This window comes from Mesoplodon densirostris, chromosome 2 (assembly GCF_025265405.1).
Source record: "Mesoplodon densirostris isolate mMesDen1 chromosome 2, mMesDen1 primary haplotype, whole genome shotgun sequence".
Classification (NCBI taxonomy): Eukaryota; Metazoa; Chordata; class Mammalia; order Artiodactyla; family Ziphiidae; genus Mesoplodon; species Mesoplodon densirostris.
Window position 1 is genome coordinate 89,478,155 of NC_082662.1, and position 288,358 is coordinate 89,766,512.

At 38.1% G+C, this 288,358-nt stretch overlaps 2 protein-coding genes and 1 pseudogene across 2 annotated transcripts; all 3 read right to left on the reverse strand.

The window, feature by feature from the left end:
- Positions 1-3,363, reverse strand: part of LOC132503315 (CBY1-interacting BAR domain-containing protein 1-like) — a 23,428-nt pseudogene extending 20,065 nt beyond the window's left edge.
- Positions 3,364-43,587: 40,224 nt separating this feature from the next.
- On the reverse strand, positions 43,588-212,403 carry PLPPR5 (phospholipid phosphatase related 5). Its single transcript, XM_060119804.1, has 8 exons — positions 212,006-212,403; positions 170,934-171,066; positions 164,834-165,084; positions 110,708-110,884; positions 101,290-101,424; positions 54,884-55,161; positions 50,464-50,566; positions 43,588-43,785 (listed from the first exon to the last, which is right to left on the reverse strand). The coding sequence occupies exons 1-8, from the start codon at positions 212,240-212,242 to the stop codon at positions 43,588-43,590; spliced, it is 1,512 nt and encodes a 503-aa protein (XP_059975787.1). The 5' UTR covers positions 212,243-212,403.
- On the reverse strand, positions 143,051-144,137 carry LOC132480982 (E3 ubiquitin-protein ligase RNF114-like). The gene is given in 1 exon segment (XM_060085632.1): positions 143,051-144,137. A coding segment is annotated over 1 exon segment (687 nt). The 5' UTR covers positions 144,132-144,137; the 3' UTR covers positions 143,051-143,444.
- Positions 212,404-288,358: the final 75,955 nt, after the last annotated feature.

A 288,358-nucleotide genomic window follows, 5' to 3' on the forward strand; every position in this document is an offset into this window, starting at 1 on the left:
AAAAAGAGCAGGATTGAAAGAAAGAAGAACATTTTTACGTTGACATTTGAATTCAAATTTCATGGTTACCATAACTGATTTATGCTCAATGTATTCTAGAAATGACAGAAAACGTAGGCATGAACTGATGACATTGATTACAATAAAATAAGTGTTTTAAACATGGATGAGAGACAGCAAGAACCTTAAAAGAACCTTATAAGAACCTTAAAAATCTTAATTAAGAAGTAATTATGGCCTCATCTTCTCTGGAGACACTTAGAAATTATGGGATTCTTATATTCTTAAAACTGTAAAGCTTTCTTTGCTGGCTAAGTGAAGCTTTGTTTAAAAAAAGAGAGAAACATATGAATAACCTATTAAATGTGGTTTCGGTATTGTGGTTGTATGATATTGTCTCATTTAAGTCCTTTCTTGGGTACTCCAGCCACGAATTGGATTAAACTAAAGAGTGTGTTTGTGTGTATATGTGTGTTTGTATTTATATATTGTCACACACATTTTTTTAAAGAGAGAGTGTCATTTAAAACATATGCACCCTCCTCTTTTTGATAGGACCAGCTAATTATATAGGAACAATAACAGTAGAAATCCACCATTTTACTTTTTAAAAAAGAGGTGACAGTGAGCATGAAACTATACTATAATAATAGTAGTAATAAAAATGTTTAATAACATTTTCAGCAGTGCTTTAGCTTTTACCAAGCATTATTTCCTTTGAGTCTCATAACTGTGTGTTTAGCAGATACTTTTTATCCTGCTCTAATTAGGGACTGTTTGGTAGCAAGAGACCTGATGTACTCAAGGTAGATTAAGTAAAGGGAGATTTGTAACAAGGAGAAAGGAGTTATCTCAATGTATTGAAACATAGCAGGAAAGCCCCTGGTAACCCATGCACCTCTCCACTGCTCTCTTGGTCTGCATGTGTTTCATAGCTTTTAGTGTCTGTCTGTCTGTCTCCCAACTCCCTCTTCTTTACTTGCTGAGAGGTGGGGGACAGTTTAGAGGAGATGGAGTAGGCTAGACACCCAACCTCAAGTGTGTCAAAATACATTCCCTTTACAGATGAGGAAACTAGGCTCTGTTTCCTTCACTACCCATGGCCCTACTGAGATCTCAAAGCCCTTAGCATGGTAATTCAAAGTAAAAACAATAATCATTAAAATACATGTGGCCAGGCTTCCCTGGTGGTCCAGTGGTAAAGAATCCGCCTTCCAATGTGGGGGATGGGGGTTCAATCCCTGGTCGGGGAAATAAGATCCCACATGCTGTGGGGCAACAAAGCCCGGGTGCCACAACTACTGAGCTCACACACCTCAACTAGAGCGCCCGAGTGCCACAAACCACAGAACCCATATGCTCCGGAACCCGTGCGCCACAGCTAGAGAAGAGAAAACCCACACGCCACAACTAGAGAGAAACCCACGGGCCACACAGGCCTGCAGCAAAGATCCTGCACGCCGTAACAAAGACCCCACATGGCCAAATAAATAAATATTTAAATAAATAAATAAATAAATAAAATACATGTGGCAAAGTCCATCAATGTGCTGATGAGAACTTTGACACTTTCAGAAACATTAAGTTCTTTCAAAAGGTTATTATTTTTAATTTCTTGTGTGTATCTGCTTTCTTGTTCCCTAAACACATAAACTAGGAAACAAGCAAGGCCTTTACCACTCAGAAGAAAATTCCATGTCAGACTGGAAGTTGAAAAATGAAGGGACTGACTTTTAAGTCCTCAGTTTCATGAGCATAGACTTGGTCTTAGAAGAGCTTTTGTGAGTTAGGAGACATTCTTTCTTAGTGGCATATGATAATCTGGGGTTTTTTGCTCTCTTATGTAAGGCCCAGAACTGTATTTGATGAGAAAATGCACTGTAATTTGTAATCCATTCTAAGACATTCAAACACAGGTTTGGTTTTTGTTTTATTTGAAAGTTGTAGAGTTTTTGTTGCTTAAATAACAGAAAATGAGTTATTTCGAATAAACTACAATTTGACATCTTGAATGACAAATACGTGAGTCTTACCTTTGTTTGATGACCCCAAGCCTTCTGGCAGGCTCCTGTCTAACAAACCGTAAGTCTTCAACAGTGTTGCTCTTGGGGCTAAGTGGTCAGAGAGTATGAGATGCGGGCCCTTTGCACTTTCCTAATATGTTCATTAAGCAAACAATTCTAGGCCACACCTAAGAGTGAGAGGGGACTGGAGCTCATTTTCTTTATCATATCCCAGTTTCTACTACAGTGCCTCCTACATAGCAGGTGTTTATTCTTTATTAAATAAATAATTTTTTTTCACCTTAAGGTTTTACCTGAAATGAGACATTCAGTTGGAAATTCCCACCATTGGAAGGTGTTCAGATTAGGCATCATCAGTAGTTCAGACTGAAAACAACTGCAAACTAATCCAGAGTGAGCACAATTCCAAGTGACCCAGAAATCATCCAGTACTTACCGTGGCTGTTTCTCTGGGATATTCTGAAAACTGACATAGTATTCCATATTCATGCAAAGCTGAAGTAATTTTAAGCCATCACTGCTTATTTTTGGCTAGAATATGGTGTATAGCATATAGAAAAAGTAATTAGTTCCACTCTGTCTTTATGTTCTTATTTTCCCTTCTCTCATTTCCATATTCAACAATATCAAATATCTTGCAGGCCATGGGAAACAGAGATGAATAAGACAGGGTCCCTACCTTCAAGAACTTTTCAGTTTGCAAAAGACAAAGGGAATTAATAAACAGTATTGAAGTAGATGCCTGCGCCAACACCAGGCCCTGCAGGGTCTCCGGAGCGCGGCATGGGGGGGTTGGTGTAGCTGGGGTCCGTGGCCCTATGTCTTCTGGCTGCGACGCCGGTCCTGCGCACGCTGTGGGGCCGCAGCCGCCGGGCGGTGGGCGCCCGAGGGGCCGGGAGGCGAGCCGGGGCCCCCAGGCGGGTGTGGGCATCGTGTCCGCAGCCAGCGTCCCCGAGGCCGCGCTCGGGCCATGATCACTTGGTGAAGCTGCGCCGGGACAGCGTGACCGATATCTTTCCACGCTCTGAGGACCTGTGCGCGCTGCAGGACTCGGTGCCTCTGCCCTCCGTGCCCGCTTCCCTACAGGAGGGCCTGCTGGACTTAAGGCCGACCGCCTCTGCGGGGTGCACTGGGCGCCGCTCCTGAGCACCCGCTGCCCCTGATCTGTATCCAGAGCTTCTTCCAGCCACGGCTTGTCGAGACAGACACTCAGGTCCATCAGAATTTCCTGTGACTGTGACAGTAGAGAGTCCTTCCTCCTCAGAAATCGAAGAGGTCGATGATTCCTCAGAACGTGTTCAGGAGGAGCCAGAGAAAATCCGTTTGAAACAAGAAGCATTGCAGGTACAAAGTTATCACTTTAAAGCTATAGAGAAGATTATTTTTCAAATGGAAGCCTGACTGCAACACTGCACAGCTTGTGTGAGGGTTCTGTTTTCTCCTCTCATCTGCATTGTATTCCCTTGAATGGTTCCTTAAACTTAGACCAAGGTGAATGGTGGACATTTGAACTCTAAGAAATAAAAATCAAAACTTGTCGTTAGTAATATATTTTCCTTTCCTTAGAACCTTAGTATATTAGATTTAGGGAGAACCTTAGTGATCATAAGATAAGGAAATTGAGTTCTGAATGAATACAGTCAGCTGATTCAGTGATCTTGTTTAAAGATGAGAAAATTGACAGTTCTAGTTGAACTCTCTTTTTATAAGAGGAAAATATGGCCTCATTTTACATAAAAGTAAAGTTGAAAAACGTTAAAAAAAACAGTATTGAAATATTATGGATGTTCTGATAAGAGATTAAGGGCATTATGGTTATACATAAAAAAGGAATTATTTTTATCTTGAGATTTGGGGAGCGGCGTTGTGATGTTTTCATAAAGTTTAAATGTGAATGGCAATTCTTCAGATATTTCTTAAAGTATATTGTTTCACTTTGGCAGATAAGGAAAAGAAAGTCAGGTATTAACCTGTAAATGGAACTTTCCACAAAATATTTTTAAGGTGATCTGTTTTGGAGGAATAAGTATTAGGCAGACTATGAGGTACCAGGGTTTTCCCAGGCACAGAGAGGGAAGAGAGCTTGGCGGGCCTGGTGAACATAGTTGACCACTATGGAGCATGGGGTGGGAGCACAGGTGATGCCAGAGATGTATCCTCCCTTACCTGATATGCAAATTTGTGGCTTTCTTCTGTCAAGTATTCTTACTGCATATCTGGGGTTTGAATTGGAAAGTTTTTGAAGACATTTAATGACCATTTACTAAGGTATGGCTATGTATAATTCTAAGGAGGACAGATAAGGCAAAGAGGAAAGAGTTGGATTACAAAATGATAAAAGAAAAATTACAGGGATATATGTATTAGATTTAGGTACTATTTTCTGAATCCTAAAATTTTTCATGAGGTTTCAGACCATATGTGTTTAATTAACTTTTTTTCCTAGCAGATGTTCAAAGACAATTTTCACATGCCAAAGACTATGAGAAATGTCCAACCAAAAGGATACTGGAATGATAAATCTGACAGGTTTTTGGTGATGAATATAACAAATACAATTTACATACTTAGATGCTTATTTTTGCTGCAAAAGCCTTTGGAGGAAATATTTAAACCACTATTGAAGGTCTCTAATACTATAAATGCCTATTAGGCTTGTATTTACCACTGCCTGTCATCTCAACTCAGCCTGTTCTATTCTAAAACCATTTGATGAAGTCTAAACACTGAATAATGTTTAAATGAAAAGATGGAAAGGGAAGAAAGAAAGCTTTCATATTGGGTTTCCCAAGGCCTTTTGTCTGCACATTCTAATACTTTCCTTACCTTTGGAGGTCTAGGAACTCAATGACATAATTATAGTTTCATTGGTCATAAAGACTAACTCACACTAACCAATAATTTAAGTAAACTGAATGGCAAATTCATTACTTGAGACTGAGGGAATTTTCATTTCCAGCAACCAAAATAACCTTCTTCTACCCAAGTCAATGTCTCTGCAATAACAGAGTCCAGAGTTATTAAACTGGCAATTGGAATGTTCCTTGGCAGGCACAGAATCTGAGAAAAGAGAAGTAGAACATTTTGAAGATGGTTTTACTGATTCATGATGAGGTCCCACGAACCTTCCCTGCTTCACAACAGATTCCCCCTCTCCAATGAGTAAGAAATGTGTTTGTAAGATTTCATGTCACTTTTCTTTAGAAAGTGGTGAAGTAATACTACCAAACTCATTTCTGATTTGCCTTTTTTTTTTTTACCCTTGAGGATATCTCCACTTCTTCTGACACATCTTTTCTTTAGAATGATTTTTGTCACCTAGACTTGGAAGTTACACAGTGTTACTTCCACAGTATTCCATGGGTTGAGACAATCACAAAGGTCTGCCCATGTTCACTGAGAGGAGACATAGATCTCACAAATCAACGAGAGGAGCATCAAGATGACATTGTACGAAGACCATGTGGGACAAGAGATACTGACGATGGCCATCTTTGCAAAATACAATCTGCCACAGTCTATTCTCTGGCCACAAGAATTCACATTGCTTCTGCATGCAAAATATGTCTACCCCTGCCTCAAGATTTCCAAAGTTTCATCTCATTACAGCATTTGCACAAAGTTCAGTATGTTGTCATTTAAATTAGGTTTGGTCTCCTCATGAGTATTTTCTCAAATACATCAACTTTAGTACAGTTCCTCTCGATCTAAAGACATGTAAACTAAAAGAGATAAATTATCTGTCCTTTAGCTCTCTGACCCCCAAACATAAAAGTCTGGCATACTAATAAGATAACTGCTTGAAAATGGTGGGATATGAAAAACACACATTCAGGGGTTCATAGCAGTTCTGAAATCCAGTAGGACATGTTTCAACAGTTCTTTGATCAGGGCTCAATCTTACTCTGTGGGAGTTCTCAGTATCGCTTGGTTCTGTCCTGTGAGTTCTTCCTTTTCCCCAAGAAAAAGCCTGTGGTTTCAGTTGAGAAGGCTTCCCAGTCTGCTTCCTGCCTGTAAAATGCTGTACGTGCAAAGTTTTCCTTTCATTTTGTACTGTCTCTGCCCCTTTCAGTCTATGATGGCAATGCTTGTGCCAAAACAGTTTTCTTAAAAATGTTGTGACTTTTCTATGAATTTTATTGGGGTTCACTCCCAAGGACAAAAGCCACAAGTACAAGTATCTTTAAGACTGGTATTTTTCTATCATGGGCTTCCTGAAGGAAGCTAAATGACAAAATGCTTAATATTCATATAAACCCCAGTTTTTGGTGGAATCTGCAAGGCATTCTCTAAAATCTTTAAAGTGTTTTATTTGTCTGGAAGTTTTTATAAGCCACTGTATTAGAACTTTATAAAGTCAAAAAAGAACTTATAATCCCATCCAGGATTTGATCTTTGGTATGACACTTAATTTGAGAATCATTTGCCATCTGGAGAGACTAGAAATGAGAAATAGTTTTATTTTTGAGCCCAGCAAGTTCCGACTCTTTGATATTTAACAGTTTTCCCTTTAGCTCAACTTGTTCCTTTCATATTTTATCAAAGCCTAGTAAAAGAAGCCAGGTGGCAATTTTAATATTTTGCCTAGAAATCTCCTTAGTTATATCATTATTTTCATGAGATACATTTTCTGTTTTTTCACATTACAGCAGGCAATAGATTTACCAAGCTTTCTGCCTTTACATAACGAGAAACCCATTTCTGTAGCTTCCAATAACATTTTTCTTATTTTTCTTTAAGCTGTCACTGATAGCCTTTGAGCTCTGTGATCTTTTACATATCTGTAACACTACCCTCAAGCCCCTTCCAGATTTCACTAACAGTCTTCTCAAGCTCCTTTCAGCTTATACTCAGTACCGTATCCCTAAACCAATACCTCATATTTAGGTTTTTGTTATGACATCACTCATTTTCGGGTATCAAATTATGTATCAGGTGTCTATCATTATATAACAAATCACTCCAAATCATAGTGGCTTAAAACAATAACAATCATTTATTTTGTTCACAACCCTGTTATTTGGGCAGGATTCTGTGGGGATAGCTCATTTTTGCTTCATCCAGTGTCAGACAAGACAGTATGCTTGTGGCCTGGATGACCCATTTTCAGGATGGTTCACTCATTGGAATCTGTTGACTGGAGCTCAACCAAGACTTTTGGCCAGGCACCTTGATTCCTCTTCATGTGGTCTCTCCATGGGTTTCTTGGACTTCCTCACATCATGATGGCTGAGTTCCAGGGTTGAGCATTCCAAGGAAACAAGGTGGAAATGCATGACATTCTTATGACTTAGCCTCAGAAGTCACATAGTGTCACTTCAGCTGAAGTCTACTGGTTGAGGAGTCTCAAGGTCATATTGCTTGAAGAGCATATGAGAAGGGAAATATTGTTACAGTTAATCTCGGAAAAAACAGCCTGCTACAACTAGTACTGTTGAAAAAAGTGTTCCTATTTATGGGCCATTTGTGAGTTATTTTTTGCCTAGTTTTCAATCTTTATATTTGACTTATTGATTTATATATGTTCATTGTACATTGAGAATATTAGTGTCTATAATATCCATTGCCAGTATTTTTTCTCCAGAACATTCCTTTTTATGTTCCAATGGCTTTTTTAAATGGACCTCACATGTGTTGCCATCCCCAGCACCCATGCCAAGAAGTGAGCTGTGGTCGAGGTACATAGACATACTCAAGTCCTCCGGGCTCTCCTTTGGTACACGTATGAAAATAAACAATAAAAGAAAGCAAAGAGGGCTTCCCTGGTGGCGTAGTGGTTTAGAGTCCGCCTGCTGATGTAGGGGACACGGGCTCGTGCCCCGGTCTGGGAAGACCCCACATGCCCCAGAGTGGCTGGGCCCGTGAGCCATGGCCACTGAACCTGTGTGTCCAGAGCCTGCGCTCCGCAACAGGAGAGGCCACAACAGTGAGAGGCCCGCGTACCGAAAAAAAAAAAAAAAAAAAAAAGAAAGCAAAGAATTTATAAAGTAAAAATAAGAACATTAAATTTGCCCTAAGGGTGTGCGGAACAGTCTTATGCTAGTGAGGTATTTTAAGGGAAGAACTTCCAAGAGTAAGAAATGAAAATATATTTCTTATATGCAAACATTGGACAGTGCCTGGCACATAGTAAGTGCTTGTTTAATGCTTGCTTAATGACTAGTTTGCTTTCATCAATGACAGACTTAGTTTGCATTCTCCCAAAAGCAATCCCTGAGAGAAGGATGTGGACATGTGTATTTTATTTGGGAAAAGATTTCAGCAACCAAAGAAAGGACGGTGCTATGATTAGTTTACCAGTGTGGACAAATTGAACTCAATCCATCTGGGACTCTTTAACAGGCTATAAGAAGCACACCTCAGAATAACCCCACCAAGAGGCAAGGATGCTGCAGCATCAGGCTATCAACTGTAGCTCCTGCGGGTTGAGTGTTAATCCTCGGAGCATTTACCTGTGACAGTTCCAGCCTTCCCTGAATGCAGGTGCTTGAGATAAGAAGACATTGACACATATGGGAACTTCATGCCAAGGCACAGGTACCCTCTGTGGTAGGTGCAGGTATCCAGATGGGGCTCTGGCAACATTTACTACAGTGATATATTGGATAAAGGGAAAAAGAAGATAAAAACTATAAAGATGGACTAACAGAAATGGAGCAAGGAAGAAAGGAAATCCATTTGTGGAGGAAAAAGTGATCCTCCTACACCTCCTAAGAATGCTGTAAAACCAGTTACCAAAACCAGTTACTTTGGGGGTCAAATAATATAATTGAGAACTTTAAATCTGTTTCATAATTTGTTATCTGAGATGAATGTGTTGAAGTGGTATATTTCTGAGTCAAAAATAACAGACTTTGGCTGAGAGTTATTTGCTTAAAAGCTGCCTCTTTAAATGTATTAGAAAAGAGAATGCTGGTTTAATACAGAAAGAGAGATATGAGAGTTCTAAAAAAAATGAAAGCCCAAAATCTAGCAGAAATTTTCTCTCTCTCCCTCTTCTTCTCACTCCCCTTCCTTCCTTCTTTAGAATGTACAGCTCAAAGAGAATAATGCTGAAAAATACGTATGACCAAACATAGACTTACCTTCTATACCTTTGCCTTTACATTTTACATCATCCTGGAAACTCCAAAGGTAATGACATACTTATGATTAATTGTTGCTTATCATTTAGTACCTATTTGGCCCTTAGAAAGTATTCTCTCTTTACATTAACTGCAAGCTGCCACAGTCTGATTACCATTCAGTACTGATCTCCCAGTGTATGATAATAGAATTAACTTAACAAACATAAAGAGTAAAAATGAAATGTCAACTTTTATTACATACTTTTCTCCCATCTGCCAGAGTGATTTAAATGCCAGTTTTAAAAAGTAAAGAGACAACCAGCCAGCCTTTCAGTGGGCCTTGCATATGGCTGCCCATGGCGTATAGCGCTTGGTGTTCTGCAAGCCAGCCCAGGGCACTGCTGAGTCCGGCCTGGTGGTGGCATTGGATGGCACATGGCAATAATCCTTTGTCCATCTGTGTCCTTTCTCTGCCTGGGATAAGACATTGTGGTTGAAAAGCTCTGTTTTGTCCTTCCTTTTATGAAAGTTTCTCGAATTTTGAATCTTGATTGTTGCATTGCAAAAGTTCGGCTTTCCTCTTTCAAAAGAGATGCTGCATCTCTTCTTGCATTCCAGACTGCTGTCCTTTTTGATTGTGAGCCAACAATATGCATGACAATGTTTGGTGTTTTGGTGGTAACTGATGAAATATGGCAGCTTGTGAGATAGATTCTGGATGATGTGAAGAGTTTAATCTTTAATCTTTCTGGATAAATCAAACAGCCTAATCCAGGATATTAGTAACTCACTCAGAATAAATTAGGTGCTTTATCTGTTCCACATTGCTTATCTATACTTACTTATTATATTTTCCCTACTTACTTATTTTCTATAGTCCCATTAAAATGCAAGTTCTAAGAAAGAGAGAACTCTGTATTCTGTGCAGGCATATTTTCAGCCTACCTGGTACATAATAGTTGCTCAATAAATACATTTTGAATAGTTGAGTGAATGTCATCTTGCTGCCTATTGAGTCCATCCATTTTAAAGTGTATTGAGTTACAGATGTAGAAAATAAACATATGGTTACCAAGGGGTAAGTGGGGGAGGCATAATTTGGAAGACTGGGATTGACATATACACACTACTACATATAAAATAAATAACTAATAAGGACCTACTGTATAGCACAGGGAACTCTACTCAATACTCTGTAATGGCCTATATGGGAAAAGAGTCTAAAAAAGAGTGGACATATGTATATGTATAACAGATTTACTTTGCTGGACACCTGAAACTAACACAACTACACCCCCAATACAAATTTTTTAAAAAATCAAGTGTATTGAGCTAAGAATCAGTAAAATTGGCAAGAACTGAGCCTGCCTTCTCAAAAGGATGTTACCTGGAATGGTAGCTACAAATTTACCTCAGAACAGTCCCTCCCTTGTCACTGTAGAACACAGTGAATTAAAATAAATGTCAGAAGCACTAAATTATCTCATTTGCTGCTTCTGCCAGGTAGTGTCCAAGTTAACCTGAGTTTGAGGCTGTGAAATACAAGGTCACATTGCTTAAGGTCCAAAATAAAAAAGGGAAAGTGGTCCAGCAATGGCAGAAATGTAGAAAGAGAAAAGATGCTGATTAGAAAAGCCAAAGTCAGGAGCCACAGACACTGGTGAAGGGATGATTGGAGGGGTGTTTGGGACACTGAAGAAATTTACCAGTTCATCAAAGGAAGCGATGAGATGTGAGTTTAACTGCTTGGTTGCAGCAGCTTCCAAGAGAGGTGGAAAGCAGTAACACAGGCCTTCCCAGGCAGCCTTGATAGGGATCATTCCTCTTCTTAAAAATTCCTGCTTCTTCCAGAGCGATGCAACTCTGTTGGAGTCCTGGTCCAGTCATCTGTGAAATGTTCCAATCCCTTCTACAATGTTCCCAGTGTCCAAACACTAGCAGTGCTTATTTTTTAAGAAAGCCAAATTCATCTTTGTATAGTTCTGATTGTTAAAAAGTGTTCCTTTGTTTTAATATTTGTTTCTGTACGTTTTATCTTTGGTTTTAATTCTATTCCTTAGGAACTTGTTACTGCTTTACATGACTGGGTTCTCAAAATACTTAAAAGCAGTCATTATTCCCCGGACTAGTCAGGGTAATTAACTCTAGCGGTCATTTCAGATAAACCCTGAAATCTCAGTGGCTTAACACTGAGGATTATTTCTTTCTCATGTGGGTCAAAATGCCTTTCTGAACCTAGTAATTATGCTTTCGGGAACATGGGGCATTCTGCATCACTTTGCCAGAGGAAAAGAGATTTGGAAGCAGTAAAGAAACCAAAGTGACACACATCATTCAATCCACTGACCTGAATTAGTTGTGACCATAACCTAACTGCAAGGGATGCTGAGAAATTTAGGAGAGCACAAGGATATTTGGTCAACTCTGTGTTATCTGCTACATGCTACTCCCAGTTTTTTAAACTTTTCAACTAGCTAAATTTCCCAGAGCCTTTAATTCTTTTCTTTTCTTTTTTTTCTTTCCTTTCAATTATTTCTTATAGGACAGAATTCTAAGTAACCTAATCGCCCACAACCTCTAAGGTCAACCGTATCATTCACCAGCTGTGCTACACTCTCTGTGTGGTAATTTTTTTCTGTCCACCATTGTATCCAGACACCTTTCCCACAGATATCTTCCACCTGCCCCATCTAGAACTCATCTCTACTAGGGTTTCTAACTCAGACAAAGGAATCACAACCAACTAGGTGATTTCAACCTACCAATGTTGCAAATAACTAAGCTTCCAATTTGGGTTTAAACAGGACACCTGGATAGATGTGTATTCATCTTCCTCTCAGCTAAAATATGACCTTATTTTATACTTCATTTTATTTCTATCTGGAGTTCTAGGTATACAATAAACATTAATTTAAAAAAAAGCAGGTACAGGGCCTCCCTGGTGGCGCAGTGGTTGGGAGTCCGCCTGCCGATGCAGGGGATACGGGTTCGTGCCCCGGTCTGGGAGGATCCCATATGCCGCGGAGCGGCTGGGCCCGTGAGCCATGGCCGCTGGCCTGCGCGTCCGGAGCCTGTGCTCCGCAACGGGAGAGGCCACAGCAGTGAGAGGCCCGCATACCGCAAAAAGAAGAAAAAAAAAAAAAAAAAAAAAAAAGCAGGTACAGTGTAACATATAAATAAAACAAAATTTGAAATCATTATTATTACCAAGCACATCTACTGTCTCTCAGATGATCTATCCAATAACTCCCCAATCTTACAACACTGCTTTGGAATATATTTACAGTTGAATGTCTTTACTTACCAGCAAAAAGAAAAATAACAATAATATGGATTAAGTGAATGAAGGGGTTCCCAACAGTGATTTTGCTTGGAGGAAGATTTTCATGTGATTGTCTCTTTAAGCTCTACTCTGGCAAGAAAAAATATTCAAAATAATGAATTATTTTCATCCTTGGAAGATAAAGTAAAAGTGCACAGATTTGAAAGTAAGTGAAGCACATTTATTATAAGAAACACCGCAAATAGCACAGGTGTCTTTTTGACATGAATAGGGAAAGAAAACAAAGGTTTATTCTGATCCCCAGAGCTCAAGGTGGAAAGTGCCAACATCTAACGAGAAGATTGTTGACTCCACCTTTACTACAAATATGGAGCTTTCTTGCTCATAGTTGGAGTGTCAATGTTGATATATTTGTAGGAGAATACCTGCTAAAAATGCAAAGCATAAATATGGCATGCAAACGAAGCAGGCTTTTTACACACATACCTGCAGATGAGGTACATTCACCATCTGCCCGAAGTGAAGCCACGTCGTGCTTGCATAGTTAGAGCTGATCACTCTGGCACAGAAATGAATATCTCAGTGGGAGCCAAGTACCACCACAGAGTGGAAATTCTTGTTAAATTAAGATTATCCAACCCCACTGAGGGGGATAATCCATTTACATATTTACACTCCAAGCTCTTAATTTTCCAGACAGGCCTTAGTAAGAAGGACAGAGTTTTGTATAAGAAAACAAGGAAATTAAACATTTATTGTATTCCTTTCTTTTTTCCACCTAAATTGTGTAATAAATAACAACGAAATGGTTACTAATATTCCTAACAGCCTTCAATTTCCAAAGAATTTCAATTTGAAAATTTAAGCTTCACGAGGGCAAGCATCTGGACAGCTTTGGTCTTTGTTAGAGTCTTACCACATGCAAAGAAAGTGTTCAGTAAATATTCACAGAGTGAATATATGAATGAATGGTTTATGTTGATTCCACTTTACTTTTTGTCTCCTACAGACCTCTAGCACTCAATCGCTAATTTTATGATACTTATATTCTAGTTAAGACTAGGTTTATAAGGCCAACATTATGTTTCATAATCAGTAGAATACTAGAAATTATTTTAATTTTGAAATATATATAAGGTCAGTTACAAAAGCCTACACATTTTTGTTTAGATAAATTTTTGATAATACTAACTTTTCAAAGTGCCTCTGCATTTGATGTCTTAAGAAAACATGTTCAAGGAAAATGTCACTATTCTTCTGTTACTGATTCATATTTTGGCCGTTGACAAAATGATAATCCAACATCATAATTCAAAACATTACCATAGATTTTTTTAATTTTTTTGCGGTACGCGGGCCTCTCACTGTTGCGGCCTCTCCCTGTTGTGGAGCACAGGCTCCGGATGCGCAGGCTCAGCAGCCGTGGCTCACGGGCCCAGCCTCTCTGCGACATGTGGGACCTTCCCGGACCGGGGCATGAACCCCTGTCCCCTGCATCGGCAGGCGGACTCTTAACCACTGCGCCACCAAGGAAGCTCCATTTCCATAGATTTTTAAAGATTATAAAGATCATTTAGCTAATAGGATCTCCTTTGATGTTCACAGGGCTCTGGCTTTCATTGCAATATTTACTTTTAGGGACTTGAGAAGACAGGAATGTGGCATCTGTAGTTATAGGTACTGACTAAAGAAAAGTTCCAGTGCTGCACATACAACTCAGCATTTTGAATTCTGTCTGCCTAAATGTTCATCATGCTGGCAGGTCTGAATCAGTGATTTGATAGCTAACTGACACGAACTTTGTACCTTTCTTTGATTTAAGTATTAGAAAAGGAAGTACAAATCTCTTAGCTATCAAAATAAAGAGTAGTCTCCTTTGAAAAGTTATACTTACCTGAAAATGGTAATCTAGGAGATTATTCAAGAACATGTAGAAGTGTATAGGATATAATGTTAAGGGGAACATATGTTATATAAAAATATAGATGCAAATAGATAAGGATTGGAAGCTAATGTGCAAGAATTAAAATAGCTAGTTAGGGCTCAGGGTTATGGGTAACTGTTTTTTCTTTTACACAGTTATATTCAAAAGTGTTGCTGCATTATCATTTTTCTTTTTAAAAAGGTAAGACAATACATTCTGGTATCATTATAGGACAAAAAGATTACCCTGGAAATGTGAACACACAGCCTGGGATTACTTTATAAGGATAGGTATGATGTCTTTGGAATTGCTACAGTATTCTGTGTTCTTAGTATAGGCCTTCAGTTCATACTACATTTATCTTCTTATTAAAAAACAAATATTCGGGCTTCCTTGGTGGCGCAGTGGTTGGGAGTCCACCTGCCGATGCAGGGGACATGGGTTCATGCCCCAGTCCAGGAAGATCCCACATGCTGCGGAGCGGCTGGGCCTGTGAGCCATGGCCACTGAGCCTGCGCGTCTGGAGCCTGTGCTCTGCAATGGGAGAGGTCACAGCAGTGAGAGGCCTGCATACTGCAGAAAACAAAACAAACAAACAAAAAAACAAATATTCTTCATTCATGTTATGATAAACTATTAAATCCAGGAGTGTCTAATTTTTAATACTTATAAACAAAAATAAGCTATGGATTATAGATATTCAGACACACTACAAGCCTAGAAAGCAATAGAGAGAAATAAGTATTAATGAAAAGGAAAAAGAAATACTCACACTCATATTTATTAGTCCAAGTAAATACTAAATGATGGTTTGAAATTATTTTAAGAATTCTACCCTAAGTAATATTTTTCATTTTAAAACCTTACATTTTAAAATGTTTATACTCATGATATACTTATTAATTGGTTTCACAGACACAAATTATAATGTTTTGTGGTTATAAACCTTAAATTCATGTGATATAGTGTTCAATGCGTACCTACTGCTTATTTGCAAACAAGAAAAAAATTAATAATGGACACATAATTTATTCCATAAGTGGAATAAAACTGTTTTTCCTGAAATTGCATTCTTCTAAACCAGCATGAAATAGCTATAATGGGAAGTAAGTAAAAACTTTACATGTAAAGTGACATTATTATTTTTTCTGCTTTCTTATCCAGATGCAGATTTTTACCTTTAGGCAATAGTGTAGTCCTGCCATCATCCAGACCATGAAATTGCCCTGAATCTTCATTCTCAAGAAAATTTGCAAATTACCTTTATACCAAAAATGATAAATTGTTCCCTCTATCCCAAATCACCAAAGAACATCATACATTAAAATTTCTATGTCAGTTATCAAATGAGGTGTATTATAACCTAATGGCTACACAAGGAATAGTAAGAAAGGACAATTGACTTTGATGTGTGACTGCTTAACCTGGAGAAACTAGGTCCTACAAAGGAGAACTCTTTTGTGAGAAACACACACATACATACACAGCCAGTAAGAAGGAAATGTTATTATTAAATACACAAGGGTGCCAAATCTGCTCATGTATACTAAGCATCAAAATAACATTCTGAGCATAAAAGATTTAGAAAGAAAAAATATTGTGGCTCTAGAATGAGCAGTCAATAATATGACAACTGTAAAAGGCTTACTTTGGAATTCAGAGATCAAAAAGGAGCTGTAGTCTTTGCAGCTCCATTAGGAATTAGACCCAAACTACTTCCTTTTTTATGACAGTATTCAACTGTGCACTTTAGATCTTCCCAACAGAAAGCCTAATGAGCCCTGTGGAGGCCACACTACCTGCCAAGAAAATAATCCATCCTCCAAAAGCCCCAGCAACAATATTCTTCAATGCTCAGAAAAAGTGCTGAAATGTTGTCATTCAAAAGACTTTCTACAATCCTCCCTGGCAATCCTGGAGAATGTAATGAGTGAAAAGCCAAAGTACACCAAAGAATCATCTTCTCCAAATTTAGAAGAAAAAAAGCCAAGTTACGTAAGTCAGAAAATTAACAACTGACTGTCAAAAATGACCTTCTTAGAGTATCCAACGATGACTGTCACGGCTTCTCCAATTACCCAGCAGAAAGGCCCAGGAACTGAGGAGAAAACACAGAGCAGAGATTCACTGCCCTGCTAATGTGCAACCTGTCCCTAACATTTTTATTTCCATTTCATTTTGGAGATATATTTTAAGACTAAATAATTCTTAGGCCAGTGAGCAAGCAAATCTGGTAACGAATGTTACAAAGGAAAGAATTGTCTTTCTTCTTTATTTTTCCTACCTTTCTCTTCCTTCTTTTTATATCTCTCATTGGTTGTTGTTTATTTTTCCCTCTCTCATAAAACATCAATATAACTTTTATTTTTATATTAAAAATAAATAGAATGCTCTCTGGGGCATTTATAGATCAATATTTCTGGAGCCTCCTCCTCTGTGTGGGACCTGCAAAGCATGGGATGGACCTAGAGTCACTTCCATTTCTCCTCCAGTCTCTGCTCAATTTCCCCCCTTTAAATTAAAGTCTGCTCTTTGCTTAAAAAAAAAAAAAAGGATATCAATTATTTTTGACCCTGAGGTAGGTATTTTCCAGTAGATTGCTAGAAAAAAAATGGGCACACCACCATGAGTAAGGCACCATACCTGCCCTCAAAGAGCTTGCATTATAGTACAGTATTGTACTATACAGACGAGTACAACTACAAATACATGCTAAGGATGCTAAGTACAAATACAACAACAGAGACCTAAATAATACCTAAAGTGTGTACCAAATTTAGTCTTGGAGAACTGAGGAATCTTTCTGGAGAAAATTAAACTGAGATCTGAAAAAGGAGTAGGAGTTGACCACTGAATGTGCACTCTTCGATTCTACAGTAAAGAATTTAGAAGATCAAAGTTGTGATTTCAAATGACAATTCACTTAAGTTCCTTGTGTCTTGATTTTTCTCTTCTCTGAAACTAGTTTTGCCATCCTGATAGAATTATTGTGAGGATAAGGATGTCTGAGACCAACAAACTAAAAATGGGTACTCAGTGACAAAATGTTACTATATATTTTACTAATTATAAAAGCTTAAATGGTGTAGTAAGCAACCATTAAGATGGCCCCAAAAGATCCCCACTTCCTGGTATTTACTCCCTCTTATCCTGAAGTATGGCCTGGATTAATTGACTAATTTGTAAAGATAGAATATGACAGAAATGATGGGATGTCATTTCCAAAATCAAGTAATAAAAAGACTGGGACTTCTGTATTGGGGCTTGGCTCTCTCTCACATCCCCACTTGAGTCCCTGACCTTGGGGGAAGCCAGCTGCCATGTGGTGAGCAGCTCTCTGCAGAGGCCCATGTGACAGGGAATGAAGCTCTGAAAATACCATGTAAGTGAGTTTGGAAATGGGTGTCCCCACCCATTTGAACTCACCCAGCTGAACCTTCAGGAAACACCTCAGCTCTGGACAACAGCTATCTCCTCAGAGACCTTGAGCCAGATTCAACCTGCTAAACTGTGCCTGGTTTCCTGACATTCTTGTAAAACACCTTGGGATTTCCAGCGAAGTGCTGGAGAGGCCATGGGCTAGAAGAAAAGAACATGACCAGAACTAAGGGATTCATCATAGGATTAAAGGCAAAACTAAAATAGTTCCTCCCTAATAAAGTATAAAATGAGCCTCCATTTGATCAAGGTAATCTGGCAATAATTTAGCTGCATTCTCAGACAAACCTCAAAACTATTTGTTTAACAAATAGTTGTATAACAGAACTCACACTCTTCACAAGTATCATCATCTACAGTGTCCAATCTAAAATTTTTTAAAAATGTAAACATGAAAAAAAAACAGAAAAACATAACACATAATTAAGACAAAGTCAGTCAATAGAAACCTACAGATGTTGAAATTAGCAGACAGGGACTTTAAAATAACTATGATAAATGTCTTAAAGAATTTACCAAAAAAAGCACAATTAGTGAGGAAATGGAAAATATCAGAAGAGACAGAGCTATGAAAAAAGAAGTAAAAGAAAATCTCAGGATTTAAAAAATTTAATGTCTAAAATTTTTAAAAAATCCATTGGCTGGAATTAACAACACAATAAAAGAAAACATAGACCAAATTATCAGTAGACCTGTAGACAGATCAATATAAATCATTAAAGTGAAGACAGACAGAAAAAATACAGAAAAATGAAAGGAGCCTCAATGACCTGTGGACAGCATCAAGCTTCGTCATGTACTTGTAGTCCAGAAAGAATGGACGGAAAGAAAGGAACAAGAAAAATAGTTGAAGCAGAAAATACTAGGTAACAAATGTCCAAATTTGATTATTTAAAAAAAAAAATCTTAAAAAATCAGGAAGCTGAGATAAATACAAAAATAAAGCTACATTTAAACACTTCAAAGTCAAATTGCTAAAAAACAAAGAAAGAGAAAAAATTAAAAGGAATCTGAAGGGGAAAAGGCTGAATTTTCATCAGAAACAGTAGAGACTAGAAGACAAGGAGACAATATCATTAAAAAGATGAGAATGAAAAAAACCCAAATCTGTCAACTTAGAATTCTATATCCAGTGAAAATGTATTTCAAAAACGAAGGCAAAATAACAAAAGCTATAAGAATTTGTCACTAGCAGACCCACAATACAACAAATGCCAAAGGAAATTCTTTAGACTGAAGCAAATGACACCAGGTGGAAATCTGGAGCCACAGGAATGATTGGAGAGTACCAGAAGGGGTAAATTTCAAAGACTAATTTTCTTTATTTTTGTACATCTTTTAAAAGCAGTTAAATGCAAAAATAATAATACATTATGGGTTTATAGCATACACAGAAGTAAAATATGTGGTGAGAGTAGCACTAAAATGAGAGAGGTTAAAAGAAATTATACTCTTAAAGTTCTTACATTATAAATGAACTGCTACAATATTAGGTTATAATATGTTAAGGATATCTACTGAAATCCTTAGAACAAACACTGAAAAAAATGAGTATGGTTAAAAAGCCAATAGAGTGAAGAGAATAAAATGAAATTTTAAAAGTCTATTTACAATAACAAAAAAGTCAGGAAAATAGGAAGAAAAAGATAGAGAAGTGAGGGGACAAATAGAAAACAAATATCAACAGTTTCTAAATATAAAGTCACATTGTATGGAAATGGAGTAAACACTTTACTTAATAAGCACAGATAATTAGACTGGATATAAAAGCAAGATCCAATTGTATAAAGTATTTACAGAAAAATAAGTGAATTTAACAAGGTCAGTATAAAATCAGTTAGATTCTTGTACTTAGTACAAGTGAATTATAAAATAAAATCAAGCAATGCATTTTCAACGCTACCAAAAAGTATAACTTATTAGGAATAAATTTAATTAAAAAATCTTCAAGATCTCTACAATGAAAATCACAAAACATTGCCAAGAGACATTAAAGAAAATTTAAATGAATGGAATAATACATTTATCATAACCATGGATTAGAAGACTTAATATGGTTAAGTTGTCAGTTATTCTTAAATTGATCTACAGATTCAGTGCCAAACACTTAAAATCAAAGCAGGATTTTTTAAAGAACGGACTATGGGCCCCTAAAATTTGTATGAAAATGCAGAGACCCTAAATCAAAACAATCCTAAAAATCAAAAATGAAGTTGGAGGACATATGCTCTTTGATTTAAAGACTTCCCATAAAAATATAGTAATAAAATCATTGTAGTATTAGTTTAAGGATAAAATAAAACAAATAAGTATATAAGTAAATAAACAAGTAAATTAATGAATGTGACAGCAAAGAGATTTCAGAAACAGACCCGCTCATATATGGTTATTTACAAAGGCGACAATGTAATTCATTGGGGAAGGATAGTCTTTACAACAATTATTGTTGGAACAACTAGATATAAATAAGGAAAAAATTGACCTTGACCCATATTTCACACCATCCACAAAAATTAATTCAGAATGTATCATATACCTAAACATAAAATCAAAATCTATACAACTTCAAGAAGAGTATATTAGATAATTTGTTCATGACTTTGATGCAAAGATTTTTTATGCTCCAAAAATCATTAATTTGCTTTTATAAAATTAAAGACTTCTGCTCTATACAGTCATTATTTAGAAAATGAAAGGTAGCCTTGAGATTGAGAGGAAATATTCTATCTGACATAGTGTCAGTGTCCAGCATATATAAAGAACTTTTACAATTCAATAATAAAAAGACTAAGAAGTCAACAAAGAGTGAATGAAAAACTTGAACAGAACCTTTACAAAAATAATTTATGTGAATGACAAATATGCACATGAAAACATGCTCAATATCATTACCCCTAAGGTAATGTAAATTAAAATGAAAATCAGATACCATACACACACATTAGAATGTCTAAAATAGAAATGATTGACAATAAGAGATGTTGGCAAATATGTGGAACAACTGAAACTCTCACACATCACTGGTGGTAGATAAAATAGCACAACCACTTGAGAAAAAGTTTGGCCATTTCTTATAAAATTAAACAAACACCTACCTTATGATCTAGAAATTTCATTTCTAGATATTTTTCCAAGAGAAATCAAAATATGTCTACAAAAAGACAAGTATACAAATACTCATGGCAGTGCTATTCATAATATTATAGAAACTAGAAACAATCCAAATAACAATTTATAGAAAAATGGATAAACTGTAGTATATTCAAAACGTGTAATACAGCACACCAATAGAAAGGAATGAACTACTGGTATTTTCCACATTTTGGGTGAATGAATCTCAAAATATTGTGTTGATTGAATGAAGTCAGACACAAAAGGATTCTACAGGTGTGTGTCAGAAAATTCTATATGAGGTCTTACCAATCAAATGGAGGCAAGTAAGAATATAATGCTGAAATATTCAAGTGGTGTATTATAGATACATGGTCTTTAAACTGGGAGAGACCTTATCTTCAAGTCCTTTTTTCTTCTTCTCCTCCCCCTTCCCCTCCCCTTCCTCCTTCTTCTTCTTTTTATAATGAATAAAGACACTTAGAAAAGTAAAGGTTTTGATGACTTGGCCAAAGTCACTTAGCCCATACTAAATAACTAAAAAAAGTTAGACACGTACTAAGTACTAAGCTCTGGTGATAAAAATTATGGGACTTCCCTGGTGGTCCAGTGGTTAAGACTCTGTGCTCCCACTGTAGGGGGCACAGGTTCAATCCCTGGTCAAGGAACTCAGATCCCACATGCCATGCAGAGTGGCCAGAAAAAATAAAAATAAAAATAGGGCTTCCCTGGTGGCGCAGTGGTTGAGAATCTGCCTGCCAATGCAAGGGACACGGGTTCGAGCCCTGGTCTGGGAAGATCCCACATGCCGCGGAGCAACTAGCCCCGTGAGCCACAATTGCTGAGCCTGCGCGTCTGGAGCCTGTGCTCTGCAACAAGAGAGGCCCGCGCACCGCGATGAGGAGTGGCCCCCACTTGCCGCAACTAGAGAAAGCCCTCGCACAGAAACGAAGACCCAACGCAGCCATAAATAAATAAATAAATAAATAAATAAATAAATAAAGCAGTGGTTACCTTTGAGGATGGGAGTGGCTTTACTGGAAAGGGATAGGAAAGTATTATCTAGGGTGATGGAAATATTCTGCATCATGCTTGGGGATAGTGATTATAAGCATATAATACATTTATTAAAACTCAACAGACTGCAGACTTAAAATTGTGTATTTCATTCTATGTAAATTGTACCTCAATTTAAGAAAAAAGGAGGGATCAAAACTGTGAACTTGTTAAAAATAAGCATTTGTTTTTGTGTTAAAGAAAAGTTTGACCTATGAGGAGCTATTTACAATGAAATATTTCACTTGAAAAAGAAAGGTTGAAATTTGCAACATAATACTGTTAATCTCTGTGAAATTGTTTTATATTATTTTTGTTCACTTTTTTCTGTATATCTTCTGTGTTCTCAAATTTTTAAAAAATATGTGTATTTATTTTTATTATGGGCCAAAAATCGTTAAATATTTTGAAAAACTTAGGAGTATTTATTAAAATTGTTTCTCTTGTGCAAAAGCTTGATTGGAATATCATAAATGCTAATGTTTATGAGTGTGAAAGAGTTAAGACTAGAAAAGACAAGAATTAAATCAAAGGATTAAGAAACACAAGTGTGCATTAATATATTTAGAAGGTACATATATGATCAGCTGGGACCTTGAATTTGCCAGCGTGGAGACTAAAACCCATAGCTATAAAAAGCTATCATTAAATTATCTTCCAAGATCAAATGAGAGAATGAGTTTCAAAGTAAAAATCTGTATAAAAATTCAGTGTTATTTTTTAACTGAGAATCATGAATCATGGCAGTATATAAAAGATGTGTCCTGATTCTAGGTGAGAAGTGTATTAGCCAGACACTATCTGACATTTTCCCTCAGAGAATGAGGACATGGCAAGGGATATGTTCTGTTGGCAACAACCAGTATTCAAAAATTCTGACCTTTGCTAATCAAAATTGAATTCCGCCTGAATTTGTGGACATGGAAATCAATGACAGCAAATGTTTCTCAGCTTCTAATTTGATCTCCTTCTTCATGCTGCTTGTAAGGAAATACCATCGGGCAAAACAAATAATTGGTGTAATTTATGTACAGGAGCAATATATTTTTACATGACTTGAGAAAAGCACATTATACTGAAAAGCCCTTAGACATTTTAAAATACATAGGATTTTAGTAATTTTAAAATTACATAGAATTTTAGTAACACCATGCATACCAACTTGAAAATTTGTAACTGGGCTTTGTTCCCCTTTATAGCCACCTTTATTCTTGTTGCTGTTGTTTGGTTTTGCCCAATGTGGTATGTTCTCTGAGCCAGTATGGATTTCATAGACATGTGTCAGAAAATTCTAAATGAAATCTTGTCAACCAAACTGAGAAAAGTAAGAATAGAATGCTGAAATATTCAACTGATATATTATAGAATCATAAAGTATCCAAATCAGAAGGACTTTATAGGTCTGTCTTCAAATCCAATCTTCTTACTTTTTCCAGTGAAGAGAAGTGAATGATTTGTCCAAAATCATATAGCCACAGAACCAAGAGTAGAATCTTGGTCTCTTTGACACCCAGTTCAAATTCATTCAAGAAATAAAATAACAGTTAATCAAAAAAACTTGCCTTTGGGGGATGCCTTACAGTTTAAAAAGCATTTTTAAAATTTATGTAACCCTTTCAGGTAGATGGAATATAATGATGTTATTTTACAGAGAAATTGAGGCTCAGATTCTTTCTAAATAAGTTCACTGGGGGATCCAGTGCATAGACTCAGGTTAATATTTAATTTGTCCACTTAATTAACATGGATGAGACATTGTGTTAGGTAAGTAGTTTCACCTCTTGCTACATATCAGAATCACCTGAGAAGGTTTTTTTTTTTTTTTTTTTTTTTTTTTTTTTTTTTTGCGGTATGCGGGCCTCTCACTGTTGTGGCCTCCCCCGTTGCGGAGCACAGGCTCCGGACGCGCAGGCTCCGGACGCGCAGGCTCAGCGGCCATGGCTCACGGGCCCAGCCGCTCCGCGGCATATGGGATCCTCCCAGACCGGGGCACGAACCCGTATCCCCTGCATCGGCAGGCGGACTCTCAACCACTTGCGCCACCAGGGAGGCCCTCCTGAGAAGGTTTTAAATCTTACCCATACCCTGGCCACACCCCTCAAGAGTCAGATTTAGGATGGTAAACAATATTATTAAAAAGGTCCCCAAATGATTCTATGTGGAACCAGATTGAGAGCCACTGTGCTATAAGAAAAAAGTATGTTTGTTTATTTGATAGATATTTATTGAATGCTTGTTATGTGTGAAGCATTGTTTTAATTGCTAAACATGCAATAGTGAATACCAGAAAAATATCTGTCCTCATTGTATTTACATTCTGGTGACAGAGACAAATAAAAAACAAATAGAATATTGAAGATGGTGATAAATGAAATGGAAAACAAGCAAAAAAAAATCAAAAGCAAAGGAGAGGAATAGAAAAAGAGATAGATATTTCTATTTTAAATAGAATAGAATTTAATCAAAGACCTGAAGGAGATGGGTTTGAGGAGAGAAGAGAGGAGGGAGATGCTATTTTTGAATATAGCTTTCTGGCGAGAAAGAAAAGCAAATGCAAAAGCTTTGAGGCAGGAGTGTGCCTGATGTACTCTAGGAACAGTAAGATGGCTGTGAAAGCTGATTTAGTGAAGGCAAAGGTGATAAGAGATGAGGTAGGAAGAGGGAACAGATCATGTAGGACTTGTGGGTCATTGTATAGAATTTGGATTTTATATAAGAAAGATGAAAATCCAATGGAGTATTTTGAGCAGGAGTGCGACAACGTCTGAATTTGATTTTAAAAGGATTACTGTGTATAGAAAAGATGGTAAGGTGACCAAGACAGAAATTGAAGGTCCAATAGAAAGCTTTACAGTGATCCAAGTGAGAGATATTGTGATTTAGACCACAATGATAACAGTGAAGGCATTGAGAAATAATTGGATTCTGGATATATTTTGAAGTTAGAACAAACAGAATTGACACTTTGGATGTGTGGAATTAGATAACGTTATTAGCCCAGGATGACTGCAAGTTTTTGGTCTGAAGGACTGGGATTTCAGAGCATGTAATAAAACTTCAAAACACGTGAAACAAAATCTGATGAAACTGAAATGAGAAATAGACAAATCCACAATTACAGATGGAGACTTCTTAACAATAACTGATGAGCAAGTAGACTAAAAAAATCAGTGAGAATACAGAAGACTTGAGCAACAGGGCCAAATTAATATTTATAGAACATTATAGCAACAACTGCAGGAGACCAACTCTTTTCTAATGCACATAGACTATTCACCAAAATAGACCATAAAATACGTCTAAATAAGTTTCAATAGAACTACCATATGACCCAGCAATCCCACTACTGGGCATATACCCTGAGAAAACCATAAATCAAAAAGAGTTATAGGACTTCCCTGGTGGCGCAATGGTTGAGAGTCTGCCTGCCGATGCAGAGGACACGGGTTCGTGCCCCGGTCCGGGAGGATCCCACATGCCGCGGAGCGGCTGGGCCCGTGAGCTATGGCCACTGAGCCTGCGCGTCCGGAGCCTGTGCTCTGCAATGGGAGAGGACACAGCGGTGAGAGGCCCGCATACCGCAAAAAAAAAAAAAAAAAAAAAAAAAAAGAAAAAGAGTTATGTACCACAAAGTTCATTGCAGCTCTATTTACAATAGCCAGGACATGAGAGCAACCTAGGTGTCCGACAGATGAATGGATAAAGAAGATGTGGCACATATATACAGTGGAATATTAGCCATAAAAAGAAATGAAATTGAGTTATTTGTAGTGAGGTGGATGGACCGAGAGTCTGTCATACAGAGTGAAGTAAGTCAGAAAGAGAAAAACAAATACCGTAAGCTAATACATATATATGGAACCAAAAAAAAAAAATGGTTCTGATGTACCTGAGGCCAGGATAGGAATAAAGACACAGACGTAGAGAAGGGACTTGAGGACACGGGGAAGGGGAAGGGGAAGCTGGGACAAAGTGAGAGTAGCATTGACATATATACACTACAAAATGTAAAATAGATAGCTAGTGGGAAGCAGCCTCATAGCACAGGGAGATCAGCTCGGTGCTTTGTGACCACCTAGAGGGATGGGATAGGGAGGGTGGGAGGGAGATGCAAGAGGGAGGAGATATGGGGATATATGTATATGTATAGCTGATTCACTTTGTTATAAAGCAGAAACTAACACACCATTGTAAAGCAATTATACTCCAATAAAGATGTTAAAAAAAATTCAAGTGATTTAAATCTTAAACACGCTGTGCTTTTTTTGACTTCCATGGAATTAAATTAAAATCAGTAATGGCAAGGCATCTAGAAAAGCCCTTAAATATTTGGAAATTAAAGAATTAACATAAATAATTTATGGTTAACTACTATAATTTTCTCCATTAGAAATATGTACAAAATTTCTTATCAATATTAGAAATTAAATCCAACAATATTTATAAGAGGTAATACATTACAAAAATGTGAGTTTTATTCCAGGAATGCAAGGTTAGATTACATTAAAAAACTAAGTAGTGTATTTCACCATATTAACAGAACAAATGGGAAATAACTTATAATCATTTCAATAGATACAGAATAATAATTTTGAAAAATTCAACACCTATTCATGATTTTTAAAACATTCCCTGCAAGCTAGGGATAGAAAGGAATTTTCTTAATCTGGTGAAGGACATCTATGGAAACTCTACAACTAATATTACACTTAATGGAGAACTATAAAATTATTTCCCCTCAAAATCAGGAAAATGCACTTCCATATACTGGGGGGCCTTAGCCAACAAAAAGCCTCAAAAAAGAAATACAACCATAAAGATTAAAAAGGAATCAGTAGTGCTATCTTTATTCACAGGCAGTATGATTGATTATATAGACAATCCTAAACTGTATTTTAGACACACACACATGCACACGTGCATACACATACCCAGATACACACACTGACTAGAACAAAAAGTGGGGTCAATTTACAAAAATACATTTTATTTCTATATACTAGCAGTAATTAATTAGAAAATGAAATGTAAAAACACCATCTGCAATAGTATCTAACAACAAAGAATACATAGGAATAATTTTAATGAAAGTAATGCAAATTTTATACACTGGAAACTACAAAACATTGCTGTGAGAAATTAAAGACTTAGATGGAAAGATATTGTGTTCATGGAATAAAAGACTTGATACTGTTTAGAAGGTCTCCCAACTGATCCACTGATTCACTATAATTCCAAACAAAATCCCCAAATTATTCTTTATAGAATTTGAGATATTCTAAATTTTATATGAAAATAAATAGGACTTAGAGTAGCCAAAAGAATCTTGAAAAAGAACAAATTTGGAAGACTCAGGCTGTATGACTTTAAAAAGTTTACTGTAGATCATAAGTAATTTTAAGTGATAAAACCTTGTCAGGTAAAACTTTTCTGGAGTGCCACACACTACTGTAATAACCCAGGTATCACCTCTACTGAGAACACATACTATCTAGCTACAGTAAAACAGATGGTATGATTCCACTTACAGAAGTTCTTGAACAGGTAAAATTAATCTATATGATAAAAGAAATCAAAATAGTGTTTACCTATGGTGGGTAGGTTGTGACCAGAAGTGGGCAAAGGTAACTTCCTGGAGAGATAGAAATATTTCATATCATCATTGGCCTCTTATTATATGGATGTCTCATTTGTCATATCCTCATCAAATTTTATATATAAATCACTGTATATAAATTTTACCCCAGTTAAAATAAAAGATTAATATAAAGATCATAATTTAAAAGAATATATCTTTACATTTGTTGTCCAAAAAATATGCAGACTAATTAGGCAATAAATACATTTTGGTAAGTTATATATCATATGTATAATATATATTATATATTACTTTATTGATATTCAGTGACAAGCAAAATCTTTTCATTCAAATTTCCAAAAGTTATATGAAGATTATATCCAAGAAAGAAAAGCAGGGCATGATGAAAAAAATGTTAATATATCCCACCTATTGTCTTTATATCTTTGTAAATTACCTTAAATCTTTTCAGGAAAAGATGTCTCTGGTTACAAATGCTACATAACAAATTATCCTAAAATTTTCTGTATTAAAACAACCATTTTCTTTTTGGTTATAATTTTGTGGGTCAGGAATTTGAGGAGGACTCATCTGGGCAATTCTTGCTTGGGGTGTCTGATGTGGTTGCAGTCAGATGTGGCCTGGCATTGCAATCACCTGACGGATTGCCTGGGCTTGATGTCCAATACGGCTCACTCATATGTAAGTGAATTGCTGGCTATTTGCTGGGACCCCACCGGGCTGTCAGCCAGCGAGTCTACAGTGGTCTCTCCAGCATAGTGGTCTAAAGATAATAGGACTTTTTATATGGCTGCTCAAATCTCCAAGCACGAGTGTACCAGTGAACATGACAGAAGCTGTGTTACCTTTTCTGATTCAGCCTTGGATGTCATGCAGAGTCACTTTTGCATTCTACTAGTTATAAATGAGGCACAATCTTACCCAGATTCAAGGAGAGATGACACAGAGCACAATCCTCTGCAGGAGCTGTGTCAAAGAATTTGCATTCATTTTTTAAAAACAGCCACAGATGAAAAGAAAATAAATTAATAAAACAAATTTATTGTTTTGTTTTGACATGAAGAGTTGAGATCTATTGAGATTCAGCACATTCTAACCTGAGTGGACAGTACTTTTGAGAGATTTAAATTTTATGTAGAACTTGAGATCAATGTTGTTGTATTCATATAATCTCTCTTAATAGTTTTACCTAGTCAATATCCCTATTAATTCAGTAGTAGGAGATGTGTGGTCCGGATTTGGAAGGAATTAATACAAATATGACCATTTTGATTCAACAACTTCTTAGGTGTGGAGGTATAAATTACTTGTTAGTTCATTTATATAGGAGCAAGATTAAGTAAAAAACATAGAACTATTAAGCATTCTTAAGTTCAGAGGACTTGAGGGAGATTCTTTTTTATTAATTCATATATACACTCATGATGAATTCATTCATCAGTCACCTTTAATTCCTTTTTCTAGGGAGCAAGCAGTTGCCTAAACTGGAATGGCAAGACTCTAGTTCCATGAACTAGAAAGGGATATCAAGGCTCTTTTGCAGTAAAGAATCTAGCTCTGAGGCAGGGCTGGTGATCACTAAGGATGCCTATGATTGGACAAAGGGCCCAATCATTTAGTGCCTACCAGTCAAGCTTAAGAGAAAAAGCTGAGCAAATTTTTTTTTTTTTTGGCTCTGCAAAAATACATTTCATCTCATAACTGGGCATGGGCTGAGTGCCAGCAGAGACAATGAATGCTACAGTTGTGTAGTTTCCATTCAATGTATTTGCTTCAGCCTCTTAAAACATGTTGAATTGGGAAAGGGGGGTGGGATCTAGAAGCTTAGTCTTTATCTTCAACTTCACCATTGATTTTGGAATAAGGCCTGGGAAAATTCTTATTTAAGAGCATTTGGATTCCTTCATTCATGCTGAATTTTGTAATAGAATAACAATTTATTTGTTCAGTTCTCTTGGTTCTGACATAATACATTGGGTAAATATGAAGGCACATTACTCTATCATGCAAAAAAAAATTGATATCACCTCAAACAGTTATTCTCAGAATAATTTTTAAAACACATCTCCTGATAGAGTTGTAAACTAATGTTTATACACTGGAAATATGTAGGAAATTTGTTACTTTATGCTTGTGTGCAAAAGTAAATGAGACGTCATATAAGCCCATCAATCAGCTCTATAAAGCATCATCTGTTCTCAGTAATAAATGGTTTACTCTCAACAACATTAGATTAATTTTACTTGCTCTGATCTAAAAAGTCTCTCTTGAAGCCAAACCACAGAAAGATATATGGGACTAGAGTCTATGTACAATAATATCATCTTGCTGCTCTGCCCACTTTTTAAGTTGTATTTCAGGTACCATATGCTTTTACTTATTTTTTTCTTTTTCTTTTTTTTATTTTTTAAAGGAAAATAATAATTTTTTACTAACTGACCCTGAAGAAATGGATATTTATGAATTGCCTGACAAAGAATTCAAATTGTTTTTTTAACATCTTTATTGGAGTATAATTGTTTTACAATGGTGTGTTAGTTTCTGTTTTATACCAAAGTGAATCAGTTATATATATACATATGTTCCCATATCCCTTCCCTCTTGCATCTCCTTCCCTCCCACCCTCCCTATCCCACCCCTCTAGGTGGTCACAAAGCACCGAGCTAATCTCCCTGTGCTATGCGGCTGCTTCCCACTAGCTATCTATATTACATTTGGTAGTGTATATATGTCCATGCCACTCTCTCACTTTGTGACAGCTTAACCTTCCCCCTCCCCTTATCCTCAAGTCCATTCTCTAGTAGGTCTGTGCATTTATTCCCATCTTGCCCCTAGGTTCTTCATGACCTTTTTTTCCTTAGATTCCATATATATGTCTTAGTATATGGCATTTGTTTTTCTCTTTCTGATTTACTTCACTCTGTATGACAGACTCTAGGTCCATCCACCTCATTACAAATAACTCAATTTCGTTTCTTTTCATGGCTGAGTAATATTCCACTGTATATATGTGCTACATCTTCTTTATCCATTCATCTGTCAATGGACACTTAGGTTGTTTCCATGTCCTGGCTATAGTAAATAGAGCTACAATGAACATTTTGGTACATGACTCTTTTTGAGTTATGGTTTTCTCAGGGTATATGCCCATTAGTGGGATTGCTGGGTTGTATGGTAGTTCTATTTTTAGATTTTTAAGGAAACTCCATACTGTTCTCCATAGTGGCTGTATCAATTTACATTCCCACCAAAAGTGCAAGAGTGTTCCCTTTTCTCCACACACTCTCCATCATTTATTGTTTGTAGGTTTTTTGATGATGGCCATTCTGACTGGTGTAAGATGATATCTCACTGAAGTTTTGATTTGCATTTCTCTAATCATTAATGATGTTGAGCATTCTTTCATGTGTTTGTTGGCAATCTGTATATCTTCTTTGGAGAAATGTCTATTTAGGTCTCCTGCCCATTTTTGGATTGGGTTGTTTGGTTTTTTTTGATATTGAGCTGCATGAGCTGCTTGTAAATTTTGGAGATTAATCCTTTGTCAGTTGCATCACTTGCAAATATTTTCTCCCATTCTGAGGGTTGTATTTTCGTCTTGTTTATGGTTTCCTTTGCTGTGCAAAAGGTTTTAAGTTTCATTAGGTCCCATTTGTTTATTTTTGTCTTTATTTCCATTTCTCTAGGAGGTGGGTCAAAGACAATCTTGCTGTGATTTATGTCACAGAGTGTTCTGCTTATGTTTTCCTCTAATAGTTTGATAGCGTCTGGTCTTACATTCATGTATTTAATCCATTTTGAGTTTATTTTTGTGTATGGTGTTAGGGCATGTTCTAGTTTCATTCTTTTACATGTAGCAGTCCAGTTTTCCCAGCACCACTTATTGAAGAGGCTGTCATTTCTCCACTGTATATTCTTGCCTCCTTTATCAAAGATAAGGTGACCATATGTGCATGGGTTTATCTCTGGGCTTTCTATCCTGTTCCATTGATCTATATTTCTGTTTTTGTGCCAATACCATACAGTCTTGATGACTGTAGCTTTGTAGTATACTCTGAAGTCAGGGAGCCTGATTCCTCCAGCTCCATTTTTCGTTCTCAAGAATGCTTTGGCTATTCGGGGGTCTTTTGTGTTTCCATACATATTGTGAAATTTTTTGTTCTACTTCTGTGAAAAATGCCAGTGGTACTTTGATAGGGATTGCATTGAATCTGTAGATTGCTTTAGGTAGTAGAGTCATTTTCACAATGTTGATTCTTCCTATCCAAGAACATGGTATATCTGTCCATCTATTTGTATCATCTTTAATTTCTTTCATTAGTGTCTTATAATTTTCTGCATACAGGTCTTTTGTCTCCTTAGGTAGGTTTATTCCTAAATATTTTATTCTTTTTGCTACAGTGGTGAATGGGAGTGTTTTCTTAATTTCACTTTCAGATTTTTCATCATTAGTGTATAGGAATGCCAGAGATTTCTGTGCATTAATTTTGTATCCTGCTACTTTACCAAATTCATTGATTAGTTCTAGTAGTTTTCTGGTAGCATCTTTAGGATTCTCTATGTATAGTATCATGTCATCTGCAAACAGTGACAGCTTTACTTCTTCTTTTCCAATTTGGATTCCCTTTATTTCCTTTTCTTCTCTGATTGCTGTGGCTATAACTTCCAAAACTATGTTGAGTAAGAGTGTTGAGAGTGGGCAACCTTGTCTTGTTCCTGATCTTAGTGGAAATGATTTCAGTTTTTCACCATTGAGGACGATGTTGGCTGTGCGTTTCTCATATATGCCTTTATTATGTTGAGGAAAGTTCCCTTTATGCCTACTTTCTGTGGGGTTTTTATCATAAATGGGTGTTGAATTTTGTTGAAAGCTTTCTGTGCATCGATTGAGATGATCATATGGCTTTTCTCCCTCACTTTGTTAATATAGTGTATCACATTGATTGATTTGCATATATTGAAGAATCCTTGAATTCCTGGAAAAACCCCACTTGATCATGGTGTATGATCCTTTTAATGTGCTCTTGGATTCTGTTTGGTAGCATTTTGTTGAGGATTGTTGCATCTATGTAGTTTTCTTTCTTTGTGACATCTTTCTCTGGGTTTGGTGTAAGAGTGATGGTGGCCTCATAGAATGAGTTTGGGAGTGTTCCTTCCTCTGCTATATTTTGGAAGAGTTTGAGAAGGATAGGTGTTAGCTCTTCTCTAAATATTTGATAGAATTCACCTATGAAGCCATCTGGTCCTGGGCTTTTGTTTGTTGGAAGATTTTAATCACAGTTTCAATTTCAGTGCTTGTGATTGGTCTGTTCATATTTTCTATTTCTTCCTGGTTCAGTCTCGGCAGGTTGTGCATTTCTAAGAATTTGTCCATTTCTTCCAGGTTGCCCAATTTATTGGCATAGAGTTGATTGTAGTAATCTCTCATGATCCTTTGTATTTCTGAACTGTCAGTTGTTACTTCTCCTTTTTCATTTATAATTCCGTTGATTTGAGTCTTCTTCCATTTTTTATTGATGAGTCTGGCTAATGCTTTATCAATTTTTTTACCTTCTCAAAGAACCAGCTTTTAGTTTTATTGATCTTTGCTATTGTTTCCTTCATTTCTTTTTCATTTATTTCAGATCTGATCTTTATGATTTCTTTCCTTCTGCTAACTTTGGGGTTTTTTGTTCTCCTTTCTCTAATTGTTTTAGTTGCAAGGTTAGGTTGTTTATTTGAGATGTTGCCTGTTTCTTAAGGTAGGATGGTATTGCTATAAACTTCCCCCTTAGAACTGCTTTTGCTGCGTCCCATAGGTTTTGGGTCATCATGTCTCCATTGTCATTTGTTTCTAGGTATTTTTTTGATTTCCTCTTTGATTTCTTCAGTGTTCTCTTGGTTATTAAGCAGTGTATTGTTTAGACTCCATGTGTTTGTATTTTTTACAGATCTTTTCCTGTAATTGATACCTAGTCTCATAGCGTTGTGGTTGGAAAAGATACTTGATACAATTTCAATTTTCTTAAATTTACCAAGGCTTGATTTGTGACCCAAGATATGATCTATCCTGGAGAATGTTCCATTAGCACTTGCAAAGAATGTGTATTCTGTCATTTTGGATGGAATGTCCTATAAATATCAACTAAGTGTACTGTGTTTAAGGTATCATTTAAATCTTGTGTTTCCTTATTTATTTTCGTTTTGGATGATCTGTCCATTGGTGAAAGTGGGGTGTTAAAGTCCCCAACTATGATTGTGTTACTGTCAATTTCCCCTTTTATGGCTGTTAGTATTTGCCTTATGTATTGAGGTGTTCTTATGTTGGGTGGATAAATATTTACAATTGTTATATCTTCTTCTTGGATCGATCCCTTGATCATTATGTAGTGTCTTACTTTGTCTCTTGTAATAGTCTTTATTTTAAAGTCTATTTAGTCTGATATGAGTATTGCTACTCCAGCTTTCTTTTGATTTCCATTTGCATGGAATATCTTTTTCCATCCCCTAACTTTCAGTCTGTATGTGTCCCTAGGTCTGAAGTGGGTCTCTGTAGACAGCATATATATGTCTTGTTTTTGTATCCATTCAACGAGTCTGTGTCTTTTGGTGGGAGCATTTAATCTATTTACATTTAAGTTAATTATCGATAGGTATGTTCCTATTACAATGTTCTTGTTTTGTGTTTGTTATTGTAGTCTTTTCCTTCTCTTGTTTTTCCTGCCTAGAGAAGTTCCTTTAGCATTTGTTGTAAAGCTGGTTTGGTGGTGTTGAGCTCTCTCAGCTTTTGCTTGTCTGTAAAGGTTTTAATTTCTCCAACGTCAAATCTGAATGAGATCCTTGCTGGGTAGAGTAATCTTGGTTGTAGGTTTTTCCCCTTCATCACTTTAAGTATGTCCTGCCACTCCCTTCTGGTTTGCAGAGTTTCTGCTGAAAGATCAGCTGTTAACCTTATGGGGATTCCCTTGTGTGTTATTTGCTGTTTTTCCCTTGCTGCTTTTAATATATTTTCTTTGTATTTAATTTCTGATAGTTTGATTAATATGTGTCTTGGCGTGTTTCTCCTTGGATTTATCCTGTATGGGACTCTCTATGCTTCCTGGACTTGATTAATTATTTCCTTTCCCATATTAGGGAAGTTTTCAACTATAATCTCTTAAAATATTTTCTCAGTCCCCTTCTTTCTCTCTTCTTCTTCTGGGACCCCTATAATTCGAATGTTGGTGCATTTAATGTTTTCCCAGAGGTCTCTGAGACTCTCCTCAGTTCTTTACATTCTTTTTTCTTTATTCTGCTCTGCAGTAGTTATTCCCACTCTTTTATCTTCCAGGTCACTTATCCCTTCTTCTGTCTCAGTTATTCTGTTATTCCTTCTAGAGAATTTTTAATTTCATTTATTGTGTTTTTCATCATTTTTTGTTTGCTCTTTAGTTCTTCTAGGTCCTTGTTAAATGTTTCTTGTATTTTCTCTATTCTATTTCCAAGATTTTGGATATCTTTACTATCATTATTCTGAATTCTTTTTCAGGTAGACTCTCTATTTCCTCTTCATTTATTAGATCTGGTGGGTTTTTGCCTTGTTCCTTCATCTGCTGTGTGTTTTTCTGTCTTCTCATTTTACTTAACGTACTGTGTTTGGGGTCACCTTTTCGCAGGCTGCAGGTTCGTAGTTTCTGTTGTTTTTGGTGTCTGTCCCCAGTGGCTAAGGTTGGTTCATTGGGTTCTGTAGGGTTCCTGGTGGAGGGGACTAATGCCTGTGTTCTGGTGGATGTGGCTGGATCTGGTCTTTCTCGTGGGCAGGTCCATGTCTGCTGGTGTGTTTTGGTGTGTCTGTGGCCTTATTATGATTTTAGGCAGCCTCTCTGCTAATGGATGGGGCTGTGTTCTTGTCTTGCTAGTTTGTCATATGGTGTTCAGCACTGTAGCTTGCTGGTTGTTGAGTGAAACTGGGTCTTGGCGTTGAGATGGAGATCTCTGGCAGATTTTCGCCATTTGATATTACATGGAGCTGGCAGGTCTCCTGTGGACCAGTGTCCTGAACTTGACTCTCCCACCTCAGAGGCACAGCCCTGCCACCTGGCTGGAGCACCAAGAGCCTTTGGTCCACACAGCTTAGAATAATAGGGAGAAAAAAATAGAAAGAAAGAAAGAAAGAAGATAAAATAAAATAAAGTAAAATAACGTTATTAAAATAAAAAAATAATTATTAAGAAAACGATTTTAAAAAGTAAAAAAAGAAAAACAAAAGTGGACGTACAGAACCCTAGGACAAATGGTGAAAGCAAAGCTATACAGACAAAATCACACACAGAAGCATACACATACACACTCAGAAAAAGAGAAAAAGGGGAAAAAATAATATGTCTTGCTCCCAAAGTCCACCTCCTCAATTTGGCTTGATTCGTTTTGTATTTGAGTATTCCACAGATGCAGGGTACATCAGGTTGAATGTGGAGATTTAATCCACTGCTCCTGAGGCTGCTGGGAAAGATTTCCTTTTCTCTTCTTTGTTCTCACAGCTCCCGGGGTTCAGCTTTGGATTCGGACCCGCCTCTGCCTGTAGGTCGCCTCAGGACATCTGTTCTTCGCTCAGACAGGACGGGGTTAAAGGAGCAGCTGATTCGGGGGCTCTGGCTCACTCAGGCCGGAGGGAGAGAGGGGTACGGATGCGGGGCGAGCCTGAGGTGGCAGAGGCCAGTGTGACATTACAACAGCCTGATGCGCCGTGTGTTCTCCCGGGGAAGTTGTCCCTGGATCACGGGACCCTGGCAGTGGCGGGCTGCACAGGCTCCCTGGAGGGGCAGCGTGGATAGTGACCTGTGCTCGCACACAGGCTTTTTGGTGGCGGCAGCAGTGGCTTTAGCGTCCCACGCCCGTCTCTGGGGTCCGCGCTGATAGCCGCGGCTCGCGCCCGTCTCTGGAGCTCCTTTAAGAGGTGCTCTGAATCCCCTCTCCTCACGCACCAGGAAACAAAGAGGCAAGAAAAAGTCTCTTGTCTCTTCTCCCAGACTCCCTCCCGGCTAGCTGTGGCACACTAACCCCCTTCAGGATGTGTTCACGCCGCCAGTCCTCTCTGCGATCTGACAGAAGCCCGAGTTTCAGCTCCCAGCCCCGCCCGCCCTGGCGGGTGAGCAGACAAGCCTCTTGTGCTTGTGAGTGCTGGTCGGCACCAATCCTCTGTGCGGGAATCTCCCTGCTTTGCCCACTGCACCCCTGTGGCTGTGCTCTCCTCCGCTACTCCGAGTCTTTCCCCCTCTGCCACCTGCAGTCTCCGCCCGCGAAGGGGCTTCTAGTGTGTGGAAACCTTTCCTCCTTCACGGCTCCCTCCCACTGGTGCAGGTCCCGTCCCTATCCTTCTGTCTCTCATTATTCTTTTTTCTTTTGCCCAACCCAGGTATGTGGGGGGTTTCTTGCCTTTTGGGAGGTCTGAGGTCTTCTGCCAGCGTTCAGTAGGTGTTCTGTAGGAGTTGTTCCACATGTAGATGTATTTCTGATGTATCTGTGGGGAGGAAGGTGATCTCCGCTTCTTACTCTTCTGCCATCTTGAAGCTCCTCACCATATGCTTTTAAAAGGCCCTGCTTTAGTGATTACTTTGCTACCAGTTGATTTTTCTTCTTTTCATTTCTGGACCATAAGTGTGGTGTCTCTGGAAAACCTCAGATGGCTTGACCAACCCTAGCATGAATGAGGTGCCACTTTCCTCTTTATGTCATTGAACTGGAAGGCTCAGCATTAGAATAATGAAATAAAGAGGCTCAGAATCCTGGAGCGAAAGAAAGATAAGAGTAATTCAACTTAAAGCCTTTGTTTTACCTCTCAGGTCACGGAGGCCAAGAGTGCATACATGTTTTTTCTGAAGTCACACATCGTATGTCTCCAGATCATCATTCAATCCCTTTTCCATTGAACTCTTCTGTTATAAAACATTAAAACAATTTGGAAAGTCAGTACTATAAAGTGTGATGACCATGAACTATTAGACTCATTTTTTGTATTACTTTTGGTTCCTAATGCCCAGGAACAAAATATTTTGAATATTTGGAACTCTTGGGATAAACTACTGGTTAAAGCTCTCATGATGGTGATAATAGCTTTTGTGTATTTTGTATCCCCTTTTATTACTGGACAGAGGAATCATTCTCAGACCTTAAGTTTTCCTCCTTGTCATTTAACTATCATGTAGACTTTCCCTGTTGATAAAAGGTCTTCTTTTCCCTGCCATGGATATGGTAGCCTTTCACTAAATGTCTGGGCCCATTTAGTTAAGCTCCTGCTTTATTGCCTGAACCTGTATCTTCCTAAATACATAAGCCTTTAGTTGCATCAGAGACAAAGAGCATTAAACAAATTGGAATTATCTCTTTTGACCTAACAAATAAAAGAGCTTGGGCTTCCCTGGTGGTGCAGTGGTTGAGAGTCTGCCTGCCGATGCAGGGGACATGGGTTCGTGCCCCTGTCCGGGAAGATCCCGCATGCCGCGGAACGGCTGGGCCTGTGAGCCATGGCCGCTGAGCCTGCGCATCTGGAGCCTGTGCTCCGCAACGGGAGAGGCCACAGCAGTGAGAGGCCCGCGTACCGCAAAAAAAAAAAAAAAGAGCTAGCCATTTGATGCAACTTGTAAAACATTATCTCTAATAAGCAACTTTCTCATTATAATTATTTTGATGTGCTAATTCTCATGTAGTACTAGCTACCTTTTTGTACTAAGTTATAGTGCTCATATTTTTCTTTGATGAAATTTGATGGAATTTAGATAGCTTTAGAACGTACATATATTAAGGAGGCCTACCATTACCACACAGAAATTTCATGTGTTCTTTGAGTATAATTTGACCCCTAGCCTTAATATTGCTCATAAAATTAGACATCCTTTTTAAAATCATTACTCAAAAAAATAACATTTTAAAGAATACAAATGAGAAAACACTTCAGCCTTAACAAGTGTATGCCACACTGTGATTTCATCACTTGTTAATGATATTTAAAAAGAAACAACTTTATATTGTTAAATTATGTAATTTAAAAAATTTACTCATGAAATAAAATATAGCTAAGCTATATCTTCCATTTTCATAGCATGAGTTGTTGCTGAGAGTTTTACTGAGCCAGAGATTACCTTTCCTAGACTTTTTGCAACCAGGTTAAATGATTTTCATCAATGGAATGGGAACTGAAGTGGGAGGACACTTTTGGACCCGGGTTTTTTTAAAAGCAGTTATGCCTTCTCCAATGTCTCTCACACTCTCTCCCTTTCCCCTTCTGCTGGCTGCAAGACGAAAACACAGAAGTCCTAAGGGAATCCAGGACCACAGGCAGAAGGAACCTGGTTCTCTGAATCACTGCATAAAGGAATGTCACATTCACCAAACAAGAACAGCCACCTTGGACTTTTGCATGAGAAGGAAATGAACCTCTATTGAGGTTACTCATGGAAATTTGGTGATTTATTTTTTACAGCAGTGAACATTTCCTAACTATAATAGTTTTATATGCTTCTATGAATTTACAAAGAAGTAAAACTGGCTTGTTTATTTTTGAAACTTCTATTTCCAACTCCCACTCAGTGTCTAGCACAGTGTTTTCATACTCAATGAGTAACAATGAAACTATCTCTTACTGAGTTCTTGCTATGTGGGCATCACTATGCCTAGAGATTTTCATTCATTATCATAATCATCTTTACATCATATTACAAAATCATTACAAGGGAATATGAAAAAATGTAACCTCTCCATGGACACAGAGAAATCATAAAGCTTGCTCAAGGTCACACAGTAAAATTTTAAACCCATAATATCTAATTTCAAAACATATTTTTTATACCAAACTGTTAAATCTTTGCAAATTTCACTTATTGAGGGCTTTCTCTGGGCCATTTTTGTATTTTGCATGAATCATTTCATTTAATTCTCCAACAAGCATATGTGAAAGGTAACAGAAGAGGTAAGACTATTTTATAGCTTTTGTGCACTTAAGCATCTTTCAAGCACGTGCCCTGTGCACAGTTTTATGGTATGTGAAATCCAAAGAAAGTAAGTTTATTTACTATTTTACAGAGTGGTTAGATAGCCAAATGCTGATATAACCACAACTGAAGAACTTAAGCAAGTCATAGTGGAACTTTAAAATCAAGAAAGCCTGTAACTTGGATATGGAAGACTTAACTAGAAAGATATTTTATTAGTTTGCTAGGGCTTAAACAACTGGGTGGCTTAAATCTCAGAAACGTGTTGTCTCACAGTTCTGGAGGCTATAAATCTGAGATTAAGGTGTCAGCATGGTTGGTTCCTTCTGAGGGTTGTGAGAGAGAATCGGTTCCATGCCTCTCACCCAGCTTCTAGTCGTTGGTTGGCAATTTTGACATGCCTTGGCTTGTAGAAGACTCACCTTAATCTTTGCCTTTATCTTCACATGGTGTTCTCCCTGTGTGCATATCTATCTCCTAATTTCCTCTTTTTTTTTTTTTTTTTTTTTCAGTACGCGGGCCTCTCACTGTTGTGGCCTCTCCCGTTGCGGAGCACAGGCTCCGGACGCGCAGGCTCAGTGGCCATGGCTCACGGGCCCAGCCACTCCGCGTCATGTGGGATCCTCCAGGACCGGGGCATGAACCCGCGTCCCCTGCATCGGCAGGCGGACTCTCAACCACCACGCCACCAGGGAAGCCCCTAATTTCCTCTTTTTATAAGGACTTTAATCATATTGAATTAGAGCCCACCCTAATGACCTCATTTTAATTTGATTACCTTTCTAAAGACCCTATGTCCAAATAGGTCACATTCTGAAGTACTTGGAGTTAGGACTTCAACATACAGATCTGGGGGGACACAATTCAAACCATAACAGATATTCATGCATTTACTTAATGATCCCATGACCACTAAACATCTACAGGGTGCCAGGCACTGCTTTGTGGGGTTGGGGGGAGAGTAAGCAATAAACAAAACAGATAAGGTCCAAGGTCCGTGCTCTAATGGCATGTGGTCTCACTTGCACCTGCCTAGTCCAGAGTTCCTTCTGGACTCCTTATGAATTTTCTTGATAAATTATTTTAACATTTTAATCCCATATTTTAAGTAGCTAAAAGAGTACATATATCTGCCATTTTTCATACCCTGTGCAATAAGTAAGCACTTCAGCTGTATTAAATAAATGAATTTATTCCACCTGGGGATAAAATTTGGATGTTAGAAAAACTATTGGTTTTTTTTTTTTTTTAATGTCCCCAGCACGACCTTCAGTGAATTATTTCTGGCTGTGTATTAAATGACATAACATACAACACTGTAAGCAAATTAATTGTTATTCAACATAACATTGCTTTGCATTAATTTTGCATTTCTAAGCTATTAAAATGCTTTATACACTCTAGGCCTATACTTCTGAAGTTAAGGACTTTGCAAAATGATATACCAATGGCCTTTTAAAATGTTCTTACCACATCTGCTCTTTCCAGTGCAGGGAAACTGGCAGGATTCAGGGAAGGGGATCCTCATGGACAAGAGCTAACAGGAATCAATGCACAGTCTGAAAAGATAAGTGTGGCTTAGGAGTTCTCCTAGAAGAAATTAGGCAACAACCCTTTAAGATATGAAGTACACAAAATAACATTTCCATATCAAGAACATCTGCCAATTTCTTGAGAAAAGAATAATTAGAAAAAAAAGTCATCTTTCTACTCAGATGGTCTCCTGGACCAGTGAGACTCAGAACTATGCTGTTGGCATCTGGATAGCATCTACTGAGCTACAGCTGTGTTACCCAATGTGGGGGGCAGAGCAGTTCTGCAGAACTGGAACATTCTTGGAAACTGGTTCCCAGCTTGCATTTGTTCTTCTTTTTGGAACATCTTCCCCTACCCCCATCTTCCTTTTGTCAGGCTAATTTTCTCAGCTATGGCTGAAAATTTGAGTTACCACCTTTGAGAAATTCTCCTTGATGTCCCCAATTCCACATTAGTGTCCCATGCTCTCTGCCCCTCTGACACAGTACTTACCCCTATAACAGCCGCCACCAGTTTAAGGGTAAATGCCAACCCACTAATGTGTCTCTTCCACTACACAGTGAACTTCCTGAGGCTAAGGATTACATCCTTTTCTCTGCTGTAGATCTGATGCCTGGAATTTAGAGATGCTCAACATGTATTTGTCAAAAGAAAAAGTTAGAATGATAAATATTATATCCAGGTCTTTTTCTAAGAACATATTGTTTAATTTAAACTAGAAAAGCACAGCATAAAATGAAGAAGTATGTGGATAAACAGTATTCATAATTAAATAAGGGATTTTCTGTTGTTGCTCTGTCATTTATAGTTGGATGACATTTGAGAAGTCAATCTTGCTGAAACTTAGCCCCTTCATGAATAAAAAAGAAATAGTCTCATCCACCTCCCAGTGGTGTTGTGAGGATCACCTGAGACATATACGCGAAGCATTTTGTAAAATTATCAGGTTTGTTATTATTACTAAAAAAATCAGTGTCATAAGTCAGATTGCATAAAATTCACTTATGGAAAGAACAAGTACCCAAAGATCCTCAAATTTGCTTTATTGCCAATAATGCTTTTGGTAAATTTTTCTCTGTATCATTGTCAACAAACATTTATGGAACTTGTGCTGGAAACTTCATTTGCATTTCTGTGAAAGTATGGGAGGACTGGCATCATCAAAAGTGTTTCTTAGTTAAATGATAAGTCATTTGAATTCTTTCATTTTGTGGATTGCAACCTTAGGAGTGCGTTTGTTCAGAGTAGAAGCTTGGTGTGCTTACCCTAGGCTCAGTGAGGCTTTTGTAAGATAAAATAGTGAAACCAACCACTGTTTTGACTTCTTTTTGTTTTTCGTTCCTATGGCACAATATTAGTTTACTGTTTTAGTTTCCTCTTGTTGTTGTAACAAATTATTTCCAGTTTAGTGGCTTAAAACAACACAAATTTATACTCTTACAAATCTGGAGGGTCAGGAGAATAATATTAAAGTGTCACCAGGGCTGTGTTCCTTCTGGAGGTGTCACTGGGGAATCATTTTCCTTTTTCAGTTTCTAGAATCTGCTTGCATTCTTTGGATCATGGTCTCTTGTAACACTCCAACCTCTTGTTTCCACTGTCATATCTCCTACATCTTATTTGACTCTCTCTCCTCCTCCTCATAAGGTCCCTTGTGATTATATTGGGCCCACTTGGATAATCCAGGATAACCCTCCTCATTTTAAGATTCTTAATTTAATCACACCTGTACTCTTTTTTGGTCATGTAAGGAAACAAATTCACAGGGTCTGGAGATTTGAACCTCTTTAGCCCAAAGGACATCTTTGAGAGGCCATTCTGTTTACCATGATATCCAAAACCTTTTCTCTTTTTGAACTGTTGCTTTTAGTAGCATTGAAGTCACTGTTTTCTGGGATTATAAGTGATGAATTTATAGCTTGTATTAGGTATCTTGATCAGGTTGTATTAGATAGCTCTATTTGCTGTATAACAAATAACTTCAAAATTTGCTGCTTAGATTAACATAAGCACACTACTATATATAAAACATAACCAACAAAGACATATTGTATAGTGTAGGGAACTATACACAATATTTTGAAATAACCTATAAGGGAAATGAATCTGAAAAATATATATATACATATGTGTAACTGAATCACTTTGCTGTACACCTGAAACTAGCACAACATTGTAAATCAACTATACTTCAACTAAAAAAATTCCCCCGGACTTCCCTTGTGGTCCAGTGGTTAAGACTTCACCTTCCAATGCAGGCGGTGCAGGTTTGATCCTTGGTCGGGAAGCTAAGATCCCACATGCCTCATGGGCAAAAAAACCAAAACATAAAACAGAAGCAATATTGTAACAAATTCAATAAAGACTTTAAAAATGGTCCACATAAGAAAAAAAAAATTATCGTTATTCCCCTCCCTTCGGGGAGAAGGTGTTTTTAGAGTACAAGCCCTTCCTTCCCCATTCCTTGATCAATGAATAAAGCTTCTGCTTGCATACAGAAAAAAAAATTGCTACTTAAAACAACAAGATGTATTATCTCACACAGTTTCTATGGGTCAGGAATACAGTAGTGGCTTAGCTGGGTGGTCTGGCTCAGGTACTTTCTTAAGGTTTCAGATGTCCTCTGGTGCTGCAGTCATCTTCAGATTTCACTGGGCTGCAGCAGCTGTTTCCAAGGTCCCAAGGACACTCACAGACACAGATGGCAAGCTGGTGCTGGCTATTGGAGAGAGGCTTCAGTTCTTCACCAAATGGATTTCTAAATAGACTTGTTGAGTGTTCTGACATGGCAGTTGACTTCTCCTAGGGAGAGTAATCCAAGAAAGATCAAGGTGAAAACCCACAGTGTTTTATGAACTCCCTTTGGAAGTCACACACTGTAAGTTCCACACTGTCTAATTGGTCACCCAAGTCAGCCATGAATCATTGTGGGAGGGGACTACACAAGGGCAGAAATACCAGGAGGGAAGGATCTTTGAGACATTCTCAGAGCTTAGCTACCATGTAGGTGGTACCTATGTACTAAATAGGTGTACACAAGTGAGTGTTCTCTTGGTGTGATTAAATGTTGACCACCTGTGAGACTGAAGTAGGTCTCTTTATTAAATCAGCTATATATATAGTCTCCTAAGATGAATCAAGAAAAGGCAATGATGAGCTTTTTCTCAGACATGAGTAAGAGGTCGGGCATATAGCAGCATCAATATTGGAATGCCAATATTGTGACTTGAATTTCAAGGATCTTATCTCTAATCCAAGCCATGTTAGAAAAGAAAATTTACTGTACGATCCACTACAAGTTATTTCACTTCATTTCATCAGATAAATGTTAGGAATCGATTCCTGACTGTCGTCTAATAGTCTAGCACGTTAACTCCTAAGAACAGTTTTCCTCTGCTGAAAAACCAATCTGTAAAGAAGAAATGTATGTAGAATTCCGAGAGAGATGAGCATCTGGCCATCGACAGTTTTTCTTCTTTAATATAGACTTCTGACATTTTCCCAGCTTGAAAGTTTCACCTTTCAGAACACTCTGGTTGGTTTCAGGATCTGCCACATCCCACTTAGTGTGTTACAGAGTATTAACAAATTACATGCTTTGCTTTTATATTTAGTGTTTTCTGACAGTATAGTTTTACTACCTTCTGCTTCTGACAGTAGCCAAATGAGCCTTAAACTATCTCATCATCTCTTCATTTATCCTCCTCCTCCAAAAGGCAGAGAGAGGGAGAAGTGAGGGGAATATGGGGAGGAAGGAGGAGAAAGAGAGAGAGAAAAGAAAAAGAGAGAGAGAGAGAGAAAAACCTCTGTCTCATCACATGGAAACTAATTTTATCATCAATAGCTGTGAGATCTTCAACGTTGTCAGCGGTTTGGGGGTTGGTTGAGACTGCCAGAGATGCAGCAGTAACACTTTCTTGTAGCACCAAAGGAAGTGTCAAGATAGAGCAGACACTTCAGCAGCCAGAAAAGCAGATTTAGCGACAGCCACTCTCTCCTAGTCTATTTCTGGAGACCAGGATAGTTCTGCCATTAAGAACAAATTTGAAACCAGAGTCTCTTCTGAATACAATCTCTTTCCTGTGAGTCTCTTTTGGGGGTTGTCTTCTCTCCTGCGCCCATAATACATCAGGTACTAGAGGTGAGACAGGAATCCTGCTTGCTCCTACTGTTCCTTATGGACCCTTCTCTTTCCTCTCTAAACCGACAGAAAACACCCAATGCAGCCCATCTACTAACCCATCTGCCAAACCAACACCTCCTTATTCCTTGAAGCTGTTAGATCCGGGCTGACTGTCACTCTCTCCAACACTACTCCTGTCATAACAATGGATGATTTCAATATTCACTTAAGCCAGTTTTCCAAACCCCTAAAATCTCAGTTTAGCTGCCCTCCTCCAGTGATGACTTTTTTCTCCTAAACTACCTCATACACCATTTCCACTGCTAGTACCAATACTGAAATCCCTTTGTAACTTAAACCCAAGTATCGTGTCTCTTTTAACTCTTTTGCTCACTCATACTATTGCTCTGATTACTGTTTCAATCCCCCTTTCAGAGTTAAAATCCAATGATTCTACCACCTTTTTACTTATTCTTATGTCCTTCCTTCCTTCCTGAAATTCCATTGTCTATCAGTATAATCATTTCTTTGAAGATGCCTTTACCTTTCTTATATTTATTTGGCAAAACCCCAATCCTGGTTAAATCTAAATCTCTGCCTACCTTATCCCTGTACCTGCTCAGGTGAAAATGTCTGGAGAAAAGCAAGTAACCACGATGACTGGTCTCACTTAAGCCCACAATCAATAACTTTAATTGGGCTTTTAACATTTCTCAACAGTAATACTATAGTTTTTGCTCGATTCATTTTCCATTTCTCGTAAATGACTACTTTATACTTCTTCCTTCACACTTCTAATCTCTAACACCTTCCTCACCTCCCTGAGAAAGCAATCAGAAAAGGATCTGTCAAGTTCTTGCCATTTATATATGCTCTGTATTTCCTCATGTTACAATAGAAGAATTGCTTGTGCTCTGAGGTAAGTCCAGCCTCTCTCATTTGTGCTAGATCCCATCACCTTTTGCTCATTCAACCAATTCTCTCCTTTTATGTCCAAGTTGATAGTGATTTTCTCTTTATCATATTTTCTTCATTTGTATACAAAAACTCTATCCTTTCTTCCTTCTTAAAAATACATCTCTTAACCCAACTTCCCTTTCAGTCACTGTTCTATTTTTTTTTTTTTCTTGTCTGAGAAAAGCCCTTCCGAAAATAGTTGTCTCTGTGCACTGGTTTACTCTCTGTACTGAATTCACTCTAGTCAGGCTTTCATTCCCACCATTCCACTACAGCTAGTCTTCTCCAGGTCATCAGCTGACTTGCTTGTTCTGAACAAAGGGTCCATCTACAGCTCTCATCATACTTAACCTACACATAGAGGTTGATAGATTTGATCATTCTTTTCTCCTTGAAACACTTTCACTTGGTTTCCAGAGCATCATAATCTTGCTCTTCCTGCTACCCCTCAGTTTCCTTTGATGACTCTTTTTTTCTCATCTCCCTGGCCACTTAATGTCGGAGAGCCTCAGGGATAAGTCTTACTCACTCTGTAAGTATAGAGTGTTGAATTTATTTCAGGTATAAATTATACATATAAATATATATAATCAGGTATACATAAAATGTATATCCTAGCTCCAATCTCTCCCGTGAATAACAGACTCATATATCCAACAGTCTACTGGACATCTCTTGAATAGATAATAAATCTCTGTGGTCACAACTCAGTTCATACTATTTCTCCTCAAAACCTGTTTCTCTTTTAATCTTCTTCATTTCAGTTAATGGCAGCTCGATCTTTTTGCTAAAATTTTCAGATCAATCCTCCTTGACTTCTCTCTTTTTTTTCAAACTTCATATTTACCTATCCGCAAATCCTATTTTGTGTATCTTCAATCATATTCAGAATCTGACCCATTCTCACACTCTATTACCACACTCATCTATGCCTTCATCTCTCACCTGGATAACTGTAATAACCACAAAACTGGTCTCCTTTTTTCTGCCCTTACCCTCTCCCCCTTGTCTATTCTTCACAGCAGAGGGACGCAAAATATTTTCTAATTTCCATTACAATTTATTCTTTGATCCATAGGTTATTTAGAAGTGTGTTATTCAATTTTTATTTATTAGAAGATTTTCCACTTTTATAAATTGATTTCTACTTTTAATTCCATTGTGTTAAAGAAACACGCTCTGTGTGAGCTCTATCTTTTAAATTTATTAAGACTCATTTTTACTGCCAAGCATATGGTCTGTTTTGGTCCATGTTCCATGTACACTTGAAAGCAATGTATTTTCTGCAGTTGTTCGGCATAGTACACTACAAATGTCACTTAGGTAGAGCTGGTTAATAGTGTTCTACCAATCTTCTATATGTTTACTGAATTTTGTGCCAGTTCCCACTGTAAATTACTGAGAAAAAAAAGTGTGAAAATTATCCAAGTGTTATTTGTGGACATACGTATTGTTTTTCTTTTCATTTTTTCTCCATTTTTCCAAGCACTTTGAAAATGTGTTATTTGGTTAATATATTTAAGGTCATTATAACTTCCTAATGAACTGACACTTTTTATCATTAAGAATTCTCCCTCTTTATCTCTGTTAGAAATCCTATCTTTGAACCATAAAGCACATCTGCTTTGTCTAATATCTATATAGCCACACTGCCTTTTTTAAAAATTAGTGTTTGCATGCTATATAATTTCCTGTCCTTTTTCTTTCAATGTATATGTGTCCTTATATTTAAAATAGATCCCTTGTAAATAGCATTTAGTTGGTTCTTCTTTGTTTCCAGTCTGACAATCACTTGCTTTTAAATAGAGTGGTTTAGTCTGCTTAGGTTTATTGTAATTACTGATATGATTGAGTTTAAACTTACTGTCTTGCTCTTTGTTTTGCATATGTCCCATATGTTCTTTGATTTTTTGAAGGGAAATTTAAAAAATAATTTTTTATATTTGCCCTCATATTTGTCACCTTCAGTGTTCTTCATTACTACAGGTCCAGACTTCTATCTGGAAACATTTCTCTTCAACCTGAGAACTTCTTTTGTACTTCTGTAGTGTGGGTTTCCCACTGTTGAACTTACTAAACACTTAGTAAGTAAGAAATGTCTTCATTTTGCTTTCATTTTTGGATAGACATTTTTTTATTGGATATATGATTCTGAATTAAAAGAATTTTCTTTTCTAAATGTTAAAAAAGTCATTACATGCTCTCTTGGATTCCACTTCTTTCTGATGAGAAGACAGCCATCATTTGTATTATTCTACTCCTAATGTGTGTTTTGCCCCTTACTGGTTTTAAGATTTTTCTCTTTGTCTTTGGTATGCTTCAATTTTCACTTTTATGTGCCTCAGTGTGGTCTTTATATTTATTCCTTCTCCTGGAATTTGCTGAATTTTTTTCTTCTGTGGATTAATATTTTAAATCAAATTTGAAAAATGTTTGCTCACTATCTTTTCAAATATTTTGTATTTTGTTCCATTTTCTCTCTTCACTCCTGTATGCTAGTTGCATGTATCTTCAACTGTTTGACATTAGCTCAGGTGATAATGGAAACTTTGGCCCGCATTTTTTATTCTTTCATTTTTCTTCTCTGTATGTCAGATTAGATAACGCCTATGATCTGACTTTGAGATTACTAAAATTTTTTCTGCTTTTCTCAAGGCTGTTTAAACATCTCAATAAATTCTTTCCTTCAGAAAGATTTTCTTTTCAGTCCTAAAATTTTCATTTGGTCTTTTTCTAGAGTTTCAACTTTTTGCTAAAATTTTCCATCTGTTCATACCTTTTGTCCATATTTTCCACTAAATTATTTAACATGCCAATAATAGCTCTTTTAAGTCCCTCACTGCTAATTCCAACATTTGAATTATTTATGGGTCTTCTATCAGCCAACTTTCTGTTGAGATAGGTCTCTTGTCTCATCTTCTTGCATATTTAGTAATTTTATTATATGCTGAACATTGTGAATGATAAATGGGGAGCTTCTGGATTACACCATTTTCCTCTAAAGAGGGGTTTTTGTCCCAATGAATAGTTAAATTTTTGGCAGGTTACTTTGATTTCATTTGCTCTTGGTTTTAGCATGTTACAAGAGTAAGGATCTTAGGCTGCAGTTTTAACTCCCAAGGCATTGGCTTTCTAAGTTCTCATCTGGATGCTCTAGTCATTCGTCGAGGTCTCTCCATGTGGCTGGATGGGGATGCCAATGTTTCCCCAGAACTGTGAGGACTTGGAAACCTCTGTCTACCTCTTAGTCCCCCAGCAGCTCTTTTTGGCTTATCCTCACATATTCATGTCCCACACATGCACAACTTAGAATTTAGCCAACAACTTGAGGTGAATATTTATGCTAATTTCTCAGACTTCTTTTCAGTCCTTTCCTCTCTCCAGGGTCCTGCCCTAACAATTCCAGATGTCTTAAAATCCCCAAAGTCTAACATTCATTTCTTTTACCCACTTACCTTTTCCTATATCCAGCCATATAGCTCCTTTTGCTTGTTCAATCTTCTGAGAAATAATTTGGAAATCTCTCCCAGGCAGAAAATCAGCATGAATGGAAAATTAACCTCATGAGCTTCCCTTCTGTCAAGGATCATAGACTTGTACTGTCCATTTTTCAACATTTGAAAACAGTTACAATTTTTTTTCTCCAGTATTAACAGTTTTTTTATTACATAAGGGTAAGTCTAATACTAACTTCTCAGTCAGGAACTGAACCATAATTTTGTTATTTTAAAACATTTTCAGCAGAGTATTTTCCCTATGGAAAAAAATTGAAATAGCACACACTTTTCAGTCTTAGGAAAATGTGCTGCAGATATTATGAATAATTAATATAGTGAAATCACGTTTTAAGTGTGATAGTGGTAGTAATGGTGGTGGTTGTGGTGGTGATGGCGTTGTGTGTTTTTAGAGGGTAAGTTCTAAAGCTGACATATAAGATAACTACTGCATATACCCAACTTATCACTGAAAACCACTTGGAACAGAGATTTGCATACCACCTTTCAGAAAGTTCAACAGATAGTTGGTCAGCTTCTTTGAGCACCAGGTGAAGAAGTTGGCTATATTAAAGCAAAACTTGTATCTTTAGGTCACATTTAGTGCTTATACTAGGAGAAGAGTCTGATGCTGACTAAAGAAACATCAGTTCCACATATACTCTCTGTGGAATGTATTCTTTGAATGAAGTGGTAGACTTGGTTTTCTCCATCTTTTTTCCTATAGGATAGTAAATTTTATTATCTCTCTCCTGTTTTCTGTCACTGTCTCTGTCCCCTTCTCTCTGTCTCTCACTCAAACACATGTCTAGTGGTATTTTTCACAAGTTTAATATGTGGATTGGTCTTCCCCAGAGTTTATGGCCAGAGGGCTGGATAGCTAAGTTGTTTATAACACAGAGCTACCTGTATTTCCTCTGTAGGGCTGATTAGTTTATTTTCTTTGGTTGCCTGACCACAGACATCATTTTGACCCTCATAGTTATAGTCAGTTGGTTTTGCATGAGATCTGTAGAAAATCCATCGTGACCAAAAGAATAATCCAATGCATGTATTATGTTAAAGATCTTCGCTTGTGGAAGATGTTGTGCCAGTCTATTAGCTATTTTGCATATTATGTCATTAATTCTTTCTGGTTGGCACAGATAGCCGTCTCTGTCTCAATTTGTCTTGAGTAATTGGAGAGGAAAATAACTAAAAAAAAAGAAGTAATTTGAGAATAATTTCTTCTGTCAATTCTTTTAAGTTTATCAGCATTAATTTTTTAAATTTAGTAGCTAATGATGGTTATTCTTTTTTTTACAACTTTATTAACATAAAATTGAAGTATAAAACAAGTACACAGGTAGAATGTGTACAACTTGATATGTTTTAACATATGCATACCCTTGTGAAACCACCATCGCAATAAAGTGAATGTATCCATCATACCCAAAAGTTTCCTCGTGTCCCTTTGAAATCCATCCCTCATCAACTCCTATCCCCAAGAAACCACTGATTTACTTTCTGTCACTATAGATTAGTTTGCATTTTCTAGACGTTTATATATATGAAATAATAAAGTGTACTATTTCTACTTGGCTCCTTTCACTGAAGACAATGATTTTCTGATTTATTTATGTTGCTGCATCTGTCAATAATTCTTTCCTTTTTTAAATTCCTGAATGATTTTCCATTGTATGGCTTTACCACAATTTGTTTAATTATTTAATTGCTGATAAATGTTTAGATTGTATCCAATTTTTGGCTATTACAAACAAAACTTGTATGAATATTCATGTACAAATACTGGAATGGACATACATTTTTATTTTTCTTGGGTAAATAGCTAGGAATGGAATTGCGGGGTGTATAGTGAATGCATTTTAACTTTTTTACAAAACTGCCAAGACCTGTGCTGAAGTCGTGGTGCCATTTTATATTCTCAGCACTGATGAATGAGAGTTTTACTTACTCCACATATCCAGCAGCATATGATATGATCAGACTTTTAATTATTTTATCATTTTAGCCATTTTAATAGGTGTGTAGTGGTATCTCATTGTGGTTTTAATTTGCATTTTAATAACAACTAAAGATGTTAAATCTTTCTATCCACACTTATTTGCAATTCATATATATTCTTGTGTGAACTGCCTGTTCAAATCTTTTGCCCATATTTAATTGGTTTGATTGTCTTTGTATTATACTGAGCTCTAAGGGGTCCTTTTGCATTTTGCATGTAAGTCCTTTGTCTCAAATGTATGTTTCACGTATTTTTTCTCAGTCCCTGGATTGTCCTTTCATTTTCTTAATGGCATCTTTCAAGCAGGGCAAAACAGTTGATTTGATTTACTTAAAATTACCTGGCTTATAAATGTTACATCTGGAATTTGAACTCAAGTCTTTTCATTTCCCAAATCCTAGCTTTTAGCCATTGTGCTATGTTGCTGAAGAGTATTGCAATAATTCATTTATTTAGATTGAAATATTTTAATGAATGGCGACAATTTTGTAGGGTCAGTTCTTGAGTAGTGGACTATATAAATGAACAACACATGGTTCCTGTCCACCTTATGATCCCAGAAAAATGTAAGAAAAAGCCCTCAAATTTAGAAATGTATGTTGTATGCTGTATTAAAGGTATATAGTACAGACAAGGCAGGGATTTACTACCTGGGGTTGTAGAGAAAATTATCAAATAGAGCTGATGTTTGATCAGAGTCTGAAAGGTACAATTGGTCTGGAGAGCAGAATAGGATCATCAAGGATGTGCCATTTCCATACCATGTACACAGTATGAACATGGCAAAGTCAGAGGGGGTTGAAAGCAAGTGGTCACTGCAGAATTGGGACTAAATGTTAGATTGTTTGTGAGAAAACCAAAAGATGCCATTTTAGATATATATTAGGATCTGATAATATTGAATGCTCTGATGCATAGGCTTATAGATAACTAGCTATGAATATTTATCTAATTATGGTAAAACCATGGTCTTGGTATATTTATTCAGGTAGCAGTGTACATGACTGGAAACATGGGGATGAGACTTGAGATCAGGAAACAGTTGGAAACCTATTGTAATGGAAAAAGCAAAACTAAACTGATAGGAATTGATTTGGTGAAGAGGAAGGGCTGGATTTATGAGTTAATTTTAATGTCTAATCAATAGTTCAGGTATGGAATATATAGCATGCTGTTTGAGTACAGAGAATGGACCAAATTAAACACAGTATATTAGATTACTAGCTAAGGAAAAGCCCTGAAGGAAAAAAAAAACACTCCACACATTAGACCATTGAGAATCATTATTATTTGATGATATGACTGAGCTATATCAAATGCCAGCAACCTAGAAAGAAAGCAAGGAGATCTATAATAAAGAATAAACATAGAAAACCCCAATTTAAAAAATTAATATATGACCCAGAAGAAAGACAAGGTTATTTTAATATTCAGTGTTGTCAATACTGCCTTAGGTGCTTACATGAGCTAGAAGAAAAGACTGTAATCTCTATTAATCAAGGGTGCCCAGTGACACATTGCTTGCCCCACACAGTCTGGTAGAATAACGTATCCGAACACAGATGGTCAAAGGTCTTGGAGAGCCAAAGGCTGTATGTGTCTAAGTGGAGTACCCAGAGAGAATCAATAGCTTAGAGTTTTGAACCAACCGCCAGCATGTTTCATTGGGTGCACAGATATACTTATGTAGCCTAAAGTGGTTTATAAACTAAAATGAGTAATTTTCTCATAAAAATCCAGATTGCTGGCTTCTCTTGAAATATTAGAAGATCCAGAGGCTCAGGGTCAACAGCAAGCATGTTGCAGCCACCAACCCTGTATCTGGGCATGCACCCGCATTTATACAGTGTAAGCATATTCACAGAAAGACCAGCGATCATTCATTTTTATTGTCTCTCTGGCCTTGTGGGCATTTGAGTTTTCAGTCCCTGATTTAAGTTGCAAGTGAAGACTCAAGGGCTAAAGTATTTCATAACTGGATCCAATAAGACCCCTAAGGAAGGCTGAAGGAGTTGGGATTGTTCATTTTGAAAAAATAGAATAAAATGTTTGCAGAAACGTCTTCAGCATGAAGGCTGACACTTAGAAGGAGGCTCTCAATTGTATTAGATTAAATAGATTTTCTAATGAAGACCTATCTAAGGAAAAATTATCAAGTGGCCAAATTTTATTTTGAGTCAAAAAAGCCACCTTTCCCATTGCCCTTTTCTTTCTCTTCAGCATTGGAGTATATCACCAGATTCTTTGGTCTTCAATAACATCTTCTGTAAAATATGTGTGTATGTTTATATATTTATATTTATGAAACATCTTCTAAAATATTCTCAGTAGCTAAAGAGAATAGGATTTTACAACTACCTCTGGCTTTAACTACTAGGGTACTATCAAAGGTTTGGGTTTTAGATTCATTTATTCTTTCAGCAAATATTTATTTAGCTCCTGGGGGTAAAGCAAGGTTCTTTCTTTCTTAGAACTTAAATTCCAGTGGGAAAACAGATAATAGATAAATAATAATAGTAAACAAATACATGATTTTGAATTTTGATAAGAGCTATGATGAATAAAAGCATTATTGGAATGGAAAGTGACTAATCGCTGTGAAAGTTGCTATAGAAAGGCAGGTCAGGGAAGGACTCTCTGAAGAGTGACATTTGAATTAAAACCGAATTATGAGGAGTCAGCCTGGAGTTGTCATTTTCTGGACAGTAGACACAGCAAATGTAAAGGCAAGAAAGCTCTTAACATGCTCTCAAGGCAGAGTCAAGGCCAACAAGGAAGAGAATGGCAGATGATTATGACTGAGGCGCATTTCTCATGTCTGTAAGTTCCTTGTGGTTCTAAATCACTTACTGTAAAATAGGGAAAACAACATCTCTTTCACTGGGTTGTATAAGGATTAAATATAATCACGGATAAAATGTTAATCTGTTGGGGTCATTTCTGAAGGACTGTGGAACTTCCTGGGAGAAAGGAATAAGTAAACAAGCTTCATCCAGCAACAAACGTCTCCTTCATAGAAGAGACAGGTTTCTGAGCACAGAGCAGGTGCATGTCAAATTCAGTCCCCTATCCAATTCATGTCTGACTACTGTGGGCTATGTGGAATTAAGGTGCTCTTTGGTGACAGGACAGGGTGAGCTGGAAGTAAAAAGTTATAAGTGCTATTTACTTTCATTTAAAACCCTTTAAGATATTGGAACACAAGCAAAAGTTTTTGGGGGTCCACATGAGAAAGTACAAATCTAACACGTCTTGAGAGTTCTGTCTATTTCTACAGAGAACACAGCTGGATTTAGTGCTTTAGCTTCAGTGGCAACACACCTCTCATGAGACGGCAATCCCCAGGGAAAGAGTCGAAAAGTCGAGTGGATGAGATAGTTCCTGGAAGATGTGGCACTCCTTAGCAGAGGCTGTTGTAGTGCCTGGAAAATAAGTGGTGCCCGGAGGGAATGGTGGTAATCGGCTGAAGAAGCACAGGTGTCCATAGGGAGATAGAGATGTCTGGTGATGCCAGAGCCACCTAAAGAGCAGTATGATACCCAGAAGATGCTGTGGTGGCAATATCCAGCATTACTGCTTGATGTTGTAGCCAGACTATCCTGGCAAAAGAGGAAAGCAGAGAGACAGAGAAAAAAAAGACAGAAGTGATACTGTGTAATAGAGTAACTGACTGGTAGCATGTGTGAAATACACTCTGAAGATTTACTGAGAAACTTGGGAGTTGGATAGCCAGGGACTGGGGATCTGAATGTAAGAATAAGAGACAGGAAAAAGTGTGTGTAACACTTAATACTGTGCCAGACATATAGTAAATATCCATATAGAGTTGCCAGATGAAATACAGGATGCCTAGTTAACTTAGAATCTCAGATGAACAGTGAATAATTTTTTAGTATAAGTGTGTCCCAAATATTGCGTAGGGAATACTTATACTAAAAATTATTCATTGTTTGTCTCAGACTCAAAGGTAGCTGGGCATCTGTATTTTAGTTTGCCAAATCTGGCAACCTTATGCCTATAAAACTTTATTTGTTTTTATGGTGCCCTATAGTTTAATTAATTGCCCCTTACCATTTGGAAACCATTTTCTGTGTAGCAAATTTCCCAGCAGGTTTATTGTAGTTGGGTTTAAAATTATTTACTTAAAACACAGTGCCACCTAGCTGGGACTTGCTATTTAACTATTTCATACCCATTACATGTAAGTTTCATCCAAGCAGCCACAGTATGCACTATGTCGCAAGATTCAGTATATTTTATTACCTATTGGGAAGAACCCCTTTTATCTAATGGGCATTTTTTCTTGACATTTTTTCCCCTCTAATCAGACTGCCAGTATCTCTTAAATACTTAAGATGTACTCAAGCTGAGAGCTTAGTTTTGAAGGAATGAGGCAGTGAATTACTGTTTGAGGTGGAAGAAGTCATTAGAGGGGAAAAAGAATTTTGGCAGGGATGGGGAACCGTGGTAAGGGACTCCAGGCAGGCTGGATTTTGAAGAAATTAAAAGAGGGACATGTGGAAGGAAGCTTAAAACTCAACTTAGTCTATCACTTATATATGGAATCTAAAAAAAAATGATACAAATAATTTGTTTACAAAACAGAAATAGACTCACAGATGTAGAAAAGAAACTTATGGTTACCAAAGGGAAAAGGGTCAGAAGGGGTAAATTAGGAGTTCGGGATTAACAGATACACACTACTATATATAAAATATATAAAGAGCAAGGACCTACTGTGTAACACATGGAACTATATATTCAATATTTTGTAGTAATGTATAATGGAAAAGAATCTGAAAAAATATATGTATGTATATATATATATATATATATATATATATATATATATATATATATATATATATATATATATATATATATATATATATATATATATCTGCATCACTTTTTTGTATACCTGAAACACTGTAAATCAACTATACCTCACGAAAAAAAAAAACCCTTAATTTAGTCTCCTTCAGAATTTTGTCTATATTCAGCCCTGGCTATATTCAGGATATACTGAATATATATACAAATATACATATATATATTTGTCTATATTCAGGATATACTGGCTTTGATACTCTGGCTCTAGAACCAAATTTTCCCCTTCCAGAGCAGACACAACATCATTAGAGTAAATCATAGTTCTCACAGATTCTTGTTCCTTTGGTTGGGGGGAGATAGATCCCCCTGATTCCTAGCCCTGAGTGGATAGCTCCTTCATGTCCACTCTAGGTTGCAGAGTTAAGCTGCTTCTGAAGCTGCATACAGTCTCAGGGAGAGCAAATTCAGCGATGGATTAGCAATACCTGCCATGAAAAATGGGAGTTTGGGAGATACGGTTTGGCAAAATGGACCAAGAGTGATTTAGCATAATGCTACCTTTAGGAATGTTTTGGTTTGTATGTTTAGGGCAAGAACAGCAAGAGCCAGGCAAGTTCCCAGGCCAATGTCCCGGGACACTCTTGGTAGATCTTGGAGTGGGCTTATCACATGGAGAGAAGCAAATGGGAGTAAGAGTTGGCAGCCCAGGGCTGCGAGGAGCTGTATTGAAATTTGGCTCCTTCTACAGCCTCGAGAAGATCCCCCATTCTATGCCTAAGTCTCTAGGCTTGCAGAGGGTTGGTTAACCCATCCACTGTTATCCGTGTAGGTGGATGGAAATCACACGAATAGAGTCCTATTAAGGCGTGCTAGAAATAGAAGCCTCAAGGGGCCACAGGTGCCAAATACGGCACATTTCTCCGCAATTCGCCCCTCAGCAATCGTGCCAGACATTGCTAATCGATCACTGGATGCTTTTCCACTGGAAGCCTGGAAGCAGCTTCACTATCAGTCTTAACTGAGCAACCCAGGCAGCAATTTTTAATATCGATTGGAAACTAATTTGACATTTCCGGTCAGAGACCAGATTCTGAGACAGCACAATTCCACTCTGCTATGGGACTAAAACAAAGATTGGGAAAGGTTGAAGTTCAAAGATAAGGATACAAGAAGTCAGGACACAGGTCATCTCCTGAGCTTCATGACTCTGCTCTCAGTGTGTCTCTGAGACCCTTGAAAACGGAGCACTTTGAACAAAGTGCCTAAAAGTGAAGACACTTTTGGTTCTTGGTTTTTGGTTTCGGTTCTTGTTATATTATGTGGTATTTTGATTTTGTCAATTTGGTATTAGTTAATATTTAACTATTAAAAAGGTCTTCCCCCTTCCAGGTGATGGCATTAGTTGAAAACCAAAAAAAAAAAAAAAAAAGAGAAAATTTGAATAATTTCTGTACAACTATGCGTTGTGTTTGAATGGTTTTCAAAATTCCTGCCATATAAACTGACTTTTTGTTTAGACTATTTTACTTCCAGGCTGTGGCATATATCTGACTTACATCACAGTTTATTTAATATCCTCTGTCTTTCGCAGTCATCAGCAAGATTTTAAAGCAGATATTGATTTATACGATGTAAATGCCAAAGCTTTTTATCTTACCCTCTCCACCCTCCAAAACTCCCCTCCCCTTGACCCTGTACACCAGTTTCTGACTTGTTTTCACAAATGCTGACTATATTGACTCCGTAGAATGTTCTTCTTACACTTACTTATAGGCAGACCTGATTGCTTAAAATGAGCACCACATTGATCTCTTAAAAAGGGGGTCCACTTTTTGATCTGCTTTTGTCAGGCTCTGTCTGCTTTTAGCCTAGTGGCTAAGAGCAGAGAATCTAACTTGGGTTTGAGTTTCAGCTTTATACCTCGTTATCTGTGTCACCTCGAGTAAGTTATTTTTTTTTAATTTTTTAATTTTTTTATTAGTTTCTGCTTTATAACAAAGTGAATCAGTCATACATATACATCTGTTCCCACATCCCTTCCCTCATGCATCTCCCTCCCTCCCACCCTCCCCATCCCACCCCTCCAGGCGGTCACAAAGCACCGAGCTGATCTCCCTGTGCTCTGCGGCTGCTTCCCACTATCTATCTACCTTACGTTTGGTAGTGTATATATGTTCATGCCTCTCTTTCGCTTTGTCACAGCTTACCCTTCCCCCTCCACATATCCTCAAGTCCATTCTCAAGTAGGTCTGTGTCTTTATTCCTGTTTTACCCCTAGGTTTTTCATGACATTTTTTTTTTTCTTAAATTCCATATATATGTGTTAGCATACGGTATTTGTCTTTCTCTTTCTGACTTACTTCACTCTGTATGACAGACTCTAGGTCTATCCACCTCATTACAAATAGCTCAGTTTCGTTTCTTTTTATGGCTGAGTAATATTCCATTGTATATATGTGCCACATCTTCTTTATCCATTCATCTGATGATGGACACTTAGGTTGCTTCCAGCTCCGGGCTATTGTGAATAGAGCTGCAATGAACATTTTGGTACATGACTCTTTTTGAATTATGGTTTTCTCAGAGTATATGCCCAGTAGTGGGATTGAGGGGTCACATGGTAGTTCTATTTTTAGTTTTTTAAGGAACCTCCATACTGTTCTCCATAGTAGCTGTACCAATTCACATTCCCACCAGCAGTTCAAGAGTGTTCCCTTATCTCCACACCCTCTCCAGCATTTATTGTTTCTAGATTTCTTGATGATGGCCATTCTGACTGGTGTGAGATGATATCTCATTGTAGTTTTGATTTGTATTTCTCTAATGATTAATGATGTTGAGCATTCTTTCATGTGTTTGTTGGCAGTCTGTATATCTTCTTTTGAGAAATGCCTATTTAAGTCTTCTGCCCATTTTTGGATTGGGTTGTTTGTTTTTTTGCTGTTGAGCTGCATGAGCTGTTTATAAATTTTGGAGATTAATCCTTTGTCAGTTGCTTCATTTGCAAATATTTTCTCCCATTCTGAGGGGTGTCTTTTGGTCTTGTTTATGGTTTCCTTTGCTGTGCAAGAGCTTTGAAGTTTCATTAGGTCCCATTTGTTTATCTTTGTTTTTATTTCTATTTCTCTAGGAGGTGGGTCCAAAAGGATCTTGCTGTGATTTATGTCATAGAGTGTTCTGCCTATGTTTTCCTCTAAGAGTTTGATAGTTTCTGGCCTTACATTTAGGTCTTTAATCCATTTTGAGCTTATTTTTGTGTATGGTGTTAGGGAATGATCTAATTTCATACTTTTACATGTCCCTGTCCAGTTTTCCCAGCACCACTTATTGAAGAGGCTGTCTTTTCTCCACTGTACATTCCTGCCTCCTTTATCAAAGATAAGGTGACCATATGTGCGTGGGTTTATCTCTGGGCTTTCTATCCTGTTCCATTGATCTATCTTTCTGTTTTTGTGCCAGTACCACACTGTCTTGATTACTGTAGCTTTGTAGTATAGTCTGAAGTCAGGGAGCCTGATTCCTCCAGCTCCATTTTTCGTTCTCAAGATTGCTTTGGCTGTTCGGGGTCTTTTGTTTTTCCAAACAAATTTTGAAATTTTTTGTTCTAGTTCTGTGAAAAATGCCAGTGGTAGTTTGATAGGGATTGCATTGAATCTGTAGATTGCTTTGGGTAGTAGAGTCATTTTCCCAATATTGATTCTTCCAATCCAGGAGCATGGTATATCTCTCCATCTATTTGTATCATCTTTAATTTCTTTCATCAGTGTCTTATAATTTTCTGCATACAGGTCTTTTGTCTCCTTAGGTAGGTTTATTCCTAGATATTTTATTCTTTTTGTTGCAATGGTAAATGGGAGTGTTTCCTTAATTTCTGTTTCAGAATTTTCATCATTAGTGTACAGGAATGCCAGAGATTTCTGTGCATTAATTTTGTATCCTGCTACTTTACCAAATTCATTGGTTAGCTCTAGTAGTTTTCTGGTAGCATCTTTAGGATTCTCTATGTATAGTATCATGTCATCTGCAAACAGTGACAGCTTTACTTCTTCTTTTCCAATTTGGATTCCTTTTGTTTCCTTTTCTTCTCTGATTGCTGTGGCTAAAACTTCCAAAACTATGTTGAATAAGAGTGGTGAGAGTGGGCAGCCTTGTCTTGTTCCTGATCTTAGTGGAAATGGTTTCAGTTTTTCACCATTGAGGACAATGTTGGCTGTGGGTTTGTCATCTATGGTCATTATTATGTTGAGGAAAGTTCCCTCTATGCCTACTTTCTGCAGGGTTTTTATCATAAAACGGTGTTGAATTTTGTCGAAAGCTTTCTCTGCATCTATTGAGATGATCAGATGGTTTTTCTTCTTCAACTTGTTAATATGGTGTATCACATTGATTGATTTGCGTATATTGAAGAATCCTTGCATTCCTGGAATAAACCCCACTTGATCATGGTGTATGATCCTTTTAATGTGCTGTTGGATTCTGTTTGCTAGTATTTTGTTGAGGATTTTTGCATCTATGTTCATCAGTGATATTGGCCTGTAGTTTTCTTTCTTTGTGACATCCTTGTCTGGTTTTGGTATCAAGGTGATGGTGGCCTCGTAGAATGAGTTTGGGAGTGTTCCTTTCTCTGAAATTGTTTGGAAGAGTTTGAGAAGGATGGGTGTTAGCTCTTCTCTAAATGTTTGATAGAATTCGCCTGTGAAGCCATCTGGTCCTGGGCTTTTGTTTGTTGGAAGATTTTTTATCACAGTTTCAATTTCAGTGCTTGTGATTGGTCTATTCATATTTTCTATTTGTTCCTGATTCAGTCTTGGCAGGTTGTGCATTTCTAAGAATTTGTCCATTTCTTCCAGGTTGTCCATTTTATTGGCATAGAGTTGCTTGTAGTAATCTCTCATGATCTTTTGTATCTCTGCAGTGTCAGTTGTTACTTCTCCTTTTTCATTTCTAATTCTATTGATTTGAGTCTTCTCCCTTTTTTTCTTGATGAGTCTGGCTAATGGTTTGTCTATTTTGTTTATCTTCTCAAAGAACCAGCTTTTAGTTTATTGATCTTTGCTATTGTTTCCTTCATTTCTTTTTCATTTATTTCTGATCTGATCTTTATGATTTCTTTCCTTCTGCTAGCTTTGGGGGATTTTTGTTCTTCTTTCTCTAATTGCTTTATGTACAGGGTCAGGTTGTTTACTCGAGGTGTTTCCTGTTTCTTAAGGTGGGATTGTATTGCTATAAACTTCCCCCTTAGAACTGCTTTTGTTGCGTCCCATAGGTTTTGGGTCATCATGTCTCCATTGTCATTTGTTTCTAGGTATTTTTTAATTTCCTCTTTGATTTCTTCAGGGATCACTTCGTTATTGAGTAGTGTATTGTTTAGCCTCCATGTGTTTGTATTTTTTACAGATCTTTTCCTGTAATTGATGTCTAGTCTCATAGCATTGTGGTCGGAAAAGATACTTGATACAATTTCAATTTTCTTAAATTTACCAAGGCTTGATTTGTGACCCAAGATATGATCTATCCTGGAGAATGTTCCATGAGCACTTGAGAAAAATGTGTATTCCGTTGTTTTTGGATGGAATGTCCTATAAATATCAATTAAGTCCATCTTGTTTAATGTATCATTTAAAGCTTCTGTTTCCTTATTTATTTTCATTTTGGATGATCTGTCCATTGGTGAAAGTGGGGTGTTAAAGTCCCCTACTATGAGTGTGTTACTGTCGATTTCCCCTTTTATGGCTGTTAGTATTTGCCTTATGTATTGAGGTGCTCCTATGTTGGGTGCATAAATATTTACAATTGTTATATCTTCTTCTTGGATCGATCCCTTGATCATTATGTAGTGTCCTTCTTTGTCTCTTATAATAGTCTTTGTTTTAAAGTCTATTTTGTCTGATATAAGAATTGCTACTCCAGCTTTCTTTTGATTTCCATTTGCATGGAATATCTTTTTCCATCCCCTTACTTTCAGTCTGTATGTGTCTCTAGGTCTGAAGTGGGTCTCTTGTAGACAGCATATATATGGGTCTTGTTTTTGTATCCATTCAGCCAATCTGTGTCTTTTGGTGGGAGCATTTAAGCCATTTACATTTAAGGTAATTATTGATATGTATGTTCCTATTCCCATTTCCTTAATTGCTTTGGGTTCGTTGTTGTAGGTATATTCTTTCTGTTGTGTTTCTTGCCTAGAGAAGTTCCTTTAGCATTTGTTGTAAAGCTGGTTTGGTGGTGCTGAACTCTCTCAGCTTTTGCTTCTCTGTAAAGGTTTTAATTTCTCCATCAAATCTGAATGAGATCCTTGCTGGGTAGAGTAATCTTGGTTGCAGCTTTCTCTCCTTCATCACTTTAATTATGTCCTGCCACTCCCTTCTGGCTTGTAGAGTTTCTGCTGAGAGATCAGCTGTTAACCTGATGGGGATTCCCTTGTGTGTTATTTGTTGTTTTTCCCTTGCTGCTTTTAATATGATTTTTTTGTGTTTAATTTTTGACAGTTTGATTAATATGTGTCTTGGTGTACTTCTCCTTGGATTTATTCTGTATGGGACTCTCTGTGCCTCCTGGACTTGATTAACTATTTCCTTTCCCATATTAGGGAAGTTTTCAACTATAATCTCTTCAAATATTTTCTCAGCCCCTTTCTTTTTCTCTTCTTCTTCTGGAACCCCTATAATTCGAATGTTGGTGCGTTTAATGTTGTCCCAGAGGTCACTGAGACTGTCCTCTGTTCTGTTCATTTTTTTTTCTTTATTTTTCTCTGCATCAGTTATTTCCACTATTTTATCTTCCACCTCACTTATCCATTCTTCTGCCTCAGTTATTCTGCTATTGATCCCATCTAGAGTATTTTTCATTTCATTTATTGTGTTTTTAATCGATGCTTGATTCATCTTTAGTTCTTCTAGGTCCTTGTTAACTGTTTCTTGCATTTTGTCTATTGTATTTCCAAGATTTTGGATCTTGGAAATAGAATCTTGGATCATCTTTACTATCATTTTTCTGAATTCTTTTTCAGGTAGACTGCCTATTACCTCTTCATTTGTTAGTTCTTGTAGGTTTTTATCTTGTTCCTTCACCTGCTGTGTGTTTTTCTGTCTTCTCATTTTGCTTATGTTACTGTGTTTGGGGTCTCCTTTTTGCAGTCTGCAGATTCGTAGTTCCCGTTCTTTTTGGTGTCTGTCCCCAGTGGCTAAGGTTGTTTCAGTAGGTTGTGTAGGCTTCCTGGTGGGGGTGACTAGTGCCTGTGTTCTGGTGGTTGAGGCTCGATCTTGTCTTTCTGGTGGACAGGTCCATGTCTGGTGGTGTGTTTTGGGGTGCCTGTGGCCTTATTATGTTTTTAGGCAGCCTCTCTGTTAATGGGTGGGGTTGTGTTCCTGCCTTGCTAGTTGCTTGGCATAGGGTGACCAGCACTGTAGTTTGCTGGTCGTTGACTGAAGCTGGGTGCTAGTGTTGAGATGGAGATCTCTGGGAGATTTTCGCTGCTTGATATTATGTGGAGCTGGGAGGTCTCTTGTGGACCCGTGTCCTGAAGTTGGCTCTCCCACTTCAGAGGCACAGCACTGACTCCTGGCTGCAGCACCAAGAGCCTTTCATCTACCTGGCTCAGAATAAAAGGGAGAAAAAGTAGAAAGAAAGAATTAGTAGAAAAAAGAGAGAGAGAGAGAAGGAAAGGAAGGAAGGAAGGAAGGAAGAAAGAAAGGAGGGAGGGAGGGAGGAAGGATGGAAAGAGAACGAAAGTAAGGCAGGAGGGAGGGAGGAATGAAAGAAAAAGGAAGAGTGAATGGAAGAAGGGAGGGAGGGAGGGAGGAAGGAAAGAAAGAAAGAAAGAAAGAAAGAAAGACAGGAGGGAGGGAGGGAGGGAGGAAAGAAAAAGAAAGTGAAAGGAAGAAGGGTGGGAGGGAGGGAGGAAGGAAAGAAAGAGAGAAAGAAGGAAACGAGGCGCGGAAGGAGGGAGGGAGGAAGGGAAGGTAGGAAAAAAAGAAAGAGCAGGTAAAGTAAAATAGAATAAAGCATGAAATATAGTAGCGTTATTAAAATTAAAAAGTAATTATTGAAAAAAAAAACGGACAGATAGAACCCTGGGACATATGGTGGAAGCAAAGCTATACAGAGAGAATCTTACACAGAAGAATACACATACACATTCACAAAAAGAGAGCAGGGGGAAAAATCAAAAATCTTGCTCTCCAAGTCCACCTCCTCAATTTGGGATAATTCGTTGTAAAAAGAGGAAAAGGGCGAGAAGTCTGAAATCTTGCTCTCTAGGTCCACCTCCTTAATTTGGGATAATTCGTTGTAAAAAGAGGAAAAGGGCGAGAAGTCTTAAATCTTGTCCTCAAAGTCCACTTCCTCAATTTGGGATGATTCGCTGTCCATTCATGCACTCCACAGACGCAGGGCACATCAAGTGGACTGTGGAGCTTTAATCCGCTGCCTCCGAGGCTGCACAGAGAGATTTCCCTGTCTCTGCTCTCACAGCTCCCGGGTCTCAGCCTTGGACCTGGCCCCGCCTCTGCGCGTAGGTCGCCGGAGGGCGTCTGTTCTTCGCTCAGACAGGACGGGTTTAAAGGAGCCGCTGATTCGGGGGCTCTGGCTCACTCAGGCAGAAGGGAGGGAGGGGCGCGCAGTGTGGGGCGGGCCTGCGGCGGCAGAGGCCGGCGTGACGTTGCACCATACCGTGGCAGTCCGTGCGCTTTCCCGGGAAAGCCTTCCCCGGGTCCCGGGACCCCGGCAGTGGCAGGGTGCCCAGGCCCCCCGGAAGGCGGGGCGGACAGTGACCCGCACTCACACACAGGCCCCGCGGCGGCGGCGGCAGCAGCAGCCCCAGCGTCCCACGCCCGTCTCCGGGGTCCGCGCCTTTAGCCGCAGCTCGCGCCTGTCTCCGGCGCTTCCCCAAGCAGCCCTCTTAATGCCCTCTCCTCGCGCACCAGGAAACAAAAGGGAAGAAAAAGTCTCTTGCCTCTTCGGCAGCTACAGACTTTTTCCCCGGACTCCCTCCGGGATAGCCGTGGTGCACTAACCCCTTCAGGCTCTCTTCCTGCCGCCAGCCCCAGTCCTCTCCCTGCGCTCCGACTGACTCGAGTAAGTTATTAACTATAAGTGTTATACTTTCCTTATATGTAAAATGGGGGATAATAATATTAGTGATAAAGGTGATTTGCAGGGATCACATGGGCTTGTACATGCACAGTGCTGGCACATAGTGAAACATCAATAAATGTTAGCCATTTTGTGGTTATTATCTTCTCCATCCCCTCCTCAAAGAGAGTTTAACCTTCTTATTCTCCCCCCAACCCCGTCACCTATATTCTCTGCTCCTTTCCATTCCCTAAAACCAGTCTAGATCTAGACAAGAGATATTTACGTGGATTCAACATAGACTTTTAGGAGTAGCGATCCACTCCTCCCTCCTTCCCCTCTTTCCCCCCTTTTCTCCCTTTCTCTCCCTTGCTTCTTTCTTTTCTTGCTTTCAAAAAACATTTCATAAGGGTCTTTTAGGAACTATGTACTGTCATAGGTATAGAGGATAAATGATAATAAAAAGTTGTCTTCTCTTATGAGGAACCAATGAATTAACACTTCTGAAGCGCTTTAGGATAGCCTGACATATAGATGCTCTCTAAGTGTTTGTTAAATAAACCTAGGTTTCTGCTTCATCCCAATGTCTGATCTTAATCTTCTATTTCCACTGGTAATCAGATCCTTATTTGATCCTCATGTTTTCATGCCTGTTGTGATGACAAGTCTATTTTATACTCTGATCACATCAGGACTGAGGTTTGCCTTCATATTTTTCTTTGGAGGCAGGGCAGGGGGGAGGAGAAGAATGTCAGAGGCTCAGCCCCACTACCACACCCAGATCAGTGGTTTCTGAACCAATGCCCTCCTGGTAGATATATTCAACGGCAACTGCCTGTTGGATCTGCACTAGCAACTTGGACACTGTTCTGTGCTCTTTAATATGTGTTGCTCCACTCTGGGCTCTTCTGAGACAGACTAACATACTGCATTACCTCTTGTTTTCTATTCCCCTGCTATTTTCAGGTATTGTATTGTTACCTACCAGATTGGCCTTCCATTTAGGGCCAGCAGTGGCCACCATGCCTGCTACCTCCCAGCTCCATCCTTCAGTCAGATCTATCCCATTACAACCCACCCAGTAGTTCTGCTCTTTTAAAGAAGCATGAGGCTTATTTCTCTTCAGTATTCCTCTTTGTCATCAAATATCTCTAGCTCTTAATTGATATATAAACAATATTTATAAAGAGGCTGCCAAGTAGATGTTAGGCATATTTATGAATAACTAGTAACAGCCAATAGATGAAGTTGAAGTCTTGATAGTAAAGAATGTGGAGTTTCTCTGTGTCTGTCTCTGACTGTGACTTTCAGGTAGTTCAGCAAAAAGAAGATGCACTGATTAATCTTGACAACAGTTGTTTTTATCAATAAACATTATTTTAAAGTAAACTTTATTTCAAAATATTTAGGTTTACAGAAAATTTGTGAAGTTGGTACAAGAGAATTCCTATATACCCACAGCCAGTTTCCCCTATTATTAGCATCTTATGTTTCTATGGCACATTTTTCACAGTTAATGAACCAATAGTCTTTCATTATTAACTAAAGTCCATACTTTATCCTAATTTTCTTAGTTTTTACCTAATGTCCTTGTTCTGTTCTGGATCCCATCCAGGATATCATATTGTATTTACTTGTCGTATCTCCTTAGACTCCACTTGTCTGTGATTATTTTTCAGACTTACCTTGTTCTTGATGATCTTGATAGCTTTGAGGAGTACTGATCAGGTATTTTGTAGAATGTCTCTCAGTGGAGATTTGTTTGATATTTTTCTCACAGTTGGACTGTGTTTATGGGTTTTGGGAAGACCACAGAGGTAAAGTGCCATTCTCATCACATTATATCAAGGATACATACTATAAACATGATTTATGATTATTGATATTAATTTTGATCACCTGGCTGAGGTAGTAATTGACAGGTTTCTTCACTGTAAAATCATTCCTTTTCCTCTCTTTCCATACTGACTCTTTGGATGGAAGTCACCAAGCTCAGTCCCCACTTAAAGAGTAGGGAGTTATGCTCCATCTCCCTGAGGGCTAAGTATCTACCTAAATTATTAACACTTAGGCTGCACAGATTTGTCTATTCTCTCCTATGTACTTATTCAATCATTTATTTATATAAACAAGGGATCATTGGTATTTATTTTGTACTTTGGGTTATAATCCAATGTTACTTTATTTATTTGGTTGCACAAATTGTTCCAGCTTTGGTCACTGGGAGCTCTTTTAGTAGACACCTGTTTTTTTTCAACATACCCCCATCACTCTGTGTGTGTGTGATCATTTCCTTTCTTTCTGGAACTACAAGATGATGTCCCAGGCTCATCTTTCCTGCCCCAGTCCTAGAATCAGCCATTTTCCTGAGATGCTCTGCTTCCTCTCACTGAAGAATGATATTAAAACCAAGATGTAGGCACTGAGTGTGCTTGCTGCTATTGGGGTGTCGGTGCTTCTAGGCCAGTCTCTTTAGCTGCTGTGAGGCCAGAAGGAGGTTTAGGTTAATTTGAGCAGTTACAATGAAGAAATGCATGGGTTATATGCCAGTTGACAGTGGAATGAATGGGAGATGAGAAATTTTCAGTAACAAGTAAAAAAATGGTAGAGGGGAAGTGGTAGCTTGAGGTGGAGCCTGGATGGTGACCATCCAAAGGATCCTGGGAATGTTTGTATCTAAAGGCAAGGATCCAATGACAATGAATGAAGAAATTCAACACACAGGACAGGACAGACAATTGATTAAGGAAGCTAGATTATTCTATCTGGAAAATATCAGTAAGGTAACAATATTTTGTCATGGTTTTCATCAATATTTCCCAGGGAAACACAACAGATTAAAAATGTCAAAAGTGGGACTTCCCTGGTGGCACAGTTGTTAAGAATCCACCTGCCAATGCAGGGGGCATGGGTTCGAGCCCTGGTCCGGGAAGATCCCACATGCCACAGAGCAACTGAGTCCATGTGCCACAACTACCGAAGCCCACGCACCTAAAACTTGTGCCCCGCAACAAGAGAAGCCACCACAGTGAGAAGCCTGCGCACTGCAACAAAGAGTAGCCCCCGCTCACCACAGCTACAGAAAGCCCACATGCAACAACAAAGACCCAACACAGCCAAAAGTAAATAAATAAATAAATTTATATAAAAAGTGTCAAAAGCAATTACTCATAAACTATTGAATAATTGTTTCTACTTTCATTTTTTCTTTTTTTTGGTAATCAACTTTAAGAGATATTTCAAATACATGAGATGGTAACATTTATATGGTACATTTTAGCTCCTCAGAGCACAGTCACATTACGTCTCCCATTTTACTCTCAGAACCATCCCATGAGATAGGATAAATATTATTCATCTCCTTTTTACATATAAGTAAATTGAGGGATTGAGTTTAAGTAGCTAGCTCAAGGTCATTCTTTTAGCAATGGAAATAAAACTAAAAGTTGGGTTTCTGTACTGTTCAGCTTGTATTCTTCCCACTGCTTACCCCAGGGTTCCTCAACCTGGGCACTAATGACGTTTTGGGCCAGATAATTCTTTGTTGTGGGAGCTGTCCTGTACATAGTAGAATGTTTATCCACATCCCTGGTCTCTAGTCCCTGGATGCCAGTAGCACACTCCCTTCCCCCAAGTTGTGACCATTTCTCTAGACATTGTCAAACTTTCTCTGGGGACCAAATTGACCTCCTGTCAGAGAATTACTGGCCTTAGTTAATAATTTGCTTTTAAGCAATAGACACTTCTTTCCCCCCCAAACTTCAGCAATTAAGATCTCAAATATCTTAAAATTTAAAATCCACATTTTATTGTAATGTATTAGAAGTAAGTTCTGGCTGATTACATCATTCACCAAATTTAAGAATTGTATTTGTTTAATATATAGGACATCATTTACAATAGTAATTTAATATAGAAATAATAAAAATGCTAATTTGAGGATTATAAATTAGGAAAGGATAACATTTGGTCAGATTAGAGCACATACGTGTTAGGATTTCAATCAAGATTAGATCCATGGAGTGCGGAGGCATTGTTCTCCATGGCCCTTTTAATTATAATTTTGAATTCATTATATAAGAGGGAAGAACAAATTACTTTACACTTTGTATTCTATTGCTTTTGCTACAAGTTAATTGCTAAAGGGATGTGGCCTATAAGCTTAAATTATATATAATGGTCCATCTCTGGGAACACTGACTCCAATGCAATGAGTGTTAAGCTAAAATACCTTTGTTTAGCTCACAGGAAGCCTCCTGACCAGGCTCACCTGTGAATGACTGCAGTAAGGAAGAAATTAACACATCCCTTCCAGAGTCTGACTGGAAGCAGGACTTTACCCCCTCCCCTTTTAGTATAATAGAAGCCTGAATTCTAACTCAGGGAAGATGGTTCTTTGGGACACTAGTCCACCATCTTCTCAGTCTTCTGGCTTTCCAAATGAAGTCTCTACTCCTTGTCTCAGCAACTCGTCTCTCGATTTATTGGCCTGTCACGCAGCAAGCAGTACAAGCTTGGACTCAGTAACAATTACATAAACAATACTACTGTGAAAGTGCTTGCTAAACATTTGATAAAGGTAACAAAGTGACTGAAATATATTTTTTAACTGCTAAATATTTTCTCATTCTAGATTTCACTTTTCTCTGTTCTCTTTAATCATACGCATTTACATATATGATTTTTACATCACAGTAATTTCAGGGTATAATTTGCATCCTTTTTAACTTAAAATTATATCATAAACATTTTTCCTGTTGCTTACCTAATGTGCATAATTATCATTTTAATGACTACATAATATTCTGTATAGTTGCTAAGCCATAATCCATCTAAGCATTCCCTATTGCTATATATTCAGGTTGTTTTTGATATCACAAATAATACTGCAACAATCATCTTTGCGATTATTAAATTATATTACTTTTAGAGACAGATTGACAGGAATGAAATTACTGAGTCAGGGTTATGAGCATTTTAGTGGATCATGAAACATATTGCCAAATTGCTCTCCAAAGGGATTTACACTGCCAGCAGAAATATATGCTTGTATCAGTTATATTACATCCTTGCCAGAATTAGGCATTTTAATCCCTTTTTCTATGTTGTATAATTTAATAGGCACAAAATTCACTTTGTCCTCTGTTGTTGATGCTAATGATCTAGGGTGTTGGGGAAAGGAAAGAAACATTTTGTGGGTGCCTACACTTGCTGTGCACCGTGCTAGGTAATTTATACTCATCGCCTGAAATATTGACCCTAGCACTGTCTCCCCACTCCAGTGTTTCTCAATAGCCCTCATCTGCTTCACTTTCCTTTGTAACACTTATAAATATTTGAAATTATATTACACATTTACATTCTTCTTTATTTTACCAATTCCTCCAATAAAATGAAAACTCGCTGGACAGAGGGGTTTTGTCTTGTGTGTTATTATCTGGGATAGTACTTGACACACAGTAGAGCCTGTATAAACATTGTTGAATGAAAATATGAAGGATTTAATTAATTAGTCTCAGTTCATAATCATGTCACCTCTATTGGCTGGCCATTAAGACTGTTTAGAGATATATGGTGCTGTCTTGTCCTTTCTGGATACTTCCCCACTCTGTTGCATTAAAATATGGTCAGGCATGGTCTATCTGCTTTGGTCAATGAAAGGTGAGCAGAAGTGATGTATGTCTTAGTGGGGAAGACTGTTTAAGAGCCAGGTACACTCATCACTGTTTTTTCTTCCCCTCTGCCAGAGTTAATGACTAAGTTCCAAATAGTGTCTTCTCTGCCAGCCTAGGTCTCAAATTTACGAGGGCTATGAAACAGATTAGAGTCTCCAAGTAATCCTTGGTAGATATACTGTGTGAACTGGAAATAAACAATAATTACTTTGGGCTGATACTTGAGGGCTGACTGTTACTGTAGTAAAATCTAGTGTAACCTAACGAATGCAGAGTTTAGTATGTATAAATAGTGTGGTCTAAATCACAGAGCTGGCAGTGGAGAGGCCAAGATTCAAACCTGGTTCTGCCTGTGACTTTTCCACTATCCCAGAGTACTATAGACAGTAAATAGGTATATTATTTTGTTACGGCTGTGTACTACAAACTGGGTGGCATAAACAATAAAAATTTATTGTTTTACAGTTCTGGGGGCTAGAAACCTGAAATCAAGTAGTCTGCAAAGTTGGTTCCTTCTGAAGGCTGTGAGGAAGAATTTGTTCCATGCCTCTCGCCAGCTTTTGTCTGTTTGCTGGCAATTTTTGGAGTTCCCTGGCAAGTAGAAGCATCACCTCAGTCTCTGATTTTATCTTGTTTTTCTTTTTATTGAAGTATAGTTGGTTTAACTCTCTGCTTTCATCTTAATATAGCATTCTCCCTATGTGTGTTTGGCTGTGTCCAAGTTTCCCCTTCTTATAAGGACACCAGTCTTATTAGATTGGGGGCCCATTCTACTTCAGTTTGACCTCATCTTAACTAATAATATCTACAACTACTCTATTTCCAAATAAATCACATTCTGAGATGCTTGGGGCTAGGACTTCAACATATTAATTTTAGGGGGACACAATTCAAAAATAAATACCGTGAGCTTATGTAAGGGTATAAATAGTGTATAACAATTCTATGACTACATCTAGATTAACCTGGATTGAAGAAAATTTTCCTTACTATTGCTTCTGTTATCCTTACAATGTTTCTGGAAATCTGTTGAATTAGAAAGAGCCAGCAATAATGAAAAAAAATGGGAGATGAGAAATTGCAATATTAGCTTTGTAAAATATATATTGTCAAAGTGAACAGTGTTAGCATCCCAGTTGACAGTGGACCAGCTGTTATGTCCACATATCTTTAGCATTTCAAAATTAGGACCAAGTATTCAGAATAAATATAAAGGCATCTAAAATGATAGGAACATGATCCCAGATATTGTCACCATATGTATAATGAATTTCCCACTTAAAAAATACCAAGTCTATATCATTTGGCTTATCTGGTATAACATACAAGTTGATTTCCTAGCACAAAGCACCAAATCACAGATAAAGCAAGCAGCCAAGAGAGCTTGAAATTTTTGTAGCATTGAAGTTTTACTTTCAATCATTGCAATTTATGTTCTCAAAAGTTGAAATTTCATTTATAATAAAAATGTATTAATATTAAACCATATGCTAAAAGAATTTTCTAAGAGAGCAAACATAATGATCTGACATCTGAGTTCTTACAGATTATGACTTAGGATAACATCCAGAAATCTCATGTTATACTTCTTCACTTTTAGCAGTGAGAAAAAAAATACCCTAATTTAAGATGTACTTATCTACATCACATATATAATCATGGCCCCACTTTTGATGATTGGTGGCACAGCAAATAAGTCAGAGTAACAATAGTGAAAAAAGTCTTCACATTTAATTTCATAAGAGAGTTGAGTCCACTTTAGCCTAATGGACTTAAATTTACATATAACAGCACTAGATTATCTGTGTTCTGTTGGCATTCTTCAGTTCTTCTGTAGGACACAGCTGCAGGAGATGAAATTTTAAGGTAGTGGATAGCTGTTAGGACCTAAATTGTGTTCTGCCCAAAATTCATATGTTGAAGCCCTAATCTCCAATGTGACTGTATTTGGAGATAGGATCTTTGGGGAGATAATTAAGGTTAAATGAGGTCATAAGAGTGGGCCCTAACTTGATAGAACTGGTGTCTTTCTTTGTGAGAAGAGGAAGAGATATCAGATCTCCCTCTTTCCCTATGTGTGCACAAAGGGAAGGCCATATGAAGACACAGTGAGAAGGCAGCTGTCTACAACCCAGGACGAGAGGCCTCACCAGACACCAGTCTTGCTGGCACCTTGATCTTGAACTTCCAGGCTCCAGAACTGTGAGAATATAAATTTCTGTGGTTTAAGCCACCCAGACTGTGGTATTCTGTTATGGCAGCCTGAGTTGACAATACAATAGCAGAATGGAAATGGGGGAGAAGGTTGCTAAGAGAGATAAATTCAAGACAGGAAATAATAAGAATTAACAGCAGGGTGCAGAGAAAGCCATAAGAAGGTGAATAGGAAAAAAATATCAGCAATCATAGCTTCTGAACTTCTTTAGATTAAGGGAACAAAGTCCTCTATATAGCTCTTTATAACTCCCAAGAGCTTTACTTTATTAGAGCAACAAAAATGATTCATGTTCAAAAGGCTGGGTGGGAAAATGCTGAGTGAGTTAAATTATGTATGTGAGATAGAATGTTCACAATATAATTTAGAAAAATTACCTAAATTATCAAGCTTGAGTTATTTGGAAAAAAATCACTTTTCTTGGCCTCTCTTCTACTCCTTCTACTGAATAGTCTGAATAGCTTAGATAGCACTCTAATACAAATATATTTCTATCCACTGATGTGACCAGTATTTCTTAATTTGATCATAAAAAAATAAGTGACTCCCTTTCCCGTTAGATCTCTATAATCACAATAAAAAGAAATCTAAGGGGAAAGGGGGTGGGGGAGGGATAAATTAGGAGACTGATATTAATTTATACACACTACCATATATAAAACATATAACCACCAAAGACCTACTTATAGCACAGGGAACTATACTCAATATTGTGTAATAACCTATAAGGGAAAAGATTCTGAAAAAGAATATATATATATTTATATATACATATACATATATGTATATGCATAACTGAATCGCTATGCTGTATTCCTGAAACTAACACTATGTTGTAAATCAACTATACTTCAATAAGAAAAGTAAAAAAGTCAAAAAAGAGACCTAATAATGAACAATTATGAGATTACAAAGTTCTTATGTATTAATAAAGTATAGATAACATTTCTTTTAAAAAGAAAACTTTGTATTATATATATATTAGGGATTTTAGATATGTCTCTTTCTCTGTGTTTATATACAGGTCTCTATTTAGGTCTCTCTATATAGACAGTTGTATATATATATGTGTGTGTGTGTGTATATATATATATATATATATATTATATATATATCCATGTAGACAGGCAGTCTTTACTTTGTACAATAGTGTGGGACCATAAAACAAAATGACCATGCAAACCGAATCAATGCAAAAAGATCTTAATAAGCGATGGGGAATATTACAGTTAATCTGCTACCTTTATTTTTTGTCAAAACATTAAAGCTCCCTTACTGTCAATTTTAAATATGTAAGGAAGTGAAAAAATTAGCAGAACTAATATTTATTTAGTACACTGTAATTTAAAATGATGGAAACATTTTGAATTAAAGGTTTTATTTCTTTGTAAAAAATTTATCCATAGCAGCCTGAACAGTACTTGCTGCTTTCTTCCTGTCATATAACTTACTGCATAGAGTGATTATTTTCTCTCTGCCTTGGCTAACTGTCATACTCCTTTCTAAGTTTACCAATAATTTATCCTTTGCACTTTCAGTGTTGTGAAAATATCTCCAAGAGTTCCTTTAATGTGATGCTTTTGGTCAGAATCACTTCTCTGGGGTACCTTTATTTTCATCACAATCTCAATTCTTTATTTTTGTCAATAAACTCACTTTTACTCAATTTCTCTGGCTGCACTCAACATTCCCATGGTCAGCTATATCTTCTTTTATGCCATTTATGTTTGATTTGAATTTCCTTTTCAGCGTTATCACCTTTTCTTCTTTGCTGCCCTTCCGTCTTTATTGGCCAGTTTCCTCTTTTAATTATGTATTTTTTAAAATGTCCCATGGATTTGTCACTGGAAGATAAGGGGTCAACACAACTGTATGCTTTGCTGTCTGTGTGTGAACAGAATAACACACGTGCAGTGAACACTGACAGACTTCAAAAAAGTGATATGATTGGTGCATGTGTTATTTACCCAGTAATTTATGAACTGAAGAGTTAGCAGAAACATGGTACTTTGTGCAAATACTCAGTTACACCATGGTAAATAAAATTTGAACACTGTTGTTGGCGAAGTGGTGTTATTTACTTGAACCATGTGTCTTATATAGTTTGGGCTGCTATAACAGAATACCGTAGATTGGGTAACAGCAAATATTTATTTCTCACTAACCTAGAGGCTGTGAAGTCCAAGATCAAGGTGCCTGAAGACCTGGTATCTGAGGAGAGCCATCTTCCTGGTTTGTGGACAGCCGTCTTCTCGTATCCTCACATGGTGGAGCAAGCAAGAGATGGAGCAAGTTCTCTTATAAGGCCACTAACATCAAGAGGGCCCCACCCTTGTGATCTAATTACTTCCCGAAGTCTCCCTCTCCAAATACCATCAAGTTTGGGATTCAGGTTTTAATGTATGAATTTGGGGGGGACATGAATATTAAGTCCGTAACACCATAGTAACTGAAATTTTAAACATCAGAGTTGCACAAAGTGTGTGCACGCACACACACATGCACACACGCAAGCACACAATTAACGTATCAGAACATGTTCTTAAATTTCAATTAGTCTCTTTCTTTTTTTCAGGTTTTATTCTTTTGCTTCAATCTCTTCCCTACTCTTTTTGCTCAGATGTTTTTTCTCCTTCTCTCTCTTTCTTATGTGCCTACAGGAGAAGAGCTAGGAAGGCTTTCTGGGAGAGCCTAGGAGAGCTTCAGCAAGCTCCCCATGGCTCTCAGTTAAGTACTGGGTGGACAGTTCTCTAATCAGTTTATTTCAAAGGCATTTTGGGGGTTTGGCTGGAGATTGGGGAGGTGCATTCTGGCTCAGATACAATGAGCTTGCTCTCTATTGTCATTTGTGAGTTTCTCATGCTTATCAGAATAAATCTGTGCTCAGCCCATTGAGGAACTCAGTTCAGTTAGGCTCTGCTTGAACATTTTTAAGGTCTAGCTGCAGGAGTCTAGCTGCAGGAAGTCTATGGTAGATTGAATGCACAAATGGCCCTTGTTCTCCACCCATCTTTGTGTCCACCCCTCTGCAATGTGCCTTTGCAGCTCCTCCCTCACTCCTTGGAAAATGGCTGGCCTTGGGACTTGCCTTGGCCCATCTGAACTGAATGAGATGAAATTGATAATGCTCAGAGCCTTTCATGTTTCTGCTCTAACTTGGCCCCTATGTGAAGCAGCTTAGCTAGTCTGAAGGAGAGACCATGCAGAGAAAATTTCAGTTGTCCCAAGTGAAGCCATCCTAGACCAGCCTACATCCAGATGATCCCCATACATTGGAGAATGTCCAGCCAAGATCAACAGAGCTGTCAACTTGGTCATGGATGCATGAATGAACCCAGCTCAGACTAGAAAAATGGCTCGGCTAAACCATAGATATGTGAGAATAGTATTTGCTTATTATTATGGCATTTGACTTTTTTTTAAAGCTCAGCAATAAATAGTACAGTGTCATTTATAGAGGCAAAGGTTTTTTAATTAACTTTAGTTGTTGTTGTAATCTATAAAAATGTCCTTTGCTTAGTCCCAAGAGTAGGTAGCTGGTAAACTCCAAGACAATTCTCCCACCTTAACTTTAAACAGACCTCTTAGGGCACCATCAATGTCAGAGCAGCTGATCTATCCAACCTGAAGGAGTAGGGACCATGTCTCTCTTTCTAACCACTGTTTAGTCGGCACACAGCAAATTATCTGGTATACAGAATCTCTCTATAATATTTGCTGAATGAGTGAAGGCCTTAAGGCCTTTTTGAGTAAGAACAATATCTCTAGGGAAATCTGATTAAAACTCAAAATGTATCAATATTTTGGAAAGGTTTTTCTTTTTCTTTTTTAAATATCAAATTTAAAATACACCTTTTTCCCTCAATTTTAAAATACACCTCTTTTTTAAATATCAATTTTAAAATGCACCTCTTTTTTTCCTCCTGAGAAGAAAAAAAAAACTTTTTCCCCTTTTCTACAAGTGATAGTATTTCAGTGCGAAATGAAAATGGAAATGAATTTATAAATGCAATAATATGAAGGTCAACAGGCCAAAGGATGCTGTAAGAATCACTCTCGTTATTATTGGCATCTTTGAGACGTAAACTTTGAGTTTTTGTCTGATTGTTGGAGGTGGTTGCGTGCCCACTCATCTGTATTTCTTTTTGTCTGGAGGTCCTTGTGAGCAAGTGCACAGATTTGAAAATGGCAGTGTGAGTTTAGAATTTAGATCCTATAATCCATCCATGGCTCACAATCTTGGGATGGTGAGAGCAAACTTAATTTTTACTACACCTTGATCATGTTCTGAGGCTCTATCAGACCAAGAACGAACTATGGTCTAAAGTGAAGGAGACAGGAAAGAAGAATTTGAATACTTTTATTTTTTCTCCTTGGAAGAGACTCATTCATTTAAAATCTGGAATAAATTTCCTTAATTGATATTTTAAAAGAATCATAACTCACAAAACTCATTAGAAAGACCATGCCTGCCAAATGTGAGATCAATGTTTGTAAGGTGTAAATAGAACCATTTGGTATATGTCCAGGGAAACTTTTTAGAGTATAAAATAAAAGTTTAATAAATGGTACCCTAGAGGCAGGAACAAGTGATATTGAGCACGGCCCCGTGGGGCTCCTAGGCACAAAACCTTTCTGTGTCCCCTGTTTCTTTGATTACAGGAAACAGCCTTCATTCAGCCTCCATGACCTTCCCTGAGTTCCAGTGGGCAGATCCAAGCAGTTGTTAATTAGGGAAGGGAGGGGATGTGAGACCAGGGAGAAACAAACAGTCAAGAGCAGCCTTGGGGCAAGGTCCTGTTTCCCCATTAAGGATACACACAACAATATCTTTGAACTATTTTGCAGATACTGAAACCCCCTCCAGGTGGGAGAAGTTAACGAATGGTATGCTGCACACAAGCATGTAGACCCCAGACCAGTTGGACCTGAAGGTTGATGATGCTGACTCCTTCTTACCTCCCCACGAACCCATTAGAAGAATATCCATGAGCTGATCACACCCTTTTTGAACAATTACTATAAAACTTCTCACTATCTTCTCCAAGGGGGGGCACATAGTTTTTTGAGGCAGGAGCCCACTGTGTCCCCTTTGCCTGGCAAAGTCATAAAGCTACTCTTTTCTACTTCACCCAAAACTCTGTCTCCAAGATTTGATTCGGCACCCATGTACAGAGAAGCTGAGTTTTGGCATCACAAAGTCATTTACTAGTCTTTAGCATCTTGCTCATACATAGGAGGCAGATTATGTAGTAGATTGTGTACCTGCTCAGTATCCCATATTGTCTCCAGGGGGGTGTGATTTGTAAATAAGGAAGTTGGTAAGATCCCAGAATGGCCCATGGGATGCAGAGGGTCTTTTAGCTGCCCAAAGAACTGGTCCATTCTGAACCACTGTGATCCCCTTCCAAACATTCTCCAGTTGCTCTGGCAATCTGACTTCCATCAGGATAGCCAGCTTTCTTTATTCCTCTACCCCCAAGAAAGAATTAATACCTGGGGAAAAAAAATCAAACTTAAGTTTTTTAATTTTTAAATTTTATTTGAAAAATACAATACACAGCAGAGAATTATTTCCTCCCCTACTGCTCTTTCACAAAGGAAACTGTATGGTAAATGGAACTGAGATATTTGGCTAGGATAGATCCTGAGAAAAGAGAGGCCCAGTTAGAAGTGGAATAGACAAAGTCTGTCAAATAAGGTTCACCTCTCTTTTAACGTAAAAGATCCTTTTAGATAATCTTAGGAATCAGATAAAACGTGCAGAATCTCTGCCATGCAAACAGAGACTACTGAAATTTTCAGGCTGACCAATTTATACTGACCTGGGCCCCAAGTAACTAGAATAAAAAGATGTTTTTATCAGAAAGACATGTGTTTGCCTGCTTTCACTAGACTACCTATGTACATATTTACAAATGAATATTTTCTTAGATGAGTTTTATCCTTATTCTCGTAACAGCATCATGGTTAAGGGCCCTTTGCTGACTTTTTGCCTTATGCACGTGTATCTTTTTAGTCTTCTGAATTTCCTTCATGGCAGGATCATTCACTGCACAATCTTGGGTCCATGACACTTAAATATTACAGATGACCTTACTCTGATCCTGGTTTAAATGTAGATTTCTGAGGAATTTATAACTCCTGCATTCAGACCAGGTTTAACCAGGTACAAAGATACATTTATATATAATATATAGCTAAGGCTTCCAACAAGAAAAATGTGACTAATTGGTTCCTTGAAGACTGATGCTAGAACCGAGAGAGCAGATCTCTTTAAGCCTTACTTGTAATCCTGCCTCCTAAGATATTATGATCATTTCCTCCACTTTCATTGCCAGTAAGTGAATTCCCCATCACTGTTATTGCCTAAAAAGTCTTTAATGAGGGTCAAAGGCATTCCAAGCTTTTTTGTGTGTTCTAAATTTCTACCGGAACTGAATTTTCTAGAGAAGTCTGAAAGGTAGAAACGTGAATTTTCTGTTGTTGTTTTCTTTTTTTCTGGCCCTACTAAAAGTGCTTTAACTCCCATGGTGATGAAAAAGAGTAAGTAACATCTATTTTGGGAGTAATGGACAAGTCTTTGGTTATATTTATTTTCTGATTTCTGTTAAAATCACAGAGAAAATTAAAAGTTTATTTCCTTTAGCTCTATCAAGGTTGGGAAGAATCTTCTCAGTCAATTAACCACTTCTCATATAAGACAAAGCTACTCTGTGTAGCTTTGAAAATCACAAAGTTATTGTTGAGCAGTACATTGAATGGTTTTCTCAGAGTCCAATTTATTTTCCTTATATTATGATTTTCATCCTTAATTCCACATGCTCAGTGTAAGGGAAGTCCCTCAGGGCCTCTCCTGAGGGCTGGGGTTAGGGCATGGGGGTGAGGGTTGCAGGAGAGACATCTGATTTAGGTTTTGACTTTACAAAAAACCTCACATCTAGACTCGACGTTATTTTTAAATAGGATTATAAATTGGTTAGTATATTGTTGTGCTTTGAAAAGTGTTCGTTCTTAAAACACAAATGTTTAAAATACAGCATAACTTTTATAACTTTATTTTGGCATGTCTTCATTTTTTGAAATGTAGATAGTTGCCCAGGACTCTGTTGACCTCTGAAAGGCCTCGACGTGTCCAAAATGATATGGCAGCTGTGGCATATTTAAAAAGAATACTAGGGTCAGAAAATCTAAATTTAAACTTTAACTGCCTCTTACTAGTTGTGTGGAATTGGGTACATTATTTAACCTGTGTTGTCTTTATTTTTCTCCTCTGTAACACTAAAGCCAAATTCTTAATGTTTACCCAGGGTTACTGTGAAGATTAAATGAAATAATAAATGAAAATGTACTTTGTAAACTATAACGTACTACACATACACAAAGTAAAATACATTAACTACATTTCTTACTTTTATATAATTTAAACTGTGTTGTCAGGGTGTGGTTCTTTGCTATCTAAATTATCTGGAAACTTGACTAGTAAAAGAATGGAGCCTTAAACCACTCTTGAGACAATTATCAGTGGAAAAATGCTCAATAAATAGGTATCATTGCTAAGGACTTAGTCACTTTGACTCTCCTAAACACTGCCTGAATTCAAAAACTACAAGTCAACAATTAAACCACAACTGTCAGGAACAAAAATCCAAATAAATAATTTTTAATTATGATACATTACTTATTACAGTAAAAATTGGCATTTTCCCCTTCAAAAGCAGAAGCACCAGTCTTAGAATTTATAGTATGAATGGTATTTTAAATGAAATATAGCATAATATTATGTGCAAACATTATTTTAGTACAGAACATACTTTCTAAAAGTAAAGTAATTTCACACACTGAAATCTGTTAGAATGGAAATAAGTCATGCTGAATAATGAAATAAAAACCCCCATGACTTTCAAAGTCCACTTCAAATGAAACATGGTATGCTGCCGAATAGAAGATACATGAAAAATTAAAAAGCTTGACTAACTCAAAATAGAGGGACTTCTTACACAAATATGACTCACGTAGATGTTTCTTTTCACATGGTCTCAGTGATTCTGTGAGAAACTGAAGTGAATGTTTTATTTCAGAATTAATTTTTGTTCATTGGTCATCATTTTTTATTGAACACCTACCTACTCTGTGTGAGACTTTGTTATAGGTGCTGGGGAGACAGAGAAGAAAGACACAGTCCTGCCCTTGAGGAGCTCACAGTCTAGTGGGGGAAACAGATAAGTTGACACTGATTTTTAAATTATAAAAATGATTAGACAACTTGATAAACGTTTTTGTCATCAAACACACTTTGGGTGTTATGAATGGATGGTGAAAAGGGACGATGTCCAATGCAGTGAAAGACCATCTGCTTCAATATCATGTGACTTCTGCGAAGGCAGTGATGTGGTTCTGCAAAAAGAAAAAGGAATTACAAAGTCAGAGCCCTGGGAAAACTGGCTTTGTAAAAGATTCAGTGCTTTTACAAATAATCATTAGCCTCATATAAAACTGTAGCCCAGGTATGTTTAAACTGCAAAAGCATACAGCATTATTCAAATGAGTTGTACATATTGTTACATAAATTTGGCTGCTAATTATATATTTTATTCAATATTATTAATTAACCAAATAGAGTAAAATGTTATACCTGCCTTATTCAAAATTAACACTGAAATTTGGAGAGATAAAAATGGCAATGCCAGGCATGTTAATATTCTGTTCAGCATTAATGGAATTTTAATGCTGCATGTTGAAGTTTCAGATTAATTGCTCCCTGTGAGACAGATGGCATAGAAGGAGTGGTGAAATGTTCAGACTGAAATGGCATTTGCTAGTTGACAAAGATCTCCTTTAAACACTTCATTTTTGATGCATGAATGCAGACTACAGACTGCAATCTCTGTTGTTTACCTCAACCAGAAAATTCTTTAAGGAGGTTTTTAACTTTTTGTTGTTGTTGTTTGTTTAAGCAACTGAATTGTGTACAAAGGAACCCTGCGGAATGGCTAATATTTAAATGGTTTCAGACATGCAACAGGCCATACCATGGCTCCTGAAATATTGCAGTGGAAAATCGACATGACATAATTAATCATGCCACATATAGGTCATGTCAAGAGCTAACTTAAGTGACAGCCTCAACCAATAACAGCAGCATTATGGAAGGGTTTTACCATCAAATTACCTGTTTGGAATGTTTTTCATAGTAGCTTGGACTCTTTGTAAGTCAAAGACATCATAAATAGAATTTCACGTAATGAATGCATGCCATGAGATTTCTTCCATGTGTGTGTAACTCTTTTCAAGTTAAGGTGTTTTAAATAGCTAAATCATTTTCTGAATGTATGTGAATAAATTAAAATTCATTTTCACTGAATTGAGGCATATTAACCACAACTAGAAGGATATTACTAACCACAGCTTAAGGCATTATTTTCTAGGTGTGACCCACTTAAGCCTAGAGAAAAACAATATCAGTAAGAATCAGTAGTGAGCAGAGCATGCGGACCCTTTTACTAACTGCTGACAAGACAGATATTTTAATTTCCCATTTAAAAAAAATGCATGATGAAAATGTTGACAAATTCAACAGTTCATCTCTAAGTTTTCTTGAGTTTTTCTTCCAAAAGCACAAGCATGACTTTAGGACAAAAAAATATTTGTCAGAGTTATATAATGCACTATGATTGAGTAAAAGCAATAAGAACTATGGAAACAGTACATCATAGTTTTATTTCTGGTGGCCCCATGGGGACTTGAAATCTGTGAACTGAAATAATACAATTTGATATACAGTGTTTCAGTATAAAACTGACAGGAGTGCACTCCTCTGGACAGGACCTAGCACATAGTAATTTCTGGAAAGATGTTAAGATATAAATTGAAGATTAATTGGTCAGTGGCAAATGGAGGGTAGGGAAAGGGTGAAGACATGACAGTAAAAAGAAAAGAAAGGAGATTAAAACAAGGGAGAGAAAATAGATGCTGTTCCAAAGGCCACTGGCCTAGGTATCAGTGTTCCCTTAACTTAAATAATAAAGTGTCCACAAGTCTCATTAAATTTGCTGAAGATGATCCTAAGGGAAGGGGACAACCATCACTTTGGAAGATAGAACTGAAATGTTAAAAGACCTTAATAAAGCAAAGAAAGTATCAGAAACAAATCACTGATAGTCAATGAAAGGGAGAACACAAGCAGAGTAAGAAAAACCAAGGGATAGGTACAAGCTGGAGAGAGTGACAAAGAATGTGCAATGACTGACTGCAAGGAGAACATATAAATTATCATCTAAACCTGGACATACTGGGGGAGAAAAGGGATGCTAATCATACACAGGAATGACAGGCTTAAACTGGGGCTGTCCCAAATAGGGATGCGAGGTCACCTTAGAAATGAGACATTGAATGGATAACTGTAAGTGTGCTATTGAGAACCAGGAAATCCTGGATTCAGTCTTGCCATTTAAAAGCACGTTTTGGTGACCACTAGATCTTCCTTTCACTGCCCATAAATTCTGAACGATAATACCCCTTTCTTTATGCTAAGTCATTACCAGGTTAAACTTCAAGGGTAAACAGTTTGTTTCCAGACGGACTCCACTTTTAGATCCCAGGGCTCCGGGGAAACGCCTGCTTTTTCCAATTAGTACCCTTTCACTTTCACATCACAATTAAGTTCTAATCTCTGAGTTGATTTTTCCTATTTGACTTGAATTAGAAGGGTTCTACTTGGGGCTTATCATTTAAAGGTGGTCATTAGATAAACAGATGAAAATAAATAACAAAGTGACTATGAAAAAGGAAGAGGAAATAAAGGGGAAATTTAATAACAGTTTCCAAGTACATTAAAGGAGTATACAGAGAGCACAGGGGCCACCTGTTTATTAATTTCACTAAGAGCAAATAAACCCACACCACAGACTGAAAGAGATGGACCTTATATCTCAGTATGATTTCAGAAATAAGATGAATTCTCGTCTAGCACAGGAGCAGTTTTTCCCTGAAAAAATCTAGAAAAAGGACAAACTAATTACTTAAAGTCCTTACCATCTATAAGACTCTATGATTCTATATTATAACAATTACATGAATGTAAATGCATGATTTGAAATATTCAAATGGTATAATTCCTATGCAGGAAGTTATGATATTGCTCATTTCATCAGCATTTTTCTCAGTAATATTTAAAAAAACAGAATTGCACTTAATATTTTCAGATCACCTGTCTTGAGGAATGGACTCCCTATGAGGCAAACTAGGTGACAAGGATTTTCTCCTTTTAATCTGGCTGAATTCTTAATATGCAATACTAAATCTTATTAGTAGATGATAGTGCAAACACTCAACAGGCAAACCAAAAACTCATGCATAGAAGCTTAATTCAGAGTCACAAGAAGCAAGTGGTCATATAAATCATCAGTGCAATTATACATACAGAGGATTAGAGTGGAGATAACAAAGCTTGTGTCCAAAGAGTTGAAGGTTAGAATATGCTACATCCATTAGAAAGTGTTCATTCAAGTCCACAGCAAATCAGTGAGCAAAATACTGAATCCAGTCCTTGAGTGCAGAGGTCCCATGGAAAAACAAGCGCTTGTTTCTGAAAAGTAGTTTTGGATTCTTAAATTTGATAAACTCTAAGTCTCTAGCATGTCAATTTTTGAAGCCTTAAGTTCTATGTGAAAATTTCTGTTTTCCTATTTATTCTATATCCCCAGTTGTATAAATTACGCTTTGGAATTTTAAAAAGTTATTTAAAACAAAACTGTCATTTACTTATGACATGAAAATTTGGTGATGACTTGCCACCTGACAAGATCTGCCGCCTGCCATTTCTCTTTGAGAAAACAGAGTGAGATGCAAAATGAGCACCTCAGGTAAGAAGACAAAAAATAGTCACTACTATTAAGGGCTATTTCATTGAAGAATGCTAATTTCCCATTAATGAGTGAAAAAAATCAGGGAAAAAACAATATATTTGAATAAATATATTCAAAATTTTATATTGAATAAAAATAACAATAACAACCCAAACAATCTAGTGTCTAGATCCCTTTTTGTTGTAATGGAAACCTGCACAAAAGGACACGGTTTCTGTATTTGCCTTAGCTTTGCAACCAACTCCAACACCAGTGCGCTCTAGCGCACATACGTTTATTGCCTTAATTGAAGGTGTTCACAGTGGCTGATTCCCATTATCCAGCTGAAGAGCCTTGCAAGACAGCCTTTAAAGGACCTTCCCTGTGAATTTTCTTCTTGACCACTCTCAATAGGTTGGATTTGGGACACCTACAAAATGTATTTTATATATTATTTCAGTGTTTATTTAAATATTGACTGACTTACTTGGATAAAGTGCTAGTCTATTTAAAGTACTACGCTGTTATATTGCTGGACCAAATGCTGAGGTTAAATGTTGTTCCAGTTTCTTTCTTTCTGGGTGATTATAAACAGCTTTTGTTTTTTAACAGGAGGTTATCAGCAATCAGCTTTTATGCTAAACTTAAGCATAAAATGGGATCTGTGCATATGATGTCTAACTCAATGATTTGTGTCCTCAGCTTTATTGGTAAGAAAGCTGTGTGGCACAGTGGACTCTGCAGTCAGGTAGTGTGAATGTCAAGTGTTTGAAGGTGAGCTCCGTACCAACTGAAATTTTCACAAGCAATTTAACCTTTCAGAGACCTAGCTTTCTCATTCGTGAAATGGAAATAATAATACATATTTGAATGGATTTTTATTAAGATTAAATGAGATGGTATGCACAAAGGTCCTTGTCTCTACTCAAACGTATCATTATATCAATAGTTGTCTGTAAAAGCCAGAGAAACAAGATAAAAAAGTAAAAGAAAAGAAAGAAAAAGAGAGAGAATGAAGTCAAGAAGATTTTTATAATTGGTTGGAATTTCACAATGCTATAGTCTACAATTCTAATATCCAAACAAACTTTAAAACCGAAATGTTTCTGGTAAAATTGGTGCAAGCTCATTTGGTAGTAAAAAACAAACCTGAAAAGCTGTGAGGCAATTTGTACTCTGTTATGCTGCGGAAATGTCCATCTTTGATTAAAAAGTGATGTCCAAGATCCTGCTTGTGTAACAGAATACACAGTATTTTTCCCTAAAATATAAAATATTTTATTCCTGAACAACATCTAGCACTAATGATTTAGGATAAGGAATCATGGTCCTATAATAATCAACAATTATTACAGACACAACCTACATTTTATCAGGGGAAGGTGGATGGATGTCATACTCCCAAATATTGGTTATCTTTATTTTGCTATTTGCTTCCTTCCTTCATTCACTGTGTCTCTTGATGAAGGCAAAATGGGTAGGAGAAGAGAGAAGGAAGAAAAGCAGTAGCATATGAAGTGTGTGCTCTTAGACTCTACTTTGTCACATTGTTTTCCTCGTGGTAGGTTGTGAAGTTGGTGAGTATTTTAGAAAAGAGAAATGATGTTAAGTCCACATTAGAAGAAATTATTAGAGAACTTCAAACTTGAGACTACAAAACATTGTAAAGTTCATCTAAGCAATTTCTTGTCTTAAAAAGTTGGGGATGTGAAGACATAAAAGATAAATGTGATAGAACCAGAGTTCTCTCAGGAAAGATGACTTTTTGGGAGCTATTTCTTTTTTTTATAGTGGTTCTGTTTCAATTCAGAGTTTTATATTAGCTCAGAGTTTTGTTTCTTCGCAGGAATTTCCTTTTACACCAGTCTGAGAACCACTGCCAAAAGATACAGAAAAGTGATTAGTTAGCAATGTGAGCACTGCCAGGTAGATACAATCAATTCTTTCTTAAAATATTATTTCTCTGGTAAAAAGAGCATTGCCTAAAAAAGCAGTAATCCTGAATGATTTCCAAGAAAAAATAATCTGTGTTTAAATACTTCTGGGAACAGCTGCACATTACTTTCCTTGCTTAGAGCTTCACGGGGCCTAAGGTATTGAGAAGATGTGTAATAAACTCTTGGGTTTCACTGTAACTCAATGTTTCCCAATGAACCGACATGAAACTACAAGTAAGTCTATTAATACTAATGTGTTTATGGTCCTTAGTGGATGTGGGTATCCCTGGACTCTATCCAAAGTTTCTTAACTTCCCTAACTCTAATGACCTGTCCAACATACTTTTCGCCCATATTCACAACCATGTTCTCAACCATCAACCCAGTTTACCTTCTGGCCTACCTACCTCATACTACAAAGTTTCTTTGGTCATTTTAGAAATTTTCCAACGAATAATTGTTCATCTGCTCCAGCTCACCTTGCTTCTTTTTAATTCTATTTCTATTACATTCATTCTGGACCCCATTTGAACTCTCTTTAATGGCATCCTCAAGTCTCTTGCCCCAGTGCTCTTACCTCACTTGCCAGATAAAACCTTGGTGCAAGATGGTTCCTCTATCTGGAATATTTTTCTCTCCTTCTCCCATGGCCACCAGTCCTTCAGATCTCTACTTAGAGGATGTTGTAAGCATCGCTAAGTTTGGAAGGGTCCCCGTTTATGTGCTCCTCTAGCATAGCTATCATCACCCTGTTCTGAATATGCTTATAAAATTATTTATAAAATCTGTAAAAGTACAGACTCATGAGCCTGTAAACTCATGAGTCCTGGGAAAGGTACCATAGTGCTGCTTATTTGATATTTGTTACATGTTTCATATATTACAAACTAATAACAAATAAAATTTTACTATACATAACGAATGATGGTAAAAAAGGTAACTCACCCATAAGTTGTACCCATGCCTTATGTTACACTAGTATTTTAATCTAACGGCTTATTTATTTTATTTCTCTTTAATTTTTTTTTTTTTTTTTTTTTTAGGAGCACAGGCTCCGGACGCGCAGGCTCAGTGGCCATGGCTCACGGTCCCAGCTGCTCTGCGGTATGTGGGATCTTCCCGGACCGGGGCACGAACCCGTGTCCCCTGCATCGGCAGGTGGCCTCTCAACCACTGCGCCACCAGGGAAGCCCTCTCTTTAACTTTTTAAAACGCATTATATTTGCTAAATAAGCAGCCCAATGCTACTTGACAGAGAAGAATCAGAGGATGTGGGTAATGGATCAAGTGCATGATAAGTTCTTGTATAACCAAGAGCTGATTAAAACTCCTTATTTAAAAACTTGCTTATTTTCAGAAAGAGGTACCAGTCATTAAAAATCTGGATGAGCTACATCAAGAGTAATTTCAGAACTATTCAAAACCATAAGGGCCATTAGGCATGACACGGATACTTCAGAAAAATTTTGTAAAGGTAAACATTTTGAATATATTTACCATACAAACCAACAATCCCATTCCTAGGTATTTATCCAAGAGATTGAAAAATACGCATTTACACAAAAACTTGTGCATGATTTTTTATATCAGCTTTATTCATATTTGGGAAAAACTGGAAACAGCCCAAATATCCTTCAATTGGTAAATGGATTTTAAAAATGGTGGTACATCTTATACAACAGAATACCACTCAGCAATAAAAAGGAAAAAAAGAAAACAGGTAACAACATGAATGAATCTCAAATTCATTATGTAAGGTGAAAGAAGACTCAAAAGGCTACATACTACATAAGTCCATTTATATGACATTCTGGAAAAGGTAAAACTATAGGAACAGAAAAAAGATAGTGGTTGCCAGGGGTTGGGGGCTAAAGGAGGGGTTGGCTACGATTTTAGGGTGATAGAAATGTTCTATAACTTGATTGTGGTTATGATTACATGATGTAGGCATTTGTGAAAACTTATAAAACTATATGCTAAAAGGGAATTTTATAGGATGTAAATTATGCCTTTAATAAACCCCAATTAAAAGAAGTAGTACCGGGCCTCCCTGGTGGCGCAGTGGTTGAGAGTCCGCCTGCTGATGCAGGGGATACGGGTTCGTGCCCCGGTCTGGGAGGATCCCATATGCTGCGGAGCGGCTGGGCCCGTGAGCCATGGCTGCTGGGCCTGCGCATCCGGAGCCTGTGCTCCGCAACGGGAGAGGCCACAACAGTGAGAGGCCCGCATACCGCAAAAAAAAAAAAAAAAAAAAAAAAGAAGTAGTACCATTAAGCCACTCTATGAATTAATTCTAAGGGCCAAGTGGTGACTAGAATTTGATTTGTCAGTTATTGAACTATTGTTTCAATATTTGTTTCAGTCACAAAGAGGGAAATACAAAATAAATGTATGGGAAGGTATTCAAAAGATGCAAATTAAAATGAGGTACTTCATTTATTTTTGACCTATATGATTGGTGAAGATTGTGAAGAACAATATTCTCCATTCTTGGTTTGATGTGAATCAAACCAAAAACCTTAAGAGTATTCATTCTATTTTTTTCCAGCATTTCCACTTATATAAATATATCTTAAATAAGTTATTAATTGAATTTACAAATATATCTATTTTAGAGATGTTTACCCTAGTATTGTTTATAATTGTGGGAAATTGGAAGTGGAAGCAGTCCTCTGCCTAACAAAGGTAATGATTAATTTATATAGATTAAAGCTTTTCAATGTAATTCTATATTGTAATTCTATATGTACAGCACAGTGATTATGATTTGGAGCTCTGCAGTGATAAACATGGAACATAAATAAAAAATGGAAAAAACAGTTCTGTATTCCAATTTCAGAAAGCAGGTTATGTGACCTTGGGCAAATTACTTAACCTCTTTAAGTCTCCTTCTCTGTAAAATTGGAATAACAAGCTACACTCAAATGATTTCTGTAAAAACTAAAATGGCCTTTTATGTATGATGTTCTTTGCATAATTCTGGACACATATTAGGTTCTCACTGAAGATTAACTTTTACAGTTATGTTTGATATGATTATATATTCATTGATCTGTGAGCATACTCATGATATACTGTTACATGAGCAAAAGCTGGCTACAGAACGGAGCATCCAGGGGTCCTGTACCTCACACAAACTCAGACACATACTCATGGGGTCTCGAAGGCTATTTTAAGAAAATATGTCCAGTGATTACTGTAGTAGGATATGGATATTTCCTATTAATTACTGTTTTGCTTACCCAGATTTTCAAATTTTAAATAATGTACATAAGTTACTTGTTGCTCCTTTAACAGAAACAACAAACAACAAAAACTAAATGTGGTTTTTTCATAAGACTGGGAATGGGGTCATTGTTTATTTTCCTAGTTTTAGTCAAACAAAACTGTATTTTCTCTACCAAAAATGTTCATAGTGTCATGGTGCTCTGGACTGATTTTGAAGGCTGCCATAGTGTCTCTAGGACAGTCTACCAAAAGGGAACCAATCTGAGAGAAGAGGGGGATGAATGAGTGGAAGAAGTTTTCCATGTGTAACTAACGATGTATGCACTGAGAATGATTTTTTTAATCCATCATTGTCTTATTCTGTCCTTAACTAATGACTGCACAAATCATATAATTTAAAAATTCAGTCATCAACTCTATATTTATTCATAAAATGAGATGAGAGAGCTTGTTTATATTCAAAAGTAATGTACTGAAAAGACACTTTTATAAAAGGCCTGCTAGATATGACTGAACAAAAAAATCTGGCTTTTATTCTTTGTATAGTATATTATGATTTATAAATAGTGTGGAGAAATAAATAATGAATATATGTAAGTACAAATAGGAAAGATGACATATGGCAAAGTAATATCAGTATATGCTAATTTTTCTAACCTAAAATGTTGATGCCTGGGTGGAATTTTTAAGCTTCCATTTCCAATTGCCTTTTTTAAGCAATATTAAATTTAACAAATGAGAACAGAGTACAGCATGTAAACATTGATTCACTTCAAATATTTTTCATAAGTGCTCAAAGCTTAGATTGAGAAAAAAGGCCTAAAATATAAAGATATTTTGTTCCACTAACTATTCCAATATCTGATCACTAATACAGTTGTTTTGACAAGGTCCTATGTAACATTTACATTACAGTTCAGCAGCTCTGTTAAACAAAGATTTGCATTATAGAAAAGTAACTGAATCTTAAATAGATTGCCACTGTTATTCAAGCACAACATTTTGAAACCTCAAAAGAATTTATCATAGAGAGCACTGTAACGTATAATCATATTTGTCTTGGCAAGAAACCACAGGATTGTTTTGCTGTTGCTACGACACTAATGTATGCAACATTTTATACTATAAGATTTTCTGCCACATGTGGTATGTATGACATAGACGATCTGTATAAATTTTTAAATCCGTGAAATATATCTTTAAGGGTATCTTATCTTGCAATAAAATGAAAATCCTATTAAGGGAATCATTATTGTTACAGGAGGGAACTAACTTGTGTTAAGCACCTACCATGTGCCAAGAAGTTCATTTGGGATCTGTTAATCCCAACAATTACTCCATAACGAAAACATTATTATATCAATCTTTTTGGAAAAGGAGAAGAGGAATAATTTGTCTAACCCCACCTAGTTCTAATGTAGACAAACGAAGCTTCAGACTCAGGACTGCCAGCTGCAAAAGCTTGTCTCTCCAACCTCCACCCCACTCCCACTCTGCCTAAATTTCAGCTCAGGCTTCACCTTGATTTCTGTGATTTTATAACCTGCAAAACAGTCAATGTAAATGTCAATGCATGGGCTTTCCTGGGTCACCGTGAATTCCCTTAGAATTTTCCTATCCATATAGTTTTCCTTCGCAGTTGCCATGGGAATTAAACAAAACGTGGTAATTTCTATCTGTATTAGTACACACTCCTTATGCCATTTCTAGATTTTTCGAACTGTCATCACTGGTTACCACTTTCACTTAGGTGATGGTTCTGTTAATCAGGAAGTACCTTCACACAACGAAGCTTCTTGGGTAGTACAGGTTAGTGAAAAGTCCCTGACCTGACGTACAAAACTGTAATCTTGTAAATTATTCCTAGCATTACCTTCCCTTTCTTGTTGTTGGCAAGAGGGAATTACCCTTGGTTTAAATGATTAGCTCACATAAACCTAAGAAAAAATGATGCTTAGGCTTAGATGGAAAAAAATTTTTTTTCTCAAAAAGCATTTCCTATACCTGGCCCTGTCCACTAAGTGAGCTCTCAAAATGATCTCAAATGAGCCAGCCATAAGTGGCTACAGTGGCCTGTTCTATTTGCCTTAATAAAACTATGTAGATTATCAACTCCTCTCAGATTTATTGGAAATATTCCATTTTCTATCAAATCCCATCTATCCTTACATTTATTTTTAAATATTTTTGTTCCCTTGCTAGATAGTGAGTGTCCCTTTCTTTAGATTTGCTGTTTGACACCAGTTAAAATTGATAATGCAAAAGCATACATCATTTGTATGTGTTTACCTATGCAAATCTGAACAGCAGCATTCTGCCTTAGAGTGAGAACAAGCAGAGGGCAAGAGGGAAAAAACAAAAGCACTTAGTGTTTTGTTTCTGGGATGAATGCAACTTGACCCAGGAGGATCCCTGGATGGAAGGAAGTCAAGGTGCTCCTTTACTGTTAGTTATGGTCAAGAGAAATGTCTGAAGAGAGGACAGGAAAACTCCATAGACGAAAGGTCAGCAGGTTTCTTGAGGTGGGTAGGGTGGAGGGATAGTTTTCTTAGTGACACCCTGGCCAGCAGTTAGCTCTTTTTCACTGTAAAGTACTGGTATGGTTAGATAACCCCTGCATATAGATCAAATGCTTGTGTGCCCCCAAATTCATATGTTGAAACCTAATCCCCAACATGATGATATCAGGAAATGGGGCTTTTGGGAGGTGATTAGCTCATAAGGGTGGAGTCTTTTATGAATGGGATAAGTATTCTTATAAAGACCCTAGAGAACTCCCTCACCCCTGCTGCCATGTGAAGACACAGGGAGAAGATGGCCATCTATGAACCAGGAAGTGAGCCCTCACCAGAGACTGAATCTGTCAGTGTCTTGATCTTAGACATTCTAGCCTCCAGGATGGTGAGAAATAAATTTCTGTTATTTATAAGCCACCAGTCTATAGTATTTTGTTACAGCAGCCTGAATGGAGTAATACAACTCCTCTGATCAGAACCAGCACCTGACCAAGAGAGACTTTGCCAAATGATGCCTGGTCAGTCAACATGGCATAACATGGCTGTATTGAGGTCTAGTCCATGTCATCTTTATCATTTATCTGGATTTTTACAACAGCCTCTCAGATTGGTTTTTGTTTGATTTTGTTTTGCTGCAGTGTTGCTCTCCTTCAATTTATTCTCCATTCTGAACACGCCATTTCCTTCCTTACACTCCTGCATGCCTCCCCTTTGCTTACAGGGTAAGAACCAACTTCACAGTGTTGCGTAAAAGACCCTTCACAAATTTTCATCAAACATGACAGAGAGTACTTTTCCATATATTTCTTTTTCATTTGCATTCGATCTCTAATGATGTGCCTATTCATGAACTTTGCCCAGTTTTCAATTAAGATGTTTTATATATTACAGACATTAACCCATTGGCAAGTGTGTAGTTTATATCTTACACTTTGTCATTGGCCTTTTAAAACTGTTTTAAACTACTCTTGATAAATTTTATTTTTAAAAATGCTTGAACCTAAATTTTTCTAGTCAGTAATGCAAGAATGAAACAGTAATATTGAGTCCCTCCTTTATAAAATCTACAAATTATCATACTTCGACAATTTTATTGGCATTATCTAAGATTTGTCTCATTTTGTCATTGCTGTATTAATTTATTTTGTTATAGATCTTCTCTTTAAATGAATTTTATAATTTTGCCCTGTTTCTGTCACTGCATTTACCACAGTCAATTCTAATTAAGTCTATATTTAAATGGTTTCCATTTTTTCCTGCCAACTCATTCATAATATGACTTTTCTCAATTTGAGAGCTCTAGATATTGATGTTTTGCTCAGTTAACTGGTAAATATCTTCTGGTACAAGTAAATATCTTCTTTCATGAGTAATATAGTTCCTGAATTTTTACACATGTGATGCTTTATGATTATCTTAACACTTAAATGACCTTTTGGGTGGGAATAGAATTTGTATGTCACCATCTTTTTCATGGAAACTCAGAAGACATTACTCCATTTTATTCTGGCATCTAATCCTATAGAGGGAGAAGTCTGAGGCTAGCATGCTGTTAGTCTTGGGTGGTTTATTAGTTTTGTGTGTATTAGTTTTCAGTAGGCACACTGTATTATAACCTCAAAAGCTAGTTGGCTTCCAACAACAAATGTGTGTATATACCTCCTCATACTACATGTTGGTGGTCAGGTTCTATGGATCTGCTCCAAGCTACAGGTTGGGTGTTGGTCTGCTTCCCATGACTTCCCATTCTGGGACTCAGGCTGTCAGAACAGCCCGTGTCTGGAACACAGCCTTCTCCTGGAAGAAGGCTCAAGAGCAACAGGGTGGGCAGAAGCTCATGATGGCTCTACAAGTTTCTGGTTGATGGGCCATCTATCAGGTTCACTCCCATGTTATTGATCAAGTCCAAAATAACTGGGGCAGGAAGGATACTCTGCCTATAGAAGAGGGTAGTTAATAACTGGGAACAACAATACCATCTACCACAATATTTATAGAATTCTTTCTTCAGTATTGAAATTTGAAAATTTCACTGAGAAATATCTAAATTCTGGTATATATTTTAATTTTCCCTTGTATCCTGTTAACCCTTGGAGCCTAAAGATTCAAATATTTATTTGGAAGGAAAGTTTCCTTATAGTATTTATCTGAATATTGTTATAGCTTCATTTGTCCTCTTCTTTAGCATCTGCAGTGATTCACATGTTACATTTCTGTGGTATATCCTTCATATCTATTATTTTTACTCAGATCAATTTTATTCTTTTGTTCTTTTACTACAAATTCTGAAACCTATCCTTAACATAACTGATTTCACTTTCTCCATTGTGGATTTTGTTCTTTATGGTTTCTAGTATTGGTTTTAATCTTGCCATGACATTCTTTTCTTACATTAGTTTCCTAATTGTGCCATTGTGCCAGCTATCTTTCATCTCTCATTTCACATATTTTCTTTAATTTCCTTGACAGTAGAAAGCAGATATTACCTACAATGAATTTAATTATCTTGTAATCTTTTTTCCTCAAAAACGTATTCTATCTCTTAAAATACGTCTCTCTTCTGTGTCATGAAATCGTTTTAAAGGATTTAAGCAATTGTCCTGATTATTTATACTTGAATCAGAATAGATTTAGCTCAGTTTATCTTCCTAAACTGAGTGGGAGAAGATTCAAAGACCCCTGAACTCTTTTCTTGAATAGTCAGGAAATCCTTCACCCAGATCTTAAGCTGAAGAGCTGGAGAATGTAGTTTTATAATATGATTTTGATACTTTACCAGCCTGAGTGGGAGTGGGAGTGGGAGGAGTGGGAGAAGAAGCTGAGGCCATGGACATTTCCAGGAAGGTCACTTTATTTCTATATGAAACTATATAGAAGCTATAATGAAACTATTGCTATGGTTGCTGAAATATCAGGACTGCTATTCTGTTCAGCTTAAACTCTACTACAGGAAGATGGCATAGTCCTTGGAGGCAGCTTATTTATTTTTATTTTTTTACCAATTTTATGGTACCCATTCAGTTCAGGAAAGGGTTCTTTTATCTGGCACGCGCCCATATTAATGAGAAGCCTGATCAGAGGAAAGGTTCTTGCCTGAAGGCTTTCTTTTGGTGTGTACTCGCCTACCTGCTAACCCTGCTTCAACATGTTGTTGGTCCAAGGTGTTGAATTGTGCTCTAAATAAGTCTTCTCATTCTCTTAAAGGTCACTCCTATCTCTTGTCCTCACTCTTTGAAATTTTGGAGGTATTACTGGGATCATATAGGATTTTAGCCACTTCTGCAACATTGAACTTCTTTACTGGCAAAGAAAAATTTCACTTGTCCTTTGGTGACATCCATCAAACTGGATCTATTTATACTATATCTAGTAGAAATGCCTATAATTTTACTCTATCTTGTTTTCTCTCTGTGACACAGCTATTAAGATATTAACTCCTACTTTACTCTTGCTAATATAGGAGAGTAAAGCTAATAAATATGTAAATGTTTCCATCTTCATTTCCTAGAAGGAGAGGCAGACTTTTGGTTTTTGGACTCCCAAGAGTAATTAATGGTGTCTTTTTGTTTTTGGAGACCTCCTGAAGCCAGAACCCCTGAAGATTCAGTTTGGGATGCATGGGACCTTGAAGGCAGGGCCAGAAAAGGATAAGTTTGAAAGGGAGGAGTGGTGCGACTTGGCTCCCTGGGGCCTTCGGCCGGTGGAATTTTGTGGCTCCTGCAAATGAGAGGCACCTACACACAGCTCGTGTCAGGGTCCCAGGACAGATAGGACCTGAAATGGAGATGACTGCAGGTGTGCCAAGAACAGCTGGTCCCTGGGCATGATGCATAAAGGCATGCGAGCTACAACCAAGGTCTCTGTGCCCAATTTGGCATAGAAAAATAAACCAAACACTCTCAAAAGGTTTGTGGGAGTCATAAGGAAGGGGCACAGGAATTTAAATTATTCCAAGGAAATTTTTCCAAGGGACTTTGCTCAATCAGAACATATCAACAGTCAACACGAGGAAGCATAACCAAGACCTCCTCAGGAAGCAGCTGAAGAAAAGTGAATAATTTTAAAACACTATAATTATTTTAGTTACACAATTTTTCATGAATATAGCCTCATTACAGGAAGATAAAGAGAAAATGAGAGAGAAAAGGAAGAAAGGAAGGAAGGAAAGAAGGGAGGGAGGGAGGGAGGGGAGGAAAGGGAGGAAGACAGAGACAGCAGAGAGAGAACTATGTCAGTTTCTCTCTCAGACTGGTGTCTGTAGGTACCCTTTCCCCTTCTCTCTCTCATCTATACGCTCTTTTCTTTCCTACTAGAGAGAAGTATCTTGTGTGGTGTTTTGCACAACTGGCTTCATCATACACAGACATATTTTATATATATCAACTTACAAAAATTTTGCAACATACTAGAAAACTTTCCACATCTTGATTTACCTCATCCATTTTAACTGTGGAATAGTAATAATAATTATAATTCGTAATGCTTAAGGGCTTCAGAGGTGCCAGACACTGCTCAAAAATGCTTGACTATTATCTTATTGAACTTTTATGACTATCATTCTATGAATCATTCTATGAAGGAGAAAGCTGAGTCACAGAGCATTTAGGTAAGCTGCCCAAGATCAAAATTGTCCATAATTGCCAGCTAGTCTACCTCTAGAAACTGTAAGCAGAAGTACCACACTATAATGTACTGGATCCCATTGTAAGAATGTATCACAACTGATGTAATAATTCACTACAGATATACATTTAGATCTTTCATGATCTGATATTATAAATGGCTGTAATAAAGTTACTGGTAACTTAAATAAGTGGACATTGAGATATGATGGGCTACTTTCCACAGATGATTAATTCTTTTCATAAAACCAAATGTAATGAATGTTCAGATTTATTTAGCTTTCAGAAAAATCATGACTTCTCCTCAAACTGTGGTAATTAACTATATGACAAACTCCCTATAATTAAGGGATAAATTGCTGGCATTATATAAGCAAGAACGTTTGCATGCTGTAATTACTCTGTAGTGTACCATTTATCAAGCATGTACTTTGAACATAAGAGGTTATATAAGTACATAACTTCCAAAAGAAACCGTTTGCCTTCTCCATGTAAAACTGACAACCAGAAAATGATAGTTTGGCATAATAATGCTAAAACACTAGGCCATGCCTGTGGACCACACTTTAACACTGGGCCTCCTTTCTCTCCTCAGAGGGCCAGCTTTAAGGATCTAATGTCATTCTCCAACTATCAATTATTAAGATCAACTTACTGGGGAGCGATTTGCATTCACTTTTTTCCCACTGTGAACTATGATGAAAAGCAATATATTTACTCCAAACATTCTTTATCACAGAAAGAAGAGAAAGCTACTGTGGGCTTCTGAAGTGATGGTCTTCCTCCCTTGCTTGCTGATGAGCTCAAATACATGTCCTCTCACCCGCAGAGCTCCTGGGGGAAGCTCCTGAGACCCATGTTCTTCCTGTGGTCTATGTGATTGAGAGCAGCAGACCACAAACTGTGCAGACAGCGTTCCCTTGCAGACAGGGATGGAGAGAACAGAGAGGGAAGTTGGGGCTCAGCGGGGTGAGTGTAAATGTGCTAGGTGTGTGAAGGGGAGAATCAAATTAGATTCCAATCATCTTTATTGCCTAACTACCAGAGTGAAGACAAGACACATGAATTTGTCATAAACAAAAATATTAATGAAAGAAAGAAGTTAATAAACACAGATCTCTTGCAATCTATGGATTCTAATAGAATATTTTTGCTTCCATCATCTAACATCTTAAAAGTCACTATAAATAAAAATGAATTTGCATAAAATTAAGAACAGAAATATTTTAATAACTTAATATACATAATGATGTCATGGTATATAAGAATATCTGGCAATGCTAGTAGACCACTAAAGAACCGTTATGCAAATAAATATGTTAAAAGCAGAAGACTGTGATTTTTGTTCAAGTTAATATATTGAGAACTATATAAAATAAAGACTTTATTTTTTACCCTGACCATTTTCTTCAAAGTATGTTTAAGATCTCTTCCTAAATTCTACTGTTTTCTATACTTAATTTAAAATTAAACAAGATTGAATTTTATATGTATTATTCACTTAAACATATATTTTATCACATAAGCATGTGTCTTGGATTGCTACATTGTATAATTTTTCTTTGCTGTTTATCAGTGAAATGGACATTTGCAAACTGCTTAACTACTTGGAAGTTCAGTTTTCTTAACTGTATAATGAGGAAATTTATTATAAAAGGCCATCAACTAAACCACTGTAGAAAAAATATGAAAACAATCCAATGACTCGAAGAGAAAAGGAATTTATTTGTTTTTCAGAACCATCTAGGGTATGTATGTGGACTGCTCCATGAGCTCATCCAGAACCTAGGCTGTCAAGGAGGGTAGGTCATCTTTAAAAATTAAAGACTATTCCAGTCATTTACCTTTTCCATTGGCGAGGAGTACAGAATGTCCAGGACAAGAGTTTTCAAAGAGATGATCCAGAACTTGTTGCACCTACCCTTCTGCTCATATTGTATTGGTCTAAACTTGGTTGCATGGTCACACCTAACTGTGAGGGAAGCTGGGAAAAAGACTACAGCTGGGAATCTGTGAGTGTAGCTACAATTGGAGTGGGAAATTTCAGTAACTTAAAGGAAGAAGGGGAGAAGGAATACTGGTCAACTATTAGCAGTCTTTGCCACTAATAATACTCAGCTTTAAAAATTGTTGTAAAGAACAAAATTCTACTTGTAGAGCACAGAAGTGTTTTTGTGGAAGCAATCAACATAGTATTTGACACATTCTGAATGATCATTCATTGCTATTTTATTACCATCATCATCATCATCATCATCATCATCATCGTCTAGTGTCTCTATCCTCATCTAAATGCTTGAATTCCTTCCGCAGTATCATGGATAAGTGATTATTTAGCTATTCTTGAATCCCTATAGTAAAAAGAAATTTCATTGCTTTTAAGGTGGGAATTCCACTTTCAGAATGTTGTTACTACTTACCAGACATTATTTATCTTTCTACACTTTCATTTCTTTCATCCTAATTGTGATCTCTGAGGCCCCACAGAACAAATCACATCCCTCTGCCATACAACAGTACTTCAGATATTTATGGGAAGATATTGCTTCTTTCTTGAGTTTTCTTTTCCTATAAACTAACCATTTTGTTCCTTCCAGTCTCTTATAATCCATGATTTTGAGTCCACTCACTATCTTAGACACATCTATTTGCTCACTTATGAAATATTTATTGTCAACTTTTCTATATTATCAATATTCACCTTTAAACCATGTTGCCAAGGGCAGTACACAGTACACTAAGTTGGTCTGAGCAAAGCAAACCATCAAACCCCTCATTCAGGATATCATTTTCCCTAAGTGGGACTTAAAATCATATTAACTTCTGGAAGCCATATCATGCTGTTGACCCAAGTTGAATGGTAGACTACTATACTCTCTGAGCCTTTTTCATTTGTGCACTTAACCTAGACATACCCTACCCTACAGGAACTTTTTTAAAAAGTCCAAATACAAAACACTTCCTTTTTTCTAGTTAATTGTTAGTTGTATCTTTATTGTACTCTTCCAAGAATTTTTATTCTTTCATCCAATGTATTAATTATCCTTCACAGACTCAGACCATCTAAACCGCCAATTAGCATGTAACTGAACTCTTCATCTAAGATATTGATCAAAATCTGGACATGTACAGGGCTGAGGAGAAGCCATTAGTAACCCTCTGAGCAGTCATTTAAAGTCTCAAGAAAAGTTATCGTTATCTACCTGCTTCTCTGTTCATTGCTATGCCCAATGAGGTCTTGACCTGCCATTCAAAGTGCTACCTAGTCAGGCTCCCTTCAGCCCAACCTGACCCCAAGTTCCCCCCCGAGCAGGAGAGCATGACTCTTGATTCCCTGCTGCCAGAACTTTATACACTGAGGTTCAACAAATATTTACTGAGTCCTGATTATGTGCCAGTTGTTACACTAAGCAGTTTCTCATATAAGTGAGGCATGGAAGAAATGGAATATATGCTATGAAAAAATGCTTATATTCTCAAGTAAAACTATCTTATTATTTTGCCCATGTGTGGGACCACTGTATAACATTACTATCTTGATGCTATGGCAACTTACAGAATGCATCCCATGTACAGACTCAGCTTTTAGCGTGAGGGATTTGCAGAAATGTTTTCCGTGTGACATGCATTGTTCTAAGATGTTGTATTCAGTGACTAAATTCTTGCTAAATACCACATTAGACTCTGAGCTTGTTTTAGTAAATCAAAAATGACTGTGTAGGAACTCTCAAGAGTAATTATTCATTTGTTCTAACAATTACATTTAGAATTTAAATTATGAATCACCTGTACAGAAGTTACCTTTTCCAAAGGACTTTCTACTCGAGGAATGCTGATCATTGGCATCTGTGCCAGATTATCTGTGTGTATATGCTCATTTTCTGGTTGTCTTCCTTTGAAATTATTTACCACACACACGACCTAAAATTTTGGGAAAAAATACAGTTAAAGCAAAGCCATGCTCCTTATAACTATGACCCTTGTGAATAGCCTGATAAATCTAATCACAGTAATAAAGTATTGGAATTACTTAAATATTACAAGTCTATAACTTTACATCCAGATTTATCTTGTGTAAATTTTAATGGTTAATCCAGTGCAAGCATGTTCAAGAACATTCATCAATTAATATGTAGCTCAGTTAATAATGACAATTTTATTATTCCAAAATTTTCATTAAATTAGGTTATAGTCAATGCTCAAATCAATACAAAAATAAGATCATAATCCTATAAAATTCATAGCAAGCTAACCTTTCCTTATTGTGGCTAACCTACAACTTAATTTAAATGCTAATTATTTCCCATTGCTTTAAGATCATTACATTCATAATAAACCTTCTACAATTGGCACTTTCTAATTTAGTAGCATCCTTTAATTAACCTAATTTATTGTCTATTATTGTATCCCACAAATATTTGGCATTTCGACTATAGCTTACTACTGCTACCACTGAAATAGAAGACCTTCTACATAAAGAAAACTAGCCCTTGTTTCAATTGATTATATCCCATAAGTGACAGAATTTGAATTAAACCAGAAGTTCTCATATTCTAGTGTTCATAAAATAAAGTTCTGGCACTTTAAAAAATGCACATTCCTAAGCCCTCCCCTAAAAATTCTGATTTCACAGATGAAGGATAAGGCCTAGGAGTTGCCACTTTTCTTTTTCTTTTTTTTTTTTTTTTTGCAGTACGCGGGCCTCTCACTGTTGTGGTGCACAGGCTCCAGACGAGCAGGCTCAGCGGCCATGGCTCACGGGCCTAGCCGCTCCACAGCATGTGGGATCTTCCCAGACCAGGGCACGAACCCGTGTCCCCTGCATTGGCAGGTGGACTCTCAACCACTGCACCACCAGGGAAGCCCTAGGAGTTGCCACTTTTAAAAGGCATTCCTGAAGCTTCTGATGCAGGTGAGTTAAACTTTAAGAAATAGTGATTTAAACAATTCAGGAAAATTATTTGCTATTATTTGCTTATATTGAACTAATGGGTAAGCTATTCTTGAGGCTTCTTTTCCTGGGTTTTATATTCTACTATCAAACCAAAATATAGAACTTACTTGCAGTTTATAACCTAACATTCATTTAAAAAAATAAATGCTTAATATACAAGTATAAATTTACATTGTATGTTTTTCACAAATCCTCCATTGGAAAGCCTTTCCTTTAGTAGGGCTCATTACTGAATATTTTCAAAGGCCAATTAGATCTTGGTTACTCTCCAGTTTTTAAATAAAATTTTCAAATCTACAAAATGATACATACTCTGAGACTTTATCTCAGAAAAAAAATTTCCTTGCAAATTGCTATATACTTATTATCCTTCCACTTCCTTGAATAATTACAAATCAGAAGCATAGGTCAAAGCCTGATAATTTGATACCTCAGCTTCATCACTGCCATCAAGATGTTTAAAGTAAGAGATAGCAAAGGCTTAGAGATGGGTACTTGATAATCCTTCTATCAAATGTTGACCCTGCAAAGGACTAATAGTGTTTTGCCTGTAATGGGCAGATAGTATATATTTTTGATTTTGCAGGCATACAATCTCTGCAGCAAGTACTCAGCTCTGCCATTTTGACGTGAAAGCAGCCAGAGGCAATTCATATAGGAATAGGCATATCAGTGTCCCAATACAACTTATCACACTGCTATATTTAAAATGGATAACCAACAAGGATCTACTGTATAGAACAGGGAACTCTGTTCAATAATCTGTAACAACCTAATTGGGAAAAGAATTTGAAAAAGAATAGATACATGCATATGTATAACTGAATCACTTTGCTGTACACCTGAAACTATCACAACATTGTTAATCAACTATACTCCAATATAAAATAAAAAGTTAAAAAAAATAAGCAGCAGGTCAAATTTTGCCTATGGGCTGTAGTTTGCCAACTGACTACTGCCAAGAGCACAAAGAATATAATCAAGAATTGTAGCCAACAACAACATAACAAACAGCAGTTTCATACCCATTTCATGACATATATACACATACACTCACATTTCCCTTTTCATTAATATTATAAATTAATGGAAAATCGGCAGATGAAAAACATTGCTACAAATTCTTCTGAATTAAAATTTGCTAAAATAACTATGTACATAGACAAAAGGAAGTCATTAGATGAAGAAACATTCATCTAGAGTTAATATGGGCTACTAAAATTAGTATAATTGCTTTTAATGCTATTTAGGTTTGGAAAACTCTTTGAAAGGTGTTATCAGTTATCTCTTTGCCTTAATTGAGGGTCAGGACAACACCCCATTGAAGCAGCTAAGAATTCACATGTGAAATATTTAAATGTCTAACACAGAGTGTATATTCATTAAAGCATCTATTAACATAATGATTACTCTTCATTACTGTTATTATTTAAATCATAAGGAAGGAAATTACCAAATCTCCCATAGAATCATATTCAAATATTTAGTAAGTCTTGTAACATTCACAAGTATGAATCTGATATCCTATTAAAAAAATATTCAAAGAAAAACAATTGACCTGGTTTTTTGATCCTGAGTCTGTAAGTTCTTGAACAGTCCTCTAGGTCTCAGTCTTCTCAATTTGAAAGTGAAGAGGTTGCAATAGATTAGCAAGTTAGCTCCTTTTCTTTGGTTGGCAAAGGTATGAAAAATTCAACAAATGTTCAAAATAAAACCCAAGATGTGCCCATCTCCTGGCCCCACTCCAAAACTTGATCTTTTTCTGGACTCTCTCAGGGAAAGGCAATACCCCTCACATTCCCGTTCCCCTAATGCAGTTGCACGAGGCTGAAAACTTGGACACCTCCTATACTCAGCCAGGCACTCAATTTGCTCAATTTTCCTTCCTAAAGATTTTGATTTCTTATATCTGCTTTGTTCTATCTCCGACACCGACTCCATCGACTAAGCAATCACCACCGCTTGCCTGAATTCCTGCATGGCTTTCTAGTCTCCCTAAATCCAATCTTGGCTCCCTCTGACCCTTTCCTGCAAAGAAGTGAGAATGGTCTTTCCAAAATGCAAATTGTATCATGTCAACCTTCTTAAAACCACTTTGTGGCTTGGCTTCTCATTTCTCTTAAAGTGTAAGCTCTGGCCCACCTTTCAACCTTCCTTCTTGGTTATCCAAACACCTTCTGCTCCCTTTCACTGACTTTTGCTTGGAATACTCATCTCCACTGTCTTTGGGCACCATATCTTACTCATCTGTGGTATCACCATCTCCCCTCCACTTCCTTACTAGTCTTCTTGACCCCAGGCTGTTTTTCTTTGTTTGTTTGCTGGCAAGGACCTGTGATTCTTTTCATCCAAGCACCTATCTCTATATGAAATTATACATCTGTTAGCATAGTATTTTGGTGGATGGGATTCTCTTTCAAGGTTATCAGCTCCATGGTAGAAGACACGGTTTTTTTTCTGATCACTATTGTATTCTTAGTACCATCGTGAATGAATAGATTAATGAATGAGCATGTATGTATCCAGCCTAAAAATTCTCAAATTTTCTAACGTTCCTGTACAATTTGAAGTGATTTTCTTTTGAAACATTCTATTTTTACATTAGTGGTTTCTGTGAGTGTAACTCTACAGTCTCTTCCAAAAAATGACACTCCTAAGTCACCATTACACATAGATTTTTGTTTCCTTGTTCCGGTAGTGATAATAAATTAATCGGATCCATCTGTGATCATTTTCTCTCTTCCTTGTGGCAAATAAAACATCTGTGTTGTATGGGGCTATGTGCATGGGCTTTGGGGTCAAAGAGGCCTGGGGCTTAATCCTGGGCTCTTTCATTTACTAACTTTGTGAGTCCAGGCAAGTTACTTAATGTAACAAGACCTGTTTCTCTTATCTGAAAAATGAGGACAATAATAACTACATCTCAACACGCTGTTATGAAGATTAATTGAGTTAATATAATAAAGAGTATTCAAATAATTCCTATTATTATTATTATGATATCACATATGTAAACCCGACAAGCTTTTGCTTTGGCTCAGTAAACTTGAACTTTTCTGCTGGACACTAATATGCATCTTTGTTGTAAGTGCTTTGAGGCACACATTTTTATAAAACAATATTAGTCAATCTACACCTATTGTTCAACTAGTATTTGCTTTGTATTTTCCTAAGCTTGGGGATTGTGTTCTCTAACTTTGAAGAAAAGGCACATGAGATAAGAATAATAAATTTACTACAGAAGGTAATTACTTGTTAGATTGTAACAGGACTGACTTCAAGTGCAGTGGAAATTCAGGAAAAATGGGAGAACCATGTAATCAGGGACACTTCCTGGGGAAGCTGGGATTTGTCTAAGAAAAATCTCAAGTGCATAAAGGATTTGAATACAGTCATCAAAGGTGAAGACCATGATACCTAGAGCCTTCTCTGTACCACACACTCGACTGCCTTTATTATATATACGATTTCCCTTAACCCTCAAAAGAGCTCTGGAAAGTAAATAAAACAGTTCATTCATTCATTCATCAAATATTTCCTGAGAACCTCCTATGTACCAGACCCAATACTGAGAATATACAGTGATGAAAACAAATAAACACCTTCTCTGTGAGTGGCTTACATTCCAGTGGGTTTGATAGCAAAAAACAAAACCAAAATTATTATATGTGGTATATTAAAAGTTGAATTATGCAGTGGAGAAAAGTGAATAGGAAATGAGAAAAGGAGTCCTTGGGGAGGGGTAATCAATTTAAATACAGTTCAGGGGAGGCCCCACTATTTTAGGGAGGATGAGGGGCTAAGTGACTTGTATGATGTCACACATTCAGCAAAAGTGGCAAAAAGAAAAAGTGGCAACAGAAGGATTCAACCTAGGTTTGTCTGACTCCCACTCCTGTTTTGCTCTCTAAACTATACAGAGGAGTGGGTGTTCCAGCTGAGACAATGCACAGGCGGGACAGAGCCTATCTGTGTAAGAGAGGAAGAAAACTGACTGGATTCCAAGTGCAGGAGTTCCACTGTAACGAGGGAAACATACACTTGGCCGGGAAGAGTGAAGCCAGACTATGGAGGATCCCAGAAGTTCAATGGAAGTGTCTGATTTAATGCAGCAGGAAAGAGGGTTTTGTTTGTCTGTTTGTTTTGCTTTGTTATTGGCAATGAATTATGGTATCATGTGTATGAAGCAGAATGTGAGGTGTTTGGAGGAGAGTCTGAAGTGATAAGGAAGCTAGCAACCCATTGATATAATAGAGGTAAGAAGTTTTGATCTCTAAAATCGAGAGGCTATGGTCAGAACAGTACAGAAATATGACATGGGAGAAAGACTCTGTGGTGGAAATGAACTGGAACTAGATCAATCACTGGGTGTGGGGGTGAAGGAGGACAGTGGGTCAAAGGCAAACACTAGACACCAGGTGTGGGTGATGGGGGATATGAATGCCTTCAACTGACACGAAGAGGCTTGGAGTAGGTTAGTGTTAATTTTATTTTGGAATCATTTTAGTGCTCTGCACACACTGAAGGATCAATGGAAACACCCCAGCATATTGTAAGCCAGAGCTGTAGTCACTGCTTGAAATAAATATTCTACTTAGTTGCCCAAATGAGAAATCCGAGAATCATCATAGATTGCTGCCTGCTTCATCTTCATCGTCTCCAATGTTCCATCAAGCTCCAAAACATTCCACCTCCCAAATACCTCCCGATAGCCTCCCCTCTCTGTGTGCCCTCAGAGGCCCGATTTGTGCCATCTTATTTCCCTGGTTCTGCATAACTTGTCTCCTCTATCTTCACCTGGAGTTTTATTTTCCAGAAAACATATTTTCTTGAAAGCACAAATCTTATCAGAAAGTAAAAGGACTGACAGGAAACAAACTCTCACTTACAGAAATTATTTCAGTCATCCATGTGACCATGCACTGAATATACACACCATTTTGTTTAACCTTTATAAATCCTTATAATAATCCTTTAAAGAGGCTGTTTATAGCCTCCTTTAAAGAGGAAGAAACTGAAGGTTGCTTAACGGCACAAACTGAGTAGATAAAGAAGCTGGGATTCAAATTCAACCAGGCTGTTTTTCTCTGTTTCAACTCGCTTGGACCCTGACAGAAGCTCCCAAATCACCTATGTTTTTAAACAAAAGTCTATGTTATTGTCATAACATACAAGGCCTTTCAGGGTATTCCCCTGTGTGCTCTTCCACTCCCCTTTCTTGTCACTCGCACTGGATGACTGGTACCATTTCCGGGTGCCATGTTCTCTCAGATGCACATGGCGCCTTGGGCCTAGACTATAGGAGAGGCTTCATACGTACTTATTTTATGAAGCACTTCATACTGCCTCTGTGCTCTGTGCTCTTTGCCCCTCATTCCTTATGCCCCAGGCTAGACCTACCTGCTTTACAAACTTTTCAAGTTTATAAATTATCTCCTCTTTCTGATTTGTCCCTAATCCCAACAGGGTAGATCTCTTGAGTATATGTACCTCTACCATTACATTTACCCTCTATAGAACTCTTTGTGTCCATCCTGTCCCACCTGACTGCGATCTACTTGAGTGCCTGGATTGTATCTTTTTCGCGTATTTATTCCCAGCACCAAGCACAGTGCCTGGACTAGAATAGGATCTCAGTAAATGTTTGTTTCATGAAGGAAGAGAGGGAGGGAATGTTTGAGGGAATAACCTGACTATTCCTGCCTGACCCCGGAAACAGATTACCACAGCAGACAGGTCATGTTTACCTGAGCCTCCTTGCATCCCCAGTTTTTTTGGGTTTTTTTATCTTCAAATTTGGGGCAATTCTTTATTTATTTATTTATTTTACATCTTTATTGGAGTATAATTGCTGTACAATGGTGTGTTAGTTTCTGCTTTATAACAAAGTGAATCAGTTATACATATACATATGTTCCCATATCTCTTCCCTCTGGCGTCTCCCTCCCTCCCACCCCTCCTGGCAGTCACAAAGCACTGAGCTGATCTCCCTGTGCTATGCAGCTGCTTCCCACTAGCTATCTACTTTACGTTTGGAAGTGTATATATGTCCATGCCTCTCTCTCACTTTGTCACAACTTACCCTTCCCCCTCCCCATATCCTCAAGTCCATTCTCTAGTAGGTCTGTGTCTTTATTCCTGTCTTACTCCTAGGTTCCTCATGACATTTTTTTTCTTAAACTCCATATATATGTGTTAGCATACGGTATTTGTCTTTCTCTTTCTGACTTACTTCACTCTGTATGACAGACTCTAGGTCTATCAGCCCCAGTTCTTGACACCTTGCCTGGCACCTGTAGGCACTCACATTCATAAACAGTTGGGAATGAATGTATAAAACCTTGTTTAGTCATTACGTGGTTAAAGCATTTTCACATGACCTTTTTATAAGGTCCTTTTCCTGGGTGCATGGGAATGTCTGAAGGGGCCTGTGGAATGTTCTAAATATGTGCAGTAGGAGGGTCTTGAACCCAAGGGGGATCCATAATCCACCTCATCATTCACCACATGGTTCTCAGATAAGGAAGCGACAGGGAAGACATGAGGGCTCTAGATTTCACAACGCAGGGTGTCACGACATTCACTGGCAGTAAAGGGAAGATGGTAACAGCCACAGGAGGATAAGATGAAGCCTGATGAGATGCTAGCAAAGATGTTCTGGACCCATAGAGCTGAAACGCAGTTACATCTGACAGCAGTGTTTTAAAACTTTGACTTTTGGTATGCTCTTTGCCCTGCCTATGATTATTTTCTTAGGATTTATGTAAGATGCTTTTTGTTTTGTTTTGTTTTATAAAAAGTTAACCTGTTTCAATTGTGATAAGTGACAGCAAGGGAAAGGTTTTGGCCCAAGCGTGGTGGGCCCCAGTTTTCCTGAGGCTACAGGATATCTCTGGGAAACAGAGTGGGGTGAGCCTAAGTCTCTCAGGACTTTGGACATCAGAGGGAGTGACATCAGCAAGAAAAGCAGCACAGGGTCTAGAGAGGGATCAGGGGATAGTCACCAGTTTACCTCAGGAAGTTCTAGAAGAAATAACCTCCTAAAATGCCCGGCACATACATAGTGCCCAAATCTTTGGTAGAAGAAAGGTTCATATAAGTTTTTGCTTACTGCTTATGAACTAGTGAAAATAAGCTGAAGAAGGAAAGTTACTCTGGAGAAACAATTTAAATGTAATTAAAATTAAAATTAAGTGTTTCTTATAATGTGTCAATGCAAAAATATGTTTTGATTTATACAGTAGTCTACACATTTTTCCATCTGGGTAAAATATCCATACTTATTATATGGATTGATTAATTCTACAGCCAGACTGAAGTATATTTTCCAACAACTAAAACATATAGACATATTCCAAGGGGATTTTATCATAAGAGTAGAGATGACTTCATCAGAAGTCATTACGTATGCTCTTCACTCCTTGGCAAAATCTGATTTGCGCGACGTTGTCTTGGAAACTATCCCTGGGTTTTTGTCACTGCAGGGAACCAGTTCATCTCACAAGTGAGGTTCACCTGTTTGATAACAGGTGCTGAGACTTGGCAGCTCACTGGGAGTACTGCGCCAAGGCACCAGGGCACTTTGGGATGGTCTACATACTCCAGGATGCAAAGTGCCATGAGGAAACTTTTAAAATATTCAAATAACCCAGTTTTTAAAACCATCTGGGGAGGCATGAGTGTTTTTAGCCCCGTTCCTTTTTTTTTTTTTTTTTCTTTTCTTTTGCGGTATGCGGGCCTCTCACTGTTGTGGCCTCTTCCGTTGCGGAGCACAGGCTCCGGACACACAGGCTCAGTGGCCATGGTTCACGGGCCCAGCTGCTCCGCGGCATGTGGGATCTTCCCGGACTGGGGCACGAACCCGTGTCCCCTGCATCGGCAGGCGGACTCTCAACCACTGCGCCACCAGGGAAGCCCTGCCCCATTCCATTTTATGTGAAAATATTTTGTTCACCTTTAAATGTAGAATATATTGGGTTGGCCAAAAAGTTCGTTCAGGTGTCCCGTAAGATGGTACGAAAACCCGAACGAACATTTTGGCCAACCCAATGTATTTTCTTCAACCCCAAACCTGACTTTAGGCAGAATAAATGAGGAAGCAGGAAGAAATGAATGATTAAAACATATATATTTCTATTTGCTATACCACCTTTTGACAACTAAACCCAGTGATTCACACCTGTATTTTCTAATAGGTGGTTATACACGTTGATTAAGAAAAAAATTATATTTAAAGAAATGTGTACTTACCAGAAATACTGCTATAGATATTCCAACCAGAAAGCCTGCTATCACATCAGACCAATGATTTCGATATTCTGCTACTCTGTTGAGCCCAGTAAGAAAGGCCAAACACATTAAGCCCAGGCATAGAACGGGCTTAGCAAGTCTTGTTCCTTTGGCTTTGATTGTGTTGGTAATGTACATCTGAAATAGTAAATGAAAAACATGACTTTCCATGAACATATTTCCTTGATATAAACCTCATATATGTGTCTGTACATATATATATATATATATATATATATATATATATATATATATATTGACATAGATATGCCTATATAGTTCAAATAATTAACTGAAGTTTATGAATTTTTTGAAAGAAGTTTCTTAAAAGTAGAGTTTAAAAGTAGTGATTAGTTAATTTTACTTACCTTATATTGACTAATGGCCAATTCTTATGTAATAGTAATTATCTAAGATACTGAGTGCAGACATTCCAAGTGACTTTTTTGTAACTTTTAATGTACTTATTCTTGTTTCATCTGAATTTACATTTTAGGTCAATACTATTAGAAGGGGAAAACTGATGAATGAATGTTTTTAATATTTACATTTTTGTATACCATATGGAGAGGATGCATATTTTATAAAAATTAGAAGTTGTGAGTATAGCTATAACAAACAAAATGGAGTGGATTTCCACTAAACAGATACTACTTTGAAAAAAGAATTTAAAGTTCAATACAGTGTCAAGGTTTGCTTTTATGCTGTTACCTGAAATTACTTTGTTTTAACCAAATTTTATCAACCAGCATTAGGACAAAAAAAAAAAATTAACTATGATGGGGGAAATGTGTCAGCTAAAGCCAAAACAAAACAATTAGTAAACACCTACATTTTTGGCATCTTCACATATGCTAATGAAGAACAATTAAGTGTCAGCTGATTGCACAGAATGAAATGTCTTCAAGTTGTGAGTCACCATGCTCAAAACACCCAGTCTTTCCCCCAATCTGATTTATTCTATAGCTCAATTGCTCATAACTTAAACCATGTGTTCCTATATAAGTGAATCTGTTGACTGTGAAGGAAATGTGTCAGTTATTATTTCAAGTCACTAGTAAAGTAATTATTAAAGAGATGGCTTTGACAGTGCAATCAGTTTTTATGATATTAATGTCAGGATCTGATACTGATAATATAATCAGAAAAATACTTAGAAATGCATATAACCACTTGCTTATTGTCCTCAATTGAATAAAAAATGCATTTGCCGGGCTTCCCTGGTGGCACAGTGGTTGGGAGTCCGCCTGCTGATGCAGGGGACATGGGTTCGTGCCCCGGTCCAGGAAGATCCCACGTGCCGCAGAGCGGCTGGGCCGGTGAGCCATGGCCGCTGAGCCTGAGCGTCCGAAGCCTCTGCTCCGCAACGGGAGAGGCCACAACAGTGAGACGCCCACGTACCGCAAAAACAAACAAACAAAAAACAACAACAACAAAACCATTTGCCTAAGAGATTAAACCAAAATCAGCACTTATGCTTTTAGTTCATGGCAGCCATTTTAGAATGCTATGAAATTCAGTAATTATCTTTTCTCTTTTTTTTTTCTGGGCAAGTTTGCAGCCCTGTTAACTGCCAGTATACACTGTATGAATATTTAAACAGTTCATGTGATACAAGGCTTCTGCCTAGCCAAGTTCTAGCTCTTTGCAATCTATCCTTGGTCCCGATACTCTAGGAAAAAAAAAAAAGCTGGATTATCTCCATTTTGGGCCTATGACCTTCAGAGCTATGTCTGTGTATTCTAAGCCTGTGCTTGAAAGAGCTAAATAATCTCAGTTAAGAAGAATAAGTATACATGAGAGGGAAATAGGAGGAGATGAGAAAGAGAAAATGGTGCCTTTGCCATTCTGAGAGAATATATTAAAGAGTTTTGCCCACATAAGTAACAAGACAAGAATATCACACCACTTCAGGTGTCCAGTGACGCACCTAATAGAGTAACTCCTTATTTGACTCGTGCATATAAACAGAGAGTGAAATTTGAGCTGCTTGTGGGATTTTCTGTAACACAGCTATGCGGCTGATTACTGACTTCTTACCTTTGCATTTCTTCACATCTGTCAAAACGCTAAAGACATCCTTTCCTTATTAAAACAAAATGAATGTGAAATGATAGCTGAATAGTATTAATACCACTAATAATTATTACAGCTATGATTTAATGAGCGATGGCTGTTCGAGGCAATGTTCTAAGCATTTTACTTTATTTATTAAATCCTCAAAATAACCATATTAGTAAGAAATCATCATTACCTTCATTTTATAGATGAAAAAATTGACTGAAGACAAAGCTTACTATGAAGAATATACAACTTAACTATTGGGGGTGGCACTTTTGAGAAGGAGAAATGTCAATGGGAAGTAGGGGTAAAGCACTTTGGTGCCTTTAACCTTTGTATCTTTCTATTGATTTCTTGCCTAGAGAAAATGGCATAAGCTAAGTATCAGTGAATGCAAGAGAAATGAGATTAAAAATAGGGGAAAGAAAGCCACTATAGTACATAGCGGTGAGGCTACATCTATACTCTACTATTAGGAAAAAGTAAGAAGTAGTATATATGTGGTTTGTGTGGGAAATCTCCTACAGAATCTGTATGGCTTTGGAAAACATTTGCCTTCTCCTTCAACCCCAGAGGCCATCACAGATAGAGCTCAGCCCTAACTTATCCAAGTTGTGTAGGCCTATAGTAATCTGTGACCTTGGGCTACAATCCTCTGAAGTGTCTCTTGAATTTGAGTTCATTCCTAAGATGCTCTATGACTTAAGCATTGTTTATAAAGGGTCCCAAGACACAGTCTGGCCACTATGCAAACTCATGAAAAGGCTTCTATATTAGGAATAGCCTGGGATTTGGCTCTTCCCCCACCAGATCCCCACTTAATGTCCAGAACCAGAATAGAAGAAAATTGAATTTTAAGCGTTATGGGAGAAGGACGGCATTTCTTCAAATAATTTCAACTTTAAAGTGGGTCACTGTAGTGCTTTATAATGCACAGATTTTCTGTACCATAATCAGTTGACATGAATGTCACAAAAGAAAAATCTGAGTTTGCACTTATATGTACTAGGGAACTTTTTGGTACTTTATGAATGTAAGTGCCTTTTAACCAGTCTAATTGTGTTATCCTTACAGAAGGTCTATTATACCTAATTTGCAGAAGAGGAAATTATAGCATGAGAATCTATTAAGCAAGTTGGACACAGGACAGGAATTGATTATTTATGCTCTCTTGGTTTTTAATTCACTTATGAAACCATCTAGGTTAACCAGATGTCAAAATGTAGCTAAACTAAAACACAAACAGAAGGGTGTATAATCTGAGCAGGATGGTATCTGCTCAGTCCTCAAGGGTCAGTGAATGCTCACTATTTTATAGGCCAAGCCATTTAGCCATTATTAGGCAGTTGTTATTCACCAATCCCATGAATATCTATTAGCCCCAAGATGCAGAAAGTTAAAAACAGTCATTTGCTACCTGCTAACAGTGAGGTGTAGATTCTTCTACACATTTTTTTCCTTGCTTATACAATATATACAATAATTGACACACATATAAAGGGGTTTTGCTTACTTGTTTGCTTTTACTAAAATGTAATCTCAATGCCCATGTAGTAAAGTGAATGGACTCACTTGTGAGAATATTAATCTATCTTTTGGGTAAATGAGAAAGCACTGTACAATTTTAAAATACTATTATAAAACAAAAATAAAAACACAAATGTCTGTGTTTGTTAAGCACTTACTATACACCTGAAACTGTTATTCAAAGAGGAGTCATCTAGGTTAGATCCAGAAGGATGAGTACGAGTTCCCGGCAAAGGAGAAATGGGGGGAAAAGGTGTCCTAGACCCAGGGAGAGCATCCGTAACCCTGCTATGCACTCCCCAAGCACCTGCGTCGTCCTCTCCCAGAACACTTACCACAGTGTGTGGTTTATACTAACTTGAGTTGTTCCCTTCACTACAGTGAGGACACAGAAGCCAAATCTGGAGCCTGCACTGTAAGCCCTGAGCTTAGCACTTTGTCTGAAACACAGTAAGCACTCAAAAGACTTACTAGACTTACTAAATAAAAGAACAAATAAATGAAAAATGCAAAGGCACAAGAGAAAGAGTATGGAGTATTTTCTTCATAGCATTTGTCATTATTTAAAATCATGTTCCCAATTTCTGTGTATGTATATCTGTTGCCTCCATGAGAATATTCCATTAGAATAAAACCTCTGTCCATTCACCATTCTACCTGAAATGCATAGAACTCTTTTTATGTAGTAGGTATTCAAAAATGTCAAATTAATGAATGCATGAATGGCATGCTTGGGGAAAAGTGAATTTTTGAACTCTTATTGTCAGAAAATACACATCGCTATCAGAAATTGTCTTGCATATGCATGTGTTTAGTTGCAATTGTCTTTCTCCTCCTTGTCTATCTCATATTGCCTGGATCAAAACCTGGTACAAGGTAGGCACCTGTGATAGAAAGAATATTAGCCCCCTAACAATGCCGAAGCTCTAATCCTAGGAACTTGTGAATATGTCACCAAATCACATGAGTTTTTAAAAGTGGATAACCTTCCCTAACTGTAGTCAGAAAGAGATCTGAAGATGCTATGCTGCCATCTTTGATGATGGAGAAAGGAAGCAACCACCCAAGGAATTCAGATAGCCTCTGGGAGCTGGAAAAGGCAGGGAATGAATTCTCCCTAGAGCCTCTTGAAGGGATGCAGCCAGGCTGAAACCTTGATTTTAGCCCAGTGAGATCATGCTGGACTTCAGATCTATGGAACTCTAGGATAATAACCTTGGGTTGTTTTAAGTCTCTAAGCTTGTGGTATTTTGTCATGGTGTCAAAACAAAAACTATGATAATCAATCAATATCTGTTTCATGCGTAAATGAATGAATGGACTGGAATTTGTAAAAATGATCCATAAGGGATAACTGTGGCATAGTGATTAGATTACCTGCTCTGGAACCAATGAGATTTGGGTTTGAGTCCTGGCTCTGTCACTTACTTAAACAAGTTATTCAACCTATCTAAGCCTTGAACTCCTTATGTATAAAATGATTGGGTTTTTTTTGATATTAAGCTGTATGAGCTGTTTGCATATTTTGGAAGTTAATCCCTTGTCTGTTGCATCATTTGTAAATATTTTCTCCCATTCCTTAGGCTGTCTTTTCATTTTGTTTATGGTTTCCTTTGCTGTGCAAAAGCTTTTAAGTTTAATTAGGTCCCATTTGTTTATGTTGGTATTTATTTCCATCACTCTAGGAGACTGCTCCAAAAAAATATTGCTGTGATTTATGTCAAAGAGTGTTCTGCCTATGTTTTACTCTAGGAGTTTTATAGTATCCAGTTTTACATTTAGGTCTTTTAATCCATTTTGAGTTTATTTTTGTATATGGTGTTAGAGAATGGTAGCCATCCAGTTTTCCCAGCACTACTTATTGAAGACACTGTCTTTCCTCCATTGTATATTCTTGCCTTCTTTGTCATAGATTAATTGACCAAAATGTGTGGGTTTATTTGGATTGCACCCTATAGTCTTACTCATGAATCTACAATTCATAATCAGGTTAGGATGGATTCTTTAAACTGATTTCCATGTTTTGACTACTTTGATTCATATATCCTAAGAAGCAATAGGTTTTTTTTTGTGTGTGTGTGTGTGTGTGTGTGTGTGTGTGGTACGCGGGTCTCTCACTGTTGTGGCCTCTCCCGTTGTGGAGCACAGGCTCTGGACGTGCAGGCTCAGCAGCCATGGCTCACGGTCCCAGCTGCTCCACGGCATGTGGGATCCTCCCAGACTGGGGCACGAACCCGTGTCCCCTGCATCGGCAGGCGGACTCTCAACCACTGCGCCACCAGAGAAGCCCTGTTTTTGTTTTTTTAATAACCACATAACATTACTACTGGTCATATTGTTTGTAGTCCTCACATGGACTGATGTCCCACCAAGTTATTTTTATCTTGGATTCCTGGGATTATTTTTAAAAAATCAAATTTCTTAATTGTTTTCAAAATAACATTCCACCTTGTTAAAACCCTTTTGACCTTTGAGGTTGACATCTATCAAATTAGTCCTCTTTCTCTCAGCTTCTTCTTAGCACCATATAGATCACCAATAACAAGGTAGTGTCAAGGGTAGAATTCCATGGCACTCCACTGGAGATTTATTTGCAAATTGGTACAGAGACATTGAACAAAATTTGGAATGTTCATTTATTAAGCCAGGTGTGCAGTGTCCTGAAAGTCTTATTATTATATCCATACTTATCCATGATCATAAATTTGCCAAACTGCAATGTAAATGTATTTGATAGGGTATGTAATAGAATGGTGATGAGAGGTAATGCAATGGTAAAAAGACCATGGACTTTGTACCAGATTTGTGTACACATAATTCAGACCCTTCAGGGCTGTGTTGGGGAAGCACAATAAATGGTGGTATACTGAAGCCATAAATTTTATGTACTAAACCTAGATTGTATAGAGCATGCAGCTACTTTTTTTCCCCCAACTGACCTAAACTTCATCATGGGCATCCATCCTGCACTGAAGAGGAACAGAATGAGGGAGAGAGAAAGTCTGCCACCTTCCCCTCCTATATGTTGGTGGTACCATCCTGCTTATACTATATCCTGTGTACTCTTTATTATTACCTTGTAATAGAATACACAGATCTTCAAATTTTGCTTTTGGTATGTAAAGGTAGCTTTGGAATTTAGAAATTCCTGTTCTCTTTTGACAAAGAGAGATTTGACTATTGAAGCCAAACATTGTCTTCCTTTTCTAATTGGTACTGGCCCATCTCTCTTTTTCTTTTTCCAGTTTTACTGAGGTATAATTGACAAATTTAAAAAATCGATATACTTAAGGTATACAACTTGCTGTTTTTATATAAGTGTACGTTGTGAATTGATCACCATAATCAAGCTAATTAATGTAACCATTACCTCACATAGTTACCATTTTGTGTGTATGTGTACATTTAAGATCTACCTACTCTCTTAGCAAATTTCAAGTATACAATACAGTGTAGTTACATTGCTATACATTATATCTGTGTGGTATGTATAGATATAATACTATTCAGGATTAAAAAGGAAGGAAGTCCTGCCATTTGAGACAAAATGGATCAACCTGAAGGACATTATGCTAAGTGAAATAGGCCAGGAGAGGAAAGACAAATACTGCAAGATCTCACTTATATGCGCAATCTAAAATAGTCAAACCCATACAAGCAGAGAGTAGAGTGGGGGCTGCCAGAAGCTAGCAGACAGGGAAATGGGGAGATAGCTGTTGGCCCTTCTCTTATGGCATGTCCTTCTCTGAGACACTGAATAATAGATGAGAAATCCTAGAGCTACGTTGCCCAATATGGTAGCTACTAGCTAGAGCTACTGAGCACTGGAAACATGGACAGTGGGACCAAGGGACTGCATTTTTAATATTAGTTAATTTCAGTTTTTAAAACTGGTACTTGCTTTGATTATTAGAAAACTTTTAAATATGTTTGGAACAAACTGAGTATGTGCTTCTACTTTTACACTGTAAATTTTATGAAACCTAAATAGAGATCAAATACTTGAGATGAAAATGTAGTATCAGAACTGAGATGAATTGCAAGAGACAAATAGACACTGGATTTTGAAAACTTTGCAAAAAAGGAATTCAAAATATCTCATTAATAATTTTTATATTGACACATATTGAATGTTAAAATTTAGACATACTTGGTTAAATAAAATATATTTTAAAACTTGAACCTTTGTTTTTGCTTTTTAAAAATATGACTTAGAAAATTAATAATCATATATGTGGTTCATTTATATTTCTACTAGATATTGCAGACATAGACAAGAGCATATGATTCAAGGGAAATGAAAAATATATCAGTTAATATTCAAAAATATTGTTCCCATTTCAGCATCTATTGTTATTTTATTATTTTTATTTATTATATTGGTTGGAGTTGTGTACTGAACCTAAAACCATTTTTTAGGGCACTCGTATTCATAAGACAATAGTTAGCTATATCTGTTAACTATATCTAACTTTTATGTCTATTAATATATTACTATTTCAAGCAGCACATAAAGTAATAAAATGATTTTATGGAATTATCTTTAATTTTCAGAGTTAAACTATCACAGTCTATTTTTTTAGGTTCTGATTATTAAAACAGCTTTTTAAAAAACATTTTGCTTCTAAAAGTTAATCAATTGTTTTGTATTTTATTGGTACCTTTTTTTAACATCTTATTGGCGTATGATTGCTTTATAATGTTGTGTTAGTTTCTGCTGTATAACAAAGTAAATCAGCTATACATATACATATATCCCCATATCCCCTTCATCTTGCATCTCCCTCCCACCCTCCCTCTCCTACCCCTCTAGGTGGTCACAAAACACTGAGCTGATCTCCCTGTGCTATGTAGCTGCTTCCCACTAGCTATCTATTTTACATTTGGTAGTGTATGTATGTCAATGCTACTTTCTCACTTCGTCCCAGCTTACCCTTCCCCCTCCCCCTGTCCTCAAGCCCATTCTCTACCTCTGCGTCTTTATTCCTGTCTTGCCCCTAGGTTCATCAGAACTTTTTTTTTTTTTTTAGATTCCATATATATGTGTTAGCATACAGTATTTGTTTTCCTCTTTCTGACTTATTCCACTCTGTATGACAGTCTCTAGGTCCATCCACCTCACTACAAATAACTCAATTTCATTTCTTTTTATGGCTGAGTAATATTCCATTGTATATATTGCCACATCTTTATCCAATCATCTGTCGGACACATAGGTTGCTTCCATTTCCTAGCTATTGTAAATAGTGCTGCAATGAACATTGTGGTACATGTATCTTTTTGAATTATGGTTTTCTCAGGGTATATGCCCAGGAGTGGGATTGCTGGGTTGTATGGTAGTTCTATTTTTAGATTTTTAAGGAACCTCCATACTGTTCTCCATAATGGTTGTATCAATTTACCTTCCCACCAAACAGTGCAAGAGGGTTTCTTTTTCTCCACATCCTCTCCAGCATTTATTGCTTATAGATTTGTTGAAGATGGCCATCCTGACCGGTGTGAGGTGATACTTTGTAGTTTTGATTTGCATTTCTCTAATGATTAGTGATGTGGACCATCCTTTCATGTTTTTTGTTTGTTTGTTTGTTTTTTTGTTTTTTTTTTGCGGTACGCGGGCATCTCACTGTTGTGGCCTCTCCCGTTGCAGAGCACAGGCTTCAGACGCGCAGGCTCAGCGGCCATGGCTCATGGGCCTAGCCACTCCACAGCATGTGGGAGCTTCCCAGACCGGGGCATGAACCCGTGTCCCCTGCATCGGCAGGCAGACTCTCAACCACTGTGCCACCAGGGAAGCCCCCTTTCATGTTTTTATTGGGATACTGTATATCTTCTTTAGAGAAATGTCTGTTTAGCTCTTCTGCCCATGTCTGGATTGGGTTGAATGTTTTTTTGATATTGAGCTGCATGAGCTGCTTGTATATTTTGGAGATTAATCCTTTGTCACTTGCTTCGTTTGCAAATATTTTCGCCAATTCTGAGGGTTATCTTTTCACTTTGTTTATGGTTTCCTTTGCTGTGCAAAAGCTTTTGAGTTTCATTAGGTTCCATTTGTTTATTTTTGTTTTTATTTCCATTTCTCTAGGAGGTAGGTCAAAAAGGTTCTTGCTGTGATTTATGTCAGAGTATTCTTCCTATGTTTTCCTCTAAGAGTTTGATAGTGTCTGGCCTTACATTTAGGTCTTTAATCCATTTTGAGTTTATTTTGCGTATGGTATTAGGGCATGTTCTAATTTCATTCTTTCACATGTAGCTGTACAGTTTTCCTAGCACCACTTATTGAAGATGCTGTCTTTTCTCCATTGTATATTCTTGCCTCATTTATCAAAGATAAGGTGACCATATGTGCATGGGTTTATCTCTGGGCTTTCTATCCTGTTCTACTGATCTATATTTCTGTTTTTGTGCCAGTACCATAGTGTCTTGATTACTGTAGCTTTGTAGTATAGTCTGAAGTCTGGAAGCCTGACTCCTACAGCTGTGTTTTTTTCTCTCAAGATTGCTTTGGCTATTCAGGGTCTTTTTTGTTTCCATACAAATTGTGAAATTTTTTGTTCTAGTTCTGTGAAAAATGCCAGTGGTACTTTGATAGGGATTGCATTGAATCTGTAGGTTGCTTTGGGTAGTATAGTCATGTTCCCAATATTGATTCTTCTAATCCAACAACATGGTATATCTTTCCATCTGTTTGTATCATTTTTAGTTTCTTTCATCAGTGTCTTATAGTTTTCTGCATACAGGGGTTTGTCTCCTTAGGTAGGTTTATTCCTAGGTATTTTATTCTTTTTGTTGAAATGGTAAGTGGAAGTGTTTCCTTAATTTCTCTTTCAGAGTTTTCATCATTAATATATAAGAATGCAAGAGATTTCTGTGCATTAATTTGTATCCTGCTACTTTACCAAATGCATTGATTAGCTCTAGTAGTTTTCTGGTGGCATCTTTAGGATTCTCTATGTATAGTATCATGTCATCTGCAAACAGTGACAGCTTTACTTCTTCTTTACCAATTTGAATTCCTTTTATTTATTTTTCTTCTCTGATTGCTGTGACTAAAACTTCCAAAACTATGTTGAATAACAGCGGTGAGAGTGGGCAACCTTGTCTTGTTCCTATCTCAGAGGAAATGGTTTCCGTTTTTCACCAGTAAGAACAATGTTGGCTGTGGGTTTGTCATACATGGCCTTTATTATGCTAATTCCCCTATGCCTACTTTCTGGAGAGTTTTTATCATAAATGGGTGCTGAAATTTGTCAAATACTTTTTCTGCATCTATTGAGATGATCTGCTGGTTTTTATCCTTCAATTTGTTAATATGGTGTATCACAGATTGATTTGCATATATTGAAGAATCCTTGCATTCCTGGGATAAGCCCAACTTGATCATGGTGTATGAACCTTTAAATGTGCTGTTGGATTCTGTTTGCTAGTATTTTGTTGAGGATTTTTGCATCTATGTTCATCAGTGATATTGGCCTGCAGTTTTCTCTTTTTGGGACATCTTTGTCTGGTTTTGGTATCAGGGTGATGATGGCCTCGTAGAATGAATTTGGGAGTGTTCTTCCTTCTGCTATATTTTGGAAGAGTTTGAGAAGGAGAGGTGTTAGTTCTTTTCTAAATGTTTGATAGATATCACCTGTGAAGCCACCTGGTCCTGGGCTTTTGTTTGTTGGAAGATTTTTAATCACAGTTTCAACTTCAGTGCTTGTGATTGGTCTCTTTATATTTTCTATTTCTTCCTGATTCAGTCTTAGAAGGTTGTGCTTTTCTAAGAACTTGTCCATTTCTTCCAGACTGTCCATTTTATGGGCATATAGTTGCTTGTAGTCATCCCTCATGATTCTTTGTATTTCTGTAGGGTCAGTTGTTACTTCTCCTTTTTCATTTCTTATTCTGTTGATTTGAGTCTTGTTCCTTTTTTTCTTGATGAGTCTGGCTAGTGGGTTATCAATTTTGTTTATCTTCTCAAAGAACCAGCTTTTAGTTTTATTGCTCTTTATTATTGTTTCCTTCATTTCTTTTTCATTTATTTCTGATCTGTTCTTTATGATTTCTTTCCTTCTGCTAACTTTGGGGTTTTTGTGTTCTTCTTTCTCTAATTGCTTTAGTTGTAAGGTTAGGGTGTTTATTTGAGATTTTTCTTGTTTCTTGAGGTAGGATTATATTGCTATAAACTTCCATCTTAGAACTGCTTTTGTTGCATCCCATCAATTTTGGGTCATCGTGTTTTCATTGTAATTTGTTTCTAGGTATTTGATATCCTCTTTGGTATTTTCAGTGACCTCTTGGTTATTCAGTAGCGTACTGTTTAGCCTCCACAGGTTTGTATTTTTTACAGTTTTTTTTCCTGTAATTGATATCTAGTCTCATAGCACTGTGGTCGGAAAAGATCCTTGATGTGATTTCAATTTTCTTAAATATACCAAGGCTTCATTTGTGGCCCAAGTTATGATCTATCCTGGAGAATGTTCCATGAGCACTTGAGAAGAAAGTGTATTCTGTTGTTTTGGGATGGAATGTCCTATTAATATCACTTAAATCTATCTGGTCTATCGTGTCATTTAAAGCTTGTATTTCCTTATTTATTTTCATTTTGGATGATCTGTACATAGGTGAAAGTGGAGTGTTAAGTCCCCTACTATGATTGTGTTACTGTTGATTTCCCCTTTCATGGCTGTTAGCATTTGCCTTATGTATTGAGGTGCTCCTATGTTGGGTGCATACATATTTACAATTGTTATATCTTCTTCTTGGATTGACCCCTTGATCATTATGTAGTGCGCTTCTTTGTCTCCTGTCATAGTCTTTATTTTATTTTATTTTATTTATTTATTTTTTTTCTTTTTGCGGTATGTGGGCCTCTCACTGTTGTGGCCTCTCCCGTTGCGGAGCACAGGCTCCGGATGCGCAGGCCCAGCGGCCATGGCTCACGGGCCCAGCCGCTCCGCGGCATATGGGATCCTCCCAGACCGGGGCACGAACCCGTATCCCCTGCATCGGCAGGCGGACTCTTAACCACTGCGCCACCAGGGAGGCCCCATAGTCTTTATTTTAAAGTCTATTTTGTCTGATATGTGAATTGCTACTCCAGCTTTCTTTTGATTTCGATTTGCATGGAATAACTTTTTCCATCCCCTCACTTTCAGTTGTATTTGTCCCTAGGTCTGAAGTGGGTCTCTTGTAGACAGCATATATACAGGTCTTGTTTTTGTATCCATTCAGCTAGTCTATGTCTTTTGGTTGGAGCATTTAATCCATTCACATTTAAGGTAATTATCGATATGTATGTTCCTACTACCATTTTTTTCACTGTTTTGGGTTTGTTATTGTAGGTCTTTTCCTTCTCTTGGGTTTCCTGCCTACAGAAGTCCCTTTAGCATTTGTTGTAAAGCTGGTTTTTTGGTGTTGAATTCTCTTAGCTTTTGCTTGTCTGTAAAGGTTTTAATTTCTCCATCGAATATGAATGAGATCCTTGCTGGGTAGAGTAATCTTGGTTGTAGGTTTTTCCCTTTCATCACTTTAAATATGTCCTGCCACTCCCTTCTGGCTTGTAGAGTTTCTGCTGAAAGATCAGCTGTTAACCTTATGGGGATTCCCTTTTATGTTATTTGTTGCTTTTCCCTTGCTGCTTTTAATATTTTTTCTTTGTACTTAATTTTTGATAGTTTGATTAATATGTGTCTTGGTGTGTTTCTCCTTGGATTTAACTGTATGGGACTCTCTGTGCTTCCTGGACTTGATTGACTATTTCTGTCCCATGTTAGGGAAGTTTTCAACTATAATCTCTTGAAATATTTTCTCAGGCCCTTTCTTTTTCTCTTTTTATTCTAGGACCCCTATAATTCGAATGTTGGTATGTTTAATGTTGTCCCAGAGGTCTCTAGACTGTCCTCAATTCTTTTCATTCTTTTTTCTTTATTCTGCTCTGCAGTAGTTATTTCCACTATTTTATCTTCCAGGTCACTTATCCATTCTTCTGCCTCAGTTATTCTGCTATTGATTCCTTCTAGAGAATTTTAAATTTCATTTACTGTGTTGTTCATCATTGTTTTTTTGCTCTTTAGTTCTTCTAGATCCCTGTTAAATGTTTCTTGTATTTTCTCCATTCTGTTTCCATGATTTCGTGTCATTCTTACTATCATTACTCTGAATTCTTTTTCAGGTAGACTGTCTATTTCCTCTTCATTTGTTTGGTCTGTCAGGTTTTTACCTTGCTCCTTCATCTACTATATTTTTCTGTCTTCTCATTTTTCTTAACTTACTGTGTTTGGGGTCTCCTTTTCTGAGGCTACAAGTTTGTAGTTCCCATTGTTTTTGATGTCTTCCCCCAGTGGGTAAGGTTGGTTCAGTGGCTTGTGGAGGCTTCCTGTTGGAGGGGACTGGTGCCTGTGTTCTTGTGGGTGGGGCTGTATATTGTCCTTCTGGTGGTGTGTTTTGGGGTGTCTATGACCTTATTATGATTTTAGGCAGCCTCTCTGCTAATGGGTGGGGTTGTGTTCCTGTCTTGTTAGCTGTTTGGCATGGGCCATCCAGCACTGGAGTTGCTGGCCATTAGGTGGAGGTGGTCCTTAGCATTGAGATGGAGATCTCTGGGAGGGCCCTCGTCGATTGATATTTCATGGGGCCAGAGGTCTCTGGTGGTCCAATGTCCTGAACTTGGCCTCTCTCACCTCAGAGGCTCAGGCCTGACACCAGGGTGGAGCACCAAGACCCTGTTGGCCACATGGGTCAGAAGAAAAGGGAGAAAAAAGGAAAGAAAAGTAAATAAAATAAAATAATTAAAATAAATTTTTTTTAAATTATTAAAATGAAAAAGTAATTGTGGGGCTCCCCTGGTGGCACAGTGGTTGAGAATCCACCTGCCAATGCAGGGGACACAGGTTTGTGACCCAGTCTGGGAAGATCCCACAGGCCGTGGAGCTGCTAGGCCCATGAGCCATGGCTGCTGAGCTTGTGCATCCGGAGCCTGTGCTCTGCAGTGGCAGAGGCCACAACAGTGAGAGGCCCGCATACCGTCAAAAAAAAAAAAAAATTGTGGGGATTTAATCTGCTGCTCCTGAGTCTACATTGAGAGATTTCTCTTTCCCTTCTTTGTTCACACAGCTCCTGGGGTTCAGCTTTGGTTTTCGCCCCACCTCTGTGTGTAGGCTGCCCTTAGGCTTCTGTTCCCACCCAGACAGGACGGGGTTAAAACAGTGGTTGATTAGGGGGCTCTGGCTCACTCATGCCGGGGGGAATGAGGGGTACAGTAGTTATAACTGGTATGCAGGGCGAGCCTGCGGCGGCAGAGGCCAGCATGAGTTGGCTGGGAAGTTATCTCTGGGTTATGGGACCCTGGAAGTGGCAGGCTGCACAGGCTCCCAGGACGGGAGATGTGGATAGTGACCTGTGCTTGCACACAGGCTTCTTGGTCGCTGCAGCAGCAGCCTTAGCATCTCATGCCCGTTTCTGGTATCTGCGCTGATAGCCGTGGCTCGCGCCCATCTCTGGAACTCACTTAGGTGGTGCTCTGAACCCCCTCTCCTCGAGCACCCCGAAACAATGGTCTCTTGCCTCTTCGGCAGCTCCAGACTTTTTCCCAGACTCCCTCCCGGCTAGCTGTGGCGCAGTAACTCCCTTCAGGCTGTGTTCACGCAGCCAACCCCAGTCCTCTCCCTGGGATCTGACCTCCGAAGCCCAAGCCTCAGCTCCCAGCCCCGATCTGTCCCGGCGGGTAAGCAGACAAGCCTCTGAGGCTAGTAAGTGCTGGTTGGCACCAATCCTCTGTGTGGGAATCTCTCCGCTTTGCCCTCTGCACCCCTGTTGCTGCACTCTCCTCTGTGGCTCCAAAGCATCCCAACTGCCCACGCCCCGTTTCCACCAGTGGAGGGGCTTCCTAGTGGGCAGAAACTTTTCCTCCTTCACAGCTCCCTCCCAGAGGTGCAGGTCCTGTCCCTATTCTTTTGTCTCCGTTTTTCTTCTTCTTTTGCCCTATCCAGGTATGTGGGGATTTTCTTGCCTTTTGGGAAGTGAGGTCTTCTGCCAGCATTCAGTAGTTGTTCTGTAGGAGTTGTTCCACATGTAGATGTATTTCTGATGTATTTGTGGGGAGGAAGGTGATCTCCACGTCTTACTCCTCTGTCATCTTGAAGGTCCTCCCGATACCCTTTAAATATTTGGTGGATTCCTTATTTAGTCAGTGTAAACCAGGAGGAAAAGCTGAACTTTAGGAGTTTAGTAACCTGGGCTAAAATGTCAGTCTACCACTGATTATTTCTGTGACCTTAGACAGATTACTTAACTTCTCTGAATCTTAGTTATATCATTTTTTAAATGAAAATGACAATAACAGTTTGTAGGATTTAGCACAGTTATCTTACAAGGAGTGTAAGTTTTATTACTGTCACAAGGCACCATGAAGATTTTTGTTTGCTCTGTGCCAGGAAAAAACCTAAAGGATTAAAATGATATATTTTGATTAAAACTACATTTGCTGGGAGAAATAATAAATTGAATTGCCTAACTTATGTGCATGGGAATAAAGGTCCTTAAACATATTGCATTTGAAAAACCAAGGGTGGCCATCCATTTTCTTTACAATATACTTAATGGGTCCCTAACAAAAGATTACATAATCACAGACACAAAATTTATCATGTAGTTGATGTCCCTGAATGGGTAACGCTAGGGAGTCACAAATGTGATATAAATTAACAACAAGCTCAGTGTTCAGGAACAGCTGTTACACACAGTTAGGATCAGAATATGCTTAGTGACTCAGCTGCCCCCAGCACAATGGCCGACTGATGGTTTGGCTGTGAATAACAACCCCTTCATCACTGACACGTTTACTTTATCCTTGTAGTGCAGCCGTGGCTGGTTTTACATGGAGACCATTTCTCTCCAGTATGACCCCCATGATAAATATATTGTACACACGGCACTTCGTCCATCAGCCAGAAGAACAAAAATTCCTTTACTTGACATTTTCTCTGTCATCTATAAAATCATTTCCATCATTTAACAGCCGTTTCCATTCACCAGATAAAATAGTAAGATAATATTTAGATAAAGATAGGCTTCTGTCTTATTTCTGATTGGGATACAAGGAAAAGAAAGTTATGTGACATGTGAGGAGTTACATGCAAGCAAAAGGAATTTGATTCCTGTGATTGTGAGAACTCCATTATCTCTAAGATTTAAAATTCTCTAACTGGTAAGTAAGAAAGTGAAATTAATAAGTAAAAGACCAACCTAGAGGCCTTTAAATACAACAAAAACATGCACTAGACTGTTAGACGAATTGAGGAATTAGTTTTGGTTTAACTTAAAGGCAAATGAAGAAAGTAGAACCTACTACACTATTAAAATATTCAAATAAGAAATTTAAGTTTAATATCAGAGATAAGAAGTTAGTGGTAAAAATGGTAAAAGCACATCTCAAATATCTCTGACAAATCCTCAAAACTGTTTAAATTTGTAGTTAAATCTTAGGACTCACAATGTTTCTCAGATTTTCTTTAGCTAAGGAAAGAAGCTATAATGAATGGATAAGTGATTATCCAAATACACGATCTCTGTATTATATGCACTATGTATAATAATCTATATATCATATGAATTATAAAAAATTAAAGACTAAGAACTGGAGTACAGATCTTGAGATACTCTCTTAAATTATACAATAATAGGAAAAGACTCATAAGACTTAAAAAGAAAATGTAATAATGTAATAAGGAAGAGAAATGTGTGAGAGAAGACATGCTCCCCTGGTCTCCCCCAACCTCACACAGAGTCTCATAGTTACTGGGAGTATATAATAAAAGACAGTATATATATGTTTGCAATTAGCAACAAAGTACTTTACCCATTTCACACAAATAATAAATATTAAATATAACAGTGTAAAATCTGAGAGTGTGCTTTTAGGATATTGCTGACCTCATTGCTAACCCTCATCTGTGGCTAAATCACAGGGGGAGAAGTTTTCCTCTATGGTCCCACAGGTCGTAGAAGGTGACTTTTTTTCCGCCATCTCATGTCTTGAAACTTCTCTCCTCCCACCCCTCAATTTTCATTCAACTAAAAGCCGCCTAGATTCATTTCCATTGTGCCCCCATCCGATCTCCAATTCTCACTTCACTCCTCCTCAAGAAGAAGGATTAAATGGAGAGGATGAACCCTATGGGTGGCCTCTCTTCTCCCATGCTCCCCACCAGCTTTCATCCCACACCTCAAGAAGCTCTAGGCTTGGGGTACATGATTAGCTAGATGTTAAAAGATCCCTCTCTCTTTGATGCCTGCTCTGCACCTCAAATCACATTCCCAGTCTCTGTTCCAGCTGTTGTGGGGAGTGAACTCATTCTCGTTTTGCTACTCGGCATTTTGTTCATAACAATTATGAAAAGACATCATTTTTGTATTGAAACAATATATATTTTTTCCTCCTTTGCTAGCTTATGAGGGATAGAAATACCCTTTCCTCTTTGTCACCTCAGTGGCTAACACGGTGCTTGGCTCACTCTCAATAACTAATTAATCACAATAAAAGTTAAGATCACCTGAATGCTTACTATATGTCAAGGACTGTACTACATGCAGTACTTGTGTCAATCATGTAATCCAAATAATTCCATGACTTTTGTACTTAACAGCAGAGGTAACTAAGACACAGAAAGGTTAAGTAACTTAGGTTAAGGTTAAGTAGCCCATGGACTTATGGCTAAGAGTGATGAAGCAGGGCTTCAAATTCAAGCAGTTAGGTGCCAAGTCCATGTTCTGACCACCACCATGCCATATGCAGTAGCCTCTACCTCTGTCTTGGAGGAGGGCATGGCTTGAGGGGTTCTTCAAGCGGAGGTGAGAGCATGCACAAAGGAGAAACTGGAGGAACTGAAAATCAGTGTGTCAGACTGAAGGTTTGGTGGGTGGCATGTGGGCGAGTGCTGGGAGGTGACCGCAGAGAGGGCAGTGGTGGGAGATCAGTCTGGAGGGATAGGGATCATGTTTCCAAAGGCTCTGTATGTTGATGGACCTAGAGGATATCATGCTTAGTGAAATAAGTCAGAGAAAGACAAATATTATATGATATCACTTATATGTGGAATCTAAAACATAAAACAAACAAATGTATATAGTGAGACAGAAACAGACTCACAGATATGGAAAACTAACTAGTGGTTACCAGTGGGGACAGGGAAATGGGGAGGGGTAAGATATGCATATGGGATTAAGAGATATAAATGACTATGTAATAAGCAACAAGGATATACTGTATAGCACAGGGAATTACAGCCATTATCTTGTAATGACTTTTAATGGAGTATAACCTGTAAAAATATTGAATCACTATGCTGTACACCTGAAACTAAATATTATAAATCAACTATACTTCATTAAAAAAATAGCATATGTTCGTTCACAACAACAAAGAAATAAAAATGGCTTTAAAAAGAAAAATAAACAAGAAAAAAACACAAAGCCTTTGTGTGTCAGGTGAAGGAGTTTGGATTTTTATTAAAAGGAAAATTGAAAGCCATTAAAGGGACATCAGTAGATGATAGGACAAGATCTGAGTTTTAAAATGTCACTTTGGCTGAAGGGGTTCCAGGTGTTGGACCGTCATATCCTGAACTGGAGTAATGGCTGTAATTATGAACAGATTAAGTAAATATTTAGGGAGTTGAACTGGTAAGATGTGGTGGTTAACTGGATGTGTGTGTGTGTGTGTGTGTGTGCACGTGCATTCATGTGGATGAGTGTGAACTGAGTGCAGATCAGTGGGGGTGGAAAGTAAGGTGAATGAGGAGGAAAGCCACAATTAGTCCCAGGTGAATGAGGAGTAAAGCCATAATTAGTCTCAGGCCACAACAGAAGTTTCCAGTGAGGAAATCTATATTCCTACCTAAACAGACAATTATGTTCACACATTCACCAGGAATCAAAACATTCTACCTGTTTCATCATGGAAACGTTGTACTTCATGGTAGTCCTATAGCATTATTAGTAATATACATTAAGTATATAACATTAATGAGTTAAACAGGCTTTTGAAGGCTGAGCTAGGTACCAAAACTCCATGTAAGACATGTCTGCCATCAGGTAAAGTTTCAAAAAATAAGTTAAAATACTAGACTGGAACTCAAGGAGAGAGGCAGCATCAGACATCAACCCTGGCAGCACCTTAATCTTGGACTTATAGCCTGCAAACTGTGATAAAATTAGTTCCTATTGTTTAAGCCACCCAGTCTGTGCAATTTTATTATGGCAGCCCTAGCAAATTAATAGAATCCTCCCCCTCCCAGCTACATCTAAGTATTAAGCACCATGAGATTAAGGGCTGAATGCCTTTGTCTTTGAATCCTTAGAACATCATAGGTGCACAATAATTTTTTGATAAATTAATGAATACATACTGAATCAATTGTTATTGTCAGTGTTTTGGAAATAAACCAACTAATAATTGTTTCATTGTTTAAATTTCTTCTTTAAAACGTGGTACAAGTGCTGAAAATTTATGTAAAAATATAGTGAATCAAGATCTTACTTTAAGCCCTTTTAGACATTTCTTGTCAGACACTAAGATAATTGATGGCATTGCATATTACTGAAAAGCTGAATCTAGACCTGTGAGTTTAAAGGAAAAGACAAAGGTCACTGCTAAAGAAAAACCTTGGGAACTGTGTGACCATGAAGTCTATACAAGTCAACAGTGTGATAAAGCAAGCAAGCAGGGAAACCAACACAAATGAACAAAAACTACTGCCATCTTAGGTTTATGTGCACTGGATCAGTTTTGAAGGTGCTTGTGTAAATATTAGATCTTTGATGTCCCTTAGTATTTATATTTGTAAAGCATTTTACGGTCATAGAATTATAGAATTGCGAAATAAGCAAGTTTCCAGAAAATCCAGATGTTTCTAAATCATATTTCATGAATTCTTAGGGAATTCAAAGAGGGGCTTCTAGATCATTCATGAGGAAGTGTGATGAGAGGATTACATGATTATATGTTACCAGGACTGGTTATTTAATTTGCAGGGTCCAGTAAAAAGTGAAAATGCGAGACCTCTTGTGGAAAAACCCACCAGACCTAACAAATGAAGAGGATATTGGCAGTCTACCTGAAAAATAATTCAGAATAATGATAGTAAAGATGATCCAAAATCGTGGAAATAGATTGGAGAAAATACAAGAAATCTTTAACAAGGACCTAGAAGAACTAAAGAGCAAACAAACAATGATGAACAGCACAATAAACGATATTAAAAGTTCTCTAGAAGGAATCAATAACAGAATAACTGAGGCAGAAGAAGGGATAGGTGACCTAGAAGATGAAATAGTGGAAATAATTACTGCAGAGCAGAATAAAGAAAAAGAATGAAAAGAATTGAGGAAAGTCTCAGAGACTTCTGGGACAACATTAAACACACCAACATTGAACTATAGGGGTCCCAGAAGAAGAAGAGAAAAAGAAAGAGACTGAGAAAATATTTGAAGAGATTACAGTTGAAAACTTCCCAAATATGGGAAAGGAAATAGTTAATAAAGTCCAGGAAGTGCAGAGAGTCCCATACAGGATAAATCCAAGGAGAAAAATGCCAAGACATATATTAATCAAACTATCAAAAATTAAATACAAAGAAAAAGTATTAAGAGCAGCAAGGGAAAGCATCAAATAACAAACAAGGGAATCCCCATAAGGTTAACAACTGATCTCTCAGCAGAAACTCTGCAAGCCAGAAGGGAGTGGCAGGACATATTTAAAGTGATGAAAGGGAAAAACCTACAACCAAGATTACTCTACCCAGCAAGGATCTCATTCATATTCGACGGAGAAATTAAAAGCTTTACAGACAAGCAAAAGCTAAGAGAATTCAGCACCACCAAACCAGCTTTACAACAAATGCTAAAGGAACTAATCTAGGCAGGAAACCCAAGAGAAGGAAAAGACCTACAATAAAAAACCCAAAACAATTAAGAAAATGCTAAAAGGAACATACATATCGATAACTACCTTAAATGTAAATGGATTAAATGCTCCAACCAAAAAATATAGACTGGCTGAATGGATATAAAAACAAGACCTGTATATATGCTGTCTACAAGAGACCCACTTCAGGCCTAGGGACACATACAGACTGAAAGTGAGGGGATGGAAAAAGATATTCCATGCAAATGGAAATCAAAAGAGAGTTGGAGGGGCAATTCTGATATCAGACAAAATAGACTTTAAGACAAACAGATGTATACAAAGACTATTACAAGAGACAAAGAAGGGCACTACATAATGATCAAGGGATCAATCCAAGAAGAAGATAAAACAATTGTAAATATTTATGCACCCAACATAGGAGCACCTCAATACATAAGGTAAATACTAACACAATCATTGTAGAGCAATTTAACACCTCACTTTCACCAATGGACAGATCATCCATAATGAAAATAAATAAGGAAACACAAGCTTTAAAAAACTCAATAGACCAGATAGATTTAATTGATATTTATAGAACATTCCATCCAAAAACAACAGAATACACTTTCTTTCAAGTGCTCATGGAACATTCTTCATGATAGATTATGATTTGGTCCACATAATCATTAGGAATGTCAAGACGGTGAGAGCAGAGCATCAAAACCAACCACGGGGTCCTCCTGAGCACGGGCCCCCATGTGACAGCACAGGTTACACACCCAATGAAACTGGCCCTGCTTATTATGATTTCCATTTCAGAGAGTCACTTGGAAAACTACTGGAAGAATAAATGGATTACAATGGGCAGGAGGAGAGGCTATTAGGAAAATTTTATTGGTAATCCAGGCATGCTACGATGAGGGCCTAAACCATGTTTGTAGGTGGGATGAAGAGAAGTTTTTCATGCTGAAGTAATACCTCCAATGACTCTTCAACTTTACTATTTAACTTTCCCTATTTTAATTATATTTGTAAATAACCCCAAAACTATCATCTTAACACCATAGACCTTCATGAAATGAAAATACCCAATAAGAAAACTTTATGGAATAAAGAAAATCAATTACAGAATGAGTTTAAAAGACCCTGTGATTCTATGTTAAAAATGGCCCAGTTGAATTAGTGGGTGTCACCGTAAGTTAGTTAAACTTAAATACTGTGAATATATGAGCACACTGGGGCCATCGAGAACACTTAAGTATAAGAAGTATGCCTGATTTACGTGCAGTGGCCATCTTTAGCATTTTGGCAAGTGCACTGTGATTTCTGGCTCACCCTAAGAAACCAGCCAGGCTGGAACAACGTGCGTTATACCATTGCCACAAGGGAGTCAAAATTATGCTCCTGGGAAACTACAGAGACATTAGTCACCCAGAACAAAGGGTCCCAGGTAAGGGACCTGGAATTCTGCACTGTCAGCACTCCAGGTGTGCACCTTAGTTTACTGGCTGTACCAGGGAGGAAGTGCAAGGGAGTGGCTCAGAAAATACACTTGGGGAGCATTCTGGGTTCAGACTCTGGCTCCAACAAACACTGGCTGTGTGACTCTGGGCAAGTTATTAAATTTCTCTGAGTCTCAGTTTTTTCATCTTTAATTTGGGAATTATAATATATCCATAGTTTACAAGTGTGAGGACTGAACAAGCTAATCTATGGAAAGCACTTAGCACAGTACTGGCGCACACAGTAAAAGCATGTCACTTATTATTCAGCTATTCACACAAATATGGTGGACCCCTTTTTAGGGAAAGCAAGAGTCAAAAGGGCCTTAAGTTTTAGGGCTTTTTTGTGTGTATAAGGAGTATTGTAAAGTTGACCGCTGGAGGGTCCAAGGGGGTGCTGTACCAGATGCTGAGGCCGTGGTCATCACCAGTCACAGCTCAGCTGTGGACAGGGACCCTACCAGCCAGCATCCCTGTGAATCCAACTCAGCTGCTTTCACGTCCACAGGCAGTGACAAGTAACTAGGATCACTGAAGGGTGTACAAAAGGACCTCCCCACCCTCAGGATGTGCATGGACCCACTGCAGGCACCATGTCCAATTACGAGATTGATTAAAGGCTTACCCAGTTGAGATGAGAGTGGCAAAGAGGCTCCACGGGAGGGCCTTTGGGGGAAATATATAAACGCCAAGGTGTATGTCCATTTCCTCTCTTGGCTCTAATAAAAGTGCCATAGAAAGTGCAAATGCTTAATTTATTTAAGGAATTAGGAGGAGCTTCAAGATGGCAAAAGAGTAAGACGTGGAGATCACCTTCCTCCCCACAAATACATCAGAAATACATCTACATGTGGAATAGCTCCTACAGACCACCTACTGAATGCTGGCAGAAGACCTTGACCTCCCAAAAGGCAAGAAACCCCCCCCAACTGGGTAGGGCAAAAGAAAAACGAAAAAACAGAGACAAAAGAACAGGGACGGGACCTGCATCTCTGGGAGGGAGCTGTGAAAGAGGAAAAGCTTCCACACACTAGGAAGGTCCTTCGTGGGTGGAGATGGTGGGTGGCAGATGGGGGAAGTTTCAGAGCCATGGAGGAGAGCGCAGCAACAGGGGTGCGGAGGGCAAAGCGGAGAGATTCCCGCAAAGAAGATCGGTGCTGACCGGCACTCACCAGCCCAAGAGGCTTGTCTACTCACCCGCCGGGACAGGTGGGGGCTGGGAGCTGTGGCTCAGGCTTTGGAGGTTGGATCCCAGGGCGAGGACTGGGGTTGGCTGCGTAAACACACCCTGAAGGGGGCTAGTGCACCATAGCTGGCTGGGAGACAGCCCGGGAAAAGGTCTGGAACTGCCAAAGAGGCAAGAGGTTTTTCTTGCCTCTTTGTTTTGGAGTGCATGAGGTTGAGGGGATTAAAAGCACTGCCTAAACGAGCTCCAGAGATGGGCATGAGCCATGGCTATCAGCGCAGACCCCAGAGACGGGCTTGAGATGCTAAGGCTGCTGCTGTAGCCACCAAGAAGTGTGGGTGCAAGCACAGGTCACTACCCACACCTCCACTCCCAGGAACCTGTTCAGCCCGCCACTGCCAGGGTCCAGTGATCCAGGGACAATTTTCCCGGGGGAACACACAGAGCACCTCAGCCCAGTGCAACATCATGCTGGCCTCTGCGGCCATAGGCTTGCCCCACATTCCGTACCCCTCCTTCCTCAGGCCTGAGTGAGCCAGAGCCCCCCAATCAGCTGCTACTTTAACCCCGTACTGTCTGAGCGAAGAACAGAAGCCCTCAGGTGACCTACATGCAGAGGTGGGGCCAAATCCAAAGCTGAACCCCAGAAGCTGTGCGAACGAAGAAGAGAAAGGGAAATCTCTCCCAGCAGCCTCAGGAGCAGTGGATTAAATCTCCACAATCAACTTAATGTACCCTGCAACTGTGGAATACCTGAATAGACAACAAATCATCCCAAATTGAGGCAGTGGACTTTGGGAGCAATGATATATAATTTTTTTTGCTTTCTCTCTTTTTGTGAGTGTGTATACGTATGCTTCCATGTGTGATTTTCTCTGTATAGCTTTGCTTTTACAATTTGTCCTAGGTTTCTGTCTGTTCATTTTTTGTTTTGTTTTGTTTTTGTTTTTAACTACAGATTTTAGTGCTTATCATTGGTGGATTTGTTTTTTGGTTTGGTTGCTCTCTTCTTCTTTTTTTTTTTTTTTACTACTTTTTAAACTTCTTTTTTTTTTTTTTTTTGTGGCACATGGGCCTCTCACTGTTGTGGCCTCTCCTGTTGCAGAGCACAGGCTCCGGATGCGCAGGCTCAGCGGCCATGGCTCACGGGCCCAGCCACTCCGCGGCATGTGGGATCTTCCTGGACTGGGGCATGAACCTGTGTCCCCTGCATCGGCAGGCAGACTCTCAACCACTGCACCACCAGGGAAGCCTGAATTTCTGTTTATTTTTAATAATTATTTTTTATTTTTCATTTTAATAACATTATTCTATATTACTTTATGTTATTTTACTTTTTGCTTTCTTTCTTTCTTTTTTTCTCCCTTTTATTCTTAGCTGTGTGGATGACAGGGTCTTGGTGCTCTGGCCGGGCATCAGGCCTGTGCCTCTGAGGTGGGAGAGCTGAGTTCAAGACATTTGTCCAACAGAGACGTCCCAGCTCCATGTAATTTCAAACGGCAAAAATCTCCCAGAGATCTCCATCTCAACACCAAGACCCACTCCACTCAATGACCAACAAGCTACAGTGCTGGACACCCTATGCCAAACAAGTAGCAAGACAGGAACACAACCCCAGCCATTAGCAGAGAGGCTGCCTAAAATCATAACAAGGTCACAAACACTCCAAAACACACCACCAGATGTGCACTTGCCCACCAGAAAGGCAAGATCCAACCTCATCCACCAGAACACAGGCACTAGTCCCCTCCACCAGGAAGCCTACACAACCCACTGAATCAATCTTAGCCACTGGGGGAAGACACCAAAAGAAACAGGAACTACAAACCTGCAGCCTGAGAAAAGGAGACCCTCAAACACAGTAAGTTTAGCAAAATGAGAAGACAGAGAAACACATAGCAGATGAAGCCTTGGTAAATTTAAGATAATTGAAATCATATAAAGTATCTTTTCTGACCAAAACACTATGAGACTAGATATCAATTACAGGGAAAAAACTGTAAAAAATACAAACACATGGAGGCTAAACAACACAGTACTTAATAACCAAGAGATCACTGAAGAAATCAAAGAGGAAATCAAAAAATACCTAGAAACAAATGACAGTGAAAACATGACAACCCAAAACTTATGTGATGCAGCAAAAGCAGTTCTAAGATGGAAGTTTATAGCAATACAATCCTACCTTAACAAACAAGAAACATCTCAAATAAACAACCTAACCTTACAGCTAAAGCAATTAGAGAAAGGAGAACAAAAAAACCCCAAAGTTAGCAGAAGGAAAGAAATAATAAAGATCAGATCAGAAATAAATGAAAAAGAAATGAAGGACACAATAGCAAAGATCAATAAAACTAAAACCTGGTTCTTTGAGAAGATAAACAAAATTGATAAACCATTAGCCAGACTCATCAAGGAAAAAAGGGAGAAGACTCAAATCAATAGAATTAAAAATGAAGAAGGAGAAGTAACAACTGACACTGCAGAAATACAAAGGATCATGAGAGATGACTATAAGCAACTATATGCCAATAAAGTGGACAACCTGGAAGAAATGGACAAATTCTTAGAAAAGCACAACTTTCTAAGACTGAACCAGGAAGAAACCAGAAAATATAAAGAGACCAATCACAAGCACTGAAGTTGAAACTGTGATTAAAAATCTTCCAACAAACAAAAGCTCAGGACCAGATGGCTTCACAGGCAAATTCTATCATTTAGAGAAGAGCTAACACCTCTCCTTCTCAAACTCTTCCAAAATACAGCAGAGGGAGGAACACTCCCAAACTCATTCTACGAGGCCATCATCACCCTGATACCAAAACCAGACAAAGATGTCACAAGGAAAGAAAACTACAGGCTAATATCACTGATGAACACAGATGCAAAAATCCTCAACAAAATACTAGCAAACAGAATCCAACAGCACATTAAAAGGATCATACACGATGATCAAGTGGGGTTTATCCCAGGAATGAAAGGATCCTTCAATATATGCAAATCAATCAATGTAATACACCATATTAACAAAGTGAAGAATAAAAACCATATGATCATCTCAATAGATGCACAGAAAGCTTTTGACAAAATTCAACACCCATTTATGATGAAAACCCTCCAGAAAGTAGGGATAGAGGGAACTTACCTCAACATAATAAAGGCATATATGACAAACCCACAGCCAACATCGTCCCCAATGGTGAAAAACTGAAACCATTTCCACTAAGATCAGGAACAAGACAAGGTTTCCCACTCTCAGCACCATTATTCAATATAGTCTTGGAAATTTTAGCCACAGCAATCAGAGAAGAAAAAAAATTAAAAAGGAATACAAATCAGAAAAGAAGAAATAAAGCTCTCACTGTTTGCAGATGATGTGATGCTATACATTATATAGAGAATCCTAAAGATGCTACCAGAAAACTACTAGAGCTAATCAATGAATGTGGTAAAGTAGCAGGATACAAAATTAATGCACAGAAATCGCTTGCATTCCTATATACTGATAAAAAATCCAAAAGTAAAATTAAGGAAACACTCCCATTTACCATGGCAACAAAAAGAATAAAATACCTAGGAATAAACTTACCTAAGGAGAAAAAAAACCTGTATGCAGAAAAGTATAAAACAGTGATGAAAGAAATTAAAGATGATACAAATAGATGGAGCAATATACCATGTTCTTGGATTGGAAGAATCAACATTGTGAAAATGACTATACTACACAAAGCAATCTCCAAATTCAATGCAATCCCTATCAAACTACCACTGGCATTTTTCACAGAAGTAAAACAAGAAATTTCACAATTTGTATGGAAACACAAAAGACCCCGAATAGCCAAAGCAATCTTGAGAAAGAAAAACGGAGCTCAAGGAATCAGGCTCCCTGAATTCAGACTACACTACAAAGCTACAGTAATCAAGACAGCATGGTACTGGCACAAAAACAGAACTGTAGATCAATGGAACAGGATAGAAAGCCCAGAGATAAACCCACGCACATATGGTCACCTTTTTTTTTGATAATGGAGGCAAGAATATACAATGGAGAAAAGACAGCCACTTCAATAAGTGGTGCTGGGAAAACTGGACAGCTACATGAAAAAGAAGGAAATTAGAACACACCCGAACAGCATACACAAAAATAAACTCAAAATGGATTAAAGGCCTAAATGTAAGGCCAGACTCTTAGAGGAAAACATAGGCAGAACACTCTATGACATAAATCACAGCAAGATCCTTTTTGACCCACCTCCTAGAGAAATGGAAATTAAAGAAAAATAAACAAATGGGACCTAATGAAACTTAAAAGCTTTTGCCCAGCAAAGGAAACCATAAACAAGACGAATAGACAACCCTCAGCATGGGAGAAAATATTTGCAAGTGATGCAACTGACAAAGATTAATCTCCAAAATTAACAAGCTGTTCATGCAGCTTAATATCATAAAAACAAACAACCCAATCCAAAAATGGGCAGAAGAGCTAAATAGACATTTCTCCAAAGAAGATACACAGATTGACCACAAACACATGAAAGAATGCTCAACATCATTAATCATTAGAGAAATGCAAATCAAAACTACAATGAGATATCATCTCACACCAGTCAGAATGGCCATCATCAAAAAATCTACAAACAATAAATGCTGGAGAGGGTGTGGAGAAAAGGGAATCCTCTTGCACTGTTGGTGGGAATGTAAATTGATACAGCCACTATGGAGAACTATGGAGGTTCCTTAAAATACTAAAAATAGAACTACCATACAACCCAGCAATCCCACTACTGGGCATATACTGTGAGAAAACCATAATTCAAAAAGAGTCATGTACCACAATGTTCACTGCAGCTCTATTTACAATAGGCAAGACACTGAAGTATCCTAAGTGTCCATTGACAGATGAATGGATAAAGAATATGTGGCACATGTATACAATGGAATATTACTCAGCCATATAAAGAAACGAAATTGAGTTATTTGTAGTGAGGTGGATGGACCTAGAGTCTATCATACAAGACCTAGAGTCTTGTCTGAAGTAAGTCAGAAAGAGAAAAACAAATACCGTATGCTAACACATATATATGGAATCTAAAAAAAAAGAAAAAAAAATGGTCATGAAAAACCTGGGGGCAGGATGGGAATAAAGATGCAGACGTAATAGAGAATGGACTTGAGAACATGGGGAGGGGGAAGGGTAAGCTGGGACAAAGTGAGAGAGTGGCATGGACTTATATACACTACCAAATGTAAAACTGATAGCTAGTGGGAAGCAGCCACATAGCACAGGGAGATCAGCTCAGTGCTTTGTGACCATCTAGAGGGGTGGGATAGGGAGGGTGGGAGGGAGGGAGACACAAGAGGGAGGGGATATGGGGATATATGTATATGTACAGCTGATTCACTTTGTTATAAAGCAGAACCTAACACACCATTGTAAAGCAATTATACTCCAATAAAGATGTTAGGAAAAAAAAGTCTGTACCAACAAATGAAATAAAATTTAAACTTAAAAAAAAAGGAATTAGACCTGTTTATTCAGAAGAATCAATCCAGTGCTTTGTATAGGAACAACCTCTGAGTATCATTTTCTAGATCACTATAATTAGAGATTATAGATTTATTAGGGGGCAATGGGAAAACATCTATTTAAACATCGTAGTTACAAATAATAAGCATTTAAAATAGGGTGTAATTGTTTGAACCAATCAACATACGTTTCTAGTGTGTATTATACTTATGCTACTGCTAGCACTGTGGTGGTTATAAAGAAATGGTCTCTAACCTCAGTGAATTTATAATCTACTGGAGGGAGAAATACATAAATAACAAAACAACTGGGCAAAACTTTACCCTTTTTAAGTGCTAATTTACCAAGCCTTCCCAGATCAGAACATGCGCAGTGGCATACTAAGGGCAGAGTGGGAGCAGCAGTCTGCCCCAGGTGCAGGCAATAAAGGGAATACAATAATAAAACCAACTGTCTAACTGCTTTCTATAATTGCCAGGCAATTCTAAACAATGTCAGTGAATAGGGACTTCTGCCCCCCAGGATATTTTGTTGGTTGTGGCAGATTGTATCCTTCAAAGATGGCTGCAACAGTCCCGCCATCCCCTTGCTCCCTTGCCATTCCCTCATTAAGTGGTGAAGTCAAATTCTTCTCCCTTTGAATCTGGGTAGTCTTATGACTTGCTTGTAAACAACAAAGTGCAGCAGGTGTGACACTGTGAACTCATAAAAGCCAATGAACTTCTGCTTTGTTCACTGGAACACTCGTGCTTGGAGTCTTGTAGGAAACCTGACCATTTGGGGCAGCCATGCTCTGAGGAAGCCAAGACCTATGGAAAAGTCATATATAAGTAGCCCTAGCCTTTAAGTCCTCCCAGCCCTAATGCAGCATCTGAATGAACAATCCTTCAGATGATTCCATGCCCTAGATATCAAGGTGCCCTTGGAGCCAGCCTTTGAGTCTTCTCAACTGAGGCCAAAAACATCATGTAGAAGAGACAAGACAGCCATGCTGCATCTTTTTTTTAATATCTGACCTACAGAATCTGTGAGTACAGTAAATTGTTTTATTCCAAGTCTGGGATGGTTTGTTAAGGAGCAATAGTAAGTGGAACATTGGTTTAAGCTGAAATAATTGATGCTGTTACTGACGAGTGTTTATATATATATATATATATATATGATCTTCAAATCAGCACATTTTGACTACATAATCTCTAATAAATATTGTATTGTACATGGAAGTTAATTTGTCTTTTTATTTTGGATAAATTATGAAATTTATTTATATTTCACCTTTTAAAAGCCAGAACATAACAAATGTCACTTTCTGGAAAGTCGCCTTATTAGAAATACATGAAATGCACTTAATACAAGGAACTCAGTTTCTTGGTATCACCAGTGAGACCACCATCATCAGGTCCCGCAAATGAAGGTTTTGTCAAATTTCCCTCTAAACTTAGACTGAGATGAACTTCTTCCAGAAATTACATTGAAGAAGCTGACCATAACATCAGGGCCCTCCCAAGCAACAGCACATTAGAAAAAGTTACTTTGCCCCCAAAGGGCCCGTCTTTGCTGGGCCCTGGGCACGTGCAGCTCTCGCTGGCAGGTAGCGTGAGGCCCACAGCGCAGTGCACAGGCCCAGAGCCCCTTGTCATCTGAAACCTCAGCCACTGACCAGAAACAATGTCCATATTCAGACAAGAGATCTAACAAGGAAAAATGAACCTAAACCCAGATGCCTTTTGGTGGATCAGAAGCTCTGCTCCTACAGATCAGACAGCCCTTAGCCTCGTATTTATTAATATTCGTGAAACAGTCGAACTTCAGGCTTCCGGGGGTATTAGCAAAGCGAGTTTCCAGTGGACAGCTTCCATTACCAACTGCTCCCAGGAAGTGTGCTGTGCCTTCTGAGCAGCGTGTCTTGTCAGAGACAGCGGCGGCGATACCAGATCTCCCCAACCCCTCCGCTTTAGAAGGCAGGTCTTCACACACCAACTTACGTGTTGAAGCCAGTTCTATAAGGAAACCATTCGTGATAGAAAAGCAACACGCAGTTTAATCTAAATTACCAAATAAAAGAACTAGTATCCACTGGACCCCCCAAACTTCTTATTCATCTGAGGACTCCTTTTTGTGCTTCAAGGACAGGAACATAAGCAGGCTCCCCAATAGAGAAGCAAACATAACCAAGTCACTGGAAAATACTTCATTAGTTTGAAAATCAGAACCAAAAAGCTATGGCCCTCCCACCTCACTTAGCTGACCCTCCTCCTCACTTATGGATAAATGGAGTTTAACTTTCCTAAGCCAGAAACACTTACTTTCACTAAAAATATGCGGTTACACCTTTATCCTAAAAAGGCACCATGCAGGCATTTAAGACTGAACCAGTTAATCCTAAGGGTGTGCAGGAATGATAGGAAAATATCACTGAGCAAAACTTCCAGCACCAGACCATGTTAAGTCCAGAACATTCACGCCAACAGGACGTGTGAAATGTTTCCCATGAGGTAACTCCAGCTTCTGGCAGCTGCTGCCAAGGACCAACTAACAAGAACTTGCACAGCACAGAAGGAGCTCCATCACTGATCAGATGCATTATTGCCAGAGCTCACACACCGCGGGGACAAGGAGAGGAGACGCTTGTCTCATCTGTGCTATTCATGACCCAGAAAAGGTCCTGGCTGGCTCAGAGGACCTGAGAGGTCAACATCGAACACGAGGCTCAAATGTGAAACAAGGACAGGTGGAGAAGCTGGGTTCCCTTCCAAAAAGGAGGCAGAAGCTGCAGGACGTGGCTGAGGAGCAAGACCAGACATGTGACAAGCAGGGTAAACAGTAGGGGAAGAGCCCAAAGGAAAGGAGGGCTCTGCTCTGGGGACTTGTTCCCCGTCGGAAGTGACCCTGTCTTAATACCACGGCTCACTTCCAGGTCTATTGTACATTTAGGTGGAGGAGTCACACGTTTCCCGCTGAACACGTAATGGAAGCTCTGGAACATGAGCCCCAGCAGAGCCTGCTCACTGGTCGATGATGGAGCGCTGCAGCACCTGGTTCATCTTGTCCTCCTCATCCACGTCGTAATCCACGAAAGTGTCATAAGAAAACCGGTGCCGGCGTTGGCTGTGCTCTATGAAGTTGGCGCTGCGGTAGTTAGGGTCTCCCCAGGGCATCGAGGCACATATCGGACAAACCACAGATTTAGTGTCCGTGCTATGGAACAACTTGCAGTGTTCTACAAGTCCTTCTTGATCAAAATTCTTCTCGGGACGGTAAGGACAAGGAAAAGTGTAACGGTTTGGGACATTTCTTGGCTGAAGGGACACATCCTTGGTGGTGGCCTTCACACCTTCCATGATGTAATTCTAGTATTTGGAACAGGTAGCCACATGCGCACGGATCTTGCATAGGAAGAAATTTTTATGGCAGCCATGGCAAGAAGTCTCTGTGCTCTCAATCTGCCGCTCGAGCTCCACGGCTCGGAGACCAGGTGCCAGAGTGCTGCGACACACCCCACAGACAGGCTTCTTCGGCTTCAGACATTTCTGCAGGCATGCAGAGAGAAAGACGTGTCCACAGGGCACCTGCACCGGCTTCTCATACACCTCTAGGCACACGGGACACGTGAAGTGGCCCAGGGGGTCGGCCTCCGCTGCGGGCCCTGCCAGCTGCGAACCACCATCACGGTCTGGCAGTTGCGCCGCCATCTTGCTGCCGCTGAGCGCAGAGCAACTGCAGCCGAGAAGGAGGAGCCCCCGTGGAAGTTAATTTGAACTCCCAGCTATACTTTCGACTTCTGGCATGTGGACTCAGCCACACATACTCATCTGGAGAGGAAGTCTGTAAAGGTTGGGAACCATTCAAGCTCACTTTGGTCATGGAGTGTCTCAAACCCCTATGGTGCCACATTTAAACAGTAGATTTGAGAGGGGAAAAAAATGAAGCTTAGTAACTGTAAAGTTGAAGAAAAAGACCGTGAATTATTTTGATTCTGCCAATCTATGTGACTACTTGGAGTTTTTATGTTTAACTTAATGAAACGATGTAATGAAATAATAAGATACTTCAGCATAATAAAATCATAAAATAATAGAAATGCAGAGTATAGTGTTTTTATCGGGTAAGTGCAAACTTTAGTTCATACATGAAACACTTTACCAAATTTTAATGCCTTTAAAATTAAAACATTCTTATTTGTCTATCTTAAACCTGAAAAAATGAATCAATAAAATAATGATTATTACTGTTATCATATAACTATTACTGAAAGTAATTTTTCCATTTAAAGGAAGGGATGCTAAAGAACGGTGTGCTTTGGTGTCAAATAGGCTAGGTGTGCTACTGAAGACAGGTAGAGTAATTTCAATTAAAAAGATGAGACTAAACTTCAAAAAGGAGATCAACCTTGCTCTAGGTTATAAAGGTAAAGAGCGTGTTTCTTTTCACCACAAAATGTTTGAACCCCCTTCCTTAGAGTACACCTCCTATATGGGAAGCACAGACTCTATCCCACCACTAAAGCCAACAAGAGCTGGACAGTGCCTTCCTCAAAGCCCTGGCAAGCCAGCTGCTGGCATGTGACCCACACTCAGTCAATCAGATGTACCTGCAAGCCTGAAAGTGACACAGAGAAGCTGATAAAGTGAAATATTCATTCCACCAGTAGCTGCAGTGGAAGCCATGCTCATAGAGGCATGGCAAGAGGGTGGCAATGTGGTGAATGGGTCCTGTGGTCACAGCAGTGTATCCTCACCAAGCCCTTCCTGTGGTCAGATTCTGGCTGAGTTCTGGCTGCTCAGGTTCCATCGGTTCCTGCTCATTCCCTGAACCTAGTTTTTCAGCCAGTCCTTTCACCTCATTTGGGCTAAATCAGCCAGATTCATTTTCTATTATGTGTAGTAGAGAACTTTGGCTGATACATGAAAAGGTGACTAGAATTTTGATTAGGTGAATATGGAGGTAGGAGGTACTGCAGATACTGTAGGTTGAGAGAGAACAGCAAAAGTAAAAGTATTAAAGTGGAAAAAAATACTGTGGTTAGTAACTGTGGTGATGATCTAGTGTGTACTGAGTTCACATGACCTGGGAACCGAGCTCATGAAACTTAGGGAGGTGTCTTAGCTCAAGCTTCCATAATAAAATACCATAGACTGGATGACTTAAACAACAGATATTTATTTTCTCACAGCTCTGAAGTCTGGAAGTCTGAGATCAGGGACCAGCATGGTTGGGTTCTGCTGAGAGCATTCTTCCTGGTTTACAGAGAGCTGCCTTATTTTGGTGTCCTCACATGGCTGAGAGAGAGAGCAAGCTCTCTGATGTTTTTTCTTATAAGGGCACTAATCCCATCATAAGGACCTCATCTAAACCTAATTATCTCCCAAAGGTCCCACTTCCAAATGCCATCAATTGGAGGTCAGGGCTTCAATATATTAATATGAATTTTGCAGGGGACACAATTCAGTCTATAGCAGAAGGGAAGACAGGACAAAGAGGCTCTCATATATCACATGTAGGAGTGTGACCCTTGAGGGGTTGGTGAGGGGAGACTATGAAAAGCTTTTGTGCAAAGACAGACTTGCTTACACTCATGCTTTAGGAGTGTTACTATAGTGGCACAGGGTAAAATGGATGGGGTGAGTGAAGAACTTTCTTAGGAAACTTTTTTGGGAGGCTCCTGCAATAGTCAAGGCAAGTGATTTAAAGGAGCCATGTTCAAGCAGAAGTGTGGTGGGGAGGGTGGAGAAGAAGAGTCTAGATTTGAGAGAGATTTCACATGTGGAACCAACATAATTAATCAGACACCTGGACGTGGGGGTGTGGAAGTAGGAGGAGTTGAGGAAGACACAGGTTTCACTTGGGTAACTGGGAGGGTAGGAATGCCAATAATCAAATCAGAAGATACAAAAGCAGTAGCTAGTTTGGAGCAATGGCAAGGTCATGATTTTCATTTTTGAAATGCTGAGTTTAAGGAGCTGATGAAACACAACATATTTATGTTCAAGTTAGGAATAAACTCTGGAGTTCAGGAGAGAGGATAAAGTCAGGGAAGGAGTTTGAGGGTTCACTTCAAAAGACATGGAAATGGGGGCTTCCCTGGTGGCGTAGTGGTTGAGAGTCCGCCTGCCAATGCAGGGGACATGGGTTCGTGCCCTGGTCCGGGAAGATCCCACATGCCGCGGAGTGGCTGGGCCCGTGAGCCATGGCCACTGAGCCTGTGCGTCCGGAGCCTCTGCTCCGCAACGGGAGAGGCCACAACAGTGAGAGGCCTGCATACCACCAAAAAAAAAAAAAAAAAAAAAAAAAGACATGGAAATGGCGATGAATGAGATCACCCTTGGGAGGGATAACAGAGGGAAGAAAAGGAGGTCAAGAACAGAAACCTGGTAAATGCTGGTAGGTGGTTTTCTGACATTGCAGTAAAGCACTTAATGAGAGAGAAGGCCAATTTGGAAAATATAATGTTCTCAAAGTTTAAAAAAAAGAAAAAGTCCAGATAGGAGGGGGTGATCAGGAGTCTCAGTGATGTTGAAATGGTCAGAAAGACAAGGATCTGAAGAGGCTTCTGATAAGACCTCTGGTGGATGAAATCTGAAGAGTAGTTTAGGTAGAGTGTGTGGGGGGGTGGGTGGAGAAGGACAAAACCCACACTGTAACTAGTTTAGAAGGTGAGGAAGTATAAACTAGTCTTTCTAGAAGCTTCTTTCAGAAATGGGATGGTAGTTCAACTTAATTGATGGTTTCTGTGTGATTGCTGGTTTTATTTTTTGGTGGTGGAAATTTTAGCATGTCTAAGGAAATCATATTTCCCTCCATTGTACATAAGCTAATGGCACACATCCCTATATATAGAAAGAGGCCTGATTAATATGTTTGACAAAGAGAAGGAAGCAGTAAATAAACTGTATGTAAAACGCTTCGCACAGTGAGCACTCAGTAATAATTATTTTTATACTCTAAATTTCTATATTATTATAAAAGAATTTTTATTTGTTATTTGAAGTCCTTTGTTCTTCCAAGATTTTCTTTAAATGGCATAAACAAACGAAAGGCTCAAAGCAGACTGTGTTCATAGGAAAAGGTGATGTCTTTTGTAATACAGTGGAGGATGTGCCAGGAAATCTGGATTTAAACTATATCGTCAGTTTAGGAGGAGCTTGATGACTGAAATTACAGTGTTATCATTTTTTTCCTAAACATTAAAGCAGTTCAAATGCAAATATATTTGACACAGGGAGGATCACAGAAGATAATACATCACATACATCACACTACTAAGCCCTTATCTTATTAGATCCACTCTGAGTTAGAACTAGATGAAAGCTGTGTGGCAGCCACAGAGGTAAGTTTGCTCTGATCTCCCCTCAGAAAAGATCAAGCTCTTCTGCTGTTAGGAGAGCAGTGAGCTGAGAATCTCCACCTGTAAAGCATTGGGATTCCCCACAGTGTTTGAAAAAAGGCCACAATCTTCCTGACCAGACCCCCACCAGCAACTGAGGATGGCAGGGGATCTAAGGCTTGGCCATTTATGCCCAATGTGGGGCTCTTCTAATGGACCACCTCTGCTCAAGACTGGCTGAGACTCTCCCTATCTAACCTTGCTACTTTCCTCTAAATTTTGCAAGGACTGCCCCCTCTCCAAGCCGCCAATAAATCTCATCCAATTCTTGGGGGATCCTAACTAATGGAGTTGGTACCAGGGCTGGTCTAAGAAAGCAGGTGGTAAGACAGGGTTTGGGAACATATCCTGGCCGGAAATAAGGACCCCATTCTATGTGGTGTGTGAGGCACAGACAGTCTGCCAGATAGCAATGCAATTGCTAAAAGCCATCAGTAGTGGCTTGGAAGAATGCTCCTGTAGGAGTAGGGTAACCAATTCACCCTGGTTTACACAAACTTTCCCGATTTTACCACTGAAAGTCTGAAGTCTGATAGTTGGTCACACTAGGTGGGAGGAAGATGCTAACCAGGTTGATGATCCAGGCAGTTGAGAAATCAGGGAAACGCTGCCTTCAGGGATAATAATACTGGCTGACTCTTATTAAGTCATGTTGGTGCCCTACAGAGAGAAAATGAAAAGCTGAGAGTAGTTAACAAACAAATGGGGCTTCCCTGGTGGCGCAGTGGTTGAGAGTCCACCTGCCAATGCAGGGGACACGGATTCGTGTCCCGGTCTGGGAAGATCCCACATGCTGCGGAGTGGCTAGGCCCGTGAGCCATGGCCACTGAGCCTGCGCGTCCGGAGCCTGTGCTCCGCAGTGGGAGAGGCCACAGCAGTGAGAGGCCCGCATACCACAAAACAAACAAACAAACAAAAAACAACCCCCCCAAAAAAAAACAAAAAACAAAAACAAACAAATGAAAACTGAGTGTGTCGACCAGAGAGCCTCTTTGGTAACTTAGAAACAGGCTGTTTATTCTACAGTGTGAGGGTAGAAAAAGCTGAAGGCTTAATTTATGACTTACTAGCTAAGAGTCAGGGGACCTTCAAAGATGACTGAGTGCTCAGCTAAGGCAAGTCTATTGTGCCAAGGTCAGGACCCTGGTTTGGAAAATCTAAGACCTTAACACAAAGGATAGGGACATCTGGCTGGATGTGCCTGAAGACTTTGGTTCACGAAGACTCCTCTAAACCCTCAGAGCCTTCAGACGTGGCCCACCTCTACCTACAAAGTGCTGGTACTCCCCCAATCCACCCATGCCAGGACACATGATTGTGGCGGAATGAGAAGTCTCTGTCCCCCAGTGCACCAGGGGTCCCCTCACGATCTGCCCCCACCTCCCCTCCTGGCTGCCAGGCAAATAACTAGGACTAAGTTGCCCAGAATGTGATGAACCTGATGAGAAGCAGATAGATTCCATCCCCAAAGAGCTGCATGAATTAGCCAGTACACACTGGCTGGAGCCAGGACAGACCTATGGGGCTGGATTTTGAGGGGGCTTTATCAAGCAAGATGAAACCGAAACACCGTAAGGGAGTGTTTGTTGACACCAGGACACTTTCCCTGGGGATGTAGGATTTAACACTCTTGCAAGGCCCCAGGGGACAGTACAAGCACCTTGCTGGGCTGGCTCCTGAAAGCCTAGAGAAAATGGTTGCTTTCTTTTAATGAAGCTGACATGCCTGAATTGCCTTGGCAGTTGGTGGGGGAATGAATGAAACGTCTCAGAGAAGTGGGTGTTGCTGGAATGGACATACAACATGATCTCAAAGGCACACCAGAGTATTGTGTACCATACGAGGACCTAGGAGACGAGCTATTCCTTGAGGCATCAGGAGTGTGCTAAGTGAGAGGGGCACCAGCGTGATACAGAAGTTCAGTGGCGCTTCTCCTGTGCAGGCCAGGGTTGATGGTAGGAGAGCCTATCGCAGAGCTGGGTTCCTTGATATCTATGCAGATGATGGGGAGCCTGAAGAAAGAGAAGCCAATTTTCATTATCAGTGCTTAACCATCAGAAGACGGGTGGGGTGGGAGGGAGTGTCTCAATTATCGTAATAATGCAGAAGGCCTGAGTGACAGCCAAGTGGACTTGACCAGCAGAAAGTTTCAGAGATGATTGATAGCTCATAGCCTTCCCTAGGGGCAAAATAGATGGGGAGCCAATCAGACTACTTAATATATAATCACAAGAAAGCAAGAATGCAGAGCTGAGAGTGGATGCTGAAATAAAAAGTTTTACTCCTTTCTGCAGTTATCAGACCTGAATCAAACTCATTGACTGAAGAGGCAGCTGGTCTCCAGAGGGAAGGACCTGCAAAACTACAGGAAGTATATATATTGTAATGATTTTCCCAGTCCTGCCCCAAAAGGACCTGTGACCATTCATTCGGGTGACTACACTGGGGAAAAGAGAATATCCAGATATTTTGAGGACTATTGGACATAGGATCCCAATGGACATTGTTACCTGGACACCTAAATTAACATCATCATGGCCTCATGGTAGAGTAGGGTCACATAGGGACTAAATAAATGAGTCCAGGCCAAAGTCTGGCTCACAGTGGATTTACTAGGTCTGAGAGCACACCCAGTGGTCATTTTCCCCTGGGCAGTTGGAGTATTGGATAATTCAATTGGAAGCTTATGAAACTATATTCTCCCAGTCCTGCCAAGATAATAAATAAAAGATAATATTGCATTAGGAAAGGGAAGATGGTGAAGATTTAATGCCACTGATTAGAATCTTAAGAATGCAGAGGTGGTAGGCCTCCTCATCTCCATTTAATTCACCAGTCTGGACAGATCCTGGAGAATGAATGTAGACTACTGAATCTTCAACCAAGTAGTGGTGACCATTGATTTGTCAAATGTGTTCTTTTCTATCTCATTCAAGAAAGAGGATGAGAAACGGTTCTCATTCACATGGAACGAGCAACTCCTTACATCACAGTTTATGTCAGTGCTATGTTAACTCTCCTACTCTTTGCCACATCATAGTCTGAAGTGAGGTGGATATTCTGAACATCTCACAGACCACCATACTGATCCTTACATCCAAGACATCATTCTGATCAGGCAAGATAAACAAGAGGTGGTTAGCACACTAGAGCCTTGGGAAGACACATTCCACACTTATGAATACAGTTCTGGCCCGTAACATCAAAGTAATATTGCCTACCACAGAGGTCTAATCAGAATTAAGCATGGCCAGTGGTAGTTAGGTTATTATGTCGCCAATTATTGTACATTGTAAAGAAGTTGAAGATAACTTAGAAATTGTCATTTTAAAAGCAATTGAAGGGCTTCCCTGGTGGCGCAGTGGTTGAGAGTCCACCTGCCAATGCAGGGGACACGGGTTCATGCCCCAGTCCAGGAGGATCCCACATGCCACGGAGCGGCTGGGCCCGTTAGCCATGGCCGCTGACCCTGCGTGTCCGAAGCCTCTGCTCCGCAATGGGAGAGGCCACAACAGTGAGAGGCCCGCATACCACACAAAAAAAAAAAAAAGCAATTGAAGTTCTTTTAACATCTCAAACAATGTGCAGAACACAGATATTCAAAATTAAGGTTCATAAGAATAAAATATGTATTCGCTTAAAATCAAAGTACAATTAAAGTCCAGTAACAATGACCATTTGTATAACTGTTAGTGTTTGAGCTACCTGGCTGACTGGAAAATAGGACACAAAATAGGAACTTATGGACTGCATACTTTTTTGGCAACCTTCCTAATTCATATTGTGGAACATTTCAATTAAAATCAACTAACTAGTTTTCTTCACCTACTATATGTAAGGTACTGGACTTTGAAGATAACTCAGAATGTAGCTGCCTTCTGTTCACTGGGGCACATCTCAGGAGGTAGTGTGATATAAGAGACCAAATACTGGCTTTGGAGTCACACCGACCTGGGTCACAGTCCCAGCTCTAACAAATACTAGCTGAATAACTTTGATCACGTTAATTAGCCTCTTGTATCCTCAGCTTTGTTACCTTTAAAATGAAGACAGCCAAACTCATTCCAGCCATTGTGAAGATTAAGGCATAGACAGTACTTAGTATGACGCTAGACAGTTACTTTTTAATAAATGGAAGCTGGGGAACAGGAGGATGGAATACAGAAGCAGTATGAAATACAAAAATTGGTCCCAGGGACTTGACTCCATTTAGCCATAGCATCTAAGTAAGGTGGTGGTGGTGTATAAACCCTGAGGTGCACATCAGAGCATTGGCTCTAGGTCTAGGTCTGACTTTCCTATTCCTGTGCTCTTAGAGAAAATGCTTAGGGATCCCTCAGCTGCTTGAATCTATACATTTCATATCATCTGACTCTGGTCTCATCAGCATTAGGGCTTTCAATCTTAAGAAAACCAGCTGAATTTAAATCCCTATCATTTCATGTCTAAGGATTGACAACCTTAAAACATTCCCTACACTTTTAGCTTCTTTCCTTTTTAATTCCCTCTTTACTCTCTATCAGGCCATTTTAAACTTCAGAAGGAGTTGATATCAGTATGTACAGGCTGGATGCATTCTAAGTACTCAATATATATTTAATGAAATTGAAGTAAATAAAATCATTCAAAAGAACTGCTTCTGTAACGTTATTTTACTCTGTATTGCTTATTAACTTAAGCATATGGCCTCAGGTTGGTTTACAAGGTCTTTCTGATTTATTTATTCTTGTTAATCCTTAAACCTCACGATCATCCCCCCCCACCCCTCAACACACACACACCATATACTCCTAATGTGAGCTTCCCCCCCTTAGTCCATCCTAATTGTATCTGCTGTTTCTTGCTCCTGGCCTTTGCTCTCCCTGTCCCCTTACCCGGAATGCCTCTTCTTTACCTATTCAAATCATATTCATCTCCAAGACCCATCCCAAGTACCACTTACTTCTGAAGCTCTCCCCATGGTGCTTGTCAGAAGTGATCTCTTTCCTCCTGGACACTCCGTGGCTCCCACTGACATTACCTGCTACACTAACAATCATATTTCATTTAGAGCTTTATTATGTACCATTCTCAGGACAAACTTCTCCAGTAGGCACAGTGATACTTCTAGGGTCCCATGAAACTGTCTTAATATCTTTTAAAATCAGAAGGAAAAAGTGAATATTAAAGAAAATGTTTAACGTATATTATGTACAAATTTGTTTTTATAGTAATGAGGTCATTTTTTTTTAATGGCAGAAGGGGCCTATGAAGGCACACGTAAGTGCCTAGGGCCTACAAAAGTCATAATGCAGCCCTGGCTATCTTATATTATATTGTCCAATGATAGTAAGTCCTCTTTTCCTAATTAGAATGTGCAAGTGCTGCCAGCAATCCCCAAGCTGAAGTTTGCTAACACCTAAGAAACCCCAGATGTATTAATGGAATGCCACAACATATTTTTCAATATTTCAACGAACCTAACAGAATGGTATATTTACCCATAATAAGCCCACACGCACTAACTAAAGTGTCAATACTCTTTGCTTTTGGCTGGAACTATACTAAGTCAGCTGGCGACACTAGTGATCTCATGCTGCTGAGTGGTTCTGATATGTTGTGGAACGCACAGGAATTTTTGTGATGTGACCAGAAAACCAGATGCCACTACAAAGCCACAAGTCAATCACAGAATACCCAGGTATAAGTGTCACTTACAGAAGCCAGGTAAAATTAAGGTGAAGAGGCAGAGTATCCATGTGTCTTTAAACATTTACTGCTTGTTATTTAATAATTGTATGTGTGCAATTTTAATAACTGTATTGTGCAGTTTCAAAGCAGCATATTATAGTTTTACTCTTATGGACCATTGTCTAATATCTGGGCCTAAGTTGCGATGGGAAAATGTTAATGTGTTAAATAGAAGATTTAAAGACATGTTCATGGAGGAGCGGGGGGGGGGAAGGTAAACTATAAAAGGGGTCTATGGTAATGAAAATACTGGAACCCCATGGGTACTTTGCGGATACCTTTCGTACCTTCTCCACCTGTTACCAATAACACATAGCTGAAGGCTGACAGCAGAACCGTCAATCGGCTAATATCAGTGGCTGTGGCACAGGTAGTCAAGTAATAGCACAGCAGCCACATTATGAGTTGGTGGTCAGTAAATACTTTTTTTTTTTTTTTTTTTTTTTGCGGTACGCAGGCCTCTCACTGTTGTGGCCTCTACTGTTGCGGAGCACAGGCTCCGGACGTGCAGGCTCAGCGGCCATGGCTCACGGGCCTAGCCACTCCGCGGCATGTGGGATCTTCCTGGACCGGGGCACGAACCCATGTCCCCTGCATCGGCAGGTGGACTCTCAACCACTGCACCACCAGGGAAGCCCAGTAAATACTTTTTGATATATTATCTAGTAGACTAAAATTTGCTCATTTGAAATCTAGAGCACAGGGACCTTATACATTTCAGTGTTAAATTACTCCTGAGCAGGGAAGATTTAGAGGAATGGCTTTCTGAGGGCAGCCAGGTCTCACCAGCCAGTGAAGACAAATTTGTGAAGGCAGCCCAGAGCTTTTCTTTTTATCCACCCCAATCCTTCTCCAAACGCAGTCCCCGACCAGTCAGTCTTATGGAGCCAACTGCTGCAAGTAATAAGCATGCTCCCCCAAATTCCTGTACCCCAGAATGAAGGCCTGCTCGTGCCCCTGTGCAGAATTAGGTAAAACATCACAAAAGGAGGGGTAGACACACCAGTGGGCTGTGTTTATTTAACTCTGGTCTTGGCAGCCTGCAAGCAGTCATTGCTGCACGTGGGACCTTGTGAGCTTATTATAAAAGATGGCCATGTGGGAAGTGACAGTAGGATGATATGAATGATCTGCCAACAATGAGGAAGAAGAAGAGAAGAAAATCATATTTTAGAGCTTTCCACTAATATTCTGGGAAAAGACTGTAGTAAATTGTTTAATGTCCACAAATTCCTCCTTTCCCAGCATATTCAGCTCTTTATAATCTGACTTTTCTGTGCCTCCCATCTCTAGGTGGAGACTGTTTCTCCATCCCCATCAATCTGGGCTGGCCTTGTGATGTGCTTGGATCGAGAGAATACAGAGATGGGGATGTTGAACAAGTTTTGGAGCCTATGCCTCAAGATACCTTACAGCTTGGACCTCTGCCCTTTTGGTAGGCTGCTCTAAGATTCTGTCAAGGAAGACAACCTGTGAGAAAGGCCTCTTGAGAATGAGAGAGCCCAGCTATTGGGGCTGTCCCAGCTCAGTCCACCCACAGCTGACTGGTCAGCTGAGTGCGACCCACGAGAGAAGCAAAGAGGATTGACTACCAAGAAAACCACAGGTCAGCCTACAGAGTCCTGAGGATAACAAATTCTTGTTTTGAGGTTAAGGGTGGTTTGTTACGTGGCAACAGACAGTGGGAAAAGACTAATATTCAATAAATGTAGCTGACCCTTCCCTTTTTTAAAAAAGATTTTCAGAAAATCTAAGGCCAGAATTGGAAGTGACCTAAAGAGACCATTCCACGACTTTTTGTTTCAATGGTTTATGAGGTTAACTGGAAAGTCACCAAATATTATGTCTCATTCTCAACTCTGGAGTTCATTTGACTTTAATCAAAAAAAGTTTATCCGGGCCTCCCTGGTGGCGCAGTGGTTGAGAGTCCGCCTGCCGATGCAGGGGATACGGGTTCGTGCCCCGGTCTGGGAGGATCCCATATGCCGCAGAGCGGCTGGGCCCGTGAGCCATGGCCACTGGGCCTGCGCATCCGGAGCCTGTGCTCCGCAACGGGAGAGGCCACGGCAGTGAGAGGCCCGCATACCGCAAAAAGAAAAAAAAAAAAAAAAAAGTTTATCCATTTTATATGAAAAGAAACACCACACAGCTAAATTTAAATATTATTCTAATGCAACTTAACACTGAATTATAAATTTAATGGTTGAGGGTTAAATAATCTTTAGAACTTTTTCCTGGGAAACCAACAGCATTTGCAAAAATAGGCATAGGATTTTCTTTTTTCCTGAAAGTTCTCAGTAAAGCAAAAGAGAACAACTCTGTGATCAAATTATCTCCAAAGCCTTAATTAAAGTCAGATGCTAAGGAAGAGTTCAAGTTCCTTAATTTTATTTACTAATCCACAAAGAGAAGCAGCAGGAAAATATTCTTCAGTTCTTATTCACATAGTTCCTCATAGGGCTCATTTATTTTTATTTATGTGTTTACATACATTTATAACACCTTCACCACATTAAACAAATCTCTCTCCCTAAATATAGCAATAAGCTTATTTCCACAGAGAATACTGAATATATGGCTGTCTTCCCCTATTTACCTACATGTCAAAATTCTGGCAAGTGTTTCATGAGACTGTATTAATTTGAAACACCCCAACATTTATCTTATAAAGTTTCCCAAGGTGTCTCCAGTGAAGCTGGGAAGAAATATATGTACAGGTTCAAACAGAACAGCAAATCCTGACTACTCCCTCCATCTGCAGTAGGAGTTATATTCAGAGTTGCCATGGCAGCCGCCCACACTTACACACACAAAGGGGTGGTGGAGAAGAGAGAAAAGCAGTTAGCAGAGAACAGAATCTATTGTTAAAAGGACAGCGGTACCCTTCAATGTAATTACAAGCAGGAATGCTGACTTTTAGTCTGAACCGCTGTTTAACGATAGAAGAATTCCGAATGCTGGAGTGTTATTAATTTTTTTTTCTAAACATATCTACCATCTGAACCTTTGGTTTTAACTTTTATGTATGCTGAAATTATGTAGGACCAGGAGGGAATTCAGCTAACCACACACATATTAGGGCTAATATGATTTAATGATTGCCTCTCTGGAACATTTAGAATCATTGTAGCCAGGAAAAAGTGTGGTTCTATGGATCCGGGCAAGTTACTTCACTTTCTGAGTGTCCTCATCTGTAAAATGTGCATAATAATAGTATATACTTCATGAAGTTGTTATGAGGATTCAATAAATTAATACAAATAATCAGTTATTACAATAATAATAATGATAAATAAAGAACAAATTTTAAAATACATAAATAAGAACTAGTAATGTATTAAATAAATTAGTAAAAGTAAAGCACTCATGCCTGGCATATAGCAAATGCTCAATAAATGTTTGCTAATAATAATAATAATAATTATTAAAACATCTCCAAATGTTTATTACAGACTAGAACAGTGTGGCTTATAATTCAGCAGTTTAAATAAATGTCTTTAAGTAAGTTGCTAAAAAAAAAAAAAAGTAAGAAGTTGCTAAAATAAATGCCAGCAGACACACCATTTGGCAGAATAAAAAGACCAAGTATCTCACTATACTAACACATTCACCACCATTGGCACACCCTGCTTACACAGTAAAATCTAACATCTATATCAGTGCTAAGATAACCATGTCACAATATTTGGGGTCAGAGAGTATTCTAAAATTTGTCTAAAGTCATTGGCTTGATCACATGTGTATATTCAGATACATTTACAATTCATACCCAGATACAAATACAAACATCAGATTTAGATGTGATGACAATGATTGAAAAGTATTTTATGGCTCCTGATTCACTCAACTTTTAAATCTTCATATTAAGGCTGAATGCTCCATATTCTAGGAGAGGTGGAACACTCAGTCAAGCAATTTAGTGAATAGGAAAGAATATGCATGGCTTAGAAGATTTCATATAAAGTCTAGAAGCACCTTCAAATGTGTAGCGGAAATCAGGAGAAATTAGAGGAACACAGTTGGGAGCAGAGTGAGCGTAAGAAGGAAACTGTAACTGGAAAATCGTACAGAAGTCAGAAGAGGAAATGGATAGGATGGGATTTGATCCTTAACTCTATAAAAATTTTCTTGATGGGATTTTTTAAAAGTCCAGGTAGTGAAAAGTAATAAAGAGGAGATTAGTTCAAGATGGTGGAGTAGAAGGACGTGCACTCACTCCCTCTTGTGAGAGCACCATAATCACAACTAACTGCTGAACAATCATCAACAGGAAGACACTGGAACTCACCAAAAAAGATACGCCACATCCAAAGACAAAGGAGAAGCCACAAGGAGATGGTAGGAGAGGTGTAATCACAATAAAATCAAATCCCATAACTGCTGGGTGGGTGACTCACAAACTGGAGAACACTTATACCACAGAAGTCCACTCACTGGAGTGAAGGTTCTGAGCCCCATGTCAGGTTTCCCAACCTGGGGGTCCGGCAACGGGAGGAGGAATTCTTAGAGAATCAGACTTTGAAGGCTAGTGGGATTTGATTGCAGGACTTCGACAGGACTGGGGGAAACAGAGACTCCACTCTTGGAGGGCACACACAAAGTAGTGTGTGCATCGGGACCCAGGGGAAGAAGCAAAGACCCCATAGGAGACTGAACCAGACCTACCTTCCAGTGTTGGAGGGTATCCTGCAGAAGTGGGGGGTGGCTGTGTCTCACCATGAGGACAAGGACACTGGCAGCAGAAGTTCTGGGAAGTACTCCTTGGCATTAGCCCTCCCAGAGTCTGCCATTAGCCCCATCAAAGAGGCGGGTAGCTCCAGTGTTGGGTCGCCTAAGGTCAAACAACCAACAGGGAGGGAAGCCAGCCCCACCCATCAGCAGACAAGCAGATTAAAGTTTTACTTAGTTCTGCCCACCAGAGCAACACCCAGCTCTACCCACCACCAGTCCCTCCCATCAGGAAACTTGCACAAGCCTCTTAGACAGCCTCATCCACCAGAGGGCAGAGAGCAGAAGCAAACAGAACAACAATCCTGCAGCCTGTGGAACAAAAACCACATTCACAGAAAGATAGACAAGATGTAAAGGCAGAGGGCGATGTACCAGATGGAGGAATAAGATAAGATCTCAGAAAAACAACTAAATGAAGTGGAGATAGGCAACCTTCCAGAAAAACAATTCAGAATAATGATAGTGAAGATGATCCAGGACCTCATAAAAAGAATGGAGGCAAATATTGAGAAGATACAAAAAGTGTTTAACAAAGACCTAGAAGAATTAAAGAATAAACACCTAGAAGAATTAAAGAACAAACAAACAGAGATAAACAATACAATAACTGAAATGAAAAATACACTAGAAGGAATCAATAGCAGAATAACTGAGGCAGAAGAACTGATAAGTGACCTGGAAGACAGAATGGTGGCATTCACTGCTGTGGAAGAGAATAAAGAAAAAAGAATAAAAAGAAATGAAGACAGCCTAAGAGACCACTGAGACAAAATTAAATGCAACAACATTTGCATTATAGGGGTCCCAGAAGGAGAAGACAGAGAGAAAGGACCCAAGAAAAATTTGAAGAGATTATAGATGAAAACTTCCTTGACACAGGAAAGAAAATAGTTAGCCAAGTCCAGGAAGTGCAGAGAGTCCCAGGCAGGATAAACCCAAGGAGAAATATGCCAAGACACATAGTAATCTAACTGACAAAAATTAAAAACAAAGAAAAATTATTGAAAGCAACAAGGGAAAAATCACAAATAACATACAAGGGAACTCCCATAAGGTTAACAGATGATTTCTCAGCAGAAACTCTACAAGCCAGAAGGGAGTGGCAGGACATATTTAAAGTGATGAAAGGGAAAAACCTACAACCAAGATTACTCTACCTGGCAAGGATCTCATTCAGATTCGACAGAAAAATCAAAAGCTTTACCAACAAGCAAAAGCTAAGAGAATTCAGCACCACCAAACGAGCGCTCCAACAAATGCTAAAGGAACTTCTCTAAGTGGGAAACACAAGAACAGAAAAGGACCTACAAAAAAACCCAGAACAATAAAGAAAATGGTCATAGGAACATACCTAGTGATAATTACCTTAAACATGAATGTATTAAATGCTCCAATAAAAAGACACAGGCTGGCTGAATGAATACAGAAACTAAACCCATATATATGCTGTCTACAAGAGACCCACTTCAGACCTAGGGACAAATACAGACTGAAAGTGAGAGGATGGAAAAAGATATTCCATTCAAATGGAAATCAAAAGACAGCTGGAGTAGCAATACTCATATCAGATAAAATAGACTTTAAAATAATGTTACGAGAGATAAAGAAGGACACTACCTAATGATCAAGGGATCAATCCATAAAGAAGATATAACAATTATAAATATATATGCACCCAACACAGGAGCACCCCAATACATAAGGCAACTGCTAACAGCTATAAAAGAGAAAATCGACAGTAACACAGTAATAGTGGGGGACATTAACACCTCACTTACACCAATGGACAGATCATCCAAACAGAAAATTAATAAGGAAACACAAGCTTTAAATTACACAATAGACCAGCTAGATTTAATTGATATTTATAGGACTTTCCACCCAAAAACAGCAGATTACACTTTCTTCCTGGAACATTCTCCAGGATAGATCACATCTTGGGTCACAAATCAAACTGCACTAAATTTAAGAAAATTGAAATCATATCAAGTATCTTTTCTGACCACAACACAATGAGATTAGAAATCAATTACAGGGAAAAAAATGTTAAAAAACACAAACACATGGAGGTTAAACAATACGTTATTAAATAACCAAGAGATCACTGAAGAAATCAGAGGAAATTAAAAAATACCTAGAGACAAATTACAACAAAAACACGATGATCCAAAACCTATGGGATGCAGCAAAAGCAGTTCTAAGAGGGAAGTTTATAGCAATACAAGCCTACCTCAAGAAACAAGAAAAATCTCAAATAAACAATCTAACCATACACTTAAAGGAACTAGAGAAAGAAGAACAAACAAAACCCAAAGTTAGCAGAAGGAAAGAACTCATAAATATCAGAGCAGAAATAAATGAAATAGAAACAAAGAAACAATAGCAAAGATCAAAAAAACTAAAAGCTGGTTCTTTGAGAAGTTAAACAAAATTGAGAAACCATTAGCCAGACTCATCAAGAAAAAGAGGGAGAAGACTCACACCAATAAAATTAGAAATGAAAAAGGAGAAGTTACAACACACACTGCAGAAATACAAACCACCCTGAGACTACTACAAGCAACTCTATGCCAATAAAATGGACAACCTAGAAGAAACGGACAAATTCTTAGAAAGGTATAACCTTCCAAGACTGAACCAGGAAGAACTAGAAAATATGAACAGACCAATCATAAGTAATGAAATTGAAACAGTGATTAAAAATCTTCCAACAAACAAAAGCCCAGGACCAGATGGCTTCACAGGTGAATTCTATCAAACATTTAGAGAAGAGCTAATACCCAACCTTCTCAAACTCTTCCAAAAAATTGCAGAGGAAGGAACACTCCCAAACTCATTCTATGATGCTACCATCACCCTGATACCAAAACCAGACAAAGATACTACAAAAAAATAAAATTACAGACCAATATCACTCATGAATATAGATGCAAAACTCCTCAACAAAACACCAGGAAACAGAATCCAACAACACATTAAAAGGATCATACACAATGATCAAGTTGGATTTATCCCAGGGATGCAAGCATTCTTCAATATATGCAAATCAATCAATGTGATACACCATATTAACAAATTGAAGAATGAAAACCATCTGATCATCTCAATAGATGCAGAGAAAGTTTTCGACAAAATTCAGCACCCATTTACGATAATAACTCTCCAGAAAGTGGGCAGAGAGGGAACCTACCTCAACATAATAAAGGCCATATACAACAAACCCACAGCAAACATCATTCTCAATGGTGAAAAACTGAAAGCATTTCCTCTAAGATCAGGAACAAGACAAGGATGTCTCACCATGATTATTCAACATAGTTTTGGAAGTCCTAGCCATGGCAATCAGAGAATAAAAAGAAATAAAAGGAATACAAATTGGAAAAGAAGAAGTAAAACTGTCACTGTTTGCAGATGACATGATACTATACATAGAGAACCCTAAAAATGCCACCAGAAAACTACTAGAGCTATTCAGTGAATTTGGTAAAGTTGCAGGATACAAAATTAATGCACAGAAATCTGTTGCTTTTCTATACACTAATGATGAAAAATCTGAAAGAGAAATTAAGGAAACACTCCCATTTACCACTGCAACAAAAAGAATAAAATACCTAGGAATAAACCTACCTAGGGAGACAAAAGACCTGTATGCAGAAAACTCTAAGACACTGATGAAAGAAATTAAAGATGATACCAACAAATGGAGAGATATACCATGTTCCTGGATTGGAAGAATCAATATTGTGAAAATGATTATACTACCCAAAGCAATCTACAGATTCAATGCAATCCCTATGAACTTACCAGTGGCATTTTTTACAGAAGTAGAATAGAAAGTATTAAAATTTATATGGAGACACAAAAGACCCCAAATAGCCAAAGCAGCCCTGAGGGAAAAAACAGAGCTGGAGGAATCAGACTCCCTGACTTGAGACTATACTACAAAGCTACAGTAATCAAGACAATATGGTACTGGCACAAAAACAGAAATATAGATCAGTGGAACTGGATAGAAAGTGCAGAGATAAACCCACGCACCTATGGTCAACTAATCTATGACAAAGGAGGCAAGGATATACAATGGAGAAAAGACGGTCTCTTCAATAAGTGGTGCTGGGAAAACTAGACAGGTACATGTAAAAGAATGAAATTAGAACACTCCCTTACACCATACACAAAAATAAACTCAAAATGGATTAGAGACCTAAATGTAAGACCAGACACTATAAAACTCTTGGAGGGAAACACAGGAAGAACACTCTTTGACATAAATCACAGCAATATCTTTTTTGATCCACCTCCTAGAGTAATGGAAATAAAAACAAAAATAAACAAATGGGACCTAATGATACTTAAAAGCTTTTGCACAGCAAAGGAAACCATAAACAAGACAAAAAGACAATGCTCAGAATGTGAGAAAATATTTGCAAATGAATCAACAAAGGATTAATCCCCAAAATATATAAACAGCTCATGCAGCTCAATATTAAAAAAACAAACAACCCAATCAAAAACTGGGCAGAAGATGTAAATAGACATTTCTCCAAAGAGGACATACAGATGGCCAAGAAGCACATGAAAAGCTGCTCAACATCACTAAGTATTAGAGAAGTGCCAATCAAAACTACAATGAGGTATCACCTCACACCAGTTAGAATGGGCATCATCAGAAAATCTACGAACAGCAAATGCTGGAGAGGGTGTGGAGAAAAGGGAACCCTCTTGCACTGTTGGAGGGAATGTAAATTGATACAGCCACTATGGAGAACAGTATGGAGGTTCCTTAAAAAAACTAAAAATACAATTATCATATGACCCAGCAATCCCACTACTGGGCATATGCCCAGAGAAAACCATAATTCAAAAAGGCACATGCACTCCAATGTTCACTGCAGCACTATTTACAATAGCCAGGTCATGGAAGCAACCTAAATGCCCATCAACAGACGAATGGATAAAGACGATGTGGTACATATGTACAATAGGATATTATTCAGTCATAAAAAGGAGTGAAAGTGGGTCATTTGTAGAGATGTGGATGGATCTAGAGACTGTCATATGGAGTGAAGCAAGTCAGAAAGAGAAAAACAAATATCATATACTAACGCATATATGTTGAATCTAGAAAAATGGTACAGGTGAACCGGTTTGCAGGGCAGAAATAGAGACACAGATGTAGAGAACAAACGGATGGACACCAAGGGGGGAAAGCGGCAGGGGGTGGGCGTGGTGGTGGGATGAATTGGGAGATTGGGATTGACATGTATACACTGATGTGTATAAAATGGATGACTAATAAGAACCTGCTGTATATTAAAAAAAATTAATTTAATTAAAAAAAAAGAAGTCCAGGTAGTGAGTGGTAGATTAGCTTGGATTAAAAACTTTTAAAATGTTAAAATGCACACACCCTTATGACCTCCAAAATTACCATGCCATTGTGAATGTTATGTATGATGCCATAGTTCCTCTCTTCAATTGTCCTTTCTTTAGTAACCTTTATTTCCAATCTCAAGTAGAGGTGTCACAGCAGATATTCTCTCTTTTAGAGATAAACTGACAAATTGCATCAGGAGCGTTAGAAACATTTCCATAATCAAATAGCTTGTTGAAGGTAAAAATAATTCTGTGTTTTTTCAAGTAATTAGAAATTATCAAATTTGGTTTCAAATTGGTCCTGAGGTCTCATCAATGAGCTGAAATCATAAGTAGTTATTGGCACTGTTGGACAGGAGAACTCTGAAAGGAAAAATTTTCTGCACTTTTTACTGTAGCTATGGAAAAAAGCCTTCAAAGCACACTTTCGGGAGTTCAACCTTATATAGCAGGCAAGGCACATTCTGGTGATAGAGGGAAAGACTGATGCATATAAATACTGGGGTCAAGAGCTGCCTGCCAAGGCTGCCCTTCTTCGTACTCCTGCCTGTCATTAATGCATTCAGCTTTGACCACTTACTTCCACCTAAATGTCCTAAGATAGCAGCACTTAGGGCCTGGCTCCTACCACTAAAATGATGGCAAATACTCAAAAATAAAGAAAATATATATGATTTTTAAGGGCATTTTGGTTAGTTCTATGAGAAAATATTAAAACACTCACTGAGATATTAAGATGATATAGTTACCAATAACAAAAGAACTTTCTGGAAAAAGAGTGCCTCTTTCCCCACCTTCACCAGAGAACATTAGAACTTGAGTAGGTGGCTAAGAGGCCTGGGTAGTTCTCTTAATTGCACTATTACAAGTTTATGGCAACTGCTATGGGACAAATTTGTTTCCAATAAGCCCTATTTAATAATAAAGACAAACATATTCTCAATGGAAATGCTAATGGCTATATTTTTTAATACAACCAAATACCCACACATAATCTCATGAGAGTCAACTGACTTAATTTTATTCATAGTACAAACAGCTATCATTAAAAATAAATTAAATGTCCTGCAGAAAGCTGTTACTGTGACTTCCATTATGGCAGGGAGAAATAATGTCTGCTTTGGGAGAATTACCAGAAAGACAAACTAAGAATGGTTTCTAATTCTTACTTACTGTCAGATACATAGCTGCATAGACACTGAGAGCCGCTTCTTTGGATGGAAATGTTTTCCTTGCTCTCATGATGAGATCCGGGTTGCCCGTGCAGGCCTCTTCCCCACTGATGAACTGCGTATACTGCTGACACCCAAGTGCCGTGTAGTTGGGTTTACACAGGGCGAGAAAATGTGGAGCCAGATTTCCTGTAACTACTTGTCCAGCATTTACAAAGATGTCTGTAGCAAACAGTCCAAACGTATAAATTCCTGAGGAAGAAAACACACCATTTTAACTTTTTGGTTTGCTGTGGTTCAATTTACAATACACCAAGATGGAAATATTTTAGAAACTATAAAATAGTTCCTATATATATATATATATATATATATATATATATATACATACATACATACGGTTCCTTCCATTTCACTCCCTCCAGCTCCTCCCTTTGCTTTCTGAAGCAGTGGGAGTGTTAAATTATTTAACATATTGAGCTGTCTACCACTGGCTACATTTTTATGCACGGCAGGTTTATAAGACATATGATAAAAGAAGAAAATATATTCTAAGGCTGTGTTTGGATAATGTGATTTTTTTAAATGGAGACGTGTTTGCCTTGAGAGAGTTCAGTCTATCACCTTCTGCTAATGTTAGTAATCTTTATTTTTTCCCTATTTTTGAATTTTTTTTAAATCTTACTAACATTAAGCAGAGCAGTCATCTCCCTTTGATTATGCCTCTTAAGCTCATTCAAACTGATATTAACTCAGCTGGAGGTGCCAATTAGCAGCAAAATCCAATGCATTTAAAAAATTAAAAAATCCAATTCATTTAAATATCATGGAAAATCTTAAGTAAAGCAGAATGTTTTCAGATTAATCTCTATATCGCCATCAGAAACACATTTTTTAAAGTCATGTAACAGCTAAGTCCTGCCTTATCTTTTATGGCTTGAGTTTCAACTTATCAAATTTGGGACAATTTAGTAAATAATAAAGCAAATAGATTATAATGTTTAAATTATCTTCGCAGTAGTAAAATTTATTTACTTTGTTTACCTGAAGGTATAAAATTAAGTACATAAATTTTTCTCCTTTTGTAAGGAACATGCCAATTTACTCAAATACCAAAAATATTTTCTAAATTCAATGTCATTGGTCATTATTGCCAAAACTTATCTTTCTACTTAGATAGGATAGGCAAAATAAATTCTTTGGCATCATTGTCAATAAACTTACAGATACAATCATCAAGGATGTGGTATCGATGTAATGAAATCCGTTCTTTTATAATTTGGGGTAATAAAATCCATCAGGACATTTTAAAACTATACCAAAATAATACTTCCCAAACAGTCGGTTCATTAAAAAGTCATATAATTCTATTATGATAATTAGATGCTTTTTCTCTTTGTCATATGTTTCTGGATTGTTTGTTTCCTAAGCCTTTACATAATTATTGGCAGTTGTGTTGCAACTCACCAGGATCAAATAATTTTCCAGGATTAGATACATGACTATCCTTTTCATTTTCAAAATATTATGTAACATTATGCAAGTTTCTTGCACCCAAACCTGCACACAGCAAAATTCTATGTGCATACGAACCACCATGAACCAAAGACCTTAGTTCTCTATTGAAAAAACTTACAAAGAAGCAATGAAAAGCTTTCTTTGCATCTTACCAGCATTCCATGAGCCATACAAGTAAATGCTACTAAAATCAGAAATCTGGCAGAAGCAGAGAAATGGAAAAGAACAAAGCTCAATAAAATGTTACCGCATATGATCTCTTTCCAAATCTCATGGTCTAGCATGGGAATATAAATGGCAAGTCTTCACCTCTCTTCTCTTGAAATCTAGGCTAAGAAGTACTCATTTTATTTAACCAAACCATTCTTTTTATCTGGTACAATAAGTTTTCCTGTTTAAAATACAGAGGAATGTTTGATAAGGGTATGGAAATGTCTCTTGATACTTGTGAAGTTCCCAAATGTGCTTTAGAATTAAAATAGTGCATCAGGCCCAAGGCCAATATTGAAGTTAACTACAAAGATACTTATTAAAGTGAGATCTCATGAGTGTATCCACTGTGCTGACCTCCAGAATAAAGTCACTATGAAGAGTGATGTCTTATTATGCAGTAATGCTTTGCACACAAGCTTCCATTTTATTATAACAAACTAGAAACATCCAAATCATGATAAACAAGGAAACAAGAAACAAACCAAGCTTTCCTAAATATTTTATAAAATCATATAAGAAGTAAGAAACATGCAGAGACTTAAAAGCACACTTTACTGTGTGCCGTTCAGGCGGACTTCGTTTTACTGAGGTTCGCTTTATTGGGCTTCGCAGAGAGTGCATTTTTTTTACAAATGGAAGGTTTGTGGCAACCCTGTGTTGAGCAACACTATTGGTACCATGTTTCCAATAACATTTGCTCTCTCTGTGTGTCTATGTCACATTTCAGTAATTCTCCCAGTATTTCAAAGTTTTTCATTATGATTATATTTGTTATTGGTGATCTGTGATCAGTGATCCTTAATGTTACTATGGTAATTGTTTTGGGGCAGCACAAACTGCACCCATACAATGCAGTGAATTTAACTGATAAATGTGTGTACTCTGACTGCTCCACCAACCAGCAGTTCCCCTATATTTCTCTCCCTCTCCTCAGGACCCCCTATTCCCTAAGACACAACATTATTGAAATTAGGCCATTAAAACTCCTACAGTAGCCTCTAAGTGTACGAGTGAAAGGAAGAGTCACACATCTCACTCTTAATCAAAAGCTAGAAATGATGAAGCATAGTCAAAAGCTGAGATAGGCTGAAAACTAGGTCTCTTGTGCTAAACAGTCAGCCAAGTTGCAAACGCATAGGAAAAGTTCTTGAAAGATGATAAGAAAGCGGAAGAGCCTTACTGCTGATATGGAGCAAGTTTTAGTGGTCTGGATAGAAGATCAAACCAGCCATAATATTCCCTTAAACCAAAGCCTAATCCAGAGCAAGGCCCTAACTCTCTTCAATTCTATAAAAGTTGAGAGAGGGCTTCCCTGGTGGCGCAGTGGTTGAGAGTCCGCCTGCCGATGCAGGGGATGCGGGTTCGTGCCCCGGTCTGGGAAGATCCCACATGCCGTGGAGCGGCTGGGCCCGTGAGCCATGGCCGCTGAACCTGCGCGTCCGGAGCCTGTGCTCCGCAGCGGGAGAGGCCACAATGGTAAGAGGTCCGCATACCACAAAAAAAAAAAAAAAAAAAAAAAAAGTTGAGAGAGATGAGGAAGCTACAGAAGAAAAGTCTGAAGCTAGCAGAGGATGATTCATGAGGTTTAAGGAAAGAAGTCATCTCCATAACAGGAAAGTACAAAGTGAAGAAGCAACTGCTGATATAGAAGCTGCAGCAAGCTATCCAGAAGATCTAGCTAAGATCATTACTGAAGGTATCTACACTAAACAACAAATTTTCAATGTAGACAAAACAACCTTCTATTGGAAGAAGATGCCATCAAGGACTTTCAGATCTAGAGAGAAGAAAATGACTGGCTTTAAAGCTTCAAAAAACAGGCTGACTCTCTTCTTTGGGGCTTATGCAGCTGGTGATTTTAAGGTGAAGCCAATGCTCACTTACTATTCTGTAAAGCCTAGGGCCCTTAAGAGTTATGCTAAATATACTCTGCCTTTTCTCAATAATGGAACAACAAAGCCTGGATGACAGCATTATCTGTTTACAGCATGACTTACTGAATATTTTAAGCCCACTGTTGAGACCTACTGCTCAGAAAAAAAATTCCTTTCAAAATATTACTGCTCATTCACAATGCACCTGGCCATCCAAGAGCTCTGATGGAGCTGTACAATGAGATTAATGTTGTTTTCATGCCTGCTGACACAACATTCATTCTGCAGGTCATAAGGAATAATTCTGATTTTCAAGTCTCATTATTTAAGAAATACATTTCATAAGTCTGTAGCTGCCATAGATAGGGATTCCTCTGCTGGATCTGGGCAAAGTTAACTGAAAACCTTCTGGAGAGGATTCACCATTCTAGATGCCATTAAGAACATTCATGATTCATGGGAAGAGGTCAAAATATTAACATTAAACAGGAGTTTGAAAGAAGGTGATTCAACCCTCATGGATGACTTGGAGGGGTTCAAGACTTCAGTGGAGGAGGTCACTGAAGATGTGGTAGAAATAGGAAAAGAATTAGAAATAGAAGTGGAGCTTGAAGATATGACTGAATCACTGCAATCTCATTATAAAACTTGAATGGATGAGGATTTGCTTCTACGGATGAGGAAAGAAAGTGGATTCTTGAGATGGAATCTAATCCTGGTGAAGGTGCTATGAAGACTATTGAAATGACAACAAAAGATTTAGAATCTTTCATAAACTTAGTTGATAAAGCAGCAGCAGGGTTTGAGAGGATTGACTACCATTTCTAAAGAGGCTCTACCATGGGTAAAAAGCTATCAAACAGCATTGCATGCTACAAAGAAATCGTTCATAAAAGGAAGACTCAATCACTATGGCTAACTTCATTGTTGTCCTATTTTAAGAAGTTTCCACAGCCACACCAACCTTCAGATGCTACCACCCTGATCAGTCAGCAGCTGTCAACGTTGAGGCAAGACCCTCCACCAGCAAAAAGATTACAACTCATTAAAGGCTCAGGTGATGATTAGCATTTTTTAGTGATTTTAATTTTTAAAAGTATTTTTAATTAAGGTATGTATTTTTTTAAGACATAATGCTATTGCACAATTAACAACCTACAACAGAGTGTAAACGTAACTTCTATATGCACTGGGAAACCAAAAACTTCATGTGACTCGCTTTATTGCCATATTCGCTTTATCGTAGTGGTCTAGAACTGAGCTCAAATATCTTGGAGGTATGCCTGTATATTCTTTAGAAATATGTGCATAAATGAATAAAAGTATTTTACTTAAGTAGGCATAATATAATTTAACAATATTTAGGAAGGTTCAACTTCATTGAAATACTTTAGTTCTGAGTATAGTATTGTTTATTTTGTTATTAAATGTTTCTCATGCAAAGATTAAATGGGTCAAGAACACAGTATTGACGTATGTGAAAAATATAACTTTTAAAGTTTCATATAAAAGCTATCCCTTCAACAGTATAAATGAGGGCTGTGGGGAATGTATAAGTTGATGGCAATAACATGAACAGTCTTAGATATGAAGACCTTTCGTCTCCAGAGAGATTTAAAGGCATGATGACATTTGATTAGTCTTTAGTGGGTTTATATATAGATTAGGTGATCTGTGAATAATATCTCCAAAGTCTTCATCTTGTTCCCATCAATATGAGAAATATATCGAAGGGTTACAGTATCCGTAATCTTAATACTGATCAGAATTTATCTTAAATGTTATTTAGTATATATAGATGTACTTTTTCTTATTTGATAAAGCCAGGAAATAATAATCTATATTAAGTTTTATTGTTTCAGTTACAAAAACCTGTCTTGGCCACGTGTCTTTTGAATTGAGATGATTTTCACTAATTTGTCAATGTTCATATCATTGGTGCTAGAATTTGAGATTTAAAGTATCAGTAAATCTTGTCCCCTAATAAAATCACCAGTACATTTCTGTAAAAAATGGTTTTTGTACCATTTTTTGGAAAAAAAACAACAACTCAGAAGTAGTTCATGGAGTGCTACTTATGATAATTAACAAATACAGCATTTCTTTTATTTGTCCAGCTATTTTCCCTGTCCTTCGTGATGTTCGATAACCAACCTAGATTATCATTTCTACCTAAGCGTTGTTTCTGAAATTTAATAAACATAGTAAATCATTTCTTTTAATTACATAATTTTTAGTTTCTTTTAGAATTTAAATATCCAAGTGTGGTGGGATTTGTTTTCCTTAAAATAATATGGAAATGACACCACGAAATGGAGTTTTGCAAAACAGGAGAGAAAATAGTATGCAGTGTTTATTTTTAAAAACCAAATTGAAACATTTCAAAGAAAATATAATCTAATATTCGAATACAGTTAATATGCTGGTCATTTTAAAAATTGGCTTATACATAAACATTGTTTCAGCAACAATAAAAACAATTCAATGAACACATACCAAGAAATCGCACAGTTCTCCTCACCAGTGGGTTTATATAGCAACAGTCTCCAGTTAAAATAGTTTTCTCCTGGTTTTCAAAATCCCTTGTGGCCAGTTGTAGGCAAAACACAGCAGTTTCTCCAACTATTATCTTCCAAGGAAATAAAAGATTAAAGAACATTAGAATTTAACCAGTATAAATGTAGAATATTTTTATTTTTAAAAAATGCAAAAAAAGGACTTCCTTTGAGTGGTAATAATCTCAATATAAACCTGAACCATATTTGGGTAACCTGACCCTTTTTTTTTTTTTTTGAGGTACACGGGCCTTTCATGGTTGTGGCCTCTCCCGTTGCGGAGCACAGGCTCCGTACGCACAGGCTCAGCGGCCACGGCTCACGGGCCTAGCTGGTCCGCGGCATGTGGGATCCTCCCGGACCGGAGCACGAACCCGTGTCCCCTGCATCGACAGGCGGACTCTCAACCACTGCGCCACCAGGGAAGCCCCAGACCCTTTATTATAACCTTAATCCTTATATATATAAAACCCATATTTCCCTCAATTCAAAAAAGTATTAAAATGATAAATTATGAATAAAAAGACTATAACATTTTTGCTTTCTAAAAGACTTCATTAGAAGTGAAATATATGAAAGATCTTTGCTTTAAGGATGCACTCATTTTTTATCTGTAATTAAATTTCAAGTTTCATTTTTAAGTGATTATGTCTCATTTAAATTTGACTCTGCCATAGATATCAGAACAAATCTCAATGAAAATAATCTTGGGACTTCCCTGGTCGTCCAGTGGTTAAGACTCCACACTACCAATCCAGGGGGCCCGGGTTCGATCCCTGGTCAAGGAACTAGATCCCACATGCTGCAACTAAGAGCCTGCAGGCTGCAACTAAAAGATCCCGCATGCCGCAACTAAATATCTTGCATGCCGCAACGAAGACCCTGCATGCCGCAATGAAGACCCGGTGCAAACAAATAAAAAAATAACTAAATAAATAAATAAATATCTTTTTTTAAAAAAAGAATGTTTTTATTTAAAAAAGAAAAGAATCTTGAAAGGATCTGATATAAATATACCAATATAAAATTATATTAATACTTTTATAACAAGAAAATATAATCAAAATAGTGTCACTATTCTATCTGGGACATTATTAAGAATTGTAATCACTAATATATTCTTTATATTTTAGTATGCATATGTCATTTTATTTTATTTTATTTTTTATTTTTTATTTTTTTGCAGTATGTGGGCCTCTCACTGTTATGGCCTCTCTCGTTGCGGAGCACAGGCTCCAGACGCGCAGGCTCAACAGCCATGGCTCACGGGCGCAGCCGCTCCGTGGCATGTGGGATCTTCCCAGACCGGGGCATGAACCCGTGTCCCCTGCATCGGCAGGCAGACTCTCAACCACTGCGCCACCAGGGAAGCCCGCATATGTCATTTTAATCGTCATAAAAACTATATGAAACAGAGAATATTATCATACCTCTTTGACAAGGGAAAAAAACAAGGCTTGGAACTCAAATGAATTGTCAAAGGCCACAGAGCTAGTGAGGAGAAAAATTAGGTTCTGATACAGATTCTTTACTCAACTATGTGATTCATGAAAGGACCTGGCTACCTTCTACTGGTGTTTGTACCATTTCATTAGTTTTTATACATGGTCTTTAAAATCACTCATCAGGGTATTAGAACAAGTGTCATGTGTCATAATACCATTTTACAGATGAGGAAATGAAAGCTTGAGGAGGTTAAATAATTTGCTTCCCATAAAGCCAGTCAGAAGCCAAGCAGAAATTTCTGACTCAGCCCTAGATCTTCTGACTCTATTTAACACCACAAACAACCACACTAGAAATAAGATTATGAGAAAAGAAATAGGAGCCAATAGCATGTCTCCTAATTTGTCATTGTTTAGGTTAGTTTTTAGGTCATCTTATCAAGGTTAAATAACGCACTATATAGGGAGTCCCTGACATCCACTGGAGAAGTGATTTTGGGGTCTTTGTGAAAAGATACACCTATGATTACCAGATATTCAAAATTATGAGTGGGAGGTAGAGAAGGAGATCACAGGAGACTAATTTTATCCCAATATGGGCAACAGATTATGAGGCATCTCTTAATTTTTATCCTTCCTTCTACCTCCTTTTCCTCTACTATATTTCTTCTTCCCAGTATGTGAGGGTTCAAAGTTTAACCAGAAGATGTTGAGCTGAATTACTTTAAAGGAATCTAGTCTTGCCTATCTGGTAAGGTAGAATTGAATTAGGAAAGGCTAGAGGCTATAGCTTTCCAAATCCTCCTGAAATTTTTAACAGGCAAAGTCGAGCAGGTCAGCCTAAACAGGCACAACAGGTATTTTTTATGGGTTCATCAGCTGCCACCAGGGTCCTAGGAGAAACTGACAAATAGACAAGCTGTGTGTCTGACACCTTCTTATCTCCCATTCTGAATCACTCTTTCATGCCCTACCTTCCTCTCTGCTGCTCCTTGAAAGAAGTTACTTTCTGAGTTCTCAGTTCCAACTTCTTCCAGGTCTGTTTTACCCCAAAATGTTCCAAATTCTAACATTCTATTATCCACTCCACATCATGAGCTGACTGATGCCCTCCGATTCTGCCCTCTGAGCCTTCTCTTCTCCACAGCAGGTATCATGGGGTCTCCACTCCCGGGTTGGCTCCACCCCACAGTACACTAAAACCACAACTCAGTCTGTTAACACATTAAACCCCCTAGACTGTAGTAGATACCCAAGAATTCTTATTGAATGCATGAATGAGTCCCATCCTCAATAGATCGGAAGGTCTTACTCTGCCTCTGACCTTTTACCTGACTCCTAAATAATCACCTTTTTCTGCCTTGTTCTTGTGATGAAGGCTCTACCCTCTACCCTAGTTCCTATAAGCAGATCCTGTATGTTTAGTCTCTGACTTGGTTACCCATTTACTTACCAGACTAAAAGCTGCTTTGTCCAGGATACTCTTCCCAGTTTTCCTAATGCTAACCTCTCGCTTGTCTATATCCCTGCAAACTGCATGTTTTTGAGCTTCCTGTTTCTGTCTTGAGCATATCTGTCAAAACACTGTCTCAGTCAATATTATTTGGCTGCTACTAAAAGAATCCCACTCAAACTGGATTAAGAAGAATAGGGAATTTATTCTAAGGTTGGTGGGTTATCTCAGAACCTAGTGTGAAAGGGCACAGGATTAGGTTCAGGGATGGAAATTTCTCAGGAGTCCAGGCAACTACTCTCTCAGTCTCATTCTTCTTCTCTGGAGTCATGCTGTCTCTCATCTCAGCTTGTCTCTGAATGCCTGACTCATTCTTGTCTTTCTGCAGCCGCTTCTCCTGCTTCCTAGTGTACACAAGTGCTCCAGCCGGCCCCCAGAGCCCTGCTTCAACATGTCAGCTCAGTTCAAGGAAAATTCGACTAATTAGATTTACTGAACCTCAATTCAAAATTCCCGGAAGGTTCAGCTTGAGACAGGTGTCTCTTCGGTCCAATTAACCAAGGTTAAGAAGGTGTGATATGGTGTATGAAAACTGCCTGGTGGGTAGAAAGGTTAGTTCCCAAAAAAAGAGAGTTGCAGTGATGTCTACTTCAAACTCCCATCCATTATATCTTGCTGGACCTCCTCCATGCTAGTTCTTGCCCTTCGACTAGCACTTTCTACCATGTTCTCTGGATGCTGGCTTCTGTCTGCCTACCTGGACTTCATCTCATCAAATTCATGTGCCTAGGCCCTAGTGTCTGCTTTTCTTCAGTGGGTATGTCTGCTTCCCATGCCCCAGTTCTCCCTCCCTCACTGTGACATCTGTGGAACTCCTCATCCAAATCATATTCTTTCTTAACTTCCCTCATCCCAACTTCCTAAGTCAAAACTCCCATTGCTACACCTCTCAGATAAATTCAAGTAATGAAAATAACACAATTCTTATTACGATGAATACCTAGATGCCTCTGAGTTAAGGACCCTGCACTGATGTTTAAGGAAGGGTTTATAATCTAGTTGGGCAGACACAAGGTGAGGTAATTAATAATGGTGCAAGGCTGTAAACGCTGAGTTTTGACTGGTTTGGACAATAAGTGCCAGTAGAACATTTAGGAAGTGTCACTGAGTCACTGAGGGCATTTATGGTGGCCAGGAAATGTGCCACTAGGATCTCCTGCTCTGGGCAGGCTTTTGGTCTGATGTTCCCAGTTGTCACACCTCTGGATCAAATACTGAGTCCCTGCTGAGGCCACACTTCCTGCAGGCTCCTCCTGGCAATGGCTAGGCATGGTGGGGGAATTCAAGTGAGTCTATTCCTCTAAGATGTGGGATAAAGCCTCCCCATGATGCTGGCCTTTCTTGGAACTGTGCTGTACTCTGAGGCACTTCCTACCCAATCCTCCTTCCTTCCCCCTCTCCTTCACAGGGGTCAGCCTTCCATCACAGTCTGAAGGTTCTCCTTGCCTTCTCTGGTTTACCACCCTGCAACTATTAGCTTTTACAAGTGTTTCCCTTGATAAATATATGGTATATATCTAATCACATTTAGTACCTGCTTCTAGAAGAACCCAAATTAACATGGCATCAAAGAAAGACAGGGGGTGATTCTTACTACACTTCAAGGAAGTATAGTTCTTAGACAGATGTAGAGGATTTGGATAGAAGCTCTATGGGGAAGACAGTACTAGGAGAGGAAAGGAGATAGCCTTTCTCCTTGTAGCTTTCAACTTGAGCTGAACATAAGGCTAAAGTGGACTGAGTTTGCCTTGGAGGTAGAGGCTCTGGTCAGTGAACTGCAGACCTAAATTCTATGTTCCCTGATTTTATCAGGTTCTTTTTCTCTTGACCTGTCAGAAGCCCTCCCTAGAGGATTTCACTCCTCCTAAGGCTTTACCAACCCCTGCTACCATAACAAGTCCTAAATATTTCTCTCTCCCCTGAGCTCCAGATGCAGGTCTCCAACCACCTATCAAATAGCAACATCTCAACATGCTCAGACCTACATACTGAAGCCTCAAAGCCTTCCCAACCAAACTGAAATTCTAGTCTCCCACCCTAAACTACCTGTCCAACTTGGACACACAGGCTAAAACTCTCACACCCTTACACACCAGGCTGAAACCATTTCCCTCCTCTGCCTCTCTCTATCAACTGCTAACTTCTATTGCTCTTATATTTTAATATTCTTGTATTGCTCTTATATTCTCAGAACTCACCTCTGTGCTTGCGTTTTCCCTGCTCAAATTGTGTGCAATCCAAATTTCCTGTTTACAATTTCCAGTGTGTCTTCATAGCCAATGGAGTAACAGAAATTGTTGTAAGAGATTGTTTACAGGTGAACCTAAACCTATCTTTTTCAGCTTCCCTTACAAGCCTCCAGACACGCTATGTTCTAGTCACAGCTAAACATTTTCATTCCCCAACATACCAGGCATTCCCATACATTCTGGCTTGTATACTTGGTCCACGCTTATGATAGGCAATGGTAGGCAGTTCTGTTCTTAAGACATGATTTACATACTGCCTACTCTACTGCAACTCTATTCCTGGTACAACCCATCCCTCCCTCCCTCTGTGTTCCAATAGCACTTTGTATATTTATTATGGTACTTTACACATGCTTTTACAAGTATCAGTAACATCTGTCTCCTCCACTTAATTGAGAGCTTCTCTGAGACAGGGATTGTATAATGTTATCTTTATATTTCCATATTAAAACACAGTGATTGGCAGTAAATATGAATGGCTGCATGAATGAATGAAATCGAGCTCAATCTGCCCTTAATAGATAAGGACACCAACCCAGAGAGAAATAAAGAAGTCAAACATGGTTGTTACTGGCACAACCAGAATCTGAATCCAAATTTAGAGCTATTTTGACCACAGCCTTTACCTAGGAATGTGTAAGCTTTTCCTCTAATTTTCCCAGGTTAAGCCAGGTCGGCCCCCTGATCCCTACAGACACTCCTCAATGCTCAGGTTACATCCTGGAGTCCCACCATACTCCTAGCATTTCTACAGTTTTAAGGGAAAGGTGCTGAGGCACAAAGCACTTTTATAACTCCTGGAATCTCCAGATATAAGAGAACTGAGTATAGAAAAAGACTTTCCTGATCCTTTTGACACACACACCAGTCTTCCCACAAAGACCAAAAAAGCTTCACACCACCCTTTCTAACTCTGCCATTATTATTTTGAGGTTCTCTTTCCAGTAAAATGTCTTCATATTTCTACTGCATGCATTAGGTTCTTACATGTAACTGAGGACCTGGTGCTTTGGTCCTTTCTCACCATTGTCAAGAAGGAGTTCTTAATCTGGAGTCACTGGCTGCCATTTTCAGTAGATTCCCAAAGCAGCCCTTGGGGAAAGATCATAATTGGTTGCTTTCTCTCCTGGGAGTGGGAGACAGGGAAACATGACAGGACAAGGGCATGGAAGCCATAGATGGAGATGCTAAAAGCTTTGTAGTTTTCCTTGATAAAATTCCCTTTCTCTGTGAACTTATCAATGAGAGCTGTTTCCAGAGAGAGTTGAGATGATGAACAGTGTTAACTGAGACCCACCAAGAGGAAGCATGGCCCCTCCTGCCTGCCACAGGCTGCAGCGGGCTACAGAGAATGAGAAAGGAATAGAACATCGGGAAGGACACCTGTGGCTCTGGTGGGGAGAATCAACCCGCTTCCCATGGGCCAGCAGTTCATTGGGGCCATTCCTCCCCCACCTCAGCAAAAGCTCCCCATTCACTGGGAAATAAAAGAAAAAAAAAAGACTCTACTGGTAGAGGGGGTGTAGGCTGGCACAGTAAGAACACAGTAGTCAACCCTCACTTCATTTCTTGCATCTGCCTTCCAGCTCCCCTCATCTGGGCTCACTAACCTCATCCCACCATCACGCCTCCCCTGCTAAGAGAGGGGAAGGCCCCTGTTTCCCCAGTTCCATTGGAAGCCCTCAAGCAACCTCCATGGAAGGTTGCTGTCCTTCATGGTCCATGACAATATATCTGGAATGTGATAAGATGCCCACCAAGGGCTCAGGAGCTGATACTGAAGGGCTGTCACTGCTTCACAGAGCTGTGTCTGAGCAACTGTGCTGTTCCTTGAGTCACAGTCCCCTCCCCACTGCACCCTGACAGTCTACCTCCTTGGAGGAAACAGTTGTGCTCCTGAGCCTCACCCAGCCTGTAAATGGAAGCCCTACAGTCCACTGACCAACCAAAATGAAGTACTATATGCTCCCTATGACACACCACCCTCTGAGTCACTCCATCATGCTTTACTGAACTCAGTGTTGACATTATGAAGCTGCTTGAACCCTACCTTGCTTATCGAGCTGGGCCTATACAGTCCCCCTTCCTAAATGACCCATCAATGCCTCCATCTCATCTTTGAACACAGATCTGGTATCCAGTTCTGTTTCTTATCTTTTACTATGTTCGTCAGTGAGTAGAAAGCTCCATGTGGCTGATGAAAGCAACCTACAAAAATACAGGTGTGAATCATATATCACTTAGTATAAATTTCTCTGTTATGAGCACATAATGTTGCTTTCATACCTCAGCTTCCAGGGCTTGACCCTCTGTTATCCCTACTTTTTCATGACAAAATACAGAAGTAAGTTTTTTGCAGGATGATAACATCATAGTAGACTTTCATCAAATGTCAAACTCCAAATAGCTTTATGTTTTCACTTATAAAAACCCAATTAGAAATTCCTCTCCCCTTCAACTGGTGGTCACTCAAATATGTCCATGCTTCATTGGTTTGAAATTAGCACAGGAAAAATATTTCAGATTGTACTACAGCAGCAGAAATCATGCAGTGTGGTGGTACTGGACATGTGTCTCACACATTTCAAATATATGTCAAATAATAATATCAACTTTAAATCATAAAAGTTTAGTAATGGCACACAGTTAAGTTTTAAAATGTAGGAGGGTACTGGGTTTATATGTAGGTTCCTATCAACCACATTTTGCATTCTTGGTTATTATACAGACATATATAGAGACAGAGCCCACTTCCCATCTAGCCAAGGAAAGTTCTAAGCTATACTAAGAGGTAAAAAGCTACACTGGGTACTATCTCATTAATTTTGTGTCATGATACAGAAAAACAGGTTTCTTCTGTGTATATATGGATTTCACTCTCTCTAAGTAAGGCAGTTGTTAACTTCTTGGAACAGTTTCTGAGTGAAATTGAGGTTAGGAGAGAGGAGAATTAATTGAACTAAAATAGTAATATAGTTAGTGAAGAAGTAGTTGCACAATCCCTCCCAGCAATTCAGAAACTATGGCTATATCTTGCTATAACCTGTTTATGTTTCATAATTTGACCACCAAAAACTTATATTCTCATTTTCATACTATAAAGTAGCTGTGGGAAGTGGCTACCTAGCTGGACCAACATTCCCTGCACACCCACCTCTAGGTGATTTACACCAAAGGATGAATTAGCTATGGTAGTTTCAGACCAAAAAGGCAAAAAATCAGGTGACTTCTCCATGTTCTCTTCCTGCATCTGTTGACTGGAAGCAGAGAGATTTCTGGGTCCATCAGTTGTTGGTGTCACAAGACGGAAGGAGTCAAGGTCCCTGAATCAGCAGCCCTGCGCTGGACTGTTACATGAGTGAAAAACTCTAGTGTATGAAGCCAGTGAAGTGTGGCGGTTTATTTGTTACAGCAGCTAGAACTTGCTAATTTACCTGTTTTTCATAAAAAGGGAATAAGTCTCAGGCTCAGAGTACTCAGCAGAAAATAACTGGCTATAATAAAAAAACATTGGTTTTCACTGTATTTAATTTATGGTTACCCTCTATTTATCAAGTGATACCAGTGTTCCATTTACAGTAATAATACAAGTTTTCTTTTATAATAACTTGTTAGCAAAGTAGATTGATTTAAAGAAAAAATAAATGATAGTTGAGGGGATATGCAGCCATGATAGAAATCATGAAGGTGATACCCTGAGAGGTAAATTTGGGAAACATTTAACATATAATAAAAGCTAACTTAAAGCTTCTGCACAGCAAAAGAAACAATCAACAAAATGAAAATGCAAACTATGGAATGGGAGAAAATATATGCAAATCATGCAGCTGATAAGGGGTTAATATTCAAAACATATAAAGAACTCACACATCTCAACAGCAAAAAAGTCAACCCAATTAAAAAGTAGGCAAAGGAACTGAATAGACAGTTTTCCAAAGAAGAGTTACGAATGGCCAACAGGTACATGAAAAGGTGCTCCATATCACTAATTATCAGGGAATGTAAAGCAAAACCACAATGAGATATCACCTCACACTTGTGAGAATGGCTATCATCAAAAATATGAGATAGCAAGTATATGAGAGGGTATGGAGAAAAGGGAACCCTTGTGCACTGTTGGTGGAAATGCAAAGTGGTAAAACTACTATGGAAAACAGTATGGAGGTTTCTCAAAAAATTAAAAATAGAACTACCATATAATCAGCAATCCCACTTCTGAGGGGTATTTATCCAAAGGAACTGAAATCAGGATATAGAAGTTACCTGCACTCTTAGGTTCAGTGTGGCATTATTCACAATATCTAAGATGTGGAAACAACCTTAGTGTCCAGTTATAGCTGAACTGATAAAGCAAGATGTGTTATGTGTGTGTGTGTGTGTGCGTGTGTGTACAGAATGGAGTTCAACCATGAGAAAGAAGGAAATCCTAGTTTGTGACAACTTTAATGAACCCCGAGTGCATTATGCTAAGTGAAATAAATCAGACAGAGAAACACAAATACTGCATGGTATCACTTATATGTGAAATCTAAAGAAACAAAGAAAGTCAAACTCATAGAAACAGAGAGTAGAATGGTGGTTTGGTTATCAGGGGCTGGGAGGTTGGGGAAATGGAGAGATACTGGTCAAAGGGCACAAATTCCAGTTATAAGATTAACATCTTCTGGGCTTCCCTGGTGGTGCAGTGGTTGAGAATCTGCCTGCCAATGCAGGGGACACGGGTTCGAGCCCTGGTCTGGGAAGATCCTACATGCTGCGGAGCAACTGGGCCCATGAGCCACAACTGCTGAGCCTGCGCATCTGGAGCCTGTGCTCTGCAACAAGAGAGGCCGTGACAGTGAGAGGCCCGCGCACCACAATGAAGAGTGGCCCCCGCTCGCCGCAACTAGAGAAAGCCCTCGCACAGAAACTAAGACCCAACACAGCCAAAAATAAATAAATAAATAAATTTATATTAAAAAAAGATTAACATCTTCTGGGGTTCTAATGTACAGCATGGTGATTATCGCTAAAAATACTGTATTATATACTTGAAGGGTGCTGAAAGAGTAGATCTTAATTATTCTCACCACATACACAAAAATGTGTAATCACGTGATGATTGGAGGTTGGAGGTGTCAGCTAGGGCTATAGTGGTGATCATTTTGCAATATAAAATGTATCAAACCAACACACTGTACACCTTAAACTTACACAATGTTATATTTCAATTATATCTCAATAAAGGTGGGGGGAAAAAGATTTCAAAAACACATAGCATTTACGACATTTTAGGGACTATTCTTAGTGCTTTGCAAATATTTACCAATTTAATATTTAAAACAACCCTATGAGGTATGTACTGTTATTGAAATCCAGTTACAGATGAAGACTATGAAGCACAGAGAAAGTGTCTAGGATTGGATATAGAGTGAGGAACCAACCTCTCAACCCAAGGCAGCCCACCTCCTGAGCCCATGCTCTCAATCTTTACATGTTAAGAGCAGTGGTTAAGATGTGGGTGTGCGACAACAAGGAGGCCCTAATACCTTAAGGAGAGGACAGATTTAGTGCAACAGTGGGTCAAAGGTAGCTTAGATAGGGGGCTAGGAGGCCAAGAACTAGATTTGTTCCTGTGAATTAAGGTTTGTAGTGTTTAAAAAGAGACTCCTGTTAAAATGCAGGTAGCAGGGGATAAGAGACACATGAAAGCTGTCAAGCCACCCAATGGATGAGACAATCTTATTAAATCATTTTTAATTGGGAAACCAGAGGAAAGGGATATGTTTTTTTGAGAGTGCTCGATGGGTGGTGATTCCCAGATTCGGTCACCACACAAGCAGCATCAGCAGCATCTGGGAACTTGATGGAAATGCAACTCGGGCCTCACCCCAGTCCTACTGACTCGGCAACTCTGGGCACGGGTTCCAGCCGTTAGTGTTTTAATAAGCCCTCAAGCTCTCTACAGGCTATTTCAAGGAGTCTAAAACTCCTGATTACCACATTTTAAATTTGTCAGGGACATTTTATAAAAGAGGTTTCTAGATATTTATTTGAACAAATAATTATTAGGTACTTGTACTGTGCAAAGAGCTATTCTAGGCATTGTAGTGAAGGGTGGGATTGTAGAAGAGGTTAAAGTTAAATGAATCCTAAAATAAAAAGAAATCCAATGCTCTCACTTTCCAGATTTTGTTTGTTTGTTTGTTTGTTGTTGTTTTTGTTTTTTTGTGGTACGCGGGCCTCTCACTGCTGTGGCCTCTGCCATTGTGGAGCACAGGCTCCGGACGCGCAGGCTCAGTGGCCATGGCTCACGGGCCCAGCCGCTCCGTGGCATGTGGGATCTTCCCGGACCGGGGAACGAACCCATGTCCCCTGCATCGGTAGGTGGACTCTCAACCACTGTGCCACCAGGGAAGCCCCTTCCAGATGTTTTACATGAGACTTGGAGAGATGAAGTACCCTGACAGGTCACCCAGTGCTCAGCACCCCAGCAGGTCATGCTCATTCTCTGGCTCAGAGTCTACTCACTGCACTTCTCACTATGGCTGAAATGCAGGAGGACATCAGAGAAACATCCAACTTCCCTGCCACTATGGTCACATACACAAGTAATACTAGTGAATGAACAAAGAAGGGGTGAGATAAGGAGTAAGTGCTGACAGAGGACTTGAGTATGCGAGTGAGCAAACACCCTTGTAGAAAGGGATCCAGTCTAAGCAGTGTGGTCAGTATTAACTCTCTAGGGCCTGAGGACCAGAGAGCAGAGGATGGAGAAATACTACCTGGAATGTTTGCCCCAAGCCCAGGAAAGGCATGCCTGTGTCTCCAAGGCAGTACAGTAAGTATGGGCTCGAGAACCTGACTGCCTGGAATTGAGTCCTGCCTTTACCTCTTCTTAGCTGAATGACCTTAGATAAGTCACATAACTTCTCCTTGCCTCAGTGACTTCATCTATTAAAAAAAAAGATGATAGAAATAATGCATCATGAGCTGTGGTAAAGATTAAATGAGTTAACTGTTACAAAATTCTCAGAACAGGAGCTAGCACAGAGTAAGCACTCTACACATTTTAGCTATCATTAGATGACCTTGAAGAATCTGTCCAGCTCAGATCTGTGATGGGTTAGTGTTTGTGGTAAGGGAATCTGGGATGCCTGGAATAGCATAATAAAATGGTTTGATAAGTTGGAATAGTATGAAAGTCCTGCCACTAATCTTGGGGGGGCACACGTGTGTTGTGTTGGGGGGTTGGCAGAGCAGCATGAGGATGCAGAAAAAGGAAACACAGTCTGCCTAACAAGGCACAGATTTACATGCTATGCTCATTCTTGTTTTTTTTTTTTAATGACTAGATGCTTGTGAAAACCATTAAAAAAACTTCTTTCCTATTTAAAATAATAGCTGCTAATTAAACTTTACATGATATCCATACTTTGCCCAACCATTCATATAAATGTAGTGAACATAAGCTATGAGAAAAATGAATTATAAGAGCACTGTAATATAAATTCATTTTTCATATTTGTAGTGTTTTTTTTAAAATTTTAACATATAGGGTCAAATTCTGCATGTTCACAAATCTGTAGGCCAGTACAGTTATAGTGTACCTGTCATTCCTCAAAAGAGCTAGCTTATAATTAATAAAAACTAGTATACAGGTTATTAGCTTGCTTTTAAGCTCTTCTAAAATACATGTTTGAATTAATTTCCCCTGTTCTTATCAACCATAAAAAAGCAACATGAGAAAATTTATTATTTGGGACCTGGAGATAACAGAGTTTTTAGAAATGAGCCTTTGAAGCACAAGCAGTAATGAAATGTCCCTATGTCAGTGCTTCTAAAACTAAGTTCAACAGGATGTAAAGTAATGTTTTTTTGTTTTCTTGTTTGTTTGGGGTTTTTTTTAGGGAGGTTGGGAGGAGACTCCTAGATCAAAAAAAAAAAAAAATCAGCTGAAAGCTGCAAACTCTAACCCTTCCTGGAGACCCACAGGGCACATTAGCACATCAAGATTCATAATTTCCAGCTACCCTATGATGGTATTATTCTACTGTCTTCATTTTATGGATGAGGACACTAAGGTGTAGAGAGGTTATCTGACTTATCTAAGGTCATTCAGGTAATAAGTCAGGAGGTCAGGACTCACTCAGCTCCATGCAGTCCAGTTCTGGAGTTCAACTTGACATCGTAAAGTTGTATTATCTTGCTTTATTTTAGGAAGAAAAGTCTGGTAGCTAAAGCTTTCTTGCCTGAACTTTCTGCATTTAAAAGTGTAATTTCCTCCCAATTAGCTTTCCTACATAACCCAAAGCATGACAATCTGTTAAAGAAAACTGTTAACTTTCCAAAATTGATTTGATCTTAGCAATCTATCTTCTAGGGACAATCCTGGTAGAGTTGTATCCCAGAAACACTAGGCAGAGTTAAAAGCAAAATCTTTTTTTTTTTTTTAAGAAGAGAAAAATTCACATTTAGGAAGGATTAGCTAGTATAGCTATTTATGATAATTGGATAAAAGAATTAGGGCTCCTTAGAAAAAGTAAAGCTGAGAAATGCTAACTTTATAAAGCAATGATGAACTCATTCACCACTTCCCTAGTTATTAAGAAGAGGAGAGAAGAATGTCTAAAGCAAAAGAGACCAAGTAATAATTCACACGAGAGAGAAAAATATTACTCTGAAAAATGACACAGGTGGGAAATAAAGAGGCTTTTAAGTAGTGTTTTGAGATGTATCTGTGTAGCAGAAAAGCACCCAGGGAAGGATAGTGGGATTTACCTGACCTTTTCAATCGATGGCTAAGAAAGAATGACATTTCTTCTCTATAGTACGGATGAGTTATATGTTCCCTTACTGGACTTCTTTGGAATGCCTGCTGGCAACTGAATCTGGGGAGAATAATCTCAGGACCTGAGCCGATGTAGTAACCCTTCATTACTGTCTTTAGTGGACAGTAATTTTTTTTTTTTTTTTTGCTAGTTTGAAGAATCTACACTGCTGTTTGGTTAAGATTTCTCCTGGACCAAAATACAAGTTTCTATTGTACAACAGGACTGAATGATTAGTGGTCACCTTCAAGTGCCTTACCCGCATTAAGGGAATATGCATTCAACAGACTAAACTCTGATACTCTGAGTAACACTCTCCTTTCATGAAAATAGGCTTTTGAGGTGACAGCTCTGCCTGGGAAAGCAGAAATAGTATTCTCTGCAATTTCAAATTCATCATACAGATCTTTCCCTTGAGGCCATCTTCTTCCGGTTTTCTTGGCTTTCATTTCTCTCATCTTTAAATAGACTGCCAGGACAAATGTCTTTTAAGGCCATTCATTTTTACTGAAAAAAAAAAAAAAGACTAGACATTTGAAGGACTTTATTTTTAAAATACTTTCTCAGGAAAAATAAATGTTGATTACGCAGGAAATGCTTCTACTTTACCAAGTCACTAAAAATGCTGATGAGAATGTATAAAGACTAGCATGATTGAAACCCAAAATTAGATGAATGAGATGAATCTTGGAACATAAGCTAATTTTGCAGTCTGGTCTCACTTGTATTTGGTGTACGTGTAACTTTCCAGCTTATTGCTCCCAGCATATTAGGAAAAGGTACAATTATAACTTAAATGTGAAACCCTAACAGTTCTGATTCCATTGAATTTATTAAGCAAGCCAATGTAAGGTTTTCCAATATATAACAGGAAATGCATTTTAGAAAACTGATTGTATATCCCAAAAGCCCTTAATTTAAGCTTATGATACATACATATTTATTATATAAATTCATAAATACACCCTCTTTGTTGTCATCTTAAAAAGCAATATATAGCGCTTTCCATGGACCAGGTACTGTTCTAAACACTTTACGTATATCAATTTGACATGGTCCTCACAACTACCCTATGAGGTAGGTATTATTATCCCTTTTTACAGATAAGGAAACTGTGGCACAAAAAGGTTTAGTAATTTTCCTAAGGTCTCATAGCTAATGGCAGACCTGAGATTCAAATCTAGGCAGTGTAACTCCAATTTTAATATTATATTCATCATTAAAGATTTTTGCAGGAATGTAGTCAAAGCACTTTAGAAAATCCATATTAACCTACTTTATCACTCAATGTCAAACTTGACATTGTAATATTTTGTATTATTTAGCTTGATTTTAGGAAGAAAAGTCTAGCAAAGTTTTTCACCTGAACTTCAGCACTTATGAATATAATTTCCCTCAATTAGCTCTTCTGAATAAAGTACAAATACTGGAATCTGTTTTTTTTAAAAAAAAGCTAGATGAGGCTTATAGATAAGGTGTTCTAACGAACAGTTAAGTGCATTCAAATGAAGAGTACAGTCTGTATGGGTAGGCAGAGTGCAGTGGGGCTGGGAATATTAATTTCTGCAATGTCTTCCCAGCCTCCTGCATCTTATTTTTAGAATCATCCTGTTACCCCGAAATGTCATTTGAAGTACTGGTGATGGCGCAGTTTGGTGGGAGGTTCAGATAATATTAGCAGGAAGTTTATTTTAAAAGCTTTGAATAAAAATTATGTATTCATATTATTTCTCAAAAGAATAATGACTATATATTTATTTGCAGGAGTTTAATAGAACAGTAGAAGCCTATAGGACTGATGTAAAAATGTTTCTATTCATTCAAATTATTAAGGGAAAAAAAGTCTGACTTTGAAGTCCACTATCTCTTCCACACACACCTTACTCAGTTTCTATGCCATTTTCCTACCACCATTCCCCCTGAGATTCAGATTAACTTTGACATATATTTGAACATGCATGCAAACAAGCTGCCCTTAGATAAGAATCCCTGACTTTTACACGTGGGAGGAATTCGATCTTATCCAGACCCTTTACCCTTCAGAAAACTTGTTCAAATATCCAAGCCAGGCATAATCTTAGATTCTGCCTCTCTCCTGAGTCCTACTGCAGGCTGTCAAAATATTTAGAGTCATTACATCTCAGCACTTAACAAGAAGGTTTCTGAAAACATAAAATGCCAGCTCGAAGCCCTCTGCCACCAAGGTCCAGAATTCTGAGCAGCAACATCCAATGAAGGGTTTAGAAGCAGTTTTCCTTTGTTCTGTCCTTTGTTTCATTCAGAAATAAAATGAGCCTTTCTGATCCCTTTTATTGCATGGAATATTTTCATGTTAATAGTGCTTGCTCTATCTCCTGTTGACCCAGAGGGTACTGGCTCCCTAGGGTCTCCTCACTGGGACCACCTGTGTGGCAGACTGGTGACAACACTTCAGAAGGTTGAACGAGCCCCCATTTACAGAGTACAGTACTAACTACTGTGCAAAGAACACAAGAACTGCTCCAAATTCTCTGGCTTCCACCACTGATTTACCCACAGAGGATCTTGGGAGGTGTTGGGCTTGAACAGGCCCTGGGTGGAAGGAACAAGAGTCCTCTCATGGGTATGAGAAGAGGATTCTCGTTCAGCAGCCTCTCTTTCAACTCCTCTTGATGCTGCAGGACATTTCAAAACCATAATGTTTTGACCTATTGTTTATTACATTTCATAGTTGGCAGGCATTTTGAGAATTCTGCAATTCAGTGCCAAAAGGTAAATTTGTTAACAGAGAGTTGATATCCTATGAGTATATGAATCCTATGAATATAGCACTCAAATACTCAGAAAAACATTCCCTTAAAAAGCAACAGGAAATAATTCTACTTAATGAGCAATTCTGAGCACAGTGTTCTGGCCAGCAGTTTTAGATAGCTATTAAAATCTCAATCAAGTTTTCTTTCAAAGTCTTAATTCTAATCTCTCCATATGAACTTAAGCAAAACAGTGTTGAAATGAACCTGCTATGTGCAGTACTGATCATTTTAAAGGTTTATTTAAGATCAGTATTTATAATTCATAACAGCATTAGAATATTCAAGTGAATTAAAATTCTTCATATTTGAAATAAAACTAAAACCTTATTTAATAAACATTGATTGAACCCAAACTTATATGAAGAAGATACTGTTGCTTGCCTAACTAGTGGTAACTATCCCTCTTCCTCACAGAGCCTTGATTTTGCTCTGTTAACAACCTTCCCTAATGGCCGTGAGCTTCAGGGGAATCAGGGCCACATCAACCTCAGGGGATGAATGATTTGTCAAGTCCTGATGGCCTCATCTGTGACTAGTTTAGGCTGGGCATGTAATGAAATTCTGCCCAAGGAGGGATGAGGTGACTTCTGCTGGGAATGGGTGCTTCTGTAACAGGGATTCTTGCTTAGAGACTCACAGAAGAAATATTCTTCTTCTAGACATCATCACGTTTGCATGTGATTTCTAGAACAAGGGTGGCCACTGGGCAATTGTGAGTGGAGGTAGCAAGAGCAGAGTAGACGCATAGTATGTCAGAATGGAAAGAGAAGAGAAACCTGGATTTTTTTTTTTTTATAATTCAGTGATTTTTTAAAACCACTTATCTACAAATATTAATGTATGCCTCATAAATAAGCATTACCAAAACTATTTCATCCATGCAGTATGAACAATATACAATGAGAAACACACTGATCATATTCAGGAACGCAGTGATAATAGTCTAGTAACACAATTTACTAAATTTAAATATTAAAACATACAATCATTTCCAAGGATGTTGAAAAAGCATTTAATAAAAGGAGCAACCTGGATTTTTAATCCACTGTTCAGATACGAAATTAGTTATTTTTGAGCCATCCTAACTTGGCACCCTCTGTTATGTGATACAATAAATTTTCCTCATTGTTAAATGGTTAAGTCAGAGTTTTCTATTATTTACAGATGAAAGTAATCTAATCAATACAAAAAATAAGGTCTTGAACTTGTAAGTCACTATGAAGGCTTTAAAATATACAAATAACTACATTTAAAAACAAACAACTACAATACCATGTTGGTAAATGTAGGGGGCTGAAAATAGGAAGGGAATACATTAAATTGGTGATGGTAGGGTGGAGAGTGAGAAAGTAAATCTCATGAAAGTTAATTTTTTTTTTTTAATATGGCACATGGCTTAAAAGGATAGGGCTATGTTTACCACAAGCAATAGAGTACAGACTGAGGAATAAGACAGAGAGAAAGAACAGGAAAAAGAGCTTTATAGGTAGGGTGACCATATAATCTATCATTCAAACTACTACACTTCTGAGTGTGAAACGGGAGCTGAGTAACACTATTATCGAGACAATAGGAATAAACCTGGACTGATCCAGACAAACCAAGACATGTGGTTACCACAGTTACAGGGCACAGGGAGAATATAAATAAAGTCTCAGAGGAGGGAAAGTATAGGATATCCTTGAGAAACAGTAAGTGGGCCAATCTGGCTGGAATGCAGACTAGATATGGGGTCCTAATGAGAGATTATCTTAGGACCATGATGTAAATGCCTCGAGATCTAAGTGAGAAGCTGGTACTTAATTTTGTTCACAGTTGGAGGCTATAACATTTCTGGGCAGGGGAGTAGTGTGATCAGACCTGTGCTTCAGGAAAATCAATCTGGAAGCAGAGGAGACTACAGAGAGGGGTGAAAAGCCAGGTTAAGTTAGCTGTTGCAGTAATCCTTCCAGGTAATGAGCCAGGCTTAGAGCAGTGGGGAAGCAAAGGGGCACATGCAAATAATGAGGAGAAGAGAGCAGAGGAAAGAAAAGCTTAAGGGTACCTTTTGAGATCACCTACGACTGGGGAGTGGGAAACAAAGAGAGGAGCAACAAAGGACACAGAGCAGAAGTGTCAGTGAGATGGAAGAAAATGATCACGTCAAGGAAACCAGGAGAGGAGATAATGTCAGGGGCATGGGGGTCCTTGATCAGCTGTGTTCCGTGTTGCAAAGAAGTGGAGGAATTTAACGTCCAAACAAGAAGGTTGGTGGTGGTGACCTCCAAGAAAGGGTTTGGCGGTGATGAAAGCAGAAAACTTTTTCACATTGCCTTTGCCTTTCACAAAACCTTGTTAGCTGAATCAACAGAGCAACTCCCCAAACAGTCTAATCGTAAATGACCTGACAATGGGTTCAATTTAAATAACGAAATCAATTTGTTGAAGAGTTGAAGGTGGGACTCTGAAATGGATGACAGTGTTTTATCCTAGTTCATTCTTAGCTCTGTACCTCCCCTCCCCCACCCTCTTCACAAAACCAGGGTCACTTGAGTATATTTCTTTCCCCTTTGTCCCCAAAGTTTAAGCTGAGAAAACTCAGACTTTAGGCAGGAGAGAACTACACAGCTATAGCACAGGCTCTGTGATTCAATATCAAGTCTCTACTACTAATTCAGGTTGAACACTCCCACCTATATTTGATAACGAGATTTATGCCTTGTTCCTGAAATGTGATTTCTACTTTGTGCCTGATTTTTGCGGGATGAGCCCAGTTCCTGAGTCTCTGCCTTGGTCACCTATTTAGCACCCCAGTGCCGCTATGGATGAGACTTTCAGTCCCCCTCTGTCTTCCAAGCAGTGGAGTTCTTCTGCTTAACCCTACATGGTGGCTAAAGCCCTATTCTCTAGCTTAGCAACAGGTTTTCCCCACACCCACCAGCTCCTAGATTCCTGGGAGATGTGTTCTGCCCAATACCAGAACACGCCACTACTCCCCATAGGCCTCCCTGATGCAGACTTTCCTACAATTCCTATCTTCTGTAAGTCCTCTTTCCATAGCTCATGTTCTGCTGCAAGACCAGATGCCCAGAGCACCCTTGGGGTAGTCTACCCTTCTGTGTCCATTTTTCAATTGTTCCCATGGCCCAGCTCTTCCACTGGGTTACAGAATGTCTCTCTGCCTCTCCTGTCCTGATACATGGCATTAGGTGTTTGTATCCAATCTCATCTTTGCAAAGAGCATCCTGGCAAGTGGGAACACTTGTAAATTGGCACTAGAGGAAAACAGATTCTGCAATGTGCCCCTCCATTAACAAAAATCATGGCATATGATTCATGTATTTGGAGATGTACAGGAAGCAGTGAGAAGCTCTGATCCACACACACATGAACTGAACGTTGCAACAGTATATTTTTTGCCAGTATTTGCAGTATGAATAAAGTTGTCAACAATGATATTTTGGTGGCAATACTTGTAAAAGTACCAATATAACCCATGTATAATTTCAAATAGTAAAGTATTCACTTCTTTTGATATCTATGCAGACTGATTTGATGGCTCTAATAATTGAGCACAAACATGAACATAAGCTTCTCTGGATAAGGGTATTTGCTTGGAAAAAGGATTGGCTGGAACCCAGAAACATTAACATAATTAATACCTTCAATAAAAGTAAAGGAAAAGAGAAACACTTCCCCATTTCCAAGAAATCTGGGCCCAAACGCTATCACACCAACAAAGATTAAGTAATATGTCCTCTTGAGGGTAGTGAAGGACATCATATGTTAATATTTGTAGTTCTTTTTACACAATTTTCCATTGTGAGAGCCTTTTCATTGTTTAACCTCCATGCCCAGCAAGTGGTCTGGCACTAAGTGTTGTATGAACCAATGAATGAATGAATGAATGAATGAAACAAAGAAAGAAAAGATACATATGACAGAACTGCAGTCTTTAGGGCACTTGCTGCCACCATGTGTGCTGATGATAAGACAAAATTTTATTATTTAAAGAAAAGTAAGAATGTCTTAATGATGCCTTGAATAACCTTTCTCCACATACTTCAACATATACAAAGAACTGGCAAAAGGAAGAGGTGACTGGGGGAGAATCCACACACAGCAATGAATTCTTTCCTCCCACAGCAAGATTCATGGAAGGGAAATCTGTAATATGTCCAGATCCAAGTTTAAGATTCAGAAGTGCTTTAATATTTTCACATCTTTCTCTATTTCTTAACCTTGATGAAGAAGAGTATTTTATTTTAAAAACTTTTAAAAATCATATTCAAAACAGTTACAGTAAACCAATTCTTTGTTAATTTGAGAACACGTCTTTAAAAATCTACTCAGGCGTGTCGTCTGAAGTACAACTCAAAATGGTATATATCAATTCAAAAGTATCCCCTAAAATCAGAGGAAAAATAGTCTAGGAAACCACTAAGTTTCTTTAAGATAACAAGAAAAAAATGTCTGTCCTGTCCAATACAGTTGCCAATAGCCCTGGGCACTTACTTGGCTATTGAGCACTCATAAGGTGGCTGGTCCAAACTGAGATGTGCTGTAAGTGTAAAACACACATTGAATTTCAAAGACTTAGTACAAAAAGCAATGGAAAATAACTTATTAATAAATTTTATATTGATTACCTCGTGAAATAATATTTTGGATATACAGGGTTAAGTAATACATATATTATTAAAATTAATTTCACCTGTTTTCTTTTTAATTTTTTTTTAATTAAAGAAGTGGCTACTAGAGGGCTTCCCTGGTGGCTCAATGGTTGAGAGTCCACCTGCCGATGCAGGGGACACGGGTTCGTGCCCCGGTCCGGGAAGATCCCACGTGCCGCGGAGCGGCTAGGCCCGTGAGCCATGGCCGCCGAGCCTGCGCGTCCGGAGCCTGTGCTCCGCAACGGGAGAGGCCACAACAGTGAGAGGCCCGCGTACTGCAAAAAAACAAACAAACAAACGTGGCTACTAGAAAATTGTAAAATATGGTTTGTATTATATTTCTATTAGATATCACGGGGCTACATTCTATTTTTACATCTCCTGGTCCATCATAATTGCAGATGGCTCGGGAGGTCCTGGGTTTTCAGAGGAGCCAGAGCACAGGGAAGAGCTGCCAGTGTAACGCAGATATAGATTTTTAGGCATTTACTTAGTGTGCACATCTGATTGATTCTCTAAGGTAGAAATATAAAACTAAATATGAGGAGAGCTTTTAGGAAACTTTTCATCATGTCTCTTTATTACAGTGTTTTGGCCTTCAAAATATAAAGTGCTCTATGATAGACACTCTACCAAACAACTGAGCATACATTTGAGGATGGATTAAATAAGTACACATGAAACTCTACTGTATTGGATGGTTATTTTAATCAACTGTCCTGACATTTGTCATGTTCCTGAATTAGATGCAGCTCTGACGTGTCAATCACATCTGAGGTCTAACCTGCAACAATCAATTCACCATCCATTATTCCTACATGGTCTAACTAAAACAACAAACAGATCAGAGAGGAATCAACTCACAAAATTTGTACCTTGTTTTTTTTTTTTTTTTTTCCTATCGTCCTTCCTAAAAGCAATGTTATTATTGTTTCTACAGACATGCGCTAATGTACCTAGAATTTCTAACTTGGTTTTTCTTGACTATGAATTTTTGCCAATCAACTAGGATCCTTAAGTAACATTTTTATAGATACCATCTATTTAAATGCAGCAAACTCAATAAATGCTTCTAAGGGAACCAGCTCCTCCCCTTATCTAGTTCCTCATCTTGGCATTATTTAAGTATACCTTTTTCCTGGTATGTTTTTAATCCAGTCAGTTTCCCTATGAGTGGCTAATACGTGTGGATATTTGCTAGGGAGCGATGGCTTATACTCTGGTCAGGAACTGGCCTCTTCCATAGAGGAGGCTCTTAGAGAACATTCACATTGTCTATAGTATATACTTATACTACAGTAGACAGAGCTTTTGGAAAGTACCTATTATATAAATCAGTAACCAAAGATAACAAAGATGAAAAGGAGACAGTGGAATAGTAAGAATGTAACTCTCTCAAAATGCTCATGCAAAACTACCTGTGGTGTTATAGCTATGCTATAGATCATGAATGTAACTTTAGACAAAAGTTGTAAAATCTTTTGACAGTTCCAAACTTTTGTCTGCCAAAAGTCGAAGGAGAAAAGCAGGAATGAGTTTTAATTCCTCTAAGGTCTACAATGGTTGAGTCTCAACTACGATTCCTGACTCTTTTATTTATCTTTCTATTATCAGAACTTTGCCCAGTTCCTGGCACAGAGAAGGCAAAATATGAATGTTTGCTGAAAAAAGGAAGAAAGAAAGAGAAGAAGGGAGGAAGGGAGGGAGGAAGGAAGAGAGATATAGGAAGAATGAAAAGAAGCTTGGCTCAGTTGAATCACAAACTGAATACCTGCTACCTGAATGAATGATGTGAGCTATGACAATAGTAGGATCTCACTGAGACACTTGTGGACCTGACACCACAGTCGTGCCCTGGTGTCAATGTTTCATCACCCATCCATCCACATATTCACATACAGACAATCTGTGTGGCTCAGAATTTATGCCTTTGCCAATACTTTAACATACTAAAAAATCTTTATTCATATCACATATCCAGTAGCAAGACAGCTTCCTTCTTTATGGTACTATGAGAATCCACAAGCCCTCACATTTACACTTTTATTGTATCTACTTATCTGGAATCCTGCATCAATCAAGAATAATTTGGGAAAAGCAGAATTGACAAAAGGAGATATAAAAAGACAGTTAAATACAAAGAGATCCCAGATCATACTCTGGGAAGAGACTAATACCCCTCTTTTTTTTTTTTCACCTCCATCCTATTTAATATTCTTACAGTTAAGCTGTTTTCTCCTAATTCAAAATACCCATGAGACATAAGTTCTTCTGGTTGTTTAGTTCAACTCAATATTGTCTTGATTCACTCATTGACTATGTTTACACCTTTAAACCCACCTCATCTTACTTTATAAGGGCTACAATTTCAATAGGCATTACAGCTGTCTGATGGTCATATGGAATTTTTACCTTATCCTCTAAACCTCTTTTCTCCATCAGTGATAGTTATCGTTGCATTTGGAATTGTTTCAATTGCACATAAATTACTGCTCTCTTCTCTTGGTTCTAACTCTCTCCTTCTACAAACTCCCTAATACAATCAAATGGACTAAATGAAAGAAGCTCACTCCCTCTTTTCAAAGCTCCCCCTGGAGCCCCTCAATACATCCCTTGCATGTCATTGGAGGGTGGTGGAAAAAGAATGGGTTTTGGAGCCAGGAAGATCTTCTGATTTCAAATTGCTTAACTTCATGCAAGTTACTTAACATTTTTTGAGTCTCAGTTTCTTCTTTTGTGAAAGGGTGATAATACAAAATGATAGAACCTTTGTGAAAATTAAATTACACCACCCCACCACCAAACTAACATGTTCCAAGGCACTAGCTTTTGTATGAGCATGTGCTATAAGAAAACTGAGAGTCAGTGAGGTCAGGTTACTGGCCCCATATTACACTGATTAGTAGTAGATCCAGGATCCAAGCCCAGGTACGTCTAATCTAAATCTACCTCAGTAAATACTAGTTCTCTTTTCCTTCCATCCAAATCCAAACAAGCATGCCCCTCACGGAAGCATTCTGTCAATAGTAGCTAAAATGCCATGTTCTCAGAGAAGCCTTCTTTATAGCCTGAGTTCAAACTGATTATTCTCTTCACTGGGCTGCCACAGCAGTTCACTCAATATTCATTCAGACATCACACAGTGGCTGAATGCTTCCCAAGTCCCAGTTGCCCTTCTAGTAAAGGGATGAGTTTTTGGAACTTTAAGGTTATTCCTGCATGAGCCTGGTTCCTTGCCTGGACTGTGAACTTCCCGAGGTCAGGAAAGCCCTTCTCATTTATCTTCATACCAGCTGCCCTTTTCTTTACTTTCTGCAAAGCACGTTAAAAACAAAGGTTTAACTACACCAGGGACAGGTTCTAATCTAAACTCTGCCACTGTTTTGACTGCAAGACTGTGAGAAAATATTATTTTTCAGAGCCTGGATTTTATCACCTCTAAGCGATTAGACTATCCATGTCACATGATTGTTGTGAGCCATTCTGTGAAGGATAGAGTTTTATGCAAATGTAAGGGGTGATGAGGTTGCTATTGTCGATGTCTCATTGTTACTATTTAATACGTGAATGCCAGAATCAATGTTCTGCAGATCACTTGTGCACTAGCAGCTGGAAGGTCTGAAGTTGGTTCCATATCAAGGCTTTCTGAATTCTATTACCTCACATCTGTTGTTGAGACTCGACTCAGAATCAACTTCTGAGCCTCTGACTGCTGCCTGCTGGGAAGGGTTCCTGGTCTCCACTGCTGGAGATCCTAATTTGGGCTGCCAAGCCCTGGTGCCCCAGGCTGTGTGCCTGAGACCTTGTCTCAGCAGCCTGTTCTGTCCCTTGTCTCCTCTGGACTTGCCTATTCTGACCAGCCTGCCTTGTCTCACTCACGTGTGCCTTGCTCCACTTCACCACCTCTTTGCTTCCTTGGTGCTGCTCTGCTCTGTCCTACTTCTCAGCGTCCCAGTTCCAGAATGCCATCTTTTCGGTAAGCCTGGATCAGCACTGGTCTCTAATGACCAAGTGACCCTCTGTTAGAACTGCCTGCAAGAAGCCTGCCTGCCTACAATCCAAGCTGCCATCCTTGCCTTGGTGATCTCAGTCCTAAATATACCACCAGCTCCCCCAGCCTCTGTAGTCAAACCCATATCAGGCATCAGGGCTGCTCTAGATCCCTTTTCTTTTGGGGAAACAAAAACAAAAATAAAAACAAAAACCAAAACCAAAAAACACAAACACACACCAAAATCTTGGGGTCTTTCTGAACCTCCCATCTCTTTTGTCCTATGCCCAGCTTTTCCAGACTTGGCCAGCTTATATATTGCCAAAGCACTGCTTTGTTCTCGCCATGCCATTAACCTGACTGCTTTTACATGCTTCCTTTGCAACCTTTAATGTGTTTCCTCTTTACAAATCCTTTTAAGTTCTCCCTTCCAAGCAGATGAAACTGAGACACTAGCACACTCACATAATAAAATTTATGCAAATCCAATTAATCCAATCAAAGCTTGTTTGTGTAAAAGCCTGTCTTATGTGCTCTTTAAAGTCATTCCCCATGAATGGAAATCTTAATTAGATGACTAAATTTAGAAGGATAGAGCATCTTGCAAGAAAACCAAGCACATTTAATCCTTAATGCCATAAACTGGAAAATCTGAGTTTCACCTACCAAGAATGATACAGTTCCATTACACATAAATTTTAACCCGTGCTTTCGAAAAGAACTGCATGCTCATGTCCTCACATTTCTAGAGCAACATGTAGATGCATATTTTTCACTTCAGTATCCAATTTAAAATGAGAAGACTGAAGACATTTACTATACAGGTGAGCACACCTGTTATGTAATTTATAAAATGCAAGTCAAAATGACCTAATTATAGAAGCAAAACACAGCAATAGTAACAAAAATATCCTAACCAATTTAAATTTTAAATGTGCATACTAACATAAGCTTTCATAATTATACAAATATGGATCTTTTAGGATTGTCCATGTTGCAAATACTGATTTCAAATTATGTAATATATGTGTCAGGGGGGTTAACTTCTCAGTAGCTATCTAACAGTTTATTTCACAATGGTATGTTTATTTAAAACAAGGAAAATATAAGTACTCTGGAACACACTTGCCAACCAAGACCCATGTGATGAATATTGCCGTAAAACTCTAAAAAGTATTCTAATGTTTCTCCTTTAGTTTACTAAAGTAAAATCAGTCACAGGAATAAACTTACTTTGTAAGACAGGTAGGTTTAGATGTCCCATTTTTAGATGTCCCAGATCAAGTGAGCCTAAGAGGTTAGACTGTGTATCATAGGTTTACCTCTTCAAGCAGATAAGGGAATTTGGACTTCAAACTCTGAGTATTACTGTAAAGTACTTTCTACTAAACATCCTTATGTTCTGAACATAATTGCCTCTGTGTTAGACATCTTTCCATTCCAGACATTCTTGGAGTTTCTTCAAACAAGAAGGTTTCTCCAGCCTAAATGACTTTGTGTTTGTTCTTTGCTTGGAACACCCTTGTGCCATGTCCCTGACTAGCTAACATCACCTGCACTCAGAAGTCTCTTTCACTCCCTTCTTCGCTTTCCCTCACCCCAGCCCACTCACTGTCAGTTATCAGGATTAGTATGTTTTAACTCTTCACACACATGGGACTGAGTTCCTTGAGGACAGGAATCCTTTCTTCCATTTGAATGTGTAGAATCGCTTACACACACAAAGCCTTGTCCCGGGAGGACTGGTAAATGTTTTCTAAAGAATACATGAAGAAATGAATTACTGAATACCAGGTCATTGTGCTTTAATGTGATTGCTAGGAGACCATTTCATTTGCACCCATTTGATTCAGAGAGGAACTAATTTGCACTTGTTTGATACTTTACTCTAATTGGGAAATCCCAAATTTCAATGAAAAGTATCCATAAACAATAAAATCCTAATTTCATTTTCCTGGTTCCTCCTGAAGTTAATTGAAGTTGTAAGTGATTTGCCTGCCCCAGCAGCACTGAATCTTTCTTCACTCATTAATGTCATTCTCTAAAGCACCACTAATTTTTATCACTCTCCAAGGAAAGAAACTCTCCTCAAAAATAGTTCCATGTATTGAGTCAAATGTTTCAACTGTTAATCTATGGTTACTAATGAAAATGTATACAGTATGATTCAGAGACCCTGAGTGACAATAAAATCGTGACTCATCTCATTTAGAAACCCTGCCAGCCATCTAAATTCTCCTTCAGAACACCAAAAAAGTTTTCCAATTTACCATACATGCAAATTTCACACGTAAAATGTACTGGTGGTTTAATTTACAAAATAGAATGGAAGATGATATGCTCTTTAAATCAACCAATTTGTTTTGAGAAAAATAAAGTATTGAAATAAAGAAAATGTCACACTTGATGAAGAAAGAGCACGTGCTACATAAAAGCTTAAGTAGTGACAATTTAAGTTACAAAAGTATGTGCAACGGACAATTAAAGACATGGGGAAATGAAATAGGGGTTACAGAAGCAAAACTTGATGATGTTAAAGATTTTTAAAACAAAATGATAGGTGTTTGAAATATTCTTCATATGAAGTAAATAAGATTTATTTTGAACTACATTCTACATAACTTTAAGTAAATGAAAAAAATGAAGTGAGTGTACATGGGGAAAATATTTGAAATCAGGGATCACTGGCTAATAAAGTAAAATATTAAAGATGGGTTTTGGAAAAATAATTTGGACTTTACGATTTAAGTATCTGTGAATGGGTAAAATTATAAATAATTTTAATTTATGCTTCTCTAATTCTCTTCTAAAATACACAAATAATTACTTATATCTACGATTTGAAAGGCACTCTATTAGGCATTATATGATGAGCAAGAGTCAAAGATATACGAGACATATTTGCTGTTCTATAAGCATTTATAATCTTTTGACGGCCATAGTATTTAAATGTAATTAACTATAATGCATAGCCATGCAGTACACTACATTGTACATGCTACATACAACTGAATCATTTTAATAGTCATTTGATTCCAAGAGGGCAAATACAGTTACAAGAGGTTGCCCAGAGTTCTGTCTTAAGGACTGAAAGCCCAGGTCAGTCTCAGCTGGTGAGAAAATGCCACAGTCTCTTAGCAATGTCTGTTGTGGCCATGGGAGCAGAACAGTGTACATCATCATATAGTGCTTCTGCCTACTTGACAAAAAGTTTAAGCTACTCCCTTTACAGATGAGATAACTATACCACAACGTGACTGGATATTGATCCCAAGGCTAATGCATTAAGAAAAAATTTTGTATGCAAAATTCCTGCTCTATTTCCGAGGGGTGAAATTACACCTGAGACACATCATTCAGTGCTGGTGCCACACCTTAAAAACATAGGACATCCGAAGTAAAGTCAGATGTGAGTGGCCAAAAGGGTAAAATGGACTCAAATCCATGCTATGTCAAGATGAAGACTTTAAGTCTCAAGAAAGGAAGATTCAGAGACATCTAGGTGGTTCCAGATGGCTTCAAAAGGTGAGAGAGGGTTTCCCTGGTGGCGTAGTCGTTGAGAGTCCGCCTGCCGATTCAGGGCACACGGGTTCGTGCGCCAGTCCGGGAAGATCCCACATGCCGCGGAGCGGCTGGGCCCGTGAGCCATGGCCGCTGAGCCTGCGCTCCAGAGCCTGTGCTCCGCAACGGGAGAGGCCGAGACAGTGAGAGGCCCGCGTACCGCAAAAAACAAAAAACAAAACAAAACAAAACAAATGTGAGAGAGACCACTGAGCAGAAGACAGGGAGACAGACTTTCATTGTAATATAGAGCGTCCTAATAGTCAGACTTGTTTCATGCACAGAAAGAGCTGCTCCGGGGGCCATGAGTCAGTTTTCTTCCCTGGGTGAGGTTCAAACCCTTTCAAACCAATTATCTAATGATACAGCGGTGGGAAAGCTACTTGACTTTCTCAAGGTCTCAAAGGTTGAAAGCAGCAGAGCAAGGAGGACAGCTCAGGTCACCTGCCTGTGAGTCCAGTGAGTCACTGCTCCTTTTATTTATTTATTTTAATTTCAGATTATCATGAAACTTGTGAATACAAAATTTATTACCAATTCTCTGCATTCACTATTTCCATAAAAGAGTACATTATTGCTACTGATCCTTTTCTTTTGTCTTGCTTTCTCTCCAGCTCCCCATCCCACACCTGCAACTACTCCTGTTTTATGGAAGGTATATAAGGGGAAAGACTTATATTAAAAATAAAAAAAGGAGTTTATAGGAAAGATAGATTAATATTGACTAGACACATCAAGGAAAGAGTTATGAAAGAGGTATGATTGAAGTTGCCCAGATTAAAGAATAGAGATCATTTAATAGATGGAAACAAATAGCAGAGAGAATTACAGAAAGCAGAGAGCTGCGCTTTCTCAGGTCACTGCTGTTTCGCAGGAAATGGCACCACAGGATTGGATCAAGTTTTGAGAATGTCTCTAAGTTCCTTCAAAAAAAAGAGAAGACTTCAAAACATATAAATATATAATTGTCTATCCTTTTCCCTGAAATATATTTATACCAATAGTTTTTCCATGCCTCTAACTAGTTGCCAAACTTATGCCAAACTAGCATGCCAAATGTAATAACTATGTCTTGAATGCAGTAGATAGGCTATATATCAATTATATGTAGTGTGATAATTTTATTGTGTTACGTAAAAATCACATTAAAAGAACTTAAAGTCTGGGAGGTATGCATGGGAGATTGAAAGGCAGAGGAAGGCAAAATCGGTATTTCTTCACCACTTCCTTCCTCCCTCCTCAGGCAACACCTCTAACAAGAGCTCTCCTCCATACTTTTAGCTCCTGTGAAATACATCATTTTAGCTTCCAACTTCTGCCCCAAGCTCTGATAACCCCATCTCCTTCCTTTGTCTCTCCAGCCCTGGCAGTTGTAGTAGTGGCTTTCTGCTATTGCATAAACTTTGGGTGGCCTCACCATTTCCTGTTCAGCTTCTCAACTTTCCCATCACCTGTGTAATCAACTCCCTAATTATATTCCCTCAGTTTTAAATTTAAAAAAAAAGAACTTAAAGGTCTGCGTATTAACAATGGTTAGGTTTTTGTTATATCCACTTGTGGCAAGTTTCAAATGTAGTTTTACTTTTTGTCTGAAAAGATTTGACGTCAGCAACATAAAAGAAGGCATCATAGAACCAAGTGATTTGGGAATTAAATGCTCTTTTCCCTTATCTGTTACTATGTCTTCACGATCACAGATTAACTGCTAATTGTAAATACAATATTCAGGAAAATGTTTTCAATCAGCACTATAAAGTCATAAGGAAAAAGCTGTCATAATAATCACATACTCTTCATCTCTATCTCCTAACTAATACTGCTATGCAGAACGATTTGCTGCAGGCGGCCTTAACTTCTCCAGGAGGTGACAAAAAATTTGGTACTGGAGAAAAATTGGTACTGTGTTATTAAAAGCTCATACGGAGACATTCTGCCTAGGTATGTCACTTCCTTGCTGTGGGGTCATGGGCTACTTGCTTAATCTTTCTGTGCCTCAGTGTTCTCATCTGTAAATTGAGATAACAATAGTGCCTACCTCTAATGCTGTGAGGATTAAATTAGTTAATATGTGTAAAGTACAACAAGGAGTGATATACACCAAGTGCCCATATATGTCAGCAATTGGTGTAATTTCTCATTAGCTGCATGGCCTTGGGCAAGTCATTTAATCTCTCTGGCCATTCATTTGGAAATTAAGAGATGAAACGAAATGATCTCTAAGGCCTCTTTCATGACTAAAAAGTCCCAGCTACAAAGAAGCATAATCTCTCTCACAGTGGATTCACAAATCTTTTCCAAAAATGGAGTGGCAGAAAAAGCCTGACAGTGTGGCTTGAATAAAGTGTCTACTGGATTCCTCTATCTGTATTCTAGACTGAGCCCCAGGAAAAAGGAAAAGGAGACCCCCCAAGGAACCATGTGATGGAGCCAGCAAGAGGAAGAAACAAAGGTCTCTTTGTGAAAGACCAAAAGGGTTGTCACGTAGTTTTGACTAAGTCTCTTCATTCATTTTAGTAACTGAGTAAACCCCACACTGGAAAGGCACGTGTGAAGGAAGAGGTCATTGCCACCAACCCAAAGATAGTGTTTTGTTTTTTGACTGGAAATGTCAGGAGCTCATTTTAAATTACAAGATGAGGCCCCAGGTGCACTGCCTTTATCCAAGACTGCTCAATTTTTCTGTTTGGGAGAACATGGCATTCTGCTTTGATGAGATCTCTGGAAATACAAGATGCTTCTCACTGTCAAGAGTGCTTCTGTGCACCCCAGTGTGAGAAAAAGCTAACTCTGAAATCTCGATTAAAAAATCTCGATAGAAAAGTACAGTTTCTGCTGGCACTACTGAGAGCACCCTTTCAAAAAAGGGATCATTATGCTAGAAACACAATGCACAATTTCCTCAACATAGCAGGGCTGGTTATATCAACACAAATCCTTAGAGAAGAAATGCCGTAAGTTATTTTGGTAATATGCATATATGTCAGGACATTGGTATTTAACCGCCCCATGATTTCATGAGTGTTTTACTTCCTGACACTGCTTTGAAAGATTTGGAAAAGGGGAAGATCGGCTCTAATTCTGGTTTCGGGATTTGGAGCAAGTCAAGTAACTTCTGTAAGCCTTATTTTCAAGGTATGCTACACATGGAAGGTACTCAACAAATATTTGCTCAGGGAAAGAAGGAATGAGGAAGGGCGGGAGGGAGGAAGTCCCTATAGTCACAAGCATTTTATCAGAAAGGTCACACTCCAAAGAGGCTGCTGTAAGTCTTTTTGCTATCATATGTTAATTAACAACTAAATTAGCATTGTAGATATAAAATGATTTTTTACTGATGAAAGTAGTGACTTTTAGTTAGCATGATAAGTGCTAAAATGGACTCTTAATTGGTGAAATTCAAGCTATTGAACTGGATTGACTAAAATAGTTTGGAGATACTTCCTACCCTTGAATGATCAGGGTATAAGATTCCAGGGAGGCCTGTAACCCATACCCCAGTGACTTGTTCTCAATGGATAGGAAGGCTTCTGCTTGAGGCATGTCAGTCTGAGGACACAGAATCACACCTTGGCTATGCTGAACCTTTTATACAGGTTTATACACTTAAAACGCATCAAAGGACAGAGAGTTGCCAGTTCATTAAACTTACAGAATAGGCTGTATGGAATATTTTGCCTATTTTAATGAATGGTTATTAAGTAACTGTGTGCTCAGCAGAATTTGGTCATTATAAATAACCTCATCATCACAAACTTCGATTAGTCCCTGGATAATTTATCCACCAAAAATAACCAAAGAGTTGGGCATGATGAGTCAGATTACAAAACCCTGATTTTGAGATGCTCAAGTCTAGTGATAGAAACATGAATAAAATTAAATACAACACGAAGCACAAAGATTATTTTAATGCCATAATGTGCTAAAGCCACAAAGGAATCATAGGGGAGAATGCAGCTACCTCATCTGGGAAAAAGGATCTACTTAGAGGAGTTGGCGCTAGGACTGAAAGGATATAGCAGAATGTTTCAGAAATATTCTTTTTCCTGAGGGGAAGGGTGGGAGAGCACTATAAAGGTTAAAAGCAAGGGAGATAAAAGTGAGTTCATACAAAAAATTACAAATGTATTAAATACCAAAAACACATACACACACACAAACACGTTTCGACTCACACATGTTCTCTCAGTGAGAAACATCCACCAAGACTGTCTGTAAAGTTTTAAATGCACCTGATCTGGAAAAAAAATCTCTAGGATTCTGTTTTTACAAAAAAAATGGTGATTTTACTGACAGTGGTTCTCAAACTACATCTGTGATAATAAGACTAAAAAAGTAAGCAGCCTGCTGAGTGAAAACTGGCATTCTCAGAAATAGTTTAAATAGTACTGAATATAGAACTCCATTTCACATATTTTACAATATCTCCCATCAAAACGATAGTCTTATTATTTTCCAAAGTCTGTTTAAAAGCTCTTCCTAACTATAGGTTAAAATCTCTGACATCAGAACTTGCCTCCTCAAACTGTATGGATGGGAATGTGGAGCTGGGAGAAGCAAGTTCTATTGGCTATTCCACTGGTTTTAGGAACCAATGAAGTTTTGTCTTTGAACACAGGTTTTATTTTTTTTTAATTTTTATTGGAGCATAGTTAATTTACAGTGTTGTGTTAGTTTCAGGTGTGCAGCAAAGTGAATCAGTTATACATATACATATTGAACACAGATTTTAAATTCCCCTTTTCATGTCTGGTTGTAACTGAGCCTATACATTTACAAGCATAAGGACGCTGTAAAGAGCACAATGATACATAATCAATATGCTTTAACTCTCCTCTGCCTTCTAGGAATGCCACCATTCAGGCTATGAATCAAATTAGTGGGCAATGGAAGGTAGCCAAGGAAGCATTGGATTTGAAGTAATAGATTCAGATCCTAGATGTGGCATTTACCCAGTGGAGGAATTGAGCAAGCTCCCTAGATGTGTTAGTTACCACACATAGTACCTGGAATAGTTAATGTGAAGAGTAAATGGTTTACCACATCCATTCAACAGAAATGATTAAGGACACCTGATGTCCTTTTGCTGTGTAGCACCAATAAATGTTACTGGCATTTATGTTAAAAGAGCAGCTATCATTTAATGCATGTTTATGTTTAATTCTTAAAAGATAATGTTAAGTATCATCTCAATTTACAGACAAGAAAGCTGAGGCTTGGAGATATAATTTCATGCATAGTGTCTGAACTCTTGAAGGGCAGTGAATATGCCTCCCTCATTATACAAGTCAAGTAATAGCACTGTGCCTAGTACATAGTAGATGCATTATCATCATTCCAAACTTTTACAAATAATGACTTTTGGGTACAGTACAAATTTAAAAATGAATATGATACAATGCACACTTAACAGATGGTATCAACATTGCTCCCTGGAAACATTATTTCTGTCAAATTACACAAATGAATGGGATGATTCTTTATAATAATCTTGACAGTAAGAGCTTATTGAGACATTTTGAAAAACAGCATTGAGTATTGGAGTAATAGTCTGTAATAATTAGGTCATTTCATACTGTTGTCTTTTTATTTTTGCTCTTCTTTCTACAAGAAAATAAGAAAAAAAGTATAAAAACCTTTTCCATTTTTCTACTCCACAGAATAAGTGTATTGGGCTGGCAAAGCCATGCTGTAAGCAGTCTAACCATCTCCAATGACCAAGCAGCTACAGCCATGTAATCTGCTCACTTTATGTTTTCCTCATATGCATGAAGTGACTTATTGTCTCCAAGGTGCATTTACATCCGTTTGATTCTCAAGAACAGTTCCAAAAGGTAGGAAAGGCAGGAAGGAATAAGTCAACATTTTTCAGATAAGGTAACTGGTGCAGAGAAGCAACAGGGATGATGAGTGACAGGGGACGGAGGGGGAGAAGGGGAGAAGAAAAGGAAGAAGGGGTGTGGGAGGAGAAGAGGCAGAAGGGAGGGGGAGAGGCAGGGAGAAGGAAAGGGAAAGGAAACGCAAGCTGGTTTTCAGGTTCCTGGGCCTTTGCTTCCCCTTACCTCCATCACAATCTCCTAATCAGTATGCAAAGGGGAGGGGATAAATGAAAAAAGAGAGACCATCAAAGGAATGCAGGGAGGAGAAGGGAAAGAGGGAGGGTGAACATGAATGAATGAATATGAATGAGAATATCTAAGTAAAGCAAGGGCCTAAGAGACCTAAGGAGGAGTTTAAACAGATCCATAAATCCTCAAAGAGTAGTTCTTAACTTTTAGGAATCTTGGGCATTTCTGACAATCCGATAAAGCCATGGAGGCTCTTACTAGAATAATGCGTACATACACACACACATACACACATATGTACATACGGTATTTTATAATACAATTTCAGTGTGTTCACTGCTCCCCCCCCAAATCTAGTGCTAGGTCCCATTTTAAGAAACATGTGTTAGAAACAGAGGTCCCCTCAGCTCTCCGTGCACTGCAGTTTGCAGATCTAGAACCAGAGGGTGGTTCCACATTAAAGCAGGTGCCTGAAGCACTGTGCCAATGTGTGCCACAGAGATAAGAAACGCGGCTGCAGATCAGAACAACAGAGATATCTCTGAATCCCTCCCGCTGCCACCAACCTCTCCACAACATTTCAAGCTTAATAGGAAACAAAACAATTTCCTACACTACACACTGAAACCACTGTCTACACTAGAACACAAAGTTTCCCATCAAACCAGAAAAAAATAAAATTGAAGATAAAAGTTTTGAGAAAAATTTGACCCTTCTAGTATTGAATCCCTATGACTAAATATCTTTACAGATTTGTTTAATGTGTAAGGATAAAGGTACATAACAAAAGGACTAAATGCACAGGCTTTGACGATTCTAGCACTGTCATTGTGGGACTCTGGACTGGTCATCTCACCTTTTTACATCCAAGTCTCCTTCATAAGTTTATTGTGAAGATTAATTATACTAATGGCCTGAAAAAAATTAATACAAGTCTGACATCTAATCTCACTAAACATCTTATTTCTCATTTATAAAGTGGGCTTAATGATAGTGCCTATGTTTAAAGACAGTACTATCGGGTTTCCCTGGTGGCACAGTGGTTGAGAGTCCGCCTGCCGATGCAGGGGACACGGGTTCGTGCCCCAGTCCAGGAATATCCCACATGCCGCGGAGTGGCTAGGCCCGTGAGCCATGGCCGCTGAACCTGCGTGTCCGGAGCCTGTGCTCCGCAACCAGAGAGGCCACAACAGTGAGAGGCCCGCGTACCGCAAAAACAAAACAAACAAAAAAAGACAGTACTATCATGGTGAGCATTAAACGAAATAACACATTAAATGTACATTACACAGTGTCTGGTACATAGGAAATATTAGCTAGTGTTAGCCCGCTGAAGAAATGGAGGAGTCGTCGAAGGCAGAAATCACTGACTTGACTGGAAGAACAGAGTTCTAATTGAGTTGTACTGTTCTTGCTGTTCAGACTCCCCAGTTTTTGTGGGTGATGGATTGAACTAGGTGGCTTCTGTTCACCTCAAATATTTTACCAGCCCTGGAACCCACTAACAAAGGTATTTTGCTAGGTGCCTTAAATAGGTTGTCTTGATTAATTATTCCAACCTTGGGAGGACTAACAGTAGCTAACACATATTCAGCTGGGCACTACTCTGGTACTTAAATATGTCAACTCATTTTATACTCATAGGATTCCAGGAGTGGAGTTGCGTGGAGATAGTAGTGGGCACCCAAGGCAAGGTTCAAGGAAGAAGAGGTCTATGGGAGAGCTTTAGGCTTTAACAAGATGGAGCTCTGGATATAAGATGCCTTTCTGTCACCATCTACTTCCACCACATTTAGTGATGGATTCCCTAGCCCTCAGACCTGCCCCACTCAGTGCTGGTCTTCTCTGTCTTGCTTCTGACTCTATGAAGAGGGATGGTCTAGCTTTGTCTCCTTCAAATCATCTGTGTTGCTCAGAGATCTAAGGAACGATAGGGGCTAGTGGCCACTGTATCCAAATTTGGGGGGCAGAAAGCATTGTCATCACCAGGTCTTTTAATCAATGAAAAACAAAGATCACTAATTAAATTTATATCTGTAAATTCTGTAGGTGGTGCTTTGGTAAATGCATACAGATCAAACTGAACAGTACCTGTTTTCAAAGAGTTTATAAACCATGTCATCTTTGTAAATGAGCCCAAATTACAGGTGTTTTCTGAAAACACAATTAAAATAATACTATTTCACAACACAACATAGACTCGGGGATGAAGAGTGTAAAATCATCTTACACAGATATTTTAATAATAGAAGAGCCCTACACTACTGTCCCCCAAATGTCCTAAAACACCACCCATCAGACAAGTCCCTACTCAATTCCCAATAAATGGAGAATAACTCAGCCTGACATTCCAGGACTCAGCAATGAGACCCTAGTCTTCCTCTTCTGCCATATACCCCTGCATTCCCCACACACCACTCTTAGAAACAAGACAGACCAATCGCTGTTTCAAGAGTACGGACTGCATTTTCTGCTACCAAGCAGTCACTCATGTTCACACTGCTGCTTCTGTGATGTCCTGACTCAAACTCCATTTCAGCCTCTCCTTCAAGTCACATCTCAAAGCCACCCTTTTCTTCATGAAGCCTTTCTTCTCCTCTCCAAATAAAAATGATCTTGTCCTCTTTGAACCACCAGAGGTCTTTGTGGTATATATATATGTAAATATGTACATATATCACTTTTATTATGGTGATTTACATTATGACTTTTGGCATGATTACCTAATTTCCCAAATTAGCTTGTAAACTCTTAAGGATTAGTGACCATGGTTTACTTCTGAAGTTACCTTTATAACCACTACTCTGGCTGATATGGTGCCTGCAACACAGGAATTCAATAGGCATTTACTGAATTACTATTTTACTAATAGTGTTAATGAAATAGTGATCTCTTATGGAGTATCAACTATGGGCAAAGGATGATATTTATACATTATATCTCACTTAATATTCAAAATCCTGTGACTTAGAAAATTAAGGATTAAGGAGCTATACATTAGTTGTTCAAGGTTACACAGCAAGCAGTATCCCCAGCTCTTACCATAACAGCAGGATGCACTTTGAATCTGAATCCAAACTTGTCAGACTCCAAACATGTGCCCCAAGTCAACACTATATAAAAGTGATAAAATTTAAAGAATATTTTGCTTTTAATTTTTAGATAAATAAATTGGGCAAATTTGAAACAAAACCACAGATTGTGGCAGTGAGGAGAGCTACTTTTCAAAATTAACTTTAAGGATTAGAATGAGTTTTGAAGATTAAAAATATATATAATGAAGAATATGTATCACTACAGTCCAAGAAATGTAAAAGATGGGGAAAGAGACCATTTGAGGCATTTATTTAGAAGAATGATTTATGAGTAAGCTGAATTTGCATATTGTAATAGAAAGGCGCAGGTTTGGGAGCTTGACACAATAGGGTTAAAATTCTGGGTGTAATGTTTTTAGCCTTGGTCCTCGGGCAAGTTACTTAACCTTCCTAAACCTCAGTTTTCCCAAAAGGTAGGTGACAGTAATAATAACTGTTTTCATAGATAATGCAAGTATTAGATAGGTATAGGGTATATAACCCAACAAACGATGGGTACTACTAACATCATTATTAATAATATTGTTTTCAGGCAAAGTGACTGTGCTAAGCCAGTGTTCTTGAGAAGAATGGAAAAGCAGGGCTGCCATTACTGTTCCCAAACTTTCACATTATGAGAGTGTAATATTGGGAAGAGCAGAAGCAGAAACAAAGGCCAGCAACACAGCTAGCCTGAATATCCAACATTTCCTTCTCTTCAGACTGACTCCCAAATTCTCTCTCTTGTAACTAACGAACTGAAAATCGAAACATGGAAATCAAGTTGGATCCTCCCTTTTAAAATCTCTCAAGAATATTCTAGATCCCCACCCAAGCAGCCTTTCTCATCTTCTTTCAGAGAACATGTTTTTTGGAAGTAGGACAAGCAGTATGGCATTTGGCATCAGTCTCACAGGCATCAAACACCACACCTACCATTTTTGTTTTCAGGTGCTTCTAGTTTATTATCTGATCCTCAGGGTCCTCAAATGTTAACTGGAGAGACTATCTCCTGGAAGAGATGCTCTGAGAAGTATATGTGGCCATGACTATTCAGTGCCCAGCACAAAGCAGGTGCTCAATAATGACTAATTAATTCCCTTTCCCCTCTGTGGTTCCCCCTAAGTGGAGAATAATCAAATTCTTTGGGAAAATATGTTATGTCTCTAAATGGCACCTGCCACCATGGATGGATGGTTAGGATCTGAAAAGTGTTATCTCATTTAAATAAGCCACATAATCGTAATCACCAAAGGATGAGTTACAGACATTACTGATTATGGCTGTACCCAAACCAGTGTCCTGAAAGTGACAGGCTTTTTCCTTAAAAGAAAAAAAAAATCCTTGAAAAATCACTGTGCTATTCAGTCTACTAGAAAACATGTGTCTGGAAACCCAACATCTGCAGAAAGCAAAAGGGCCCAAGAATGACCAATTTATTTTTTTCTCTTACAGCTTTCCAAATAGAGGAGAGAGAACACAAACATGAAGCTGGATTTGGGGTTTCTGATATATTTTAGCAAATTACAACTGAAAAAAAAACAAAACATTTTCTCGTGCAATGTCTAACACTTTTCAAAACAGTATGCTGGAGCCCTATTTGAAGTCAACTATCACAGTACCTGTGATAAAGTTACTTTGAAGTTATCAAGAAGTTCCTTGGTTTGTGGAATTCCATTATGTGTGTTAGAAACTTTTCATTATTTTGTAAATTATTAACTCATTTCCTCTAAAATCAAAGAAAACATGAATATCCAAACCTAACAGATAAAACAGATATTCTTAACATTCATTATTGCAATTTACACATTCAACCACTGGGGGAAAAAAAGTCCCTTTCCTTTCCCTCTTCATTTTTAATTTCTTATTAGTTATCTGTTGAGAGAGAGAGAGAAAGAGAGAGAGAGAGAGACAGATGAGCTGTACCACAGGAAGGGAACCTCCAATACTTTGACAGTATTAAAGGAACCATAATAATTATTTTCTGAAAAAACACCACCAATTCTCCTACCTATAACTTTGCACCACATTCACATACATAAATTATTATACGATTATCATTCTAATAATTACATATGTATATCTGTGTATATATGTGTGTGCATGTGCCCGTATAGACACACACACACAATTCATAAATCCAAAAGGCATTCTCAGAAAAGCTCTATGAGAAAAGGACTTAAGCCGCCCAGGGAATGGAAGAGCGTTTAAATAAATCCTGTAATTTAGGCACAGATCCTGCTTTTCAGCAAGCACTGCTGCTGGAGCCTCTTCATTTAGGAGGTCTCATATTGTTTTTTAGATATTTGTTCCCTGGTCAGCTTAGTCTAATTGGCACTTCCTTTCGAAAGGGAAGGAGGCGGTAAAAAGGGAATTTGCGCCCCGACTCTGGGAGCAGGAGTCCCTTCCACACCCCAGCAGTTGATCGCCGTCTCCCTCCCGCTGGCCCCGCTGCTGCTCGTCTTCCAGTCGCAATGTGAGAGGTGGCGGCCAGCGGTGCAAGGCCACAGAGTAGATGAAGTCAAGATTCAACCGGATAACTCACCTCCTCCCCAGCCGCGACTCCCACCCATTACCGTCTACAGACCCCTTCCCTCCCAACCCTCTCCGTGTCACGCTAAGGTGCAGCCGCCGCGGGGGGTAGCGGGGGTGCGAGGGTGGCAGGTGGGGAGAGCTGGGGGCTTCCTTCGCACCCACCCCGACGCGCCCTAGAAGAATGTCCTCTGGGGAAGGGGCTGCCGCCAACTTGGAGGAACTTAGAAGGCAAAGGCTGCCGCGCCCCGACCTCGGCGGGGCCTCAACCCTGAAGGCGAGGGGCGGAAAAGGGCAGTCGGGGCGAGGGCGGGCACCCCCGGGCTTACCACGAGCACGGGGACCCCGGCGGCCAGCGAGTAGAGGAGCACGGGGGGCACGGCGCTGCTGTCCTCCGGGCCCGGGTAGGGCTTGCGGTAGGCGCTGTCGTGGCAGAAGAAGCCCTGCACGTTCACAGTGAACGTGTCCGTGTATTCGAAGTAGTACGCCAGCATCACCGTCCCTGCCATGATCACCATCTGGAAATAGAGCATGCTGCTGGTGAGCGCCGCGGGCAGCCGGGGCATGCACGCCTCCCGGGCCGGGCCGAGCCGAGCGGGCGGCGGACGGGCCCCCTCCCGGGTCCGCCAAGGCAGCCACCGGGGGCGCGGCGGCGGGGGCGGCGGGAGGACGAGGCACGGGAGGCAGGATGGAGCCGCCAGAGGAAGAGGCGGAGGCAGGTCCGGGTTTCGAGGCGCCGGCGGGCTGCGGAGGAGGCGGCTACCCCCGGACGAAACCCCGCTCCCCTCCCCTCCCCCTGCCCGCCGCAAGCACCGCCCGCCCGGGCGCGGGGTCGCGCGGGAGGGCGGGGAGTCCCGGGCGGCGGGCCGCGGCCAGGCGAGACACAGTTCGCTCTGCAGCCGTGCGAGCCCCGAGGCCCGCCCGGAGGAGGGGCGGACCGGGCGGCGGCGGCTGGGACAGCGGCACCTGTACCCCTCGGAGGGCGGACGCAGTGGAGCTGGCGAAGCTCCTCACAGGGGTAAAAACCAAAAGGGGGGGAGGGGAGGCAGTAGAGAAGGAGCTTCTAGAAACTCCCTTCTGAGGCAGCAGCTGGGTGGTTTAGGAAACCCGCGCAACGCCTGGGAAAATGGTGCGCGGACGCGTCTTCGGAGCGCAACCCCGTAAAGCGCCAAGTGCCGATTCCGCGCAGCGACTTTCAGCCGGCGCCTCTTTGGATTCCTTAACCCCGTTCAGGACACACGCCCAGCGCGAGTTTCTAGGCGCAGTGAGAAACATCATCCCAGAGGATTTTAGATTCTGAGGTTTTTTGCTTCCCCCTCCAGCTTCCTAGGGCTTTGTATGTAAAAACAGAAAGCATAGCTCGGGAGTTCCCGAAGCATCATGTCTTGTACAACGGCCCCTTCCTCGTTCACGTAGTCTCCTCTGGCTCATCTTCTCAGTTTCCCTTTATTAGCTGCTTGTGAGACGAGGCACTGCAGATTCCTGGGACTCAGCAGTGGCAGCCCCTAGGGAAGGGAAAAGGGCCATTTGCCTCACCTCGCTATTCCCTGAGTTCCCAGGTACTTGCCGGGATTCCCCAGGGGTCAAGTGAAAGGAGAGGGAGACAGAGGGCTCACACCACAGGCATAGAAAACACACCCATACGTTGGGCAGGCACGCATGTGCGTGGGTATGTAAGTATCTGTGCAACTGCATGTATGTAAGGAGCCCGTTTCGTGATGCCATGTGGGTCCCTGCCTACAAGATTAGGCAGCCGACTGAGGGGGCTTGGGGAGGGGTGGAGCTTAGTGGAACCTGACACTGCTTACCTTTCACTCCGGAGAGCAGGTAGGAAGCCTGTATGCAAGGCGAGGGGATGAAAATACTCCTAGAGCCCTGCCCTTCTCATTACAACGTGGAATTACCTTAGGAGATTTGTAGAATATTTATGTTAATGGGTTATAGCCTGATGATTTTTAGAGGTGGGCCTTTATCATCAGGAAAAAACACTTTTAAGCTTAAAAAGGCCTTTTAAATTTGGCAAATGATTGGTGGTTTAGGGATGAGATAATAATGGCAGTGACTTTTTTAAATTAGAATTATTGTACCCTCCATATTATCACAGACATCATTTAATAACTAATTACTTAGAGCTTACCAGGAAAACAACACCGAAAAACCTATGTAATAAGCAATTTGGGGCAGTGGGAGCAAACTGTTCCTAAATGGACAAGCAAGACTTATCATACGATGAAAATATAACTACTACAAAGATACATGGTCTAGTGCTACATTCAGAAAATCATTCTAAGACTGTAAGGGTGTTTAAACTGCAAATCTGGTTCTAAATCCTGCTTAATAGAATTTTTGGAAGAATGGTGTTAATTTAAAAGGGTAGTTTTAAAAGATAACTTTGGATTAAGGAGAGTCTAATGTAGGTAATGCATTCAAACTGATGAAAACGTGCATTACTTTTGAAATTAAAATGCACTGTAATGCACTCTTCCGGTGTTATGTGTGCCTAGTACTGTTCGTGTAACAAAGCCGGGTCCTCGTCTGTCCTGTTCACTGCTCTGTCCCCAGCGTGAGCAGTGTATGGTATACTGTAGATATTTAATCTTTGAATGAATTAAGGAACTTACTCCTCTAAGAACAGGGAAGTGTTTTCACGTATAAACTTTACACCAAGGTTAGGGAATCCCAATCTTTATGTCCCCAGATAAACCTAGCCTGTATACTTATTTGGCACACAGGGCAATGTAAGAGCAAGGACTCTGGTACTGCCTCAGTTCAAATCTCAGCCCCGCCACTTACCAGTTCTGAGAACCTGGGCAAAATGCTTAACCTCTTCCTGCCTTGGTTTCATCACCGGTAAAATTGGGATGATACTCGTACCTGCTTTACAAGGTTGGTATGAGGATTATTGATGCTCATTTCATTATGTCTGGCACACTGTGTTTAAAGTCTATAAAGTTTAACCTTTAGTCATACATGTATCTAGCCTGCCTTAACCCAGGTCATTCTAACACCCATCACCAGTCCCTTCCTTCTCTTTTTATTGCTTACAAAATGATTCTGGGTGTATCCATATTTCTGTATATATTTTTCTGTAGATTTGTGCACATTCTATCTTCTCTTTCAGATGGTATCCACCTCAAGAATACGATATTATTTTCCTTCAGAATTCTCAATATTCCCATGATTTGTTCATTTTAGATGGTCAAAAAGTGTGGTTGACCGGCTCATGGTTGACTAACCATCCAATGCTGAAATTCAAGGTTAATAATCTTAACTCACATTATAAAGATACCAACATTAAATTAAACTTCCATGAATATTTGAACAGCTTGGTTATACATAGAAATGGTGTGAGGTGGATGAAAGAGCATGAGCAATAAGCCTTTGGGCTTGTTACTTTACTTTCCTGAGCCTGAGCTTCTTTGAGGACAAAATGAACTAATTTTTCTTACCTCTGGGCTTTGTACCAAATAAGTACCAAAGAAGGTACTTATTTAGGGCGTTTCTTCATTTTATTTTCCTGTGAATCATGTAAGCTAATTCTTTTCCAAAATACGTTTTTCAACTTCAAAGAATCCTTTGGAACCCTGCCTCAATTCTTCATTTAACTATCTGTTTCTAGATTTAAAAAAGCACTACTCATATTTAATCTTTTGGGATCTTGCCCAAATTCTTAATTTAATTTAATTCTTAGGCATATCATTGTGCTTTCAAATGTATTGTAGCAGTCAGTCTTTCTTAACAAAACACTGTCCTGTCCAAATTCTGCCCATGTCAGCTCCTACCAAAGTGAGTAATGTAGGTCAAAAGTGCGGTATCTATAACTCTTTTATTTTCCAACTTCCAGTGATTCATATTGTATTTATCTGTGCATGACTTAACAACCACTGCATCCCACCATGTTTCTCCACCTATAAAACATGAACCATGATAAATACTGGGACAGATCTTGGGGGAATCATTTATCAGTTCCAAGACCTCCCATCTACCCACCCCAATACTCATGCTCCAGTAAGAACTTGTAAGGTGCTAGACTGGCATAGAAAGATGTAGTCCTTGTCTGTATGGTTGATAACTTTTATTCTATAGATAGAAGACAAATGTACAAAAAAGGCAAGGCAGAGGGGACCTTTAGGTTGGTAGCAAGTGCAAAGACCATTTGAATAATCCTTGGGAAGCCAAGCATTGAATATTTGTGGATAGCTAGATGACTGAATGTATTCTTCTTTAAGTTTGAGAACCTAACGTGCCTGCTAAAACGGAACAGGAGATGGACCTGGCTCCTCAGGATTATGACCAATTGGGTTCTGTACAACAAATCTATGAATACCGAGAGCCAGATTGAGATCCTCTGCTCAGGTTCAGGGATTTGGACCTCAACAGTTTATAGACAGAATGTTTTTGGCAGAGTTGCCTGAGCATTTCCAAGGACCAAAGGAGATATGGAATTATAAACAACGGTTTCCATGTGTTTCAGGTAACTGAGAGGTAAACCCAGGCATTTTCCTGAAATTTTCTCATTCCATGTGCAAAAACAGATAAATAACATTACTTTCAATGCATAGCTGAGATGGTGAGATAAATAACATTACTTTCAGTTCATAGATGAGATGGTAAGGTATGAATTCAGAAGGCTTTACATAAATGGACTAGGGAAGCTCTCCAAAAGAAGAATAGAGTCCTTCTTTTAAAAACAACAAGAAAAATCCATATTCATAATGCTGAACCTGCACTAGAGATGTTTAAGGAGGTTCACATGTGTGACAAGTTACAGGACTTTGTACTAATGAGAAACGTTAAATATTAACATATAATGGTAGAAGATCTCATGGGAATAGGTTTGGGGAAAAAAAGCCTTTTTATAGGCCAGATAGCTGTGTTCAGAATGAATAATTCATTCTAATACTTATTGAACTGCAAAAGACAATATCTCAACAGATCTTTATTGACCTGGATCTAGAAAATGAACAATTGCACTAGTTTACTAACTTCCAAACAATATGATATAGAGAACACCCCTGGAGCTTGAATAAGAAATAAGATGTAGGACTGGTTAACTAAAGAAATGTTGTACTTAAACACATTCATACAGACTCAAAGAGACAACATCCTCATATGAAAACTAAAGAGAGATTGGAGCGTTTGGGATTACACCTTTGACCTCTTTATTTTGGGTGTCATAGCATACTGCATCCTCACAGGATGATTTTCAGTGCTTGATTTAGGAGGTGACTGCTTTCTCAAGAAAACAGGAAAAAAAAAAAAACTAGAATAGTCATTTGTATGTCTGCCTTTGAGGTTCCAGCTGTAATGAGATGTTTATCTCAAAGGCCAGATGCTTCTGACCTGAATAAGTGGTACTTATCTTCCTCTAGAACCACTAAGATATCTTTAAAGTGCCTTACTCTGTGACTGTATTACAGCTATTCTATTCTTCTGTATTTCCAGTATTTTAAATTTTCACTTTCAAAACAGTTATCACAAATGAAGCACATATTTTATTAGAAAGCCTAGTTATATTTCACTGAAGGTATAGGTGTGAAATTGATTGACCAGGTAAAAGAACCCAAATTTATTAAATATTAAGGCAGGAAAAGAACAGAAAAACTTAACTAACATGGTGTCATTTAAAATTATTGTTATTATCCTATATTAAAATTAAAAATTTAAATTATTAAGTTAGCGAAAGTTAATTGGGACATGCTGCTAATACTTAAACTGTGTGGCTGTGACAATCACTTAGCCTCTCTGAATCTCAGTCTGCTCATCTGTTAAACTGGGTTAGTGAATCTTTCCAAAGACATCGAATGGCTTATATTTATAAAATGTTTCATAAATATTAAAGCACTGGACAAATCTTCGTTAGAAAGCATTCTAATTAGGAGGAGAGAATACCTCATCTGAGTGGGTCCTGGATTTTCTCCCCAGCACTGAGTTTCAGTTCCCCAAAGCTCAGATTAATTGCTTCCTGCTCTGTTGCCATGTCTGTGAATATTGAATTGTTTACCATAAACAATTAAAAAAATTATTTTGTTAAGTATAAATCTATGGATCCATAACATCAGGGGAAGTTTCAAAATATTCAAGTTCCCTAAGAGTACCTTTAAGCAATTGTTAAGGATAAGAACATAAGAGTGTGTCAGTTAAGTATGATGGGTAAGCCTGAGGACTGGGGATGCTACAGAACTGACTTCATATCTTTACTCTGTAGATTCATAACTGAGGGACCTTGGCCCAAGTCATTTTAATTTCTGTAGTGTCCTAAAATGAGGATAATGTTGCCTACTTCACCAAGATGTGATATAGAACCTTGGCCATTCACGACAATAAGTGATCATTACGGTTATTGTTACTCTTCTGGTATAATTAATCCTGCCACTGCTGGATCAGCAAAACTTTTATTGATCCATTTGGAAAAGTGCCTACATAAAATTCTGCTGAACTGTCTTTGTAACTTCATGTTACTTGAAGACACCTGAAAGTCATTATGTGAGCTATGATAAATGAGAACCATCCTACTAAACAAAATCACAAATCCTGCTAACACTTTGAGAAACAGTTTCTTTAGCAGCAATATGGAGCATGTGGCGCCAACTATGCTGATGACAGCTGCAGGTCCTTTGTCAAAGATACAGCTTGTGAATGCCAATCAGCATTTGTTTGGTTGTCCTTCAATGCACTAGGTAATGATTGAAGCAAAGATACAACAGAAATTAGACACTCAGAATGGTTCCTTATGTTCATACATGGACCATGATCAACTATTAGTACTATTAGTTTAAAATCAGATGATTTTTGGAATGCTATTTTAGTGAGAGCACAAAGGCTTCTGGCATGATGAATTTCTGCCCTAAATTTCATAATTCTTGAATGTGTTCATAAATTACTGAGCTTTTTCCACCTACAAGTTTACACCTATAAGCATGGAAAGTAATTTTTTGGTCAAGTAAAGAAATAGTGTCTTAATTGCTGAATTGGAAGCTAGTAAGTAGCAGAAAAATTACCATTAAAGTATAAGTATTTATAGATTGTATCACTTTGAAGGAAACTGGGGGAAGTATTTGGAAGAGAAACATCACTGTGCATATTGTTTTGTTACTCTTGTGATTATCACCCTTTGTTATTAAGTCAGGTATGATTAATCATATTTCATTATTTATCAATTATGTTATTATAATCAATGCTTCAATGTGTAATGGTGTCTTTAACGTACTTGATAAGGATCAGATATTTTACCTTGTTTTCCACTTACTGATGACTTGCTTTAATACTTCTTTTGTCTCATACAGATCTCCAATAAAAATAGAAGAACATGAATAGTAAAATCTTAATTAACTTCAGAAAGGCTCATGAAATAGGGTATCCTGGGGAACTACTGCTTTTATTAATAGAAACCCTCTAACGTTTTTTGTCAGAACTCTTAAATTAGTAATCAAAGTGTGCTGAATGTACTACATTTTTCTTTGATGATCTGACATAGGGGTTGTTATTTTGAAGCTCAGCTCTTACTGTTTATTATTGTAGTGATTTCAGATGTAAGAGATGGATTTTTGTAAGTGCTAATGGTAGGATAAACTCTGGACATTTTGCAAAAGAAAATGCCTGAAATATATTTTTATTTATTTGAAACCACAATACTATTTATTGAGTGACTACTATATGCTAAAATAGTTCTAAGAATCTCTGATTTTTTAAAACTACACTCCCCCCACTCCATTTACTGAAGAGATATGACAACATCAGTCTTCCAAAAAGTAGTATGCAGAATACTACCACTTAGTTGAGGGTCCCAGTCTATGTGATGTCCAGTTTGAGTAAATCAGGTTTTTACTAATCAAGATACCTATTTGTAATTCTACAGGAGCATAAAACATAAGCTGCTCTGAAATGACACAGAGTTTTCATTTTAGTGTTTAGTGGACCTGGAAATGAGACCACAGGCTTGAGGAGTAGATGCCCTATATCCTTTTAATATTGGATAATCCAGCTTAGCTACTGAAGCAGGAGTGAAAATTTGGGGAGGATTGGGGATTGACACCTATATCAGTCTGCCTGGGTGGCCATAACAAAATACCATAGACTGGGTGGCTTTAAACAACAGAAATTTTTATTTTTACATTTCTGGAGGCTGGAAGTTCAAGATCAAGGTGCCATCAGGGTTGGTTTTTTGTGAAACCTCTCCATCTGGTTTGTAGACAGTGCCTTCTCACTGTATCTTCATGTGGCCTTTCCTCTGCCCTCGCATGGAGAGGTAGCTCTTCCTCTTCTCACAAAGACACCAATCCTAGCAGATTAGGGTCCCAGCCTTATGACCTCATTTAACCTTAGTTATCTCCCTTTTAGAGGCCCTATCTCCAAATACAGTCACATTGGAGGTTAGAGCTTCAATATATTAGTGGTGAGAGGACATAATGCAGTCTGTAAGAGCATCCCACTGCTCTCCCAATTCAATATATTAGAATGCTTCATTAGGTTGAACCGTATGAAATTGGCAATTGCAAGTGGATCAACCTATAGAAGATCAATACAAATAAGATTGATTGCTGAAATATCTAGGTGATTATTTCATAAATTGTAACGTTAGGAAAAAATGTTATATTTACTCACTGTTTAATGATGTCTGTGCCTCCCAATCTGATGAATTTCCAGTTGAACTCTTTAAAGTTAAGTTTGAGACCAAGTAAATTTTTATTACCTCATTGTAAAAGTCAGAAAACATGAGTTAAAATTGATTCAATGGTACATAACTTTAACGATTTACTTGGCAATACAACTGCTCTGAAACCCTCCTCAACATGATTTTCAGACGATAAATGTTGGTATCTGAAGGACAGTCTTACTCAGTTGTACAGCCAGAAGTATAAAATGAATAAAATATGGGGAGTTTGGGCTAAGCACACACATATTTTTTTTTACCTTTGGGTCATAAATTTAATTGCTGCTTCTTGCTCATATTGATAAGGAAGCCAGATGCTACGCTCCAGGAATTGCAACAAATCAATTACTGACAGGTAATGCAGTCCAGTATCAAATGAGATAAGAGTGCTTAGAAATCAGCTTCATCAGAGGGCTTTACCAATGCTGTCTGAATCACCCAAGCCTCCTTTGTATTTAAATATTGCCCCCTTCTCTCCAGCTGGCTATGTATGACTGCATGATGAGGAGCAGATAAAATATGCATCTGTTATATATCTCATCAGACTACATGGACCCCCAGTTCTGCTGCTGCTGCTCAAAACAAGTTTACCAGATTCCGGTCCTCTAGAAAATTATTCCATAATATAACCTTGTACTAGAAAAGCATGCAAACTAGTGGTTCGTGCTTGTTTAGAGACATGTTTATTAAGAATTTATGCTCTTCAAAGGTCTGTACAGGCATAGTAAGAATAGATTACCTCCCATCTGCTCACAAAACATTACAATAAGGTCAATATTATGAGTTTCCACACCTGAAAATCAGGAAGACAAAAATTTCTAAAAATATATACTATGCTACCTTAACTTAGTGGCAGATGGGAGGTAATACAGACATGTTTGACTATTTACTATGTGCCAGACACCTCACATGTTTCAATTGTATGTAGTTAATTCTAGAACCCTGCAATATGAAGTACCATTACCTCCCACTTTGCCAAGTCTGAATCTCAGAGATACTTTCCTACTGGCCCACGATTAATAAGTAGCAGAACTGGTGTTTGAACCTAGATCTGGCTGGTTCCTAAGAAATTTCTATTGCATCATATTGACAGTTTTTAATATGTTGTACCAATTCTACAAATACCATTTATATTTAATATAAATATATTAAAGGATATACTTGAATATATAAACAAGCTGTGGTATATCCATATTAAGGAATACTACACAACAATAGAAAGGAATAAAACTCCATAACTTGGGTGAACCTCAGAGGCTTTATGCTGAGTGAAGGAAGCCAGTTTCAAAAGGTTATATACTGTACAATTCGATTTTTATGTCATTCTGGAAAAGACATATCTACAGTGATAGAGTACTGATCAGTGGTTGCCACAGGCTAGGAGTGGGTGTGTGGGTGACTATAAAGAAATAGCACAAGGGAGTTCTTTGGGTGATGGAGCTCTTCTGCATCCCAATTGTTGTGACAATGATCTGAAATATACATAGGTTATAATTCATTGAACTGTACACGAAACATCAATCAAAAATTAAAAAGGAAATATTTGAAGTGTGGAAAATTATAAGAAAGACATCATCATACTAATAAAACTTTTGATATCTTTATACTTTTGTTCTTACACATAAAGGTGACATGTTTTGTGAGAGTTTTTAATTCCATACAGAAAGGTATAAATAATGACTTAGCTGTATTTGAAAGATGATAAAATATGATGTTTAGAAATAACAAAGACAGATATGTACCTGCAACAGTCTTTTGGAATATATATTCATATATATATATATATATATATATATATATATATATATATATATATATACATATATATGTCCTAAGGAATATTGTGAACATTTCAGACAAGAATTCAGCATATTAATGTACACATCCCATCTAATATCTGAGAAGAATGTAGATAGGGTTCTTCTTTCAGAGCTCCTTCTCATGGTAGCAGCTGGCAGAAATAGGCACCCTGTCCCAATGATTAAGGAAAAGCATACCAATTCCCATGAAGAACTAGAGAACTAGGAAAGAGACATTAGAAAAAACACATTTGTGCCAACTGAGCCTAGAAAATGGAGTTGAAAGGAGGCTGGGGCTGGTGGAAGGAGAGAGTGCCAGAATTTAATCTGGTCATATCAGAATCTCTCTGGCCACATCCACTGACCATGTCCATGTGCCATACCTAAATGTAACAGCTTAGTCAGGATTGACTTAAGAACTTGCATCACTGAAGGTTAGTGACAGAGGCTGGAGGAGAACTGGCCCTTTAAATGGTTCTTCTGTAGCTTCAAGAGGTTATTGAGCTTTCCCAAGATGTCAGACATGTTATTAAATGAGTTAATGTATGAGAAAAGCATGTGCTATAAATTGTAGGGTACCACAGAAGTGTTACTTATTATTAACCTTAAAACAGGGAGACTGACTCAATGGAGTATATTAAACTAGAGGAGGAACATCTGTAAGGTAACCAAGATACCAAAGGCTCAGCCTTTGAAATTTTTAAATGTACATTTCTGGTGGACATAATCCATTTGTGCCTGTGCATTGTGCAAATATTCATACTGCACATTAATAAATACATATAAATGAGCTGAAAATTGTGAATTACTCAGTAAAACCACAGCAGCCCATCTTGATGAGATTACCCTTTCAGAAAAATCCATTAAAATGCAAATATGTTAAATAAATCAAATTTGGGAGGTCAAATTTTCTGGGAAAGTGCAGTCTGTTAGCAATATCGCATCTCTACAGGATTTCCATCTGAATTGTACTAATGATGTGCAGACTGGGAGTGCAATGAAAGAAAAATTTCTAAGACTGTGGGCTTCAGCTTTAGCAGATGTTGTATGTTCTGATAGCTGAATCAAAAGAAGATGGATAAAAACCTTTGTGTGCTCTTCTCAGCCCCATGAGGGCTGAATCAATGGTTTACCTTTCTTTTATATCTCCACTGCCTAAAACATTTCCTAGCACCTGGTATGTACTTAATAAATAGTTGTTGAATGCATGGATGATAAATAAGGAATAGAAGAGAGTGGTAGATGTACAAATTGAAGAGAAAGGATGAGTACGAGAGACATTTTGAAAGAAAAGCAATAGGAAGAAAGGAGACTGATGAATTAAAGATGATGCCAAAGATTTTTGTCTGGATGACTGGGAGTGATATTGCCATTAGCTATAATGGAGAAGAACATGGGGTAGAGGCAGGTGAGTAAGTTTCACATTGTAAAGTTAGGCATACATCAAACTCAGAGACAGAATTATCTACATAAAGATGATGATTAACATAAGAATGAAGAATACCTCACACTGTGTGTATATATAGTCCCGTATTTCCTTATGGAAAAACCTGCACTAGAGTCACACTCATGATGTGTCTTAATCATTTCTCTCCAAGAGGGAGCAGTGATTTATCTGACTGGGAGTGCAGTGACATTCACTGGTTCACATTTTTCCACTGGGTAAATCTTATCTATTTAAAGCCTGAAAGATCTGGAGATTCATTTCCCCTTTTTTGTGGGAAGCAACAATTCTGGGTAAGTATGTCTGCCCTACAAAGCCAATTTGTTTCCTTGAATAGATTCCTTCAAGCTCTGAGCTTAGGATAAGTAGAGAGACAATATTAGCATCCCTTTTTGGCCATGGATCTATAGAAACAGTTAATATCCAATTGCTGATCGCCCATGTTCAGTTTTTCACTTGGTTCAAAATTATGCAGTAGAATCAAGTGCTACTATATATTAGCCTCCTACAGCCCCAATATTCTGGAAAGTTTTAGAAAGAAAAGTATACGAGTAAAGAAAAATAGAGCAGCCAGTGCAACAGAGAATTAATGGTTGAAAATGTTTGAAGATATCAAGGATTTCCCAGTGTCAAGTAGATCTTGGAGGGAGAGTTCACAAAGGATGTGTGAGGAACACAGATCAAATCTGTCACGCAGACGTGGGGCACGAGGACAGAGTATGAGCCACTAAATGCAGTGATTAGGTACCTGGTCACCTGTACAATTTTATTCGACATGAAATGGTCAAGAGGAAGCCAGGATTCAGAAGGCAGTAAGGAAACAGAGGCATTGGGTCCAGATTATTTGTTCTTGTAGTTTAAGAATCAGTAATGTGAGGGGAATAGAATAGTGGCTGGAGGAGGTCACAAGATAAAAACTTTTTGTTCTGTTTTCCCAAGAAAGGAACAATCATTGCACACATTTGATGACTGAGAACCAATAGAAGTATGAGTGAATAGGGAAGCCAGAGGGGAAGAACATGTTTTTGATTTTGAAAGAGACAGATAAGAGTGAGAAGGTGAGATGGGCAATAGGGTCAGCCTTCATGGAGCCATCTTCCTTCACTGAGATGGTTGGAAAACAAAACAGAATAGGGAAGTTGATGAGGTCCTCTACCAAGGGGAAGTTGAGAAAAAAGAGCCAGTGAGAAAATCTATCAATCAAAACATGATGTTCTCAAGAAGGCTGATGGCTCTCACTTTATCTAAAAACAAACAAGGTCTCTTCTTTAATTTAGCTCTGGTATCAAAGTCTCTCTTTTAGATTATAGAGTAAGTGAGAAGTGTACTAAAATAGAACACAGTAACCCAATTGAAAAAAAGCAGAGGTTTAGAAGAATATATTTATATCAACGGACCTGGGCGTCCCAATCTGGAAACCCATACTACCATGGGAACAAAACTTAATCTTGAAGTCAAAAGGCAGACCTTAAGATTCCTGCATCCAAGAAACATGGCCCCCACTCCTTTGACTCTTTTTATCCCACCAACACCCCTTTCTTCCCTTTCCCCTTGGGAAAAAGTAGCAAGGACACAACACTTTTATTTTTCTCTTTTATCAGCTAAAATATCTCATGAATATGACTCCTTTTTAATGAATCCTATATCAGAGCAGCTGAAGTTGTGTCAAACCTACTGATTGATCCAGTGCCATGTTTTGAGGCTGAACTAAGTCATAGGACACATTCAATCAGCCTAACATGGGAAAAACAAAAAACAGAAAATTAACCCCATGAGGTTTTTCACATGGTCTAGCACTTGTCAGTGAAAATCAGTAATATGTTATGTGCCTCCCTCTTTTTATGAGAAAGATGAAAACATTTCAAAATGTGGAGTAAAGCAGTTTTGTATTAAAGACAAAAGCAATGTGGTCGATGGCAAGATTGGTTACATATAAAATCATTATGATGCAATGATTTTCTTCAGGTAACTTGAAGCTGAGAAAAACAAGTTTATTAATTATCGATTTTCATTTGTTCCCTTTTAAAAAATGAGAACTAAGAGGAATAAGATAATTCAACAGTCTCCCTTGAATCAGCAAGTTTTTATCAATGGAAAATAAACTTTTTTAACATGAAAGCATGAATAAAATGAGTTATAGAAATGTGCTAGCTACTTTCAGGCTGTGATAATAAAAACATAAGAAGTCCAATTTATGTCTTTTATGTGCAAGACATTGTACTAGCCGCCTAATTTTTTTGCATTATTATTAAGAAACATTTCAAACATTCAGAAAAGTTTATATATATAAAATTACAAACTTACGGATTTAAATGTGTTTGATGTGTTTCAAACCATTAGGTTGTTAATCTGATGTATAATCCAGTTATCCTATTTTTGGCCAGAGAGTGTCTTCAAAATGATTTCCTGAGTTTTTTTTGATAGGTAGTTTCCTTGCTTTTGGTATGATAAGGTGTTCCAGAATCAACTTGTACATGTTTTGCCCCAGATCTAGAACCAGCTATTTTTCCAAAATACTTTGGTTCCTGTTAGGGGAAAATGGTATTTACAGACCAAAATCTGATCAGTAAGGGTTTGTCTATTGCCACCAGGTTGGTCTTCATTTCTAGGTCTTTTCAATGGATAGAGCTAATTTTTTTCTTTTAGAGAAGATACACCATGAGCTCATACTGACATTTCAATTCAAAGTCAGGAATACAAGATTTGTACTTAACCTCTTTGGTCTCATATCTGTACTTCTTTTTCCAGTTCTGAAGTTCCTTCACTTACATAACCTCGTGTACCTCACACTCAACAAATTCAGAATTAAAGCCATGACTGCCTCTCATCTTCTCCACACCTGATTTCCCTTCTCATTCCCTATTCCAGTGAAAAGCAATGTTTTGCACCCATCGGGTATCACACTGGAACCTTGGAAGTTATTTCATTGTTTACTATCTCTTGCACACATTAAGTCAGGTCCAAGTGCAATAGATTAGACCTGCTCTCTCTGAAATCCTCTCTCTCTTCCATTCCTTCAGCCACCATCTTAGTTCAAGCCTCATGGTTTCTTACTTGTTTCATGCAATAGACATGCCCTACCTCTCAATGTGTGCCCGTCAGATCTCTTCTCCACATTCCTTTCAGAACGAATCTCCCAACATGTGAACAAATCATGTCACTTCCTTGCTTAAATAAGAATCTTTAATGCCATCTCCTCTTGGTATGCTCTCCATCCCTCTACCATCTTTAAGACTGCAGACTTCTATATGCTATACAAGCCCTTCCTGGTCCCTCTTCTTTTACCTGTTTCTGCCCACGACACATACTTCCATGTATGCCTACTGAATTATAATCCTTCAGCAGCCTTCCCTGATAATTGCCATGGGGATTAAGACCCTTGATGGGTGTCCACATAGTTTTTTTATGTTTATCTCTTATTCCATTCATTTTACTTTCTATAGTTACTGATGTTGTGGTCTCATTTTTCTACTATATTCTGTGCTCCTTTAGGGCAGAGACTGTATAGTTAAGAACCAATCTTTTGTGTTAAACACATTTCAGCTTACATTCTAGCTTTGTCTTTTCCTAGCTGTGCAATTTGGGGCAAGTTAACCTCCTCTCTGAACCTTGGATTCCTGATCTATAAACTTTATGTGGCTGTTGTGGGGATTAAATGAGGCAATGCCTGTCGAGGGTTTGATATAACTCCTAGCTCATTAGAGCTTTCAATAAATATGAGCAGTTACTACTATCATCTATGTCAATAGAGGATGGATGAAGGTAAAATGAGGACAAGGTCGGCCTCCAAGGGAGGCAGTCTTACCACCAAAGGCAGTACTGATGTGAGAAGAACAGAACTCAGGGGCCACTGGGGACAGAGGCTGCAGGTCAGCAAGAGACTCCCCTAATTAGACCAGGAGTGACATCTAAACTAGACCCAAGAGGCAACTCTCAATTGACGCTGTCAGGAGATGGCTGAGAAGCTAGGTACAGAAAAGTAGGACGCACAAGAGACCATTCTCAGAAAAGTGCTTTCTATACAGCTCTTCTGGGTTGGGAGATTTGAAGTTACATGGCTCCTTTAAAGAGCGGTGTTAAAAGTAGATGCCTGGTATTAAAGGTAGAGTTTTGTCTCCCCAAAATGATATGTTGACATCCTAATCCCAAGTACCTAATTTAGAAATAGCATCTTTACAGAGGTAATCAAGTTAAGGTGAAGTCATTAGAGTGGGCTTTAATCCAGTATGACTGGTATCCTTATAAAAAGGGAAAATTTGGACACAGAGACAGACATGTACAGGGGGAAGATGATGTAAAGACACCCGAGGAGAAGACAGCCATGTAACTGGAGTAATACATCCTCAAGCTAAATAATGAATAATACATTCCTCAAGGAATACTAAAGGCTTGCCATCAAACACCAGGTGCTAGAAGAGGCAAGGAAGGATTCTCCCCTAGATCCATCAGAGACAGCATGGCTTTACCAACACCTTGACTTCAGAGCTGTAGGCTCCAAAACTGTAAGACAATAAATTTCTATTGTTTTAAGTTACCTAGTTTTGGGTGCTTTGCTGCAGCAGTTCTACTAAGCAAATACATCTGATGATATGAAATAACAGCCAGCTCTTTTGAACTGTGCATTAGACACTATGCTAAGCACTTTTCACGAGTTTTCACATTCAATCCTCACGGTTCTATGGATCAGGCACAACATGTCCATTTTATAAATGATCACACTGAGGTTTTGTGAGGTTAAGCAACTTACCTGAGATAAAGGGCAGAGCCTAAATTTGAACCTGCTCATACCTGCCTGAGAGCTCATGCTCTCATCACTACATAACCCTCCACCCCATGCTTACAATAACACACTGGAGCTTTACAGTAAATACAGAACGACACCTGAGTTCAAGGGTATTGTCATCTTAATAAAGGACAAGTGTCATCTGTGTCTGTATGCCATCTTCCTGGAGCTGTGGTACCATGGAAAAGAATAGAGTTAGATGGTCTGGGCTCAAGCCTAATTTTGATTAGAATAGATGTTTTGTTTGGGGCAGATATTTAACCTCTCAATTTCTTCTTATGCAAAAAAAGTCTCCTGATGCTCCAATTTCTCCTTTTATCTCTTTGTATTTATTTATTCATTTGTTCATTCAACAAATGTATCCTAAGCAACCACTATACACCAATGAACAAGGTGAGGCATTGGGATTCCAAAAGGGAAAAGACAGACTCTGCCTTTTAGAACTTCCAGTCCCCATTTCAGCACTTCTGTTACAGTATTGTGATTTCTGTATATGTCAGTTATCCTGGGTGGACATTAGGATGAGTCAGATTTTTTTTCACTATTTCCTCAATCTGTATAGAAATTAAGAGTATGATTTGGAAAAGACAGATCTGGGTTTGAATCTTGGATCCCCACATATTGTTTATGTACATTTGGCAGGTTACTCTCTACACTTAAATTTTCTCATTTGTAAAATGAGAATAACAATGCTTATATCATCATTTTGAGGATTAAATGAATAAGGTGTGCAAAGCAAGTAGTTGAATGCTTGGCAAATCAATAGGCTTAATGAATCTGGTATTATTAATCATTTGGTACATTTTCTGGAACATAACAAATACTCTAATGGTTAATAAATTTATGAAATACAATAATATAATGAAAGCATTTTATCAACAAGCATTTTATCAGGTTATAAAATGTAATATATTTCCTGTAAAATCTGCATATGTACTTAATCATTCCATTACCGCTTTTTGCCCAAAGGATAAAATTGGAAAGCGGTTTGAAAGGCTGATAAACTTTAATTTTCTGGAAATATTGGTGACAAAAACAAACTGTCAATATTTGTTCTACAAGTCAGAAAAGGTAACTAAATATGAGTAGCTGGTGCATTGAGAGCTAACTTGTATGCAAGATAAATTCAGGGTTATCTCACTGACTTGAATCAGCTGCGCAGTTAAAAATTAGTCTGACTCATAATTTCGACGGATTAACATAAACAACGACAATAAAAAACAAAATGGATCAGATTGTTCGAAATAGGCATTGCTGTTTATTTACTTCTAACTTGACTATCTCTAAAAGTCTAAAATAAATCTGTCAAAGGCCATCCTGAATGATAACCTCTTCTAGAAAGCATTTACAACCACTGGCCTAGAGTAAGCACCAATCTGTTTTTCTTTTACTCCTTTCACCATATACCACATTGAAGCAATTATTTGAGGATGGGTCTTATTCTTTTTGTTGTTGGACTCTATAGTCCTTGCAGGAAAAAATAAATCTATATGTCAGTACCTTCGCTTCTCAGAGCACTTAATATAGTGCTTTGCATAGAAGCAAAATCTGTTACATGAATGAATTTAGAAAATCTGGAAATGAATACTTGAATGAATAATTTAATAGTTGCATTTCTGAATCTTTATTCAGAAATACTTGTAATAAACATTACCAACATTTTGAATGTATGATATTTCCAAATTTCAGAAAAACTGGTTAATGTATTGCAGTGAGGCCTACATGCCACCATTCACTCACTCATTCTGTCAGCAGTTTGTTGACTGCCAATTATATACTAGGTATTATACAAGGTAATGAAGATCTGTTCTTCACCTACCAAGAGAATGTTCTTTCTAAGGCAAAGTCTACTATGTTTCACCACTATCTTTCAGAAACGTTGAAAAATTTTTAGCATGACACAAATGTATCTGCCTACATCTCTCAACTTATATTTTGCTTTGTGGACCCCTTGCCCTCATAAATCTATTCTCTAGCCTCGGAAGTCCTTGAAATTTCTCACCATCATATAAACTCTCATGTTTGTGCTTGTCCAGACCATTCTTATCCATTCTATAATAATCTCTATTCAGTATTTAAGACTCATCTCAAAGTCACCTACTCTTGGCAATCTACCTGAGCAAGCAGAGTCATCCTGACCTCGCTTTATGAAATTTCTCTTTGCATCACTTATTTGTTTCTGTCATCACATTTAATGTAATCTGTCATTATTGTTGATTTACTAGTGACTCTTTTCTACTGGGTTGTAATTTCCTTGATAGGAGGCTATATGTCTCACTTATCCCTATGTGCTCAGTACCAGGAAAATCGGAGGTACACAATAAATTCTCTATGAATGGGGGGAAAAAAGCAAAGGACGCTTTAAAACTAGTCATTTATTATAATTACCAAATTCTCCATTCTAATGATCATATGTTGCCTAAAATATGTTAATAATAATAATACGTATATTTATATAGTGCTTTATTCTTTCCAAAATGCTTTTGAACTGGTTTAAACTGAAAATTTATATTTAAAAAGAAAGTGTATACACACATTGCTTATTCAGTTCATGGTGAGCTAGTTTTAAGAGCACTTGTGATTTGTAATTTTCCTCCTTCCAGGCACCTGATGGGACAGCACTCTCCATCCCCTTGAGGTTGGGCATAGACGTGTGACATGCTTTTGTCAAAGCATTGTGAAGGTAAGTTGAGCGAGCCGCTTCCAGCTGGAAGTCTTTGGAAGACACAGTTGTTTGCCATCGACATGAAACCATATTGGCTTGTACGCCCCACCCCACAAAGACAAAAAGGAACAGAGCTCACCACTGACCTGAGATGAATATGTTGCAGGAATAAGGAAGACAAAACAAACAAAAAAATCCAAACCTTTTGTCGTTGAATGCCACTGAGATTTTAAAGGATTTATTTGGGGGGGGGGATAACCACAACATATTTTAGTCTATCTTCAATAATACTCAGAGTATGTTCACATATGAGAATTACACAATGGTATTTTCCTATATAATTTACTCTCATTCCCAGTCATTATTTAATCTTTGGAAAGATTAAGAACAGTATTATAGTGTGATGATCATGCTGATTCTGCCTGTATCTTTAGCAGGAATGCCTAAGGAAGGAAATTTAGACCATCAGCATCAAAATCATACATTTTGGTGAGAAAAGGAGAATAGCTGAGAGTGGCGAGGAAGAAGATAAGTGTGTTTGGTTTGGAAGAGGTTTACATCAGAAAAGAGTTGGTGCCTAAGGCCTCACTGGCTTGTTACTCATACTGTTGTATCTTTATCAGAAGATAGGGAGAAGGAGTAGCTATATCAATATGTAATGCAATAAATCTGACTATCTTCACATCAGAGGAAACGTTATTTTCAAGTACGGACTGCACAACTTTCAATAGTGCCATGGGGTCCAAAAGGGACCATTGGACGAGGATCCCTGCTCTCTGGGTTCCTTGGGAGATCTTTGGATCATGGATTTCAGAGCTCTTTGAGTCAGGTTCAAAATTTATTGAAATTTGTTTCCCCAACATTTGCATGTAATTGGTGTAAAAAATATTTTCTTGAAGATGTTAATTGGTTCAAGTGGACTCAAATTATTCACAAATAGATGTTCCAAGGAGAAGGGGAAAAAAGTAAGTTGACTATTTATGTGTATATACAGATTAGATACTGGAGGCACACTTATCCACACAGACACACATAATTAAAATATCCCCAAAGTAAAAATATTAAGCTTGTCTTAAGACAAAAGAGAATGAAATAGAAGAAAATCAATGGCATTTTCGAGTTTTCATATCAAGTCCCCAGTCTTGGAAAATTTGGATTCAGAGACCTTAATAGCTGGTCAAATTCTCACACTGATTAAAAGCATTATAGGGCTTCTCTGGTGGCACAGTGGTTGAGAGTCTGCCTGCCGATGCAGGGGACACGGGTTCGTGCCCCGGTCCGGGAAGACCCCACATGCCGCGGAGCGGCTGGGCCTGTGAGCCATGGCGCGTCCGGAGCCTGTGCTCCGCAACCGGAGAGGCCACAACAGTGAGAGGCCCGCGTATCGCAAAAAAAAAAAAGCATTATATATCTTCCCTTAAAGGGGACAAACAACAAACTAACTTGCATCAACATTTGTTGTGTTTTAAACAACTATTATTTCATTCCATGCTTTGTGTGTACTTATGATACTAAAACTTTTCTGAGATGTCATGGTACATGTTCCTTACTCTCTATAAAACTCAATATATCCCAATATGATTTTCTCATACAACTAAAGCATTCACTACAGGCATCCTTTAAACAGTAAACTCCTGAAGAATTTAAATGCTGACAGTTCATCAACGAATTGACAGAATCTTGAAGGGCAAAGAAAGGATGAAGGTGTTATGAAGGACTGCCGATTGCAAATCAATCAGAAATGCATATAAAATAGCTCTTCTAACGTAAGTCAATGTAATTAGATTTGCCCTTATTTGATTTGCATATAATTTTTCAGAAATTTACCTAATGAATAAAAGACACATATGTGTAAAATTAATTCCAAAGTATAGCACTTGTATGCTCTGCCTCCAGGTTGCAAATTTCTCAAATTAATTTATAAATTTGCTAAAACACGTTTTTAGTCAAATGAGAGTAACCTTTCTTTCACAAAATTAGTTGCATGAACACATGAAAACACTTATGCATTTTCAACCTCTGAAAATTCCGTTGCCACACCAGGTTGTCCAGCTTCTATGCTGAAACCTCGCATATCTACCTTTCCTATTTTTCCCTGCTCTTCAGACCTACCTTTCCATCTCCAAACAGAACACATTCACTAATCCTTAAACTCAGTATAGAATGTATTCTTTCAAAACCAGTTTATGGAACACCAACTTTGTAGGTACTGTGTTAAGTGTGGGATGACAGTACTAATCAAATAAAACTTTACTAATATTATTTAGGTTCCAATCTAAAACTAATTCCAAACTATCCCCATTGGATAAAAACTCTTCAATTGTTCCCATCACTTAAAAAATATTCTAGGTTGTATTCTCTGGAATCATTACTTTAGTTTTTTCTTACTCCTCATTATTTTATTTATTTATTTATTTATTCATTTATAATTGAAGTATAGTTGATTTACAATGTTGTTAGTTTCAAGTGTACAGCAAAGTGATTCAGCTATATATATATATATATATATATATATATATATATATATATATATAAATATATATATATTTTTTTCAGATTCTTTTCCCTTGCAGGTTATTGCAAAATATTGCATACAGTTCCCTGTACTGTACATTAGGTCCTTGTTGGTTATCTATTTTATATATAGTAGTGAATATAGGTCAATCCAAACTAATTTATCCCTCCCCCCTTTTCCCCTTTGGTAACCATAAATTTGTATTCTATATGTGTAGGTCTATTTCTGTTTTGTAAATAAGTTCATTTGTATCATTTTTTTAGATTCCACATATAAGCAATATCATATGATATTTGTCTTTCTCTGTCTGCCTTACATATATATATATATATATATATATATATATATATACACACACACACACACCATATCTTCCTTATACATTCATCTGTTGAGGGACACTTGGGTCTTAGCTATTGTAAATAGTGCTGCAGTGAACACTGCAGTGCATGTACCTTTTCAAATTATAGTTTTCTCCAGATATATGCCCAGGAGTAGGCATTCTTTATATTCATTCTGCTCCTAAGGATCACTTTCTTCAGGATTTTTGCAATATTTACTCATTGATTTATCAAAAAAATTTATTGAGCACGTATCATGTGTCAAGCACTGTTCTAGGCTGTGGAAATACAACACTAAAAAAACAAAACAAAACAAAACAGATTACTTATTGTAGAGATGAGATAGACAATAAATAAAAATAAAATGGTTAGGAAAGCTAAGAAAAAGCTAAGAAGAGGATTAGAGAGTATCACCGTGGATGGGTTAATTTTAGTAATCAAGGAAGATCATCTGTTGCTCTTTATATAACATAGAGTATTCCTGGCCCTTTATCATCTCATGCTTAATTAGTACAATCTGTGGTCTCCCTGACATCACATCTCAACTTTCTGTTCATCTTTTTTAATCTTTCCAGGCTATTCTTCAGAAGACACTGAGCGTAATTATCACATCACACTTTAAAAAAAAAAATGACTTTCAATGAATTCTCTGCTGAACATATCAATTCCATGATTTTTATCATTGTCTGATCCTCCTTAAGTTATCTCAAGCAACTTCCAACTCTGCCCTGATGTCAACTTCCAAGTTTTATCATCTTTCTAAATCCTAGGTTCATACAGTTCCCTGTCATGGCATTCTCTACCCTCTTCTTTTCAATATCTTTTCTTCCCTTCACTTAAGCTTCAACTCAAGGCTCACTTTTCTCTGGACATTTTTCTGTCTAACCTAGTATTTGCAGATAGCGCTTTTCTCCAAAACTCTATAATAAGATTAGTGAAAACCAACAATTTAGTTCTTCATTCTATCCCAACTTATATCACTCTCTGATTATTGCATATTAGTCTCCAGTCCTCTGCTCATAGGGTTTTTAAAATTGACAACTAACAGTGCTCATCGTGGGGTATTTTGTCTTCTCAAATCAGGCATAAAGTTTTCTCATGCTCTTTTATATATCCCTCATTGTTTACAGCAAAGGCTCCATAAGAACAGTCTATTGATTGTATGTTTGTTGATTTTTTTTTAAGACAGAAATACTGGAATCTCTTTCTTAGGTTTATTAGTCACTAACCTGCTTTTTCTAATTAAACCTTGAAGCCCTACTTGAAATATTCTATCCTGTGTCGATTACATATATCACTATCTATCTCCAGTGAATAATATGGTTTCCCACATCAGAAGTTTCCACGAAATAATGAAGCTGCAAAAATGTAACCCCAGAGAACATTTACATTATTTATTTTTATTTGCTGTGGGTACTTCCTTTAATCCTAGAGTGCCTTCTAGAATATATAGTTGGTTTTAAATTATGACACACTATAGTTTGTATCAAAATCCATCCATTACCTTCTTATGCCAAAAATCCTGAAATAATTATTTTTAATTTTGTATGGAACATTTTGATGATATTTTGTCATCCTTGATACTCAATCTATTCTTTCCTGACACCCCAGCATGTGGTAAGACTGTTAGCCCCTCTATCTGCCTGTCACCCCTTCACTTTATGAGAAAGATGAGGCAAGTCCATCTTCATCTGGCCCAGCCTTCTGTAACCACAGAGACCAAAGAATCTAAACAGGGAGGTGCCCTCTAACTGGGTACATGTGTCATGTTTTATGTAACTAATCTGGTCTTGAGTGAATCCTCTTTGCCTAATTTTCAAGATGAACACAAATGAAAAGCTGTATTATTTTTATTGTTTTCTACTACTTCAGCCTAATAATATCACATATAGCATGTTTCACAGAAGCACACAGTTTAAATCTTGTTAGGGCTTTGCCTAGGGAGTTGTTGTATGCTTCTTTTCCAGGTCCACTGCCAAAGCTTCAGAATCTCCCCTTTGTTCTGGGTAATATACACAGAAAGAGAGAAAAAACTGATCCTCTGCTTTACTTAGGTTAAATCCTGCCAGGCATGATTAAAAAAATTCTTCCATTTTGAATGTCAGTATTTGTGCCCAACTTAATTTTATTGCATTTGAGTTTCAAAAAGGGAAAAAAATACACATACTTACAAAGCATATCTTTGTTATTGCAAATCCTGTTTATTCTAATTCTATGTGAAGTGCATTGGTCTATACTAATAAAAAGAATGTGAGAGACCTATCTTAATCATGTCTAACCTATTTTGCCTAGTATTGCCTAGTAATTTGCCTAGAACATAAATCCTTGAAAGGTAAATGCCAAATGAATAATAAATGAATGAATGAGTGCTAGTTTTGTTTAAATTTAATGTTTCTATATTAATGGCTTTTTAGATTGTTTTTTCAAGTATATACCAGCCATTAATGACCATATTTGAAATCGGGGGAATATTTTGAAGCATTTTACCACTAGCAAACTTTAAATAAATTATGAGTTTTCAGGTAACATATGTACATTTTAGAACCCAAGGCTATGTCTGGGTTAACAATAAAAGGAGCAAAGGTGATCAAACCATGAAATAATAAGTTGCCTTAATGTTCATATCAACTTAGCACTTAGATTTTTGTATCAATCAGACCAAGGTGAAACTTTTCACTTAGCAGGATAATTTTATGCCCATTAAAATAATTATCCCGATTTGGTCAAATTGAGTTAGTTTCTATATATACTTTCTACTACTTTACTTCTACTATGCTTATGTAGCTTTGCCTAGGATTCCCTTATCCCATCTCTCTGTACACAAATCCTATCTACCTTTAATAACAGTTTCAATGGCATTTCTTCTATGAAGGCTTTCAATAACTCTCAACTGAAATAACTGTTTTCTTCATAAGATTTAATTATTTGGTTATGATACTTAGCATAATGACCACTAATTTAAAATGCAGAAAGCCTGTTTCATTTCAATGTGTACTGACTGAATGGTCAAGAGTAGGTCAGTATACCTTCATGTACCTCACTATACTGATTTAACAAAGAGGAATACTAGTACTTGTAGCAGATACAATTCTTTTTGTTTATTACATGATTTTCTTTTTATGGGCCCATAGAAAAACAACATTTCCCAACTTCTTTTGGATTTGCATTCAGGTCATATAACTGGTTCTGATTAGGAAAAATGTAAGCAGCAGAAATGACTTGTGTTGAAAAAATAAAACAAACTATTGAATAACCTAAAAGAAACAGACTCACAGATATAGAGAACAAACTATTGGTTACCAGTGGGGAGAGGGAAGGAGTAGAGGCAAGACAGAGGTAGGGGATTAATAGGTACAAACTACTACGTATAAAATAAATAAGCTGTCAATACAAGGATATATTGTACAGCACAGGGAATATAGCCAATGTCTTATAATAACTATAAACGGAGTACAGCCTTTGAAATTTGTGAATCACTATGTAGTACATCTGAAACTTGCTTAATATTGTATGGCAACTATACCACAATAAAAAACAAAAAAGAAAATAAATGACGTGTTGAGACGGAGGGAGTTATCAACATTTGACCTCATTTTGTGCCTTCCCAAGTAGCTGTGTGTTAAGGTGGAGGGAGTTGGATTGAGGTTTAGGACTGGTAACCGTGGTCAAAAATTTTACTGCCTCTGATCCATGCTTGAAGGAGAGCCCTTGCTGATCAACATGGCACTTTGCGTGAGAGAGAAATAAACTCTGGCTGAATATGTCACCAGAATTTCATGGTTAATTCATAATCATGAATAGCTTTCCTCATGTTGACATCTACTCTCTGCTACCTCACAGAGTAGAGGTGAGGATCCAGTGAAGAAGAACACTTTTCAAGCATATACTATATGCCAAGTATTATGCTAATTGTTTACCTATATGAATTAATGTAATAATATAGTAAAAATATTCTGGAAATTATAAATATTAATTATGTAAAAGGATTAATCTTTTGTTCAGGCACATGTCTTTCTCTTTTACTGATCTGTAGGTTAAGAATGTATTGGAATGTAACTTATTTATCAGAGGCAGTATTGAACAGTATTTAAGAATGTGGGCTTTAGGGCTTCCCTGGTGGCGCAGTAGTTGAGAGTCCGCCTGCCGATGCAGGGGACACGTGTTCGTGCCCCGGTCCGGGAAGATCCCACATGCCATGGAGTGGCTGGGCCCGTGAGCCATGGCCACTGAGCTTGCGCGTCCGGAGCCTGTGCTCCGCAACGGGAGAGGCCACAATGGTGAGAGGCCCGTCTACTGCAAAAAAAAAGAAAAAAGGAAAAAAAAGAATGTGGGCTTTAGACTCAAACCTTATCCATACCACTGACTAGCTGCATGACTTTGTATAAGTTACCTAATATTTACGTGTCATGTTTACTTATCTGTCAAACACAATGAATAATACTACCTACCTCACTGAATTTTTGTGGGGCATGAACTACTTGATGTACATAAAGTGCTTAGAAAAATTAAGGCTTCAGAATATTTAACTGTTATTATTTTCCACTTGTTCTTCCCAGAATTCAGCAGTATTCTGGGAAAGTGAATAGATGATAAGGCAATGTTTTCTCATCTCTGCTGTAATGAATTTTCTTGGATTATAATATAACTTTATATATCACGCCTGTAGTCAAATTTACCATGCTTTCTTTCCCACATCATTTTATATTCTGTGCTTTTAGCTTAAATTTTAAATTTTCCTTTAAGAAATATATTTTTCATGCCATGTGGATGTATATATGGCATGCATTGACCTAAACAAAGATCCACATATGCCTGCTGAGTTGGTGGAGACAGAGAAGGCTGCTCTCAGACATATATTTGCATAAATTGATTTGAATGAGGCAGAGTTTGAGGCAATGGAAGTGGGCAGTGCGGTGTCCTTTTCCCAGAGCAATGTTACAACATAAATAAATCCTAGCCCTGTGGAGAGGAACGAGGCACAGACACAAGGAGATGCTTTCCTGAACGACATTGTGAGAATAAAGCACTCGCAGTATTGAGTCAGATACACCTTCACTTTTAATTCAGGAGCCCAACATTTATAGTTTGATTGCTAATTAATGCTTTGTTGATAAAATTGATGTTTCCACAGAGGCAAATTTACTCCTATACTATTAAAAATGTAAAGCACTACTGTATAATTTTTATGCAATAATGCTTTTATTTATGCTTTTTTAAGGAGCCAGTATTTAGTCTATAATTATAAATATCAGCTTGAACAAAGAGTATATACTTTTGTTGAATGATTCTTTCAATTCTATTGTGCTTTACAATTTTCAAAAGTTATATATATACATATGTTTTAATTTTATCTATAATTAAGCTTATCTGGCTTGAACATCTCGTGATAGAATCTGAACCCAATAATTTTGGTTTACCAAGTTAATCAAACAATTTATTCAGTTTTTCATCAATTCATTCATTCATTCATTCAGTCAGTCAGTCATCAGTTATCTATTGAGCAGCTACCACATGCTGGGCACTGTGCAAGGCCCTGGATGTATACTGGAGAGCAATATAGACGTTGTTTCTATTCCCATGAAGTCTACAGTGTAATGAGAGACACATACAATCAACAAGTAAATATATCATTGTGAATGCAAAAAGTATTACAGAGAAAATGAATAAAATTGTTTGACAGAGAATACAATGAGAACAATTACTATATTTTGGGTGGTCAGGGAGATCCTCTCTGAAGAAGAGTCATTTAAACTGAGACCTGAAAGTGAGAAGAATCCAGCCTTGCATGGTCTGGAAAAGAGCATTCTAGGTGGTTGGATGACCACCAGAAAAAGTTCCAGTGAAGTTATAAACACTGGATGGTAGGTAATGAGAGAGAGAATGGTACTAGCTGGGCTAAAGCATAAAGAACATTATAATTTATGGGAAGGAGATGAATTTTTTCCTAAATGCAATGGGAAGATATTGAAAGGTTTTACACAGATATGAATTGATTTCTGTTTAAAATAAATCACAGTGGCTGTTTATCAAAAAATGTTTGAAAGCTGGAAGACCATATGAAACCTGTTGCCATAAGCCAGAGAATTAGACCAGGGTTGTGACAATAAGTAGGGAGAGAAGTTCATAGATTAGAGAGTTATTTAGAAGTAAAGTCAATAAGATTCAGTGATGGATTTAATATGGGGACAGAAAGCATAGAGAGGGAAAAGAGATGCCCAGGGTGATTCCCATGCATTGTGGAAATAGACATTGTGCCCCTGGGTGGATGGCATAACCCCACGCAGAGATGAACAAGGCAGGGAGAGGGACGCCAGTGAGGAAAGATTCTCTATGTAAAGTCCAGCTTCTTTCATGTCTGGATCTTCATGCATTCACGTTGGAGCTTTAGCAGCATCACTTCCTGAACTGTAGCTAATTTGAAAGCAAGGGATGCACATCTAGAAAATTATTAAAAAGATCTTGTAAGGCAAAATTCTACTTTTTTTCCTCATCAGTTTGTTCCAACCTTTATTATATGTGTAAGAATTAGAAATATAAAGGCCTCGGGGAGGGAATATGGGCGCATGAGTAGAAAGTCATAGAAAATTAGTGGCATAAAAATAATTAAATATGAAAAAAATTTAAAGGTTGGATTGTTTAAAAAATTTACATCAATAAATAAAACATTTCAGTTCAAGTTTTCATATACTTCATCAAACTTTACTCTCTCCAGAAATATTTCTAAAAATAAAAATTTCAATATCTCACTGAGCCAAAACAGTGTGTTTTTCCAGCTTTTCATGCCCAATCATTTAGGCAACTCCATTATTTCATGGTCTTTAAGTGTGCTTTCATTAATGAACATAGAGGAAAATAAAGGCAAATGGGAAAATAGTTCTTGTCAAGTAGTTAATTCAACTGCCATTTCTATAGATCCAAGTTTCAAAAGTGTATAAATGATGCTTAGGTTTGAGCTGTTAATTAAATTTCCAACAAATAGCATAGTTTGGACTAAATGTTAGAAAAGCAAATTCAAATGTAAAGTAACAGGGAAAGCCTTTATTTGGGGGGGGTCAGGAATGAGGTTTGTGAATGGTAACTATGTTCAACAGTTTTCATCTCTGTAGATTCATTTCCAAATCTGTAAAATGAGGATAATGTAACCCTAATCTCAGAATTGTTATAAGAGTTAAAACAGATAATGTCCACAAAACACAGATGTATTGTTGGTCATCATTGGTTGCTCTGAAGAAGATATATTATGTATATGGACCAGAAGATACCTATGTACTACATACAGTGCAAACAAGTTATAAAATTACATAAAGGAAGATAAAACATGTGATATTACTATTTAGCCAACAAATATTTATTGAGAGCAGTTACTTGAAAGATACAGTCAGGATGCTGGAAATAGAAAAGTGGAAAAAAAAATCTCTCATATAGATTATATTCTAGCAGGAAAAGCTGTTGCTCAACAAATACCTATGTAATATTTAGGTACTGATAAACGCTATACAGAAAAATAATGCAGAGTGAGAAAGGTAGAGACATAATACAGAGTGTTTAAGTAAGGCCTCTCTGTTAAGAAGTGGCATTGGAGCAGAGACTAAAGGAAGTGAGAGGCAAATGTGTGGGTATGTGGGGGGAGGAAAGCTTCTCAGGCGAGGGAATAGCAAGTACCAAGGTCTGAGACAGGAGTGTGCCCGGTGCGCTCAAGGATCTCCAAGTAGGACACTGTGGCTGGAGCAGAATAATTGAGATGAGGTGAGGTCAGAATGAGAAATTAGCAGAAAATGACATCATAGAGTTAGTGGAGGGCAAGATCATGGGAGCTTTGCCGACCATGCTGCAGATTTGAATTTAATTCTGAGTTTGATGCAAAATCCTTAGTGGGTTTTGGGCAGAAGAGTATCATGATCTAACTAACTTATGTTTTAAGATTATCACTCAGAGTGCATGGGTGGGGACACTTATGGGAGCAGAAAAGCTAGTTGGGAGGCTGAAGCACTAGTTCAGGTGAGAAATGATGGTTCTTTAGAAGAGGGTGAAGGTGGTGAAAAGTTGTTGGAATTTGGATGCCTTTGGAAGGTAAAGCCAACAGATTTTCTGATGAATCTCTTGGATTTAATAGAGAACAAAAGGACAAATGGAGAGTGTGAGGATGGACAACTCATTTGAGGACTTTTGCTGTAAAGAGGGACAGAAAATTAGAGTAGTAGCTGGAAGGGGAAGAGGGGTAAAGAAAGGTTTTTTTTTTTCTTAACATGGAAGATATTGTAACTGCTTTTACGCTGATAAAAATTATCCAATAAAAGAGGATAAAAACGGCAATGCAGGAGAGAAAGGATCAACTGCAGGAATAATGCCCTAGGGTGAGTGAGAGGAATGGAATTTTGTGCACAAAGGAAGAGCTTGTTCAGATATAGAGGTACCATTAGTTTACCATTGTCATGGAAATAAAGACTGGTGGTATGAGTACAGATGAAAGTAAATTGGTAAATTTGGTAGGAAGAGCATGTGTTGCCCATATTTTCTCAATGACAAAAGAATCAAGGAAATCAAATGGGAGAAGGATGGGGTATTGGAGTTTTAAGAGAGAAAGAAAATGTGAAACCTTTACCTAAGAGACTAAGAAAGTTAATGAAGTGAGGAAATGTGATAGAATTGCTTGTAACTTGAGGTAAGTATAGATGAATTTAAAATTATATTGATCAGCATTGCTGTCTTTCTTCTGACCAAGTTCAGATGCTTGGAGCAAGATAAAAATCCGTTAATTGAATTTAATCAGGGTTGGGGGGTTCACAAGTAATTACACTGGAGAGATAATAATTCCAGGTACTAGAGAAATCAAAGATGGTTTCTTGGCAGGAAACGGGTTTGAGGTGGATCCTGAGTTTATATAGGCCTTGAATAGCCAAAATGTTTGAACGGTCTCTCCAAATAGAAGAAAATTATGGAAAAATAAGTCTTAAGTGGGTAAAGAATAACAGAGATTATCAAATAATGGTGTCTTATTAGTCTGTATATTATGTAGAGCTATTTTAATGGAGTGGGGAAGGATGAGTGGTAGTGAAAAGGAGGGAAAGGGGAGAAAACTATACCTTCAGAAGGGACCAGGTTTTGGTGACCTTTGCCTGCTGTCTTATGTAACACACGAAAAAATCATGAACTTTGATGACAGAAACTTTTTTGGTTGTACCTCTTATGCACCTATAGCTCAAACATTTTTATGGGATTGAAAAACCTGCACCAAATTTAAGAACTAAACTGAAATTGACAAAGGCAAAAAAAAACTTTATCTGTTTGGGCAAGATTTTAATATTTAGATTTCTCTGAAGGAAACAAAATAAATCAATGGAAAATAAGATTGATTTAGCAACCATATAATCAAAAATAAATTTCAGTGGGTTTATTTTTCTTCTACTTCATTTTTGAAAATAAGTGCTTTCTTTACTTTATCTGATACTGTGGAGGACAGAAATAATATTAGCTTATGCCTTATAATAAATCAAAATTATATCATTATTCATCTCTCCTTTTCCCACCTCTCTATCCTCACCCTTTTCCATTAAAGGAATTAAAGGGATATAGAAAGCAAAATGTTCCCTCTTAAATTTTCAAAACTTGTCAAATTTATATCCCTAAAAGGTTTAACATAGAAAGAATACATTTGGTTTTAATTTATTAGGATCTATATTTCCCTTAAAAAGATGAATAATGCTCCCAAGTACAGAAGATGAGATGACCAGGATTGTACTGGATGTCCTCAATTCTTTTTTCATTGTAAAATCTTATAACCGTGGGTAATTAAATCAGCATAATCAATAGCTCATGAATAAGCCACCATCAATAGCTTCATTTTAATGTTCTTTGCATGACTTTTTTTTCTATTAGGTGCTTGTAGTTCATAATTTTTTGCCATTAAGTTGTGAGAAAAAATGTAAATTGTATTTCCTTATAAATGATTTTCTCTAAAAATTTCTTCTAAATGGTGTGGAAAGAGTGTCATGACTAAAACACACAAGAATTATTGCTCAAATATCATAGTGTCACCACTGTAACAGCATAGTAATATACAACTCATAAGGAATATACTTTGGTGCTTAAATGTTTGTCCTTTTGTATTTGTCCAGAGAAATCTAAGCTATACAATGTATATTTCATAAGTCAGGCACTATGTTGAATGTTTACATTGTTATTTAATTTGTACAACATCAATATAAGGTGTTACTATTCAGTATTATGTATGAAGAAATTCAGCCTCAGAGAAGTAAAATATTTTCCCAATATTGCATAGATTCTTAAGCAAATAGTTACATAGATAGGTAAAATAATGCCTACATGACAATTATGCCTATTGACAATTATGCAGCTCATAATGTCTACAAGACCTATTGCAAATTTAGGGAGAATATTTTAGAGAAAAAGAAATGATTACACATATTGAAAATATATATCAAAAACTGTGGCTAGATATTTACTGTTTACTTATGGAGTGTGTTATAAAATGACTTTCAACATCAGAAACTTAACCAGCTCAATGCCAGCATCCCTTTTAAATGGAAGAGTCTACCATCTCTGATGTTTGTATAATGATTTTGATTTTAGAATCTATCTTGACTGAGTAGAAGAAATTATCATATGAAAAGCTTGTCTTCCAGACATTTGTGCCCTCTATAGAAGTAGTAAAGGGAGGCACCAGGGTGACAGCAATCTGTAGGAGGAAGACAATATAGTCAACTATATATGGCATGACTAGAAATCTCTTCCTTATGGAATTTGATGTGTTGATAGTGATTTGGGACTATTTAAGGGTTTATCACTTGGAATATTGGCAAGAGTTCAAGTCAAAGGAGAGTCAACAGTCCTAAGATTATACATATGAGGTCCCAGAAACAGACCAGTATTCTAATACTGTTTTAAAAGAAATCATTTCCATCACTTTTATTGATTCTGTGACACCAGGACTCATAAGAAGTCTACATATTCTACATCTGTTAGATGAAGACAAGGGAGGCTATTCTGATGGAATTCCATTAAAAGGACTTTTTGTTATTAAGCTAGATTTTAAGACTGCTTGATTTAAATGCCCCCACACAGGAAATTAAGAATCAGTTGCTGTACTGAAGAATATTTATGACATAGAAGACATTATGCTTCTGAAATTTTTAATATGTTTTAATTTTTTAATTTACTTTATATTCCTTGAGTTTGCTTTGTTATTCTTTTTAAAGTTCTTGAACTGAATTGCTAGTTTATATCTTCTTTAATAATGAAAAGATCCAAGACTAAAATGATACTTTCTCTGAGAAATGCTTTTTTCCATCATTTTTAAATTTATTAATTTTAGAAAATTTTAAACGTATACAGAAGTAAGACAGTGTAATAAACTCCCATGTGGGTCTATTACCCAGCTGCAAATATATCAACTGATGACCAGTCTTCTTTCATTTATAGGTCTTCAGCTAGATCTTTCACCATTGGATTATTTTTAAGAAAATCTTAGACATCATATCGTTTCATCTATAAGTACCTCTAAAATATAAACATTCTTATATAACTTGATACATCTCTTAAGTATCCTATACTCTACAAATCTCTCTCTCTCTCTCTCTCTCTCTCTCTCTCTCTCCATCTTTTTATTAAAGAAACCTGACTTTTTCTTCTATTATTCTATAGTTTCCCAAGACTGGATTTTGATGATTATTTTCCTTAGGTATCATTTATCATATTTTTTGTCCCTTATTTCCCTGTAAACTGGTCCTTATCAGAGCAGGTTTGATTTCAATCAAAGGTGGAATTATGTATAATACTTCCATCAAGAAACATATAATGTTGATTGTCTTTTTATCATATTAGCAGCCATTGTTGATCATTGCCTGGATTGTTTACATTAGATTTGCACTAGGGTTGCAGAATAGTGATTTTCACTTTTATCATTACTTTTACATTTATTAGCTTCAAATTTTCCATAAGGAGAAATATTCACTCATCAATTATTTGTTTTTTTCTGAGCTGTAGATCTTATGTTAAGGACAAGATAAATAATTGATTACTTTCTTTTTTACATTTTTCAAAACAGTGAGTTTGTTTCCTAGTACCTTCATAGTTATCCAAGGATTTTTTTTTTTTTAATTTGCTTGGGTGGAGTGGGGAAAGCTCTTACCCTTATGAACTCATAGATTTAAACATATTTGATGTATTTCAACCCAGAGCACATATTATTGTTTTTCAAGATACTCACCTTTGTCCAGTGGAAATCTTTTCATGTTTGTTCTGGAGTCATTTTGACATGAACCCAGTATACCATGAAAACTTTCTTACTTTCTATTATGAAAAATATTCTGGACTCATATTGTACTTTTGTACATTTCCTGACCCAGAACTGAAATCAGCTTTCTTCAGTGAGTTCTGGTTCCTTTTGGCAGAAAATAACATCCAGAGACCACAATCACAGCTCTGAGGTCATAGCTCATAAGCATTAATAGAAACTTCTTGTCATTATTTTCTAAATAGCTATAATTGCAACTTTAATTTCTTCTTTGACCTAAGGGATACATTTTAAAAATTTCTAAGTAGTCAAATGTTTTTGATAATTATCTCCTTACCCTTTGTGTTATTATTTTCTTGATCAAAGAAAATCATCTGCACAAATTTTGCTTTTTATAGTTTAACGAGTTTTTGGTGACCTAACATAATATTTGAAAATATTTCATCAGCTCCAGAAGAAAAAGTATTGTATCTTTTGTATGATGCTTAAGTGTATTATATATCACTTAAACACACTTATATCTGTATTACTTAGATCCTGATACTTTGCAATTTGTCCACCTGGAAAGATGTGTATTAAGTAAGGACCTAAAATAAAAGGAGCTCAGATAAGTTAGAAGTAACTTTATTTCTCTCCTTTGTAATAGTCCAAGCATAAGCAATCAAGGCAAACATGCAGGTCCTTTCATCCTGCCATTCTGCCATTTCTAGGAAGTTGTTCTCATCCATATGGAAGATGGCTCATCAACATGTTCACATCTCAGCCAGCTGGAAAGGGAATGGGGGCATAGGGACAGATATACATCTTCCCACTAAGGACATGACTTAGAAGTTACATACACAAATTCTGCTCACATCCTCTGGATCAGAAAGTGGTACATAGCCATACTGAGATGCAAGGGAGTCTGGGAAAAAGAATGCTTATTTTAGGTAGCTCTGTTAAAATACCCATATTACAAAAGAAGATGAGAAATGCTATTGGGTCAGGGGTGTCAATTAGCAGTTCTAGTATAGACCGAAAGATGCTTTATCCTTGAAATCACAATTTCTCCAATATATTTATAAGTTTGGTCTCTTTCATTAATCCTGGCTTTTTTTTTTTTTTTTTTCTTTTTGCGGTATGCGGGCCTCTCACTGTTGTGGCCCCTCCCGTTGCGGAGCACAGGCTCCGGATGCGCAGGCCCAGCGGCCATGGCTCACGGGCCCAGCCGCTCCACGGCATATGGGATCCTCCCAGATCGGGGCACGAACCCGTATCCCCTGCATCGGCAGGCGGACTCTCAACCACTGCGCCACCAGGGAGGCCCTAATCCTGGCTTTTGAAGTATAATGTTTCCCTTTGATCTAGATATAGGCTTTATTTCTAATTAGGTAAATTTTCTTCATTATATCTGGACTCTTCTGTCCTACATGTATGGTTATTTTCTTCAAGCCCACTCATTTCCTTAGGATCTAGATCTATTTAGTTTGGATTACAAGCACGTAAGTATATAATTACAAAGCATATGTTTTCTATTAGTGGAAGGATTTGAGCTGGATGATTATTATGGCTGAGAAGAGAATATCTAATTTTTGGTGGAAACTTAGACGGATGACCTCTAAGATTCTTCTCAACTCTAGGAATCTTTGATACTATAAAATGTTCATAAGATGTTGAACTTATTTCCTCTTTTGTGCACCTCATATGGATCTTATGGACTCTATGAAACCAAAGTAAGATACAGGTATGTTATTTGTAGGGAAATATTTGCCTACATGGATCTTACCATCTTGAATGAGTTTCTTCCTTACTGAAATTTTTATGAATCTCCTGAATCTTCATAAGCAGAGTTCCCTAGAGTCACCGTTCTTTCTCTTTCCCAAGGTGGTATATCATGAACATACGACTGGGTGTCTCTTATTGCCAGGAGGTTTCAATAAGGTACTTATTTATTCATATTTGGTTGTGTCCTTACCGTGTGCCAGACTGTTGTAAAACAAAGATGAAAAAGACTTGGATGTGCCCTCATGAATCTTATAGTCTAAATACCATGATATGGGAATATGATTAGAAAGTTTCTCTTGAAAATATTTTAGCTCTGTGTACATACATATATAATACATACAGCTGTGGACAGTAGAAGAAGGTTGATTCTCATAACGTCTTTAAAATTAGCTACCAGTGAAGTAAAAAGTCATGTTTACATAGACCAGTGTTAATATCAGTTCAGCCTATTGAAAAAGTGGAAACTCCTAAGATATCTTGAGCTACTGATTAAATACCTGAACAACTAATAAATCAATCTAGAAATTTTGGGTGGAAATAAGACAGAGTAGTTTTTAAAAATTCCTTTATATTGACATAGAATTATAGAATCCTACAGGAGTCCAGTAGCCTAACATGTATCTAATGTACACATGTATCACCAGATTTTTCCCTTTACTGTTTTGGGAAAAACATTATGTAACAGTACTAAAGTACTTTCATAAAATCAGAGACCAGCTTTCAAACTGAGTGAAAGTATTAGTTCTATAGATCATGTGTTTTTATTTTTATAATATTTAAGTGGTGATTTGCAAACCACTTTTTGAGGTTTAGTGCAAAAGAAATTTATTGAGACAAAATGTGCTAAATCTTAACGAAAAACTTAGTCAAGCACTCACAGTCCATGCCCAACGGGCATGCAACCTAATTAGACTGATGGGCCTAATGCAGTCCTAAGAACTCATCCTACATTAACCACTCAGTTAACCACATTTTAAAACTGGGCCAACAACGTTAAAATCTCATAGGGTTCATTATGCCTTAGTGCAAACTGGGCATCTCTAAAATCACAAATGACTTGAGAAAATAAAAAGTACTTGCAACTAATTTACATTATAATGCTGACCCAGACACCTGCCAAAGGATATGTCTTTATTACGCTTGTTTGTATCAACCTCCCCATCAGCCTCAATCAAATGTTTTTATAGCTACTTGTTGGTGGTAGATCTGCTTTATGAGCCATGACTTAAGATCATCTATCCTACATGCCTCACTAAGCTAGGTCAATTTTTAAATGGAAAGTTACCAATGACTATCAAAAATATTTTTGACACAAGCTGGGAATATAAGGTTTGTATTATACCTGATATGTATACATATGTGTCTGCCACACTAAACAGGAAACATTAAAAGTAAGATGGAAAGATGTATCAGCTGGCACTGAGCCCTGGATCAAGAACTGTCTAAATAAGTCTACCTTGAAGAGAACACAACTACAGAGAGCATCCCTCCTGCTCTCCTTCTGGAGTCTTTAGGCAGAATGAGAGTCTTAGATGAATCTCCTAAGGTGCTTAACTCTTATGTGCCATGAAAAAGACCTGGAAGGTACCACATGTCCTCAGAGTGAAGTTGATGTGGAGATGTAGAAGTAGTTGGGCATCCAGCTATGGTACCTCCCAGAGGTTCCATAGAGGTCTGGCAGGGATTAAATGTACTATAGTTGAGCACAACCAAGTACAGAACTCTGCAGCCACACATAGGACCTTTTAGCGCTTGTAAGCGAAGGAAAGATTGAGTCAGGAGCAGAGGATCTCTGGGTCCTGATCAAACCAAAGAAGATGCAACAAATTCCCCAATCACAGACATCAGCACAGTATGCCAGCAGGGCATACAAAGACCTGTGTGCAGACCTGTCCCTCCCATCCTCTCAGTCACCCTGGGTTATGTAGCCCTTTACATCTCAGAACTTGAGACCATCTTGGACATAGCAGGGCAAGGACAGAGAATCTGGAAGATGGAGAATTTGCTTGAGTAAGACTATTATGTAAAAAAAAGTTTAAGTTATTGGATCGATGTAAGTTACTGGATTAAACTGAATTATATTTTCCCTACTCCCCAGCATTGTTGGAGAGGGTGGCAGGAAGGTGGTTTTAAAGAAAGATTACACCAGTTTTTGGACATAAGGCATATATGGGTGTAAACTTAGGACTCATTTGCAAATATCTACACTGAGTGCACAATTAAGTAGTCATACCTTTGTTACCAATTGCTATGGTGGACTTTGGCCATATTAGGATGGTCAGGAGTCCTTGTTTGGGAGTGTCCCTATGCAGTCTGCCTGTGTCCCATGGCTTTGGTGGGAGAGCTGAATCTGAAGTGAGCATGGGCTGTGTCTTCTCCTGGGATGCACTGGTGGCTGCTGCCTTGGTGAGAGGTAAGCCTGGCAAGTTGGAGGGACTAGAGCCAAAGCCCTGTGAATTCTGGGGCTTCTCCCAGGATCAATGGCTGTTGCCTTGCTCTCAGGGGGTAAAGCTGGATCCCAAGGGTCTGGAGCAGGAGCCCTGAAGGAGTTGAGCTTCTCCTGGTAGCCATGGCAGTCTCTCTTTGGTTGGGGGCATGTGTGGGGCCCAAGGTGCTGGAGTAGCTCTTCTGAGCTGGCTTCACTTTTCCTTGGTGCAAACAATGGTGGTCTCCACCTTAACAGGGAGCAGTGTCGGAGCAAGATGGATGAGCAGGAAGCTGGTGTGGCTTTGGAGGGTGTACTGGGGAGGTTTTGGCAGGCCAGCTGGAGCATCAGGCAGCTTTCAATCTGCTGCCTCTGCACTGGGACTGGGAACAAGCTAGTCCATGCACGTGCTCTTCAAGAGTGAAGGCTCCATTTCTTACAACCCTCAGGTAAGCCCACTAGTTTTCAAACTAGTCAAGGGGACTCATCTTCCCAGTGCCAGACCCCATGGCTGGGATGCCTAATATGGGGCTTGTATCTCTCTCACTTCTTAGGGAGGATCCCCAAGCCTGTGAAATCCCCCTTCTCTTCTGGGTCATCACTTACGGGTGTGGGTCCTAACTAGATTAATCCTCCTTCCATCCTACCAGACTCTGTGTGGTTCTTTCCTTATAGCCTTGGTTGTAGAAGAGCTGTTCTGCTAGTCTTCAGGTAATTCTCAGTGAGAGTTGCCATATATGTAATTGTAGCTTTGATGTGTTTGTGGGTTCCCTGAGTTGAGCTCAGGGTCTTCCTACTCTGCCATCTTGATCCCCCTCCACCAATGGTATATTTTTGAGGGAAAAAATACATTCTTACACATTAGTGGGCACTAGTATAATGGATGCTCCACTTTATAATTTTAAGGTATGTGTGTTCACATGAATAGAAAAATCCCTGAGAGGTTCCCATGACAATGTTAACAGTAATGTCTCTTGGAAGTGGAGTAACCAGTGATTTTCATTTTCTTTTCCCTGTATAAGTATTGTATAAAATATTTGCAATGACGTGTTTTATATTTATACTTTTAAAAAACCAACCAAGCTATTTTCTAGGAAAAAAATCCTTAAAGTTTATATATAACACTGTGAGTAAATGATCAAACACCATTATTATAAACCATACAAGGGGCATAATCACCACAAGTTACATACTAATCGGCATGCTCTTCTTCCATGCTGTAAGACAGAGAGAAATATGATGTGAATGAATCAACAAGTTCTCCTTCCACTGTGTGAGGAATCACATCCTTGGCTGAGTGTCCTGAGCTGGACATTACTGGAGAACACAGTTATTCCCTTTTTCCTTAACTCTGTAGAAGGAAGAAGATTTTGTAACACTCTTGAGAAAGGAGCAGCACTTACTGATTTTATTAATGAGAGTAACTTATATGAAATCACTTAGTCTCTACAGCAACTCAGTTAGGGACTTTGGACCCTTGACCACAAGAAAGCATTGCCTTTCTCCAGCACGGCAGTACATATTTTCTGATACTATCTCTAACCCTTCATTTGTTCTTCTCTATTGGAGGAGAAGTGATTTAACTGGCTGGTGAAGTGAGGAACTTTTTATGGATAGATGTGTCCTATTTAAATGTGGATAATAGGTAATTCATCTCTCTCTCTCACTTTCTCTCTCTCTTTTAGTTTAACCCTAATTTTGTAAACTTCAGAAGATATCTTCACCTCATGAATCCTTAAAATAGTCATTGGTAACTAGGAAATAAACATGCCTACCTTTAAACTCTTGGCTTAGGATCTGGCCCCCCATAAGTACTCAATAAAGGTTAGGTTGCTATAATTAATATTATGGCTGTTGCTTTAGAGAAGGAAAGAGAGTCATTTAAGAAGTGAGTAAAATTTTAAAAGCTCAGCTGGGCCTCACTGAAAGAGCAGGGGAACAACAGAGAGAAACAGAACTCTGAAGACAAATGGAAACCTGTGGGAAAAAGAAACAGCAGGAAGCAGTGTTTGGGATGCTTGGAAGAAACATAAGGGATTCAACTTCTACCAACTCTAACACTCTGGGAATGCAGAATTGGACAAAGTGCACACAGGAAGGATATATTTATCCTCTGATAATCCACAAAGGGCACAAACATTGGAAAAATCAATGGCAACTTTCAGTCAATAATATACTGAAGGAAAATCTCCAGCCGAGGCAAATATGAAGATGAGGGAAAGATCCCACTAAGACACAGGATTCTTAGGCCCAAGGAATTCCAAAAGAAGAGGCTGCAACAGAAAATGACACGCTGCTAAAAATTCCTTTCGATATTCCTGAGGTTGAAGAAATCCAAAAAAAAGAGCAGAAGATTGACATTGTGGAGAATGTGATGCAATGAACTCTGGAGTGTTGGCTCTTTTAAAATGTAGGGTACCCAGCTCTCAAGGAGGAGGGGAGGTTGTATCCCCAGGCGGCATGCTCATTCCTCAGCATCCACATGCCAGAATCATGCTGGAAGAGTACGACTCAAGGGAGATATGGAAGTGAGAAGTTGTGAAATGAACATAAAGTGAAAGATGAGAGCTTCAAATAAGGCCTGGAGGCTGAAGAGGCTATCACAGCAAATTTGTAATTTTGGGAAAATGTAGGAATATATCAAATGTGAGAAACAGTGTCATCATTAACTTCTTAATGGAAGCATTCTCATAACTGAATTTAAGTTCATGGTGTAAGGACTCAAAATAAACTGGCCTAGACTATCAGGCATTCTGGCAAGACAAATCAAATCTACTCTATTTTTTTTTTTTCTGCTATGGTTCAGTGCTGACATTTGCACTGTGACATGATATTATGTATGGGGATAACTGCTGTGGGAGGATTGAAATTATTTTGTCTCTTTCAAATTGTATGAGTGAAGGCTGCAGCTGAAATCATCTTACATGTCCTATAGACCCCAGATTCTTTGTCTGATAACATATCACATGTGAGTGTGAATTAAAATTGGAGTCATTAAATTTTGAAGTTGTTGGAGAGGCTACACCTATTCCTATAGGAAAAGGACAGCCTGCTCCTAAAGGGACCCTGATTGCATGTGATTGGAATCCTTCTTGCTGAAAATAGAAAAACATTGAATAGGCAAGATTTGGGACTTCTGATTTCCTGGAAGTTTCATTAACTTGAATCAGATTTTGCTTCTGGTCTTTCATTTCTCTCTAGGAATACAATACTGAGAAGAATTTCATGTTGTGCAAGTGTGTGATATAGTTTGAAGTTAAACTGTATTATTGGCACTACTTTTGCTTTTATATGGACTTTTTGTATAGTTTCTAATAAAAAGCATTTGACAATGTAGTGGGGCATAATCTGAGTTTAGAAATTGAACAGGGAATGAGTTTTTGGCCATGAGTACATTGTACCCTGTGAGTTACATCAATCAATGGCTTATTCTAAGCTTTGTCAGAACTTTCTGAGTGCAAAAGCTGAACTATTCACTATTGGCCCAGAAGGAGGCCCAGAGGGGCAGTGGTGGGACATGGGGCACCTCTAATACTCTGCTAATTCCTCCTCTGAAGAGGAATAGTCACAACCCTGGACGACATCGGCGTGGTTATTAAACACACACAATTAAATAAGCACAAAGTTTGGGAGTATTGGGGAAGAGAACTCAGTCCCTGACTTCCTTCTCCTTTTCTCCTTGGAGAGAAGATGGTATGCTACATATTCCACACATAGGAGCAGAGGTAAAATATCTGATTGGTGAGATCTAGGGGAGCTTAACATCTGTGAGCCACACTTACTGTGAGGCAGTGTCACTTTGTTGAAATGCTGCTGCATTGCTAAGTAATCACTACCCCGCAATCCCAATCATCCACCAATTCTCAAGTGCTGAGGGCCTGACCACCCTTGCACTCCCACCCGTGTGGTCACCAAACTGAAAAGTGTCCTGGTGAGCCCAGCTTGCCCTCTGTTCTCTCTAACCTAGCATCTCTGCCTGTGAATGAGTGAATACTTCCGTGGGACTGAGGAGACTCCATTCAGGAAGGGCCATAGGAAGTGCCATTCTGGCCTCAGATCCAGACTGGGTTCTCAATCCCACTCTATCAATAAAATTGGTATCAATACTCAATTGTGTTCCTTATTTATCCCCTCAATACTGTTTCTCAGTTAGCTAGAACCAGGAGGAAAGGATGGTGAGCAATTAATAACCAACAATTTTTACAACAAAAATATGTCCATTTTTATTGATATAATTTTATTGATATAGCTACTTCATGGCTCTAAGAACAATTTTCAAAACTTAATCAAAGAGAGATAGGGAACTAAGAAAGAATAAAGAAACTAAGATTAAGACAAGATAAAGAACTGAAAACTGACAGAAATTTTATAATAAATCCAGCAAAACTGACAAATAATTTTTTCCATTTCTGGTTTCAGAGGGGAGAAATAAAGGCAGTCACTGAATATGTTTAAAATGTATAAATGGGTGCCTATATGGATGGGTGGTTAGAGTTTTGCAGGGGAAAAATCTCAATTTAAAAGAAAATTTAAAAAATTTTATGCTATTGTAAATTATTAAATTATCCTCGCTCTGGCCTTGACTTACTCAATATAGGAAAATCCAACCTTGGCAAAATTTCTTCTCCTAGCATTGCACCACGTCCTTCCCTACTCCCAACTCCACACACCTGGCCACAAATAAGTCAGAGATTCCCCAGGAAGTGTCTTACAAATTGTCAGAAAGAAGACCTAACATACAGCATCCATGCTGCTCTGTTGATGCTGTGTGCTCTATATAATACTCCACTAACACAAAAGTCGCCATTCTCAAGAATGCAGAGGCGGATGACAACCACACAGCTACAGTGGTTGTAAGAGCCTTTCCTGCTGCTTTCCTGGGTGCCCAAGACCTCTGAGTGTCCACTCTGAATCCTTAGTTACAACAAAGGTCTGTGTGGTCCATGAAAGGATGTGGGAGCAGTCTTATTTCCCTCTGAATATTTTTAAACACATTTTTACTACAATGGTGGAAATTAATGTTGCCTGTGTCACGAAGTCTTACAGCATTTAGCAAAAGAAGTCTTTCTATTTTAATTTATAGGTCCTTGAAGCTAAGCCTAGAATGAAATCATGCATCAACCAAGACTTGTACTGAGTCCCTCCTCCTCTGATGACTAAAATCTTTGTTACTGGATCTAAGCCATTTGCCTGGTTTCTTCTTCTTTGGAATCAACTCTCTATATATAGTTTTTAATCTCTTACTCACAGTTAGGCTTCTTTGAAGCCAACTCATCAATTCATCAGGCATGATCAGATATGCTTGAAGTTCAGCAATGAACACAGTTTATATTCTTTTCCAGAAACCTTCTCAGTCACTAAGAAACTCTGGCAGATCTATTCTACAACTTATCTAACTATGCCTGAATCCCAGCATTGGGCAGTACAAAGGTAGTAGCTTAACGTGAGCTTCCTGCTACATGGTTTATAATTCTATAGCAACAGAACATAGAGTCATGTAGCTTAAAGGGACTCAGGAGACATCTCCTCAGTGCCTCTTTAACTGCTAGCAATATCACATGAAACATGTTTTTATATAGACACATATACATGGAAGTTAAATTGGTTTACTAGGAAATTCTTATTGCTCTTTATTTGCTGAGTCAATGGCTATTCCCACAAGTACAGTTGCAGGTCCAATAGCATAACTGTCAGCTGAACTAATTAGCCTTTTGACATAGTGCCATGATTAGCAGTCTCAGAAACATTAATCACTTTGATTGGCTACTGTATATAAAGACTGGTTTAATTCTTAAGTTGCTTTAGGAAAATGTTGGTCATAATTCTACCATATGTATGAAAATAGTCTTGAGTTTCTTTGGGTATTGAAGACTTCTCTTTTTCAAACCATTTAAAAATAACTGTCATGGACTTAGAGGACATTATGCTTACTGAAATAAGCCAGACAGAAAGACAAATATTGTATGTTATCACTTATATATGGAATCTAAAAAATAAAACAAACTAGTGAATATAACAAAGCAAGAAACAAACACAGATATAGAGAAAAAATTAGTGGTTACCAGTGAGGAGAGGGCAAGGGGTAGGGGCCAGATAAGGGGTAGGATATTAAGAGGTACAAACTGCTATGTATAAAATAAATAAGCTACAAGAATATATTGTACAGCATAAGGAATATAGCCAATGTTTTATAATAACTATAAATAGTATAATCTTTAAAAATTGTGAATTATTATGTTGTACACCTGAAACATATATTATTGTAAATCAACCATACCTCAATAAAAAAATAATAAAAATTTTTAAAAAGTAGCTTCTAGGAAAAAATAATGTCTTTCCATAACCTTTTTCTAAGTAAAATAACTTTTAACTTTTCTGGGAAATTAAGTTCATATATAAAATATAACTTCTTATCAAAGTGGAATAAATACTTAAGTGTTGCTTTGGGATCCTAAACTAGGTGAAAATGGATGGCAAAAGGGGAAACAAACACCACTGAGGGAGAAACAAGTAAAGTTTGGTCCAAGGGAAAAAGAGGATCACAAAGGGAATGGAAGATGAAAATTATTTAAATAAAATAACAATTGAAGCTACAAGGGACTTTGAAACCATCTATTGATGAAATTCCTCTCATCAATCTGCAAAATAATGATTAGGGTCTATGGTTACTGTCAGACAATGTGAGATTGTTGAAAATTAAATATTTTTGTATTTCAATGATAAGAAGGCATATGAAGGCATAAGTGTGAAAGCAAGTGCTCTCTTCCACTTGGCAGCATTATCAACGAAAGGAAAGGTATTCGAATTTGGAATGTGGTATCTGAACATAAAAGAAATGAAAAGAGAGTACAAGTCAAATATTTAAGAAGAGATTTAGAAAATGAGTATACAAAAAAATATATCAAATAGAAATTGATACCTCTTACTCTCACCAAATTGGTTCAAATGAAAATACATAAAATACCAAGTAAAGGAATTGCCATTAAGTGCTAATGGGAGTGTAAATCTGTGTAATTACTTTGGAAAACTGGTACTATCCTCTAAAGCCAAACATATGCATGTCTCATAACTTAGCAATTCTACTCCACGTCTCCAAATATCACACACTAGAATGCTCATAGTAGCACTACTAGTAATATTCCCAAATGTGGGAAATTACTCACATGTTCATCGACAGGAAAATAATTAATTTTGTTAGGATCACATAATGGAATAATATGCAGCAGTGAAAATTAAACTACAACGGTATGCAACAATAGGAAAAATGAGAGTGAAAAGACACAAAAGAGTATGTAGATTACAAAACAAAACAAAAAACACTTAATTATCTATGCTGTTAAAAGTCAGCATAGTGGTGCCCTTATAGGAGAGAGGGTGGTAATGACAGGAGGAGGAATGAGGGGGTCTAGGAACACCAGCATGACCTCCAAACTATAATAAACCTCTTCTATTCTTTCCTCTTTACCATGTTGCCATCACCTTTTGCCTAGACTATGAAGACAGCATTATAACTGGTTTCCTTCTGTTCCTGCTTTCCTTTAAATTATTCTCCACATCATGGGCAGAGTGATCTTTTTAAATAAAAATCTAATTACATCACTCTCTTGTTTCAACGCCCTCCTGTGTCTTCTCCTCATCCTCAGAATAAATTCCTAATGTCCAGCAAGTACTGAATGGTCTTGAATGATCTGGTCTCTGCCTGCTTCCTCATCTTCATTGTTTATCATCAAAATGGCCTTCCATCTGCTCCCTAAACATACCTACTTTTTTCCTATCTTTTCACTAGTTATTTGCTCTGACTGAAATGCCCTTTCTTCCTGGACCTTCATATGCTTGGTTCCTTTATGGATTCATACCTCAATGCAAATCTTACCTCTGTGGAAAGACCATCTCTAATCCATTGGTTAAATGCAGCTCCATCCTGCCCCAGTCCACCAGCATATTTTTACCATGTCACTTTGTCTTATATTTTTCACAGTATTTATCGCTATCTGAAATGTTGTTAACTTCTGTTTTTCATATTTATTGCCTGTCTTCATTAATAAAATATGGAGTCCATAAAAGCTAAGACTCTGTCTTTTCATCTTGTCTACTGCTTTTCCTCAAGCTCTAAACACAGTGCCTGACACAAAGGAGGCGCTCAGTAAATAACTGAAAGCCTTGAGGGGCTTCAGGGAGATGGGGCTGAAGGGGTAGAGCTCTCAGAGGTTGTCAGCTGCAGTTAGAGCAGAGACACCCAGAGGAGACATGGTGCAACCGTGCTCACCAGGCCCAAGGAACGGTGGAACTGAGTGACTTGATTGCTCCCTTCCCATCTTTGATATATTCGCAAGATACAACCTTATGTGGTAGAAAAGGGGGATCATAAACTACTCAGAATACCTAGTTTTTTGTGTATAACTATCCTCAATTGGATCATAAATTGAAGACAAGATTCTGCCTCTTATTTATTCAAAAATATATATTAAGTATGTACTGTGTGCCAAGCACTGTAATACTGCTAAGTGTACATTTCAGTATAAATAATGGAGAAATAACCTCTGTCCTCATGGTCCTTATGTCCTTGTTGAAGAAATGGGTACTGAACAAACATGAACCAAACTTACAATTCCAAAAACTATACCCTAGATGTCCTTCAATGGGTGACCAGATAAACAAACTGTAGTATGCCCATATCATGGAATACCAGTGACATAAAGGAATGAACTATTGATACATAAAACAACCTGGATGACTCTCCAGGGAATTAGGCTGGGTGAAAAAAAACAATACTAATAAGTCACATACTGTATGATCTCATTTCTATGACATTCTTGAAATGACAAAATTAAAGAAATGAAGAACAGGTTAGTGGTTGCCACCTGTCAAAGATAGTGTTGGGAAAATGGAGGTGCTTGTAATATAAAAGGAAACTCGGGGAATCATTGTGGTGATGGAACTGTTCTGTATCTTGACTATATTGATAGTAAAATCCTGGTTGTGATGTTGTACTGGAGCTTTCAAAGACGTTACCTTTGGAGGAAACTAGGTAAAGGGTATTAGGCGTCTCTCAGTACTGTTTCTGACAATTGGATATAAACCTCCAATTCTATAAAACAAAAAGTTTAATGTTTTAAAGTAGGACTGGTATAAAAAAAATACCAAACTCTCCTACAGAATATTCCAGAGTCCCAGAGTCCAAGAGAGATCATCTACTTAAGGTGTAACACTGGTTCCTGAGTGCATAGCAGGGAAAGAATAAGTGGGAACCAGTGACATTTAGAGGGGAAGAGGATTGCACATGTTATAGATAAAGAAATTTATATGTGGACTTGGTACACATAAAATGGACAGGATGGGAAGCAAAAAAATATTTGGGGTACATTCTGAGAAAGCAAATATGCTATCATGTATGAATATTTGAAAAAGAAAAAATGACAAAGTGTCTTTTGAAATGGGAGGCAATAGAAAGGAAAAGGATGAAAAAAAATGTACTTACTGTGATTATATGAAATGCATTAGCCGAGGCTTAAAAGGTGAGGAGAAGTTAGCTAGGCTCTAAGTGGACAGAAATCAAGAGAGGACATGTTCAAGTTAGAAGTGTAGCATATGCAAAAGTTGGGGGCTGTGAGTGTAGCATGTATTTGAGGAAATGCTACTATCTGGGCTTGACTGGAGCTGAACATGAACTGTATTTATAGAGGTTACAGAGGCTGCCAGGGCCAAACCAGAACTGTCTTGTAAACCAAGCTATGGAGTTGCATGTCTTTCTATCCTGAAAGTGGTAGGGAATTACTGGAGAAATATAAGCCTGTTTGATGATTCCTATCTCCTACCCTCTCCCTTCCTGTTTATTTTCCTTCCTTCCTTCCTCCCCACCCTTCTTCCTTCACTTCCTACTCTTCAGCAATGCACAGAACTAGACAGGGAGAGTACAGAAATAGGATGGCGTCTGCTCTAAGGGCTTATAGTCTATTAGAAAAAAAAAATGCATTTGCAGTTAGATTACTGTTAGCTTAAAAACTTTTATTGAAGTAAAGTTGATTTACAATGTTGTGCTAGTTTCAGGTGTATGGAATTTATATTTTGTTTATATTTGGTGACAGAAAAGGAAATGAAAATAAATTGTATTAAACCCTATAATATTCCAGCCTCTGTGTTTAACATTTTGCATGCATTATCTCATTTCATCCTCACTAGTGCTATGTAAAGTAGGAAAATCATGTGAAAGCATATTAATATATTATATAAATATTTTCATAATTAAAACTGGAATTTTGTCCTTGGGGTATTCAAAAACAGTCTAGACAGCCACCTGTTATGAGTACTCAAGTGAAACCCTGAGGGATGCTATAGTCCTTGGCTCAATGAATTTGTCAGCTTCTGTATATTTCAAAAAAAATTCTAGACTTCTATAATCAGATGGAAGTAGTGGTGAACTCTTGCACTATTCTCAAAGGAGTTAAATGTGATAATTTTTTTGAAGGAAGAAACTAATGTTTTATCGTGTCTTCTCACTAAAGATGCCATGCAATTCTCCCTGGGGTGTTGGTGGCTATTCTCATACCAGGGCCAGCTTCCAATGGAATAATTTTATCTGACTTGCCTGAGATTCCTGGGGATTTCACCTGCTTAAGACATTCTTCCTTTCTGATTTCAATAGTTGCAGAGTTGTGTTGGTCAGATTTATACTTAAGCTTACATGACGAGGAAAATAATAGCTTAAAGAAATCCAAGGCCCTGTAAATGGCTGCTTGTGCCCCATGCATGGAATTCAGAAAAGAAAGAGTAGTGTCATCCAAAAAAAAAAAAAAAAAAGCCTTGAGCATTTCTAAGACAAGGAAATATTCCCAGGTACACAAATATCATGTCTGCTTTCAGAGAAATGTTTCCTCAATGGGAAAATTTTGATTCATCTCACTACAAAATGTTTTACTAAATCAGGAATATCATCTTTATGCAATTCTATTAAATCTTGGTTTATGATTAGTTGGTTTTGACTGATGAAAGTCAGTACATCAGAAAATACATCACTAATATAGAGCAGTGGAAATAATTTTGGAATAAATGTTCCACATCCCTCTGTTCTAGCATAACCTTTGCCTCTACTCAGCTATTTGATCTGAAGCAAGTAGGTAACTTCACCCCTGTGAGTCTCTGTTTCATTCTCTGAAAATGAGGGAATTCGAAATTTGACTTTCAAATTGTGTTTGATGCCTCAGGAACCACGTGGTGCTCAACTGATCCTGTTTTCTGACGTCTGAGACTCTCTAAGCTCTGGGTCTAGAGCCCACCTGTGAGTGGTCAAGTGCAAAGGCAAGTCTGAGTGGCAATCCCGTTCGGCCTAATGGCTGAGTCATGACTGGAGAGCAGTCCATGCCAGACAATTCCTAATTTATAAAGAAGTCCCTCTAGATGGTGTGGGTTTCTGAAAATGAAATCAGCCAACTGAAGCTCCTTTTCCAGAAGGAAAAAAAAAAAAGGTTAAACAAAAGACTATCAAAGTGATGTCCATGCCTAGTGATGATAAAGGCAGAGACTTTTTTCTGTCATTCCATATACTGCCTCATTTGGGAAACTTCTCTAGAAACTACTTTGCTATGAGAGGATGAGAAGCCAGATCTTTTACATGTTTGTGAGATCACCTGATCTGAACACGTTTTAGCCAGAATGGGCTGGTTCCTCAGAAAATCAAATATCATCTAAGCCAGAACTTTTGATCAGAAAATCTGAAGGGAGATGCTACTCAATCTAATTTCTGTAAATCCTAAAAGAGAATTTAAAAAGTCTAGCCAGATTCTGAGAGCAGTTAAATTATGCTGTAAGATACGAAAATGGCAGATACATGTCATTAGGCATTTGTCCACACCCATAGAATGTACAACATTAAGAGTGAAACCTGATGTAGGCTGTGGACTTGGGGTGGTAATTATGTGGCAATGCAGACTCATCAATTGTTAACACCTGTACCACTCTAGCACCAGATGTTGCTAGTGGGTGAAGCTGTGGGGTTGGAGGAGAAAGGAGTACATGGGAACTCTCCTACTTTCTGCTCGATTTGGCTGTGAACCTAAACCTGCTCTAAAAACTTGTTTGTTTCTTTGTTTGTTTATTGTCCAATCATGACTGCTTCTTTATTTGCCAGAAGGAAACTGTTTTCATTAATTGAAAAATTATTTATAGATTACCAACCGTACATAGGATGACAAGATCCAGGAAGGCAGGAGCAAATTCTCTCAACATTGTTTCTCTGTGTTAAGGACAGTGTCAGATGTAGAGAAAGCATACAAGTGTTTAACTAAATGGTGAATAAATAACTGCAGGCATATATGAATACAGGCACTGTGATAGGTGTTTGGGATACAATGGTGAACACGATCTGCAAGTTCTCTGCCAACACTGTCCTGGTAGAACAGAAAGGAGCAAGTCAGCTTTGGGTTGTGACAACCAACTTGAATGGGATCAGATTGTGTGTGTGTGCATGCGTGTGTGTGTGTGTGTGTGTGTTCATGCACACACACTGTGGGGATAGAAAATCATATCTGGGGCAAGAGTTAGGTTCCTAATTTTTCAGGAGGCAGCCAAATAAAGGGATGAGACACCATGAATTAAGGAAGGCTGGTGATAAGTTCAAAATATCAAGAGGATATTGCTGAGATGAAGAGTCAAGCTCTTATATCTAAGGCGGCTTGATTCCCTCCTCTTATCTCTTTGTGCTGGGACAGCTTATATTGCTGCCCTGGAAATAGGTAATCTCTGTCTAATGGTGCCAAAGGTAAGACTGTATCTGAATTAGTGCAGGTGGCCATAAAACTGTCAGACTGTTGTATCTATGTGACAGCTTCCCAGGAGGTTGGTCTCAGAGATGTCAAATTCTAATTAAGCAGTGTACACCTATATAGTTCCACTTTTAACAACTTTAAGCACTTATGGCTCAGCTTAAGATTTCATTGCAAAATAATTCCAATTTTTTAAAGTTTGAAAACACTAGATTTGTTATTTTGTTAGAATTGTTAGAATTCCAGCTCTAATAGGTCATCTAGCACTAATAGATATTAGAAGAGAATCTGATTTCTTTTTTTGTTGTTTCACACAACTAAAACATTCTAGAATGTATTGACCTAACTTGTACCTTACTAGTAAGTTCAAACTCTAAACTTTACCTCGCTGTTCTCCACTAGTTTTTTCCTGTCAGTGATATTAGTAGCTTTATTTTTTCAGTTGGGGAAACTAAGACGAAGACTGACTCAGCTGGAAACAGACCAAGTGTCATACCCAGAAAGATTCCCAGTTTGTACTAGTTTTAGAACTGTCAGACTCTTTGGAGGCAGGAAATATGTCATTTTCTTTAGAGAATCTCCATATTTCCTAGCACCGTGCTCTGAATTTAATTGACTTGAAGCAAGCACCAGATAACACCATATTCTCGGAATGGAGTAAATAACATTTACCTGGACGCTCATGATAAATGATGACAAAAGAATTGCTTAGCTGAATTTCTGTAAAAGCCACAAATACCAACGAAATAATAACTATAACTTAACAGATAATTTAAATTGTGCATGCTGCTCCAATTTAACATAAAGGCTCAAGAAAATGTATTAAGCCAGTGGTACAAATATGAAATAAAAACTTCTGGAAAAAAATATAGAATTTAAGAATGAGGCCACCCAAGACATTTCCTAATGTTTGCAAGGATTCCAAGTTGACTGTCCAGTTATATTTGATCACTCACTTATTTAATCATTTGATCATTATTTAAATATATTATGTTTATTGAGTGGTTTTGTCACCAATTAATTTATGTTGTCAAACTCATACACAGACATTTTAGAGTTTGTTAGGTGCTAGGCTTACACTTCTCTCAGAGATTTTATGCTTGAGTCCAACTCCAATGAAACAAGTTGTTGCAATAGTAGGAAAGAAGTCAGAGTCTATACAACACTTTTCTACACTTACCCAACACCCAGCTCTGAACTGTTCTGGTTCATCCTTCTATTTAATACTGTGTGTCAGGCACTTGTCATATAGCCGTGAAAAAAAGTATGTTAGAATCTCTGCCTCCCATGAAGCTCACCTTAATGGGGGTGGGGAGTAGAACAAAAGAACAAACAACAAGATTGTATAATGTCAGATAGTAATAAGAATTATGAGGAGAAAATAAAGTACAATAGGGGTCAAAGAGTGACAAGTGTGGTCGTTTAGAAAGAATAGCGAGTAAAGTCCTTTCTGTGGAGATGGTGTTGTAACAGAGGTCCGAACTAAGTGAGTGGATGAGTTGTGTGAGTATCTGGGAAAGGAATCCTCAAGTCAGAGAGAACAGCAAGTGCAAAGGCCCTGAAATAGGAACACTGCTGGCTTGGTAAAGGAACAGCAAAAAGGCCAGTGTGGCAAGATGGAAAGCAATAGGAAATGAAGTCAGAGATGTAGCCAAAAGCAAAAGAATGTAGATCCTTGTAAACCATGGTGAAGATTTTGGATTTTTTTCCCTAAGTCATACTGAGATGCCATTAAAAGTTTTATCTGGAAGATAACCTGTGCATGTGGGAGATGGGTAAGATGGGCAGGAGACAAACAAGGGACCAGTTATTCAGCTGTTGAGTCATCTGTGGAGAAATGATGGTGACAAGTGTTGGAGTGGAGATGTGAGAATTGGTTGAATTTGGAATATATTGTTGTCATCATTAGAAACGATGACAAAATATTTATGGTATCCATGTTTCTGAAGATGAATTTTCTACTTTTGGCTCTGACTTAAGTGAAGTTACTCCTTTTGTCAAAAGGTACAAAATGTATCAGCCCCATTGCTTCAGTGCAGCAGAAACCACAGCATATAACCTATATAGAGAGCTTATATAAAGGAGCAAACTTCAACAGGGAGACAGAAAAACCCTTTTTGAGGTTTATCAAGTAACAAAGCTAGCTAGCATCTACAGAGCAAAGTGGGGAGAAGCAAAACTTACATAGTTTTATCACTCATAAAGGCTCTCACAAATCTGTTAGTCAGTGATCTTAGCTGCAACCAAGAGAAACCTATTCTGATTCATTTACACAGAAAAAGTACTTATTGAAAATATATTGGATTTTCCACAGAATTTTTGGTAAGGCTGGAGAAATAGACTTGTGCAGAAGCAAAGGAAGCTAGGCAGTAGCAAGAACCCTAGCCTGAATCCTATCACAGAGCAGGTGTAGTAAAGACACCACTGCTGCTGCCCCTGGTGGTTAGGTGCTACAGCATGCATTACAGCCACCACTGCCCTGAAGACCTGCAGTGGACACTGGATGCTGTCACTGGAACTACTGACATAGCTACTCTTGGAAACATACTAGTTCTACTGCTGCCACTATCACAATCTCCATATCTGCTTCTATCACAATCTTTATATCCACTTCTATCAGTCACTAGCTCCTGTCTGAATGCCTATAGTACCTGATTGTCTGAGCCTAGGTCAATTATATATACCCATGCTACAAGAGTCTGGCGTAATGAGCATCTAGCCTTTTAGCCTTCTAAAATGGGAAACAGGCTCCATCTCCCATAAAGACCAAGACTTGTACACACAGCCTAAGGAGTTCACACAGCATAGGAAGTGGAAAATTCATACTGCACAGGAAAGGAGATCGGATACTAGGAAGACAAAAATATGGAAAAAAATTCTATTATAAGAAGCGGCAAATACAGAAGCTAGGAACAAAAATTGTCTGCCAGAAGTAGTAAGGTATCTTATGCCAGAATATTTTATTCCAGTGCAAGTCTACATGAGAAAATGGTGACAGGGGTTACACATAAAAAAAGCATAAAGAGAACCTAAAAGAAAAGAAATTCAGACTAAAAATAATTCCTTTAATTGAGGATTTTGATCAGTTCCTTAAGGAGGAATCAGATATTTGTATATGAATCCCTTTATCTTTTAAAATCCAGTTCAGGGCTGACATGTGCATGGTACTTGAGACTTCAATTCACCTGCGAACCAGTGCAGACATTGGTAATCAAGAATCTTGTTCTTTCATGTTGAATCCAATTTTTACTTCAGCTTTCTTCTCACCACAATGCTTCAGGCAGCCACTACCAATAGACTGGTGGTGAGGTGGTCGAAATTCATTTTCCATTCTATGTTAAAGTACCTATTTAGTAAAATGCTTATTTTTCCCCAAGAAAAGTGAGTTTGATGTCATAGATATACATTGGGGTGACCTCAGCTGATAACTACCATCGAGATTCTTATTGCTTTCAACAGTGTGCAGAAGTAGCTACGTAGCACTCTTTAGACAATTTTATTTAACAAGATTTATTTCTCTCCTTGTTGAAGAGATTGAGCTTTCTTTTACACTAGCAAATGCTTCATTGTATTTTTATTAATTATTTGAAATCATAGTACTGTCCCAAATATAAGAACAGGAAGTCTTAAATTCTTAATGTCTGTAGGGAATACCTCCATCCTCTATACAGTGTCCTACATTTATCTGTATGATACAGATATAGATATAGACTATACACATATTATATGTGTATGTGTGTTTACATCATATTTCACATTTTGTTATTTATCGACTATGAGCTTTCCTTTTACTCCATCTTTTTGATAACTACTTCATTGTAAGAGATTGGCATTAGGAGAAAAATCTTTCCCCACAGATAACCTTTTATAAGCTGCTACCACCTCAAGATAACATGGAATGAATCTCTTTGAGTAAGAGCTCCGAAAGCCAAATACATTGACAGACTGATAGAGTGCAAAGTTTGTATTATCCACAAAAGGCAAACTCTGAACGTGTTGATAAAATGTCACAGTAGATTTAATGATCACTATGAAAAGTTGCAGAGGAATTCAAGGGGGAACCTTTCTATAACAGATCACTAGAATTTTCATGCTACCAATATGAAGGCAAGGTTGTTTGTTAACTAAGTACAGTTTATTAACTTGAAAAATGGTTATCTTAAATCATAAATTGAGCAATAAAAAGTCAGCATTTTTTCAAACTCATTGATTGATAACAGTAGAACTTTATTTATCTTCTTTTTTTAATTTTATAGTGTATAACCCTTGGTCACAAGATGGCTGCCACACCTTCATTCATGTCATCTGCATTGAGGGCAAGAGTAATGGGGAAAAGTGACGGGCAAAAAGGTGCACACAAGATTAGGCTAGTTAATATTTTATTATGTGAGAATAGTTTTCTACGCCTCCCACCTGGTACCATATTTCCACATCATTAACCATAACTATGTTACATGGCTATCCATAGCTTCAAGGACACCAAGGCTAAGAAGTTGAGATTTTAGTTGGCACTCTGCCACCCAAAAATAAATTAAAGGAGAACATGAGAACTTTAAAAGAAAGCTTTCTGAAAACACAAATAAGATACAGAACAATTCCAACATCCCAAAGATTTCCCACCTGCTGACTCTTTGTAGTCTGACCCTCCCTCATCCTACCTCCCTCAACGTCTGGTACCCAGCCTTTTTCTGAATGCCATATAAATGGAATCATACTGTATGGTATCTACTGAGACTGACTTACTCACTTAACACAATGTCTTTGAGACTTATCTATGTTATTGTATATGTCAATAGTTTTTATGGCTCAGTAGTATTCCACTGTATGGATTCAGGACACTTTATCAATTAAAGATCTGAAACAGAACTATCCCCCATGTTGATGGCCCTGTTCACAGTATCAAGCTGAGTGCTATGTAGTTCCTACAAAAGTTTTTTAATGGGAAATGATAAGGAGATGGACTATGTTTTGTTTCTTCATTCATCAATATTCATAAAATTAAGTAACTTATTTAAATTTTTCTGATTAAAAAAAGACAAAGGAAGATTTTGCCTATAATAGCTAATATATAAGTGGATAATCTCATCAATAAGTGGCATATTAATAAAATATATTTTTGCCTTTATCCAATCATCTATTTGGATCAGTTTTTAATTAAAAATAATGTATTTTATAGAAAAATGAGTAAAGAAGCAAGGAACAGAGATTTAAGTGATGAACATTATGATAATTTAGGCCTAGAGATAATTATTATCCTGAAACAATATTCATATGTAATTAATGACATAACTCATTTTCATTCCATCTAAGGACATTCAAGACTGTGTATAGGTGTTTTCATGTAAATTGGCCTAGATTTATTTTCTTTACTCGAAAATTTTAAAATGCTAAAATACTCATATTTTAAAAGGCTTTTTATGCTTTTTAAAATCATTTTTCAGTTTTATTAGGTAAAATTGATACAATTTGACTGCACATATACAATGTATTGCATATACATAAATATCTACCATATACTGCACATATTTTAAATATATAATTTGGTGAGTTTATTACCCATGAAACCATCACCATAATCAAGATAATGAACAAATCCACGAGCTCAAAGTTTTCTCATGCCCTTTATGCATCACTTCTTCCCCTTGCCGCTTCTCTCTCCCATGCTTAGGCAAGGACTGATCTCCTATATATTATTTCACTATATATTATTTTTCATATTCTAGAAGTATATATGTATATATATCATCATAAAGAATATAGGCTTTTTGGGGAGGTGTAACTTCTTCCACTTCTCATAACTGAGATTCATCTGTGTTGCTGGGTTTATAGTTTATTATTGCTGAGGAAACTTAGGTTATATGGATATGCAACTACTTGCTTATCATTCACTTTCTCTCTCCCTCTCTCTCTCTCTTCCGCTCTTTTCTTACCAATACTCTGCTCCTAGACCCCCAACTTTATAACCTCAACTCAGGGAAAATCCTGGGCTCCTCTCCTCCTCCCTGATCTGTGGCCTGGAAACTCTCTCCGGCAGTCACAGGACTACTTTAATTGTTCCCCTGTCTCATGATCAGTTCCCTGCACTGCCTGATATCTAATATCTGCAAACTGTTGTTTGATATATTATGTCTACTTCTTAAGTTTTTTCTGGTGGGAGTGTAAATACAGTTCTTGTCCTTCCATCTTAATCTGATGCAAAACCCTGAGCAAGCATTTTAAAAGAAATAGAATATGTATTTTTAAGGTAGTAAATACATCCCCAAATACTTCTAAATGGACAAAATCCTGTTTTGGAAAAGAAATTGTTACATGGTAAAGCCTTTGACATATTTTCCTAATTTTTAAGGTTCCAGGTACAAATTTGGGGGTTCTAATTCAACTCATGTCTAGAGAACTAAACTGGGATTTCTGTTCCTTTGGAGCCAGTGCTTACCAGAAATTAAGTTGCAGTATGAGGAGTGAGTACTTCTGATACTCAAACAACACATGAGTCAAAATAAAAGATATGTTTATATAAAATTGGCTTTATTACTGAAGAAATTTCCTTGCTAAATCTGAAAATAACCTATAGATTATTTAGGTTTATTATTTTTTAATTAACAAAAATTAGTCTCAAATCCATGATGTGAACTGACAACTACAGAATACCAGAAGATAATTTACATATTTTAACTTGGTTAATTAGTGTATATCATTATTATTAACTATTACCGTATATTGAATCAAACATTTCATTGAAACTCAGTATTTATTAATTATGCAAAGTACATATTTTATTAAGTAATTAATATGTATTCACTACTGTATTTCAAAAAATACATTAGAACGCTATTCTAGGCATTGCTAGGACACACAATATTGGGGCAGGTGTTTCTATCATTAGCAAAGTAATTCTAAATATTATTTGCAAATTATAGTATCCATGGGTTTTGACAATTACTATTGTTAGAAGTCCTACAGTGACTTTCTTAAAGGTACTCTGGGCTCAGATTTTCACAGAGGAATGGCTGAGAATAAAAGTCTGCTGAGGAAGCAATAACACATTCAACACAATTAGGTTTGGATCTGGGTATGCACCACTCCTGCTCAGTTTTCATTCAGCTTTCAGTCTTTTCTTTTTATTGCTCCTCTTGTTGCTATAACTGACAACAAATCCTTCATCAGATGTGACTTTGTTTCCAGATCTTTAAATATCAGTTCACTTCCTCCTATCAAATCCTAGGTCTTAGGTAAAGCACTTTGGTTTTAAGTAATAGAACTCAAATCATACAAACTTAAGCCAAAAGGAAAATTAATTATTAAGATATAGATTTTTAAATGTAACCAATAAGCAGAAAGTGCAGCTTGCTTTCACAAAGAAATGGAATCAGAAATTGGAAAACTACCAGAAAGCAAGGCCAAGATACTCTCAGTCTTTCTTTCCTGGCATATCAAATTTCTCTGATTTGCTTTGGAAATACTTGACCACGATTTCCATAATTCCTGGATATGCTTGTCCTCTATTCAGGCAATTTTCAGAGACTAATTTGTATCTCTTAAAATCAACTCCAAATCTCCAATGTCATGAACTGACACCTTGAATCAAAAATCAACTGGTCAAAAGAGGAAATTGCAGAAAGAAAGTATGGCTTCCTAGGCTCGTCACTATAGGTTCTGCTAGTTTAAATGACTTGACTATGAGGTTTTCTCTTATATTAAATTGCACAGTCCTTGAGTGCAGGAATACTCAGTTTGGGATACTCAAAAAGGACTAGGATGTATAAACAGCACAATAGACCCTTGTAGAATAGGTACACATTAACAACTTGTATTATTGAGAACAAATATGTACTAGGTGTAGTACTAAATACATTATGTAAATGATTTATTTATTCCTAGCAACGATCCTGTGAACAATCCACTTGAATTATTTCCGTTTTACAGATGTGGCAACTGAGTCTCAGAGAAAAAAAGTAACTTCCAAAACTTTTATTTTTATTAAGAGATGAATTTGAATCAAAGGGTCTGACTCCAAAATATGATTATTTGCTAAACAAAACATTCTGCACCAAGTACTCCTAGGTTTCGCAGGAATCATGAGCATCTCAGCTGAGTGGACTTTCTCTCTATCACACTGCCGGTTCATCATCATTTTTATCAGTATTTAGTAGCCTCAGTTAAAGTACAGTTATTTTTTTGTCTGCTTAAAAATGAGCCAAGTGAGAAAAAAGAAGCATCCATGAGAATGTATACCTACAGCTACTTATACAGGACTTGACAGATTGCCTTTTTTTGGTGAAGTAGATTTTATAAGGTACACCATAATGCCTTTCACAGTATGAAGAAAAGCTTTTTTTTGGAAGGTGTTTCTTTTTTTTTTTTTTGCGGTACGCGGGCCTCTCACTGTGTGGCCTCTACCGCTGCGGGGCACAGGCTCCGGACGCGCAGGCTCAGCGGCCGTGGCCCACGGGCCCAGCCGCTCTGCGGCACGTGGGACCCTCCTGGAAGGGGGCACGAACCCGTGTCCCCTGCATCGGCAGGCGGACCCTCAACCACTGCGCCACCAGGGAAGCCCTGGAAGGTGTTTCTTATAGTTGCTTTTAATTGACCAATTCTTATAGAGACTTAAAAGGCCAACTCCTCTAAACCTTTCTTATTATTTCTGTAGAAAGTTGGCAGTCTCCACCATCAAACCATCTTGCGATGGATGTAAGAATCACAGCAGAGTGTTACTGAGTGAGGAGTTGTGACTGGATGGAAAGCCTGTGTCTGAAGTTGTCTCAGCACAAGACTCCATAAGAATGAAAAAGCAATAAGCCTGCTGGGAAAGATGTTTTGTGGGGTCTGAATGAGACCTGAAGGGAGTGAATGCAAATTACCAGATTACCAAAGCAACTGAAACAGTCTGATGAGAAGAGTAGTGTGTACAGCAATAACACTGCTCTTTGTTCCTTTAGAAGTAACTTTTAATTTTTAATTTTTAATTCTTTTTTGCAGTACGCGGGCCTCTCACTGTTGTGGCCTCTCCTGTTGCAGAGCACAGGCTCCGGACACACAGGCTCAGCGGCCATGGCTCACGGGCCCAGCCACTCCGCGGCATGTGGGATCTTCCCAGACCGGGGCACGAACCCGTGTCCCCTGCATCGGCAGGCGGACTCATCCACTGCGCCACCAGGGAAGCCCTAGAAGTAACTTTTTAAAAAGATGCTTCTCAAAAGATAAAATGAAACATGAAAAGGAGAAGTGAAGAATCAGCAGGAGTTACAAAAATTTTTGAGAGCCAACTGAGTTTAAATGCGTCAGATGGAATATGAATGAGATAAATATCTTGTTATTCTATGGTAAATTAGAATAGAAAACATTATCTACTTTCATGATGAATTTTTGAGGTAGTATTCATTCTTGTTTCCTGGTAAGTTGTGTAAATATAAGACAAATTCAAATACATAAAAGTAGTCTATTGGCAATGTTGCCCCATTTCCTTGTTTATTTTGCTTTCACATTCCTCTGTCCTGACAGTTTTGAAGGATTAAAGATATAAAAGGTTTCCCTGGTAGACTTATGGGGACAATTTTTAGTTAAAGTTTAATTTAATTTAATTTAATTTTTTATTTATTTATTTATTTTTGCAGTACGTGGGCCTCTCACTGTTGTGGCCTCTCCCGTTGCGGAGCACAGGCTCCAGACGTGCAGGCTCAGCGGCCATGGCTCATGGGCCCAGCCGCTCCGTGGCATGTGGGATCCTCCCGGACCGGGGCACGAACCCGTGTCCCCTGCATCGGCAGGTGGACTCTCAACCACTGCGCCACCAGGGAAGCCCTAAAGCTTAATTTTAAAGAGAAGATTGGGATTTAATATAAGCCATGAAATGAAATATTGACCTAAAGCAGCTTTAAGTAGTTATTTGCCATTTTGGCATATATTTTTCCTTCCAAATAATTGTAATCTTTGACTTGCCATGGAAAGGTCTTATATCTGCCTGTACCCCTAGAACCAAGCACAGTACCAGGCATTAGTAGCTGTCCTGGTCATGTTCACTGTTGCTGTTGGGTGATTGTGGATGTGATGATCATCCATGAATCTACAGTCTCCATGACATTTAGCTACAGTCATTTGCTCATTCCACAGATATAAATTATGTGAAGCTGATGAAACTTGGGCATAAGACTTGTTAAAGAAAAAAATTATTCATGATACTTGTTGAAGAGGGTAAGGAGAACTTTTTATTCAATGGGGTTGTATCACAATAGGTATAGGAATCACTGCAATGGGAGTTTCTGGCTGAACCCATCCAACAGGATTCTTGCTGAAAGCAAACCAGGGTGATCAGAGACCACTTGGGAGACAGTAGAGGATGAGGAACCTGCTTGTATATCGAGGGTGATCAGATATGGAGGTTGGGGGAAACTGGTTAAAACTGAACAGTGCAGAGAAGAACACCAAGTCAAAAGTCAAGCCTAGCTGAAAAAGAGCTCAAGGGAGCCTGAGTAGAGTTTGGTCAAGGAGAGAAACTTTGTCAGGTTCAAAAAATTAATATTATTTATCAACTTTATCCATGTTGAAACAGAAAAAAAGATGGATGTTTATCAAGTAAAAAACTTATAAAAAATACATTTCTCAATTCTCATTAGTCTGTGCAGTAATATTCAGATCACTACCTCATGATAAATTCTAAATTCCAAAAAAGGAAAAAAAACACATGGGCATTTCATTCATAAGGACATACAAAGTGTTAAGTAATTACTTAAAAAGTTGTTTTTGAAAGATGATGCTTTTCCAGAAAGAGCCAGAGGCTTGGTTATAAAAATGAAGAAAATAAAGAGATAGCACTCAAAATAGAGAATGAGTAAAATTTTAAGCAGAAAACACTCAGGGCTTATACTGAAAATATTTCTCACCACACAAATTACTTAAAGCTTGTCCCCTAGGCCTGAACTTTTTGAGTTATGTTTAACTTCTCTCTTCCCTTTTCATATTTAATCATTGAGTGAATATTGATGCTTCTCTTAGAAACAACATCTTAGGTTGTCACTTCCTCTTCATACTCGATGTCACTTAATAGTTCAGAATTTTATCGCCACAAAAGCCTGATTAATAAAATATCTTCCAGTGTGGTCTCCTTTCCTTCTCCAAGCCTTCGTTTTTTAAAAAGAAGGCCATTTGGAAAACCACCACCAGTTTAATTTTTTAAAACTCACCTACTCATAACGTTTCTTTCATTAAAAAAATCCATATTCATTACTGTTGTCTTTCAGACTGGAAATGAATATCCATTAAAGCTGGAGTTGCATAATCTATCAAATTTTAAGATCCACTCTTCCCTAACAGGATTTTTTTTGAAGTATAGTTGATTTACAGTTATAGTTAGTTTCAGGTATATAGCAAAATGATACATATATGCATATATATATATATCACTATACATACAGTTCTCTGTGCCATATAGTAGGTCCTTGATGTTTATCTATTTTATATATAGTAGTATGTATATGTTAATCCCCAATTCCTAATTTATCCCTCCCTCCTTTCCCCTTTAATAACCATAAGTTTGTTCTCTATGTCTATGGGTCTATTTCTGTTTTGTATGTAAGTTCATTTGTATCATATTTTTTTAGATTCCACATATAAGAGAAATATGATATTTGTCTTTCTCTGTCTGGCTTACTTCACTTAGTATGATAATCTCTAGGTCCATCCATGTTGCTGCCAATGGCATTAATTCATTCTTTTTTATGGTTGAGTAATATTCCATTGTGTGTGTGTGTGTGTGTGTGTGTGTGTGTGTGTGTGTGTATACCACATCTTCTTTATCCATCCATTCATTTGTTGATGGACACTTATGTTACTTCCATGTCTTGGCTATTGTAAATAGTGCTGTTATGAACATCATTAGGGTGCATGTATCTTTTTGAATTATGGTTTTCTCTGGATATATACCCAGGAGTGGGATTGCAAGATCATATGGTAGCTCTATTTTTAGTTTTTTAAGGAACCTCCATACTGTTCTCCATAGTGGCTGTAATAAACCACTTGGATTGTTGTTTGTTAAGCTAGAATGATCTTTCTTCTTCTCTTTCCAGAGAAAATAGTTACTATAGTTACTATGCACCTTTAAGGAAGACCTTTTCATAAAGGCCTCACAGTCCACTTTCACATAATTTTCACATGTATCTGATCATACTTAAAGTATCATATTATAATTATAAACAACCTTCCCACTAGAGACTTCTACGTGTAAGAAATACAGTGACTTCTATATTTTGGGCATCTCAAAATTTTTCATCACATTGGCTTGGGTAGGGTTTGAGTAGTACTTGTGCCCTAACACAATTGTCAATAAAGCTGACCTCTACATGCAAAATTTCCAATCAACTTTATGTCTTACTCTGATAAGGAATGGAAATTTGATTATTACTAACTATTGAGAAGAATATGGAAGAGAGAGGCCAGAAAAAAACACCAAGAAAGAAAAGGAATTAAGAGCAAGCAAAGGCAATGCAGGAAGCAGAAGACAACTTCAAATAAATCATTCTTTACAAAGAAAAAATGTATGAAGAAAATGAGACAAAAAAGGATGACTAAGACAGAGTTCAGTTCTTATAAATTAAATATTTTATAGCTTTTTTTTTTTTACAAATTCTGTGAGAATGTTCAAAGATAATATCAAGGAAATCTTTCAGAAAATAAGATAAAGAGGTGAATAAAAAACCACAGAAATTTTATATATATATATATATATATATATATGTATGTATATATACAGTATGTATATATAGTGCGGACTTGAACTACATGGGTCCACTTATATGCAAATATTTTTCAAGAGTATTGCAGTACTACATGGTCCTGGTTGGTTGAATCCTCTCTCTCTCTCTCTCTCTCTCTCTCTCTCTCTCTCTATATATATATATATATATATATATATATATATATATATATATTTATATTTATATTTATATATATTTATATTTATATTTATATTTATTTATATATTTTATTTAATTTTTACATAATATAAACATAACTCCTCTTTTTCTTCTTTTATCTACATGTGTGTATGATACCTCTTCTATCTCATATATGTATGTTATTCAAGTCCAATAACCAAACCACAGGAGCTCCTGATACAGAAAATAGAAAAAATGATGTGGAGGAAATCAATAAATGCAAGTAATTAGAAAAAAATATATGAACTGAAGGATATTTGTCTTTAAAGTGGAAGGAACCTGCTCAAATGCCCAAACAGTAAATAAAAAATATACAAACTAAGGTACATGATTATATAATTTTGTAATACCAGTAATAACAAGTTCCTTAAGGCTTCTTGAGATTCAGAATGTCATCTGAATTGAAGAGAAATTTGCAAGCTACAAGAGAGTGAAATAATACTTTATAAATTATGAATGGAATCATTTTAAACATAGAATCCTGTATCCAACCGATCTTTAAATCAGATGTCCGTGTACAACAAAGACTTTAATATGGGTTTCCTAACTATTCTGAGGTAGAACAATAGATCCCCCAAAGATGTTCATGTCCTAATCCCTGGAACCTGTTAATGTGTTACCTTACATAGCAAAGGGAAAGTAAGGTTGCAGATGAAGTAAAGTTGACTAATCAGCTAACCTTAAAATAGGGAGATTATCCAGATGGGCCCAGTGTAATCACAGAGGTCCTTAAAAGTAGAAGAGGGAGGCAGAAGAGGAGGTCAGAGTGATGCAGTGTGAGAAGGACTTAACCCACCATTGCTGGCTTTAAAATGGAGAGGGTCACAAACCAAGGAGTGCAGGCAACTGCTAGAAACTAGAACAAAGATTCACCCTCAGACCTCTAGAAAGGAATGCAACCCTGACCATACCTGGTTTTAGCCCAGTACCATCTACGTTAGACTCTAATATACAGACTGCAAGATAATACATTTGTATTGTTTTAAGCCACTACATTTGTAGTGATTTGTTACAGAAGCAGTAGAAAACTAACTTTTTTGAGAATCTATTGGAAGATTTTCTCCACTAAAACAGGAGAAAAAACTAAGAACAGGAGACCTAGGATGCAGTGAACAGGCAATACAACACAGGAGATGGAAAGAAAGATAATCCCCAAGATGGTGGCAAAGGAAACCTCAAGACAACTGTTGTGGACGAGGCCTAGAGAGCAAATAGACCAGTTTCAAACAAGAGAATGAAAGGTACCTAGAGGCATTAAGAGGGAACAGTAAATAATAGATTATCTGATAGCTTCGATCATGCAGAAAATTGTAGTAAGACATTTGTAATAGAGAGATTAAATTGTGTGTAATCAGAGATTTAAGGAAAACTAAGCAAATAAGATAACGAAGCCATTATTAACTCCAAGGAAAGCGAAGTTATAAAAGAAAGGAAATGAACCAATAGTCCATTACTTGAATACAATCTAGAAAGCCATAATCATCATGAAAATGTTGTGTACAGATTTGTGCCAGAAACTCTGATACATCATTTAAAGTAGAATGCAATGGAGAGAAAAGAGTAGAGAATGTAAAAGATATAAAGTCTTCATTCCCTTAAAGGCAAGTCAATAGATGATGTTTAAAATTTATGAATCAAGACAGCAGTATACACATATTATTTGGTGAAACAGATTAAAAAGTTACTTTGTGGGAGAGGGAGACACAGAATTAGTATACTGCGATTTTTTGTTATAACTATTTAATGCTTTTTAACCTTTTAAACTATGTGAATATGTTTATAGATTAAAAAATAAAATGAATTTAAAAAAGAAACTTTATGGTAAGTTATATGCTAAAATATTAACAGAATTATTTATGAGTGGCAACAGTATAAGGAAAATTGAGGCTGCCTGGCATCAGCTGACCCCATCCTCATTCCCTGCTTTCTTTTTCCCCAGAGCACTTATCCGCAACTGATTCTCTAAATATTCTACTCACTTATGTGTTACTTGTTTTCCCAGCTCATTGGAATGTGACACCCATGAGGAAAGAGATATTATCTATTTTTATCACCTCTGTATCCCCAGAGCTGAAAACAATGCTTGCTTCATATAAGGCATTCAGTAAACAGAAATGAATAAATGGAATTTTAAAAACTTTACTATAATATCCATTTTTTAAAACTTCATATTTCTTAATTTAAAATCAGAAAGAAAATGAAAGTAATTTCTACTTTAAAGAAAAATTTTACATGCTGTCTGGGAAGAAAATAGGGGAGTGAAGTGGTTGGTCAAGCAGGTAGAGGTGGTTTGGTCTCACTACTTTGAGAGACATCAAGGTAGGAGAAACAAAGCACGTGGAGCATGAAAACTGCATCCATGTCTGTGAAAACACGGGAGTGGAGCTATCCAAAGGAGGGTAAAGAAACCACATCAGAGTATCTTTTTATATTCTGACTGTCCAATTAAATATTGGGTGGATGGAGTTGGTGAAATAGTGGAGAAGGAGGACCATGCCTGACTTTTTCTTCCTTAGCTATGAATAGTTAAGTAGACTAATGGATGCTATTCCAAACGTTTTTTCTTTTTTTGTTTGCGGTACGCGGGCCTCTCACTGTTGTGGCCTCTCCCGTTGCGGAGCACAGGCTCCGGACGCGCAGGCTCAGAGGCCATGGCTCACAGGCCCAGCCGCTCCGTGGCATGTGGGACCTTCCCGGACCGGGGCACGAACCCACGTCCCCTGCATCGGAAGGCGGACTCTCAACCACTACACCACCAGGGAAACCCCTCCAAACGTTTTTTAATCTAATGTCTAGTTTACTCCACTGAGACACAAGTTAACATCACTTAAAGTAAATTGATAGACTAACAATCTCTGTTCATATATTAACATCAGTTAAAATAGTATTTAAAATTAACTTAAAACACCTAGTCACCATTCCTGCCTTACTCCTTCCGTCTCAACTATTAGCTATCTGTTTTCCTGGACTGACTCCACAGGTAGTTTAGCAACTGTCCCCAACTCACCCTAAAGCATTTTTTCAGTTCTTAGAATCCTTCTAAAGAACATCCATTGCTCCCCAAACACCAGTACTGTTTCAGTTTCAGGAACAATGTGATTAGGCATTAGAAGTTGTCATTTATCCTTCTGTGCTCCATTTCTCATGCTCCACCTAATCTGGAGAACTTTAAATAGAGAAAAACTACGGTCTGTGCCTGCCATTGCCAGCCTTATTTGGCTACCCAGGAACTTCTACTTGTTTAACTTGTAGTCTGACTGAGTTAAATTCTTCCTATTGACGTCCATGCTATTTCTTTTCCAGGTCATGAAAGAAAAATTGGTAGAAATAGCATGTTGTATATCTTTTACCCAACTGTAAAGAAAGCATTGTCTCTCATCCATTATTCATCAGTTTATTTATCTTTATGTAAATATTGCTGACACTAAGGCTAAAGTTCTCTGTCATAACTTCTAAACATAGTTACTTTCAGCTTATTTTGTGTATTTACTGGATTTTTTTACAAAACCTAGTTTCTTAAAGGAGCTTTACCTCTTGTAGTTCTAGAGCTTTAAAGCATATTTTTAAATAATTGGAAAGTTTGAAACATTGAAAACCCATTTGCCAGTTTACTTCATCATTTTCCTTCCTCTAATATCTTTATACCTTTGCCTCCCAAGACATACGATTGGCATGAATCAGTTTTAGAAGGATAAGAGAAAACTGCATTGCAGTCATAAAAATAGGATGTTGACTCCAAGAAAGCAATTATCATGTCTGAGCACTAAGCTATAATCTTATTAAAGCCATCATTGCAAGAGTACTTATCATTTATTGTTTCTGGCTTAATTAAAGTATTACTTTTATTCATTATAACATGGAAATAATATACATATAATAAAGATGAGGTCACTGTAAAATGTATTTGTGATATCTCTAATGTTGTACATGTACTTAATAAAAAAGTAAATATATAGCAGTAATTTGGGCTGGCCAAACAGGTTTCAGTTGGGTGTCTCTTTTCCATCGTAATTGATGCATTATGAGTATGTTTTTTATGCACGCACAATCTAAAAAGGCCAATGTGAGTAATAGTTCATCCATATGCACATTAAATCTCCATGAACTCTTTCATGGGAGTACTCTATTGGCTGTGCAATGCGAAAATCTTGGAGATGTACCCTAACTTCCCATCAGCCCAACTTCCTTATAATCCTTGATAAATATAATGAAAGAAGAGCATGAGATGGAAAAGAAGGTGAGAAAAGAAAAATGAGGTGGAGGAAGCCAAAATAAGTAAGTGGTGATGATGCAGAAAGTGAGACAGAAGATCCTGAACTGCATGACATTAGCCTCAAGGCTTGCTGGCTAATTTAGGGTCAGCTATAGCTATATTAATCAACTAAGTGAAGTCAACACATGGAGTTCCAGAACAAAGCTGACAGGTCCTGGGATAAGGAATAGCTTGTGGAGGGAGGGGTAGATATCAGAAAGTGGAGGTAGAGAGAAGGAAATGAATTGATGAGGTAATGAAACTGTAAGTCTAGATCTAGAAAGGCATTTGCACATGACACAAATGTGGCACACATGTTCATAATCACCATGACCATGAAACATTTCAGATGAAAATACACCTGTGACATTACAGATTTCTATAGTTAAAGCTTCAGTGTCTACAGAGGAGGATACATAGAGTAAGTTTTAAGGGGTAACATATTTCTTTTGATTAATACATATTCTAAGGTCAAATTTTCAGAATAATCTTACCTCTACAAAGATGAAGCAGGGGAAAATTGTGTAGCTCCTAAACTCTTGGCTTTGATGATTTGGAAACATGTTTGTCTGTTGGGATAAGGAGAAAGAAAAAATGATTTTGAAATCAGCTTGTTCACGGCTATATGCTCTGTGGAAGCTCCATAAATTCTCATTACAAAGCTAACTTTGTCTTTAACAGGAACTGACATCTTGCATCCTGAGTTATTGTTTGGAATGTCAGAAACATCAATATTTTTTCACTTGTATTGCACATAGCATCCACGGGGATCCTTCTTCTTTTTTTTTTTTTTTGCGGTACGCGGGCCTCTCACCGCTGTGGCCTCTCCCACTAAGGAGCACAGGCTCCGGATGCGCAGGCCAAGCGGTCATGGCTCACGGGTCCAGCCGCTCTGCGGCATGTGGGGTCCTCCCAGACCAGGGCACGAACCCGCATCCCCTGCATCGGCAGGCGGACTCTCAACCACTGCGCCACCAGGGAAGCCCGGGATCCTTCTTTTTTAAATGCTACCTCTGGCTTGAGAGAGATCATCAAACATTGCCACTTCCACCCTGATGCAGGCATAACCAGGTATCTAATGTTGGATTATATCTGTCCCAGAGATAGGCATTATGGCTATGGAAATAGTGCATTGAAGTTCACTGGGAACCATGACCACACCTCCTACTGCAGCTCTATGCCTGAAAGATACCCCCCTACCCAATCCTACCATAATATTAGACATTTATTTAGATGACCTCTTGTCAGTAAACACTTGTCAATAACCTGACAAGGTACCCCTGACCCAAGGAACATGATGAAGGAGGAAGAGGTCCTGAACTTTGATCAGGAGCTCAAATTCCAAGAACGTTCCCTATTATCCTCACCACTTGGCTTGGAAAATTTACAAAATAAAATATCCTCAATGTGAAAACCACCTGATTAGGTAAACATGAGTCAAACAGTGAAAATGTGTATACAGAATTATTAACTAATGTATTTTGTTTATGATCCTTATGAAAAGGTATAAGTAAATAGTTTGAGTTCCTTCAGATAGTCAAGGAGGCAAAATCTTATGGAGTCAAAACCTTAGAGTCTAAATTAAATATTTATTTAGAATTACTACCAGAAAATGACATACAAAAATATGTGTGTGTAAACAACTCATTAAAGACAGAAGAAATATCTAAATTTCTATGTTCATCTGTAGATGAAGCTGAAGTGGTGATAAAGTGTGACTTTTTCCCCTGTGTTGTGCTATCATGACCAGGCCCAAAAGGTGATGTCCCATATTCTAAGTTCAGATGCTGTTAGCAGTTGGGGTCTACCTCCTATTGAAGGAGCCAAACCATTCCAACCTCTTCACCTCTGTCCCCATAGTTCAGTAGTTTTCAGTAGAATGCTTTACTTCAGGAGATATTTGGAAATTGTAAATGGGAATTAAGTCATCATAATGAGTTGGACCCTCTCTTGACCTTTAAAGGAAAGGACCAGGGATGCTACATGTTCTTCAGTACCCAGGACAGTTCTCTACATAATGAAGAATTGTTCCTGCATCCTGCCCCACTTTCTAATGTCCCACTGGCTTACACTCATTTAAAATGTCAGTAGTAGCTTAGCTGTGATGGTAACAAATACAAGAAGTTGTGCGACAATTTAAGAGAAGATGATTATGGATAGGGAAGCTTACATGGAATAAAGGCATTGTTTCACAATTACCAAAATTTTACTTACATGCAGCATCCTGTTCACCAAATATTGTTTCCTGCTACACTTAGCTTATAAGGTTTTCATTGTATGGATTAAATTACTTGAGATTCATGACATGCAGTGATCTTATTGAATTTCATTAATATAATTTATTTTAAAATATTTTATTTTACTTCCATCTATCTATCATCCATCTCTCTATATAGATAGATAAATTACATAGTTTAATTTTGAAGATAATGGTAAGAAATCTATGTGATAACAATTATATATTCTAATTATTTATTTATTTTTTATGTGCACATGTTTTTCAATTTTACTCTATACCTTCAGCACAGACTAGGCAAGAAATGGTAAGGTTGGGGACAAGGGGTCACTGAAAAGTAGCCTGCACACCCACTGTTTGACAGGGAAAGGATGTTTCATTTTCCCATGGGTGGAGCTGACACGAGAGAAGGGACCTGGGCTTTGGGCTTTCTTGCCAGCACCACACTCAAGAAAAGCACCTTGTCAGGCTAGGAAATCCAAGCAGCAAGACAGTGCAGGGAAGGACACCTTTGAGGGGGAGCTGAAGGCATGTGGAAGAGGGAGGAGGGGGTTCTGAGCTTCCTTGCAAAGAACCTGCAAAGAAGCCCTGGGAGAAAAGTCTGTGAATTAATTCTGCTACAAAAGACTAATCCAAATTGACAATGATGAAAAACGAATTATATGAGATCCCCAAAATTTAGGATGAGAATGAGAGAGAGAGAGAGAGACAGAGAGAGATGCAGAAAAGAGAAACAGATGGCTAGATGCCATGGTCTTGCTTCAGTTGTGGGTCACGTAGCCCTTAGATGTCTGCACGCTGCAAGCATTATCCCTTCCCTCTCTAAATATAAAATAATGGGGCTTCCCTCGTGGCGCAGTGGTTGAGAGTCCGCCTACCGATGCAGGGGATACGGGTTCGTGCCCCGGTCCGGGAAGATCCCACATGCCGCGGGGCGGCTGGGCCCGTGAGCCATGGCCGCTGAGCCTGCATCCGGAGCCTGTGCTCCGCAATGGGAGAGGCCACAGCGGTGAGAGGCCCGCGAACCGCAAAAAAAAAAAAAAAAAAAAAAAAAGATGTTAAATATAAAATAATGTAACCTTTCGTGAAATTTAATATGTACAATGACTGAGTGATGAAAAAGGAAATGTGGTCTTTATTAAACTAGAGGGAAAATAATGATTAATTCTGCAATGGCATATTGCCAGCATCATTTTCAACCTTTTCCATCTTGGTATAAGTTGCCAGAATCTTCCTTCCAAAATGAAGCCGTTATTCTTCAGCTCTTGATGCCCTCTCTTGGAAACCAGGAGCAAAGGTAAGGACAAACTTTTTATAACTTTTATATGCTAATTTATCATACTCATCATAAAACTAATACATGTCGGTTAAATTTATTTGAAGTCTGTGCAAGTTATCAATTATTTGGGATTTAAATAAAGTCAGACACTGAGTAGAACTGTAATATGAAGCAACAGGTAAGCTAACCATGAAGGAATGGCCTTTGTACACATGAACACAATGCTTTAGAATCAATGTTTTGATCTTTTAAATAAGCCAAGCAACTTTTCTGCTGGTATGTTCAGTTATGTTAAACTATTTTTCAGAAGTGTTTAACGTATTCTATTATATATGTACAAGACTAAGGCCCAAAATTTCCTGTTCGATCTCGAATTACTGTTTGAGAGCCACGGACTCTTTCTTAACTTGAGTGCTTCTTGGCACACACGACATAGATGTAGTGTAGTAGGCTTAGAACATGTCCACAAATTCTTTGAGGCTCCTCCTTGCAATAGGTGGAGCTTAATTTCCCTCCCCTGGACTTAGTGACTTGCCTCTAGTGAATGGAATAGAGCAGAAGTGATGGCATGTGACTTCAGAAATTTGGTCATAAAAAGCACTATGTCCTCCTGTTGGCTGGCTTGCTCTTAGGTTGCTGGGTCTGGAGCCAGTTAGCTCCATACTGTGAGGAGAGGCCCACGTGGCAGGAACATTAGCCTCCTGCCAAAAGTCAGTAGGGAACTGAGGCCTTCTGCCAATAGCCATGTGAGTAAGGCATCTTGGAAATGGATCTTCCATCCTCAGCCAAACCTTCATGTAACTGCAGCTCCTGCCATGTGCTGACAGCAGCAATGAGAGTGATCTTGAGCCAGAGCTGCCCAACTCAACCACTTCTGGATTCCCTGTCCTCAAAAGATGTAACATAATAACCGTGTGTTGTCTTGAGCCACCAAACTTTGGGGTAATTTTTTATACACTAATAGATAATTACCGCCATACTTTGAGGTAAGTTTTTACACACTAATAGATAATTACCACAAGTATTAACAGTGATTCATGTGTGTATTAGATAACAACAGTGATCATGAGTGGTATGTTGTTTGTTTTTTTGGGGGGGGGATTGGAAGTTAGTTTCTTTGTAAAGAAATATTATCTATCCTGGAGAAGGGAATACCTAACAGTAAATGTCAACTCATTTTAACTTCTCAGTGGAATAGAATTATAAGAAGCTGTTCTCGGAAATGGTTATTTTGTTTTAGTTTTTGCGTATGATCCACTCACCTATTCACTTTTCAACAGACACATCGCCATGTCTTCTGCCCTGACCTTTCCACTTTGTTCCCAGATGGGTATCATGAAGGGAACAACTGGCTGACAAACAGCTGGGTTTGGGATGGAGTCCAATGAGAGATGGAAGGGGGAGTAAATCTCAAGGGAAATAATTCAAGGGAGATGCATATAGGAAACTGGAAGTTCATGGTGTGTTTTTTCTTGATTGAATCATAGGAAATTGCCACTTTTGTACGTCAAAGCTCGTTGAATATAGCAATTTCTTTTGGTTTAATATATCTTCTATGTATTTGGGGTTTTATACATAATATTAAAATATATAAATATTATATATATAAATTTACATATGTATCTTAAAAACCAATCGTCATTGATTTTATAGCATTTGAAAAAAAATTAAATAGAGCATCCAAAACAAAAAGCAAGGAAAAAAATTAAAAGACAAGAAGAGAGGGCTTCCCTGGTGGCTCAGTAGTTAAGAATCTACCTGCCAATGTAGGGGACATGGGTTCGAGCCCTCGTCTGGGAAGATCCCACATGCCGCGGAGCAACTGGGCCCGTGAACTACAACTACTGAGCCTGCATGTTTGGAGCCTGTGCTCCGCAATGGGAGAGGCTGCGATAATGAGAGGCCGGCGCACCGCAATGAAGAGTGGCCCCCGCTCGCCGCAAATGGAGAAAGCCCTCACGCAGAAATGAGAACCCAACACAGCCTTAAATAAATAAATAAATAAATAAATAAATAAATAAATTTATATTAAAAAAAAAGACAAGAAGGGAGAAAGGAGGGAAGGGGAAGGGAAAGAATTTGGTTAGTTAATTCCTTGCAGGTGGTGTGGTCTGAGGACTGTGCTTGAGTCCTGGATTTGTCAATCACTGTGTAACATTGTGCAAGCCGTTTAGTCCTGTTGATCCTCAGTTTTTTCATCTATTTTATGATTGTAGTAATAATACCTACCACACAAGTTTGTTTTGAGGATCAAATGAAATATCATGTGAAATACTGTGTATGAAGAAGACTTAATAAGTACTGTCCACTCAAAACAGTCTCAGGATATGGGACCTGGTACTACAGAGCTCACCTCCCAATCAAACACATGGATAGTAACCTCTGTCTGTGGAACTATAATTGGGATCTTTGTGATAGGAAAAAGAGGAGATTATATTTTCTAGGTGTTATGAGCAGTATTTCTCCAAATTCCTATGTTGAAGTCCTAATCTCCCAGTACCTCAGAATGTGACTATTTGGAGATAGGTCCTTTAAGGAGGTAATTAAGTTAAAATAATGTCATTAGGGTAGAACCTCATCCAATATGGCTGGTATCCTTATAAGAAAAGGAGATTAGGACACAGACACACACAGAAAGAACATGTGAAGACACAGGGAGAAGAATCGCTGCCAACACCTTAATCTCAGACTTCTAGGCTCCAGAGGTGTGAGAAAATAAATTTCTGTCATATGAGCCACCCAGCTCTAACAAGCTAATATACTAGGTAATAGCTACCAAGGTATTAGAGTGGGGTCTCATATGCTACTTTAAATTCAATCATTATTTAGCTATATATATTTGGGACTAACTGGTATCTAAGTAGCAGTTTTGGGATAAGAAAAGATAATTAGACTTTTTCGGAGGGGATCTTAAGAACTGTTACTAGCTTTATAATCTTGGAAATTTTTTTATATTGCTATAAAAGAGGTTGAAAACTTGAAAGAATTATTCAAATGTAATATATTTTGGAAGATTTTTCCCCACTCAGGGAAAATTTAAACATTTTAATATACATGGAAAAATCTACTCAATTTGAATATGACTTAACTATAGCAAATTTAAATTCTAGAATAATTTTCCTGGTGGGTGCAAATGGAATGCTAATTAATGTTAATATTAGTCTCAGAAAAACATAATTAGGAAGGTAAATCTGTTGTATTTTCTATCCCTGAAACCACATAACACATTCCATTAGAAATGATTTAAAGATAATTAAAAATTTTGCTTAACTTTGCTACATCACTCATCATTAGTGCAAAAATTAAGAGAGGACTGGACATTATTGCTACTTTTGTAATATTATTGTGTTCTTAAAGTATGTAAATATCTGCAGAAAAATTCATATTTTTTTAAAGCAAAATTAATATAATTAAGTTTCACCAATGCTGTTCTATTATTGCCAGAGATCCCCACAATGATTCTACATTTTATTACCATTTATATATTGTTTTAATACCTTATCCTGTATTAAATGATTTACATTAATTGTCCCCTTGTTTCTCAAGCAGTGCATATATATGAACTCACCCTCTACAAGAAAATAACTTCATTGATTATCAATTGCAGCTTCTATTGAAGAATTTCATTAAATGATATTAAAATCTTCCATAACGCCAATAACCTTGTGTGCCCTAGGGTACTGTCATAATGGGTTGTGTATAATTTCAGGTAATATTTGGTTATCTTTTCACCAACACACAGTAATTTAACTGGTAGCTTATATGCATTTTCTTGAAGAAAGAGAGTGAGAGGAAAAAATAACATATGAATATAAAAAAATCTCCTCTTTGTCAAGCTCTAATCTTTACTTTTAAATATTGAGGTTTGTGAGACTTTAAAATAATGAGTGAATATGGCAGCTTTCTGGCAGATGAGGAAGCAGCATGTAAAAAAATAAAAGCTACTGATTTCGTAGTGAGTCCTTGAATGTGTGTTTAAACTGACCATCCTACGAATAGGCAATTCCTTTGTTACCCCATCAGTTTTGAAATTGCTTTATTTAGGATACTTTTCAAATGTATAATAGAGGACTAAAATCACAGTAGCTTAAAAAAACAAACAATAATTAATTTCCCACTTAAGTAATAGTCCAGGCATACATGGTGTGGGGCAGATAAGGCAGCTGCATGGTGTTGAAGATCCAGGCTCCTTCTATCACGTTGCTCTTCCATCCAGGCATTTTCCTCATCTACATAGTCCAGTATGGCTCATTTTCACTATGTCTGCTTTCTAGGAAACAGGAAGGAGGAAAGGAGTAGAAGGAGGTGTCCTCTCCCACAGAGGAAATGTGCATATCAATTCACTATTGACTAGAACACAATAAAAAGGCCTCACCTAGGTGCCTAGGAGTCTGGGAAATGTGCCCTTCTGAAAGTTCTATTTACATATGGAAGAAGTTGGGGGACCAGTCATCCCTGTGTGAATAAATAGATGGATGGTTTTTTTTTGTTTGTTTTCTTTGCAGAACTTAATTCAGAATCTGTGAACCTGGGTTTTCAGCAAATACCATGTTGGAAACTCTAGCCATGTCTTTAGGCTTTGCATAAAT

Coding starts and splice junctions, on each gene's coding strand:
- PLPPR5 (XM_060119804.1), bottom strand. CDS start 212,242: ATGCCCCGGCTGCCCGCGGCGCTCACCAGCAGCATGCTCTATTTCCAG. Junction 110,885..164,833: donor ATGCAGCTATGTATCTGACA/GTAAGTAAGAAT, acceptor TTACTATTTCAG/ATGTACATTACCAACACAAT. Junction 50,567..54,883: donor GGATTGCCGTCTCATGAGAG/GTGTGTTGCCAC, acceptor GATTTTCTACAG/ATCTCATGCAAAACCAACTG.